The 288,358-nt window shown below is 38.9% G+C and overlaps 1 protein-coding gene and 1 non-coding gene across 2 annotated transcripts; both read left to right on the top strand.

The window, feature by feature from the left end:
* The first annotated feature begins 139,381 nt into the window (after positions 1 to 139,381).
* tmeff2a (transmembrane protein with EGF-like and two follistatin-like domains 2a) lies at positions 139,382 to 278,781 on the top strand. The gene is made up of 10 exons (XM_042494882.1): positions 139,382 to 140,154; positions 154,911 to 155,020; positions 194,508 to 194,637; positions 209,699 to 209,725; positions 251,156 to 251,252; positions 263,745 to 263,893; positions 268,021 to 268,068; positions 268,234 to 268,363; positions 275,147 to 275,305; positions 278,183 to 278,781. The coding sequence occupies exons 1-10, from the start codon at positions 139,965 to 139,967 to the stop codon at positions 278,277 to 278,279; spliced, it is 1,137 nt and encodes a 378-aa protein (XP_042350816.1). The 5' UTR covers positions 139,382 to 139,964; the 3' UTR covers positions 278,280 to 278,781.
* Positions 278,782 to 282,734: 3,953 nt separating this feature from the next.
* Positions 282,735 to 282,816, top strand: trnas-aga. The gene has a single exon. It is a non-coding gene; the product is annotated as a tRNA-Ser (tRNA).
* The last annotated feature ends 5,542 nt before the right edge of the window (positions 282,817 to 288,358 follow it).

Below are 288,358 nucleotides of genomic sequence, written 5' to 3'. Positions count from 1 at the left end.
AAATTTTATTTATTATTTATTTTTATTTTTTATTTAAACTAATTTTCAGGGCATTTTCTTGTCACCTTTTGCTAATTTCTTGCAATAAGACAAGATAAGATAAGCATTTATTGTCTCTCTTAGGAGAAGCTCATTTCCTTTTCCTCATGTTTTCAAAAGAGATCACATTGCTCAAGTTTCACTGGGTTAAATAGCTTGTGAAAGTCATCTGAACTGAGCACATAAAACTGATGTCAGTCCAAGTTTCAAAAGGGTTAAGTAAACTAAACTGACTGACTAAACTAAACTGTCTAAAACTTTGTGTACACAGAAAGAAGCATGTACATGCACATCTCAGATTTATAAAGCAATGCATATACATGGATTTGTTTTAATAATCTAAGTCACTGTGGAACTTGGTGCATGTGCACAAGCCTCCTTTACAGTTTCATCTGTGTCTTGTTTCGTTTTATGTCACTACCTGTTTTATCTCTACCAACATATCTCCCTTGGATGAATCTATAAGAGCCTGTGTCCACTTGGTCTGGAGTGTGAGTGACCTGCATACATGTTCACAGCATGTTCTTTTAGAAATAACAGGTTATGCAAGGGACATAGTGTTTGCAATGTGCATACCCTTCATTTATACATGGAACCCCTGAACACCCACTACCCACCCCATGTGTGGATATAACACATGATTTATTTTTTTTAAAAAAAGGAAGGCTGTTCCAGTGAACATAACGCAAGCAGCAATTATGATTCTGCAAAACATATCTTCCTGCAGTGTACTTTCACATGATTAAATACAAACATTTCACAAACAGCCACATTGCACACACAAATAAAAGTGCACAAAGTACAAGTACAAGTAGAGATACAGTACCATAACAATCTGATGTGATGGACACAAGCTGGCAGTTTAATACCAAAACATAACCTGAAATGTCAAAACTTTATATCAATCTTTCAATGTGTCGAAGTGGTTTTCCCCTCTCTCTATCTGCTCTACAGTGTTCTGCAGCTTTTCAGATCATATGTGACTTAACACAAGACCTCAGGCAGCTTAATGTTTGAAGTTTAAGAGGATTGTTTGTATGAATGAATGCAAAAGAAGTCACACAGTCTGTGTGCTAGCAGAACATATTGCAATTGACTTGTACGTTTTATCCTTAGTGACTGACTGAGCTTATAAAAATATGAAGTAGGGTTGTCAGCACTAACGTTATAATTGTGATGCCATTAAGGTCCACTACTTTTTTGCTATGTTTTTCTATTTTTTTTTTTTACTCCATGGACCCCTTCTGCTGAAGCATGACTTTTCTAGGATAGAGTAGCACTTATCAACATCAGGAAAAGTTGTGTGGGTTTTGGACTGAACGCGGGACACCCACCGGTGACATTTGCTGAGCTGCAAGTCAGACGAGAGGGGAGAAATAAACCAAAAGCACTGGAAAAAGAGAGGGAGGAGAGCCGGCATCAGGGTGAGGCTGATCCGACTTGGACCGAGAACCATTCCTCTAACAAGCCTTCTTCTGGCTAACGTCTGGTCACAGGAGAGGGGAATGGATGAGATGTGATTGAAGCTCACTCAGCAAGACAGACAGAGACAAGACAGACAGAGACTGCTCTGCGTACATCTTCACAGAGACATGGTTAAACATCCCAGATCAAGCTGTTGCACTGGATGAACTGACCTCGTGGAAGCCATTTGGACACAAGACTCTGATGAAAATTCAAAAAAAGCACTGCAGGAATTGAATGGTGAATGGATTTTCATAGTAGCTGCTGATTTTAATCAACTCACCTTTCATCTCAAAAGATGTAGCAGGATCAAGGATGAAAGTAATTTGTGACCAATAAATCTACCTTCTACCTTATGTACAGTACAACACACTTTTTAATTTTTTCTTTTTTTATTATTGCATTAATCACTCATCTTTAAGAGGTTAGTTTTAAAGCTAGATGACACTAGTCTCATGTGAAACTACAAGACCTAAGGAATCCAGTGGCACCAACCATTCCATGCTATCTTCTCAGGAAGGGGGCTGATCATTTGCTAAAGTTAGTCTACATTTTGACAATGAGACAAATGTATTGTCATTTCAAAGAGGTCACTTGTCCTCTGACCTCAAGATATCTGAATGAAAATGAGTTCTGCGGGTACTCATAAGTCTCCTCTTTACAGAAATGCAAATTTTATGTTTGTCCCATGCAGATTTTTGCTGTCATTTGATTTTGATTTTTACAAGAAGATTTTGCAAGAATTGTTTTACCTTTTTCACATGGACTTCACAACTGTTTTGAAATATGAAGTAATGGAATTGAAAACATGATTAAAAAATGTGATTAATGAAGATAACTATAGAAATTGTTTGATTTGTCACAATTAAAAAACATTAATTGTGTGACAGCCCTAATATTAACCAATACAATTTATTTTGTTGTCAAATACAAAGGTTTATAAATAAAATATACTTGCTCACTTGCAAATGGTGGAGGGAAGTTCATCTAACATACACATACACTAAATGTAAACATATGTTTTGTCTGTTTGTTTACAAGAAAATTCCACAGAAAATCTCTAAACCACCATGAGAGAGTGAAGGGGTCTGAAATTGTTACCATATTTGTTCAAAAGTGCAACAATCAGTTAAGATTGTATTCTGAGTGACATTTGTTTTGAATTTGTCTTTTCTGTCTGAAAAAAAGTTGTATTAGTTTCCAAAAACACTGGACCCTACATTCCCCATGATGCAACTGGAAAGCACCCTTCAATCAACCCTCCGTCCCACTTAAATCTTCACTTGAAAACTGATTTTTTTCATGTCTATAAATATGTGAAATAAAATAAACACAAAGCCACTATCAGTAGAGTGCACATTGTGATTATAGTAATTATTCACACCCAACAAATGATGTATTACACATTTGTTCTCTTTGTGTTCAGGTGTAGTTGATCCCATGACATATGGAACTGGACAAAGGACCCATAAATTACCATAATTATATGATTTAGACAAGAATGACATTATTTTCACATACAGAAAAAAACCCACTGTGAACTGTGACCAAATAATACCTGCACTTTAAGAGTTTAAGCTGTATGTGTAGCTGCAGTTGAAGCTTTCCTGTTCTTGTATGTAATTATCTTGCAACACACCCTGTTCATTTTATGATCAGTTGCTCAGCGATCAATTTTGTTCTCCATGAGCAGCGGACACCTGCAACAAACAACAAACAGCATCCCCAAACACTCACTGCTTAGCCAACTATCTCATAAATGTCACGCACCACGGCCCTTGTTCTTTTTTATGTGACATGAGTAGGTGCCCTGACTGGCCACATTTAATCTTATTGTAACACCCTTAGGCCCCATTAAACACAAAGCCAACAGCGGCAGTCTGGGAATAGCTCGCCCCTGCAGCATAGTCCTGAACCGTAATGACTTTAAAGGAAAAATCACCCAAAATTATAAATAGGCTCTAGCTGGGGTGATACATTGGGCAATTTCAGTAGTGGCTGTATAAAATTAGAGGGAAACAGCCACAAAAGTGGTGCAATGGAATGAGTATCTTTCTGTATGGGGAAGAGCAAACACTCTGTAGAATCACTGCTGCAGGAGCACCTTCATATAATAACAACATATATACTGCATATCTCCTCATAGATATGCCATTATGGCATCCCTAATAAAGAGGGGCTCTGTAATGGTATTTTAATGCAAACTGGGTATTAACCAGGGCTGAGCCGAGTACTTGGACAAAACAAGCATCTGGTAAAGATAGTGTACTTTTTAGAAGAATGAGTATCATCAGAGTAAATCGTATCAATTCTGTACTCGTGATAAAGTAAAATCCTCAATCAGGTAGCTGTCTTCATCCTCTAAGTGATTTGATCGTCTGATCTGATCTAATCAATGCATGCATTGGCTAATCAAAGAGCTGCAGTTGATGGCACTTTCTGCATCGGCTTCATTTTTCAGCCTTAGCGGTTGCTGCTTGATTTGAACATGAATAGTGTTTATTTTAAAACTGTCTTAAATTGTTTATACGTCTCCAAATTAATTAGAAACGCTCAGTGCATGAGTCCTATTGTTTTTTAGGGTTAAAGTCCAAACGTCTTAAATTGTATTGGTTTTTGTTTCCACAAATTCCCTTTCTGGTGGTGCACTGTAAACACATTTTGATCAATACATTTTTTGAAGACAAACTATTGTCTAATGTTTTTAATAATTTTTGGATGACATAGTACACTAACATTTTTTATGATTTTTTGAACCAAATACTATACTATGAAGGTTTTATCATTTTTTTTGACAACATTATTAAGTATGACTTTTTTTTATAAAATCAATTTTTGTTAATTTTATTGAATTTCATCACAAGCACGAGGGAGCATTGGTGCATATTTTATTGAGACTACATGACTCAGTCTCCAGCAAAACCTACAGATAAAAAAAGATGAAAATATTGACAAAAAAGATTAAAATAATGACAAAAAAAACCTCCAATGACATTTTGAAAAATAAGACAATAATTAATTAAATAAAACAAAATATTATTTAAAAAATAAACAATGAACTAATACACTAAAATGAAACATCATTCAAAAGATTAACAATACATTAATACACATAAACAAAGTCTAAAAAAATCAACAATAAATTAATAAACTGAAAGAAAATATCAAAACATAAACTATAAATTAAACTAAAAGAAAATATTATTTAAAAATAAACACTAAATAAGGAAACTGAAAAACAAAATTTAACGCACTTTAAAACATGCGCTATGAATTGTCTAATGTTCAATGAATTTGTATATCATTTTGTAAGAAATATTACACTATGACATTTTTATGCCATTTTTGACGACATACTATGCTATGACTTTTTGAAGCCATTTTTGGAGACAGAGTAGGCCTTTTTATGCTGTTTGGATGACATACTGTACTATGAATTTTTTATGCTATTTTGACATACTATAGGATGACATTTTTATGCTTGTCTGGTTGACATACTGTAGTATGACATTTTTATGCACTTTTGGATGACATTTGACTTTTCCTATGCTATTTTGGCAGACATATTATAGTATAACGTTTTTATGCCAATTTGGACAACATACTATAGTATGACTGCTTATTGCCAATTTCGATAACAAACTACAGTATGGTTTTTTATGCCATTTTGGAAGCTATTGTAGCCATTTTTGAGCACTGATGAAAAGCAATATCTAAGCAACCGTTGCCTGCAGTGTAAACTCAGCTTTGATAAGGTAATAATTAAGGCTTGTTACTGATATCTCACACCTTGAGCATCTCCATTAGTTATTGCCAATATCAGCTGTTGTGAGAGACTTTGATAAGGTTGTGACAAGAGAGATAAGAAGACTTTTTGCCTACAAAGTGACAGCGAGATGCTGCCAGTGTAACAGCTAAGCTACATTGATGCTACAATACGTTGTCTGACCATGCTCTGTGTCTTCATTACAAGGCTGTAATAACATTCTCCTCATGAGATATCAGCTTTGCCTGCGGCCCTCCCAGAAACCACAAAGTGTTAGACACATTTGGGTCAAATGTAAGATTCAAGCTTTCAAGTCAAGATTATCTTTAATCTTCTAAGAGAGTTGCTGGGCATTTCTGATCTATCGAGTCCGTGACATTTTTTATGTATGTATTTATTTTTCCCCATTGCCAGTGTATCAATTAAGAAAACAAACATCAAAGTGAAATTTCCCCTGAGAGTTTGACAGCAAGTGTGCGAAAAGGCATACACTCACAGAAATGATCACAGAAACACCACTAACAGTCTTGGGTCAATGGTACACTCACTGTGGAGTGCTTCCTATTACATTTACTTATTTATTACTTACATTATCTGAAGTGAGATAATGATGTAAAGTCATACGTGAGATGGATTTTGACAAAATCATTGTTTAAGTAAGGTGTTTTTTCTTCTTTCTGTATTCTCGTTTTCTGTTTCTATATAGCATTACCCTCATTACTGCTGTGTGACTCTCCAGGATCAACAAGAATCCTGTTGGTTTATTTTATGACCACCACTTTTAGTCTTTTTAATTTAGTGTCCGAGCAATTATGTTTTGTTTGACAGGTTGTCAGGGCAGGCATCTTTGAATACTGCACTACCCAAGAGCCTCAGCTGCTGCTGATATTGGTAAGAAGCCAGCTTTCCCTTTGAAACCTGAGAAAATTGGTTTGTTTTCTATCCCAAAACCTGGGATGAAGGCAAGACAACATATTCCAAAAATGTACAAAATATATTAAAAAAGTTACAACGTTACCTTTAAAAAAAAGTCAAAAAAGAAAGGAAAAAAACAAGTGTGTGTGTGTGTGTGTGTGTGTGTGTGTGTTTATATATATATCTTGGTAAACAGCAGTCATTGTTGTCATAAACACACTTGGTGCCAAAACACACTTGGTGCCAATAACACAATTAAATATGTTACATAACAATATATTACATGACTATATAATATAACTAACTAACTATATATATATATATATATATATATATATATATATATATATATATATATATATATATATATCTTCATGACAACAATGACTGCTGTTTACCATGAGACAGTTCTGCTCCCTTGTTATCTAAGTGGCTGAAGCTCAGTTTTCAAAGTGTCATAGCTTCCTAATTTCTTATTCATACTCTTTTGAAGGAAATAAAACCCTCTGGCATAAGTTACCCTTTTCTGCTTCCAATCCTCTTCTCTCATGTATTTTAACACACTCATCGGGTTGGCAGACCTGATATTGTCAGCTCAATGGCACTGAGACACACTCTTGTTGCAAACACAGTCCAAACATGCACATCGAATACTTCTTGTGGGGGTAAAAGGAAAGCATAAATGAAAAATCTGGAAGAAAAGTGGGCAGCAGTGCCAAAACAAAAACAGGTGCACACAACTTCTCACTGATGTTTCTGCGTTGCTCAAACCACTCAGAGTGAATGTGGACCATCATGAGCTGGAGGTTACCCATGCTAGCAACATGGTTTGAAGAATTGCAGTGCTGGCTGGTGTACTACTGGATGGATTGCCAAAAAAGTTGGTATGGACATTTATGTCACCCCTGGAATTAATTGTGTTAGCTTTGGATACCTGACTTTTCATCTAGTACCAGCAAGTCAGAATGTTAGTTTTGTTTATGGCTAATATAATATTAATATAATAATATTAATTGGCTCCACACTTAGCAACTTTTTCGTTTTTGTCTTTTTGTTTGTTTTTTTTTTTTTGTTTGTTTTGATGGTCCATGCAGGCTATGAATAAGTAAGTCAACCGGCCAGCTGAATTGCCTAGTTTAGATAATTCTAAGCATATATATTAACAATTATTAGGCATTAGTGGAATTTTATTGTGCAACTAAAGCTGAAGTTATTTCATATAAACACACGACAGGCAGTAGAATATGTTATCAAGTGTCATCAATTTATTGAAAAAAAACTTTCGGAGCTAGTGCTAGCTACAGCTGTTGTGTTGGCAACACTGGATGGGTTTTGTTGTTTTTATTGCAGCAAATTAAACACGAAAAATTCAACCTTGTGTATTTGGTGTTTCGTGCTGATTAGCAAATAATACGTATGGATGTAGAAAGAGAACTGGATACAGCGTTAGGGCTCTGTTCATTCCTATGAAAACTGCTCAATAGCACATGAAGCTAAAAAAAAGTTTTACTGCTGCATACAAAGTTACCTTGATGATCGTTGCTGCGTCCACAATCTGTTGCCCACAAGGCACGCGCACAAGAGACTTCGACCAAACTAGCCACTTTTAGTTTAGCATTTCCCCAACTTGAATGGGGATAAAATTATTAGGAAAATTAGAAAATCATATTTGTAGAGCTCAACAAAAAAGAGAGACCACAACAGCAGCTAGCAGAAAAATAATGGCATGGCACCTGGAAAATGATGCATCATTTTAAGGACTTATGATAGCTCTGCAGCCATTGAGAACACATCCCATCATTTATGCAGAGCAAGAGGCAAACTGAGGCCAGAGTGGGCACATTTAATTTCTCAGCTGATCATGGAGACAGATTCTATTTACAGCGCGCACAGGGGGAAACTGAGAAAGATGAAGAGGGTGAGGAAAGAGGAGACTGAGAGTCCAAGAGAGAAGGAACAGTCTCAGGGTGATGGAAGGTTTTAATCGGTCATTCTGACAAACTTCATTATAACCATTACAGTGCAAAGCCAGGAAAAGACCCTTGTTAAACAAATAGCACTTTCTCTCTTTCATGATTCTTGTTTGTCAGTGAAAAATTAATATTTGTGGTATGGCCTACTTGCCTGTACAAAGACACATACATACTAGGGCTCTATGTGTGTCTATCTTTTAGTATGCGATTCTAAAAAAACCTTGGTTGGGTCTTTTATCCACTGTGGCACCAAGTCTTCATTATTGCTCCTATATTTTATCTAGATGTATTAACAAGTGTGATAAATATAGAATATCAATAAATAATAGATATTTCAGTTGTGGGACACCTAGACTGACAAAGGAAATCTTTCTGATTGATTTTCACAAATCACTCACTGGCTCACATCATTGTTGTACAGTTTTGAGCAGTGAAAACCTCGATCAATTCATTCTTTTATACTCATGCTTTTGTGTGACAGCTGAAACTGAAACATAATAACACCTGCAGGCTACCGTGTCATTGGTTATATTGAAACACAGCAAGTTGACATTTCATATGTATATATATATATATATATATATATATATATATATATATATATATATATATACACAAAAAATGTCTACCTTGCCTCTTTCAAAGACTATTTAGGTTGTAGTATCAGTGATGTAGCTGATGACAAGGTCCCAGGTAGCAGCCTTGTACAGGGAATTGCTCTCTGTAAATCTGTTAAATGCAGAGCTTCTGCATGTGCTAAATGTTGTGGAACATTTACATGCATTTTCCAGCCCGCTCTCGTGAAAAGCCACTTACAAAGCTGCAACATGTGATGAGTTGGGATGAGAATGTATGGCAGACCAAACAAGTTATGTTTCATCATCCAGTTGTATGACCTCATTTTGCCAGAGTATGAACTGTTTCACAAAAAATCAGTGGTTCTGCAGACAGAAGTCTATGATCAGAAGTCAAATTGAATTCTATAATTATGAGAATAAAATTACAGAAAATCTGCAAAAAGAAAATATGACTTTTGTGTAGCATGGGAATAAGAGAAATGACAGAATTGAAAGAGTCTGACCAGTCAAACCCAAAGAGCGTATAAATAATGGATGTAGCTTCTGTGACATCATGCATTGGTCTGTGGAGCCGTTTTGAAGCTTGAGCTTGGCATTTGGGCCATTGTCATATTAGCTTTTTGGAGCTAGAAGTGATCATATATGGCTGAAAGGGTGGAGCTGTGGGGAAGCGACGAGTGGATCTGACTTCTTTCTCACCCAACTTAGAGTAGGTTCAGGAATTGAAATTAGCACGTTCACCCAGGTATTGTGTTCCCATCAATTCTAATAGAAGCTGGAGGCATGACCGTATTTCCATTGCATTAAAAAGCCAGATGTTAGCAGGTGTTAGCAGGTTTTTTGTGCAGTGGCTACAGACTGTAGTGATGGCTCATATACAGCCTGTAACTTAAATATGTGTGACATTGGGCCTTAATAATATATAAATGGATAAGCTTTAAAAAATTAATCCCCCTTTACAGTCATGAACAATCATGTCATGAATGTCAAAATTAGCTATAGAGATCAAACCATTTTTGTACCAGGATGTAAACCTCAAAAACAATCAAAAAGGAAATCTGGCATTTGTATTTTTTTCTGCAATTAGACCCTCCAATACCAGCCATAATTCGAACCCTGTTGCTTCACCAAGTAACATCAAAGAATTGCATTGGTTCTTGCACTTTAGCCTCACATTCCTTATCATATAAACATTTTGATATTACTCCCAGGACATATTAAAGGACAGGCTTCATCGTCTTTAACCATCCAGTAACAGCCATTTGCTTTATCACAGAGCAGACTTAAGCACTGACAATTCAAAGTGGGCCATTGAAGAAACCACTCTTAGGAGCACACTGTGACAGAATGATCCTCTCAGTTCCCTGACTCCATGAACTAACCTGCCTGGCTGGACAGATGTTGTGTTTTTGGGGAAGCAATCTGCCTCTGAAATAGAAATGGCTCCCTTTGCCTCGAAGGATAACAAACTGTTACTGTTAATGCATGCAGACTTTAAAGAAGGTTCAGTAACTGATCCAGCAGGGTGATTGGTGCACCACAATAGTAATAAAAAAAGGTTACTTTCATGTGTCAGTGATTTCCAACAGCACAGGAAGCTATTGAAAATCCAGTTCAGACTGCCGCCCCCACAGTCACATCTAACTGCCTGATAAAGGTAAGTGTTTTGCCTGCTCTGATTTGAGATTCATCCTTGCATTTCATTTTTAAAATGTTTTGGGAAAAACTTCAGTGTGTGCACCAACAGTTGAATAAAAGTTGAACTTTTATATTAGATGTTTAATCATGAATACACATTTCATACATAGCACTTTTTACCATCTGTCTTTGCAACTGTATGCTCTAGTTTTGCTTGTGCACTCAGGGGAACTTTGTCTCCTAACCTTTTTATAAAACACTGGTTTCATTTATTAAGATATGCTATTAAGTATGTTGTGGCAGAGCTACCAAAGTAATAGAATAATAGTCACTTAAGTCAAACATTGATATGACAGTAATACTAATAAAATAGATGATTCAGGCAAATATCTATCCAGGTGCTTACATGGGATCAATGTGAAAAATTCCAGGCTGTTTTCAAACAAAAAGTAATTAACCATAATTTGTGTATAACCCATGTAATTGGGAGAGCTGTGATCATATGAGCAACAGAAATAAAGACAGATGTAATGTAAACACAGGTGGATTATAACACAATGGGCCCCTGGGTCTGGGCACATAAAAGACACTCTATAGACTTGGAGTCCTAAACTAAGAAGATTAAAAATCATGATTACTTTCTTATGTCATTTCAAAGTGAATGTATATGCTATTCTTACATTTTGTCTTTCTTTAGGACTCTTGGGGCTCAGTTACTGATGTTATTAACTAACACACAGACCACATTGCTTGCATGGGCAACGCATGACAGCTACCTTGCTGAACTGCTGTGGCATGTTGTGATGTTCACACAGACACTGTTGTTGCTGCGGCGCTGCTGCAGAGCTTCTGCAGTGCTTCCTGGCACTCCATTAATTTATGGAGCTGTGCAAGCCACTGTGTGTTGTCAGCAACATGATAACGCAAATATTTCACAATGATATGCATCGTGGTAACAAATGAAGGAAGTCTGTTCATAGAAAAGTTGTCAGAGGGCTTTTATTTTGAAACAAAAACAATGAGAATTGAGTTTGAAAATAAATATGTATATCCTTTCATGTCTGTGATGGATAAAGACATTGAAACTGTAGTGAAAAGGCCCTGAGCCCCTGTGCCTGGTAGGCCCGTTCAGTAATACACTTATGAGTATAAAAATTGAAAGTCCATGTAAGGAGGCAGGTTGGGGTGACTGGTGTTCAGAAGTCTCTCAAACAAAGACAGTCATTTTTAAGGTATCGTACCCATGTGTCCTTCCCTTAACACAACCCACGCAACTTTACTTGCTAAAGCCTAAAGAAACTCAGCAATGTTTCTTTTATTTAACCTTACCAAAGTTACTCAACTTGCCTAAACCTAACCAATGTAACTTAATGCTGACGACATAACTTTAACGTTGAGTACAGTGCATTATTCATGGGGCACTAATTTGTTGGATATCATATTAAATATTATCTGAGGATAAATCTATGCTTGTTTTAGCATGTTGCCCTGTTTTTTTGTAAAATATCTGTTAATGAAAACTGGAGCAGGAAGTATTTGGGCTTTTTTTTTTTAACCACAACAGCTAAAATAGAAAAAATAGCAGTTTCTGTCAAAATCATGTCATATCTGCAAGCAAGTTCAATGTGAAGCAAATAATTAGGTATTTCCAATTTGAACATGAGTTTTAGTGTACTATTACATGTACAACTATAAGTGTGTGGTCAGAGTGAGACATGTGAAGATGAGGCCAGATAATTTGACTGGTGCTGCAGCAGAGTTCATCACCACAGTGACATTACTGAATCCCTGAAAGAAAAAAAAAAAAAAGAAAAAAAAAACCTAGGGGAAAATTCTAATTGCCTGACCTTTATCGACTCCTTTGGAGGAGACACAGACCAATGTGCACCATCCCTCGTTACATCCGCATAATTAACGTCAATCGATCTGGCTCCACTTTTTCTCTCCCCTGATGCGGGACGAATGTGCCAAGTCAGAGAATGACAGCTGTCGTGCAAAGTGACACAAGGCAAATTCATTAGCCGACCAGTCAATGGCACTGCTAAGCAGGGAGAAAAAAAAGGACAAGACAAGAAAAATCCATGACCATTCACAAACACAGCTGAGATGTCAATCAAAAGCAGTATTGACTATCTTTATTTGGATATCAATGGCTTTGTCCAGCACATTGATTTTGTTTTGTTGCCCATCTTTGGATGTATAGTTGAATATTGAATAAAGTCAAATGAATGTGTTGCATCACAAAGTGCTTCAGAAAAGATCCTGAATGAAAACCCAAGAGTGAGTTCGTTTTGCGCTCGTAGTTGAAAGATGAAATATCTGAGAGAAAGCTAACCTCAACGCACCTTCAACTGATAAGAAAAGGTTAAAAATGTATGATTGCTATATTCTGCTGTACATTCATATGGATTATTACTTTCTTAACCGTACTAACCGTAATGAATATATAATCTTTTATTCGATGAGAAACTGCCACGCAGAACTTTGTCATTATGAACCACTTGAAGTCAAACATTAAACATTTAATCGTAAAAGGGATAAAATAAAGTGCAGCGCATGCCTCAAGCCTTCTACAGTGCTCCAATGTCAAAAATGCTTATCGTGTTGAAAAGCCCATTCAGAACTTAATCCTCCATTTCACCACCTGAGGGGAATAACAGCTTTATTTCCTCCCAGGAGCCCCAGTCCTTCTTCACTGTCAACCCTCTCAGGATTTGCATACACGGTCAAGGGGTCGCAGACTCGGCGGCACAGTCTGACATTTTAATTCTGTGCAGACAGCAGGCAGTGTGCCCTAGTCCTCTCCTAACCTATCTCCACTGCTTTGTCTGAAAGGCAAAGTGATGCCAAACTTGGTTGGTATTCATCAGTTAGCCTACATGTGGCATAAACAAACTTTACTTGAACAGGTGACATTAAATTAGTAATACAATATGAATGATCCCCAGGGGATTTGAGGTTAGATTTAGCCTTTTTGTAGATAACATCTTAAATAATAATAATAATAATAATAATAAATTAAAAAATAAATAAATAGATAAATAAATAAATAAAAAGTGCAGCACATGACATGTAATAATTCTTGTTACATCATCAATATTCCCGCATGTGAATAATTGAAAGTGTACTTTTCCGTTTCCAGGTCTTGAGTGCAAAGGGTCTGTCATTGTATTTGTTATAAATGTTAAATATTCTCTCCTGTGACCAGGTCTGCCCATAGAAAGGTCTGGGCACCTGAAAAGGTCCAGTAAGTGGGCCCTCGCCAAATCTGCTTTATTCATATCAATGCATGGGCGTGCTCTCTCCTGCTTTAGATCAAGCAGCAACCTCTGAGGCTGGAAAATGAGGCCAATGTGAATTGCAAAAATCTGCAGTTCCACTAATGGCCACTGAGGCTGGCTCCAAAACAGAGTAAATCCCCTACATGTTTTTCAATTTCATCATTTATATCCAGTAATTTCACTAAATGGAACAGCTGCACTGGGTTGAAATTTCTATTTATTTATCTATTTTTAAAGATTATTTTTTGGGGCTTTTATAGCCTTTAATGGACAGGGCAGTTTAAGGGTGAAAGGGGGAGAGAGAGAGGAGGTGACATGCAGCAAAGGGTTGAGGCTGGAATCAAACCCGTGACCGCTGCGGTGAGGATACAACCTCTGTATATGGAGTGCCACTCTGTCCACTGAGCCACCAGGTGCTGTGACTGGGCTGAACTTTTATGTAAGTCATCCGTTTATGTTTTATTAAGGCACAAATTTCTGCACATTAAAGGGCGTGACAGGCTGTCAGATCCACCCTTCACTCCTCCAACTTCTCATTTAAAAATAGTCATTTCTGGCTCCAAAAAAAACCAAAAAAACAAGATGGCGATGGCCGAAATGCCAAACGCGAGGCTTTGGAAGAGGAGTTGAGAAACCAATGAGTGACATCACATCATTAAAACGGTCTAGGGTTTAGATCACTAAATTTCTTAGATTATGTGGAAGGTCACCAACAGTATTTTCGGTTGCATACAAAAACAACAACAACAACAACAACAACAACAACAACAACAACAACAACAACAACAAATTCTTTTTATTTTTGGTCTTTCTAATAAGTAATGACAACAATAATAATTTGGTAAGCTTAAAATGTTTTCAAAAATATACTAATTCATCAATTCATGTTGATTAGAAACATTCAAAATGGTTTTAATACTAATTTTCTAAAATATTGATACACTGGCACCAGCTTTTCTTCCTCGCACTCCTTTATTGTTAATGTTTCCTACAGTCATTCTGCTGTTCCCTGCTACTGACCAAGAAAAGTGGTCGTTGGCAAGTTTATAGCCTTTGTTATATAATCTACCACATTTTTCCTAATTTTCCCTATGATATAAAAAATATCGAATATCAATATCACAGAAGAATAGGGTGGTGAAGATAAGATCATCTCACCTCAAGTAAAAGAAAGTCTGAAAAAAACACATTCATAGAGCCGTATGTAATTTATCTGGCTCTCTGTCAGTAGTCTGGGGAATGGCGATAGTGGCAATGCAAAGACACCGTGGTGGCACACATTTCCCGTCACTTGGCTGTTGGAGTCCAAAGGATTCCAGTATAGCACCTGGATCTCAGCTTGCTAGCCAACACATCCACCATATCGCAAGCAGAAGCAATACTCTTTAAAAATTGATGTAGTTTTACATTTTACAACTAACAAAAGAGCCCTCACTATCACTGTGGCTGGTTTGTCATCATTATATTGAAAGCACTTTGCGTTCCCCAGATGACTTGAGGGTTATGTGGAAATTACACAAACCTCCTCACCATATGAAGGACACTAATTGTTTGCATAGCATGCTACTTTGGTGGTCCCATTTCCCTGTGGGTAAAGACATCTTTCTAGTGCAGTGTTTCTGCAGTGACAGTGTTGCTCTGCCGTGTACATGTAGAAACTACATTATGTAGTAAACAATGCTTACTGACATATTACAGTCACATGATAACTTCTCTTTCAGTAACTAGCTGTGGGGATTACAATTGGAGGTTCACCAACAGCACTTTAGTTCCTTAAGAGGAGTCAAGATTATACATTGTTGGTTTCTTTTTTTTTTAAATTTTCTTTTTATTAGACATTTTGATATTCCATATATTCTGCATACAACGGGTACACAATAACTGAGTCAATTTTCCCTCTAAAGCTGCATCTTTAAATCAAACATAGAATTTTTCCTCATTTTTTTTACCTTGCATTAAAATAAAAGAATAACCTTACTTAATTATATACACAAATAAAATTCTGCCCCTGACATAAAGGTCATTTACTGTCTCCTGTACATTATGCCCTGTTAAACTAATGTAACTTTACCATGATCCAGTGTAGCAGAAATAGGATAATACAATATACATATATATGTAAAAGACAGAAATCAAACATTACAACTTGTGTAGCTATGAACTAGGGGTTTTTTTTCTTCTAATGATGGACAACTCAAATAAAATCTGACCTAATTGGTTTTATGAACTCTATCCAATTTTCCCAAATTCTTTAAATCTGTCCGCCTCCAGCCTCATAGAGAAAGTTAACTTTTCCATCACATAAATATTGTGTATCACCTCAACCCAGTCCTCAACTTAAGGCACCTCATTCTTCATCCATTTTCTAGTAATTGCTTTTTAGCTTGCAGTCAACATTATTCTATAAATATGTTTGTCCTCTAATCTATGTCTAGTTTCCCCAAGTATAATACCTCAAATGTAAGTGGGAGGTCTAACTTCAGTATTTTATCCATGCACTTCTTAAGCTCCTGCCAGTAGCTTCAAATGGAGCAGCAACTCCAGAATACATGGAAATGATCAGCTTTATCAGCTCCACATAATCGCCAACACTTAGTGTCATGGTACTTTGTCTGTGCTGGTGTTCTAAAAACTCTTATGATGTTCTTCCACCCATGTTCTCTCCAAGACAAGGAACAAGTTGTTCTCCACTGCTGTTCATTTATCTCTTCCCATTCATCCACTGATATGACAATATCCCACCCTCTCCCACCTCTCTTTTGTTTACACTGTGTCATTTCCCTTCAATAAGTTTTTCCCCAGTTTTGATTCATATGCTGAAATAAAAATCTCAATGACTACATTGTTGGTTTCATAAGAATGCACTCAATTCAGCTTGGTGAAGGGACTTGAGGTGTGAGGATGTGGATATATCAGATTTTAAGAAAATCCACGCCTGTTTTTCCTAAAATTTCTGTTTCTAAAATGTGCAACCATATTTGGGCTTTTTTCACCACCACATATGGCTAAGTAATATAGCAAGAGGCCTTTTTTTTTTTGTAAAAAATGAACTCTTCAACAAGGCTTCCCTACTTTGTTGTGCTGTAGCCTACAGACAAAGCTGATTAAATTTTAGTTATGCATGACAAAAGATTTGAGGCTGTGTTTTAGTTATTAAAAATAAATCCATCCTCATAATTACACAGTGGGTTTTCTATATTTTACATACAGTGCCTGTTAACATGAGGAATTGATCTATTCTGTGCAACGTGCAGCGGCTCTACCAAAAATAGACAAGTTGTGCATTTTTATTTGTTTGCAGGACACTTCTGAAACATGTTGCACCGCATCTGCTCATATTACAAGATTGCAAGAACCGAAAGATGACTGTGATCAGCTCAGGAGGCTGCCTGGAGAAGCCTGGAGAAGCCTGGAGATCTGCACTCTCCTGAGTTAATTTTTCTAGTTACGTATATAGTTTCTGGGTTTGGTGCCAGGAGTGAATATTGGAGGGAAAATAATTTAAACAAGTTAGCAGTTTATGTTTTGCAGATATGTTGAGCAATTTATTTATTAAGATTAAAGGAAATGTGGCTCTGCAAAATTTTGATTTCCTTTAAAATATGAAAAAAGCACTGTCTGGGAAAGGGCAGGGATACCTTGTTAATATATCACGCTCCTGTGTCAGACCTAAGTATTTACATGAGAGATGAAGACTGTGCAATACAGCTTAAAGCCTATCATAAATCCAGTAAGTGGACCTTGATTTGGGGTTGTTTTCTCAAACCGCATCTCATTTTATTGTTCATGGTGCTCAGTAGGTTTATATTTTAGAAAATACTGTTATTATTGACCTTTTTTGCTGTAAAACTTGGCAGGCAGCAACAAGTTTTCCAGTGAGCTTTAGAACTGCAGCACACAAGGAAACATGTCATATCATCTCTACACTTGTGAGAAAGGAGTCTTTCCGTGGTGATAGCTGTGCTGATGCTGCGACCCTGCCTTTGGTTGTGTTCGTGCTGTGGCTGTACTGATTCTGTGCCCCCCGCTCGCCCTGATTGTGGTCTGCTCCTGGTTGCGCCGATGTTGTGATCTTGCTTTTGGACACCTCCCTATCAGCATATGCATGAGACTGTTATCATCATCCTCAACATCATCATAGAGTGCAACTAATAATGTCACAACTACCGTTATTGTAATATGACATGCATCTGTTTCTATTATTGCCGTGCCTCTCTCCCCCCCTCTCTTTCTCTTTCCTTTTTTTTTTTTTGCCATGATTGTATTTCATTTGTTATTTACGACATCTATTGCTCGTCTGTCCGTCCTGGAAGAGGGATCCCTCATCATCCTCTGCCGCTCTTCCTGAGGTTTCTTCCTTTTTTTTTTCCCCGTTACAGGGGTTCTTTTTCGGGAGTTTTTCCTTGGGTGATGTGAGGGTCTAAGGGCAGAGGGATGTCGTACACTGTAAAGCCCTCTGAGGCAAATCATGTTTTGTGATAATGGGCTCTATAAATAAAATTGACTTGACTTGACTTGGCTCTAAGGCGCTACCAAAGTCCTTGTCCTTATTATTAGGGGCAAAAAAACACTATGATTAACACGTCTGTTTCTTCGAAATGATTCATATCATTGTTTGCAACATGACTTTGATTTTACTGTGCTTTTCATTTGCTGCACATTATTGTAGAGTAATTGTTATATTCTATAGTTGCCAAGATTATCCGTCCAGCTACAATGACATTGTTCTCATCTCCAAAATGAACCAAATAAACAGTGTGAGCTCGTTGATGGGTTTGCATGCAGGAATATTGATCTCTGCACCATGCAAATCTGTATTACATTAATTTTTTTATGCAATATTTTTTCTCCAAATGACATATTGAATGCATATACACACTCTGCCTAATTTATGTTGCCATGTTTTGAGACTTGAAGAAAAATGATTGTGCTCAAATATTGCTACTGGCAACTAGCAAATGAGCTAGAGAGGTTGTAAAATCTCCATTTGCCACCTGGTGAGGTTTTTTTTCCCACCCAAAAAACGTATGTGCAATGTTTGATCTCAGATTTTGTTTTTCATATAATGTTCAGCTCCTCCTGAAATGTGGCATAATTACTGTGCAAATGCTACCAAGTCTAGAGAAAAAACAAAGGGACATCTCGCAGATGTTGTCCCCTGGGATGCTGGCTCATTTGATCAAGGCTTTATTTTGCATCCACATTTATTTCATTATTTTGCCGTCTTTTTCTTTATTTCATAGTTAAATCTTTGACAGTTGTGCTAGGTGTGCTGGAGTGACACTGTGTGCTTGTCAGTGCTCATTAGCTAAGTTTTACCGTCTGTGAGCATATTGAAGGGACACACAATGTGTCATTTTGTGGATGTGCTATATCCAGGCAACAGGCAGCACACAGAACATGCTTTATAGGCCATTACAGCACAAAGTGACAGGAGACATGGGTCAGATAAAGGTCAATTAAAACTGCAGCCGCTGGAAGAAAAATGTCAAACTTTTCTCTTAAAATACTATATTGCTCTACTTTTAGAAATGCTATTGAATAAAAACAGCTAAAACTGCTTTGCCATAAATTGACTGAAACAACAAAAGGATTTCTTGAATTAACCTGGATCGATATCAGTTTTTTTGTGCTATATTCAGGCCCTCTCATAAGCTATTTAACCCTTTGAACCTGAGCTAATCGGTTTGATTTCTTTTGAAAACAAGGTGAAAAGGCAACGACCAACTGGACAAGAAATGTCCCACAAAGAAATTAGAGCAAGGTGACAAAAAAAGATTAACTAAAAATGAGGGGAAAATATCCAGATAACAACATTCATAATTAAAATGATTTTATGTTATGTTAAAATAAAAAAATAAAATAAAACCTGTCAAATAAATACTTTTTTTCAGTCATTTTTATGTTTGTTTTGTTTTCTTTCCTTCCTTTTATTGTGCCCATCTTTAGGTGATTTTCTCATAACTTCACAAAAAAATGTTTTTCCAATTTTTGGGCCATGTCTTGTGAAGTTTTTTGTTGCTTCCTCCCCATGTTTTTGAAAGAAATCAAACCAATTTGATCAGGAATTTAAGTAGTATATATAGGTTTGGCGACAAAAACTGACATTAAACAAATGATCAAGCTTTTTCCCATAGTCTGTATAAACACTGTGACCACTGTGACATCACCAGTTAGCTTGTGCACTTTTAGCTCGTTTTGAAACCTTAAGTGTGGCAGCTTAGCCGTCGTCATCTTGGGGTTTTTGGAAGTCAGAAGTGACCATGTTTAGATGAAAGGTTGGAGTCATGGAGGATGGAGGGGTGCATCTGATATATAGACTGTAGCGACGCCTTGCAGACAGTCAGTCTGTCAAACAGCCCTGCTCCTAAATATATAGCTCTGGGCCTTAAAAATGTAAATGGGTGAGTTAACAAAAATATAAATAAATAAATTCCTGCCTTGAAATTAGCTTAACACCGGTGTCTATGGGGATTTACTCCATTATTAGACAAGTAACAAATCAAAATTCAAATGTAATGTATTAGCCATTATTAACTATTTGAAATAACTCTGGCTAAATTAAGGGAGAACTACCACCATCTTCAAAATTCATACATTCAATTACTATGGTCTAAGATGGTCCAAATTTAACAAGTCCTTTTCGAGTATAAAAACTAGAGTGCTTGAATTCAAATTTGTGATGTCATAGGGTATAAAGTCTGGAGTTGCTCAACAGACAATGAATTGGGATGTTTGAGAGACAGTAGCTCAATACTAACTGGGCTATGAAAATAAGATGTTGGATTTCTTAATTTAGGTTGCGTTCCCCTTTAAATCCTTTGTGTCTGCTTCTCTTGTGGAGTATTGTAAAGGACAACAGAAGCAGTAGTTGTGAGTCATGTGTGATTGCTTTAAAAAAGACATTTACAAGGTGAGAAACCAATAATCAGACTAAAATTTATAACTTTCCAAGACTGACTCCTTCTAATATCACAAAACCTTCATTAGTCAAAAAATTCTTGCTAAAAACGTGGTGGAACGAAATGCTTAATAAGAGATTTGGAATTCATTTTTCGGAGCATCCCAGATAACACCACTACTTTCTATCTCATCTGAAACAACCCAGCCATAAAATGATGCCATTGAGCGGGCCATTATACTCTAATCAGCCCTGAGGAGCTGAGAGTCTTCACTCCAAGTGTTAAACTCTCTTTGAATGGAAAACCAAACAATAAGAAGTAAATTACAGGTAGCTTTCAATATGTACAATGTGCATTTTTTCAGCAACATGAACAAAAGTCAGACATTTCCTTCACTGGTTGGCATTTAGTGTCAGAATGAATCAGCTCTTATGCACAATCAATTTGATTGCATCTTTATTGTGTGTGTCTGTGTGTGTGTGTGTGTGTTTAGCTCTTAACCTTCTGCAAAAGACAAACCGACATTGTGCGAGCCATAGATGATTATATGCAAAGATTTTTCTTCTGTACTTCTGTACGCTTTCTGCCTAAATACATATATGGCTGATGTTTTTAAGTCTGGATGTCAGGACATGTTTAAAGTTCCAGGGATCTTTACTCCATGGGCTCAACAGGGGCCTCTGGGTCATTACAAAACTTGGAATAAACTTGCTGTTCTCCATCTTTCTTAATTTTTCCCCACCCCGCTCTCTCTCAGCAGTGCATAGCAGTTTTACAGATTTACAAGGTGTTGTTTTTCCCAAGCTACACTAACCAGAGCACTTCAGAAACCATGGAAGTCAACTAACTTCCTGGGTTTCTTTAGTAGAAATGATGATATTGCAAAAACCTTAGCATACACTGCTGATTGCTGACTTTAATGGCTGGTGTGCTCTATGTATGAAGGAATCAATTACTGTTCGTGGATAATGTGTCTAGGCTTAAACTTTTATGCTTAAATGGTTACTAGGTGCATTTCTATTCAACTTTTTTATGCACACTTGTGTTTTCCTTTTTTTTAAATTTGAGGCAGAATGCCAGAAAAATATATATATAATAAAAGTCAGTAATTATCAAAAGTAATCATTGAATGTATAAATGATAGAAGTAGTTGCCATGACATCACCCATTGGTTTGAGGACTGCGGTTTTGAAGCATTGAGTTTTATATTACAGCTGCGCCATCTTCATTTTTTGGAACCAGACATGACTTTATAAGTCTAAATGAAATGTAAAGGGGTGAGTTACATAAAAATCCCCCGTTCAGTTGTCATGAATGTTAAAATAGCTGTTGAGACCACTTTGTACCAGGCTCTGAACATGTTTATTTCTGCTGTAAGGTTGGGCATTTCAACATAGGGACTGTAGTTTTTGGCACTTCAGTGTTGGCTTTGTTTTTTTTCACAATATCCCCACAAATTATTTTAATCTCCTCTGAGTTGATGTGTCAGTAAAAGCAAAATGTGCGAAAATGCAATGGAAATATGACAAATAAATCATTAATTTATGGACTACTTGCACTCAGTAGTTGGAAGTGTGAAAAAGGTCTGTACACTGAGACACCAGATTTTCATCAAGCAATTCAAACTAATACATGCATGAAACATTAATGGCATGATTCCGCTTTTTTTTTTTGCTTTTAGATTATCATTGTTTTAATTACATTGTCTTGTTGCGACGTCTTCTTCTGCTGTGCTTTATCAACTGTTCATCTCAGTGTTTCCAACTTCTAAAATCTATACAGAAGAAAAAAAAATTAGGCCAACGCAGAAATGCCAAAAACTGCAGTTCCCTCACTGGCCACTTGAGGCTGGCTCCCGAACAGAGTTGATTCCCATAGACCCTATTCCTACAGATGTTAAATGCACTGAAGCTTTCACTAAAGAGGTGGAAAATTAGGAGGAGGTAACCTTCTACAAACTTTTACATGAAAGGAACATTAATGTTTGATAACATTGTGTTGTTGCACCCTTTTCTTCTGCCATTATATGGCAACTGTTTTTCTCTTTCCACCTCCTAATATTTGCATAACAGAGGTGGATGGAAACACACATTCATTTGCATTTTCTCTTCATCAGTTCCTGGAAATCCAGATAACATTTGCATGAAAATTTGGATGGAAACTGGACTACTATTTGACATAAGGAAAAGTTTAAGGATGGCATGAATACATTCTTTCATTAATGGATTCCTCTATTTCTTCTTACAACTGGTTTGAATTAGCCTGAACATGAACAGGAGACAACGGAAGGGAAACATAAAATTTATCATAACTGTTCTCACATTTAATCAAGCCAAAAACGAACAAATACGACCTCATCACAGTTAACGTCACCCAAGGGAATACAATTTGCTTAGACCTCATGGATATGGCCTGTGGATCTGCACGTTTTCCTGAGCAGAAAATGAAGTTGATTGTGCGGGTCAAAGGTGACTGAGTTCCATCATAAAGCAATGAAACGGAGCTGGGGTCTGAGGCGCCCACATCATTTAAATTTAGGATGTGTCTGATGAGCCCTGACAGACCGTGGTTATTCCAGTGGGGCGAGCTGCTATTGTTGCCAGCGCAGATGTGGAGGTAGTTAAACACGAACATATGGTCCGGGAAACCGCAAATAGGCATGCACGCGCATGCAGTGACATACGTTCTGACACATTCATTCTACCTTAGGCGCACGCAAACCGTGGTTTCAAAGGGACAGGGAAAAGGCCATCCTGCTGTGCTGGAGCTCCCTCCCACCTGCTCCTCTGGGACCTGGAAATAAGGATCCCTGGAATGGCCTGTTGTTCCCCTCTGTCAGCATGTTCCTCTCACATATATATATCACACGCCTCGTGTGTTCCCGTGGAGCAAAAGTAAAAAGGCTGACATGGGTGTGGAAAATCATGAAGAGAGGAAAGTGGGCGGCTAAAGCAGAAAAGGAGGGAATTGGACTTAAGTTGATGGAGGAAGGTGAAGAAATTGGCACAATGGTAGGAGATCAAGCTCAAGGAATATGTAAAATATAGGGCCGAGTGGGCGGAGGGGTGTCTACGGGGATAAAAGTAGACTTGGTGATGAGTAGAATTCAAAAGAGGGCGTGCTAGCATATGCAGCAAGATCAGCTGTGGAGTCCTTTTGTATTTTTCAGACGTTGAAACTGTGTGGCACCAGAAAAGCTTTATGTGAAAAACAAACTGGCAATAACACACACACAAAAAAAAAACCCATCGTGCATCTATTTATTGTAAGGAATTGCTGATTGTATTTGACTATGTCAGTCTAATTGGAGAACGGCAGAAATATTAAAAATGCTTGAGGTATGTCGCCATAACAATATATGTGTATTGTAGAGACAAAGAACATGATGGCAATATAATCTGATCTGTGCATTTATTTGAAAATGGCCTTTGCATATATTTGTGTTATTCGTTCTACAGTTGCAGTGTGTTTGTATCAGGGTATTATCTGGATAAGGATATCCTATCATGGGTCATGGACATGGAATCAGCTATATGTTTCTTCATATTATCACCTTAAAATAAATAGTTGAGAAAAAGGAGCATTCATAACAGGAGCACTTTAGCAGCAGGTTTCATATTTTTAGTATGTTTCACTGGAAGCGCATTAAAAGGCAGCAGCTTTGGTCCACTTTCTGTTAGCGGATGTCATTCACATAAACTGCAAAACATAACACAACAGGAAATACAAAGGGACCCATTAGTGTTTATTGCAGCCTTCAAATGGTATCCTGTTCATCGTGTTCACAAGACAAGTCCATGTGAACCCTCTTGTGTTAATCACATCCTTGTGAGTGGAAATGTTTTAAAAGCTCAGTTCACAAGTTGTGTTGTGTTTGCTGACATGTTTTAGTAATTTTGCAATATATCCAAGGACAATGTTGATAGTTCCAACAGTTTCATCTTTTCCCTGCCATTCTGCCTTTGCATTTCCTGTATTATGTGACAGCCTCGCTAGCTAATTGTTAGCCTCTGTGGCTTCTAGACACCGACGGTTACATCCATACTACTATTGACTAGCAGCAGTGCTTTAATGACCACCACCTAAATGCAAAGCATAATGTGCTTTCCATGTGGTCACCACAAGCTCACAAGTTCTATTTGAAGGCAGCATGTGTTTCAAGTTTAAAGCAGCATATAGAATATAGTTGTGACATCAAATCTTCAACAATGTCCTTTTAAAGGCACAGTTTCTGGATAGAGACTGTTTGCATTTCCAACACATTCTCATCCCAACTCATCACATGTTGCCGCTTTGTAAGTGGACTTTTGCATCTATTAATTACATTTTAGGTATCCTTCTGTCTGCTGTTCATGCTCCAGGATATGGCTACTGTGATGTCAACAAATGCACATGGTGGGATGATGTGACACATCTTTATATTTAGACAACAGGAGCACATGGCAACCAATGCTGGACCATCAACAAAAACGCATGCTGCCACAGAAGGTTAGGTTTAGGCAACAAGGGCACAGATGGTAAGGATAAGGGGAAGGAGGCACATGGTGAGGTAGGTATAGACAAAAAAAATTACATTCAAATGTGAAGGAACAGTGGACATCTTCATCAAAGTCTGTTGTTTGTGGGGCCCATCCATCACCCCTCCCACCCGCCCTAAAGGTGTCCTTGCGTTTCTTATATTATGGCATTATAGGCAACCTGACACCGTCCTGCAGTGACAAGTTTCATCCTTCCATATTCTCAAGTGACACCACCCGTGGGTGTATCGTGTCAATGCAGCAGGTGTCGTCCAGCCATCCGCCAGTGTATAATGACAACGCAACCGGTTCTGTCCTGCCACATTCTCACCTGACATTGTCCAGCGGCATATCATTTATGCCAAAAGAACTGACAAAACTGCACTATTTTACAAGTTCAGAATGTGAATGGGCTGGCATTTCTCTGTGGATTGTGCTTTGTAATATTTTCACTGTATTTATAGAACATCTATACCTGCTTTATATTACAAAAGTCATGGAAATCTGATATTTTACGATATAGAACATCTAAGGTTTACACAGTTGCATTACACTTGTCTAAAAGCTTAAAAGCCCTTTGTTATTTTGCAGCTTATCTTCATTGCCCTCTTTGTTTGGCACAGGCTTTTACCTAAATTCCCCTTTTCAGTATACTTTATAAAAAGTGTCTGTAATAATAGCACAATCAGTGTATATGCAGTTCTTGCTCTAAACCATTGTTTCCCCCCGCAGTGACTCCGTAGGCAGTTTCTGTAAGTAACTTAGCTCTTCTTGAAGCTGTCTCATTACATTAAGGTTCAACATGCTGCATCTGTGCAGTTAAACAAACTTTTCTTTTATTTATACTTCCCTATTTTGTTCAACAAACCATGCAGTAATTTTTTTCATGCAATATTCAGTCTCTTTCATTTCCAACAGGTATGCCTTTATATGTGGCTCAGATATATAAAGTGAACTCTTAAACCCAAACAGGTTATTTCAGCTGGAGAAAAATGCCTCCACAAATGGTTTTGTAATTAAAAAGTTTGTTATATGAATCTGTGTGTCTGTGTGATTTGCAAGTTTCTGGGTTGAGAAAGAGAGAGATAAACTATACATCTTTTAGGAAAGAACAAACAAGGTGATTAGTGAGGAAGCTGTCAGTGTTTTTATTTTCTCAGAACCAATTTGGATACCTCTCACGCTCCTTTCATAAACTCTGGGTGGTTATGAAGGTGCAGAAATGATGTGTTTTTGAGAGCTGTTTGATTTTAAAGCACAGCTTTTCATGATAGCTTTTATTGTAAATCTGATCTGCTTTATAAATCAAAGGGATATTAAGCAGGTTGGTGGCAGTTTTCATTTTCTTCAGGATGATTTTAGATCTTATGTCATTTAGACATAGCTGCTTACAGGCAAAATAGGGTATGCAGTTGATGAAGAAAAATTACATCCCTTGGGAAACAAGACCAGTGAGTCTCAAGCCATTAAAGCAACAACAGCTCTACAACGATGCAGATTTTCTACCGAGGTAATGTATCAAACTAGTTGTTTGGCCAGCCAATCATCCAAAACCAAAGAATTCAGCTTACAATCATGTAAGACTAAGCAAGGAATCCAATAAGACTAAGTAAGACTATGTTGTTGGTTTTTGTTGTTTTGTTTATATTGTAATTTTATAGGCTTCCACATGGAAAGATTATTATTATAAATTTCTAATCATTCAACCACTCACAGCACTTTTACACCACATGTCACATTCAGCCATCCACACACATATTCACACATCAGCGGCGGAGCCTACCATACAAGGTGCTACCTGTTAGTCAGTAACCATTCTTACTCACTCATGAACCAGTGGAACAGCCATCAGGAGTAATTTAGGGTTCAGACTTCAACATGTGGACTGGAGAAGCCAACGATCAAGTTGCCAATCTTCCAGTTAGTGGAAGACCTGCTATGTTTTGCTTATTAGCCATCACCATATTGATTTACAGTTTTATGCTGATAATACACAACTTTATATCTCTGTCACACCAGCTGCCCCTGATAGAAAATGTAGGTAAAATTTGTAAAAGTGGTAGAAATATAGTACAGATATATCTGCAAATACTGTTATAGATAACATGTATGTATTATCTGTCAATATAGCAATTGTGTAAGAGGTGTAAAAGCGATAATTAGTAGTTGTATCAGAGGACAACAGCAAAAGTAGTACAACCTTGAAAAGTCTATGCCTCCTAGAATATTTATTAACACTACCTGACACGATTAATTCCCAGCCTAAGATAAATCACCATTTTCCTTATTGTGAAATCGTATTTTCTGCTTTCCAGAGGAGGCACAAACTTCCCACACTGCTGCTCTCAAAGCGAAACAAACGGCTGAGATCTGGAGTGAAAGGTGCTAGTCTTTGACTGAAGAGAGGAATTTTCTCTGTGACAGACTGGAGAATGGAAATTTTTAAGAAGGCGCAGTTTGACAGATAAAATTGTCTCAATATCTTCATTTTTCTGTGACAGCCCTAAAGCTGAGAGCTGAAGGTGCAGAACAGTCACCTTATCAGACACCTACAGCGTCCCAGCAGGCTTTGGGCAGCTGAGCTTCCAAAGTCTCCAAAAGACTACGGCTCAAATGCTTCAGATAGATCAGAGGAAGAGCCAAAGAAAAAGAGGAAGGGGAAGAAAAGTAAAATCAAATGAATGACAAGCTGATTTATGTTGAAGCAACAGAAAAATGTGTATGAAAAGTTGTGTAGTGATGGCTACACAAGCAAAAACCATTATGGGTTTACATTATGTGTTTCATCTTAAATTATGTCACACTGATGGATACAAATTTTGAATCAAGACTGATTGGTTGGATGGTTAAGGTTAACATAAAGGTAAGCCAGTTTTCTGGCCTTAAAAATGACCTGAATGGTGGTGGCAGTGTGTTGTGACTCAGTATGATGTCTCTTTGTTTCCTTTTTCTATTTATTTAATATGTGCATCTATAAATGTGCATACAAATGCATGGCACTGTTTATTTTGAGGCTAAATGCTGACCTCATCATTGCTATGAAACAAATCAAAGATCTGCTGGTTGTTAAATGTCATATTTTCCTTGTTAACATCATGGCTACAAATCTTTTATTTTTTTGTGGACAGCTTTTTGTAGTTTGCATTTCAATGTTGTAGTCCATAGTATAGCATATTTATGTAGCACTGAGAAAGTTTGACATAAATGGCAATGACAACAGTCATGACATTTCACATGATGTCACTTTATACTTAGAGTGGTTCTCATTAACTTTTCTTTATTTGTACTTTTATTTGTCTTTCTCAGTGGAGCATGTACACCCTATGACAGCGATAAACTTATCAACTCATCGTCGGGATTAGATTAAGTGCAGCGGTCCTTAAAAGGATCAAAGAATCTTTCTATCACCCAGCCAGACCAAACATCACCACGGGCAGTGTGACCACCCCGAGAAGAGAGCCAGGATAAGAGCTAGGCTAGTCCAGCTTTGACCTAGGGCTGTTCCACAACCCAGCCTGCTCCTGGCTGATGTCCCGTTGCTGGACAGTTGAATGGATGAAACTCATTTGAACGCATTTGGCTGGGGCCCGGGGTCTGGCAGATGAAGTAGGAAGGGTTGCTTCTGTGGCAGAGATTGTCCTTTTAAAACACAATAGAGAACAGTCATTAACCGAAGTGCCTTGCAGGTCAGGATCTGTTGTTTCATTACCAGCAATAAGTAATAATACTGAGTAGTTATTTTAGGCTGTTTTGTTTTGTTTTGACAGTAAATTATATAACTCCTTTGGACAATATGACTAAATTAAAGTTTTAGAGAGAGATTTGCGTGCAATTGAGTTGACACTAACCCCAAGGCCCCTTTTGGTTTAAATATAAAAAGGTCTCTCCAAATTATTAGGAAAGTCTTAAGTACTGCCTTGCTTAATGTTTTACCTCATGCAGGCAAGTTTTATTACTCGCCTCTTCCTCTTTTGGCTCATGTCTGAAACAAGTCTTGTATGTGGTACCCAGTGCCCAGTTTTTCAAAAGAGGAAATTCCTATATACTGCCCTACTACTTGCTAAAATACCTTTATTATTATGTTAAACAGTATTTGGGTCATCGGACCTTCATCAGGTTGAATTAAAGAACAAAAAAGAGGGGTACAAAGAGCTTGCCAGAATATCTTTGAAAGTCATTGTGGAAAGAATGAAATTCAGCAGTTGACCTATAATGTTGTAATACAGGCAGTTGAACGTTTTTATTCCATTTCTCTTTGTGCTGCAACACTGTCCATAATGTACAATCTTTTCTGTAAGAAGGCCCTTAAAGCAGATTTCCCCATGTGCTGTGCTCCCTGGATGAATGAGACAAACTTTCACTTGATGTTGAGGTTGTCAGGTTTCTTTAACAACTGTGAAAAACGAGAACAACCAATGATGCTTGACTTTGTTCCTCTGAAAATGCCCAGACGGAAACAGAAGTGTGATAACCATCAAAGTGAGCTGTTAGTGTAATACCAATGATGTGTTTTCCTTTGACACTGGGATGGTTCGTTGTGGACATAAATACACACCACTGCTTTTAAATGGGTTAATTAAGACTGTATCATTGGCAGCAGATGATAGCATGAACACAGCCATCAGTCTAATTAAAGTGCTTAAAGCCTTGCATTTGCCAGCCTAATCACACCACCATTATTGGTTTTTGCAGCATTTCTGCTGAGCACTCCAGTGTTGATGTTTAAATCTGCATCCTCCTGTTCTTATTAGTGTTTTGGGGATGTATTATTCTGGATCTGCTATACATATCTGTCAGTTTAATAACCCTATTCAGCATGAGAAACTGAAAATAATTGCGGACCATAAAATGGTCATAAACCGCATCCTAGCTGATAGATTGTGCTGATTTGGGATGTGTTCTTCAAGATCCTACTTTTCACAGATATTCTCATCTTTCTGAGCTGCTTTTGAGTCACACAATGGTTTCATTCAGGAACTGATCATTTCACTACCAAGCTTGATGTATGCCTGTGGTTTGAGGTTTTTATTGCATAGTGCACAATAATGTTCGCATTGGGAAGAGTCTTTGGCAATTAGGTGGGTGGGGGGAGAAGTAATGGTAGGAGTAGACTGAATCACCTTTGACTCACACTAACAACAACAATCACTTCGCCAATTGATTTAAATGGCAGAGATATGTGTAATCGACAGACGTGTTTATTTCTGTCATTGCTTTCAGCTGTAATTGTGATATTTAAGGATGTAGTTATACTTGTTGGCCCGACCTACCTGATGTGTCTGCTGAGGCTTATGTTGTGTAGGCTACTGCGTTGCTTTGCTGGCATCTTTGAAAAATCAAATCTATTGGCACAGAAGCTAAGGTTCTGCTGTGGACGGGAACCACAGCAAAACCTTAGCTTCTGATTTTAGTTGCCTAAAAAAAGGCTAGTTTAAAAGTAAGCTATATTTGGAATATTTTCCACTTTACCTTGCACACTAAAACATCAGGGCAGCTTTAGACCAGCAACTCTCATGTTCTGTGGAAAGCAATTATTATTTTTGTTTATGGAGTCTGGTGGATTTGAGATGACAGCTTCACTTCCCCACCAGAGAGGGCTGTTAAACAAGGTAAAGTGGTGAGAATATTCTAAATATAGTGTACATTTACATTAATATTAATGTTTTAGTTGGCTCATTGTTTGCTTAGGGAGGCCATGGCAAATCTAGTTGATTCTCTCTTTAGAGAGTCTCCAATTAGACTCTTTAAGGTGTGAGGAGTGGCATATGTTCCACATGAAAGGAAGGTCCCATGATATAATTCTGTATAATAATTAGCCATGTGCTCCTTTTTGGGAGAGTATGTAGAAACTGTCCTTTAAAGCAATGCATGTTTGTTTTTGGGATGTAGGGCTGTGACACAAAGAGCCTTTTGGTCCAATGGGACATTTTTTGGACTACTAAGGTTTCAGAGTTATGAGGTGTCCGAACATGACATGGCGCCAACCTTTATTGTCATAAAAGGAATGAATAAATACTACAAAACATGGAACTGGCAGCCCATTCACTAACAAAGTACTGCTTGTATCAGCTACTCTGTTGACCTTGTGCGTTTCAGCAACGATGAAGTGCTCTGACTCTGTTACTTTGTCTTTAAACTTCCTGTATTACAGAATAAGTTGAATGAGTGTGGCCATTTGAACCATCTGGTAATACAGAATTTCTTCTTCCAAACAACTGAAAATGAGCTTATCATTGAGTATGAAGCTTTTATTCCAAATGAGCTATTATATATAACATAGCTGGGTGAAAAGAGGTGACTTAATTCATACCTGCAAATGAGATCCATGACCAAAAGAGTGAAAATCATCTGGTTTGGTGATTTTTTTGTGATGCAAATAACATATTGTTAAGTACATCATTATACTAATAAGTTGTGTCTTGTGCTCTTGGGGAAGTTTACCATAAAAACTATTACTTCAACACTCAAAAAAAGCAAACTTAGATTTCAAGATAGATTAAAAAAAAATTGTGAACCAATACCTGATTTGTGTTAAATGATCTTCAGAATGTTCCTTATCAATTATGTGTTTGTGTTTACAGACATATTTAGTCTCACAAAAATATTGCAGGAAAAGTGATAAGTAGGGTCATATCCTGTAGTTCATTAAGACAACATGAGAAGCCTTCAGATAACTACCTGTGAATAGCTAGTGTTAAATGGTATATTGTTCCTGTTAATCAGATGGTTTCCCTCTTGTGCTCAAAAGGTAATTATCTCGTTGCCCGTAGCAACAGGAGCTATATGTTAATACTATATTGATTTTTTTCCCCAATATATATTGCAGAACATTAAGATGTTATTGTATTATACATAATAATAATAATAATAATAATAATAATGTTTATTTTTAAACCTGATGTGACTCATTTTCACAGAGATATCTGAAGATGCAGTACACCTCCTAAAATTTTCTCAGGATACTTCAAACTTTGACACCAATCACATAAAAGAGGAGAGCAAAAGGCAGAAGAAAAGAAAAACTCTGTATTCCTAAAGGTGCACTGTTGTCCTATCACTGTCCAGCTGTACCATCCAAGGATGCATCCATCCATCCAGATGCTTCAAATTTTGCCCCATTACCTGTCTTACAATACTCACTTTGACCATCCCCTTTTGTACCTGGTAGCTTGGCTGAACTTATATATATGCAGTCTGGAAATGTGACATCCAATGTGTCAAAGGATTATTGAAGATGGAAGGCAGGATCAGTCCAAAAGCCCAGTTTTGGCAAGCAGGTGTTACCCTTGGCATACTTGAAGCACATTATATGTCACACATGTGAAGTCAGAATCCACTGCAAATCACTTTCTGCAAGGATCATTACGGGGCCCCACCAGACCAAAGCAATTGCGAAAGAGTTGAAATTCAAGCCAAAGGGTCTTTATCACCAAGCAAACACCTTCTAAGTTAATGTTTTTCAACATCATCGACTATCATCCAACCTCATGCTCCAAACACTGGAGCCAGTCCAGAGAGGTAGAAAAATGAGGTCCCTCCCTGTGGGCTGTTTGAGGTCAAGTGCACTGTTGTGAGTGGCATTGTTGTGGCATCACATTGAGTTTGTGGGCAAATGCAAGGAATAATTTTACATGGAGAGATTATGAGTCAAAGACATTAAGGCCGGGGTGGATTCATCTTCTTTGGCACGTGCATTCATGTTTTGTAGGGATAAAATACACAACAAAAAGTGACACTATGTGATTGAAAGCAAATGCTTAATGTTTTATCCACTGAAATTTGTAATTTGAAGTTTGTTTATCCATAATTTCACTCCTCCACAGTGCCCAAACAGGGTCACTTCTGGCTCAAAAACAAAGGTGGTAATGACTGAAATGCCAAATTCGAGGCTTTGAAACAGCAGTCCACAAACCAATAGATGATGTCACAGTGGCTTCATTCCTCATTTTTACAGAATATGGCTCTAGCAGCTAGGTTGCTTTCATAAACTGCTCATAAGTATTTCTACAAAAAGTAATGCAATCAATTCTTACATATCCTATGTAATCATGAGCCATTAATTTGTGCATTACCCATGTATTTTGGAGCGGTTTTGTAAGGAGGCAGGTAGGGATGGTGGATGGGTCACAGGCCCATGGACTTTAACCATGGAGACGAGTGTTCTGAACCAAATGAACTTTGAGTTAACGCTGTCATTTTAAGGAGCATCCTCACCATGTTTTTTTCTCCCAAACCTAACCACAATAACTTGCTTAAACCTAACCTCCTTAACATGAATCACATACCTCTATGTCAAGGATATAACATCATTTGTAAGGTGCCGATTTATAGGATAACAGACGAACTGTTGTGTGTGCATTTGTGTTAGCCATCAAACGAACAGTTCTATGAGTATATGCGGGAGCAGCATTGTCACAGGCTGCAAAGATAACAAGGCAGACCCAAGATTAAGACAGGGTTACGAAGTTACTGACTAAACCGAAGGCAGGTTATCATGTCTGCAGAGAGAACAGATCAGTGTTACAGTGTTCACAGTAATTAAACAAACTTCACTTTAGGGTCAAAAGCAGTCTGATCTGGGACAGAGTCCCTTTTTTATTTATTGTACTGTGCACATCCAGTTATTCTTTCTTACAATAACCCATCTTATCTTGAGTTTCTTTCAAAGTAGATCAAATAAAGAGCAACTAATATTCACGGTAGAAGGGATAAAGATATCTCTGCAGTGAACCTCTTCTGCTCACCTTTACCTGTGGAGATTTTCTCCTTCAGCATATTGCTCACGACTTCTGTTTAACACTGCTTCTGAGAGAGGATGAGCTGTACCTCAGATGTGTAAAAAGTGCAAAAGAAGTGGAAAGGAATGAATTAGCTGAAATTTGACATTAATATTACTTTCATTTGCCGACTTCTGAGCGGTGTTTAAACAGGGCGTGAGTAGAATTGCAAGCAACATCTCGAACATTTAGTTTTCCTTCTGACAGGCCTTGAGCCGAAAAAATAACTTTCATCCAGCAAATGTCGGAGGTTGACAGCATCTTCCTCAGCGTTTGACAGGAGGTTAGTGTTATATGAAGCACAAACGCCCCAAATCCTCACCAAAATATTTGTGATCTCTCTTCCAGCTCTCCTGGTGGGTAAAAAGGCTTCTGGCATTCCACATTCTCTGTGAAATATTTTGAATAATAGCAACACCCTCCACCATCCTGTGGCCATCTGTTCACAGAGCCAGAGAAACAGGTTTCTCTCCATCCAGGGGGTAAATGCCATTCAATATCAGTTATGATCAAAGAGTGGCAGACTGATTCTGGGCCTCCTGGGTGACCATGTGCTGGTAATTACATGGAAACTCTGGCCTGGGGGCTTCGAGCTGAGACAACAACCATAGGATGGAGGGGCTATGAGATTCAGGGAACAAAAACACGCACATAAAATCCTCAAGAATCAGGTTATGTCCTTCCAAATCTCATGTTATTATTAAAAAAGTCAGGTTGGGTTCATATAAAGTTACTTGTATGTGTTACTACAAAGGAATTCTGACCTCTCAATCCTACGATTTGTCACAAGTTCTATTGTTGTGCTGAATTTTCCAAGAAGATTAAAGTGTTAAATTCCTGCAAGGCTAATTCGCGCTGTTGGCTTGGAGAGAATGCAAACAGCCACATGTCTCCTCTAATACACATGGAGTCACCGGCTGCTTCTTTCGACCTCATGGCAAGGAGCTTCAGCATGAAAACATATGCAGAGGTTCAAATCTCTTAGATATTACAACCCTCTGCACAGGTATTGCAACCAATTGAGTTGTGAATGAGTCCCTCGCTGGTAAACACTGCCAGTCGCACTCAAAAGAGTGCCTGGGGCCAGAGGGACCCCTCTCTGGGATTGTTTACTTTATTTGTAATGACTTTTTTTCTTGTTTTTTATTACAGGAAATCATGACATAAGCAGCCTTCAAAGCTTTTCAAAAGCTTTCTTTAAAAACAGATAGTAATATGTCTACAGAAAATATTCTCACATTTTTCAAAGTGCTTCAAAGCAAGAATGCTATTTATATACATATATAGCCATGAGAAACCCAATTTTTTTTTATTAATCAAATAAACCTGTAATACAATATAATAAAAACATTTCTTTACACTGTTGTTCAGTAATACATGAGACTGTGCTCTGATGAAAAAGCACTGCAATGGATATTCATTTTCTTTTCATGTCAACATTGCAAACTTAGGGATAATTTGGCAATCCTTTGATGACAGTGTTACGCTTCACATGCTGTTTAGAGACCAATCAAGAATGGAGGAATAAGAATTGTAAAGATTTATATATTATAATGATATGCTTTACCAGACTATGGTTTCTGATTGGAGCATACCTAAAGTTATGCACCCTGATTCATGTACAATCTACATAATCATGAGTCAGTAATTTCTTCATAACCCACAAAATCTGGATGCTTTGATCATGTGACCGATGTGTTGGCAAGGGTAAGAAGGCAATAATCCACACCATGAGGGAGAATGAGGTGCTGGATGAGTCACAAAAGACAAGACTTAACTCTAGAAGATCAGTGTTTGGAACCATGTTAGACAAAGTAAACTCTGAGTTCATTAAAGATGCATAGTTAACATGTGTCTTTTCCTAAACTTGATCCATGTAACATCATTTGTTTAAACCAAACCTACGTAGCTCTCTTGCCTAAAACCAACCTAACCAACCAAATTTGCCTAAACCTAACCTTTCGTAACTTGGCCACTGATTCATTAATATGAACTGCTCTATGAGGATATGTGAACCTTTCAAGGTAATGTGAGGATCCACATTTAGAAATTATTCGATAAGTTGCCATAGTCTTTCTGAAACTGGTTGTGTTCTGTGCACCACTTTTTCCCATTGACTGGCTCCATGTTGGAAGCCCTGCATCTTGTATCATAACGAAACAGGCTATCTCTAATGTCTTCCTTTTGTGTTTTGTTTGTGCGTGTAAAAAGTAATCTTGTCGTTTCATAAATCCCCGTTTCCCCCAATCTTTCTCCTATCCCTGAAACATATTTCAGGCTCAGAGAATTTATTTGCTTTAAGCCCTGTGTATGTTTAACTCTGAATTCAAGAAAACGTACAGCCCTTCTCATCTAAGCAATGTTTTTCTGTGCCTGTTGAACACCGAGGTTTCACAAAATTGTCTGTTTTTTTCCTGCCTGGCACCGAACATCTGTTAACTGCATTGGGAGGTGAGAGGTAATCTAAATATTCTCTCTTGCACCTCTCCCACTCAGACCTACATGCTCACATTGCATGGAGTCAAAATGGTTTTGTCTCACATGAAATCTTTTCTTTTCTGAGATGAGGGATGCACAGGATCGTTAGTTAAATGGACACAAGCATTAAAGACAGGTTGGTATCTTCCCTACAAAAATCCCGATTACTCTGTGCATGCACTGGGATAACCCAAATACAGACTACAGGAAATTCTCAATAATGTCAAGACATGAAGCCTACTCACTGTATTTATATTTCATAATGTTACGATTAGACAAACTTAACCTTTGCATTTCTCCATATTTAACCATATCCGTGCACATATTGTAAAATTTTAACTTGAGTTACTGAAAACTGACCTATTGTCTGGAAATGCATGAATTCGAATTGCACAGCCATGTTTAAAAATATATGAGCTGATGGTTTTTCCCTTGTTGCCCATTATCTTGGCAATTTAAAATGTCTCATACAAATACTAATTGCTGCTCTCATGTTCTAAACAATCCCAAAATGGATCTATATCAAAGGACTCAGGGCTTTGATTGGTTTCCAAATGTATAATTTTGCAGTGGCCATTTGTTTGTTTGATGTGTCCCCTGAGCACATCAGCAGATGTTTTTAGATCAATTTAAACAAATCCTTCATAAAATAAATCCCACTGTGTTAATATATTAATTTGTATTGTTTGCGTTGTATGTGTAATGATGAACTAAATTCATCCCTGCCTATGCAGAAGCAAAAATTCAAAGTTGTAGTAATGTAATGACCACCTGATACCTTCTGTCTTTACTTTTTAAAATAAGATGTTAACAAAATGGAATATATGAGTTGGGGAAAAATGACCGGCCCTCCGAAACTTCATGATGGCCACTCCACAAGTGTTACTATACTTCCTTTGCCATGTCACATAAAAATCCATTAACACATGCGGCAAGCGGCATTCACACTTGGGTGACATGAATCTGCAGTATTTGTTGGCTCCGGCTCCCATCAGCAGTGATAGGAACACCTGGATGCAGTGACTGGCTGCTGCACATTAGCGTCCATCTCCACCCAGGCAGGGCTAGAACATCATTTAAAAAAATTAGTCTGCACTAAGTTTGAAAGAGACTGAATAAGACACATTTTAAAGAGTAACCATCGTAGCAATTTGACTGGCCTCCATGCTGCTTCATGTTGTCCACTGACCTGTTTTTCTGCCTTTTTGTGACGTCAAATGTGACACACAAGAAAAAAGAAGAAAAAAAACACACTTACAAAAAGGCATACTGGTCTGCTGCAGGTGCACTGGCAATAGCATAACAAGCGATTACCTATTTTAAGCGGGTTTACCTATGTTTGAAAAACCTGCGCACATGCACGTCTTTTTGGTGGGAAAGCAGTTTAAGTGAGCCTGGCAACATTTTGTAGCACTTGATGCAGCCATGTTCTTAGCCAAAGTCCTATACCAACACATCATGCAGTACCATTTAAAGTCAATTCAAAACTTACATGTAATGGCACATTGGTCACTTTGTTCTATTGTTGTGGTTACAGTTTGCTATTTTTCTCTGATAAATACCCAAAGTAATTAACCCCAAATTACCATGCATAAGCAGCCCTGAATCTCCCAAATTAATCATAGTAATCAGATTCTCTTCTTCTGTGATGCAGGCTTTTGTTTTATTCTTTGTGCCCTTAACCTATGTAATTAATTTTGCCATAATTTGTCTTTGTGAAATTCCCTCCGACATGCCCTATTTCACTTGCAAATAATTGCCTGGGTGTCAGACTCAGTTTGTGGTTTATAACAGAGATAATACTGTCCTTTCTCTCTCTTTGCACGCATTTGACTATGAGCTCCACTTTCTTTCAACTTTGGATAGACTTTATAGACCTTAGATGCTGTCTGCAACTTGCTTTGAGGTATGCACTAAACTGAAATCCCCTGACCAGGCTGTGGGTTTCAGCAGCAATAAGCTCGGCTCAAGTGAACAATTCCCCGACCTGTTTTGGGCCTGACTTGTTATTTCACGTGGGAGCTGGACTCAAACTAATGAGAGGCCAAGTCATTACCTTGGCTACTGCCAGAATAATGTTAATGAGAGTTTTGAGGAATGCTATTTCTTGGTAGAGCTATAAAGGCCAGATGCAGCAAAAAGGCAGATGTCAAGAAAAGTAAAATTCTCCAGTATTTAACCACCAGAAAAAAAAAAAAAAAACAGATGTGGCTTCTCTTGGACAGGTTTTGTTATTCTGAGATTAGTGCATAACCCCAGGGCAGGACATGTCCTGTCTGTCAGTCTGCTGGATGTGTTATGATAATGGAATCCACCCTGAGTAAAAATAACACAACCAACTGTGCCTGACACAGAGGTCAAAAATATAATGTATAGAAAAAAAGGATGGCTAATGCTCCCATCTAAAGGGGCATTTGTAATGATGTGGACATAAAAAGCAAAGTGCCTCATGAGATGTTAGATTGTGTTTTATTGAGCCATATGCTGTATAATGTCAGTAAAAAATGTATTCTCAGGTAATCACTTTTAAAAACCCATTAAGTTAGAAATGAATTAAATTACACGCTGACATCTGCTGCAGGTGTCACAGAACTCTTTTTGACAATTAAATACATTTGTCTGACTGAGATTTGCTGCCATTTACAAACTCTGCCAAAAACATAAAATGCCTAGTAGAAAACTGGGTTTCAGTGTTTCAATAATTTTTCTACCGTCATTTGCCAACTATGTTAAGAGAACATAAAAGTGCAGCCTGCATGTTACTACCATGCAGAGTTTGATTATTTTTTTTCACATATGGTGGAGATCATGCTTTGGGTGTGTGTGTGTTTGTGTGTGTCTGAGAGTGTGTATCTGTCCACAGCTGATAGATGTACTACTGGACCCATAATATTTAGTCTAATATTTTTTGTGCAGATTTCTGACTGTGTGTTTAAGGACCTTTTAGTGATTGTGGTGATTTTATTGACTGCTCTTTTTTATACTGTCATTGACTGCTGAGTAACACAAAATCATTGTGCTTTAACCCTTTGAGATCAGGATTGACATAAATTTTCTTGTGCTGAATCCAGGCAACTTTTACAAGCTATTTAACCCTTTGAAACCTTAGTAGCTTGATTTCTTTCAAAAACACAGGAGAAAAGGCAAGGTCAAAGTCAAAAAATGTCCCACAGATCACAAGAAATTGCTTAAAGGTGACAAGAAAATGCCCGGAAAATTTGTTTTTAAAAAATGGCAGAATTTAAAAATAGGGTTAGGGTAAGGGTTAAAATTTTCCAGAGAATGGTATTTATAATTATTAATTGTTATAAATATTAATTATAATTATAATTTTTGTTATGCCACAAAATAAAATTATTATTTTATCTATTATTATTTTATTAATAAATTTGGTAAAATAAAATGTATTTTTATTTTTATTATTATACATTATTAAAGTACTTTTTTTTAATCTTCAGCACTTTCCAGGGTCATTTTCTTTTTGATTTTATTTTATTTATTAGATTATTTTAAGGTAGTTTTCTTGTGACTTTTAACTAATTTCTTGCCAATAAATGGATGTTATTAAAAGAAATCAAATCAATTTGTTCAGGTTTTACAGGGTTTAGTATTAATGTCTGTTTATTTTTGTAACCTACAAGTTTACTTCAGGTAGCAAAGTAGATTAGTGTGGTGGGTACATGTTTTTAGGTGCAACAGGCCATCTAATCATGCATTGGTGACAGGAAGATTGCATGGTTTTTAATCACTCGTTTTCTTGTATGCTCACGGCAGCCACACCAAAAAGCCTCAAGGCAAAAGTATTGACATCCATAGAAAAGTTTGGTCTCATTTTGAACAAGAGCATCTTGTCACAACCCATTTCAGAGGCTGAAACAAAGACAGGAGACCAGACAAGTTCGCAAAAGTTAAAAAGTATATGTCTTCACAAAAGTAACAATAATTAGAACAACTAACGTGTATGTCAGCCATCAGTCATGTATACACAGGTGTGTGAAAATGTCTGTCAAAACCAAAAGAACCAGCAGCTGTGCCAGTGAAGATCGAGGGAGTCTGTTGGGAGTTGGTGCCCTTTTATGTCATGAAGCACACTGGGCCCAGGTGTGGCTCATGAGCCTAACGATGACCCTCTCTACCTTCACCCAGATCCTGCAAGACAAGTGCAGTCAGGGAAAAAAGGCACACCTACTGGAGCGGGGGGAGGGGGTCGTCACACATCTGCATATCAACCCTTTGAAACCTGAGCAAATTGCTCTGATTTCTTTCAAAAACACAGGGAGAAGGAAATGAGCTAGACTGTTAAAAAAGAAAATCATCAGAAAACAAGCAAAAAAAAAAGAAAAGTATTACACAAAAAGAAGTAAGAAAATGAATCAAAAAGGTGCTGAAAATTGAAGAAAATATGTTGTGTTTCTTGTAAAAATGTTCATATATATATTATTATATAGTTATAATAATTATTAGTATAGTTTTCTGGACATTTTAATTATTAGAATTTTCTAGTACATTTTCCCTTAGATTGTCTAATAATCCTCCCTCCTTTGACCCCCCCCCCACCCCCTCCCCCCACCCTGGGTTTTTTGGGTATTGTGTCCACAGTTTGTCTCCATATAGCCTGTCTACACAGGTTACACCTTGACAATGTAATGTATAGCCTGCTCTGTACTTCCTGTTCCTCACCAACATGCCTCCACACACACCTGGTGGAGATATACACTCTGACTGCACATTAATAATTTGTTATGCAATCCCTGAACTCCGGAGCTCTAGGCTTTAACACTGATTTTAACATCCCTGAACTAAGAATGCATTTAGCATTTAATGGTTTCCCAAACACCTTTAACAACTTCTCAACTGTTCATTTCTGAGCAACAAAAATACAGCGGAGGTGTTCATCTTCTAATGAGATAATGCACTCTCCAAAAAAGTGTCTCTCTTGTCCACCATTGAATTAATTTGCCGGTATCTCAAGACTGAAGGACCATTTAACAAATCCTCTTTTGATTCTAAGTGGCTCCTTAATGCATCGGTCCCTTCTTGGTGCAGCCATTTTCAATTAATCCTTCTGCATTATGCATGATTACATTAAACAATCCAATAAATTGATATGGAGTCTCTGGCTACGGAAGGACTCTGTTAATGGATATAAAATGGAGTTACACCACTCCCGGTTGATTCATTATTTTACTTATTGTTCCAAAAGGTAACATGCTAGGTCTGGGTAACACTTTTATTTTAGTTGCCCATTTCACTACACATCTCCACCTTTATGTTTTTGTCCATTCTGACTCAATAGTGGGGCATTTTACAGCACTCCTAAGAGGCGGAAGAATTCTTTTAAAACCCACAGTAGCAATCAAATCAAATATGGACTTACATTGAGAAAAATGTATTCAGTGAAAGTGCTGATATTACTATGTTAAATTTGTCTTTTTTATTGAGATGTAATAATAACTACATGTTTGAACTGCGGATTCATCCATTCCACATTTTCTCCTCAAAATCATATCATATTAACAAGGGCACAGCCAGGAGGCTGTTTCAAGAATAGGGGGACGCAAAATAGACTGTAACAGATCTTATCTGAAGACAGTTAGGGGCCTCTGATCCCAGGGATAAGGGTTTAATATTCCTCTATTACTGCACAATCCAAAACTATAATAAGCATTGCTCAGTGGGGGTATGTTCGCTCAACCTTGGTGCACAGTTTCTCAGGAAAAATGATGAATTAAAACATCACTGCAGCCTCATGCACATCCGGGTAGTGTGCCTGGGCCTGCACATGCATTTGGGTGGATACTCAGCCCAATTCGTCACATGGTCCCGCTCTGTCAGGACCCTCTGCATCTACTTATGACTTTTTTGGTATACTTCTGTGTCAGCTTTTTACACTCGGAGATGCCATTACCTTGATGTCAACAAATGCACATGGTGGGACAGCCAACCATTGGGTGATGATATGCTGCCTGCGTCCATTAGTCTATGACAAATACCTGCAAAACTTAGACATTCCAATTAGCACTTGGTTCGAAGCACTGGTGAACTGTTATTTTAGCAAAGGTTGTGGGGTTTTCATGGTTTGCCTGTGGATGAGGAAGAAATGTGCAACTCTGGAAACAAGAAGTAGCTCATTTTAAATGGGCGGACTTGTGTTTGCCTGAGCATAATCTGGAAAATTCTGGCAACGGGTGTCAAAATAGAAATTCCATACATTATATCCTTGCAATTATTTTAGTCATATTATTGAACTGACTAGATATCATCAGATTCGTTACTTACTTTACTCATCCAATGGGGAAATATTGCATTGTAAAATTATTTTCATGATATCAACAGAGAGATGCAGAGAAGGATAATAAAATACAGAGAGTGCAAGCCAACAACTGTGTGGAGACTTGACTACCGCAAAGCTTCTCCTCCAGGCCATCATTGTGAGCTCTCCTGCTGTCTCTCCTCTCATTATACTGCCCATGTCTTTCTGTCTTTGCCCATTTCCTCCCCTTGCTACCACTCTCTGTCTCCTCCTCCAGGATTGTCAACCTCCTCCATTGCTGCACATGGGCTATTAGGGCCTCATAACTGTCAAGAAACCTGTGGCTTGCCTGGAGCCTTCTCCACTGCTGTACCCCTCGTGGTGAATCTAACTCCGTTCCTGCTGCTTTGAAGATATACCGAGGCATAAATATTGAGGCAAAGTCAGTCAGATGATTCATACATAGAAAGGTGCGCTGCAAGTGAGACTCAGCAGGGTCTGAAAATTGCATTTTGTAGACTTGGGGGGAAAAAATGAACTACATGAAAAGCAAAACACGAGAATCATTTGATCGATTTCATCGTATTGCCTTTTGTTACTACAGTGTTTGAAGTATCTGGATGCATCAAGTGCACCCCACTTAGTTGACATTAAAGAAACATATCACCCAGAACTGATGAATGGCAAACACTGAAATACATGTTCTCTTTAATCTGAATAAGCAAGTCCAAGTTAAAGTTGTTTCCTTGTGGAGAATAAAAAACATGCTTTATACAGTGTTTTACTGTATAGTATATACTATATGTATAGGTGAGCTACGTTTTGTTTAGTTTTTTTTACCTGTCATTCAGCACTCCCTCCTATGCTAGGCTAAACCCCTATAGCTCATTATTCTTTCTCCTGCTTTATTATTCAATTAGCCAACTGAACTTTGGTTTGCATCATCAGTCAGTGAGCCTAATTAATCCCTCTCATTTGTCTCATGGTATCACTAACCTGTGCACTTTTTATAGCTTCATTAAGCTGCTTTTGTATTTTTTTCCCTGCTGCCATAATTTTTCACATAAATATTAAAAGCATACAGAGTACCAACATGTTTACATACCAGTAGGTTACATGACAATAAAAGAAATGTCACTTTAATTTAAAACCTAGCTGCAAGACAATACTTTATTACAGCATCAAATCAGTAAATTTTAGTTGGAAATAACACTCACAGCACTATCTTACATCTAGTGCAAAATAGCACAAAACGGCATAAAGCGGTGCACAGAGTAGCACAACTGTCATTCTTAGTTTCAGACCGTTACAGTTGACATTTTCATGGCTAGTGCCAACATTGTGTACTTGTGTCCATCTGTGTGACCATGGATGTGTGGGGCTGAAAATGTGGTCAGATGGTTGCTGGTATATTGCTATTTTGAGGCTACATAAAGCAAAAGCTTCACTGACCAGTACAAAAACTGGTCTAAGGTCAATAGAGCACTTCTATTTATTTATTTTTAAAGATTATTTTTGGGGGCATTTCCCCTTTATTTTATAGTTTAGACAGTTTAAGAAAGACAGGAAAGGTGGGACAGAGAAGGGGGAACAACACGCAGCATAGGGCCACAGACAAGACTCGAACCGGGGCCGCTGCAGGAGCCTGAGGCGTATGGGTGCACACTCTAACCCAGTGATCAAGAGGTCGCAACGAACACTTGTATTTAAAAGGCACATTATTCGGATAGCAAGATGCGCGTAAACAGTAGCATTCCCAATGCATGCAAATGTGTAAAATGTATTACACACAGAGGGATACACAGATGGGTTGTGGGTGGCTGAAATAATAAATCCTTAATGGGTAAATGTTAATCACATCCTCTAAAATGTGAACATGGCAGAGATCAGAGCAGAGCTGCTGTCTGATATCACTTAATGAGACACTGTGCACATTTATGCACAAGAAGCAGCATAACTTGATTGATTATTTCAGAAGTTAAAAGGTTAGTTCTGTCTTCCCTGTTAAGTTTTTATAACTACAGTTTGTAGTTTTGCTTCATGTATTTGCTGCAGTGACATTACTACGGTTACTGCATTACTCTCAGCAGAAAAAGCACCTAGCTTCAAAGGTAATGAGAGATGACAGTGATTGTTTGAATTCATGTCCCACCCAAAACACACCTATGATTAATTAAAGGTTTAAATACAACCCCTATGCGTGCAGATTATGTGCAGTTTAACTAAAAAAAAGCTGCTAACTTAAAAAGTTGTGTACAACGCATCTTAAATGCACATGTACCATGCACATTTGGTCATTTAAAGAGGGCCTTTACTTTTCAGTGTGCTGGAACTTATAACGGTCCAAGGATTGCAAAATGCTTAAAAGACTTAATTGAGTAAGTCGCTGAGCTTTAATAGATTAATATAAAGAGGCATTACACATTGTCTGAAACAATAACTGTAAATTACACTCTGCAAAACTGGTAAGCCACTGTATGTTTTTTGTAATCTAATATGTTGCATTTATTTACTCTACCCATATTAATTATGTACGGCTAAAAAACACTTCTTCTAAGTATACCACTTTATTCCAGATTGCTTTTGTCCATTGACAGTTCCAGTAAATTTATGTTAAAAAAAATGGCAACATCCTCAAAAATGTTCAAGAAAGGGAAAAAAATGGCAGCATCACTTTGTGCAATCTTACTTTGACTGGATAGCAAAAAGGAAAACAATATGGACACAGATGGCTGTGAATATGTGGACAATATGGTCTGTGCGTTTTACAGGGAAATTCAGTGTTTCTACCGTAGCACAGTCTCAAACAAGACTATGTAATCACCACATGTGAAATACTCTGAATAATATTGACAGTCATGTGGGATATTTGATTGCAGAGTTGCTTAAACTGTAAGACAGCTATTTGAAAATTGCCAGAAACCTTTCTTTTGTCTCTACTTAATGATCATAAATCTTTTTTGACTGGACAACATTGGTCTTTGTAATTTGAAGGGAAACTAACAATTTTGAACCAGCTTTGTATCATATATCAGTGTGAGTAGTATTATGTAAATGAACTGTGGTAAACTTCCCTTCATCTTACTTGAGCCCAGACGTCCCTGCTCAAGTCTGCTGGATGACGTGGAATTTCTCTGGTGCAAGAACAGTTGCTCCAACTACAGATTGTACTTCTGCGTAAGGACATGAGGAGTAAACACGGATCATATCTCAAAACTAGGCACTATAGGTCAAATATGAACCAAGATTCTGTTACTGTTTTGCCTGTTTCTCACCTAAAAAGTCTTTGGAAACATATTTTATTGATCAGTTTTGTTATGTTTTAAGTTCAGAATGTAGATCCGAAAGCAGAATGGCAGGCAGGTTGTATTTACCAAAAAGGGAGCTTTAATGTTACGATCTCCAAAAAACAAGAAGGTAACAAAACTCAAAGTAAAAAGGGTATTTAAATGAAAAATAAACTAAAAATCAACCACAATGACACAAGGAACACAGTGAATAACTCAGGGAGCTCAAGAACACATTGAGAACACAGAGTAGAAGATAGCAGGTAATATATAAACTGACAACAGAAAAAGAGAAACACAGGTATACACAAGGACCTGATCACAAGAACAAGACACAGCTGGAGTGGGGAAAAGAGGGAAACACAGGGATTGGCTGACAACAAGGGCGTGGTAGGGAACACAAGGGTGGAGCAAACAAGACTAAAACAGATCAGGTATGCAGGAAGACTCTGGGATCAGGGAAGGACCAACAAGACTGATACAAGACAGGTGTGACAGAAAATGAGGGGGGAGACAAGGCAGGAAGAATTACTTGTAGTGGATACATCGGCCACCCTTACAAACTACATACCGTTTTGTGCAGTCTGCTTTTGCTACACAATGTTTAATTTAATAACTGCCCAAATTGTGGATTTTAATTTATTTTAATTTAATTGGCCAACATATGTATTTTGTTGTTCATGCACACACACACACACACACACACACACACACACACACACAATTTTTTGTTTTTAATGCTATGTCTTGTTAAGTTGGTCATTGCTATCTTATGTTTTTGAAAGAAATCAAACCAAATTGCTCAGGTTTCAAAGGGTAAACTGTAATACTAGATTGTTTACCAACAATGTTGTTCACCATGTTGTTACCTCTTTTCTGGTAATTTAGCACCAATTAAAAAAAAAAAAATTAAAAAATCCAACTCTCCACTGTATGGACAGCCCAGTTTTTTTAAGAGTTTTTTTTTTTTTTACTTTAATTGCAAATACTAAAACAATGTGCAATGCCAGCTTCTTAATCCAAAATCATTTGGAAATTGCAGTTATTATCAGTGATCATATCTGCTAATTCTTTAATCCTGGAAATATTCAATAGTTCAAGTAAGAACTAATCTAAAAACAACTTGATTTAGGAATCTTCCAGTTCAACAAAATCATCCTCCTCGCAGCAAGATTGTTGACTGTTCAGGCATTTTGCCAAGCATGGCAACTACCCTCAGACTGAACGTCAAACTTTTACCACCTGGCTCAAAATTTGACAAGATTCTAAAATTCTGATATATTCTGGGATAAAATCTGGTTTAATCTTACTCTGCCTTCCTCAAAAAATGTGACAGATTTGCTACTACAGCTAATCCAACTGAAAATCAACACCCAAATCTGCAGCTTGTTCAGCTTTCAGCCACTTTCATATCATTGTTTTGGTTTGTTGGTTAAGTCCCAACAGTTCCCTCAACAGCAGAAGTCGTTTCCAGCCTGAAACAAGCTTCTTGTAACCTACCTGCCCCATGTGAAATAACAGCAAGCCAAAGTAAATGAGATTTAAACATCTAGCAAACCAGAGACGCAGAATCATGTTCTCAAGAGAAGCTGAGAAGCAATTAAATATTGGGCTCACGTTCATCAGGTTGAGAGAAACTGAACTCCAGAGATGCCTGTGTCGTGTTTGTCTGCTTAATGTGCGCGTAATTCGTTTTTTGACACAGTGTTAACAATGAGAATTTGATAAGACTATAGTATACAGAGGTGTTTTGGCTGTTAGTGTCTTCCAATCACACACACATACACACATGCACGTCCCTATGCACCCTCAGTTTTCTGACTCTTTCAATAAGCCCTAAAGTCAGAAAATGAATGAAAGAGTTGCAGTTGAATGCGCTGAGTCTGGCTTTTAGTGATTCTCTGGAGCACACAGCTCAGTTTTGCTCCAGCGTTATAGCTCAGCAAAAGGTTCATGAGCTGGTCAACCATGACAGCCCTGTCCATTTGTTTCTATCACTTCACAGCTTCTGCGGCTTTATTAAGAAATCGTATCAATTGCACCAGTGCCCCGTTTTGAATAATAGACTGTCCTTGTCCCACAGTCGAGAAATGCCAAAAACGACTGTCTTTAACCCGGCCATATATTCCCAGTGCCTTCGAGAGACCAGTGGGTAGCCACATCCATGTGTACACAGCGAAGGTTCCATTGTGTTTATCTTGTCTGTCTTTATATCCAGTGGTCTATCCATCTATCTATGGCTTTAATGGCCTGTCTGTGTATGTTTAGTTGACCATCCATCTGGCCTGACATGCTGTGACTCACACATTTCTCAGATGATTCATTGCCATGCGTATGAAAGAGGATGTGAACGTAACCACTAAATGAGAAGGAAAAGCATCAAAGATGAAATAAACATTATTTTCAGATGTGTAGCGTGCAGATGTTTTGTGCTCTTTGAATGAATAATTTTCAGCGTCAGTGATGTAACACTGCAAAAAAGTTTCAGGTTTAGCCTTTATTGTGCCAGGTACATTGATTTACAGCCCGTCTCAACTATTTTTCCCTCATTAATTTTACACAAAGAGGTCGCATACCATAATTAAAAAATGTAGATTTTAGCCCCATGTGGTCCAGCACTTAAGATACTTACATGAATATGTCCTCACAGGAGCAATCCTCTCAACATGACTTTATTAAACTGCTAATTATCAAGTCTAATTGGGACTATTTCCACTGCATTACTTTGAGGACTCTCATTTATTTCCTGTCACACAAAGGGACAAAAAAACCTTGATATACAAAAGCATCTATCCAATATTTGCAGATACAACTATAAGTTTTGTTTGCTTTTTATAGAGCCAATCAGATCTGACAAACAGTTCAGAAGCCAGTATTTAAGTGAGTGAGGGGTAAACAGCTTTGGATAAAAGCCCACATTTAAATCGACTCCCTGCACTTCTAAAATAAAAGAACAGGGACAACCTGGGTTTCTTTAAATAGTTCATTTTTTTTAAAAAAAAAAAAAAAAAAAAAAAAAAGCTTTTCACATATAGGCTGACCTTACTTATTTGTTATGCTGGTGTCTGCATTGCTCTTGGTTTTCGGGATCACTCCTGTGTGTGGTTTTATGTGTTACCCCAGCCCTGCCCTCTTCAAATATGTGTACCAGCTACATAGCTAGAGGAAATTAGTTTTCTTCTGATATTTATGTTTACATGCAGCCTTGCATACTCTGACTAATGTTACCTAAACTGTTCAAGTTAAAATAAAGAAAAGTTGAAAAATGGCTGGAGGCACTTGCACGATTTTGCTTCTTTGTTTTGAAATAGGATACATTTCAAAGCTTTCCACCGGTGGTGGACTTGTTGGACCGCGTAAACGCAGCTTCCCTCTGTCATATTTTCTACCACTTTCTTTAATATCCAAAAACTTGTTGATATTGAGGTCTTTCATAAAGGTTAAAAGATGTATGAGTTTACCTGGATATTTTGGACTGACAGCGTAAGACGAAGACAGGATGGGAATGCATAGTATTTTCATACATTACAATTTGTCAGTTTTTTAAAATTTTTACAAAGGGTCTCCAGCAGTGACTTATTCAAACTAAATGCTACTTAGTGTTGGTTCAGTTTTAGTTGGAGTTTAAACTGAATTATTTCAAACATGAGGACACATTGCTACATGTAATGATCTGCCCTTTCATCCTGCTGCACTGCCGTCACAGCGATACTTTCCCTGTCTATAGTCTTTGTCATGCACATGCTGTTACACAGAAAAGCTGATTCGAAAACCAGTTATATATAAATGGTCAGTATATGGGTTTTCTTCAATAGCTGAAGAAATGAGAGCACTGCTAGACAATACAATAACCTGGTTAACGATGTGCATGAGAGCACTGAACTACCTCCTGGGCTGCTGTTATTTTTAACATCACGGTTTGTGGCTTTTTTTTCTTCCTTTTTTTTTTATTACATAGAGGACACAAGGTAGAAAAGAATTCTCCATTGTTTAATTCAGATCATTTTGGCATTAAATAAAACAGGAATTAAGAGAGAATAGCTTTTTTAGACCAATCAGAAATCAAACCTTTTCTGGCTTAAGTCCTTGAATAATAATGAAAGCAAACTATTTGATTGCATTTGTGAATGATAATAGACTCTGATACATTCACTCGCTTCAATTCAATTCATTATGATTTATCCATTTATGAAAGCAATATGGAAGCTGTGCTGTCTTGGTTTAAAAAAGAAAAAAACGAAAAAGACGTTTACAACTCTGCCAAGACTTGTCAACTTAAAGACTTTGCATTCACCTAGTTGAGGAGTCCTCAGCCTCAAAGCCCTTTCTCCTTTATGTGTGATACATAATGTCAGTAAAATAAAGCAGAAATCTACCATTGAAACTGCTGGTCCATGCATGTTCTTCTCCAGTAAGAAGCTAAAAAGGCTATATTGAAATAAATAACAAGTAAATTAAATGTTTGTAGTAATACTATTATACTTTAAATACCTCAAGAGCAATGGACTTGACTCTTTGAGTTCATGTTCAGGTTACTGGCTTTTTGCAACAGACATCTATTTTCAGCCACAATCATTTAGCATGGCATAATGTGTGCAGCAATCAAGTGCATGTGCAAGGCCCTTTGTTGTGGTTTTAAAACAAATTTGCTGGAAGCATTAAAAAGTCATCTGGAGATGGAACTCGCAGCCAACTCAAGGACTGCCAGTATGATCCACTATCTCTAAAACTAACTAGGACCTTTACCAAATCAAGGCACAAACATATTTTTTTTTAGGCTATGGCAGAAAATTTTCTGTACCATACCGAAAATGTCATGTGTGACACAATCATATCAGAGTTCAAGTCAGTTCATAGAACTGGAATTTTTTCTCTGATAAAAAAAATGGCATGTGCCAGAAGAGTGGATTAAGATTTTAATTCAGCGACACACGTCACAGCAGCCTTCTACATAAGCATATTAATAATAGTGGTAATGTTAATGATGAAAGTGAATTAAATGGGCCCTAAGGATCTGCTTTTGATTGCATGTAATGAATTCTGTGGCATTGGGGCTATTGTTCGGCTTAATGAAAAGAGAAATGGCTGCGGATGGGCAGAAGTACAGAATAGATTAATAGATCACACAGAACTGAACTCAATTTTGAAAGTCGTAATGAGCTGTCAGTTTTCCATCCAGCAGTGTGTGAGTGAGTTTTAACTTTTGCATGCAGCTGGAGTCGTGGTGGGTGGACAAAGACAGAGGCTGAGGGATACAGAAGGGAAAAAAAGTGACAGGGAAAGACAGAAAATCTGGAGGTCAAGATCATTTAATGAGCACTATTGATGCAATAATTAGAACAGCAGCAGGCTAATGAAGTAATTAATCGCTGAATGTATTTTCACTTTGCCATTTAGAAGACATCTGTTAAGTTACTTACCTAGTGGTAGGGCTATTATCACAAACGATTTGTTGAAACCCAGAAAGGAACAGACAATAATTGTTTTTTAGAGGACCGTCTAATTTTAGCAATTGAAGTTGCTTTGAGAAACTAAAAACTATGTCTTTGTTTTTTTTCCCCCTGTTTTCATTTAGGTTAATCTCCTTTGTTACTATTTTATGACTTTAAAGTGCTATGTTAATACAGTGAAAATGATAGAAATGTAAATTGCTAGTTAAATGTGAAGATGAATTACCCATTCTTTTTACCTTACTTATTTTTAGTTTTCGTGAAATCACTTTAATTTAATTTAATTTAACATTCACAGTAATCAGAAATTTTGAATTTTTCTTTCATTTTTAATTAATTCAATTTTTTGACTGGTTGTGCATGTCGGGTAAATTTTGGTGCTCCTCAGCTTATTGCACTACGCAGTCTAGGCTACTGGGTCTGGTGGGAGCTAGCTAGCAGTGCTGCTCATGCAGAGATTACAGTTAGTGATGCTATACCGATCAAACAGCATCCCTGTGGAAAAATTGCTATCACTTTTCAGTCCCCCTCTAAGTCAATCTGGTAAAATGGCAGCTCAATTTGAGCAGCAAACCGCCCATAAGCATTGTTAGGCCTATGTTATCACTGTTAGCTCTGTTAATACCGTTAGCAGTGTCAGCACAGCTAGTGGTGCTAATAGTTAACAAAGCTAAGGTTTTGCAGCTCAAAATGTAGCTGCCTACACACCAGGGCTCTCATGGCTATCTAACAAATGGGAACTGGAGGGTTGTCATAAGGCACTATATGTTTCCATGAGTTAACCAAGCAAGCCTGTCAACAACGCAACAGAAATTAAAATAAAAAGCAAGACATTTAGATCACAATGAATTAAAAATTCACCACATGAATGGATAGCGCTTTGACACGTGGTGCTAAAGCTCACAAAAGGAAGTTTGTCTTAATTTTTGAGATTTGATTGAAAAGTGAAAGACCTACATATTTTTTTTTTTTTGTACTTGACATAGCAACAGGGTTTTTATGCTAAAAAGAAATGTATGCCACAGCTAGAAAAATAAGGATGATGAGAGCTGTGAGAGTAAATCAAAACAGTAAAGGTTTGGGCCATAAAACAATAAGCTGAAAGACACTTGAGAAGACAAAACAACTTTGTTGTGGCAAGCTAAAATTGGGTTATAACTTCCTATGGATTTTTTATTCAGAATGACCCCTTTAACATCACAGATGGTATTTGACTGCTTGTTAAGACAGAAATATTGATTACAGCAGCTTTAAGTTAAAGAGAGCTTCCTTATGCTTTGTGATACATGACACTAAAACACATAATACAGACAATATTATCTTTACCCTAAAACATGCTTTACTAAAACTTAAATTTCTGCATGCTCCACAGTCATTTATAAGATGTATGGTTTGTTTTATTTATTTTTACTCAGTTGCATGTCAACTGTTTCTAGGACACAGGTCAATAAAGTGGTTGAGGAGGCTGATCAAGTCCCAGGTTGGATGTCTGATACCATTTCAGTGGTTTGGACTCCATCCGTCTCCTAAACCACAGTCTTCTTTAGCATAAGCACTGCGTAAAATGAGAAGTCACCTCAGACAAGGCCACTGGGCTGAGTACATCATTTACGTTATGTAATTTATCCCTATCAAGTTCTAGGCATGGCAAATTAAACCACATACCTTCCCCAGCTGGAAAAGAAGAAGAAGTTCAAGGAGAACTATCAAGTTGTACTCAAGGTTACTTTTCAATATTAACACATTAAATTGGTTGTACACCTTGATCCAAAACTTAGTTAACACCTGTCAAATACTTATTTATCATGCATTGTGGTCCTGATACCTCACAGATACAACAGAAATATATAATTACCGACTGTACCGTACTTATATAAATGTGCTGTTCCTTCTTTTTTGCTGATTGTTTTGATGACATACAGTATATTATATAAGATAAGATGGACAGTTCCTCTTACAATTCTTACATGGATGTATCTGTGTGTGATTGGATGTTAGAATATAACTATGTTTTCGTTAGAGTTTAATCATCTTAAAAAAGAATCATTGTGTTTTTCTTGGCTTACAAGGAGATTGTCCAATACGTAGTCATCACATATCGCTGCTTTGTCAGTGGACTTCCATGTCTACATTTTATGCACTAAGTATCCTCCAGCATCTGCTGCTGATGTTCCTGGATGCCGCAACCAATACAGGAATGTCAACAAGGCATATGGTTAGGATTAGGCAACAACAGCACATGCATGGAAACCAGCACCCACACATCAACAAAACCACATGGTTAGGATTGGGCTAAAGGCAAGCGTGGTTAGGTGTGGAAAAAATGTAATGTTGGCTCTACATTCATAACGGAAGCAAGGCTCCTACTCACCCTCTCAGAACCACATGCTCCTGCTTCATTGCTGGCAAAGTTTTCAACCTCCCGTCCTCGTATCATACTGATGCTCCAGGTGTCATCCAGCAGCATATCATAGCACCACTGTCTGTATCCTTCACTGAAATCCCTCACAAAGCAGTGGTATTCGATGGCTGGATCTTCATATAGGACCCTCTCTGTGGACTTCACAATGTTTGTACAATAGCAAGAATGCACAAACAAACACTTGCTCTAGTGAAGATCTATTGTGTGTTTATGTGACATGAAGCCGTAAGGGATTGTAGGCAGAGAGTGCAGGATCATTCAGTTGGTCGAACTTGGCAACCTCATGGCTAGATGCTGCCAATACCTACATACTGCTCCCTTTAAAAAAAAAAAAACTACCCTAACCCTAAACTAAAAATTATTTATTTTAAACTCTTAGTGCACTTAACACAATTCCAGTTGTGCAGAAAAATGCCCTAAATTTAACACAACATGCATATTGCTGATCTGACCTCTGAGTAACATTACTGTTGGAAAGAAGGCCATGGTCATTTAAATAGATACATCTGCTAATCTGTTGACAGGTCAGTTATAGACCTTATAGATGTAAACAAACAAAAAAAGGTAAAATAGGGGTAGATCATTCAAGATAAACACAAGATAATTGCAGGGCCATTGGTTGCACGTCAGACAGGCAAATGGAAAATAAATGCTAGGAATGACATATTAGGAAGTATTTTTTAAGGAAACAAATCTCCATCTGATCTGCAATAGGTGGTTCAAAGCTTCCACACAACTTGTTTGGTATAATTGCACTTATACAAAGGCCACTTGCCCACAAAATGCACACATAAATACCAGATGTTCATTCACTAAGATGACAACTTTTGATCTTCCTTTTCTGCTATTTACGTATCGCAAAACATAGTTGCAAAAGGTCTACCTCGATATTTCAGCGAGTTAAGTTGCTAAGCAACACCTCGCAAAACAGAATGGCATTTTAACAACCTGGGCCAGGAGTTTTAAATCCTTCCAATTTTTGGAGTTGCTTTAAATTCTTGAACATGCTCAACCTACAAGGATAGAGAACGGTGAAGCATTTTGCTACATACATTAAAACTTCCCAGAGGAGATAACGTTAGGTAGTTTTTCCTCTCTTGTGTATCTTACACACTTTATTTTTTTTTTTACCTCGTTGCTGCCTGTTTCCCTCTCACACATTCACCTGCAACTTCTCTGCATCTATTTATTTTCTGTACAGTTCTGGATATATTTTCTCTTTCCTTCTCCTCAGCAGCTGTCTGGCAGACCCCCATGCTTTCACTCTAATAGCAGCTAATACTATTTAAAGTTCTCTTTTCCTTTTCAGTTCTTCTTTGTTAATTGGTTACACAAATAAACTTAGATCCAAGCTCTCTAAACTAATCCTCTGGATTAATTGCTGGACGTACTTACAGTTTAATACTGGGGCATTAATTAATAACTGCAATGAATGCATACATCAAAGATGTCAAGTTATGCTGGCTGGTTCCTAAAAATTAATCTGCATCTGCAAGCCAATCAGATCTGAGAATTGCCAGTGGTCAGGATTTAGAAAATAGGCTCTTCTCATGCACTGTTTGTATGTATGCCCACAAAAAGTCATGCACCACAATTTATAAAGTACCCCAAAATTCATGAGCCAGTATTTCATGTAAAAATCCACCTCAGGAGGTAGGTTTGGGTGATGAATGGGTCAAACAAACACAGGACTTTCCCTAAGGGGACTGTTCCTCCTACATTTCTTTACTTGCCTAAACCCTACATAACTTTATTTGCCTAACCCTAACCTACGTAACTCTACCTGCCAAAACCTAACACATGTTGGCTAAACCTAACCTACCTACAACTTAATATTAAGTACATAACATGACAATGTCATGGCACTAATTTATTATATATATCATATGAACCATTATATGAGGAAAATGACTTAAAATAATACATTGCATATTGATAAATTAGGTATTATACACATAAATAAGTGGAAGAATGGGGCCAGTTGTACAACTTCACACAGTAAACACAATAAAATTCCTTTTCTCTTTCTCTCTCTTCAATGTTTGGTTGCTACATGCCATGTTGGTGTTGAAAGGCCTTCATGCCTGTGTAAGCCTTAGGTTTTAAACAACCCCTTTCAGGTGTATATTAATTAAAATAGAGTGATGATGCTTAAGGAAGACCAAAAGCTTGACCCAAGAAATGAATATTGCACAGAGACGAGTGTGCAGATGCTTTTCTTCTCATTATACATTTCAGCTCCAGCACCTCCAACAAGCCTTTGCTTGGTGAGCACTTGTCTTAACTATAGGCTTACACCTCTATGTCACAATGCCATGGAAAACTATTTTTAAAAAAGGATTTTTTGCTTTGGTAGCCATCAAACCAGCTTGCAAACTAGATCTCAAGTTAATTAATGAAGGAGTGGTACACAGTTCCTTCTCATTTTTCATTTGCAGCACTTTGCTACAGCAATTAGTAACTCTTACATCCAGAACATTACTGCACCAGCTGCTCTTTGCCATTCTGACAGCCTAATTGGAACTCACACCTCAAAGCTTGTTGTTCAGACTTTTTTTAAGAGAGACAGTTTTTCTACTTTAAAATGATTTTCTGTATACAACATGTGCAGATGTGGGAGTTGCTCAAAGTCTTTGGACATTTCAAACTTTGATCATTTCCTCTTACTCAAACCAGGTGCTGTTTTAGTTTTATTTAGAACATGTTCTTTTTTTTTTTTTGAAGCAATGACTGTTTAGCTGTTACAGGCTTTTTGCATTGATCTCTCTGCAGACATCTATGGGTGGGTGTAAACTGTGCTCAGTGAGGGAGCGATGCTCTTTTGTGTCTACTTGGATCTGTAACCAAATGGACAATTAGCAGGTTTTGGGGAGCAGATTAGTGTTTTTACCCTTGCTGCATCTTCTTCTTCTTATTCTTCTTCTTCTTTCTTTTAATTTGGCAGCTATTTGGGTGATAGAGAAGGATCTGTTCTTGTGAGCAGCCAAGGAACAAATTGCAGTATACATATTTTTTTCTGTTAGTAGTCATGGAAGTTGGCATTTCATGTGTTTTCATGTTGATACACTTTTGTGCTTTACATGTCATGGAAATCACCTCATCCATTCTTTCCTTCATGTATCAACAATGCACAAATTCTTCAAATTTTTGGAAAAACAAGACTGTGACTAAAACAGGTCTATGTGAATCACTTGTTGATCAATGACTAATCGCACCTGTCTCATAAAGTTTTTCGACATTCAAATGATTTTTCTTCCCAGCGGGATTCCGCTGAGACATCCATGTTTTGTACGTGATCGATAACAGATGCATCTCACTCCCACATACCATGGTATGACTCAAAAGAAAAGTAATTCATAAGTAACCCATGGAGTGAGTGTCAAAGTCAAGCTTGAGCTGTCACTGTCGTGGCTGTGGGAAGCTCGCAGGCACAGCATCCCCCACAGTCTCCCACTCCGTGTGCTGATCTCTGTTTAATGATCTCACTCACGTTTCTTTACGAGTCATGTCGAAATGTTTTGTGCAAATCCTCTCTGTGAGGTTTGCTTTACTTTTGCAGTCAGCTCAAGATCTGCTTCTATATATACTTAGCAGCCCAAGGAGACAAGGATATAGAAAACTGCTCATCCTGTCCTGCACAAGCCATAACATCTGGTATCACTGATATTACTACTGTGTGCTATGTCCATCTGAACAGTAGAGTAGCTGTGTGTTACTATACATGTTTTATGATAGAAACCAGGAGAGCCACTAAATTTTAACATGTATAAAAGCAGTAGAAAAAAGGCAGCATTGGCAAACAACCGCTAATGAAAAACAGATGGACAGCGGATTGCTCCGCTGCATTCATTAGTCCGATGATGTCACAGGCCTAAACCCTTTGTATGATAGAACAATTAGCACATATACGTACTCTGTATTCTCCACATCATGTAAACAAGTTCAGTTCCTGAAACGCTTTTAGAGCACTGTACGGAGAAATCTACTGTAGTCCAAAAATAGATGTCTTTTTTCATAGTGTTTTTCTCCAACTACAGATGAGTGTCATTATAACTAGTAATTTGGACATGCACTTTGTGTGTTTGGAAGCATTCCTGCCTTTTCCTTAAAATGGATTAAAGAAATATGACAGGAAATGAGAGAAGAAGGCAACCTTGTATATAAATTACATTTATATTGTACTATTTGAAGCAACAAATTTAATGCAGGAAACATTAACAAAATGTTCATTTTGAAAGAGTGAGTAAACCACTGACAAATAAAGTATTTCATTTGTTGCACAATATCTGCTCTTGAAGAACAATATCTGCTCACAGCAATTAAAGCATAACTTCTTCATGGTTATATTAAACCACTCACAGTACCTTGTTAATGTTTGGAAAAGATCATGGTCTTTGTTAAAAACAAAGAAAGAAAATCTGACTTCAAGCACAACACAACTTGTTTACTTTGATGACATTAGACCTAAAACACAGTCTTTCACTAACTTTAATTAAAATGCTTTTGTTAATCATGCAGAGGACTCGAGCTGTAAACTGCAGTCTTGGTTGTGAAAGTTTTGAACGCCCACCATCCACAATTTGTTGGCAGCAATTATGTTTTATTTCAAAACATAAATAGGAAAATATATCATAGTTTTGCTCTTACCTGCAGTACTATTAATCCGTCTAAACTGTCTAAGCATGAGTGATGGAGATATTGTCTGTAGCGATGCCTTCTCTCCTATATACTGGAACTAGATGGCACTCAATTTTTAGTGCACCAGAAAAGTGCCCATCCCCTCCGTGTCAGTGGATAGCACATGGGCCAAACTAACAATTCTAAGTACATCCCAAAAGAAATCTTTTCCAAATATGTTTTCTTCATTTAAAATAGTTCTTATCGCCCTGGTATTTGTTCAAGTGTTCACTTTCACAAGTTTGGTATTAATGAGTTATGTAATGCTATGAAACAGTGATTTGATGACATGATTGACAGCTGTGACAGCCAATCCATGTGCTTGCGTTCAATGGTGCTGCTCACAATTGGCTGGATGGGTGACTGGGTGGGAATCCCACCACCTTAGAGATTGCTACAGCGCAGACTGGCTCTGAATGATGTCACCAGTGAAAGATGGCAGTGGCTGTATGTTGGATATTTCAGCTTCACTTTTGCATTGTGGTTGTAAGTTGGGATGCGTCATCTATCTTTATCCTACAGTGTATGGTATCACCACACAGAAAGAAGTATACATCTGCTTCTAGCTCACTTTGCACCACTGAGCCAGCTAATGTTAAAACTGAGCTTAGGACATTTTGCGCCGTCATGAGTACAAGTGTCTCGTCCCAACACTTTCTCATTCCACGTCGTATCTTTATGTTCCAGGATGCCCCTACCATGATGTTAATACAAGCACATGTTGGAATTACACTGCAACGTGGTTGTGTTTAGCTGACATTCATAGCAGCACATGGCAACCAATGTCAACCATGTCAACAAATGCACATACTGCCATAGATGGTTAGGATTAGGGGAAGGAGGCACATGGTATAGAAAAAAATATCACATTCAGATGGGAAGCAAACATCATACTCCCGTATAAAAGTCCTGGGTTTGTTGGACCCATCCACTGCCCTCTCACCCACCAAAAAAAACAAAAACAAAACAAAAAAAAACAATCTAGATGAGTAAATAGCACCAGAAGTAAGAGGAAAACTATATTTTTGATTTAGGAATAAACAATCCTTTCAAATCACTCAGCCACTAGAATGCCTTATCCTTCAGGTCTTTCAAGGGCTAATTCAAATAACTGTAAAATGATTTTGACTGTTGCTCAAGCACTGTAAACCTCTCACTAGTAAGAGGACAAAAAAATGTTACTGAAGAAGATAAACATGTAAAGGATTTTCTTGAGCAATCGTTTCACAAGATATTATAAAAGCTTCTGTCTTGTTTAAGAACAAAAGCCAAGATCAACCCAGCGACATTCTTGAGAAATTCCACCCAGCAACATATAATGTTCAATGCTTAGTAGCACATCAAGGCTGCCAATCCCCATGGTATTATTTGCTCATGGTAGATACAACAAGAACAACAACATGGTAGTGAATTATGGATGCTGAAATGTTTAATGCAATACTGTCAACCAAGTTTGAATGTATGAGACAATGCTATGCCTTTTAACTCATATTTCCTTGCTTCCAGTATGCTAAACCGTTAGCATGCCCCCTTGTTGAGTCACTGCATTCCTTACATCATGACTGTCTATTCTGAGATGTTGCCCGCTAGCAGTGTGAGTGATAGCCAGCAGTAAACAAGTCCCATCCCCAGCCAGATAATAGTCTTCCCGGCTGTGCGGATCTCGCAGCTTTCGGGGAACGGCTCTGTTTCTTGCTGTGCCAGTTGTGATACTCTGCCAGCACTTTCTACCTCAAGCCCTCCACAGAACCCCAACATTACTCCTTTCCCAAACACATCATTTACCCCCCAACACCCCTGTCCCACCAAAACCTAGCAAGTCCTTTATTCTCCTTACCCACCAGATGCACATGACTGCACATACACGCAGCTTGGCACAAATTATGCAAAATATAGCTTCACAAAAAACCCTACTTATACATGCCGTGCTCCACTGTGCGAGCATGCACACACACACACACACACACACACACACACACAATGCTCCCAAGACTAATGTTTTATGCTCCAACATTGCTCTCCTTTCTCAAGACACATGGGCTCAGGGCTTCTGTGCCGTTTGAAAAAGTAAAAGGGAAATGAAAGAGACAAAGCCATTATGGAAAAGGAAGTGGCATGCTGTGCTATCACTCTCTCTGTTGAGGGAGGCATACGTGTGTTTACATCTTTACTCTGCCCATTCAGTTGCGCCTTAGACAACAATTCTTTGGAAAACTGCCATCCCACTTGCTTGGCTGTGCTTTTAGTTGGCTGGCCACAGCTTCGTCCTCCGGCCTCCTCATGTTTATGCCTGTTCTTAATGGACTGATCTCATAAAAAGCCTCAAACATGCTACATAGAGTGATGCAGGGATGAGTCCTCAAACTCAGATATGAGTTAGCATTTTACCACTCCCAGCTGCAAATTTGCGAAGCCCAGGATTGGGCGAGTGATGACCTGCCCTAGTCTCCCAAAGAGTGTCAAATACTCGTTGCCTTCATTGGTTGAATTGATAAGGTTTAGGCAAGAGAAGTGGGATTGGTTAGCTTAAGAATGTCAGGGTAAGCCAGTTAGAGGCAGAGTAAGGTGGGCCATTCCTTCGCTATGCCAGCAGTGAGGCATTATGTTTTCAGGATGCTGATGCATCCTCTTCTCATAAACGCAATATCTAGAGAACAGATTTTGGTGGTCATAGGTCAAAGGCTGAGGTCACTCTGAACTTGTCTGTCTCATTCTTGTGAATGTAGTATCTCAACACACCTTGTGGGAATTTCTTCAAATTTGACACAAACATTCACTTAGACTTAGACTGATTAGATATGGTAGCCAAGGGTCAAGGTCACTGTGCCTTTTCTGTCTCAGTCTTGTGAACACAATATCTCAAAAACATCAAAAACAACTAGAATATTTTTTTTCAAAAGTGGCACAAATGCCCACTTGGACTCAACATTGAACTAATTATAATTTATTGGTCAAAGGTCAAGGAAAATTTGACCTTGCATCTGTCTCAATTTCATTAATGTGTTATCTCAAGAACACCATGAGTCTTCAAATTGGCAAACATTCACTTGGACTTCACAGAGAACTGCAAGAATTCTTAAGAAGGCCTTAAGGTAGTTTCCTCTATATGGCACAAATGCCCACTTTGACTTAAGAATATATATATTTAGTGCATCTCTGATATCCTTAAATATGCATATAATATCCTAAATTAAAATCTGCTAAAGATCTTTGTCGCATTTTTCATATATTAGCTGGATCTTTGACGAATCCTCTTTAAAGCCTTATCTTTAGATGAATTAATCCAATACCTTTTTCTTTCCTGGCAAGCAGTGGCAATATGTGCGTTCATGAGCTGGTTCTAGTTTTCCTTCCATCATGTTATACAGTCTCCTGAATATTTTTTTTTAATGACTGTTGTTCCCCTTTAAGGCAGAATGTATGCAGAGCTGTTGTATTGCAGAGAATTAGACTGTATGTGTAGCTAATTAAGTGACCATGCAGCTTGCATCCTCACTTACACTGGAGGTCAAATTTCAATACTTACAGCCACTAGATTGCCAATAATGGATTTCATCTGCAGACTGGAAGAAAAAATATTGGTCCAAGATGTCTGTTTAAAAAAACTGACAATTTCTGTGTCATTCAAATATATGTTTTATGTTTTGTGACTGACGTGCACTCAAAACAGCTTGTTGTGTTAACTTCATCACATGTTGCTAACAGCCTATGTTACTTTACAACCAGAAGACTCATGATCTTTCTGTGGGCAGGCTGATGAGACTTGAATCCCTTTTTCTCAGTTTAAAATAACAATGAATTTTTGGTCTAACTTAAGTTCTCATGTTTTTAATAATTGTAATGTCACTCATGATTTTACTCTTAAAAAATGTAATCTGTTATGATAATTTGAACTATGTTATTAGGTTTTTTTATTTTAATGGAAAAATTCTTAGGCCATAAACAATAATTTTTTTGGTTCACACCCCTCTTTCAGTCCTTAATGGATGGATTTAAACTCAACACTATAATCTCTTGCTTTTACAAATTAAAAAAAGCAACATTTTTAGACTATAACAAAATTTTATCTGGTGAAATCTTGTAATGTGATATGAGGGTGAATTTTTTTGCTTTTTTTGCTTGCTTCTTTCATTGTACATTATATATTTATTTTTTATTTTATTGTGAGACTTAGTTAGCCTGCAATGTAATTTGCAAAAGCGTCTTTAACATAATATTCATAATATCTTCATGACCGGGCTTATTCCCCTACCACCTTAAAAGTACGGATGAAAATAGCTAACGTTAGCTAACTGTTGAGAAGCTAACTTTACACTGACAGGTTTCATTTGGAAACAAAGGCTTGGTAGCATTTACGATAAATTAGTTACTTAAATCATATAACCCCAACATCAGTTTGTCACCAATTTTTAGTGAACCTCACCTTATCAATAAATGTTTAATTTACAAATGAGTGTATGGAAGTTGAGTGATTCTGGTTTGTTAGCATGGTAACAGTAGCCTGCCTTGTAGAGGACCTTCTATAAACCGAGTGCTTTTTTGTGAATATATGATCATAAAAATTACAAAATCATATCTATCTGATGTTACAGTTGGGCATGACATCTTGTTCATTAATGGAGTTAAGGTAAATATTAAGTTCACAAACAACTTTTTAGGTTATGGCTAACCCCACATGAAGTTACATTAGCTCCTTAGCCAGCTATCTACCGTTAGCTTAACCATGAGGCACCACTGTATGAAGCACACTGTCAGTGGTACTGAAGTTACTAAAAACAGTTCAAAATTGTCCAAAATATACTCGTTTTCTAATCACAGAGAAACAAGTTTCACCACTGTGTAACAATATAGCTTCAAATACATCAGTAATACATCTATAAGAAAACAAAATAGCCTACTGCCTTTTTTTTAACTGCAATAATGACACCGAAAATGTTGGAAGAAACCTGAAATACTCACCAAATGAGAAGGATTCCTTCAGAATGTTAGCGGTCCAGAAAGTTCCAGAAAGTTAATGGTCGGAACTTCAAAATTTGGCAGATGATGCTATCCCTCTCAAAACACACAAGGTCCACCATAGAGCTGAACTGTTAATTAAGAGCCTTATTAAAACAGCATTGGGTTATTTATAGTGCAGTAGAGGCAGAGATGCACAACAGAGCGTCAGGCGCATTAAAAGTGAAACTTAACTGTTCATTCTGCTGGGGGTTAAAATTGTCTGTCACTTGTAAAAATCTGTAAATACCTCATTCTGATCAGCTGTGAATGTATCAACAGATCAATTATCCACCTCACCTTTTAGAGTGACTCCACTGATAAAGTAACCCCCCCCCCCAATAGACACACTGGCAATAGAGTGGGATGACATATTTTTGTAGGCCAAACGGAAGGAAGCATCGCACTGGTTCCCTCTTAAAAAAGCTTATGGGATTTTCCAATGGGATTTTTGGTTATCGCCAAAAATATCCCTGACTTTATGAGACTTCCATGTTTTGTTCAGCATGATAATCTTCACAGATGAATACCACTTTTGTGTGTTTTGAAGGAAGCGTAAATTAAATCACCAGAAGCAAAATATTATTGTTAGGCTAGAGACAAACTACATCCCGGTTGCATGTATTAAACGTCACCACTAGAACACTGTAAATACATGTTAAAACACAATCAAAACATTTTATAAATAGATAAATGTACAAGTTCGAGTACAAGTCTGTAAAGCTGTAACGGCAGACAAGTGGGTTTTATAAGTTTCTGTGTCTGCTATGTTGACGTCTAACATCCCTGACAAACACTTTAGTCCCATTTAGCCACTTGTTAGCAACAGCCTATTTTAAGACGAGTAAAACTTTGAAAGTTCAAAAATTGGGTTTAAGGGGACGTATTTTATGTTGCAGAACAAAACGTCACAGACCTTATTTAGGGCATTTTACCGAAAAACCCATGGACTTTTGGACAAGGGAACCGGGAATGCTAAGATGCTAACGGACTTCCGTGTTTTAGGACTCATTACTTCACCACTCTATATGTGGGAAACACTGGTGTGTATATATATAGTATATTTAAGTATTTCATCAGCAATCAAATGTTCAGAAAAATTCCACATTTGCTGTATGAGACAGTATATTATTGCTGTGTTAAAATTAGGACAAAAACAGAAAGTCTAAACACAGCTTAATTTTTAACATCTATTTTTGGGCTACACAAGAACATACTTCAGACATGGGCCAAACATGGCCTCACGGTATTGTTGGTGTGGCGACATTAAGTCATGCGACCATTGTTTTGTTTGTTTACAGCCTAACATAAGCTTTTTTCATTTGCTGATTGCATTTACGCTTAAAAAATAAAAGTGGTGCACCTAAGATTATCTTGCCGAACAAAACATATAAGTATCGTAAACTTTTGTTTGCCACAGAGTTTATATTCTACAATAATCCAAAATCAAAATCCCATAGACTTTTTGTTTCCTTCCTGTTTTAAGGAAAGAGGGTGATGCTATCTTCCATGTTTGCCTACAAATACATATCATCCCTGCACCACATTATTAGCCCAGTGGGCCTTTAAAAGCACTGTATGGGCTCTGTGAATGTGTGGAAGAAAGTAGAGATGACTGCTGCACGGCAAGTTGTAAATATAATTTTAAAAAACTGTATTTAGAACAAAACACATATGCTTGACCAGCCAGTGATTACAAGTATGTATTTCCAAGATCCAATGGTTCTTGTGTGTCTGTGTTATTCTTACCCTTTGCCCATATTTAAGTTTTGACATTTGAAGAAAAGCAGTGTTCTCCACCAGTTGTTGACAGCAAGCATCAGATACAGTATTATTGCTGTGCAAACAAACGGGATGGTGGAAAGCATTGTTTCCAGTAGCTTTGATGGAGGCCCGCTCCGCTCGTCAGGTTTAATGAAACATCTGAAGTGTATCAGTTCGTTACAAGGAAGTATTACCAACTGTTTAATCAAATTATCACACAACAAACCTGGGGGCATGACATACTCCAGCAGGAAAACTGGTTGGTTGAAGGACCATGTGGTCTGTATGATGGTTACATGAAGCCAAAGAGATACATACACACATCAATAAGGGACAGATTCAGTTTTGCCCTTGAGACTTCCACCCAGTTAAGTGAGATCATTTTTATCTCAGCTAAGATGTCCCCTAAACCATGACATCATTTGAGATAAAGCAACAGTGTATGTATTAATGAAATGAACAAGATATAGTGGGGTAATTAGTTGGCTTTCGGGGTGCTAACAGGCATTTTTTTTCACTTTTGGGTTAGCTGTTTTACCCACATCCAGTCTTTTTTTTAACCAGTCATGTGGTTAAGCTACGATAACCACATGCCGCAACTGTATTATATTTACAGAGAGACATAAGAGTAAATGCTTTCAGTCTCAAGAGACTGAACAATATTTTCATACCAAGCTTTAAACATGTTTATTTTTGCTGTATAGTTGGGCATTTTAACATGGTGGTCAATGGGGATTAACTGGCTTCTGGAGCCAGACTCGAGTGGCCATTCAAGGAACTGCTCCGCAATCTACTGGACTCTTTGGGTAATACTCCTAATCATGAGCATGCATGATAAATACCCATAAATGCTCAGCATCTCCATTTTAGTACCGTTATTGTGAACACTTTAGCATGCTGACATTGAAGAAAACAGAAAACATGAAACAATGTTTGTTTTTGGGTTTTTTTTTATTATTATTGTTAACATATCACATTATATTACATTCTTTCTTTTTCTTTTTCTTTTTTTTAAGGTCTGTAATCTCAGTCCTCAGTAACGGTTCTGGATGCTGTCTTGAAAGTGTTCTTCCTTTGTTCTCATGTAACATTGTAGGAACATTTCACAAAAGAACATTCTATAGGATGCAGTTATAATGCATCTTAGTTAGTCAGCATTTAACCTTATAGGGACATTATTTGAAATGATAAACATCATTAAAACATTCTTTCAACATTAGATTACAATGTTTTCTTCAAAACATATTACAACTTTTTGGTAACATTAGCCAATGTTGTGGGAACATTCCCTCCTAGCTGGGGATCAAATATGTTATTCTGCCGATCCAGGTGTCAGATCAGAAATGGCTTGTGTGTTGTTTTCAAGGTCTTATTTGATCAGAACAGTCATGGTTAAATGTGGGAGATTAGGTGCGCAGACCAAAATCTTTGTGCAACTGGCTACAGAACAAGAGGTAAAACTAAAAGACACATACACAGAAAAACAGAAAAAAGCAACAACAACAAAAAGCAAGAATGATACTTAAAAGCTTTTGTGGGTTCAAGTGTAGGAGGTGCTGTCAAAAGGGTTCACCAGAGCCATCTTTAAATAGAATTTAATGGAGCGTTTTGTGTTAGAAATGAGACTAAGCAGCATCTTTGTTGCAGCTGGATGTGGTGAACGGCGGGAAAACAGAATGTTTTATATCCCCTTACACAACATTTGCATATCAAAGCTTCCCGTGTTTTGATATCATTACAGTGTTTGAAATGGGCAAGTGTGGTGGGATTATTTGATAAACAAATCATTGGGACTTTAAAATCTGATGTCAGGTATTCCAGATTTTTGCTTTGGTCTTAAGCGCTGGTTGCAATGTGAATTTGCATCACAATAGCCTCGCTTGTAAACCTCAAACAAACTGACTCATTAGAATTCCAGTGGCAAGAGCCAATTAAGTGGGAGATCATACAGGGAGATGCTCTTTAAACTCAAGAAAAAAAAACACAGCTTTTTACTCAATTCATAGGGCATTACTGAATCAGTTGAATCAATGTGGTGGAATTTGACAGAATCGCTGCTGGGATCAAAAGCGCTACAGCAGGACCAGTGAATGTTAGGCTTGTATGACACGTATAGTAATATGACCTAGAATGATAAAGAATACATAGGATGTGTGCTGTATTTGTACAGCTATGCTTCGGGTTTTAAACGGACCAAAAATTTAAGCTTAGCACTTTTGTTTTTGCTCCCATTTATCACAGATTTAAGTTAAGGATCTAAGATTTGCACTTAATGTATATATTTCTCTCAAATTGGGGTCACAAATTTGTTAAAATCCCTGTTGGTGAGCACTTCTCCTTATATCCTCCCTGCATATCAAGGTGCTGATTACACGCCGTCAGGTTATTACACAGGTGTGCCTCATGATGGTAACAATCAAAGGCCATACTAAACTCTGTTGATGAAGGTTCTCAATCATCGAGGTAATGGTATCCATAAGTTCGCCGGCAACTGGACTTGTTTCAGTTCCTTTAAGACATTTCACCCCTCATCCAAGAAACTTCTTCAGTTCTAGCCAACTGGAAGGGAATTGCAGGCTTTGCGTGCTGCGTAGATGTTTCCCACAGAGTCGTCAAGGTCACATGTGGACTCTGAGTTTTGGAGTCGCTGTGTGGGTCAACAACTCACAAGTCCAGTTGCTGACAAAATAGCACATATGCATAAAATCTGCAGTTTTATCTTGAAAACTATAAAATTTTCAACTATGAAGGTTTAAAAAGAATATGCTTCCGTGCACCAGTCAAGTTTCACTTACAGTTAACATCCATGTCTGTGAAAACATGGGTGCCTTAATCCCCTCAGCAGCACAGACGATCTATACAGTCAGCACAGTCGCAAGGTGGATACCCAAGATTAGTGTCACAAATTCAGTATTAGAGGGACAGAGAGTGAGAACAATTGGAGTCGAGCAGAAATGCAAGTAAGGGGAAAAAAGCAGAAAGACTAGAAATAAAGAAGAGATACGACCATGACGAAATAACTAATTATATTTTATATTATATAATAATAACCATTGTTCATCTTTTAACTTTTCCTGACTGTCAAAAATCCTGAATTTCCGTATCCATTAATAGCTGAAGTTATTTCAACACCTTTAAATATTCTGACCTTCCCAGCGTGAGTTGCTGGTTGATATATGCACCTTGTGGTCGCACCTGTGATATTCACCCTTAGGTCCTCGTAACTAAACCCAACCAGTAATTATCAATCATTTATCTCTTTCCCAACACAAGTTTGCTTCATGAGGCTCACAGCTATGTTAAATCATGAACTTGGCTGAGAAATTTGGCAAAGCCTCCTTTTGGACGTGGGCCAACCGCAGGGGAAATTGAACAGTTATTGAAAAATGTTATGCTCGGTGTGGGAATTAGAGTGGATTTTTCTCCCGCCAGCTTCAGTATGTGTGCACATTCCTTTGTGTAAGAATCCTTGATTTGCACCTTGTGAACCAGAATAACAAAGAGGGCCTTGAGAGGTGTTTTTTTTTTTACTGAGCTCTATTAATTTCACATTGTCCATAAACGTTAATTAAAGCTGTGAGCAACTGTGTATAATTACTCAAAATAACGGTTTTTATCCTGGGTAGTATGGCTTTCCAAAGCCAGATTGAGTCCTGGAGCGTGCACCCCCTCCTCCTAAAGAAAAAAAGAATAATAAATAACAAACAACATTTGCAAATTTCAACTTTATCTTATCTCTTTTTTTTTCCACTGCATCCTGGATAGCTTCTTCCTTTTATTATCTCTTACTCTATTGCCCTCCACATACACTCAACTCCAAAACACCCATCAATGCTCTAACATGTTCTGACTGTGAAGATCAATTACTGGTTGCATTAACATGCTCATAACTATTCCAATATTATTCAGAATATGACAGTATTTTAAAATTGAAGCATTTTAGATGGATGAAAGATGAAATAGATTAAATTATGTTTGAATCTGATGAATTTGAAAGTGGGGCAAGACTTTTTCATTATTATAATTTATTATTACGGGTCCTTAAAAAGTTATGGAAAAGCAATTTTGTTCATGAAAATATGTGGTAACCCTGAGGTGGTTGAAGTAATGAAAGAGGGGGACTGTGTTGGTATGGCCCAACAAGTCCCTTACAGGTACGAAACTGTAGAAAAAGTGCTAACTTGATGTAAATAAGCATGTTGGGTTGGAGTATATACGGCTGGATGTAAACGGGAGTATTACTGGACTATCATTTTCATTAACCATGTAAACAGCTTAGTAAGATTATTGTGTTTTTTTAGAATAAGACCAAAAAAACTGACTATTTTGTGCATGTAGGCATACTAATGATCACATTAAGGTGAACTGCAGGACAAGAAGCTGTAACCCTACTACATACCAGCTGTTAGCATGAGAGTTTTAGATTGTTATTCCTTTCTGTTTTTGTTTGTTTGTTTTGTATTTTTTGTTGTTGTTGGGTTTTTTTTTTAAGAAAACAAAAATGGGTGGTTGCACCATCTATTGGAAGCTACACAACCTTAATGTTTTGTATGATTAATATAGTAGGTACAGGCAAGTGTGCACAAAGCCTAAATACATGAGTGAGGTAACAGTGTGTATAGTGTATTTAATTATAAACTTTGTTTTTATCATAACAAAGGTAAATTGTGACAGTCATGATACTTGTTAAAGGTGATATTACTCAGTGCTACTTTTCATCCCTTCTGAGCTTCATAGACATGTGGCATCTGCCAAGTGGCACTGAAGCCACTGTGGAGGCTCATGGTGGCTGTATTATGTTCACCAATCTGCAGTTACACACAAAATGCATTCACACATGCTGATGCTTTGAAGCAACGTGGTTGAAGTGACTTTCAAATGAAATGCTCGTGGCACATGGTAGGTGACAGCACATTTGTTTCAGTATGTGTGTCTAAACATGAAAGAGATTTATAACCCTGGGCCTCTCATGTATACAAAGCCTTTACGTTTTCAATTGCTTCTTGAGAAGTGCGAAAGCCAAACGGAGAGCTGATGGGCAGAGGGCACAGACTGCAAACAAGACAGGAGGAATGTATATGAGAAATGTCTAATGGGAGTATCTGTAAATAAACCTTGAGGCTTGATTTTTCTGCAGCTCCAGTGAGTAATTTAGCCCAGACAGAAATCCATAAATGTGACAGATGAAGAAATGATGAGGAGTGATGCCTCTACCTGTATTAAAACCACTGAACTATAAGAGACCTCTCCATTTATCATCCTGTTCAGAAAAACATGCTGAAAAAATCCTGCGCCAGGAGGAAAGCAGCTGCGATGGTTAGTTTGAACATATTAAACTTTTCACAGGTGTATCATTGATCAATCAATTAATCAAACTTTATTTATAGAGCACTTTTCATGCAAAGAATGTAGCACAAAGTACTTCACGCATTAAAAACGTGAAACAACATTAACAACAACCCCCCAAACCCTACCCACCCCTTCTCTCCCAGCCCCACCACAACCCCCGCCCAAACACCATGAAACACCATGGGCGGGGTCATGGAGGGGCCAGGAGAGACCAATGATATATTACTATTAGGTCATTTATTATATATCTTTGTTTTTCCTCAGGCATCCTCCACTTATCAGTTACTTTTGGGAGAATTGCATATTCAGAGTTGTCCGATATGTACTGTTTCAAGTGGTGAGAGAACTTTATTGAAATTAAAAAAAAAATCATAAAACATTAAACAACATTAACTTAATACAGAATTTTTTATCAAACATATTGGCAAAGATGCATACAGGTAATAATGAACTGCTCAGCAAAACATCCAATTCCGAGGTACAGCATTAGTTTTTCCTAAAATATCCAGCTGTGGTACCTAAAGCACAATTAACAAATATTCTTGATATATCAGGTTCAAGAGAATGGGACAGCTGGACCGTAGCAACATATTGCCTCCAGCCACGGCTGTCACCGGAAAGGAGGCATAAAAGATAACAAATAGTTTTTGTTTTAATAGTAATATCAATTGTACAGATTTTTTTTTCTGATTATGTCTTCATGCATATTTTTATATTCAGTGTAATACAACTCATGTTTAGCAGTCCTCTGGTTGCTGGAAGGGGAAATACTGGATTTTAGTGCTCAAGGAACTCTTGACCCGCTCTGACTGCTGTTCTGCGGCTAACAGAAGAGAACAGCAGGACTGGGATCCTGGGATTTTTCAGAGGCCTGAACCCTGTAGCACCCCAGCAGCAGCCGGGTCCAGTACCTCCTAGGGTCTCCCTTCAATTAACACCCAGCTGTTTCCTACAGCAGTGTGGGGATCAAGGCCACCCTGGATCTCCTCTTCTACTACATCCCACACAGACACACCTCAGTCTATCCCCACAAAGAATTCACTTGAAGAAAACAAAAGGAAGGGTTAGGATTTCATTTACCAGCCCTCATTTCAAATGTAACATACAGTAATTACTTCACATATCAGTCCCTCAGATCTGTAATTATTTGCACCACTTGCTACAAAATATTTCCATCATCTGCTAAAAAAAATGGTGAATGCATATTGAATCTGAGCACTTGTTAGTGACAGGCAACACGGAATAAGTCTACATCACCCAGTGTGAAAAATCGGAGGCAGTGAGAGGCAGTGAGAGGCCAAGAGAGGCCGCAAACGGCGAGTCAGGCAGTGTGAGCTGAGGAGCTCAGACAGATGGGAGAGGCTGGATCACAGCCATGTAAGGCCTTGTAGGTGAGGAGCTGCATGCCTGCCATAAGACTAGGACCTGACCTAATTGACTGATTTAGTACAAATTTATATACCGAGCTGCCAAGGCTGGAAGCTTTCATATCACCTAGGGAAATGACGGGCAGAAATGGATCCAAACAGGCTGGTAAAGATAGAATCTACCAAGAATGCACCCATGTCTGGGAGAGTGGTCACAGCATCAGTATTTAGGGCCAAACAAGAATGGCTCTACGGAGAAAATGGTTTTATTTAGTGGCAACCTGCAGCATGCAGTGAAGGGAAGCAGGGCTGTTAGGGTTTTCAGTCAGAATATCTGCCTCAGTACCACTTGCAGGTTACTTGACAAACCAACTCAGGTCTTGTGGTATTTATTTTGGGTAGATTGTTAAAGTGGCTAAAACACTGTGACAAACTGGCTCAGCATATGTGACAAGGAGGGAGTCCAAACAAGAGATTCAGTGAAAAACAATTCTAATTTGTTAAACTAAAACACAAAAAATGAACAAACCAAACCAAAACCAAGAATGCAGGGTGACTGTCTGCTGGAGTAAGTGGGGAACAAGTTAACACATGGGCCAGCTTTTTTAGCTGGGATGGTCTAGGCTAGCTTAATCAAGCTAATGACCCTCCCATGTCAGCAAGCTGCCTGATGAGTCAGGCCACTTCAAAAATCCCAAACTATCCCTCTAAAACACTGTGGACAGAATCACACCAAATACAGTGCACATACTCCCAGGGCAAGTATCACCTAAGATATGAAGTGTTCTAATTTCTTTGCTCATTAAAAGAAAAGTGCAAAAGCTAAAAATATCAACATATCCGCAAATATCAACAGTGTTGATTATATTTGGGACGATTAGCTGGAAAACAGAAAGGGGCCAAAGCATAAAGCCTTACCTCGTCAAAATTTAAAGTAGATAACAATTTCACAGACAATAAAGATCTGACACATTTTTCTAAGGTTTTGTCCAGGTGCTTTCCAGGTCAAAAATGATAAATAAAGTAATAAACAAGCCATCAGAAGGTTACGATTACTTATAAACACTTTTAACCCAGATGCTATTACAGATTTTATTACAGACTCTCTTCCAGGTGCTGTATTGTCATGGTTCTCCACCTCCATCTTATTTGTTCTTCAGACTTTATACAGTCACAGGACAAAGTCAGTTAGACAAATACTATAAAAAAATCTTTAAAATATTTAAGAAAAAGAAAATAAGTTAAATCACCATTTGTGGAAAGTTGCATATTACCCATCACTCATTTTGGTGAGCATGTTGGAATTTAAAATGTTGCAGTTATTTCAATGTGAAATGGTTATATTGCAAATTCTGCAAACTTTGATGTTTGTTTTCAAATTTTAACATCTTGTTAGCAAATACAGTAAATGCTTCACAGCCAAATGGTACTGACTTGGTTGCCATACTACATGACAGAGCTTTGGGGACAGGTTGCCCATCCAAAAGCCCTTTGAAAACCTGCTCACTCAAAAGACAAATTATATCATCAGGCCACAGCCAGCACAAAGGTATTTTCTTCAGTGATTCCCCCGTTGAGCAAAAACTCAATAACATAGCCTAACTTTGATGTTTTATGACCTAGAGTCCACCATGAAACCAAGAAGAATATCAGCTATACTGCCTGATCTTGAATTTTGAGCTTACTCTTGGGAAATAAGATACATCCAACAGAAGTTCTTAATATTTTCAAAGTATTCAAATCTGAACTGATTTTTTTTTTTTCAAATGATATACAGACACAACTACAACAATGCCGAATACACTCACTTTTGTGTTTTGTCTGGGCTATTTGCTGCCAGAGATTTGAATTGTAGGTCTGCCCCTTACCAAGTCCTCTTGTCTGCTTTTCACAAATTAAATGTGATGTGATAAGCTGAGGAGTTCAGCGTCTGAATTTCTTTTAAACCAGTGATGACACAAATTAAAGTGAAAGTAGGACAGCTGAGCTCTAACTCAATTTCCTCAAAACCTTATCACACAATGCTGAACATTAACTATTAACCAAAAACAGTGGCACAACACTCACAATTTAACAAGTTATCATGTGTATTATGAATGGGGTAACAAATCCACATGGAATTATCACCTGACTCTGCAGTTCACCTCCCCTCTCCAGAATGTTTTAGAGTCTTCCAGCTCATTGTGTTGGTTTTACAGCCAAAATACTCTCATCAATCTTGTTTCCAGCAGCAGCAGTCTGTTGTTTTCACCATAAAAAGGTCTAAAAACACACTACTTTCCAGCATCAAACAGCAGACAGACAGAGTTAACGAGTCACTGGTGAACATAGTGGAACATTTAACAGCTAAAGACCTAGATATTTCCCTCAGTAGTTAGTGGAGTAAGTACTGGACATACATTCATCAAGTGGCTACAAACAAATGAATGCTAGTTGCTTTTTGCTACTGATTGCCAATAAGGATCTGTTGCACTGGTTATTTTACTAAAGGTCCTGTGTGTAACTTTCAGAAAATAATCCTTATTAGTGAAACTGACATGAGGTTTTGTGTTCTGTTGTGGACTTTTTGGGGGGTTTTCAGCTATGTTTTCCTGTTACTCATGTTACTCTTTTTTGCTCACTTTCCATTTGCACACCTGTCTGCCCTTTTGTTCTGTTTTGTTCTTCTTGTTAAGTGGGCTACATACAGTACTGTTACAGGTGCTGTGGTACAAGGCACTCTTTAGCCATGAATGAGCACCTGGGCACAGGCCAAAACAGTGACCAACACTGGACTATCCATTATTGACCATCATCATGTTGATAGAATGCCAAAAAAAAATACTTTTCATACTTAGAATGACAATACTGTCTGCAGAGTCCCTATGTTCCATTTCTACCATTGGCTCCACAATTTTAAGAAGCATGTGATTTCCAAATTGCATTACCAGCTGATGTTACAAGCCACCAGCGTCATAATGTGTGGAGTAGCTAAGTTACAGTGAGCTGGCTAATATCAACTGAGGTTTACAATTAGCTTGTTGACTGCTAGAACATCGCTTTTGGCTAGAAAGCACTTTGTATTGTTACATCACATATTGTTAGCAAAGTAAACACCATTTTTTTTATATCATATATATAAATATATCAGTTAGCATCTTTTGAGCCTATCATGTGAGCTGTAATTTGGTAAGCAAACCAACTAACATGAAGATAGTGGTTTCTAGCAATGATGTTGGTAAGCAAGCAAGCTAAGGTAGCCAGCTAGCTGGAGCCTAACTAAACTACACTGCATTGCTTCGGTTGGTTAGTTGGCTTGTAATGATGGCTGATAAATTAATTTGCAGCTGGCAACATAGCCAATTTACCAACCAGATCAGCCCAGGAGTCTGGATAAATTTAATGTTTATCATTCAAGACAGTATGCCACTACGACACTACTTCCTCCGGAGCAGAGCAGATGGCAGCTTGGACCTTAGCCGCTGTAGCAACTTGAAATGAGCAAGCACAACCCCAGGCCCTGGGGCTTAAGTGGATGTGATTCTCTTTCCATCATCCATATGTAGACACAATTTTAGGAGGCTTAGAAATGCCATTCTATCTTCATACTAAGGAGCATCCCTTTGTGGAGGGAAATTTGTACTTCTCACTCAAACTTCCTGGCCAAGGCCACAGGATTTCTACAAAATTTGGGATTGACACGCCGTGCCGTCTTGTGCACCTTTGGTAACTTTATTCTCTATCTCCACTCTTGACTGATGTAATGTTGCTCTCTGCTGAAAAACTGCCAGGTGTCTCTGCCAGCACTCAGCAGGTGGTCTTCTGGCTAACACAGCAGTTGGCACATCTCTCGTCAAATGATATCAACAGTTTCCAGGGAAGAGGTTTTGGCCAAAGTAAAGAAACCCCACGATGCATCCCAATCCCCACATATCAAGAGCTTCAGACAAGGGTAGGCCCAAGATTACCTCTGGAGCTCTGTTTGCTTAAGCCTGCATAGTCATACCAACACACACTTCAGAACACACACACTCTAGAAGTGCCAAACCAAAGTCAAGGGTAAATTTCTTTAACAAGCAGGTAGCTGAGGCGCCTGTCCAGCATCTCAAAGGCAAGAGAAAAATGCATATTAATCTTTTTCTCTTGTCAAGGGCCCTGATTGGCTCTAGTATTTTCACTTCCAACTGATGATGCCTTCACTTTTTTTGTTGATTTTACTGCCACTGATTCATCTGTAATTAAAATGATACTCTTGGCAACTTTGCCATAGCATTTCACTCCACTAAAGTCCACTGAAGATGATATGATGCTTCTATGCCTGATATGGTACGGATGATATCTTCCTTTTCTATCATTCTGATTTTCTGAGGTCAATGTTCTGTCATCATTAGTCTTACTGACAGCCGGCACACAATCAGTATCGGTATTGCCATCATTGGTAACAGCAGCTGACTTTTCTTGAGTGGGAGTAGCAGCGTCTCTGACTGCAAAAGTTTCGACTTTTCTAAAGGTCAGTGGCTGCTGAAGGTCCTCTTGGATTTTCATGGCTTGAAATCTGAGTTCTCGCCTTCCTCTGAAACAGATGCTTCTTTTTCTTGACATCATCCATATCAACAGGTCTAATGGCAGCAGCAGCTATGTCATTAGCACAGTTGGAGGGATGCAGCTCAATCGGTTGAGTCAGCAGCTGCAGCAACATCATCATTAGCGTTGCTGACTATTGGCACACAATTGGTACCTATATTGTCAGCATTGGTAGCACCAGCTGACTCTTCTTTAGTGGAAGTAACACTTACTTGAAGGACAGTGGCTGCTAAAGGTCCTACTGAATTTTCATGACTGGAAATCTCAGTTCTCAACTTCACAGGTCCTCTGAAACAGATTCTTCATTTTCTTCTTGACATCATCCACATCAACAGGTCTAATGGCAGCTGCAGCTCCATTATTTGCAAAAATAGAGTCTGTAGGTTCTTCAGCTGAGTCAGCAGCTGCTAAAGAGTCGTTGTTAGTGTTACTGACAACTGATACACAATCATTATCTGTATTGTCACCATGGGTACCAGCAGCGGAATCCTCCTTAGTGGGAGTAGCAGTGTCTTGAAAGTCAGTGGCCGCTGAAGTTCCTGTTGGATTTCTATGACTGGAAACTGCTGCGTAATATTCACTTAACGTGTGAAAGTGCAGTGAACAAAAAAGGCCCTTATGGTGTACAGGTCTTATGTTTATACATATTAATATTCTAACTTATTTTTATATATTGATACAAATAATTTTACAATTATCACAATTTAACAAAGGTTATTGGAAATACTATATCAGAAGAAGCTTTCTACTCTGACAGATGACAGTTCACAATGCAATGACCTCTACAACAGCAGTCACCTTTCTAGTTAAAGACAGCCTCTGTGAGTGCGGTTTGTCTGAAATCACATTAAACGACCTAATTCCTTTTCTCCCTTCGTTTTGTCCTTGCCTTTCTCATCTTCTGTCTCATCTTGACAAGGATCAATGCAACCATATCCCAAATACACAGACAAATGCCTTGTTGGTAATTTTTAGCACAGCCTGGAGATAAATGGGTGATCGTTCTATCGCTGATGTCATCTGCAAACAGAAAATCATCCTTCAGTGAGTTGCGCTGGGAGAGTTTTGATTGACAGGTGTACCCAGCAGGGGTTTGTCCTGGGGGTTGGAGCTTTAATGTTTTCTCACAATCTAGATTGTTCTTTTTTTCAGGTGTGGAGAGAAGGGAATAGCAGATAAAACTCAGAGCAAAAGGAGGAGAGGTATGCTCTGCATCTCTAAATCCCACTTCAACATTTTCTTGACATAATTCTTCAAAAGAGATACCTTCATGTTTGACTCACGATTGTTCTTAGCCATCTAAGTTGAAGTGTTTATTTGAAAATCATCGCCCTGCAGCTGTCAAAGCTGTGGTTTAGTGTTTCATGCCTCGATTCAGCCTGGTTATCCAATTACTTAAGTGGGTTCTGCAAATTCACCGGTTAATCATATGTCTTGTCCAAAAAATGTAACACGTGCATAAAATGGGATATCAAGCAAATAGACAGTTGTTATTTTTCACTTTTCAGATCAAATACACCATTAAACTCTGTCCAGAGGCGATAGATAACTTCAAACAGCTTTTGTCCTTCTAGTGTCCACAAGGAGACAGGGCCAATGTTGCAGCCACTGATGCAGGGTCACACAAGACAAGACAACCATGCTTTTCATATTTTCTGCCTTTGCCTTTCCATGCTTCACCAGAGAGTGTGTCTCTCACTGCGGATTCCTGCCACAGCTCCCATCCATCATTTTCTGCTCGTCTTTGGCCCTGATCATCATCCTCCATGCTTCCTTTAGTCTGCTGTCCCCGAAAGGAGACCCTACTTCCACTTTCTCACGCTCATCCTCTGCCCTCTTTTGCTTTATTATTTCTTGCTTTCACCTTGCTTCCAGAAACTTCTGTCCACTAACTCTCAAAACTGACAGCATTCTCCCAACTTTTATAACATGCTTTACTACCTGGTATCACGTATTTTAGCTCAAAATATCTATATTCAGACCACTTGCCAGAAGAAAATGCTGACATTGTATGTTTCTTTCAACCATGGATACGTTACATTTGTACTTTTCATACATATCATATCAACATTTCTTAAGTGATGTAGTTCAGGTTACATGTACATAAGTGAGATGCCTGGCAGACCAAGTAGCAGGCTGCTGTTCGAGAACAGCCAAACTTTTAAATGACACCTCGTAAAATTTCGAGTGGTGGTTATTGTGACAACAACCAGGTATTTTTGGCTTGATCGGAACATGCAAGGCCAGCTCTTTAAACTCTAAAGTCTGTAACTGAGTGAGCGAGTTACACCATTGATCAGAGTGAATGATGCCATAAGTGTTGGTGTTTCCCCACAGAGTGCCCTAGGAATGAGTCAGTTAGCACTTCAGCACCTCCAGGTCCCTCGTCTCAAAGTCAATGGGATTTTGAATGGGTTTTTGGTTAAAAGCCTGAAATAACGTCTGTGGTTAACACACGCTCAGGAGACTTTCACATTTATTCTATGACATAAATTACATTAGTAAATACCCCACTCGCAAACTGTGGAGCTTATATGTGTCATAAAAAATGTGTTTGCTAGCAAATGGAACGTTGTGGTGGAGTTCTGTCTCTTTATCCAGTCAATATAACGAAAATTAACATTTAGATAAAGGATTATTCTCTAATAGTTAAAATTAATAGTTAAAATTTGTTCTTATACTATGGAATGAATGAATGAATGAATGAATGCTTTTATTTTCACATCATGCCACCCATCCCCCATGGGATAATATGACACCTTTGCAACAAGATGCACAATAGTCCAAAGTACGTGTGTCATTAAATGAAGATAGTTTCTGGTATTGCTGGCAAAAAAAAAACAACCCAAAACCCCAATAATTATAGTAATAATAACAAAAACAACAACAACAACAACAACAACAACAATAATAATAATAATAATAATAATAATAAAATAAGAATAGTAAAAACAATAATAATAATATAATAATAATAATAATAAAAGATAAAATAATAACAATAAATAAATAAATACAAAAATAAAGTAATAATAATAATAGTAATAATGATAAATACATTGGCAAATAAATAAATGAATGAACAAATAAAAAAGAATAAATACCTTAATACACATTGTACACCTACTGAAACAATACTTCCTTCAGCCGCTGTGAGTCATCAGTATTTATCAGATCTACTTCGGCTTTGTATTAGAAAACAACTCCTCACAAATTTTCCAATAAAAAAGGACAATACAGAGCAAAGTGATATGCATTTTCTGTTTCTTTAAGGTTTTAAATTGTACATTACTTTATGAGAGTATTTCTAACTTATTTGCAATTTAAAAATTCAAACATCTGGCTAGTGCAAGAAGCTTTTAAATGTACTTTTTGAAGAGCAATATAAGTTCATAGAAAGATGTCACAATAAGGGCTGTCAAACAATTACTATTTTTAATCACAAGTAATTGCTGAGTTTTAATAGCTGAATGCTATTAATCACATTTTTATCACATGTGCCATTGTGTGTTCCAATTCGATTATTTTGCATTTCAAAACACTTTGGAAGTCCATATTGACAAGGTAAAGCAATTCTTACCACAGCATCTTAATTGGGAATCAAATTATAGCAATTGCATTTTTAGGAGTTCCAGTGTAGCTGCTTTACCTGATTCATACAGGTCCTGTATCCATCAAGACTATTTAGGAACCCCAATATGCAGAAATATTCAAATACAGTCGGCAAACATAGCACATTAATGCTGCATGCAAAAAGATGCATGGGTTTTGCCCAAAACTGCATGGGACTAGCATAAAGTGAGCATGTCTGTACAGAGGAGACATGTGGGTGCCTAGACAACCCATTTTCATTCAGGTATCTTGAGATGAGAGGTTAAAGTCTGAGAAATAGCCACGATGTTTTTCCTTGCCAAAGTTTAGCCTACCTTTTGAGTGTTATTTAGTCCCTGTCATGACAAGCCAGAAAGACATGGTTGGTACCACTGAGGGTCTTCCAGTCTCATATGATACCAGTATCATCACTCCAGTTTTAAAACTGAGGTATAACCCCCCCAGTAGATAGGAATGTTGAATGTTGTGCAATTAGTACGTTATGTATGGACCTTAAGGGCATCGTGATTCACGCCTTAACGCTGAAAGCCGTAGTCTTAATCTGACAAACTGAGGAGCAAAGGGCTTAAATTGCAATCAATGTTTGCAAATAAATAAATAGAGGAGTTTAACTCTTAGTCATATAGAAAACCTCCTAAAGAAAAAAGACTCCATCGAGTCTGTTTTTTCACCCTTGCCCCTCTTTGAAAACAAGTCTGACTGTGTGCATACAGTATTTACTGCTGAAGTCAACAGAGACATGGAGTGTCATAATGTCAGACACTTAACCATTTCATCTTTTGACTACTGTGCAAGTGCAGACAAATCCAAGTCATCTGACAGAAGTCTTAGAAAGATGTATTGCAAGTTTAATTGTGAGGTCATTGGTCGGTAAATAACCTCATAAACCCAGCTGATGTGATATATGAATAGAAAACAGATCCCGGCTTTGTGCAGACACTGAAACATACATAAAATGCTGCCAACACAGTGAAGCAGCAATTATTACTAATTTCCAGTCCAGCCAAGAAGCAGAGTCAGTCAAGGGTCACAAAGGTATATTTGGTGTACATGCTTACACTGATTGGATATTTTGCGAGCAGGAGACAGTTTTTGCAGACAGCTACCTGTGCCTGTAGCTCTCTGCAGTGAATAATCTGTGTCTGATATCCTCAGCCAAGACATTCCACAGTTTTGGGCTCCATCCGGGTAAGCTTAGACACCCTCTGGAACAAGGTGGGATTTGAAAACAGCTGGAAAGGCTTTGAAGAGGATCTGAGGGCTCATGGGGCATTAACAAAGAACACTATGCTTTCTTCTGAGATTTATTTATTTATGTATTTATTTGGCGGGAAGCACAGCCATGAGCTCAACATGCTGCTGACTCAGTCTTAGTGATAGCCTTGGAGGTGCTAGGACGCATTTCTGCTGTTTAGGCATCTTTTGCTTTAATAGCATGCCCAAAATTTGCCCTTTTGAAGAGTTAGAATATTCTGTTATATATAATGATTAGGGATAAAGTTTCTATGGAGTGTTGGAACAAGCTCATGCAGAATACATGGGATGAATAAATGGGATGTTGCCAAATAGTGTAACTTCAAAGCTAATGATGTAACTGGATTTGAGGGGTTTGAGGCTATGTTAACTCATTACATATCTGCATGCCAAAGTGTAATGGATGTATTGAACAGCAGTTAAAGGGATACTTTGCTGGTAAGTATGTGTAAATTAACTGTGGTAAACATCCATCCATCTTAATAGTGGCCACATCTCCCTGCTCATCTTCTAGCTCAAATGGCGTATTTTCCTTGGGCTGTTGCTCAAACTACAGATTGTATTTCCACATTTTCAACACCAGTATAGAAGCAGATTGAGAGACCCGTGCCTTTCTTTCTCAAACTCTGACAAATATGCGGTCAAACTGTAAAATTAAGCAGTGCTAGTGAAATATAAACCAAGATTCTGTTACTGTATTGCCTATTTTGCAACTAAATTATCTTTAGAAACATATTTTAGTTCACAGTTTAGCTGTAATATGAGAATCTGTGAACAGGAAGTGGGTGCCATACTAAATACTGCCATAAAGTGGATTACTGATGCATTTGGCCTCACATTTAGTCACTACAAGTGGCATTGTAGCATTGTGTAGAATTCAACTGACCGTCCCTTAGCAGGACATTTTTTTACTCATGACCATGGTCCAGCTGATATATTGTTTCTTATGTCAAAAAATTAAGCTCGCATTACATCACTCAGCAGGGTGAGAGTTTATTGGTCTAGTGTGGCGCAGTGCATTCTGGAAGTTGTTCTCATCATGATCTCTTGAGTGAATGCCAAGGCCTTTTCTCTGTTTTCTTTGGACACGTGTTTTTTTACTGCACGCAAGCTAGTTTTATGACAAGGCCATATTTCTGGTGGTGAAATATTCCTTTAATAATGTAATGACATAGGGAAGAGCCATCATGCAACAAATATTCAAAATAACCTTGCTATCACCTTGTAATAGCCTGGCCCCTTATATGCAGCGAGTTCTCAGAACTCTCTGAATCTTTTGATGATACTATGGATTGCAGATGGCGAAAGCCCAAAACCATTGTCATTGTGAACTAAGAAATGTTGTTCTTAATCTTTTGGATTGTTTGCACATGCAGTTTTTCACAAATTGGTGATCAACTGAGCCCTTTGTAGATGCTTCTGTCATATTCAACCATGCTATCTCCTGTTACCAGTTCGCCTGTTTACCTGTAGAATGTTCCAAATAGGTGTTCTTGAGCATTCAACTTTCCCGGTCTTTTGTTTAGCCTGTCCCATCTTTTTGGAAATGTGTTGCAGGCATCAAATTCAGAATTTACAAGAACAATAAAGTTTATCAGTTTGAACATTACACATATTGTGTCTGCACTGCATTCAATTGAATAAAGGTCAAAAAACTATTTGCAGATCATTACATTCTCTTTAAAACATTTTGCACAGCATGCTAACTTTTTTGAAAGGTGGTACAAACTTTACTTACAGCCTAAACTTTCACAAATGAGTTTTTCAGAACTAACCACTATTCAGTCCCTTGCAGTGTTACGGTTTTGTGTTGTGTGTAGTCCTTTGCCAAAGTAGAACACAACAAGTGGTAAATAACTTACAGAAAGGTGGATAAATATTAGGGCTGGATTAGTATAATTTCACCATATTTTAGAAATTTTGACATCCTTGTGCCATGCTGTTTAAACATGCAGTGCTTTGCATTCGCAGTATTTGTTTTAGTATTTCATTTATTTGATAATTAGGCTTCTGCAAGCAGAACTGACTTACGCTAACTGAGACCTAAGTACTAGCAAGCAAAGATGGATTAATTTCTCATCAAACAAAGATGGAGGGAAACAAGAGGAGTGAATCTGAGGAAAAAAGAAGATTTTAAAGTCTAAATTTCAGTTGTAGTATCTAATTTGTATGACGTCTTTCCTGGGGATGTCATGCAAACAATTAGGCTACTTTAAACTAGAAAAAAATGGTTATTATCAGTTATAAAAAGTTTTTTCTTCAATAATATTTTATGGTAAACTCATGAAGTTCTACTCAGCCTTGCTTGTTAAAGTAAATTTGAGCATTGTTTTCCAATTTGGGTAAATGTATCTCTCAGTGTGAGAGAGTCCAAAGTCAGTTTATGCAAGTCTGGAAGATTTTTGTGGCCTCTTATTGTGGATGCAGAGATGTTTCCATGAGTTGCAAGAAAGCCAGTGTGTATTTACTTAACAACCATCAGCTTTCTTGCAACTGGGACCAAATTAAATTATTCATTTATTTGATTTTATTTAGAACAAGAGAGGGAACATGCTGATCCAGTTTTCAGACATTTATCTGTCTGTCTGAAACCAAAACTTTTTGTTCCAGTGATCAGCTCTCTGCAGGAGCTCTATTGTAATTAGACATGTTAATATACAGTATGACTAACCTATTTCCAGAACATCCTGACAAACTCTTTTTGTCCCAGCTAACATATTTTTGGATGACCCAGTGGAGAAAAAGATTGATTTGAACTATTTATAATCTCACAATGAATAAATTGCTGTTGGCCTGTAGAAAATAAATGTCCCTCCTTTATGTCAACCAGATTACTCTTGCAGTTGCACTCGACAAATGTTGGACTCAGATCTCCAACTTAACAAAGACGATCAGGGTTTGGTACCGTTCACATTTGAACCAGTACTGCTTCCAGTACCTGGAATTTGGTACTGGTACCCAACGGTTCCTTTTAGAGCACTTAACATTCTCTTTAATAACTAATATTTTATTTTTGAACAAGCTTTAAGGGTGATGCGGTGGACTAAAATGAAATTCTGCTCCTTTCATTTACAGTATGTGTGTCTGCTCATGTAGCAGTAATAGTCAGCTATAACTAAGAGCATTTTATATTGGTTATGTTTGATCCATATCGTGCCCATGCATGATCAACCCATTGTTTCCCCTAACTCATCAAATACCACTGCTCGTCAGTGATGTCACTGTCAAACACTGATGCAACAACAGGGTCTCAATCCAAAGTCGTCACATGGTGATGGATGGTCAGTGACCCTCCATGTCAGTCTATGACATTTTAGGTATCCTTTCTGCATCAACCTATGAAGTTCTGACTTCGGGGTGACAATGGGTTGGGTCATATTAAAAAATAACATAAAACATAATATTAGGAGCTTGAATGTACTTATAGGGTGAATGGGTAGGGAGGTGAATGGGTCCCAATGATTTAATGAGCCATTTGCAGTTTCACTTTACCGGCCGTGTGTACTTAGACTTGAATGGCTTAATCTTTGAGACAAGCATATGCTACTGGCAGGATCAACCAGGTATGCGGGAGTTCGGAGTTAGCGTCCTGTGTGGATGTGTGTGTGTTTCTTCTAAACCGTCTTTTGCCCAAACCTAACCATCCGTGGTTTTGGCGCCTAATCCGTGACAGTCTACTGTGTTGTGTGAACATAGGGACCGTGCTGCGTCATCCCACCATACGTGCATTTGTTGACATCAATGTAGTGGCATACCTAAAATGTCATACTTTTTCATGGAAGGTCACTGAACGGCCTTCACCATGTGACGACTTCGGAGAGAGAATGTGTTCGACGCAGAGAGACCCCTTTCAAGGTGTTGTGATAGTCACCGGGCAGCACCAGTTTATAATGCTGCCAGCAACTACAGAAATATGAAGAGTAAGAAAGTCTGTGTATAGGCAGGCCGGAACTAGTGGTGGATGGGTCCAACAAACTCCGGACCCAGGAGCCCAGAGTTTGCTTCTCATGTCAATGGCAAACCTTCTAAACCTAACCATGTAATTTTGTTGCCTAAACCTAAGAAAAAAAGCAGAAAAGTGAAATGTTTTACCTACGTTGTGAGTTTATTTTGCATGTGACAAGCAGAAACTGTAGATTTCCTGTGGAAAATGGAAGTGTATTTTGAAAAGACACTAGGCATGAAACAAGCAAACATTGACTTGCTATCCTGGAACGTCCAAAACAGATAGAGGAGAATACCTAGTGCATAATATTTACACGTTAGTCCACTGAAAAAGTAGCAGTATTTGACAAGTTGGGATGCCCAGATGCTCAGCTTTCACATTAGTAACGTCGTTCTGCACTGGAGTTCCCTTGCGTCATCATCTACATAACATTTTTTTGTGCTACACTGTAGAGAAGGCTGCAGATGGACAATGCTGCCCCAGGGACCATCATCAGTGGGGACCAGCGGAGCAGCAAGGCAAAGCTCTGCTCCTAAAAACAAACAGAACACTGACACTCACAGATAAATTTACTTATTTATAGCAGGCAAAATGAAGAGAAACAGATGTGTTTTAGCTACAGAGCAATCATCAGCGTGAAACTCTGTTCCTGGCTGGAGGAGGAACTCTCCAGAGGATCTGCGACTGCAGGACAAAGGGCAGCAGTGAAGCCGGATCTGGATGTGTTTGCAGTGAGCTGCACTGCCATCTGATAAAGAAGCATTGGTACTATCTTAACACTGTTTCATACATAATAGTTCCCACCCCTACCCTGAACCCCTTGCAATCCCTAGTCATCTCTCCTCTCATTACAGGTGATCAGTTTTGGTGAAGCATCCGAATCGTTACTGAGGATTCATGTAACCTGAACAAATTTTGTAACATTTTATGTATTTACCAATGTATTTGTGTGTAGCACACTGGTGCTGTGCTGGATTTGACACTTCGTTGATTGCACCTGTGACAATTATCTGGTGCTCCTCTGATTGGCTGGCATCAGCCTTGGTTTATCTTTGAGTTGAAACAGTTGTTTTTTCATGCCCTGATGAAGACTGTTGAAATGCAAAGGCATCAAGCCCATTTATTAAAGGCTTTTTAACTTTGGCAAAACAGTGTGCCTTAGATTGTTTTTGTTTTGATTTATTGACAAAAGATATGACAAGTCTAACTTCTCTCTCCTTTTTTGTCCTTGAATCCAAAGAGCACCTGTTTTTGAAACCTGCACATGTGAAGTAGCACTCCTCAGCCAAACTTTCTTATGACTGTTTCATAACTGGTTGAGAACTCCTTGTAGCCACATGAAATGGCAGTAGACCTCTGTTTTTTGGCACAGTTGGTGTTCACACATGATGCATACCATACCAGAGTAAACAGGAACAGTACTCGAGGCCACCTTTTTAGGCAGATTTGGTTAAGGTATCAGAATTTGGCTGCCTTGCACAAGGAGAAGATTCCATGTTATCATAAAATCATAAAAAAAATATATATATTAATTGAGGATTAAACAAATCCAGGACTAATTCAAAGATTAAGTAATAATGTTGCTATAGCACATAGGTCTTCAAGATAATTACAGAAGAAATTCAGCTCTGGAGAAGGAAAAGTCTCTAAACCAAGAGAGGCAAACAAGCTAGATGTTGTGTCAGGTGAGTTTTGCAGGGCCAGAGTTTTAGTGGTTATTTCAGAAAGGGCCTGAAACTCTCCGAAGACAACCCTGCGGCCAGGCAACGGTAATATATTGGCTGCCCATGAAGAAGCTGACTTCAGACGAGAGAGAGTAAAAGAGCTGTCAGCTGAGGGAAGGAGGCCTGATTACACCAACATATCCACACCTGAGCCCCTCTCAGCCTCAAACACACTGTGCAACACAGAGGGATGCACATATACTCACAATCATGCACATGCAGGTATATGCAGTGTGCATGAAGCCATTATGTGTGATCTTGCCATGCATTAAAGCTTAGTTTCGCAAGAGTACGTACACACATTTGTGTATTTTTATGTTTTAATTTTTAAAATAACAGATAACTGTACAACACACACACACAAACACACACACATAGTTTTCCGCTGGCCTAGTTGAAGACATACATTAAGATCCTCCACGCTTGCTTGCACACACAACACTGCAGCATTGCATTTTTTTCCCAGATGATGGAGATAATATCTGAAAACTTTTATATTGTGTATCCAACACAGGCAGCAGTAACTCCATTTACTTGTCAAGATCTATATAGAATAGCCAGTTCCATACCAGGTTGGTGTTGGCACAGCAGATTTAACCAATACCCAATTTCAAACACCTCAAGAAAATAAGATAAGGTTGATGTTTTCCCAAGCGCATCGGTCAATGTTGGTTCCTAGGTCGCAGTTTCTTCACCTGGTTTAGATCTAACACTATTGCAAACATATATTTCGCCTGGGTTGCCAACTCTATCTGACATTGGTCCAGGGAATGTTACAGCAGGGGGTTTGGGGGTTTAAAAGATGCTGCAATATCACAGTGTGAGTCATTCATTTAACACAGAGATCAAGCAGAATGGAGAGTGACAGCCACAGGGAGCTAAATAAAGATTAGATAATTGTGGCTCTTCTTATCGTGATTTTGAGTCATCCGTCTTAAAATCAGAACTACATCGATAGCAGTAATAGCACAATGCTGCAGCTAATTTCATGCTTGTAAAGTTCATTAAATTCTTTCTTCAGCACTGCAAAACCAAAGCAAAGAACCAGCAACGCAAAACCACATTTTCTTTTTTTTTATGAAAAATCTTTTACTTTAGTGCTGCCCCTTTGCTTTTTTTTAATTTTATTTTTTTACAATCATGGCTGTAAGTCTTTTCCAGTGCATCATGATGGAACACTTTATTAATTCAGTGCTGGATGTTTATTTTTAAGGCAATTCCAGTCACTCGATTAATCACTTCAGTAAATGTAACTATTGGATGGATTGCCATCATGCATTAATGGTCTACAGAGAATAATGTTGCCTAATGACTTTAGGGATCCCTTGACTTTTACTGTGAAGCAACCCAAAAGGTTGACATTTTTTCGTTTTTGATTAAAGCTTTGGCAACTTTTGGACAGGGTGCCATGAAATTAAGTACACATTCAAGTTAACCTCATAATCAAATTGGAACAATACCATAATTTCTCATCTAGTGTCATTTGTAATTTGTCAAATACTACACTGAGATCATTAATGATAAAATAACATTAATGTAATTTTATCATCAGCCTCAGCTGGCTGAAAGAAAATTGTAACATGTCAACACACATGTCTAGATATGTCATGTCTAAAACTACTTAAAACTACTAAACATCAGCATGTTAGCATTAACATTATATACGCTAGCATGCTTACATGTTAGCATTTCGCTCAAAGCATTGCTGTGCCTAATAACAGCACCACAAAGCTGCTAACATGACTTAAGTTCACACTATGAGCGGCACAGTAACATGCTACAAGTCATTGTCAATGGAGGACATGATGTACTACGAATCAAAGTTGAACTGGCCTCAACTTTTTTTCGGCGTTCCAGTGATGGAAGTGTTATTTGTTTTGTTTCTCGCTGTGTTATTTAGCTCAGTTAGCTAACGCTATGCTCGCTTTATGTGCAATGCGGTGCAATCAGGTGGAAAAATGTCATGTTAAAATGGGGCTCAGACATTCACACATTGATTAAAATGATAGATAGATAGATAGATAGATAGATAAACTTAAGCTGACATTCAGTCGTGGCGCTTTGTGGCAACTATACACATAAGTCTTCTTAGTCTCATTAGAAGAGCACATGTTAAAATAAAGACAAACGTGAATTTTACTTCCATATGTCAAAGCACAAAGAAACAAAGAAACAAAAATCAAAGAAATCTCCCAGATTTACCTTTTACAATTCAGTGAAGCCCCTGGCAATTCTAGTCATCTGTGGCTTTACTTCTGAAGAGTTGGTAACTCTATCTTTACTGCAATTATGTTAGACCAGTACTTAAAGAAGGTTTGTAGGATGGTGAGACTGCAGCGGTGAGGTTACCCCTCTGCTCACCTTCTATGGTGGCCTACAAATAACATAAAAACGCCCCCCTCTAAAGCCAATTTTTGGGTTGTTTGTTCTGGAACAGTGGTTCCCAAATTGTCAAAAAGCAGGGTCATGATTTCCCCTCAGTCATTAGTTCAAGGTCCTTACATGAGTAAAATTACCACATATTCAATTTTATTTCACAAAATGTATACAGCATGCTAAAACACAATGAAATAATACATGCTGCAAGAATGAAATTCAATCACTGAGTAAATAAATTACGCTGTAACCAAAAAAGTACAAAATAATGCAGTGACAAAAACGCTGCAAGGCACAACATGGTAATAGTCAGGGCAATAAAATAGTTGCTGTACTCAGAAAAAAAATCAACCTCTTACTGTACAGCAAGAAATAACACTTAAAAAATAAAAGCTCTGTCCTGGAGATTCACTGTATTTCAAAATTAAATGTGTTTAGTACAAACTTGTCATGTTCACAAGTCATTTGCGATCCTTTCAGCGACCCACTTTTGGACTGCAACCCACCAGTTATGGACCACTGCTGAAGAAACATAGCATACTCCGTAGAAGAGAACCTGCTTGCAATGTAGATATTAATGACTCATTTTAAGATGACAAAAACACGATTCGTATTTATTGTACTGAAAAGATAGTAATACATGTTATATTCCTGTCCTGCCAAAGATGCCCCTACATCCCATACACTGGTGCTTTAAACAGTCTTTAAGGCTACATTTCTAGTAATGTATGTTGGAGGTGTTTGACAACAGGATGCAATGCTGTGAGAATAATGAAATGAAATCTTACCAGACTGAACCCTCTGAGATTGTTCATTTATCTTTTAACGTGCTTCAACATGGCCATCGATACTTTTTCAAGGATAAAAAAAGGCCCCTTGATTAACTGATTTAAAGAAACAAACTTTCTGGAAAAAAAAAAAAAAAAAACATACTCCATAGACGTCAGTCAAGCAGCAGCGAGTAACATCAATACTTTCAACACAGTTCATTTTTCACAAATTGAGGTTTCAAGTGGAGCGCTCTAAGTCAGCAAGGTACCTCAAGCCTCTCCGGGTGCGTGTAATTGAGCAGGACAAGGGGAACTGAGTGTGGCAGACATCAAGTATCTCTGCAACTCCGAAATGAGACAATGAAATGCACACCCCTCCGTGTCAACACAGTTGGAGACAAGTTTTCTATTTTGAGTCAGGATGTAGTAAAAGCGGTGGAAAGGTTATTTTGACTGAGATTTGAAACTTAGGGGTCATCAGCAGCACACAACTCCCGTTCAATGTGCTTAACTAATTATAGGAATAGAGCAGGACAATGTTCAGGGATAAATGTAATAGCAAGTATGGAATGAAAAATCACAGCATAAAACAGAAGTTTAAGATGGATATACCTAATGCCAGCTCATATCATTAAACATCACAGGCTGTTCTCACGCACTGTTTGTACTTTTCCTACAAGCCTACGTCGTACATATCTCACGTAATGATGAGCCAGTAATTTATGCATAACCCACCCACCCACAATACTTACCACAACCAGAAACCATGGATAACCATAACCCTCTGGAAACATGGACAGTTATAAAGCAGCAGCCAACGAAGTAAGAAGACACAAAAGAGGACTGAATTACATTCCACAAGTTAGGGAGCTGATGGGATCACATTTCACTGAAGTTATACCTTGTATAATTCCATGTGACAAATAAATGATTCATTCATTCATTCATTCATTCATTCATTTATTAGGAATGTAACCTCATCTGTGAGATGCTAATTTCGAAGGATATTATATAAACAGTTGCATGGGGATACTTTAACACTTTTTTTAACACCTGAGCAAATTGGCTTAATTTTTTTCCAGAAACATGGGAAGACAGAAGGAAAAAATGAAAACAGTATTGACCCGAAAATGAGCAAGAAATTAGGTTGTTTTTTTACAAGAAAATTACCCCAAAATTTGAATTTAAAAAAAAGAAAATGTAATTTTTTTAAAAAGCAAGGAAATAACCATGAAAAAATGCTCTAAAAGTTCTGTGACATAATTTCTAATATGCAATTACGATACTTATACATATTGTTTTTCCCTAGCTTTATTCTTCTTTCCACTTGACATTTTTCCCTAGCTTTTTTAAAAATAATTATTAAAATCTTCTAATTTCTTGCAATTTGTGGAACACTTCTTTCCAAGTTGTTAACTGCCTTATTATCCATGTTTTTTGAGAGAAATTAGACCAATGTGTTCAGGACTCAAAGGTTTTAATACTTGTGAGAGGCAACTGAAAGTAGAAAAGTGATGTCGCTCTAGGTTTTAAAGGGTTAAACATTAGTTGAAAAAAAAACCCACTTGTTTTTCATTCTGCTTTGCGGAAAGTTGTCACTTTGTGCGTGTGTGTGCGTGTGTGTGCGTGTGTGTGTGTGTGTGTGTGTTTAAAAGAACAGCCCACAAAGAGGATAACAAACATAGTGCAGAAGTGGATAACTGCACAATGCATCCTCTTGTGACATGCAGAATTGAACAGTATTTCATGTTGGAAACGTAAACCTGCCTGGGGATGTGTCATTTGGTTGAGGCAATTAAGCACTCTCCAGCTGCACGTTACAGCACTGGGGATAAGCAAAAGATGGCCACCTTCCATTTCACTTTCATGTGCTTGCTCTGAATTTATTGGTCAATAAAGAGGATTTTTCTCCACTTACCAGCTTGCTTGTTGTGCATCCTTTGCATGCTTCCATACAAGTTGCATGCATGAGGGCCTAAGCAGCATATTCTACCAGCAGCATGCTTTGAAGTTTTTCTTCATCTCCCACAGTTTCTCATTTCCATAAAGACACCTTCTCAGAGACTGTGCGCACACACATTGCACACACACACAGCAATTAATATCATTAAAGAAAGTGGTGAAATCCTCCAAGAGATTCATACAGTTTGAACACACACTGAAGAAATGCACATCTAAATTTGGTAATGATCTGCTATATCGTGCATACACATTTACTGTGGGCAAAACACATACCCACACACATACACACACATCTCCCTCGCCCTGCTATCTCTGCTGGTGTTCACAATTCCCGTTGAGTTTATGCTTCCGGAACCCAATTAAACCTCACTAGCAAATTAGCCACCATTAGCGGGGCACCAGCATGCATCACCAGGGGAGAAGGAGAGGCCTTTAGCTCATCTAATGGCCTTGCCTTCCTGCTCACCAAAATACTGATAAGCTTATAATTCACACTAATGTAAAGGCAATCGCAGCACCTCGCCACACTCTCATTTTTGTCGTCAAGCTGCAAATGGTTAGATATTAAATGACTTCTGTTGTTTATGTTTGAAAGCTGGGCATCTCTTTGAAGTGTTTTTTTTTTCTTTTTTAAGGTTTTCAAAAGTGGATGAGCAGTCTACATTGATTAAGTATTGTATACATGAATAATGCAGCAGAACAGGAATTAACGCAGGGATCACACTTAGCCTAGCTGTTGATTTCCTTTGGAATCACATGTCTGTGCTGAGATACCGTTAATTGCATTGTCTTGTAATTTCAAAAGGCTGTTAAAATCTTAAGAAATCTAGTTTCCCAGCAGTCAAAGGCTTTGTGTGCAAGTACAGACAGTGTGAAGCACAGTGTCAGTGTAATATGTCTGTGTTGTGTTCAAACAAAGATTTGGATTATTGCAGCAGTGGTAATTACTGTTAGTGAACTTCTCTTGACCCTTTTTAGAGTGATAAAAGCATAAGTCATGATGGTAAAAATGACAGTAAAATAGTTTGGATTTATTTAGACACATGAAAACTATTGTAATGTATAAAGTAACTCAAAGGTAACAGGGTATTTAAAAAATTCCCTCCAAAATACACTCAGTTGCCAGTTTATAAGGTACCCCTAAACTAACTGAGTCTAATAAGACAGTCCTGCAATAAATCCTACCTTCATTATATAACATTGACCTAAATTTATTATCATTTTAGAGTATGTAGTTTGTGGTGCTATTGAACTGTATTGCATTATAGAGAGATGTGTTTATTTAGCATAAACTCATTGATATAAGGGTGTCTTGTCCTTGTAATGGCTTGTGATTATGAAGCCCCAATACTCTGATATTGTCACATTGGACAAAAGGCCATTTGTCTGAAAGCCAGGTATCCTTGGAACTACCCCATTTGGGTTTGTCACATGATGTCACAGGGCTTCAAAATATTTTCCTATAAACTTCCATCGGGATAGGGTAGTCAGTTAATCAGTGGATCCTTTTTTGAGCATTACAGTCCCCTGTGAAATGATTTATTTCGCTATCCAGATTTGATTCATTCGGTCTAGTAACATTACAAAAGTCGAAAAGAGCCACACCGTGAAATCATCTGATCACTCAAGTTAATGGACCGCTAAGGATGGAGTGAACCATTTTACCAGCAGAATTTAGCCACAAGTAAATACAACACTAGAATAAATAGCCCAAAAAGGCAGTTGCTAACAAGTGGCTAAATGAGACTACAGAACATCATGACACATAACACAGCTTTACAGCTAGGTAAGGTTGTTAAGTCATGCAACCATGGTGTAGTTTGATTATAGCCTAACATTAACTTTTTACTTCTGGTAATTATATTTAGGCTTCTGAAAATCCTAAAAGTGGTGTTCGTTTGTGAAGATTATCTTGCTGAACAAAAAGTGTAAGCATTATAAATGTTTCTTTCCCACAGAGCTTATTTTCCAAGAATCCAAATGAATCCAACAGAAAAATCGCATAGGCTTTTTGACAAGAGGACCAAGTTGACACCGCTTTCCACATTGTCTTGCAGAAAAATGTCATCCCTGGGGCTTGCATCTTTGAAATAATGAACAGTCCTCAATTTATATCCCATAGCATGAACAAAAAACACCTGTCAACAAAGATTAAACATTAAAATATTCATGGATCAATCTCTAAACTTTTAGTCATTTTCATTAATCATTTAATCAAGTGATTCTACAATAAATAGGCTTTGATGATTAATCTAACACCTCTAAGCAGAGGTTTCCAAAAGTGAAACTAATTATTTATTTTCTGTAAATTCAATATTTAATTTATATTTCCAAACTAATTCTTTTCTCTTTACACACAGCTTATTGTTCATTTCAGGTCAAGCCAAATCTGTGAATGCCACTGCATTATGAAGCCACAGTTTCTGTCTCTCAGTCAGTCTCTGTCAGTAAACATCTGTTTATATCAGGGTCATGAAGGCTTTCTCCCACATAGTACTTCCTAACAATGACAGAACATGACCTGAGTGGCATGCAACTGAGCTAATGCAGCATCACACTGTTTTCCATTGTGATTTTCATTTTTTGGTCTTCATGACTTGCTGTGACTGTTCTTTTTTTGCAGCAGCAGCACTATCACACACTGGTAGACATTCTTTGAAAAAGAGGGAAAACTCCCAGAAATGTTTTTGTCATCTTTAAAACTTTGGGCATTATTTATTCACCTTCACATTACAACAGTGGTCAAAGTTGGTCAAAGTTGCAACTGGTCCACCATTTCTGTGTCCACATATTACATTCTAAGTATCCTTTTGCATCTGCTATTGATGTTTTGGAGCGCCACTACAGTAATGTTGCAAGTGGTTATGTTCAGGCAACAAAATACATGGAAACCTACTCCTCGACGTCAACAAACGTGCATTGTAGCACAGATAGTAACAATTAGACAACAAGGGTACAGATGGTTAGGTTTAGGGCAAAGAGGCACTTGGTTAGGTGTAGAAATAAAAAAACATGACATTCAAATGGAAAGCAAACAATCCAGGGTTTATTGGATAGACTCACCACACCCTCCTGCCACCCTGTAGGGAACTTTGTGCTCTTATATTACGTCATCACCAGCAGTGTTTCAACCTGACGCTGTCCAGCAGAATGTCATGCTGTCGCTACAGGTTCAACACAGCCACATTCTCAACAGTGTATAATAATACTACAAACAGTTCTGTCCGACCGCGTTTTCACCTCATGCTGTCCAAGGGCATATCATGCAGACAGGAAAGGTGGTGTCGGGATCTTACGCCAAAATCACCACAAAAGTTATTGTATTTGACCACTTTGGAATGAGCACAGGCTATGCCTACTGTGCATCTTAAATGGAGAAATGATGCTATACTGTATGTATATGTGTAAGCTGCACACTAATTTGGGATATGCTCTACTAAAGATAATAGCAAAAGAAGGTAGCTTTTGAAAAACTGTCGCTGATTAAGACCAGCCTTTTTTAATCAACAGGAATATGCTTTGATTGACAACCAGTTCAATACTTTTGTAATACCTTTACCTTTGCAGTCTATTTTGACATGTTACTTAATATCATTTATTTTGCTCATATACAACATAACTTATGTGTCCCTTTAGTCTATCCCTCTTTCACTGCCACCCCCTTTGCTCTATAATATTTCTGGGGTTTTTTTCACCCTGATTTCTGCCCTGCAGAGGACAAACTCTGCAAAGCTAAAAAGTCACTCCACCCCATGCTAGTGTCTATGAAACACATCTGTCAGCATACGCAGACAGCAGGAGCTCTCCTTTCATCAAGTGTCACACTGGATGGCACTCACTGCAATATGAAAATGGAAAGAAAATTTAATTATCCTTCGCTTTGTTGTTGCATATTAATTATGCTTCAAAGTGGGAGCAGCAATGGATAGTGTGATGATGGATTTAAATAGATTCCAGAGCTACTGGGTGAGTGTATTACAGTGTTGAGTGAGGGTGTTTGCACAAAGTGGTGGTATAATACACATATTTGTTTAACAAAACTATTGATGATTGCACTAATAGAGAGAATTACTCCAGTGGTCAGAGAGGCTTCAAATGACTAAAAACTTTTGCTTTGAGACTCAGGGATCATGACATGACTGGCCAACCCAATGCTTTAAGGTTAGTGTACATACATTCTGCTGCAGTGAATAACTAAGAGGAGGCATGCACATGAGGATGGGGTGGCACTGTTTACCGTTTCATACTGCTGCCAGCATAATTTGGTTCATGATGGCTGTAATTTACAAGTGTGTGTGATATGAGATATCTGATTCACAACTGGAGTTTGAGCTGTAAAAAAGAAAAGGAAGAGTTTGAACTCCTGTTGTTGAAGTGCATTTGGGCAATGTAGTGATTTTTTTTCAGTAAAAGACTGTGATTGTGCTGTATAGTTTTCAGGTTTGACTGTGTGCTACAATATGAATTTATGGCAGCAGGGTGTGACTGACAAGAGCAAACTTTGCAGAGTTTATGAGAGTAAAGTTGGAAGAAGAAAGGCAGACCAGGCAATTTGGGAAGCTGTAGCTCAGTCTTTGGGGACTTGGTGTGGGTACTGGAGGGTTGTGGGTTCAAGTCCTGACATGGACTAAGTATTGTGTGCAGTATGGTAACTGGAGAGGTGCCTGTTCCCCTGCTGGGCACAACCGATGTGCCCTTAAGCAAGGCAGCAAACACCTAACTGCTTTCAATTTTTCTGGAATCGCTCCAGACTTGATGCGTGTGTGTGCGTGCGTGCGTGCGTGCCTGCATGCCTGTGGGCCTGCGTGCGTCATAAAATATATTAAACATAATGAAATAATGAATTTCCCAAGGGGACAATCAAGCACATTACTATTATTTCCATCAGGTTATCCATTTCAGCTTATTTATTGTCCCTCATGACAAGCTTTTTGCATTATTTCTTAAAAAAGACAGCACAAAAGAAATAAAGAGACAAGTATGTCCTTAACAGAGAAACACACTTTTCAAATGCCTAAAACAACTGTTTCGATTACCCTGATAACTGACCTCTTGTGGTTGTGTGTGTAATAGCTGTCCCCTCTTAGTAGTAGCATGATGCAAAGTAGCATGATGTTGCTTTAAGTCACCACAAAACTGATGGGTGCCCACCTGTTTGCAATGTTCCCATCCATTTGCATTGGATGGGAACATTGTGTACCTGCAAAGATCTTGAAAACATGCTCAACAAGTCCAATATTAATGCTATGACCTTGTTGGAATTCACAATATGACGGAAATCCTAAGGACTCATCCATCATCAGACATTCATCACTGCTCTCACAGAGGAAGTATGCAGCTCTAAATATTGTCTTAATTTCATTTTTACCTTAACAATATAGTCATTCATATTTCATGTTCCATTTCTCACAAATCATTGAAACTGAGAAATAACATGCCATAAAAAGAGCGCCAGTACACATATTTTGGGATTTCTGAGAACTTTCTGTTTAGCCTGGAAGCAGTGACTTACTGGTTTTACTGACATGCAGCTTACTGATGTGAACATGGATCAGCAACAGGAACCTTTGACATAAGCAACCAAAGGCTATCTGGTTGAACTGGTACCCTGAGGCTTACCAGACATGCCATAGGGAACGGAGAACAGACAGACTAGCCCTGCTCACATCTACACTTCACAGATAACTCAGGGGTCATCAAAGGCCTGGGTGTACTTGCAGTCCCCTTGAACATAAGCTATCTCAACTTTTTTTTTTATAGATATAAGGGGCAGTGAATTTTATACTTTTTGCAAGCTGAAATTAGTTAGTCAAGGCGCACTTTAATTTGGAGCTTCCTAACCTCATCTATCCCTATAAAACACTGATTTGCTGCCTCTTGATGGCTGCAGAAATCTCTTAATTAGCTGATACCATAAAGCTTTAAGTAGCTGTGTTTTTCTTTTACCGCATACTCACAGTGTTGCTTAAATTCATTAAATATAACGGAAACATTCTATGAAGAGACTTCTCATTACCTTACAAGGATGATCTGTTGCGTCTCTCCACAAGTATTTACATTTCACCTCGGAGCCTTTCATGAGAAGCACACCAATCAATATCTGCTTCCATTCCCTCCTTCTCTGTGTAGATTTCAAGACGAGTTTAGCGATATCAGGGATGGAACAAAGTCACTTGAAAGTAATTCAAACTTTGCCGGAGGCAACTAAACTGTTTGACATCTCGGCTCTGTGAAAGAGACGTGCAGCAAAGGAGAAGAGATATGAAGTTTCTCTCCAGGGTTAAAAAGAAAGAAAGAAAAAAAAAAACACTATATACAAACCTTTGCAAGTTTAGCAGCATTTGAGTAAGCAATTGATGTGTGAATATGTCTGTGGCTGAAACGGAACATTTTATCAGCACTTGATATGATTTTTGAGATCACTCCCATAGTACTGAATGTGAGTTTGGCATCAGGGAGCTATAGGGAAGTTGTTATTGCTGGTCCCAGGGACCAACAGGGCTGCAGGTTTTAATTATAGCCAACTTAACAAGACCAGACTTATGCCGATTGCAATTACGTACCTAATAGAACTGAAAAAAAGTAATACTGGGTGTAGTCGGTACTTCAGCACCAAGGCTGGAGGCACTGAGTTACCACTGAAGAGAACCAAATCTGCCAAGGGTTCTGTGGGTCCCCACCCCTATCCCCCATCCCCCCAGAACTTCAGAATTCAAAATTCAAAACCTATATCCTGCTATATTATATTGTTTATCATAACCAAGTACAGCTATATGCTACATGCCAGTGGTCTTTAACCCTTTTTCAAGCCAAGGACCTCTTGGGTGACAGAGAGACTGAGCAAGGACCCCCTATTAAACTGGGAGAATAACATTTAGGGCAGCTTGAAGTACTACGTATAAACATGCCCTTTTATGGTGGACACAATACGGAGCTATAAAGATAATAATTATTTGCAGATTCATAGATTTATGTGTCATGTTTTGAATATTTTGCTTGAAATGTTACAAAATGATCCATTATGGCTCAAAAGAATGTCCGTTCCATTGGAATAATATAACTGCTAATTAGTGCCTAAATGTAAGATAACTAGTTTGTTGCACTGTTGGTGCAGCACAGTAATTTAGCATTAGCTAGCTAAAGTCCAGTGATTTACAGGTAACAGCCTACAATTCATGTTGTGTACTGTAAATTAAATATTGTTTTCTTTTGTTTTATGAATAAGGCAAAATATCTTTGCCAGTAATATCTTGGATACGTGTCAATGTATTTGTTCAGAAATACTTGTTGTTAGCTTGCTTGCTTATTAGTTGAATTTGAGCCGTGATCTGGGGTATGGTTACACCACTTGGACAAACAACAGTATGCTGTAATATTAGAAGTTGTAATAACACCAACGGCAGTTTGATCCGTTTATTCATGATTACATTTGCTAATAATCATTTCTAGCAGTGACAGACACTTCGACTGATGAAAAACAGTGCATTAAAAAAAATCGATGCACAGAATATTATTAATGAATGAAAATGAACAATATTTATTTAATGCATTTAATATTACAGCAAAGAGTTTGCTGTAATTTAGTTCTCAGTGGAAACACAAAAGCTGCATATCACCATCTTCCAGTGACCACAGAAGAAGGAACCTACTCCTGTCACTTCCTCCTCCTGTAGTTCTTCCACCTCATCATCCATGTAAACAATAACATTGCTCTCCAGTCTGAGAGCGTTTGTGTCCTGAATGACTCCTGGAAAAGACTCCCTTTTCTCCAAGTCCCCAACCACATTGATTTCCAGTTTGGCCGAAGATGTGTTCTCAGTATCAGGTGGGCTTACAATGGTGGCCACCTTCTTAAGAGAGACCAGTGGAGAAGCCTCCCTCTGCTCAGTGGGCCCTTCCAGTTGAAGATTACCCTGGCTGGATGCATCAGACTGCACATTGTGGTGCAGATTTTAGACAGCGGGGCCCTGAAACAGGTTCTCCTCTTTCTTGTTCTCAGTCATCATTTGCCATAGTGTCAATCTCAGTGAGTCCGTTTTCCAGCTTCTCTTTGGAGGCAACGTCTGGAGAAGCCCTGATCCCCTCCAGAAGTCCTTCTTCCAGCTGAAGGTAAGCCTGGCTGGATGCATCAGACTGCACTTCAAATATCTTGGATAGCAGAGTCCTGAACCAGGGATTCCTCTGTCTTGTCCTCAGTCACATCATTTGGTATAGTCTCAGGATCTTGGAGTTCTTTTTCCAGCCCCTCCGTGGAAGCGACCTCTGGAGAAGCCCCGCTCTCCAATCAGGGATTCCTCTGTCTTGTCCTCAGTCACATCATTTGAAAAAGTGTCACAATGTTCATTCAGATAAACTTCTGGAGAAGCCCCCCTCTCTTCCAGAAGTCCGTCTTTCACCCGAGGGTGATCTTGGCTGCATGTATCATTCTGCACTTCGTGGTCCATATTCTGGAAAGCAGAGTCCTAAGCCAGGGTTGCCTCTGTATTGTCTTCAGTCACATCATTTGGCATAGTGTCAATCTCTTCATCCAAAGCGACCTCTGGAGAAGCCTCCCTCTCCTCCAGAAGTCCTTCTTCCAGCTTAAGGTGAGTCTGGCTGGTTGCATCAGACTGAACTTCATAGCCCATGTCTTGGATAGCAGAGATAGCACCTGGCAGTGTGATAGCTTTCATCATAATCCATCAGATGAAAAGACTTGGAGGACTTGTCAAACCTCTTATAGATGGCTTTGACCATGTACCAGGCGTCAATGGTGCAGAGGCCAAGCAGAAGAGTTTTAGAAACTTTTCCAATCTAAGAGAGGCAGGGAGCTGCTGAGTTAGTCAGCAGTTTACCAATATCAGGACTGGCAGTGTCACACTTGTTTTCTTGCTCTGGTTTGTCCAGGAGGATCTTGAGAGCGGTGTCCACCACCTTTGGTACCAGGGGCGCAGTACTCTGTTCAAGCTGCAACAGGTCTGCTGGTTTGGCATTGCCTGCAGAGACCAGGCCGCCAGTGATCTCAATGCCACCAAAGATTTTCAGCACCTTCTTGTGCAGGAATAGAAGGAAGGTTTGTACTTCCTCCTATGCTGCTGCATGGACAAGTGAGACAAACATCTGAAGGCCTTCCAGTGTGACTTTCCTGCCAAGCGGCTGTGAAAGACACTTTTCTTTGTCCAGTTCTTCCAGGAGCTCTGCTTCCATCTGATGAAAACAGAAGTGTTTCGCTGTCATCCAGGCCTGTCAACATCATTCTTTAGTTAGTCTCACAGTAATGTTGCTAATTTCACATGATGCTGTACAGTTGACATTTAAAAAGTCAAGTCTGTAGACAGATTACTTACTAGTTCAGCCATGAACAGATGATCAGTTTCTGTCCTGTCAATTATTTCTTGAAACCTGCAAAAGTGAAAAAAGTCTTTGTTTTTTAGCCTTTTCAACTAAAACACATTGGTAAAATAGCTCTTATATGCTGTGTTTTCTATCAGTGTATAAAACAAAGATCAGTTTGACTTACTCCTCCAGGAAGCTTCTTCATGTCAGCAGCCAGGTCTTCACGTATTTGACAGATAAATAGTCAGGAAGTTGATCCTGCTGCTTCATGAGCAGAAACTGTCTCAGCATCATTTTCTGCAACACAGATTGAGCACAGATACACTGTAAAAAAAATTTCTGTACAAATACAGCCAAATTCTAAAAATACTATAAGGCCTGCTATTTTAAAACACAAACAGTCAAGTGTTAAGACAGTAAAACACAAATATACAGCTGAAGTACTTTACAGTGTTGACACTGTAAAATAATGGTAGGACAATTCAGCTGTCAGTAGTAAACCATAATTTTATGGGAAAATTTGTTACGGTGAGGGCTTTCAGCCACTCAAAGAAACACCATACTATGCTACCAATGTAGGGGAGTAACTAGTTACAGCATAAAAAAAATGTCAAGTTACATTAATTTGATGAAATAATCAAAATAGTTACGTTTTTGCATTTTTAACAGGGTAGCTAGTAATCTGTAACCCATAACATTTCAAAAGTAACCTTTTTGTAACACCGTAAACAATATAAACAGTACATTTTCACAATTAAAGTTACTTACTTCTGCTTGGTAGTGGTGTCGTTCTTTTTCTGAGAAAGAGGACGGTCTCATCTTTCTGACTTGCTCAAAAATGAAGTGGGTGTCCATTATGTCGAATTTTGAACAAGATGAAAGGAAAGATGAAGGTCTGTAGAAGAGTGAACAAATATATGTCTCCCAGAGGGTCTGGATAGCCGAGTGTTCGGATACCAAATGAGGGAGAATCTTCAGATGCACCTGTATTTATAGCCTCTATGGAATTTAGACCATAGTATGATATTAGTATGATGCAGTTATGATGTCATGAGATGATATATATCAAGCTGAGAATATATATGAAAGTTTGAGAATATATATTATAACCTGAGAATATATATGAAAATTTGAGAATATATATATTAAAACCTGACAATACATATGAAAGTTTGAGAATATATATTAAAACCTGAGAATACATATATTAAAACCTTAGAATATATATTAAAACCTGAGAACATATATGAAAGTTTGAGAATATATATTAAAACCTGAGAATATATATTAAATGCATTTGACGTCATCAGAGCGGTGGCACACAAACTCACACAACACAAAAAAACAGGGCTGTATTCCAGAAAGTAGGTTTCGTGACACACTGAGTTTGTTAAACTGAGATGAAGGAAATTGTTTTTCAGGTCCACGAAGTTAAATTAAACTCGGGGTCATTTACCATGGTAACCTGGAAATTGGTTTGTAAGTCATTAAACCAGTTCCTCGTTTTATGCAAATGTGAAGGTAAAAACCTGGTGTTCAAAACAATGACTGATGTTGTATGACTTTGATTAGGATCTGAACTAACTATTTAAAACAACCGAAGACACACAATAACCTGGCAGCAGTAAAAATGGTTAGTTAGTTTAGTAAGACTGGCTACTTTTAAGAGGGGGATAACGGCCAATTCTGGTGAAACAAAGGTTCTTACTCTAACAACAAATCAGGTAGCCTACATTCAATATTCTTACCTGTTGTTTCTTGGGCCCTTTCAGGTGATAAGGCTAAGATTGTAGTTAGGGGCTGGCGGTAGCACCAGCAAGTTAAGTGTGAGTTTCTCTCTGTGTTTGCCTGATGAGCTGGGACTGCTTGGCTCTGGACGTTCATTGCATTTGGTCTTCCACGATTAAAAAGCGAATGTATTTCTTCGTCGGTAGAGCGGTACTGTTGAGTACGGTTACCTGTATTATTTTGGCCAGTACATGCATTTGCGAGACTGTTTGTGATATCTTCATTAGTGAGAATGGCGGAGATCAGCTGACTCGCTCGTCTTGCCACAACTTCTATATCACGGCGAAAACACATGATAGCGCCACTACACTGATAAATGCATTTTATATATATTCTCAGGTTTTCATATATATTCTCAGGTTTTAACATATATATTCTCAAACTTTCATATATATTCTCAGGTTTTCATATATATTCTCAAACTTTCAATCCATATATAGATATATATTTAATTTCCTGAACAGCATTCCATATATGTATATCCATCATACATCCATCCATCTCTTGATTTTGATTTTTTTCAGTCAGCTCTGGGTAACATCACACAGTTATCTCTGTGAGGCCTCATTCTTAAGAGTAATGAAAGTACATATCATCACTTCAGAACACTCAAGATATCTACAAACCTGGCATATTGGCTGATTCACTGTTGGGTGGACAGGTTACGTTTACATGCTGGAATGTGCTTTTGATGTGCAGCCCAACCTGTCCCATGTTTCAGATAAACATCCTCACTCTCGTGTTGCCTTAGGCTCAGTTCCTATGGAGGTCAGGCCTGGGCCCGCAGCTCTCAGGCTCCAAAAAATTCTCAGTCATGTGCCAAGAACTGAAAATGCTGTCTTTTTTATTGTACTTCTTAATTTCTTTCTTCCTCTTATTCCATAAACAAATTTCATGGGTTAATATATCTCAAGTGATTGCACAGTCTTTGCAATCACTTGAGACACACACACACACACACACACACATATTGTGGTTTCATATTAAAGGCACACTCTGTTGAGTTCTGGGCTAACTTTGGTGGGGAGTTTTTGGTCCTCAAGGCCCTTTAATTTAATTCATGATCATAATCATTCCAAGACATCAACTGTGATGCTCACTTTTTTAATGGGGGGTGGTTCTACAATTACTCTTGCCGGCCTTTGGGAATGAAAATAATGCTTACACAATGCATATTTTCCTTTATGGGGAATTCGTTTATCGGAAAATGAAGCCTTTGGAGTATGGAAAAATGCATCCTATTAAATGATTTGATTACTGTCCAAGAATTCTCAAAAATAAATGGTTTCCCTCCGAAAAACTGGTGTGTCTGGAGCTCTGAATATGAATGGAGGAGAGAAAACTGCGTGGACCGTTGGACACAGTCATAATCATGGAAGAACAATCAATACAATAGAAGAATCACCTCAGATTGTCCGTGCTTATTTTCATTGCGTCCAAACTTTCAGAACACATGCAAGATGAAACTGTGCATCCACTAATCTTTACTGAATAATTTTAACATTGGATTATTGACCATCACCTTACCAACTTGCATTTTTTGCCTTCATGTAAACCTGTAGTTTTTATATCTGTCTATCCATAATTAAATCCTCACATCCAAATCACAAGTTCGTTTTTGATTTCCCTTTATTTTCACCAACTATTATACAGCTTATACGGACAGCACCTCTTGAACTAAACACAATATCTTGTTAGTAAAAAACATTGCATTGGGCAATAACACTAATATTACTTTTCCCAGTAATGATTAGTGTAACAAAGTACAAATACAATATCAGTTATAATATTGTTACCCCCTAAAAAACAAGTTACTAGTTACACTATTTTTGTTATCACACCACAACTGACCTGAAACATGGCATCACATCAGCTGATCCATTTTCAGAATCATCACTCTGCATATGAACTTTAAAAAGCAGAAAGGTAGCCTGGAAGATAGAAACACTAAATGTACATTCAGAGTCTGGAAATATTCAAAATGCTTTGATCTTGTCAGGAGGAAAGATGGCATGAACACTGTTGTTCCAGGTAGTGGCACCTAGATTTTCCACAGCGTAAAATACCTCAAACCTCCTGAAACAGCTTATATGACAGACAGCACAACAACAGGAACTCAGTGTAAGATCTCGACATCAAAAGCCACCTTTCGCATCTACATGATACACGGCTGGACAACGTCAGCTGAGAACTTGGCAAGACAGAACCGGTCATGGTGTTATTATACACCAGCGGACGGTTGGACCGCACCTGTCATGGCAAAATGATATGCAGACAGTTGGCATCCGTTGAGAACACAGCCTGACAGAATCTGTCATGACCTCATGATACGCCATTCCACGGCGAAGGGTTGAAATGCTGCAGGTAACAAGTTAATGGAGGAGGGACAGTGAGTAGGTCCAACAAACCCGGGACTTTCATGCAGTCCTGTGTTTGTTTTCTGTCTTAATGTGATTTTGGTTGATTTTTTGGTTATTTAATACACCTTAACATGCACCTCCTTCCTCTAATCCTTATCATCCTGCATGTGCATTTCCTAATGTCTTGTGCTTGTGTTAATCTAAACATAACCACATACAGCGTCCTCCCACCATGTGCATGTTGACATCACTGTAGCAGCATCCCACAATGTCAGCAGCAAACACAGAGGATATCTAGGGCGTAACATGATGACAAGTCCAAGTCAAAGCGGCAATACGTGACGACTTGGGATGAGACCATGTTGAAATAGATGTTTTTTTGTAAAGATTAATACACCAAAGCATGCCATGTTAAGACATGAGCTTTTATTGTGCTATTAGGTTAATTTTATTTACCTTTGAACAGAGTCATGCTAGCTGTTTCACTGTTCCCAGTGTTCATGCTAAGCTGAGCTAACTAGCTGCTGTCTGTAGCATCATACTTAGCGTAATGCATGAGAGACATAACAGCCTTCTTTGTTTTTTTTCCCAGTATAGTAGTATGTCTGTGTGCTTGCCTTCCGTTTAGCAGCAGGACTTGCTTTCAAAGGCCTCCCTCGCTCCCCCTCAGACTTGCTCCTCTCCACTTTGCTTGTTCTTTGATTTTTGTTTCATAAGCTTAAATTTGGTTCGTCCAACTTTGGTTTAAATCCTAACCTGGGTTGTAACATCTCGATAAAAAAGCAAATGATGTACTAGATCTTTAAATATGATATGACGTGTGTTTACACATAGACAAACCCACTTAGGCTCTTCAGGATAATCATATTTAAACTTATTGGCTGGGGGAAGTCCACTGAACTTATTAAATTTCCTTCACAGAAAATTATTTTACAAAGAACACTGTAAGGAAAAAAAGTCTCTGGCTTTAGTCCATTAGAGCTTATTTACTTAGCGGTTTTTGGATCCTCAGTGGAAAATTATTTCTATGGAGTTATATAGTTGGTAAGTTGCTTTTAGCCACAATATTTGCTCTGGGGATGGCAACGTGGGTCTGTCGATCAACTTCAACTTTATAATATCCTGAAGGATATTATAAAGTTGCAGTTCAAGTGGAAACTGAAACACTCCTATCACACCAAACCACAAACTGAAAATAATCAGTCAGTCAAACACTTGGTTCACACGAAATATCCAAATGATTTTTTGATGGCTTGCCAGAATATGTGGTGATAATGGCCATTATTAGAAGAATATTAAGCCTACTAACTTGTTACTCTTCTGATTATTCCTCTAGCGTCACCATAAAGTTGACCTTTTGTGATTTTGAGTGAAATATCTTGACAATTAGATGGATGGATTGCCATGACATTTAGTAGACATTTATGTTTCCAAGAGAGTTTTGCACCCATACTCATGGGCCCATTGCTTAATAATCTGCCTCAGCCTCAGCCTTAGCTTTCCTTATTGTTGAGTGCTGTTGACAGGGTTCACATGGTCATGGAAAACCTGGATAAGTCATGGAGTTTCACTTTCACATTTTCCAGGTCTAAGAAAAGTCATGGAAATTAGTACAAAATCATTGAAAGTTTGTAAAAGTCACAGAATTTTGTTGTTGGTAATGAAATTGTCACAGTAATCTTCTGTGGATAAGCTTCTATGGAACATAACAGCAAATTGATTTTCTTTAGCAGTCAACGTAACATAGCTCAAGTGTGTGTCAATGTGTGAAATGTTTTTTGTTTTTTTACCATTATGTAATTTTGACCCACAATTGGGATATTAAGGGACCATAAAGACAAAAAGTTATTATCAGTCCATGAAAATTCATTGGAAAGTTTTGATATTCTGTCCATGAAAATGTGTGGGTACCCTATATTTAGCAAATTTTAGGATGTAACATTAATCAGCAGCATTTTAGCATTTTCATTGTTAGCTTGCTGACAGTAGCCTTTAGCTCCAAAGCCTCACTGTGGTAAAGTATGGCCTCAAATTAACAGTTTTCAAGCTTTTCTACCATGTGTCTTAGTTCAACACATTATAAACACAGCTCAGTCAGATGGTGTTAATAAGACTGAGGTAAGTAACAGTTAAGTACATAATTAGAGGAAAATAAAGATTGCCATGGCAATAAATGTAACACTTGCTTTTTTTTGGTAAAGACAGTTTCTTTTTAGAACAAGTGTAAATGCTATTTTTGCCTTTAAAGGGGATGCTTGGCAAAGACATGCAAGTCATCACATTTTTCTGTACTGGTCAGTTTGTTTCCTGCCAAGGTGTCAGAAGAGCAAGCGGGGTTAAAACAGTGTTCAAGACCTCTGACAGCATCTGCATTCACCCTCAGATCACATGCTGTTTAGCCCAGGAGCTCTAATTAAATTTGGAATCCAATTATGGAAATGGTAATGAAATTTCCAAATGGGGAAACTCGTAATCTGCTCATTGAGGTGTTTAATTACAAGCGGGTCTGTGCATTGCAGATATGTTACACTTCTGGATTTGGCGGACAGAGACATGGACATGAGTTTGACGGCGTGAGTGTGTTGAAGTGATGGAGAAAAAGAGACCAGAATAATGAACGTGTGCGGTTATGTTTCGGGTCATATGATGCCATGACTGCACTGTGCGCAATAGCTTTTACCACACATTCATGCTAATACAGCCTGTTTTAAATACAAATCTAATATAAATTTGGAAACTTGAATTTGAGACAGGAAATGGACAGAAAGACAGTGAGAGGTTTCATCTTGTATGTGTAAAAGAGAGCACTCAGTGTATCTCCACTGGAAAGTCTATATATAGTCTCTATAATGTGGCCAGATGCAGCGCTATCCAACATTGCTGTTGGAGAGTGCTCATAATCTGAGGATAGATAATCATCCAAATGATCTTAATGTCATAAAACCCACTTTCAAAGTGATCAAAGCAGTTGTGAGCCCAGTTACATGTGTGAACCCTTTGTACTATCAACGGTTTAGCATTTATCTATAGGGTCCCAAGAAATGGAAATAACAGGAAGTCTGTGATGTAAAGAGGCATGAAAAATGATTTAGATAAATACATTAAGGCCTGATAATTTTTACATGATGGTCCGCAGTATATCAGTTCATTGATAAGTTGCCGTGGCATCAGCTAGATGACATTATTACTTACATGAGCCTTAAGAAGGTGGTGGAGTAATGCAGTAATGCAACTCTGTCATGCAGATTTGAGCACAGTCTAAATGTCTTGTTGACCAGTCAGATGGCTTGGTTGAAACTACTTATTGTATAATGAGGAATCATATAGTAAGCAACATGCCAAATTTTGTGTGTTTTTATTTTCTGTAGATGTTTTTATATGAAATTATGTTAATATCTGATATCTGGTGTTTTTTCAGAATTGACCTGAAGTGTTTGCACACTCACTTGATTGATTGTACCTGTGACAATTATCTAGTGCTGCTCTGATTGCGTGGCATCTGGTATATCTGTAAGCTGCTATAGTTTTTACATACAGTGATGAAGACTGTTAGTTCAAAAGCGCAGGTGCTAAGCCCATTTATCAAAGCATTTTTAACTTTTGCAAAAGGGTGTGCCTTGGAATTTTTTGGTTATGACTTACTGACAAAAGAAATTACAAATCTAACCTCTCCCTCTGTTTTTAGTCATATTTGTCCTTGGATCCAAAGTGCACCTGTTTTTGAAACCTACTGCAGCTTTATAATAATGTTTCTTTCGAAATCTGAAAACTCACACATAGTGCTGGTTGGTTTGTTTTGCTTTCATACCACAAACCGTACCGCAGTCTGCTAGAAAGTGGACTGGTGTGCTTGTTTTCACTGCACCAGAGTTCAATTGGCATTCAATCAGTGCATGTGGAAAGTATCATTTAACACTTTTGGCCTCAATTTTCACGACAAAGTGGCTGCGTATGATACTAACAAACAACAAAGTCTTTTTCATTAACTTCTCTGCATCAGTTTGTCTCTCTCTTCTCCCTATTCAGTCCTGTTTCCTGTGTCTGGCTTTGCCCCGTGCACATTGCTGATTTTTGCAATTCCTAGATGGCTTGCTCTTTTTGGAGCTGTGTTGATGGCTTTTTTGGGCTCTTCAGTGGTTCTCTGAGCAATCCTGCCTGTTCTGTGAGTACTCTGGGGTCCCCTTTAGTGTTCTCACATCTCTCTAGTCTCTGAGTCACCTTAACAAGGTAAACCTGTTTCCGCAGGCCCCCTGATGTGCAGAGCCAACTCCCCTCCAACACCTCTTTACTCCGGTCATTGCATCCCAGCATGTGTTACCTCCTTGGGCAATGTCTCTCACCTACACCTGCCCTGAGGCCCTGAGAGACGGACATGGATGTGGTTGGCAGACAATGGAAGTACAAGTCTATGCACACTCATCAAACATGTCACCCCCCAATGTCTGGCCAGTCCTGCATTCATATTCAGACTGATCCAAAGCAACAATGAACTCACAGAAAGGTCACTGCAGATGTGCAGATGTGAGTGAGTACAGAGTGTTCCTTCATGTGTGCGCTTCAGTCAGCCCACAGTGCCTGTCCTGTACAGAGATCACAAGGTGTTTAGGGATTATCCATTGCCCCCTCTGTTACTCTGAGCACCAATGGAAGAACCTCCAGAGGAACAGAGAGCTACTTTACAGTGACAGCCCATTACATCAGTCCTAAGAGGGAAATAAAACATCATGTTCTACTAACTTGCCCCCGGTGTGAACAGAGAAACTAAAGGTGGTACTATTAGGAATTTTGAAAAATAAATAAAAATAATATTAATAACAAAAATCCTACTGATTAAAACTATGATCCTGAAACAGTCAAAGTATTTTTAACCCCAGTCTGTAGGACTTCCTCAACAAATGCCAGTGGTGAAATGTGACTAAAATGCCACTACATGTGAAGAAGTCACTGCTCGGTTTGTGGCAACATTATTTAATAATAAAGGTGTGTATTGGCAATTACATTCTACATTGTGTGTTGCATACCAGTAGGGACGAAATGGTGTTAAATAATGTAAAGAAAGCACTCGAGAACTGCACTTCTGATGGTTCTTTGTTATCTTCATGAATTATGAGTGCTTTTGTGATACTTAAAGCACATTTCCATAATAATAATTTTGTGCTTTTACATACATGGCATATGTTTTAATGCTGGATTACTCTTTAGATATTGCAGTATTACTGCTAAGTGAAAGATGTACAAAGTTCCTCCACTACTAACAAAAGCACACATCTTGTTACCAGTTCTTTGTCATGTGAATAGTTCCTATTGAACTGAATTGAATATACAGAGCCTTCATATGAGCGACTGTGGTCAACGTAAAGCAAGCATTATATTTACTTTATATTATGTTACATTTAAATGAGTACAATGCCACCTTTCCAGTAGCTAAGTCCTTGGGTTAGGGTTGCCAGTTCAAGTCCCCACACGGACTATTGAGTTTGGATTGCCAGCTGGAGAGGTGTCAGTTCACCTCCTGGGCACTTTGGAGGTGCTCTTCAGCTTGGCACTGAAATAGGATTGTGTACCTAAGTGGACACTTTTATGGGTACCAATACAGTACTACAGAATTTAGCACTTTTAAGGGTACCGACGAAATTGTATAGGTTCTACCGAGTGGAACCAATACCTACCTCTGTACTTTTAAGGGTACAGACTGATTTAGGTAGGTACTTCTGGGTAGTACTAAGTACTACCAAACTCTGTACTTTAAAAGGCACTACCGTATAACATAAGTACTACAGAGTTGTATTGAGCACTACCGAACTCTGCACTTTTAAGGGTACCGACCAAATTATGTAAGTGCTGAAGAGTATGGATTCACATTAATCCATCAGTGCCAAATTTCAGTACTCGAGAGCAACTCCTGGTTACAACACCAGGTTTAGACAAGAGGGGAAAGTAATGTGAAGTGCCAAGTGATTAAGATTGTTTCTGCTAGACAAGCAAACACACACACACACACACACACACACACACACACACACACACAAGCAGGCAGACAGAAACAGAGAGAAGATTGGCTCCATGTGTGATAAGAAAAGAGCAGAGGAGCAGAGTTGCCTTTCAGTCTACTAGGTCACCCCTGCAGCTTGTTCAAAAATTACATTTTTGTTATTAAAGAAACTAAAGTACTGAAAAAATAGTGTTTGGTTCCAGTACTCAATTGCAGGCACTGGTATCAGTATAAATGGGAGCAGTATCCAACCCTACAGTGAGTCACCAAACTGCTCCAGAGGCACCGAACTATGGCTGACCCTGCACTGCTCCGTTACATGAGGCTATAAAACATCAAAACATGCTGCTCCAGTGGTTGAGAGTTTAAATATTTAATCACAATATATTAGCAGCATCATTTTAAACATGAATTCATAATAAAAGCAAACATTTTTTAATACACATTCTTCAAATGTGATTATTAAAGTCCAGTGTAGTATGTGCTGGATCAAATAATGATAGCCGTGCTGTTGTGTCGATTAGTCTCTAAAGCGCACTGAACTGGAGTCCAGAAGCGTTCGATGGCATTCCTTTGAAGGAAATAATTTGTTTTGTCAAATACATGAGGGAGAGGGTGATGGAGAGGGTGAGAGGGGGGACGAGGTTGTGAGGAAAACGAGATAAGGAGATGGCTGTGTGAAGTCAGTAGGCGGAGAGGCCGCGATGAGCAAGAGGTAAACATCAAACTGGGGTTGGAACAAAATCATTTGTTCATTTGTTTCTTTTCTTGTTTCCTGGCCCTGTTAGAGCTCGTTCCTTTGATCAGTGCCTCAAAGCGTGTAATAGTGCAAAGCACTGCATATGTCAGATTACTGTGGAAGGGCTGCAGGGGCATAACCAGCTCCACTCTCCCACAGAGCCAGCCTCAAAGTGTTCAGCTTCCTCTCAGAGATGATCAAGTGTCAGATTCCTGTCCACTGATTAGCATCTTTATTTTTAGGAGCAACTGACAGTATGCGGTGTGGTTAAAAAGGCAGGCAGCAATGGATCCTTTCAGTGAGAATAGAGTATTAACATCTGTATCTACAGGGCATAGTCTATGGAGGTGAGCAACAGATGCAGAACCTCTTCAGAAACAAAGAAAAGTGGAGGTTGAGTTAAGAGATTTCTGACATTTAAACAGAGAATGGAGAATATCAGCTGCGGTCTTTTGGATGAAAATACAAAATGAAAAGAAATCCTTTTTCTCCACTGCGCTGTAAATATTTCACTGTTGAGGCTGCTGTAATATGAGGAGGGTAAGCTCAATTTCAGGAGCTGGACAGTTGCTTTGTGCCTTTATCTCTTTATTGAAAGAAAGCCTGGTGAGTCAGAGGGACATTCAGCTGATCCTTCATGCACCTGTTACATATGCAACATTTTGCATGGCACTTGAAAAGACAAATAACAGCCACGGCAGGTTTAAGCCTTGAATACAATCATACTTAATACTAATTGCCTCACCTCTTCCATTATATGTCACTTTAGCTGCTCAACTACTGTGAACTGTGCTGCTTTGAATTAACACATCTTCTTTGGCCTCATATGTATTTAAGCTCAAGTTCAATTTAGCAGCCGCACATTTATTCACCTCTTAAGAGGTATCTCGTTCAAGTTGCAGATGATGACTTCCTACAAAGATTCCATGTACTTATCTCTCAAAGAGAAAGATTTCCATTTGGATAGAGAAAAGGTTCAACATTTTGTGAAATATGCCAAATCCCATTCTTGCCAGGAGTTTATGTCTGTGTGTTTAAAATGAGGACACAGGAGAAAACAGCTAGCCTGGCCCTCACCACCCTATCAGCACCCCTAAAGCTCACGCATTACAGCTACGGTGGATAACTTTTACAAAAAATAATTTTTTGGCATATTTGCTGAAACTGTCACTGTATCCTGAAAGTCGTACAAACATGCAGCAACATTCTATTAACCCTTTGAAACCTGTAGTGCTGCTTTCAGATGACTTTCATAAAGTGAAAAAAGGCTTTAAGCAACATAGTAAGAAATGTTCCACAAATTGCAAGTAATTAGTGGATTTAGAAAAGTACTTATTTCCCTTTGTCTAGGAAAAAAAACTATATAATTATCATAATTACTTTATGTTACAGAATTTTTATATTTTAAGCACTTTTTTGAGTCTTGTGTGCCTTGTTTTTTTTCTTAGCTTTGTTTTTATTTTTTAATTAATTTTCAGGTAATTTTCATGTACTTCTTACTCATTTCTTGCTAATTTTTGGGACATTTCTTCTTTCATTGCTCATTGTCTTTTTCACATATCTTAAAGTAATGGGGACAATTTGCTCAAGTTTTCAAAGGGTTAAATTTGTTTTATATTTTCTCTAAATATTCTGTTAAGAGAAAATATAAGAGAAGTCCACCCGAGATGCAGCAAACATCCTTAACCATCTGAATGTGCTCTTAAACAGGAGTGCTCAAAGATGAATCATATGTCACCTTAAACACTATACAAGGGCAGGTATAAGGCTCATGGACTGCTGCTGTAAAAAGGAAAAGAAAATTGCCAAATTTTTATTTTATTGACTTATAGCAACTTATGATCATTTAGTTTTTGGACAGCTTCAACACACATTAAGCCAACCTACGGTCACGTTGTGTGCCATCAGTCTCCTCCAAGCCATTTGTGAAAACTACATTTAATTTGAGTTTCTAATTACTCACTCCTCCTATCCCCAGTGGCTAGCCAAATCAGCGAGGAAGCCAAATGAACTCTGCCTTACCAATTAGCCGAGTGGGCCGCTCAAGCTAATGACATGAACAACAGTCTGCGGCTGCTTCATTGCTGCAGCAGGCCCCGAGGTCTGCAGGAGCCCTCCCTCACAGATGAAAAGATTTAAGAAGGATTTCAGTGACTGAGCCAACTGCAACATTAATTACTTTAAGGGGCCTGGAAGTATGATGTAGCCTCTTTGCCCTCTGGGGCCACAATTGAATTTCTTCAATTGACCTGTTCCAGAACAGCTGACTTTAACAAGAGCACTACCTGAAGAGTTTTAAATGGCCAAGAGGATTGGAGAAAGATTGTGAGGCTTTTACTTATTACTATATAATGATGCAATTCAGACCGATAATAGCTGCAATTCAGACCTCTGCTTCAGTATCAAGTAGATAGGCTTAATTCTTTTTATTATGCAGTTTTTTTTGTCTTGCCATGGTCTTACATCGGCCTTGAGTGCAGGGATAAGTGGGCTCCAGAAGGATCCACGTGTTGGTGTGGAGATCAGGTATTATAAAAACTGTATTGTTGCCATTGTGAGTAGACGGCATATAGCATTGGATTGCATTCTCTCAATAGTTCTGAAGCAAAAAGGTACCAGGATCAGTCGCTGTATACTGCTGACAGCTTTAATGAAGTAAGTTACTTATTCTTTTCTAAATCACTTTTTGATATTTATTTATTTGAATATAAATCAGAGGTGTAGTCAAGTCATTGTTTTGCAGTTCACAAGAAAGTCAAGTTCCAAGTCAAGTAATTCAAGTCCCAAGTCCTTAGTCTTAAACAGGTAATGATGTTTTCTTTAGCCAAATGTAATAACAATTTAAGGGTAAAAATATTGTTAAATTTAGAAAAATCAAGGATATTTGTTGGCATGTGTACTTATTTGTTTAAAGAAGTTTGTATAAAAGTTAACTAAGCATTAGCTCACTTACTTGGTTAATATTAGACATACACACCCATATGCAGTAAGGGGTTGTTGTGTTCTGTTTTTTAATTTTTCCTCCCACACATTTTGCATACTGCTATTTGTTTTTTAATGACCACCGCATAGTTTTTGTATGTTTGTTTTGTTTTGTTTTTGTCAAGTGACACTCAGTATGGCAACATTAGGTCTTCTTGGTTACCTGACTGGATGCTATTAGTGTGGTTCAAACAAGGTGGATCTGTGGAATTAAGTGTCGACTTGCTCAGAGTGAGTAGCCCTAAAGTTCGTTTATTCAGGAGTCAAACTGATTTGTTGCACACTGTTTTAATAACATACTTTTTAAACTTTGGTATTTTCATATGTAAAGGGCTCAAATCTGAGTGAAGTCACTGGTGTTAAAGCAAAGTTGAGTTGAAAGTCTTTTTTTGTTTTTGTGTGTGGAGTCTAAAGTCATCAAATTTGTGACTTTAGTCTGACTGAGGTCCAAGTCATGTGACTCAAGTCCGCACCATTAATTAGGATACCCATTATGTACAGAAAGGATTTTAGAGGTGTGCCACTTGTACAGTATGCTGACAAGGTTTTGGAAGCCTCCTTAAATGTCACAAAGACAATTTATAGACTCATGCAGAAGTAATCCCTCTCAATTATAAGTTATGACCCAGTAGAATTAAGTGGAGGCTGTATTTTCTTATTTCCTTATTATTTTGCTCAGGACATTGTTTTAGGACATTTCTGGGCACACAGCACAGTGAGAGGGACTTTATTAAAAGGTAACACCCGAGTGCCAGTCTTTAAGCTGCACGCATCCAAGAGGAAGTTATAAAAATCGCAGACACATTGCACTGAGGTGAGGTGAAATGCTACAAAGCTCGTCCCAAAATGAGAGTGAATCTGGGGTTGGCTTTCTTTTCTACCTTCACTGGTGATACCGTTTGTAAACAGTAATCTTCAATTCCTGCATACTAAACTTTTAAGCCAAATTATCGGCAAAGAAAGTGATTGGAACATTGGAAGTATGCAGTTGGATGGCAAAGAAGTGGACGATGCTTTAGAAGTTTGAGCTTGAGAAGTCTCCGTGGATGTTTAGACAGGAGTTTTGATGAAACTGGTTCAACAGTGCAATTAATTGTAACCAACCACAGCTGCTGCCTTTCATGCAGTGCAGGCGAAAAGCCAAGGTGGCACCTAGGCAACATCTGAAAGTGTGGGCTTTGGAGAGGCTCAAATTAGAAAAGCTGGCCGCTGCATAAATGGTCTCACTCTATAAACTTAGAATCGGTGTGTAACAGCTCATACAAAAAAAACAGAAGGTCAACTACCTTTAGATCATGTTGTGTCTGAAGACTGTGCCCACTGTGGGAGCCATGCCCATAATGAAGCACTGACATAAAAACTTAGCTCAACGAATGTCCTGACTTGGCACATTAAAAAAAATGGAGACTGCAAATACAATACACACATCCCTGCTGCTGGTGACTACAGAAACTGAAAGGTGAAAATAAACTTTGTACATACTACAAACAGTTCTTTTGACATGTGGGTAAGAATTTTATTTTTATTTTTTTCTTTAAATGTGCTTCCTAAGCCAGCCACTGGCTCGGCTTAGATGATAGAGCCTGTAACAAACACTTTTAGATGCTACATTTAAAGTCTGCAGGTAGGGTAGCTTTGAGGTGGCCTCATGGTAACCCTGGCTGGTCACCGAACACCACAACATTATGCTCTGCCACAAAGTGCTGAGGTGAGGTGAGTCCCTGAATGCCAGAGAGTTCAATCATTCGGCTGTGCCAAAAGCATCTCCACTTGCTCGGCTATTGTGCTTTTACACTTTTACACAGCATAGACTGTGGCTTTCACAATGTGCTGTTCTGAGAGAAGAGGTGTTTGTGAAGAGTACTGGGATAGCACAGGTGTTTCATCTCCCCCAGTTAGAAAAATAAAGTCCAAAATATTTCTGACTGAAAAAAAGACTTTCATGCAAAGCATTTTGAAAAGACTTTTAAATTCCAGGTGAAATCCCTTGTGCACATGAACATTCATGGTCTGATTCTGGATTGCTGTGTAGAGTCTGACTGATCCTGAGGGCTTTCCTCCTTTTGAGTTACGTGAGCCTCAGGAGGACCTGGATGTTGCTGAAGGAATTATTATGCTCAGTATATCCCTGACCTCCGAACACTGGATGTGTTGTCACTGAATAATTTGCTTCAAGCCCAGGAACCTCAACTGTCGGTGTGTGTGTGTGTGTGTGTGTGTGGTGTGTGTTTGTTATTTCTTTTCACTCTAGTTAGATATGAGATAGAAAAGAAAACCAGATTTGACTTGTCTCGACTGCTGTTTCATTAAGCACTGCGGCATTTGTGTTGCTTTAAGGGGATGTCAGAGCTTTGCGTGTGTTACCTTAATCTTGTTGCACTGCATTAAGTTTAATATGCTTCTGTCAACAGTATTTACATTTTGAAACAGCACTTTGTTTAGACTAGGGATGTCAAATGTAAACTGCTTATTGATTAAGAATCAAGAATGTTTTTGAGTGTTTACATATGTCTTTCTATAGGTTCATTTTGCTAGTGGCGGCATTTATTCTGCAATTACCATTAGAAATGCTGTTGCAACCCAATAACATAGCAGAGGAAATATTGTGCCCCCCAGGTTGCTGCAGTGAGAATAAACGCTCAGTTTTGGACTGTAGCATTGTTAACTACTGTTTGCTCTGTTAGCACCATTAGCAACAGAAAATATAATAAAAGGCAAGATATTTAAGGTTACATCACAATTCAATGAAAGTTCACTGCCTCTGATGGCGCAAAAGCTCATTGAGACAATAGAGCGCCAGAATAAAAGGAATTTCCATTATTTTGTTTTTTGTTTTTTTTTTTCTTAAAAATTAGCCAGTAAGTTACTGATTCATAAATGTTGGGCTATCAAAAGCAATATTAACCAAAACTTACATGCCTGGTATAACTCTAACAATGTCTTTTTATAGATCCAAAGTGCAAGGTGTAGGACTCATAACAAGTTATCAGTTTTTTTTTTGGTTATTGTTTTTTTTTTCAGTATTTATTTATTTGAACAGTAAAAACAAAACCTACAATATTAAGAAATATGATCAAGCAGGCATAGGATCATTAAAGTACAATAAGGATTTCTACATGGTATAGCACAGGACATAAAATAATAACAGTAAAAGTAAAGGTAAATGATAATTATTATTGCAAGACAGTTCGGCAACTCCAAATTACAGACACCCCTTTTCCACCAACATGAACTGCTTACTTTCCTTTGGCGCATCTAATTTCAAACCTTTTGAGGCATTACAACCAAAAACAAAATAGCTTTGGAACCAAAAAAAAAACACAGTTCCGAGTTGGAACTAAAAATAACATAATTTTTGTTGACCTGAAATCGTAACATGAGTAGGTGTGTTAAATTTGATAGGTTGGAAAGAGAGGGTAGAGAATCACCAATAAATAAGAGCTTGCAGTGGTCTTATAGTTCATCTATGCTTGTCTTTTACATGAAAACAAATGTCTGTGATAACAGGACAAAAGTTGCAGGAATTTAATGTAGCATGTTGCTGCATTTAGATTAGTGTATTGAGCAATGTCCGTTATTTATGACACATCATTTATTACAATGATTCTGGGCTGCTTGGCTAGATGGCACCAAGGTTTTCAAGAATTTTAATAAAACAATTGAAGAACCAGGGCTAATATTATCGAAAAGGGGTATAAGTGACGATCGTCACTTACACAAGAGATGTTCAGATAAAGCCATGCAAATTCAAAAAGTGTATAACATACCTACTGCATTCTGTGAAAGCCTGGAGGCTACCAGCGTCTGTCTTTTTGGCCATGTCCATCAGTGTGAGAAATGAGTTGGGGTCAGCTGTGCCAAAAAAACAAATCAAGCAGGTCAACCCAGAAAATAAAGATACAAGCGTGACAATAACAGATTCCTTCTCCTTCTGTCTGCAACTTAGCCTAGATAACATCTTCTCAATATAGTTCTTTCCTTTGCCATTGGCTATTGCACTAATTTCTCATAACTGCCTGCTGTCACTCAAAACTTGAGTGCCCTACAAACCTTATTAGAGACTAGACTGCAGCGAAGGTGATATTGCAAAAGCATGCCTGTAGTTTATATGTAGCCATTGGGCCACAATTTACAAATTCTAGACATATTTTTAGTCTCCTCCAATGTACTGAAAAAAGTATGAGTTTTCTTATTTTTTTAAATGTTTGCTTTTTATTCTTTTTTTAAATAATTTATGGTCATAAATTAATCCACACATGACATCTTGTGTGCCAAAAAGTTATTTTCAAAGTGACAAAACCATTGTAAAATGTCATCTGTGATCACAGCCAGTTGTATTGATTTTTGTTCACTCTTGTCCTCACTGACCTTTCAGGATTTGGTTTCACGGCTGTGTGAAGCACTGACAAGGTTATCTTGGCAGATAAGCTAATTAAAAATACAAAAACTTAAAAGCACAGTGACTCGAGGTCAACACACTTGTTTGTACCTTCACAAATCCCTAAAAACATAGATTGGTTGATGGATATATATGGTTATGTGTGAGTAGTGAAGCATATTTCTCTGCTCCAGTTATTGTATATGGACCCATCTGTTAGTTACATGCTTATTGTAACAATGTGGAGGAAATGTCACCGAATTACATTTGCCAAAATAATTGCTTTTCCCATCCTCTATTTGTGTGACGGTATCTCCTCAGTCCATACATGGGAATCACATGTGATTAGACTGTCAGCGCATACAATTTTTTGTATAATATGTACAATTCACTTCCCTTGTGCTGAAATGGCAAAGAGCTCAATTCAAGGGAAAAACATACTTTCTATGCATACCCATCAACAATGTCCCAAAAGTATTTCATTTTCATGCACAGGTCATGTTCTTGCAGCATGAATTTCTATTTGAGAACCAAAATGTAACATTCACATAGAAACTGTATTAATGATCCCTGCATGAAGGTTATTATAGGAATGACATAGATAACATCACCCACTTAGTCAGGGTAGTAAAGAAGAAAAACTTCATTAATGAGCCAAGAAAAGCCTCCAGAAATGTCAAAGAAAGTCATTTGCTAACCTTCTGATGAGGAAAGGCCATAGAGTTCTGTTCACCATTATGAAATTAGCAAGAAAGAAAGAAAAGTTCACTCAAAGATATCTCAACCGCAATAACAGTGTTTAACTGGAAGAGCTTGATTTCTTTCTTAAGTATACAATGATATACCCCTTGAACACTGATTGTTCAATCATACTGTAAAGATGCAACCATAAATAGACATGGCGAGCCTGTTGATCGTTTAATCTTCTCAACATGCTGAATGGTGTGTATTTTGCTATTATGGGAGCGATACTTAACCAAAAAGTGCAGAAGTAAAATTTTAGGCAATGGATAAAACATTTGCTCTCACTGCTGACAGCTGCTATAAGCAAGCGCATATCACTAGCTAACTACCTGTGAGGTCTACTTTACTTCCAAGGCTAAGGAGCAGCGGAGCATTGCTAACGACATATTGTTGGGTTACAGGTTATGTTAGAACTTGTACTATTCAGCGCAGAAACATTAATGATTCTTTTCTACTCCGAAGGTTGCGAGTTTGATTCATTCAAGGTCTCCACCGTTCCTTTAGCCTCCAGGAAAAAGCCATATGCTTGCACTCTAAAGTCTGACACTGACTAAAGCATGCCTTCTCCTGCCCACTCTGCTTTCATACCAAACTAGCTGCCAGCCATATAAGAAGAGGCATATACAACCTTAAATAATGTTACAAAGTCACTCATTGCTGTGTGTACAGAGAGTGATAAAGTTTAGCTTGCAGTAAAGAGTGGCAACACACAGATACATGCTGTCCCCTTGGGGCTGACCGTAGCTGTGTGGGCTCTCTTGCTGATACGCTTCAGTACAACAATCCTGTGTTCTCAACTCAACCTGACTCTATTGCTACTGATACCTGCAGCAGATTCAGGGCGTGTTTTGTCTTGTTCGGTTCAGGATTTGTGGACAAATATATGATTCCACAACCACAAACCATGGATTATACATCCCGTCCAATGGATGGGTCAAACAAACCCTAGACTGTCATACGGGAGTCTGGTGTTCACTTCCTGTCTGAATGTCATGTTTTGTTTTGTTTTTTTACACCTTCCCAAATGCCTCCTTCCTTAATTTTAACTACCCATGACTGCATGTGCGTTTGTTGATGTCCCAGCATTGGTTGCCATTCTATGTGTTGTCCAAACATAACCGTGTGCCACATCAGCGCACCATGTGCATTTGTTGGCATCACAATAACAGCATCCTGAACGTGTAACTGCAAACACAGAAGCATACCTAAAGCGTAACATGTAGAAAAGTCGACTGCAAAGCAGTAACGTGATGATTTAGGATAACATGTTGGATTATCAGAACAATCCAGAAACATGGACAATTCCATCTTCCTTTCTCCCACAATCCATAGACATGCAGGTTGGGTTATATGGTGACTCTAAATTGACTGTAGTTGTGAATGCAAGTGTGAATAGTTGTCTGACTCTACTGGTGAACTGTCCACAGTGTACCCACCTCTCCCCCAATGTCAGCTGGGATCAGCTCCTGGGACTCTCTCAAGACCAATTTGGTAAGCTCTTAGAAATGTCTTCTAATATGATCAGCAAACTGTATATAAAATATGTTTAGAGTCCATTTCCTGTGGATTTCTGCCCATCCCAGGCTATATATGCATCACCATCCCGATATTATACTCTCACAATGCACCAGCATTTCCCCTCAGTTAAATTTAATTCGGATAGAGTTTACACCTGACTGGATTTTAACTCCATGAACGTTTTCTGTATATGCACTTTACTAATGAACCTTTCTATTACAAATAACACAGTTCTAGAAATATGACAAATCATATCTCTCCAGTCTCTCTCTGAGGACAAATGCAGTCTCTCTCTCATTCTCTCTTTGATGCACACACACACACACACATATACACACACACACTTCATTATGTCATTTGTTTTGCATCATGGCTTTCTTGTTTTAATCTCTCACCTTTTTGCTTCTTTTGTTAGCATTTGTGTCATTTTGACATTTTTCAGTTGGGGTCCAACAGTTGCGTTGTTTCTCGTGTCTGACGGACATTTTGCATTTATTTGCCTCACTCTGTAGGGAACACATTATGAACTCCATCAGTAGCATTTTCTGCTTCTTGGTTTTGATGCCACAGATGCCCTCATTGACATTACCTGTGATATTTTATTATCACATGAAAGCACTCTGAGTAAAAATGCATGACATTTTCCTCCGTCACTCCTTGTTGTTGTTTGGTACAACACAAACTATATTCAGTCAATGGATGCTTTAACATTTACACATATAAGCCGGATGCTTTTTACAGTGAAATCCTAGTGGCACACATAAAGAGCTGCATTCTGGATTAGTGGAAGTAGTAAAAAAAAAAAAAAAAAGAAAAAGTATGAAAACGTTGATATAGTGATGATAGGCGTCCTTCTTTACCTATTTTGAAATTGTTTTGTTAGGCTTCAGCTTCTTTATATTCACTCATAATAAAGTGTAAAATGTTATGAGCAGTCACAGCTTCAAAATCCAGCTACCACTGAGGATCCCGAGGTCTAAACCTTCGTAACTTTTACTGGAGGCTAATTCTTTATTTGACTCATTGTAGGGGCTCGCACTAATATGGAATATACAATAGGCTACACTGTGCGTAGTCTACCTATCTGCCAACAAATTTCAAAATCAGTGGTTGAGCATTTGCTGTTGGCATTTTGACTATGAAAGACATGCGCTGGTATAGATGTGTCAGAAATTTGTGAAAATTGTGTACCTTGTAACTTGTGACCATTTGTATAGTTATTGATTGGTTTACTGGCTGAAATAGCAATTCTTTGTCACATCCTTCAGTGTGTGAAAACAACATTAAGGCTAATTTCAAAATAAAGCCATCCATGGCAATCCTTGATGTTGAAAGAAACTGGCATGGTATAAAGAGCAAGACAGTCAGTTTAGGGTGGGAGGCAGGGGAGGTGGATGGGTCAAACAAAACTGGATTTTCAACCAGGAGACCACAGTTTGTGTCCCATGTGAAACTAAAACCCAATGGATTTTTTTTAACCTAATATTATGCAATTTACAGATGGTAAATGCACACTGACGTCACTAATAACACTGCGAGTGGTTCTGTCTGGCTGTGTGCTCACCTGACACTGTCCAGCAGTATTTCATGCATACTCGAAAGGTGCCCTTTGGTGTTGCACACTTATGCCAAAAGCACTGTCAAAGCAGCGCTATTTTAGAAGTTCAGAATGAGAACGGGCTGTACATTTCAGTAAGAGATTTGAGTATTGCTGCAGCCTAGTGATATCAGTGTTAGGGGTTTTACCAATAAAACAACACTTCAATAACTGCACTATAATATTGACTACAAACTATAAAATCCAGACATTAACAGGAATGTTGAAGAATATGCAAATTCTCACTTTAGATATTTAAAGATAACTGTCAGTGCACTCATTGCAAGTGGCACATATTGTAAATATTATAACTCTTCATGGTACGTAAGTTAATGATGTGAAATTTTTGTGGCGACTGGTTGTTATTCCGAAGCAATCAGTGCAATCAAACAGAAGGTGACACACACAGAGCATAGAGACCCAGTGAGAGGAGGGGGTGTGGATGGTACGAGTTTATCTCTCCCTCAGCATCTCACTCAGAGGAGCGTGGCTGGCTGCAATCAGGAGAGAGGAGCTGTTTAATGCCTTTTGTTCCTCTGCCCAGCACCTGCTCATTAAAATCACTGTTCAAACACAGAGGTGGCCAGTTTGCAGGTATGGGAGGCTCACTTTGTATGCAAGTTGCTGATGCACTTAGTCACACACTTGCACATGCCCACATCTGTTCCGATGTAATTACTTTACATGCACATACATACTCATACTAAGAAGGATATGTGCCAGATTTTGTGTATAATGCAGATATTATAGCATGATTATGGTCCACTATCTGTGTCGGGAATGGAAAGTGGTAACACACGTAAAAAGAGCATAAAGTCTTTATTTTGTACCAAATGGAACTATTACAGTACCAAACTACACATTAGACTTTACCGAGTATTTATTCATTTATTTAAAAGGATGCTCATCAGCTGATTCACACATGTTGTATCTAGGAGTATGTCTGTGACGTACATTGGATTGATCACAAAAAAAACAACATTCCATCACACCTTAGTTAATGTTACATTAAATTGCTGCAGAAGTTCCCTGAAGCATCCATATTGATACACATTCAATAATGTTCACATTAATTAGTCCCATGATCAGTCTATGAATTAGCCTCAAGGGCCACCACCAGAGAAAAAGAACAAGTTGTGACCAATGCTGAACCACTGATCAGCTGCTGAAGTAATGCAGTCGTAAATGACGTCTAAATAAGGATACTATTGGATTGGTGTATGTTAAGGGGGCAGCTATTCCAATGATTGATGGCATGATAAATGACTGTCCTTTTTAAACTATTACATTTTAGCCAAGGTAACAGAATTTTGCCATCTCCAGTAATAGAATGTGTCAGTGCTTAGGGCAAGCCTTTTCTCTACTGTTAGCCATGAGAGTTTACAAGGCAAGCTATCCGTGTTTGTTCTTATGGGACAATGTAGGATAAGGCTAGATTCTCTGTTCTGGAAAGTTTGTACTTATCTAGTACATCTTTTGATGTTTAGGGCCATACAGATTAAAGATTTAACTTCTTGTCCCTAAATGTGTCCTGGAATATAAGGAAGGCATTATCTTGCTATGGAGATGCCATTGCCCATTTTCCCCACAACAGTGTCTATATGTTCTACCAATGACAGTTGACTATCTATCGCATTCATTAGTTTCAAGTTAACAACCTGCTGAATAGGTTCACCTGCCAAATACAGATTGTGTTGATCTGGATGACAGTTTATAAGTAGATTATGTAATACACTGACTATACACACATGTATTTCATACATCTTCACTTCAAAATCCTGAACTATCCCTTTAAATATGTTTCAGGCTCTCTGTACACATGTCCCATATTTTGAAGCTCAAGGAAAACTCAAGTCCTTTCCATCAAGACAACTTGAAAATAGCCTGAATGAGTGAGCTGAACAAAGTTCTCCAGCATCTAAAAAAAATGAATGTAGGTCTTAGATAGTTTCAAAAAAGAGAGAACAAAATGGAAGTTGTGAATTAAGGAAAATAAGTGGGGATGGATTCACTAAAAGAAAAAGTTATGGGTGCAGTACAAAACTGAAGCGGCACATATCATGTCAACTGCCCACAGGGAAGTGGCATATTTTATTTGTTCTGAAGAAAAAAAAATCGCTAAACTGTGTGGGCCTGTGCAGCCCTAGAGTCGGCACTAATACTGCCAGGAACTTACTCCCACTGTTACCATCCATACTGAATATGTAAGGGATCATCTTTCAGTGTGGCGCTTTTTGTGTAAGTATCCACCAAGTGGTATAGTTTGGCTGTAACTACTGCGCTGCAGCTGCCTTTTTTCTCTACCGCAGGCTATTACCCTCGGGCTAACTCTATTAGTTCCCATGAGTGGGAAAGAGGAAAAGGCTACTTCCTCATTCATTCCTTCAAGCATGCACCAGACTGAAAGCACGCTGGGATATTTATGATGGATATTTCATGGACTGAATGGCTTTGTGTCAGGGATGGATGCACTCATTACTGTTGTGATTCATGTGCAGAGCACACCTACTTGTGAAAAATACAGTATCTTTGGTATGCTTCTCTCCTGCTTAAAGGAATAACAAAATTCAATTGTATACTGTGGTATTGTGTAGTGGCTATGCTTTGAGTAATGCATATAAAGCTGAGGGTATCAGCATATGTCTTTGTCAAAACTCTGTCAATGTTAAAACCTAAACCCTTGTAGCTCTAAATTAACAGGCTGTTCTTGCACACTGTACATGAACGTTTTTCGTAAAAAAAAAATTTAAAAAAAGTAATGCAATAAATTGTGAACATATCTCACATAATGATGAGCCAGTAATTCATGCATAACCCACGTATTCTGAAGGGCTACAATCATGTCTCTGCGCTGACAGTAAAGCTATGCAGAGTGATCCTGCAAGGAGGTGGGTTGGCGTTGTGGATGAGTTATAAAACACAGAACTTTCCGGAGGAGACTGGTGTTCAGAACCTTGTGAACTTTGAGTCATTGCAAGATATGTCCTCACCATATTTCTTTTACTGAACCAAACCACAGCAACTGTGCTTGCCTTAACCAACCTGTTCTCATCCCAAAATCATCAAATACTATTTCTACTGAAGTTTCCAATGCAAAAAAAATTCACCTTTTGCGACATCACCTGAGAACACGGTCGGACAGAAACGTTTTCTTATTGTCATTTGATACATTGTTGTTATAAAATATCAATTTAGCCATTTCAGTCTTGAATATAAAGTCTTGACAGTCCAGTAATGGCATGGAGGTGAGAGAAATAATGAAGTCATTTGTTGGGACTAGTTATTAATTCAAAGGCACAGTTTTACTAAATTTGAGGATGAAACCTTCCCTCCAGGCACTAAGCTCTGTAAACCTCTGCCAAAATTTATGCTCACTAATTTGCAACAGCATTTAGAAAGAGATGTAATGTTGCCTGGGTTACTTTTACAAAGTTCAGTTTGTTAAACTATAATTCACAGGAAACATAGTTATTATTGTATCCACCAAGTCATAAAATCTTGACATTGAACATATTGGAAAAATCTTTGCACACATTTTATTTGCTTTTGTGTAATATACACTCTTGTCAACTAATGCAATGCTAATGTTTGGTTTGGTTTGGTTTGGTTTTGGGTTCATTTATTCACTTTTATCTAAAACCAAGTACAACTTGATTGGGCCGAAATCAATCAGACTTGACCCTCTCTGTATGCACATAGTTTACAAGCCTGAACCACAGCAGCAGTTAAAATTAAAAACCCAAATTCCCACCGTAAAAACAAAAAAACTTTAGGAAAACACTTCTTACAAGCTAATGTCAACCCAGTAAAAATGTTCTGAGAATGATACAATGTAACCGATGTTTTAGCAATGTTTTCAGAGTTTTCTTTTAGTTCCCAAAATGTTCTTCTTAAAGTTCGGGAAGCATTCTCTATACACATAAAAAAAATGTTTGTTTATTTTGTTAACACATCACATTACATTTTTCATTTTAAAAAAATGGTGTTTAATCTCCGGCATCAGATTACAGACATGTTCAGATTACAGAATGTTCTTTGAAAATATTTTTCTTTTGTTCTCATGTAGCATTGTGGGAACGTTTTATAAAAGAATATTTTATTATCCGTCACCTCTAAACATCACCAAAACATCCTCAGAATGTTGCAGTTATAATTTTATGTCTTAGTCAGCATTTGACCCTATAGGGACATTATTTGAAATGATAAACATCCTTAAAAAAATTATTTGATCATTAGATTAAAATGTTTTCTGTAAAACATTTTTGCAATTCGTAGGTAACATCAGCCAATGTTGTGGGAACATTTTCTGCCAGCTGAGAACTTAAGTAATTTTAGTGCGTGTGTGTAACAGATATTTGGGACACAGTATTTAATATGTGCCTTCTGCTACTGAATGTTCAGCGCAGTCCATACACTGTTATATGCTGTAAATGTTAAAAGAGATTGTAAAACAATAGTTTATCAGTAGGGAGTTGGGATGGGTTCATTGCAACACAGCCCATGCATTATTAATGACATTATACAGACTATATTGTCTGCATTACAAAAAAAAAGTGAAAGAGGAGCAAACCAAAAATGATTCAAGCCTGGGGAAATTTTTTCAGAAATTACAGCCAGGTGTGGCCCAAACCTCACGGGTCAAATGGGGCCAGTGAATTAAAACTCTTAAACCGAGAGCTTTCCCATAACTTGAAAAAATCTCTAGTTTTGGGTATCAGAGTCTTGCATTTTGTACGCCCACCATCCACCCAGACCATGTCCCTACAGCTTGCATGCATTGCATAAAAGCGCTTTCTTACACTAAAAAAAACTGTTGCCAGGGAACATGATCCAGGCAGCAATGGTTCCCCTCACTAGTATATACATATAATTTCTAGTAACCAGTGTAGCCATACCCAGGAGGGGGTTTTTATGCTAATAGCACCAGCATGAGGTTTGTACTGAAGCCTTCAAAACACACACAAATACACATTCATTATACACTTGCATAATGTTCAGAATATTTTCTTTCACTTCCGATACAAATAAAATAAAATAATAAAAATAAAATAAAAATAAATAAATAATTAATGATAATTCTTATTGTTATAATAATAATAATAACTAATAATAATAATAATAATAATAATAATAATAATAATTAAATTTAGGTGCTGTTATTGGTGTACAGGTTAAATTGCCTTCAACTAAAATGCAATTATGTTGTGTTATCATGATTGTCATCAGGCAGCAATAAGCCTTTTAAATCAATAACTCCACAATGACAGATATTGTGGCCAGTGAGGGCATGAAGAAGAATAATGATTGAGGTGGGATGCAAATTGCAATAAATGTGGTGATTATGATGAATAATGATTCTTAAGTTGGTGGCGATGACGATGACAATTTCTGGAACAGCAGGTCTGCACATTGAAGCCTACTCTCTTCTCAAGAATTTGCACTTAATCATTGTTTCAAAGTGCTGCAGCTATGGAGAAACTCACACGTTAGAGTCATGACTGTAATCAGTGTCTGCTGAAACAAAAGTTTAATTTGAAAAGCTCACCAGCTTGGCTCACCAGTAACACCCACACCCAGAAAATGCTTCCAGGAGCCCAGTATCATGTTGTCATAATGCATCACAGCAATCACAATAACATGCTGACACTCTTATACGCCTCTGTGTGCACTTTAACCTTTCAACTTTAGGCATGGGTAACATACACCAGCAAATGTCTCCCATGACATTGTCATTACCTGCATTTACTAAAGAAATGGATGATTTATTAATACATTAGAGTAATTATGAGGTAAAAATCAATCATCAGATATCTGATACTGGGTTGAGTGTTATTCCAGAATGCTCTCTCAGGAGACGGTGTACATTTCAGCAAGTCAGAAATGTAATTAGCCTTTAGCCTCAGGCTAGGCTGCATTCAGACCAACCTCCTCCTCACATCGCTTGCATGGGCATCACTGATACCGGACTAAGCATTCAGTCAGACTAATGCAGGGAGAAATGAGCCACAGACAGAAGAGGAAATGTAGAAATGTTGTGTTTAGCTGCAGTGCAAAGCGTGTTCTGATTCATCAGTGTTAAAGCTAAAGCTACTTGGAAATTCTGCAGCCACCACTCAACAGTCTCCTTTTGGAGGAATCAAAAGGAGACTCAACCATACCATCTGTTCTGTGCTGACCTTCTGCTCTGCTGGAGTTGTGTGGGGTAGCAGAGAACAACTATCTGGCCTTAAGGCAAAGCGTATCCAAAACCAAGATAGTTTTTCATTTTACACCCAGCAAAACCATGTGGAGGAAGTTTTAAACAGAGATTGACTCAAGCATGGCTGGCATTTCTCTGTAAGAGTCCACCTACACAACAGACCAAGTTCTCTTGACCACTGCAGGAATGTTAAAGTGCGGATGAATTTGCACTCCTGGCCTCTGGAGCAGAGTTCAAAGCCATGCATGGCTTGGATAGGTACGGCAGAAAAAAAAAGCACATATCACTGTAAAACAAGAAATACTTCTATAGGCAAGAGAGAAAATAATTCAAAAATTATTATTTATTGATCAGTTGATGTGATTTTTTTTAATAAACAGGTTCTAAATTTTTTAAAAACATTTTTTTAAATAAAAAAAAAAAGATTTTTAAAAAATAAAAAGATTTGAAAAATGTTTTCTTTGCCAATAGTTATCAATATCAACATCGATAACTATCCTGATAAATGTCAAATCATTGTTCCTTTCAAGTTTAAAAAGAAACCAGACAGTTAATTGTGTTTTAACTATTTAACTATTTATTGTCAGAACTTGACAAACACTTAACAGTGAAAAATTTCACAGATCTTAAGTAGATTAAAAACTAATTAAATGAAAATACTGTCAGTAATTTAAAAGAATAAATAGACAAAAGAGTAGTGTGTCAAACCCTTTTTACAGACGGTACAGACAGTGTTTACATTAGCTGACCATGTAAACAAATTAAATAGACAAAAAGGTTTTAAACACAGTTTGAAATTTCTTTTTTTGAATTAAAACAATACAAAAGTCAGACTTTAATGACATCAAGAAGTAGGCTGGGTCTGGGATCATGGCAGTTATCTTCACTGTTAAACAACCACCACTGCTAATAAAAGTCTATCTAACGTAACTCAGGCAGAAGTTATGTTCATAGATGTAAGAGACTTTATGAGCGCGTTGAATGTTGTTCTTCTTCTATTTAACAGTGAGTGGCAACTTGCATTTAAGGTGTATTAGTGCTGCCACTCCCTGTGAATGGGTGGTTTAACTGTGTTGAACATTTATCAATCATGTTTCTTTCACATAAATTATATTGAAATAAATATAATTACCTAACCCTAACTTCACCATTATATGTATGTAAACATTGTTTAATATAAAGCTCTTAATTGGAATCTGTTGTGTAAGATAAATAAAATAAAAACAATCTTGTCTTGCATTAAAAGACAGGTAAATACAAGAAAACGTGACATGAGAAAACCCAAATTCCTTTTGCATCCTTCATGAGAAAATATAAGGCAGGCCAAACTACAAGGTAAATTGTGCTCCCAGAAGAAGACAAGACATACCAAATGTCCTGCTGTTGGCTGCAAACACAAGAATGGAGGCCAGATACATTTATTACCCAAGGACAGATTAATCACTGAGCATGACTCAAAATGTACACTTTCTGATTTCTAGACGCTGATTTGATCAGTAACCCAGCCTGGTTACGTTAGGATGGTGCACGAGACCAACATGTTTTTATTAGCTTGCTTACAGCAAAGGTATTCACCTCTTAGGTTGTGCTTCACCCGGAAAAGAGGCAACTGTCTGTAGGGGTAGCCTCAGGAAGATGGATGGTTTAGCTTCTAGCAAGTAGGGCAACACTAACCTTGAGCCAGGATGATACAGTGTGTGTGACAATGTGGTCGTTGGTCAACCATTAACTGGCCTGAAAAGCTCTTTCAGACTCCAGTCAAGATGCAATGCTGATGGGACAAAAACCACTGTTTTAGCCAGAGGCTAACACCATTGCTGCCACCAGTGTCATTATTAACCCATTTATCATCGCTTTAGCTGAGGTTGGTCCATGTCTCCTTTGAAAGGGCAGCAATGGCACCAACCTACCTACACCTCAGGGGGCACAGCAGGTTGTCTATTAATCACAAGGTTGGCAGTTCGATCCTCAGAGCTTTCTGTCCACATGTTGAAGTGTCCTTGACCAAGACAATGAAAACCCGAGTTGGTTCTGATGGACAGGCCACCGCATTAAATGGCAGCTACACCTCCTTCAGTGTGACTATGTAAATGGGAGAGCCAAAGGCAAATGTAAAAGCTTTTTCACTTTATGTAAAAAGTGCTGTATGACTGCAGTCCATTTACATTTGGATTAACATAGCTCATACATGTTTCAAGACACCACCAGTGGACTCACATAAAAAGCAATGGGAGTGAGGGCTTTTGACTTGCGTACGCCACCAAAGTGGGTTGTCCTTAATCAATAAATAATTACTGACATCATTTTCATGACAATAACTTTTCTTTCTATTATCAGTATGAATTGCAGTTACATGTTGCTGTGAAGGCTGTTTTCATGCATTTTTTGTACATATACCGATGAAAACTAATGCACCAGAATCCATATATGGGGTGAGTAATTAGGATATAATCCATTTTAGGAAGGTTGTGATCAAGTGACCAATGCGCTGATGGGAATAAAGAAGGAAGTAGTTGTTTGAGCCATTTCTAGCAAGCCTGTATAATTTCCATTTTTGTTTGAGTCATTTGAATGCATCACCTGACCCGGCATATCATGATCCTCTCATTAAAGGCAGGTGTGCTAAATTAGTCAAGCAGGGGTGTTTGATAAATTCATTCATGGCTATTCTGATTTGAACTTTGTTTTTATAAAGGCTTTTTTTGTGGGCATGTTTGTTTGGGGTTTTTTTTTTTATTACATTTTGATATGAGCCAGACAAATCAGTTTATCCTCATCCAGCAACTCTCCATACATCCTGCAACTCAATCGACACCTGAAGTAACCTGGACCTCTAAACAAAAACAGTGAGTACAACCAAATACACAGAGTTGTTCATATGTACCATGGTGTCTGTGGGTGGCTATTTCAAGGATACTTATTTATTTAGCTACAAACAGTAAAAAAAAAAAAAAAAAAAAAAAAAAAAGCTAAACTCTGGTAAGGAGGCAGGCTTAGGTGATGGATGGGTCAAACAAACAAAGGACTTTCACCCTGGAGCCTGATGATCATATCCACTGTCAAACTGAGTTAACTTTGAGATATTTTAAGATACATTTTCACCATGTTTTCTTTTCTAACTTAACTTTACTTAATCGATTTCTTTCAAAAACACAAGAGAAAGGCAGTGAGCAAAAAAAGAATTGATGGGCCCAAAATAAGCAAGAAATTAGTTTAAAAAAAAGGACAAGAAATTTAGTAAAACAAAAAAACAACAACAACAAAACACAGTTAAAAAAGTGCATAAAAATTACAATAATTCATTAACATAATTGTAAATATATTATTGTGATAATTATAATATAATTCTATTATATTTTTCCCTAGATTTTTTCTTGCAATTTGTGGAATATTTTGTACAAAGTTTAAATGGATAAAGAAGCTAGTTAATTATAATTCAATGACTTATGGGAAAGGGGTGGGATTTAAAAGGGTTTTTTTTACTTCTTCTCACTCCTTTTTGACTATGTGAAGCAAGTCATTTTTAGATATTTCTTTTGCTTTATGTTTTTAATTGTTTGTAATTATTACTTTGCTTTTTGTCTGTCTGTTTTGTGCAATATTTGTTTATTTCCTTTTTTACATGTTCAAAATAACTAAATATCAAATCAAATCAAAGTTGCTCAATGGCTTTTTTTATTTGTAAAGCTTTTTCAAAACCTAGCAGTGTAGGCTTTTGTTTGTGACATCATTTCAGTGATGACTGTGGTACAAATCAGCAGGACCAGACTCTGGCACATTTTTCCAAATCTCTTGAGTCAGACTCTTAAAAGTTCCTCTTGGCTTTATGATTCACCCGTGAAGCCTAGCCTTGAAAAATAGCCCTGCCAGTGACCAAAAAAAAGCCTAATAAGGAAATTTGTTCTAAAGTCAACCTTCTCTGGTATAGATCACACTGTGGTGGTGACTGGCCTTGGCACACACACAAATAAAAAAGGTTGGACTGGGAATGAAAAATACTCCTGGGCCTTTGACTCATACCAGCCAGCCTTCACTGACATGGCCTTGCATTAAATAAACTGTATTGAAAGCAGCTGAGTTACGACTGTATGGTCTTATCATGACCCATGGCCATTTGATAGCTTCCCCCACCTCACAGCCTGTCTGGGCCTCTCAGCTGGACTAGATTTCACTGCCACAGCCTCCAGGTGTTGACATTTTTTGCTCTTTCTTTTGCAGTTTGCTGCATAAGCCAACACACTTCAAACTGCCCACCAGGAAAACTGGTCCAAAATGACCAGTCTGGTCCTGCTGGTGACTGCTCAAAAAAACAGAATGCTGGCAAGGTGTTGTTCCTCTCCTTCTGCCAGGAATTAGGAGGACTCGTAGTGGAAGTAGGTTTGGCAACTGTGTTACAGGTGTCAGTGATGTAAGCAAGGACTAAAGCTTCCTCTCCACAGCTGTGCTGCTGAAAAAAAACACACACTTCACATCAAGGACTCTGTTGCCGACAGAGAAATGGTTTAACCAACTTCTCAAATGTTATTACACTAAAACTCATATTTAACTCCAGTTTCTGCTATTATACTCCTATTTCACACAGCAGATTATACACAAGGTTGCCTGGAAAGCAGCAACTGTACACTATGCCCAAATGCTTCAGTGGACAAATGAAGAGTGCTGGAAGCAAAGAGAGAAGCCTTGCTTTGAATTCCAAATTAGCACCAGCATAAAGAAAGCCTTGGGCTGTCTTGCCACTATTCTGCTAGTTAGCTTTCACTTTTCCTCTTCCTCATCATAGTTTTTGACTCCCGCAATACACACTCTGCCAACTTCTGCTGCTGCCATGCTCAGATTTTGTCTGACAAATTTACAGACAAAGACAACACACCTTAAAGTTCCAGTGTGTAGGATTTAAGAGGATGTAGTGGCAGAAATGGAATATACTACATGTATTTGCTTTGGTGACAATATGCATTGCGTTTTTGTTACCTTAGAAAGAGCCGTTTATATCTACATAGGGAGCAGGTTCTCATTTATGAGATCACCGTGTTACACCACCATGATTTTAAAGTAGCCCAGAAAAGACAAAAAAACAAAACACTGGGTACAGTTAGAGCCATTAAAATTTTGTATTGGTCACCATAGAAAGGTGCCCATCCACAACAAGCAGCACTAGAGTAACACTGATTTGTGATGCAAAACTGCTTTATTCAGCATTTAAACTGGTTTAAATCACCTGGTCCATCTGTTTTGGAGAGGAATGGACCTCTAAGGATAATTTGGCATCTGGAGAAAAAAGGTGACCACGCAGTAGCATATAGTGGATGAGCTTCTTGTTGCTATATTCTAAACAGCATCAACGTGAAACTGCTTTATTCTGTGTTTTAAGTGGTTTAAATCACTGTGTCTGTTTGTTTTTTACAGGAGGACACCTCTGCGGACAATTTGGCTCCTGGTGCAAACCTCCTGAACATCTGGATCAGAAAAGGGTGAGTACGCTTTAACTTCTTATTTGAGAAAAAGGGTGAGAACACAATAGCATGAGGTGGGCGAGCCACCCATTTCCAAGATGCCTAACAGCATTGGAGAAACACCAATTTGTAATTTGAAACTGCTTCATTCACTGGTTTAACTAGTTTTAATCAGCTGGTCTGTTTGTTATGGACAGGAAGAGACCTCTGTGGATAATTAGGCTCCCAGTAAAAACCTCATCAACAATGAACACTGAGGTAAATCCTACCAAGTTTCAGTTGGTTGCCCACACACACACACACACACACATATTTAACCCACTGTTGTCTGTATCCGCTACTGATTTCTATCTTGATAAATAAAAATTCTTGCACAAAGTCCACTCACTTAGACCACTGGACGTTCCTCTCAGCTTTCAGCCACATCTTGTGGCCTTCATCAGCAGATGGAGTTACATTCTTCCTCCATATATATCCTTTTTATCACAATCAGACTGTAATAACAACTGAGCCATCTCCATGACAACTCAGAAAACTCCCTCCCTGATGAAGACCATGAAATATGGCTGAAATCTTTTTATAATAGCCCACATTTGGATTTATTTTTATTTTATTTTATCAAAGTACTATTTATTATTTCCAAGGTTAATCATGAACCTTTAAACTCAATCATTTATGTGTCGTCCAATTTAATAGCAGAGTGCCTACACAAACACTCATCACACTGTAAAATATACACACAAGACATGATGTCCCCCTGTGGAATTTATATGAAGCAAAACATCATTTATTACATTATTATAAAAACATCTTTAACCCAAATAAACTGTGCTGTACTTTGGCTTAAATGATGAGGCAAAATATATAGACCCAAAATATTAAACTAATAAATCATTTTTTTGGCCAGTGTGTGGCAGAAATACATGAAAACATATGTCACATAGATGCTCAGACATACTTACAGTAACACTGATATTCCCACCACTGTTAAATATATGTATAAATAATAAAGCAAAAGACTATGTGTATGAGAAAGGCATCACTTGTAGTGACTGAGAATTATCTCCAAACTTTCTACAGAGCATGTTAGTGTTTTTAAACCAACAGTTTTAACAACAGACAACTCCTCTGTTTTAATTTACTTCATCAGCGCCATACTCATATATATTTGGCTAGCAACTACAAAAAAACTCACTGTGCATGACTTACCCAGCACCAAACAACAACCGGGAAAAGTTAGCAACTAGCTGGTGAGCACAGTCAAGCATTTAGCAGCTAAAGTGCTGGAAATTTCCCTCAGGAGTTGGTAGAGACTTGCATTCATCGGGGCAGAAACATGACTCCACCAAATGCTAATGTTGCTGTGTATCTGCTGGATGTGTAAAAAAGTCATTGTTTGCTAATGAGTTTGCAATATCAACCTTAAAGGTGATAATGTTTCAGTGTTAGGTTTAAAGCAGTTTTTTATAGGTTTAAAGTGTTTCCGCTGCCCCAAGTGGCTAAAATAAAGAAATAAATGAATAAATCAGCAAAGCAACTTTGGAGACCACCCTGGGCTGGGATCACTCACACCTTGATTGAATGTAAGCCAGCAGCCAGTGGCCCCTTTCCTATTTCCTTCCCCCATAATTTCAGCATCCATGCTCTGACCACACCCATCTTTGAACTTGGCCTTCATTGTGATCTGACCTACACACCTGTAAGGTTTTGTGACTGCATCTTGCACAGTTGAGATGCTGACATGTTTACAAAATCTGTCCTCAGACAGCCAGGGGATAGACAACCACCTGGCAAAGCACCAGTAGTTCCCACAACAATAGGTGTTCCCAGCACCACATTTTGTCATTGTGACACACAAATCCTGAAGAAATTTATTTTAAAATATCAACTTTAAAGTGTTGATTTTCAGTCAATATCAGCATGAGGACATAGGGAAAAACTCACCCTAGAATTAACATTAGTGCTTCAAAAGTAATGTGAGTGGAACATCAGTTCAGGGCACTTCAGAAAGAGAGTGCAGAGCCAGGTCCAAAATGGCATTGAAGTAAGTTGCACCACATTGTAGCTATGTGTCTATTTTGCTCTTTACAAATGCTGTCTGGTCAATTAAAAGAAATAACTTAGATATGATGCTTATAAATTGATTTCACAACCATTACCTACAACATGGAAAAACTGTCACAAGGTCATTTAAATTTAGCTTCTGTCATTTTCAGTGAGCTCGGCATTTGCACCGTCATCATAACCAGGCATAATGTAATCAGACTATCGTAAGAAGTGGTCCATTTAGCTACATCATAGCTAACATAGTTTCAATTTAGCTAAGCTTATCGACTTTTTTTCATTTAGTTTGAAAAATCAACCATCATATCATACTGCTACAGTTAGTGATTTTTAACATAATGTATTAAGCTGACTTCATTTCAACTCTGTCCTCACAGATCCAGATTCCGTCTGTTTCACTTACCTCAGAACCCTGTTTTGGTCCCAGGCATGTAGGAAACAATGAATTAATCAGAGCGATTATGCTGGAAACAGCCACCTGTAGATGGCTGCTCATAGACTCCTTTCCCATTGCTAGTAGGCCAGAGCCATGTACACAGCTCTGCAACAGATGAGCATGCCATTCTGTTGTTTTTTCCCCCCGGTGTATCACATTCAACATCTCAGCTCAGGAAGGACATGAAAACTTCACTGTGGTTCATTTCTCACTTCTTCAGTCTCTGTTCCAAATTCTGTGCCAATTTATTTGAAGCAATGTTTGAGCACTACTTGGGCAGAGATGGACGGTCATTACATTTTACTGAAAGGAGCTAAAATTAACACCTTTACCTTTGAGTTTTATTTCAATCACTGCCATTTGGAACCGGAAGCGATAAATACCTTTGATTACTGCAGAGTCATTTGACCTGGGTGTGAATGCTAATTGTAACTTTACAGTTACATATGAAAAACAGATTTTGGCAAATGTTGGTGTTTTTTGTGTTGTGAGAAAGTAACTCCATACAGTAAATCCAAAATAATGAGCTCAAAACAAGCCGAAAACCTCTATAACTACAGCATTAAGTAATTCTCAGTAGCTCCTGCACCAGCAGCAATCTCTCTCACGTTACGGAGTCAGACGATTCAGTGGCAACATTGAGAATAACCTTATAGGTTTATAAGTGTCCCAAGATGTTTACACTCAATTTAAATCCTGATATGCAAATAAAGCATGATGTTCCTGCAAAGGTTTGCCATGAGAATAACTGCATGCAGCCTAGTCATTATCACCATCATCTCAGCTGAGTCCTCGTGCACCTCCACCTCTGTGTGTGTGTGTGTGTGTGTGTGTGAATGTGTGTGTGTGTGTGTGTGTGTGTATGTGTATGGGACTAGTTGCTGCAGCAGCAGATAAAACATACATGTCATGAACCCCATTAACAGAGAGACAAACGATGAATATTCCCATGTAATGATCTCTAACTAAGTGAAGAGCAATAAAAGCTTTATTTGTTTACAGGCAGCTGCAGCTTTGCTTCCTCAGCATCATGAGGTCAAGTGTCTGTATGGTCGTGACAGGTCTTAACAGCAACCCCTTTGTTTGCTGTGGACTTTTCCTTGCGCATGGCTTCTAATTTCCGTGCTTCAAAGAGGAGTGTTCTCAACCTGATGCTGGACTCTGCCTCTTTAGCACGCGCAGATGCTACACTTTTCTTGGACTTTCATGGCCGAAAGCGTGTCAGTTAGTCGCTGCATACTCTGCCCTGCGTGACAGCAGTGGGTTATGTCCAAAAACTGAATAATCTTGAGGTCTCCTCGGATCGCCTGGAGGCAGAGATCCAGGAATAGCGTCAGTGTCGTTTCAAAGCGGAGCAATTATCCAAGGCCAGGCTGGACGAATTGATTCCTGCAGAATTTTTAAATGCTCCCGGCCAATTATAAAGGCAGTGCATCTTCTCCTATACTGCCCATGGTGGAGACATCACCGACTGATAGGACTGAGCCTGGAGCACTCTGGCTTTCTTTGCTTTTTCTTTTCTTTTTGCCCCTCTTTCTGTCATTCTGTCTCCCTCTCCTTTGCCTACTCCACCAGTAAGATATTCCAATTATTATGGAGGAGCAACCCCCCCTCCCTCCCTCCCTCATCGCATCATACTCCACGTGATCATAACCACGGTAGAAACCAGCTGCTGGTGAGAGAGAGAGGGAGAGAGGCAGAGAGAGAGAAAGAGAGAGAGAGAGAGAACTCGCTGCGCCTCTGAACGCACCGCACATACAAAGTAAACGTGAGGACCGCTCCGCTCGTGCAGGAGGTCTGCCCGTTTCACCCGTTGGATACTATCACGCAACTGCCGTCGTCTCCAAATCCTGTCCGTAGGATACTCTGGCTCTCAGTTTTACAGTTTTATTACCTACCTTTTTTTTCTATCACCCCCCTTTTTTTCTTTCTCATCTTTACCCCCCTTCTCCTCATCCTTGAGCATCCTCCCCTCCTCGCAAGTCTTCCTGCCTGCCTGGCTAACTTTTCCACCCGACTCCATCCCACCTCCATCGCTCACCTCGGCAGTTTCCCCCCCTCTCTTCTTCTCCTCCTCCTCCACCTCTCTACAGCCTATACCCCCCTGGATCGGGCGGAACCCATTTGGTCAAGTCTACACACGGGGACTACTGCTACATGGGGCGCACGGGCTCGCACGGAAAATGGTCTGCTGTCGGTGTCTAGGCGCCCCGCTGAACCTGCAGGGATTGGAGTTGTCGGTGCGAGTCTGCGTCTCTACTTCCCCACCTCCTCGCCTGTGCTGTCGGGGCCAGTGAGATATGGGTCCCTCCGTGGCGGCGCAGGCACCGCTCGCGGAGCCCCGGCGGCTGCGCCAGTGGAGCGGGACGGCGGGAGGCTGGCTCAGGATCACACTCGTCTCCTTTCTCGCCACTTTACCTGTGGAGCAGCTGCGCGCCTTCCCGTCCTCCCTCAGCGACTGCCAGACGCCGACCGGCTGGAACTGCTCCGGTGAGAGTCCTATCATGACGCTGGGTTGCCCCGGGCTCTGTTTGTGCGTTATCTACATGTGTGCCAAGTAAATAAAGCAGCAGGACGCATTAGAGGAATCAAAGTTTAGAAGTGCTCATTCTTATTGTTGTGGCTTTATTATGATCCAGGGTTTTTGGTGTTTGTGCCGTGGAGCACATATAGGCTGCAGATATCCTGCACACTGCAAAGCCCCTGTGATGACAGGATGCAGAGTTTTTGGGGTTTTTTTGTGGGTCGCTTGATGTGCATTTAGCTTCGTTGAGTTTGTCTCGGAGCATGACAGCGATGCATGCACCGCCGATCATGTCAGAAAAATCACCTGGCAGGCGAGAAGATCGATGATTTCGATCTGAGACAAAGTGAAAACAGCAGCTGCGAGGATTTATTTTAGGGAGAAATGTAGCAGAGCGTGATCGGGGAAAGAATATCGCGATGTGCGCCACATTGATGACAATAACAACACTGTTAGTTTTCAGGAACACAGTCGCATTAAGTCAAAAAATACTTAATGCGGTCGCTGCGTAACTGTTCCACACTGATCACAGCTGTTTTGAGCTTCACTTCTCCAAATTCTGGACTCAGTCGCACTAAATTGCAAGTCGGGTTTGATTAGCTTATTCCGCATCCCCTGTCGTTTCATCAGGTGTTACTTTAAATATAAATGTAGTCGTTTCTTTTATAGGCCACCGAGCTATAAACTTGTTTTTTCCTCTCCTCGGTGCCCAAAGCGATAAACAGGAGCGGAGCTGGTCTGCAGAGCACACAGCGCCTCGCCTCCCTTTGTAAATCAGCCGACTGTGCCGCCATATATTTCCCCTGTCGCCTGTCCAAGTCTGAACCCTTAAAATAGCTCCAAGCCGATTCCACACACTCATGGGCAGAAGCGGTATTGATATTATAGCTCATAACAGCCGCGCATCAATATGGAGCCATGACTGCCTGTTTGCAGCATGAATTGCAGCAGACTGGGATGTTATTATAAAGAGAGGGGACACATCTCCATGACATATGAGAAACATCACAGTAAGACCTCAGTGGATCTCATTTGAATGTGAAAGTATTTAAAAATGAATTTGATTATCATAACAGGCTAATTAGGATCATTTAATCAAATAAGACCGAATGAAAAAACATGTTTTTATTATGGTGATTTATAACATTTGGTAGGTTGCTGTCATCATTTTAAGCATTTTGAATTCTTTAAAGATAAAGCTTTAGAGTCTGAAGGTGCTCAGACTGCCAGTTGATGAATTACTTCTGTTTGGTGAGTTTGCGGTGGTTCACTCTGGTATTTGAGGGTATTTTTTTCAGATTATTCACTGGAAGATCTGGCTCTATACCTACCATATGCAATAGATTTTGTTTTTGTTTTTGTGTTTCATTTTATTTTGTTTTTTACTTGGAGTGAGAGGATGAATATTAAGCAGAGGTATTTTGAGTTCCAGACATGAACTTCCTGCATTTTTGTGAATTTATATATATGTATGCACCAATTTGTACATGATGATGGAAGGAAACTGATACAACTTAGTATAGCGATATTTTTGCATGGCAATATCGTATCAATACACAGACTCCAAGTATTGCTTTTTTAATTGTATGAATTATTAACGTTACAAATACAAATTAAACTTCGGTACTTGGACTAGATTTATATAATTTATATATATATATATATATATATAAATTATATAAATATATATATATATATATATATAATTTATATATATAATATATAAGTGAGATGAACAGATGTTGACATTTGAAGTTTAAAAAAGTTAATGAATTCAAATAAATAACTACTTCCAATAATCTGTGGCGGCAGTGGCCGGTCGAGTGGGAGGGGCGGCCCTTATTTTTGGTGTCTTTTCAATGCCTGTGTGTCCCTTTGTGATCTCTACATTTGGACGTTTTTGCGGGTCCCTAAATGCAGTGTAACAGGCAGAGCTCTCCATGAATTTTGTTGTTTTTTCCTCAGCGGCAGTTTGTTACCAGCAGATAATTCACTGGCAGACTGCTGAAATAAAAGTCCTCTGCTACTTTAATGTTTTAGTGGGCAGGACAAAAGCATTGAATATCTAGGGGACCTGTCCCCTGCGTCTCCCCTAAAATCTACACCTATAATTATATGTATTGTGTTGAACTGGAGAGTCATTTTGTGCTGCTGTTGATGTTGGTGATGATTTGCTCATCATGAGCGATAATGTTATGCTTCCTGTCCAAATACACACTTGCCTACCTCCCCACTTCCTGACACACTCTCATATGCATTTCGAGGCTTTTATCCAACACGCCTTGAGGAGGCTTAAGTGCATATACTGAGAACAAAGCACACACACACACACTAGCACGCATGCACATCAATTATCATTAATAGGACAGAACTAGTGACACGTGGTCCATCATGAAAAAGATAAACCCCTTTCAATAATAATAAAAAAACACATTAATTGCACAGGGCTTAATTATCCACTCCTTCCTGCATATCGTGCACTTTAACAACAACACTAATGTGTGACAGTTACCAGCCTGGGGAGAATGAGGAGGGCTGAAAAACTCTTTGGTGATGAGTTCAGTGACACCTCGGTGCTAAGGCACAGATAATTATGGGCAGTAGTGTCATGAAAATGGGAACAGGGTTCCAGTTTCAGCAGTGCTCCCGTTGTGCGAGTGCTAAATGAGATTCTGTTCCCCAAAATAAAACAGAAGGAGGAAAAAGGATGCAGTTTGACAAGGTTGTCATTCTGTTTGGTTTGCATCTGTGGATGACCATGAACCACTGCTATTGAAGGCTTCGCTGAGGCAGAACAGAGGATCCCAAAATGATCTTGACACTGAGTTACTCTTTGTTCTATTGCGAGTGCAGAGATAGACTTGGTGTGAAGACGCCTGTGGTGAGCCCAGTGTGTCACTGCGATACATGTAATGTCTAAAGCCGCACCAGGCGGGATTTGTGAAAACACTTTATAATATTTGAGTCATATTCCGCTGAGACTGCAACAGAAAAGAACATTTGTTCCCACTTCTTTTCATGCTATACGATTCGCAAATTAATGATATTTGCCTTATGTCTGGGTATTGGAGCCAGTGATCTACTCTCAGGAAGTGCCAAAGTAAAACACACAGGACTTAAAATCAACAACTGAACTGTGAAATGTTTTTGTCACCCCTGTGGAGTTATATTATAGAAAATGAAGTGTTAATATGAGATTTTCCTACATCTTTGATTAATTTATTTCCTGTTAAATTAAACAATAGGCCACAAGTAAATTACAGAGAGGAACTTTTAGCCCCTTTTTACTAAGGACATCTTGACATGTCCCAGGCATTAATAATCAAATTAATGATGGTTGAGTGCATTTTAGCTGCTCTGATTTCAGGTATTGTGTGTGCTGTCTCACTGTCACACAGTCTTAGCTTACTGGGATACTAATGATGGCTAGAACAGAGCTATTGTTAATGTTATCAGGAACACCTATGCTTTTAACACTGTCAGGAGTGTGAAAAAAGGCCTTGACTTGTTCCAGTTATTTGTAAACTGGAAATGGTGTTCATTCCTCCAGCTACATCATCATTTAAGCAGTCAAATATGCTACATTTCAGAGACTTAGAGGTAAAAGTTTTAGACAAAAACTAGCTTACCCAAGGGGAAAAAAGATTAAATGTTCTGTATGAGACATTTGGAGCATTAACCCTTTGAAACCTGGAGTGACGTTGCCTTTCTTGTGCTGTTTTCAGACCTCTGAACCCTGGGCAAATTGGTGCAATTTCTTTTTTAAAAAAAAGGCAATGCACAATTTCCTAGGAAATGTACCACAAATTGTAAGAAATTTAGAGATTTCCAAAATTATTTTTAAAAAGCTACGGAAAACATCTGGGAAAAAGAAAAAAAAAACAAGGGAAACACTATATTTATAATTTTATATTACATATTTGAAAGTAGAAATTATTAACATTTTGAGCTTGTTTTCCAGATTATTTCATTTTTTACTATATTTTTCTTTTCTATTAATTATTAATTTATTCATTTTACTAATTTCCATGTAATTTTCTTGTATGTTTAACTAATTTCTTGTTAACTTTGGGATAATTTCCTCTTTCATTGTTCACTGTCTTCTTCCCATGTTTTTTTTTTTTTAAAGAAATCAAGCCACTTTGCCCAGATTTCAAAGGGTTAATACAGCAAAACAAGACAAAACAAAACAAAACAAACAACAACAAAAAAACAGGTATTTGCTATGTGGAGCAATGGCATCCCGAGCAGAGGATGAAGTTATGCTGCCTGCATTTGTGTTTTAATTCGAGCTGCTAGTTGTTGTAGTAGTGTATCAATCCATCGATCTGGATCAATATATCAATTTAAAGGTCAAAGATGCAACTGGATAGTTGCAAACATAGACTATGACTATGGTTGCAAAATTTAACCTAAAAATCGACACATTCCATCATATTTAGGATGCGCTTTTATTTTGAAATTCTTTGTCACTGTCAAACAGCTGCAGGAAGATAATGGCAACCAACAAGGAGAATGGTGATGAAGATAACGCTTTTCAGTGGGGAAGTCAGAGGTGTGGAAATATTTTGGATTTGGGAGAAAATAGGGGTCAGTAGATGGAGCACATGTTGCACGTAAACAATGACGTTATGGGGTTAACGAAGACGTACCTGCCTGGAGGCACATCTTACTGCTAACTTCTGTTAGCATCACAACAACATTACCTGCTCTGTTTAAACAACGTGAGGCTGAAAAAACACGTGCATGCAGGCTGAAACTCAACCGTGCTCCTCTGTCAGGAGATGCAGTGACTTAAACCAGCGGTGAGTAAGAAATAATATATGCAAATTGTTGAGCTAAACTCCGCTAGCAATTATGCTAATCTATGCTACGTAGAAGTGCTTAAGCTAACACTGTGTGACTGTGTGAGCCTTGACAGTTATTATTGAGCTGATTGTTAGACTTTTGTTACATTGTCTAGTTAATAATTCACGTTTTATGGCTGTTGGGGGACGTTTGCTTAAAGGGCTTTAAGCCAGTTAACCCTGACGTTTTTGGAAAAAGATCATAATTTTGGCTAAAATGAAAACATTTCTTCCATTAAAGTCTCTCTGACTGAAGGCCCTGAAGGTTGACTTATCCTACGTGTGAGTTAATGTGTATTAGTGCAGTTAATTTAAAGTCATTTTTACTGCACTTAACCACTTACAAACATTAATATTATATATGTGATGTTTTTATGGCCAAAAGCAAACAAAGAAAGGGGTGGCAGCTTCTTGTGTAACAGATCGCATTAAATTGGCATATGATATTATCTCTAGTGTTTCGCCTCAATTTTTTTTAAGGCCCGGTGATACACACTGAAAAAAACAAAACCCTGAGCAGACTCAACTCCTGGGATGACTTATTGGCGTGGTTGGCTTCAGTCTGGTGGCACGGGGGATCAGCAATTTAAGTATTTGCATTTAAATTTGTGTTCACTCTGTATATTAAAAACTTAAAACAAAGTGAACATAACAAGGAAAAGACATCTGAACAAGGTGGATATTTTTACAAAATATTAGTACATCTTGAGCAAAGTGTGCATCATTCACTGCTGCACTTAATGTTCCTGGCTTTGAGAAAAAAATTCACCGCGGCATCATTCTCCTTTCCCATCTTTATTTTTGCTCCCTGGCTCAGTTGAGAAAAAAGTGAATATATTGGACTACATGTGACACTGTTTTTTCTTTTTAGATGGTGGCACGATGGTCATTAAGCTAACCTATGAACTTTGCCTCTTCCCCACTGCAGTAATTTAAACCTGCAAGGGACGTGGCAAAGCGTTGATATTTGTCGACCTGGGAATGAGAACAGGTTGAGCGGTTAGTAAGTGTCAGTACAACACAGAATGTGGATATAGAGCCCCTTTCATTCTGACATACCGTGGGTTAACATTACCAGCTGGAAATTACTTCAAAATACTAAACTTTCGATACAGGTATATTTTCCACAGCTGCTGTAAAACCCCAACTTTTAGCAACTTGGGGGCAGCAAAACAAGATATGCAATGAAACATTGCATCTGGCAAGTCCAACTTCTCTCCTTTTAGCTCTGATTTGGTCTCAACCGACTTCTGAGGGAACCATTTGTATCATCAGTCACTAAATGCTCCACCTTTTTCACTAGTTAGTCGGAATAATGTGTCAGTGTGTTTATCAGAGCTAAAGAAGCTAAAACACTCTTCACAGAACCAGTTTTCTCTTTGGTTTCTTTACTACGAGCCTTTCACATACTCGTAGTCATTTAATGTATTTTTGATACAAAAACATTGATTGGTGCAGCTTCACAAGCTTTTTTAACCCAACAAGCCAAATAATCATAAATAAGCAATGCTGTGGTTATGATGGTAATTTACCTACTTGGAAAAATGGTGCTCCATCAAGTTTTTATACATGTAAATAAACATGGAGAGCCAACTGTTTTCAAACAACTTGGACAGGATTTTGTGTTCACCCAGCACAATTGAGTGTGTATTCAACATTCTGTGTAATTATCACAGTCAAACCATTGGTGGCATTTTGCCTGTAATTTTTTGGCTTGTATCACTTTAGATAAATGAGCGAAGTCTGTGTTATCTTTAATAGGTGCACTCACACACTTTGGCCAAAAATCAGCTCATGTCTTTTTGCCATTTTATTCATCCATATCAAAAACAAGTTGAGGCTGAGAATGTTAATACGCATCTCTTGCTGAATGCCTCCCTAAGTACCCGGTTCAGTCGGTCCAGTTCAGTTTTTATCAGCGTTAGAACAGTCACAGATTGCAGTATTGTCATGGGTGTACTGTATAAATGTCAGCACTGTATTTAGCCCCTGATATACCTGACAACTGTAGGAGAATTTCTGAGCAGAGGCCACAAATCCCTTCTTGACTGAACCCCCTTGCTATTGTTCACCTTGAAAGGCCATGTGATGCTTTGATAGTTGAAGTGACAGGAATGAGTGCAAAATATGCAAAGCCCACTGTAAATCCCATCAAGTGGAGTGAATTACCAGTAGTCTGGAGAGAATTGGCCATCTGCTTCCAAGATTTGTCAACATGGAGGTCAAAAGTGCTCCTCATGCATGCAGGTCTGCACCTCAGAGAGAAAACAGCAGCGGAAAACCTTGAATAACACCAGGCACTTAAAGGGAGGTCTAATCAAAAAGGGATCAAAAGTTAGTAATTGGCAACTGGCTGCATTGAGGGAGTTTAGGGGAGCTGTTTAACTGAAAATGCCTTATTTTCAGACTTGCTGTGATTAAAGTACCTGTTGTGATTATGATTGGAGTGCTTCAAGTTGTTGTGCCTTTTAATACACAATCATATTAGGTCTGAACAATAACTTTGTGTGTGACAAACATTTGAAAACCTGTTGCAAAGATATAGAAAAAAAAGGCCTGGCAAGAGAGAGGTCAAGAAAGGATGTCTCACCGCTGTGGTTGTTCAGCCTTCATTATTAATTTAGCCTACTTAATTATTGATCAGAACAATGCTTAAAATGGGTGGGGTGTGTGTGTGTGTGTGGGGGGGGTCTCCTCGTTCTTCTTAGTGTTGTGAAATTCCAGGTAGGTAGGAGGAGATGCATTTGGCTGACAAGCTCTCTCTTTTAGACAAGTAAGTGCTTCGCTTGCCATCTTAATCGTTAGCATATAAACATTACCTTTTCAATATTTGATGTTTGCCAGCTTGTTTTCGTTAATTATTCAGCTCACTGTAATCTCCTCCTGGAACGGCAGGGCAGGAGCAGGAAGTGTAAGTTTTCCAGGCTTCTGAAACAGTGCAACTTGGGCTGTGCACCTGAACCTGGATCAACCAGCATACATTAACATTTTGTGGTAGGTTCATTGTAATCGGTGCGCTGAGAGCAAAAAGAAATCATACAGGACCCAGGTTTGATTCCAACCCAGGCCCTTTACTGCATGTCATTCCCAACAACCCACCCCCGTTTCCTGTCACTCACCAGCTGTTCTACAAGAAAGGCAAAAAGCCCTAAAAATAATCTAAAAAAAATCATACATAGTAAAGTAAAACTAGAGCCCATCCAGCTGTGTTGCAGCAATCCCCAACAGACAATGAATGTGAGCCGGGAGCCTAAAGTGCCTTATCGAGTTCCTACCTCCCTACTGGTGTACTTACTTGGACCACACCTATCTTCAGATTTGGCCGTGGTTGTGATAACAATTGCACACCTGTAAAGTTTTGTCACTACATCGTGCACGGGTTGTGATCAGCCTGTTCTCATTCCGAACTCATCAAATACCCCCAGTCGGTCAGTGATTTCGGCGTCAGACAACGTGGCACAAACGCACCATTTGCAGAGGTGTGATACACCAGTCAATTTGAAACGCTGTTGGCAACAAGGTAATATGAGGAGCTGGTGGGTGGTGGATGGGTCAAACTAACCCTGGACTTTGACCTGGAAACTATTATGTTATTTTTCTAAGCCTAACCACAGGCTTTTGTTGCAAAAGGAAAATAAATGTCAATACCCATTTTTTTCCCAACATTGTGCGTTTATTTTGAAAAAAAAAAAGACTGCATCTAACAAGCAGAAATTGCACATATCCTGTGAAAATGGAAGTGTATTTTGAAAAGACACACTGTATTTTGCAGGCGTAAATTGACATGTTGTCATAGAATGAACAAATAAAAAAAAGCAGTTTTTTGTCTTGTTTTTTGTTTTAAGTTTCTGTTCATGCACTGTTCAGGCAATGTTAAGGAATCTATATTGTTTGAAAAGTATAGTTGTAGCATTATTGTCGGAAAACCCCCCAAATAATACCCAACCCTAGTTTTGATGGTCCCACAGTATTTCCCATCATACCAAATGATTGAATAGATTCATTAACTCATCAAGGACATTTTTGATAATCAATACTTCTAGAACTCATTTCCATCATATAGACTGAGCTCCCAAACACTGGCATTTATAGTTTATGTCTGCTGGTGATAATATCTTTGAACACTGAAAATGCTCAAGTTAAAAGATACCTCTTATCAAGAGGATGTTGCTTAGTATTGATTTCAAGTTTTTGTGATCTATGCCCAAGTGTTGGCAGGAAAGAGAAAAGTGTTTTGCAACATTTACTGTCACTTCTCTGATTTCCTTTCCTTTGCTACACAGGCACTCTATTTTTTATTCTTTCCCTGACAGGCACTCTGTAGTTGTAAGAAGTGACTTTCAGCTCAGAAATGTATCCCAGGTGTTGGGAGACAGAACAATAACAGTAAATGCTTTACTTTGTTAAATGGTGCGGATGTGGATGTTACATTCTCTAAAAACTCAATGGGTGTGCAGAGCTGTCAGGGTTAGTATCTTTATCTACTCAACAAGGAAAGCGATTTGTCTTTGGACAAACCTAGGAGCTCAAACTGTGGACATCTGAAAAGGAGCTATTGAACAAAGAAATCCACTTATCATGTTTAGATTTAAACTACGCTCTGAGCTGATTCTTACAAACACAATAAGTTTCACTGTAGGAAAAATGTCCCTGACAGCCCTTATTTTAGACACATTTATGACAAAAGCTTTTGTTTTTCTGGCATAGAGAAATTGCTTTTTAACAGCAAATCTTGTTCATAGTGATGTTGATATTTTTCTTAACTTATGCACTTTGCAGAATTTAAAACAGCTGCCTCTTGAGAGAATCTAAAAGGAATTGTAGCTATGGAGAATTTGTATTATGGGTAAAAGAAAGAAAGAAAGAACATCCCTTGAAAACTAAATTGCATGTTAGAATGATGACTTTGTGACTTTTATTACTGTAACAGTAACAGCATTTTAAGAATTTATATATTTCTATATCTATATATTCATTTGTATTCCCTGAGCTTGTATGTGACATGTAGGAGAAACTGCGTCTCAGGTTGCACCAGTACTGTAAATCTATATTTGTACTTGCTTTAAGGCAATCATAGTATAGTATAGTATATAATTAATTGAGATCTGCGTAGACCTTTCTTTGAAGCTAGAAACCCCGTTGGCCCTGATGTTTCTGAGAGGTGATCATCTGGGAGATTTATTCTATTATGTTCTCTACTTGTTCCATTCAGAAGCTTGACATGCATAACAAAAGCAGATATGTCACTTGCAACCTTGTAAACCATTCACAGGAACAATCTCTCTTGCGATTCTAGTGTAGAGAAACTGCCTTTTTTTGTTTAATCTATGAGTCTTTATTGTTTAGTTGTTTGTAAGGATGACTCCATCTGTAATGAATCCCTCTAAGTTTTTGTTTACAAGTGATAAATGTGTTCTTCTTACTGGCGCCTGGAGATGTCCAAGCGCACATCTGTTTCTCGGTAAAAAAGACATTTTAATGGCACAAGGAGGAGCCACATTCTTTGTTTTTCCCTTAAATATAAAAAGAATAGCTTCTTTTTTGGTTTTCCATTGTCGGCTTTCCAAAAACCTTGAAAAATAAAAGCAGAACTATCAAACTACCAAATTAGTTGCTTGGAAATATATCACTCAAAAAACATTTCTGACTAAGAGTCCACCAGCTGGTGTGAAAAGGATCTGATGTTTTCCCATTTATATACACCTAGCCAGTAGGATGATTGTCGTCATAACAATGCCTCTCTCCGGTGGGAATCACCATGCCAGTTGCCTGGGTGCCAATTTTTTAGCGGCTGTCCAGATTGCCTCGTTTGGCCCTCTTTGGGCTAAGGGCTTTGTTCCATCCATGCACTCCAAGCGTCGAGACCTCTCATGTCACTGTTCTTGGCTCGATGATTGTATATTTGCACAGAGAGCTTGCACTTTATGGTCATTCAGGACCCTGGCAAATAGCAGGTTCATTTTAACATTGGGCCTCTCTTCCATGGGGTATTATTGCCTGATAGGTTGTTCCATGCCAAGGAGGGCTTTTAGAAGTAGGGAAGGGCATCGGTTATTACAGCTAGGTTACAGAAGGTGTTGAGTCTAAGTGTCTATTATAATAAGAATTTCTATGAATAGAAAGTAGCATTGTAAAATATCTGGCTCGTGATGTCGATGGTGAATAGTTTTTTTGTGGGGTGATAAAATCTGCCTGTTTTCTGCCAGAGCAATAGGGTTCATTTTGAGTCTCATTAAACTTTTTTTATTTGAGTACAGCACTTGTGAGGTTTTGTATCAATAGCACCTGTAAAACTTTAAATTATAAAGGTTGTGGAAGTGATTATCACTTATACAGTAGAACTGTACATTTATTTTAAACTGTTTTTAATTGTATTTTAGCCATAGAATGCAAACATAATGGACATATCTACCGCAATGTCACCTATTGGTTTATGGACCAGTACTGTCCACACGCTTTGAGAGAAGCTTGAAGCTTCGAGTTTGGCATTTTGACTTGCCATCTTAGATTTTTAGAGCCATAAGTGACCATAGTTGAGATAAGTTGGAGATAACTGTAACACTAACTGTTAGCTGGTTGTTTCATTTAGAGCTATGGTGAATTTGACATTTGTGTTCCCCATAGCGGACATCATGTCAAAAGAGAATATCTTTATAACATGAGTTCAGCTCTCATTTCGGAGAGCTGAAATCAGATTAAATAAAGTTAATTAAATTACCTGAAATTTAATTCTATCACTTTGAAAAGATGTTTGGGCATCGATATGTTCATTTTATATTCCCTTGATCTGAGACACATCTAAAATACTTTGCATTCACAGCTTTAAATTTTTTCTGTGAGGCTACTGAACATGAACTGAGACAAATGAAGAAACAAACCACGCATTGAACATCTGCGAACATCAAAGATAAGTATATTTGTTCATCCTCTGCTTCAGATTCCAGTTATACCACGCATTCTGGACTTCAGGCTCCTCTTGAATTACAGTATTTGTCATATTTAATGCTTAATTAAACATTATATATATGTTTTGACTGCCACACCCAAATGCTGCTGCAAACTTTTTCTCAGGTTTTAGTTTATTATCCTAACCAGCAGGGACAATAACATAAAGTGTTGCATCTCTAACTCTAGTCAGTGTATCAGTCTCCACAGTTCTCTGTTTGGCTGCTTTGGTCTTGTTTTGCTTGTTTTGCAAGCTTATTTTGTTTGTCATTTCTTCAGAATATGAGATGCAAAGAAGTAGTTGGCTTATTTGTGCCAGCAGGCTGTTCTCATTCACCGTTCATACTTACACCTACAAAAAGTAATACTGTGTAATTCTAACATAACCCACGTAATCTTGAGCTAGGAGGCGGTGATGATGTGAACAATGGGCTGCGGTTTTCAGGAGACGTCATATCAAGCCCCCAGGAACAGTCCTGACCTTTAAAGCAAATTTGACTTAGTGGCCAAAAATGGAATTACAACTTCTGGGTTTGTCATGTGATGCCATGGGGCCAAAAAAGACCTATAGATTTACATTGTGAAAGAGATGTTTGTAAATCAGTGGATACATTTTTTTAGCACCACAAGCCCAGCTAATTGACTCCATCCATTGTCAGCATTGGATCCATTTAATATGGTAACATTTTGAAAAACAACAACACCACTATTAAATAATTTCATCCCCATTCAAGTTAAACCAGAAGTTAGCTGCTCAGCCAGCAAAAACCTCTTGTCCGCCTGCTCTGTGGGCTACACAGTGCTATAGAGAATTTTGTACCTGCAAAGTCAAACTTTTTTTGCTTTATGCGCCACTGAGCAACTCTCATAGGAATGAACAGGGCTCAACACTTTGTCAAGTTCTCTCTATACAACCAATGCGTAGAGTTAAGAATGACAGTGTCTGCATAGGGAGGTTGTCAGGGTGGATAGATGGGCCAAACATACACAGGGCTTTAACCTAGGAGACCCCTGTTCATGTTCCTTTTGAAATCAAATACATTTTTGAGTTAAATTACTTGTGTACGTAACTTCATGCCATCATGTCACATCATGTCGTAATGTTATATCAGGTACGCCCAACCATGACTCTTTTAAGGGCTGCTAATTTGGGAAACGTAAGTTGTTAAGCAACATCATGTTTTTGAAGACACATACAAATAATGACATTTAAATTGTGTCAGTACAAGACGAAGCTACAATTAGTCTGTCGGGTTCATTGCCCTGCATGTGCTCTTGAGCCAAAGGGAACAACCGAAGCTTGATGAACTATTAAGTCTGATAACTACATATCTTATATTTCTTTGTCATCAACACATTCACAAAGATGGGCAGGGATACTTAAAATGTGACAGTTATACTGCTAAAGATTAAATCAAATATAATAAATGCTAAACAAAAGCATACAACAGCAAAATGTTAAACTTGGCATTAGAAAAGCTGTGGGTTAACCACAAACAGCAAAGCAGCCTATCATTTATGAATATACTGTAATTTTGTTTTGCATATCTGCAGATTTATGCAGATACTGACATATCTGTGATAAGCTTATATAACTGCTATATCAGTCAGGCTCTAGTGTCTCGTAAAGCTGATGTTGCAGATTTTATAGATGCATAATAATGACTTTTACACTAAGCCTTCCAAAACACAGCCACACGTGTGCACTCGCTCGCACACACACACACACACACACACACACACACACACACACACACACACACACACACACACAGAGTGTGAACAAAATTATAATCACAAAAGAAATAGTCTTACTGTATCTCAGGACTACACAACATCCCAAAACAGGGTGTAATCAGCCCCCTTGGTGTTATCATCAGGTAATTAGTAATTCATCATCAGAGTAACCACAGAGTATGTTTTTTTTATCTCATTAAATTTCCACCTTAACAGCTGAAGTCATGGGGTTTAATAAGATAATGCTACTGGAAATGTTTTCATCCTCATGACTCAATATCAGTGTGTCCTGTGCCAATATCTCCAGTTACCTATTAAATTGAGTTGAACTTTTTCACCAGTAATTTGAATTTACTTCAACAGCAAACTTAAAAATCACCTTTGCTCCTTTGACGTTTGAATTAACAAGTTTATACTGCAGGGTAAGTGCCCCACAAGGATAAATCATAATGCTTTAACAAAAACATTTCCAGCTCTATGTCAGCTGAAATTCGCTTGGATGTACTTTGAAATGCATAAGCCTGCATGTACATGGGGTTGCTTTTTGTAAGCAATCAGTTCAGGTAGACTAATAGCCCCGAGCCCAGTCTAGTCTCATGCCCATGTGACTCTTTGATTTGATTCAGGATACTTTGTTGGAGTCATTTGAGATCCCTAACGCAGCCTGAATCGGATCATATCCCAGGTTTGCCTCTCCAGGACAACGCCCTGGAGTAAGCCTCGCTCTGCACAAACAGATATCACAAGAAAACCCTGAATAAATGAGAAGACAATCAGTGCTTCTATACGAGGCGCAAAATGATGTGAATAATATGCTACGGCCTCTACAGTCACCAGGTGTCACCGCTATTGAATACCTATGGGACTTGCTGTATTAAACAGTGCTGTTCAACGCCATCATCTCGACACCAAATGAAGAAATATCTTTTGTTCATGCTTTCAGTAGAGACCAGAGACTAGTTTTTTTTCCATGTATTTCATCATTTTGGCAGCTAAGGACAAGGATGTGTACTAGCATTGTCTTTTTAAAGTGCACAGTATGTGATCAAAGAGAGCATTGTGCTGTGGGAGCCATGACTAATGGTAGACGCTCATTATGGACGACCCTGGACGGGGCTCAGGTTAGAGATGCTTGAGGGCTGAACAGAGAAACACTTCGTCACTGATTTCTCTTGTTGGCTTTGGTCCTCCAGGTTTTGATGACCGGGACACAGATCTGTTCTTGTGCGACACCAACACATGCAAGTTCGATGGAGAGTGTCTAAGAATTGGGAACATGGTGACGTGCATTTGCGACTTCAAGGTAAGACCTGGGATGTTTCTGTCATTGTTTTACTGTTGTTTTTTTCGGAATGTTTGGTGTTAATTATATTCATTAAAATCCTTTCCGGACAGCGACTGTCCGATCATAGTTTAGCAACCATAACTAATTACAGCAGACCTGTAAAGCTTTGGATTTTATTGCAAGTTGAAGCAGTGTGCTTGGAGAAAGAACATTACTCTGCATTTATTTGAAGAGTGAAAAGGGTGGTGTCTTTTTTAAAAGCCACTTTTGACCCAAAAAACACAAGCAGAAGTGTGAGAAATGGATTAAACAGGGTTTTATCCGCTCTAATATGCAAGATGCAAAGGTTAGCACAACTAACTTACTCCCTACTTAAGTGTTACTTCCAAGGCAATTTCATTAATTGCTATATGGAAAAAAAACCCCAAAACAAACAAAGCCCTGTTCATGAATAAAACATTCACTGAGTCGTATTTCTCCACTGTCTCCAATGCGGAGTGTATGAGCAGCTTTGTGAGGCTTTATTGGATTTGGGGAAGTTTACATCCCAGCAACCCAAGCCAACAATACCACAATTATGCTTTAGATTTGTCAAATACGGTTGTCAGTCCTCATCCTAAAAGCGTCTTATCATGTCACGTTGAATGTGAAAGGATACTGTTTGAAGATTTGAACAAGTGAGCTGAACACAGTGTTTTCAATCAGTTCATGGAGCAAATTTTAGCTTAATTAAGTACCTAGCTACAGCCGATAACATCTGCCAGTGACAGCTGTAATTATTTAAGCGAACAAAACTGACAGTTGCTTGCTTAAAATGTGAAGTCTGCTTTTGTCCACCTCTGTCTGAAATCTTGGACTCAGTAGCAGTGTTTTCATTAAAAAATGTTGAGCAAATTTTAAGCAAACTTTTGAAATGTTGCAAAAATAAGAGCTTTTTAGGCAAGTCTCAATCAGCGAAAGAACTAGGCTATGTAACTCTTTTCCTACAAAGTCACCTTAAATAAGCGTGAAAGCTCATTTTTCTTTAGGCCAACACAGAAGTTAGCACCACCTAAGTTCCCTCATCAAAAAACCTGTGGGATTTTCCATCGGATTTTAGATCAATAAAGAAAATGAGCTCTGTGGCAAACAAACCTTCATGATACTTGCACGCTTTCTTTGGCAAGATAATCTTCACAAATGAGCACCACTTTCATGATTTTCGTAGCATAAATGCAATCGCCTGAAGTAAAAAGCTTGCGGCAGGCTATAGGCTATAAATGAACCACAATCTGAGACTTAACATCCCCACCACAACAAGGCTGTAAAGCTGTGTTCGGCATGATGACATTCTGTAGTCTCATTTAGCCACTTGTTAGCAACCACATTTGTCTTCAAAACCCACAAATGGAGTATTAACTGCCATATTTTATGCCATAGAACAAACCATGGAAGTCTCTTAAGCTTGTGTTAATCACAGATCTTATTTCATAGATCTAACCAAAAACCCCATCCAAAAACTCATTGACTTTGAGACAAGGGAACTGGGAATGCTAAATTTCAAGTTTTAGGATTCATTACTAGTGCACTCTGTTGTTTCAAAAATTGTGATTGTGGGTGGCAAAGCTTAGTCAAGGTTCAGTCGAGGGATTCTGACAAGTGTTGTGGGTTGCTATAGTATTTAGTTGTATAAGAATTTGCTAAAAAGTTCAATTATCTTTTTTTTTTTTTTTAGAGTTTTTAGTCCAATATATAGTAGAAATTAGTGTATGGTTACATAGTACACCAACAACTGCTGAGAAGAGGCATGAAAGACAGGAAGCTTGGATTAGCATGTTCTGAGACATCCTAATAAAAACATATGTTTCTGTTTCTACTTGAAACTTAAAGTGATTCACATCAAGTGCTTACACACTGTGATTCACAGAAATCAGAAGTGATTTTGAAGAAGAAAAAGCTGGCCGTAGAGCTAGAAAACTCAGCCAGACAGAGCATATGTTAATAAAAACATATGTTGCTGGAAACATATGCTAAGTTGAAGGGTAATATATTATTAAAGTGAAACAATATTTTTAAAGACTTCTATATAATAAGCTGGATCGAAGTCCATTGTCTTGATTGGACAATATTAGCCCCGTGAGGAGGTGGTTTATGGCTCCCTGTGAAACCCCATGTCGCTATCCTGGACCACTGTACGCTCTACACATTCATAAGCAAGACTGCCACTTATGAGACCAGAGACTGAAAGGCCCTCGTTAATGGCATAAATCTGGGAAATTATGCTGTTCTTGATAATGACTCATACTTAACTTTACGACCAGGCCCATAATAAAAAAGGAGCAAACCAGTCAGCCGAGTATTGATTTTGGTATAACGTTTGCAAGCTTTGCCGACTAATATTCTATGCAGGGCCCTAGATAAATGAAGCCACTGAGATCTGAAGACGTAGCATGTGTTCTCATCCGTCGCTTTTATCAGCACGTCATCAGCGCAGCCAGGCACTAGGCAGGCTGACACTCGATTGGTCACCAGCTTTTATCTCAATTTCGTACTTTCCTGGGAGCAAACGTTAACAGAGGCCTGTAGATAAATGACATTACAGCTCCATTCCTCTTCAGGAGATCTCACACTGATACTGCTGTCGCTGTGCACTGAGGCGCTCTCTCTGCTCTCAGAAAAGAGCAGGTCATACCACAATTTCTGGCTTAATACCAGGGGTCTGAGGTCAACTCATCTATGCATCTTCCGTTTGTTTGTGCCGAGGCTTCCTTTGTTTCATCAGTCAACGTAAACATGACCTTCCTAGCCACGCAACCGTTGCCGTGCCTCGAAATAATCAGTCTCTCTCAATCAGTGTCAAATAAATAGCTTCAACATTTCTCTCCTGTTGGCGGTTCATTCAGGACTGTCAGAGGAGACATGAAAGTTGTATAAATTCTCATCTTGGATGGATTTTCTTTGTTCTAACAGAATCTATCGACGCGTGCACGCACACTCTCACACACAAAAAACCCGAAGGAAGAGACATGCAAGGGGCTCTGTGAAGAGGAAGTGAGTTTGATGTGGTGGAATCAATGGACACTATTCATTGCCAAGATGCATTAGATTCGTCTCACACTGGCTCTTGAAAGAGCCAAGACTTTCACTCACTAACCGGAGTCAAACTGCTGCAAAGCAACACACTCTCTCCCGTACCTGAAAATGAGTTGCTTTTTTCGTCAAACAACGCCATACCCTGACTAATCACATCACATTTCTTTGTAATTCATCTCACAATAGCTGCTGGGAAAAGCTATTGTTGCCAGTTTGGGTTTGTTAATGTCAGGTCACGGTGCTGATTCCCAAAAGAGTCATACATTCTAAAAATATGTGAGCTTGTGGCGCTGTGAAACACTTCAGCTAAAACCGTCCACCAAAGGGTAAATGGCACATTTCATTGCTTTCTGTAATGTTGTTTTGTAAAATATTCTTGGGGTTTGGGAGTCACTATAAATTGTTTTTCATAACACACAAACTGTATGCAGCTCTGACTTTCTTGCATGCTGTTTTCTTTTTAGAGTTCTGGATGAGTGCAGTTTAAATACAGAAATTATATGCATGCATGTTTCTGTGGTTTGTCCGGGTAGTTTTTTTGGTGCGTCTTATTTTGTTTTTCTTCAGGATTGTTGACAAATTTAGTCCATAATTCGATTAGTTTTTGTCTTGCAATAACTGTTAAAGGACCAGTTTGTAGGATTTAGGGGCATCTCTTGGTGAAAATTATATATTATAGGCTTAGGTCTATTTCTTCATACCTTTATACCATCCTGATATTTCACTATAAGATAGTTGTGAATCTTTTTTTTTATTATTTAAAGCCGTGCTACTGGTGTTAGAAGTCATTGCAGCATGTACTGTGTGTCATTAGTCAAGTGTTGCTGAGGCTGAATACTGATGACCAACAAATCAGTTTTTTAAATAGATTTTTAAGTTTGATAAAGTCTCGTGAACATTTAAATGACAAGAAAAGTATGTTGACTATACATCATTATAACCTGTCATTTATTAATGTGTCTACTATATGATTTCAAAATGTCTCTGTTTTGTTTTTCGTTTGGTTTTTCCTCATTGTTCAGTTTCAGTCTGTCACTTGTCTTTTTGACAATTTCTATTCTCTGTCATGTCTGACTTTGTAATATTCAGTCTTTTCAATGAAGTTGAATTGGAAAAAAAAGAAAACATTAGACAGCAGCATGGAGGCCAGGGAAAAAAAATACCTATGACCGAATGAATAGATAAAAATGTGCACCCTTTTTGCTAGAGGACTGATTGTTGCGATACCGACACACTAGAGGGCTGCACGGAGATGATGTGTTGAATAAAGTCATATGGCCAATAATGTGCTTTTGTAGTTGAAGGAGGTCAGAAGAAGATCAAGTCATATGTGGCAGTACTTCCAAACTTTTAGTCCTTTAGTCCTGTAACATTATCCCCGCCCACTCTTTTTCAGCCTAGCTGCTGGTTCCATCAGTAATGACTGACCTCTGGTGGCATGAGCTGTCACAGTAAATCATATCCTAATCAGTTTCATGGCAATAGGAAAATCTGTATTTTCTTAACAACCTTGTATACTGCAATACCACGTCCACACCTAGTATATAATGTCTATAACTATGTTTTTCTTAGTGCATATTTACCTGAAAATAAGAAAAGTCGTAACCTTAGAATTAGCTGTTTGTATCTACTATTGGAGCAGGTCCTCATCCATGGAGTCTGCAATGTTGTTTCTACAGTAGCTCATAATGGACAAACCAAACACTGGCTCTAGATAGGGCCATTCAGGTGTTTGCTTTTTTACGATGGCTACAATAGTTCTCCTACATGCCTGGCACATGAGAGACATTTCAGTTCTGCAACTTCATGAATAGATGGCACTAAATCTTACACACTCGAGCTGTATGTTATCTACTGGTGAAGACATTGCTGAAATGTCAAAGCTCCTTAGTGCAACTTGCCAGTGCAAGCAAGGTGGCCAAAGATACACTCACCAATCACAGCATAATGATTCAGAGACACATGCAGGTATTGAAAAGGACTTTGCATTAAAGCAGGAAATAGAATGTTTGTGCACTGTATGTATTTCACTTTATTTTTATACCTAGTATGTGTTTTAATTTAGAACTTTTAAACCTTAATGTTAAAATTCTTTTTCAAAATATATGTGATATTATATCAGCCCCCAAGTTATCAATTATTGTTTATCAAACATTTTTTATACATACATTTGAAAAATATGACAATCTGCCAGCTGGAAATATAAATGGCCGACAGGATAAAATTCATGAAAATGCACTGCATTGAAATAAAAATTATTGGCAAAAGACAGAAGCAAAGCATCCAGTAAAATGTGTGCCAGCTGCACATCTTTTGAAAGTTCAACTGGCAGAAACAAGTCTTGATGTAGATAATTTTTTTGAAAGGCGTTCAAGTCATAAAGGGCAGGGACTTGGACAACTGGGATGGATGCAGCAGGTTTGTTTACAAATGAGTTACTACATTGCAACAGATTGGGAAAGAAATATTTGTGGAAACGTCCCACGTTTAAGGAGACTCCTGTGGAAGGTTTTGCAGATGAATGGGAGACAGATGTGATCACAGCAGATGTCAGTAATGTGATGGGTCATTTATGTCAGGATTACTTACAGCTCAGCGCTGCTAACTACAGGCCAGGAAGTACTTACAGTCTTCCAGATTTAGGACAGATTTACTACGTGTCAATAAAATACGTACAAGAAAGTTCAGCAAGTGAATGCAAATGTTTTTTTTCTATGGTTGGCACCAGAAAGATCACACCAACTGATTCGTCCCAATATAAGACGCCTGGATAATGTCTGAAGTTTGGTTCACAGTCAGGACACAGAGCAGTGGCTCCAGAGACACAGCCTGCTGACTGCTGGGATATCTTTAGGTTTGACCCCAGAATGATGCAGAGCAAACAAGACAATCACACCAAAATGTTTGTAGTGATTCACTGGCACATAGCACTGTTGCTTTGTTACTTAACCCTGCAGGATGCTTACCGTGGCATGGTAGAGGACATCTGGCTTGTTTGCAAGGATTTTGTTAGAGCAGTTCAGTTCATAGTGCCATGTTGAATGATGATGGTGACGATGATGACGTTTTACACAGATGAATCACCCCAGCCTTTATCTATAGCCTGTGTAATAACAAAAATAGATGGTGGTCGACATGCCCCCACATTGGAAAAACAGGCACAGGAGTATTGACACTGAAGCTAAGCAATGTGCTGCTGTGGACAGGGACAGCAGCAAAATGTATTTTAGCCTCCTAAAAAAATCAATAACAGTTTAAGTGTACGTTATGTTTAAGATATTTCCATCTCATACCCTTTCTGTCAGACAGCTTTCTGTGTGCTTCCTATCTGTGCTCTCGTCAAAGCCACCAAAATCAATTGAGAGGAAAAAGGATATTTAATCTAGCTGAACACCATAGCTGCTGGTCGGCTGCTAACTCTATCAGTTAGTTTGTGTTATTGTGTGACTTTGGTGAATCTGAACTAGTAATAATAATAATAATTAGCACATAAATGATTGAGTCATATTGGGAAAAAAACAGAATTACAGTATTTGTATTAAAATATTTCTTTTTCCATTAATTTTCAAATATCCGTAAAAAATTTCTCAGTTGCTCAGGTAAATTCCATCATTCTGCTGCTAAAAAATACAATAATTATTGCGACTGCAGGCTCCAAGAATGAGGTTTCACCCACATTCAAAATGCATTAAACCATTTTTTTACCCCAATGTGAGAGTGCAGTAAAGTGTTTAAATGGTATTTAAATTTAAATGAAAAGACGATAAAATCACCATAACTCAGAGAAGTTTATGTCTCCTCCTTGGGGCTATTTTTAAAAACACAAGAGCTCTAAAGATTTCACTGAATGCTTCATCGAGTAGTGTCTTATAACACCATTGCAGTCATTGACTTTGAGTCACAAAAATGAATTGTAGTCAGCAGTGGCAGGCTTGATGCTCATATTGGCACAATAAAGATGAAATGTAAAATAGAAACATTCTTTGGTTGAGTCCAAATCATTGTTATTACATTTGAGACTGTCGCTGACCTGTCGGCATGCAAACCATGTATGCTGTCTTTCAGCAGAAAAAACAAAAGAAGCATCATTTTGTTCGGCCGCAAATTTCTTAGGAGGAGGTTTGAGTGGGTGGCAGACCGCTGTGCACATTCTGTCTTCTACAGACTGTAAACGCTGGTTTCTTTTACCCATGATCGTGATCTTTCCCTATTACCCAAAGAATTTTGGTTGCTCACACCTAACTCCCACATCCTATGTTGTCCTTTAGTGCAGAAGACTTGCATTTCATTTGCACAAAGCCTGCCTTTTTCAAAATGTTGGAGATGTTAGCTCCCGGATACAACTAATCTCACTGGATTTCACAGCTAAATCTGGTGTTCAATTTCAATCATTTCATTTCCTGCCAAAAAAATGCCCATGGTTATGTAATTCAAGAGTGAAAGCTGATTGCAGATATACTGTATGAGTGTCCCTGCATATGTCAGCAGATATATAACTAGAGATGTTTAAATGTTCCCATCAGTATCATGGTCACAATTCTTAAAAAAAAAGCACATAAAGGGATTTTAGAAATGTGTCAATGTACGAATGTCAGAAAGTGCTCCAGGGATGATGCTTGGTTCCCTTGTCAGAAACCTATGGGATTTTTCCATTGGAATTAGCATTTTTGCAGAAAATAAGCTCTGTGGCAAACAAACATTTATGATTAGTGATGTCCTAATTAAGTTTTCACTGTCACTAATCTGAGTCATTTAGTATTGAGTATCTGCCAATAGCGAGTGCTGATCTGATACTTCTATTTTCCTAAAAAATACAGCTGCAAAATGCACACTTTAAGTACTTTAAAGTTTACTTTATTGAAATCAATAAATAAAGTAGCTTACATGTGATAACTGAAAAGCTCTGTAGTCCCTGCACAAAAGCTGTTACCTAATATGTTTCTTAATTTATTTATTTTTACAAAATGTCAAAGTAAAGAAAAAACAACAAACCTTCAACCACTCTGGCCTTATCGCTGTCCGGAGTAAATTTCTTTATACCGTCTACACTGGAGGTTATTCTTCAGTGTTTGTTGCCTAGGTGCAGCCTTGTCTGAGTTACCTGAATGAACTCAATTAAGTGATTATTGTAGGTGTCAATGCATCCTTTGTGCAGATTAGGCTACATTAATAAATGACTATTTCTGGCATTTTGCTCAAGCAAAATTTGTTGCGGGTGCAGTTATCCTGATGACCTCTGCACTGCTGTCTGTCTCTCCTCCGTGCAGGCCGGTGAAACACTGTATGCTATGGATTCGAGCATAACACCAGACTCTCACACCGAGCTGATGTAACAACTGCTTATTACTCGAGTAAATAACAAACAGTCTCAAAATGTTACTGCATTTTTGTGTTTTTTATGGGATTCGCCTCAGGTGGCGCTTAGTCCCTGCTATTATACACCCACAAGAGCTCAGTGGAGAGGACAGTTGGAGAACTGACGAAGGCTGCACTCAGCATTGCTCAATTGAGCCAATCCCCATCAGTGAAAACATGCCTTGATCTGCCCCGATACAGATCTTTGGGATCAGATCGGGACATCCCGATTTATGATACTTACACGTTTTGTTCGGCAAGATAATCTTCACAGATTAAAACCACTTTGATGATTTTTGAAGCCTAAATGCAATCGGCAGAAGTAAATAGCTTACGTTAGGCTTTAAAAAACTACACCACGGTCAAATGACTTAACATCCCGACCACAAAGAAGCTGTAAAGCCATGTTTGACTTGATGGCACTCTTTAGTCTCATTTAGTCACTTAATAGCAACAAGCAGGGTATTTACTGACATATTTAATATCATAAAATAAAAAGTAAAAGTCTCTTCAGCTTGTATTAACCACAAACCTTATTTCAGGCATCTAACCAAAAACCGATTAAATAAACACCCTTTGACTTTGAAGTGGGGGAACTGGTGGTACTAAAATGCTAACTTATTTGCGAGTTTTAGGACTCATGCTTGGGGTTCTCTATTTCATTTGGGGTTATCCTAACCCTAAACTCCAAAACCAGAACTCAATCCGTATATCGTTTGGCCTAAATGTCAATCAGCGTCATCATTTAACTTGGTGTTACGAACTGCCTTAACATCCCTACCACAACAAGACTGTAAAGCTCAGCATGATGATGTTCTGTAGTCTCTTTCTGTTAGCAGTCGCCTTTTTTAAAACGCCTGAAACAACACATGAAAGTCTTTAAAGCTTGTGTCAACCACAAGGTATCTGGCCAAACAACCGTTCAAAAATCCCATCGACTTTGAGACAAGGGAACCTGGAGTGTTAAAATGTTTCATTTCTTGGTTTAAGGATTTTTGGAGCACTTCATATCATCGTTTTTCCAAAGTCCAAATATCAGTCTTTATATTTAGATTTGCGTACTTATAGTCAACATACATAGACGTGAAAACATGTTCAGTTGGTGCACACAGTCGTAAATTCTGGGCTGCATGCAGACTTCCACACCAGAACCTCATGGAGGTGGACAGATGAGGTGGACACATGGACCCTCACAGCTACACAGACAGAGAAAATATCATTTCAGCTTATGTAACATCAGTTCACACATTAGTGGTTTAAAATCATCACTATACGTGCAGACAGTATCCTCTGACATCCTAATATGCATCATAATGCGCGTTCAGTCAGCATAGCGTAGTTATTGACTTTATATAAAAGATAATGTCGGTAGCACATTTGGCCTTCAATATGCTCCCTGCTGGTTGTTTGATGTGGCTACTATTCGCTGTAATGCCTGACCTCAAATTGCTCTCCCGCCTTTCACTGCCGGAAGCCGTCTAATGTTTGGCTTGTGATGGCTGGACTGCTAAAGCTTGCTGCACTTCAGAGAGGGATGAGAGCTAATGTGGGTTCATATGATGTTGATGGGAGGGTGTGGAAGGGCAGCGCGTCCTTCATATTGCACTAAACAAGGACTTGTGAAAATGCTTTTGGTACACACCTCTCAAAAACACTCACAAACGCTAGTCGCCCTCTCCCTCCTCCTCCACTTTCCTTGCTCCAACTCTCCTTTAGCACACGTAGAAACACATCTTCACACAATTATGTAAAATAATGAAATACCTCCGATTACACAGATACACACATATTCACACAGGCCCAGGTGGTACTGACACCGGCTTCTGATGCAGACCCCATTCCATATATTTGCATTCATTTATCATCCTTTTATCCAGGGCCATGTGAACGGACTGGGACTGAGATTGTGAGGAACGGTGAATTTATTTCCTGATGCAGGCCCGTAGAGGCGGCTGCACTTACAGCCTGTAGCAGCAGGGACCCCGACAAAGATGATGATGAGCATTCATCTGTGACTAAGGTGACAGAACATAAAATGCCAGCCTCATCTCAGGGTTGCTTATCAGACCTTTCATAAACCTGAATGCACTTTTGTTTTCACACTGTACAAAATCAATTACAGCAGCTGATGCTGAGTGATGATGAGATCGCTGAAGAGGGCCCTTTACTTTATTTTGAAGTCGCAGCTAAAGGCTAAAAGCAATTGGATAAGCCCTACTTTTTCAGAATAAGTCATTTAAGTTTGTTGCAATTTGATTTGTTGATTTGTTTAAGGCCACATTTGTCCAGAGGTAGTTTGATCCCTATAATATTACATTAGGAAAAGGCACGTTTGTTTATAATACAAAACAGTCATTCTTGTGCCTTACTGTTACCTAAATTTAGTTGGAACGGTTGGTGTTACTAAAAGCAGTAAAAGAAATACTGATTAGTGCTCCATGCAAACAGTGCATCTAAACAGAAAGGCTTGTAACTGTGTGGGATGTAAACATTAATGGTGTCCGCCTCGGCTAAGCTATGATGTTGGCTAGCTCAGTGGTGCTAGGTGATCCTTCATGAAACCGCTCACAAGGTCTGTGGATTATCTTGAGTAACCGGGTCATGATTTCTGGAAAAAGATGTTGCTGTTGAGTTTTTTTTTATGTTTTTAGTTTTTTTTTGCACTGTAAGCACCACAAGGTGACTGCCATTTAGTTCCATTTAGGCTGTTTTCACACATTGTTTGTACCTTTCGAAAGCAAATGTACCAGAATCTGCATTTGCCCACAGAATCAGGAATGCTGTGAACAATGTTCTGACAGAAGAAGGAAATAGTATCTACCTTTTTCTTGAGGGCGCTACTGTAGAAATCATTATGGGTGCCACTTCTGTTGAAATAGTCGAAGGTGCAGGAAGCAATTGTGATGTCAGTCTATGATTAGTCCTAGTGATAAATTTTCGTGGCTAAACAGCGGCTCTTTTTGAAAGTTATTCAACTTCTATTTAGCAAATACTTTGCTTTTTTTAACATGGACCTCTCCATGAGCTGAGTCCTTCATGAAGTTTTGAATTGAATTGAATTGAATTGAATAACAGATATTTGACTAAGGTTAAATTAGCAGGGTTCAGGTACCTGTTGCACTGTCCTTGTCTGTGATGTTACCAACAAGCAGACTTACCTAAATTTGTGGCTACAACAGTGTTAAACATGCACCAAATACAAAAATGGATTGTAACCATCAGTACAGTTTCTACTGCCTACCTAAAGAGAGGAATATGTTGCCATGTGTTTAATACCTGATGGTCCTGTCCTGAAAAATAAAATGTACTCTCCCTTACTGAATCAATATGGAAAGGGATATCTCCCGTATTTCGTATTCTCGTGCACAGCCTACTCTGCCGATCTGGGGTGGTGGATGGGTCAAACAAACACAGGACTTTACCCCAGAAGACTGGTGTTGGGACTGTGCAAACCAAGTGAACTTTCCATTATTTTATCATTTTTCTTTTCTTAAACCTAACCTATGTAACATACTTTGCCTAAAACTAATCTATGGAACCTTTAGTTAAGTAGTTAACATCATATTAAGTATTTAATATGACAACTCCATTTGTGGAGAGCTAATACGTTAGATGTCATAGGAACTGTTGTATGAAAATACGTTGTTCCATTATATTTGAGAGAATGCAAACATTTTTACTTCCAAGACTTGGCAACTCACACCAAAACAATCAAGATTGATAAGTAGCACTACAGGTAAGAGAAAAAATATATCATTCTGATTTGGGGTTGAACTATCCCTTTAAAATTTTGGTGCATATTTCCCTTCCTCAAATTTCAAGAAAGATAATCTCAAAAAAGGCACAATTTTGTTGTTTTGCATTGGTGACAGTGTTGGCTGGTGAATAAAGTCAATTCAGTGCTCCTTTTGTTCTGGCTACGCAAATTGATGTAGTCCTCTTTTGCAATAAGATAAGCTGGATTGTTTCATCAGTATTTCGCATAGCCTAATCCTCTTTACTCCAGTGCTTTCAACCCTGCATGTCCTACCGTCACTGGCATTTCTTCCATCCTCTCATCTGTCTTTCCCTGTCATGTCTCCCATGTATGCGGTCCTCTTGTTATTTTCGCTGTGCTTGTAGGAGAGTTGTGAGCCTTTGGACTGTTGAAGGTTCAATTCACCCCTAGTGGCTTCTCTCCATGCAAACAGCTTTAATTTTATCTGCTGTGGTTTTGAGATATCCATCTGAAATTTCTGCTGCAACTGCAATATAATGGTGTTGAATGGAGTTTTTTTTCGTTCAAAGCATTTTGTTCTGCTTCAAAACGACTGAAACTTCTTGAACAGAAAAAAACTCTGTAAAGGTCTTTGGATCATCTAGGGTAGTTTGGAAAGGTTACAGAGTTTAATTTTTCACTGCTTTGAGGAGGACGACTCTTCTCTGTTATATTAGAGTCTCAGCAGAGGTATCGGAGTCGGATATCTCATCACGACCGTAAAATAAACCGAAACGATCCGCAGGGCCAAACACCAACTGTGAGAAAACATATTCGCTTTTTTTGTAATTTGGGTCAATTAATTGTTGAGGTTCTTGCATCTCTCCTGTCAGAGGTGTCTGCGGTGAGGCACCACCACCTCTTGTCTTTGCATGATAAATATACCAATTAAAATCAGCAAGACGAGTTAGCACAGGAGGCAAGTTTCTGAGCCACATATTTTAGGTCTGACTATGAGAGCATGCAGCTCAAACAAAGCAGGTGATGATGAAGGAATTGAGTGTTTGACACATGCTGCTCTGTTTCATGGAGTGTACTGTTGACATAATTGTGTTTGTGAAACACATGCTATGTACTATTTACTATACCGTTAATTGCTTTCTGACAGGGATAGATTATTTCTTTATTATTTATTCAAGAAATAGCATGTATGAAGCCCCAATCAGAGCAGTTTTTAACAGTCTGGGTAGTTTTTTTTTGTAATTGTTTTCAACAAAAGTGAAGTGTCTCGCTTGCTGCTTTTGCTGTGCTTTCGTAGAAGCACGCTGATTGCCATGGGTTAAAAAAGCTTTACATTAAAGCAAAAAAAAGTGGCAAATGTCATTTGCAGTTTTTCAGTGATCTAATGGTATGAATTCACAGACCATTCTTCTGTGGTGGCAATGACAACAACATACTTTTGGTTGTTGCTGGATACCCAGATGCAAAATTATGTTTCCTAGGATAGCGAAGGAATGGCCTGCCTTGATCTGCCTCTGATTGTCTTACCCTGACATTCTTACCCAAACCCTAACCAATTACACTTCTCTTGGCTAAACCTGACCAGTCCAACCAATGTAGCACAGAGCACTGCCCAGTCAGAGGGAGAGTAGGACAGGTTATTCCTTACTTTACCAACTGTACCTGCCATGATCTGAACAGAAAACAGCAACACCTGGTGAAAAAGATGGTAGCTAAACAGCTAATTTTACCTTAGAAAAAAGCTGAGGCTACAATTTTTCAAGATAATTAATGAAAACAACTTACCTGAAATCTTAAATAGTTTGCGCTCTGATTGGGTTTTATGCTCTAAGCTGTATGAAAATTTACTTTTCCAATTATAAAATTTCCAAGGACTCATTAAATGTCCTCCAATGCCATGTTTTGTCCAATCAGTGATTCAAACTAAATATTCAATGTTCAGTTTACAATTATGTAAAAGTTAAAAAAAAAAAACAGGAAATCCCAAGGCTGAACTAGCAGATGTTTCAATTGTCTAATCTAAGACTGAAAAACTCATAATCCATAAAGTTTAAATCATTCTGGAGCTGCCCTGAGGAAAAAAATGCTGCATTTGGCCAACACAGTAAATAGTTTTATTTTTTTCTGTTTGATTATTTTGTTTTGTTTTCTTTTTCAAAATGCTTTCTAACTGATTTGTTCTAAAATGTATCATTTATAATTCTGTGTTGTATTAATGTAATGAATTTACTTGAGAAAATAAATCTGCTCTGTTTTTCTGAATTAATGAGATTATAATCTAATAAATTCTGTCTTTTTTTAAATTAATCACATTATTACCTTGTTAACTCAGAAAAGTGAGCAGATTTTTTGTCATGGAAACATGTCTTCAAATTTTAAGATATCAATTCATAAATACAGAAAAACAAGACTGATTTTTTTCTTAAGCAAATGTATTATGCTTTCATATTTTTGCATCTCAGGGCTGCCATATCAGTGCAGGGCATATTATCACAGTCAGTTTTGCAAAAGTGATTAAATCACATCTTGTTTTTTTTTTTTCTTTTTAATTGCAATTTGATTAAAACATCATGTTTTGGCTAAATGTGCTCAAGGGAAGCTGTTCCTTTACACCTCAGCTCTTGCACCAAGATATAATGTATATGATGTACACTTATCAGGGACAAAATGTATTTCTAACACATTTTGGCTCGGAGCTGCCTTTTACGTTGAGAATATTTCGCCAAGGCGGAGAGGGAAGACACGGGACTTTGGGAGGAATTGTGTCGGCCGTCTCTCCTGAAAAACGGAGCGTCTGTGTCAGCTCCTCTGTGGCTCTGGCTGGCCTGTCAGACACTATTACAGAGGAGCCTGTCTCCTGTGACTCGGCTGGGGAGACTCCGAAGGGACTGGCGGGCTAGGCCCTAATCAAGAGAAGACTGCCAAGCGGTTAAAGAGCAGAAGCACAAGCCAGCCACCTCCCAGTCTCCCTCTATCTCTCTCCATCTTCCCGTTGTCACAGTAACTCCCGTCTCTTCCATTACTCTCTGTCTGTCTCTTTCTCTTCCTCGCTTGTCCAAATAGCTCACCCTCCCCCATTTCTGTCCTCTTCTACTCTCTCTTTGGCTCTCCTTCCATTGTAAGGACTTGACCAGTGTTCGGAAAACAGGGCAGGGCATCATGGGAGAGGAGTTTGTCACTTACCCAGACAACATTTGACAAACACTCTGTCCAGGCAGTCTGTGGAATACAACACAGTGTCAGGCACAGAACAGATTTGTCACTGTGACGGCGCTCCTCAGGGATCTATTGTTGGTTTGTTGGTTCTTTTCCCGTTCACCTTCTCTGACATCAACTGCTGCTGAGTGTCAGGGGTATGGTGGTATGGCTTTGCAAAAGTTATTCCAAAGCAAAATAAAACTTTGCTGGGCCTGTGAAGCACAGCAAACACAGTCTGCAACTCTTTTTCAGTGGGTAAATTAAGCTCAGTCTTTCCACGAAACTAAGTTTGATACATTTGATTTATATAATTGACCCAACTCTGTCGGCAACCATTATCTCAGACACACCAACCGCATCACCTCCTTTCATTAGTGAGCCATCATTAGGGTGTTAGTTGTCTTGGTTTCACATGAAAGAAGGTCAGTCCCTTAGCTTGAGGCTAATAATGTGACAGATACCTGTTTCAACACAGTGACACTGGATACACAGCTTAACACAAGTTGTCCAATTCTGGTTTTGTGACATGGGTGTCTTCTTTGTTTTTAAATGGATAAATGTCTATATCACTAAAGATATATTTAGTGCTTTGTTACTGGCTCTTGACTACACTACATCTTGTTTCAAAAGGGCAGTGATATGCCTCATCTAGTCTTCTTTTAAAATACATTCTTTAGAAAATTTTTGAATTAAAGGAAATTGCACTGGAGTAAAGTGCCACTGTACAGGGATTAAATAGTATATTATTTTCCGTTGATCAAATACAAAATGCATTCAGTTGTTTTTCTTGACGAACATCAAGACATCTTGTTGCACCATCTTCTTCAAAAATGTTTTTTTTTTTTTTAAGATTATTTTTTGGCCTTTTTTGCTTTTATTTGATAGGATAGCACTTGAGTGAAAAGGGGGAGAGAGAGTGGATGACCTGGCTCTACCAGGTGAGCTACAGGGCCCCTCGATCATGGATTATTAGTGCCAACTGTTGATCTCGGTGTGCCCAACTACTAATATTTACACAACAGGTGTGGATAGTTATATGCATTAATTACCTCCTTTTTTGGCGGGGAGGGGGCGGTTCTCTGTAAATTTTGTAAAACTTGCTGCTACATTTGGAAGGAGACTTGGCTTTAGGAAGTGACAGCAGCCTCATATGAATGACTGTGCAGAATGCATTGCACCGAGTATCTGCATAAACATGAAACACAACATTTGTGTTAAAAAGCGCACTCTCCCTGCTTTCCAAGCTCCCTTACTACCCCACCCCAGCTTCAGGTCATGTCACAAACTCTGCACCAGACGTCACTCACATGAAGACGGGGCTAGCTGATGGAAAGAAAGAGGGCGCATCACAGGCGCAGAGGAATCTTGGGCGAGAGCGTCTGTCTCTTGTCATGAGCCACAGGTGCTCTCTGCCACCACCATAAGCACTGAGACGTCTCTGTCAGAGTTGATAAAGCCGCAGCCTTGATAAGTGCGAGAAGGCATAAGTAAAGATTGCGCCGGGGGGGGGGGGGGGGTCTCAGCGACTGAAGAGAAGTCGTGTGGAAAGCAAATGCGGTGCTCAGTGTGGGCCGAGCAGACAGAGGGATTCATCAGAAGTAGAACGTGCTGGGCGGTGCCGTCTCCATCCTCTGAGGCTAGCCCTAGTTTCGTGGAGATGTTTATTATTGATAGAGGTGGATGATAGCCTTGGGATGAATTGCATAATCTAGAGCCGCCTCTAATGGATACAGGAAATGGATCAGGCTATCAGTCAGGTCTCTGTGGATGAAGGATGTGTCTTTGTTTGTATGTGTCTCTCATTATGTGTGTGTGTGTGTGTGTGTGTGTGTGCATGTGTGTTTGCATGAAGGCCAGGCAGTACTACAGCCTTGCCATCTAACCATCAACACATACAGCGACTCCCTAATATGCATTGTGTGGATGTGATTACTTCAACTCGAATGCATCTTGCAAGAAGGGCAATTTTTACATTTTAAAGGGTATAGCTCGTCACAGTCCTAGAAAAAATAGATAGACGGTAGTGGTTTCCCAGTGGGAGTCTGCAACCCACAATGCTGAAATGTATGCACACACACACACACACACACATACACACATAAACATGAAGAGCCTAATATTCTCAGAGGATTGGTCTATGAAATGTCAGGTGTGTTTACGCTTCTTTATGACCCAAAATACATTTAAAAATCAGCCTGTTGTTCCTGCATTTGCCACTATATTTAGATGATATGCACCAGAGACGCCACTTTAATGTACAAAAGATCAGTTAAAGAGTTAATTAGGTAGAGTATTGAAGTTGTATTTACTCTTTGAATACAGTCTGTGCACACATTGCTGTGGTCTTCTATTGCTGCCTTACTGGTATTCACTGATTGTACTAAGAAAATTACAATAATGAATCATTTAATTTTAAAGCACTACTTAAGCCTTAAAGGGACAGTTCGGATTTTTTTGAAGTGGGGTTGTAGGAGGAACATTTACTAGAGAACTTCCGTATTTCTAAGCATGAGTGCAACTGCGCTGCATGTTTTATGTCGCAGGCCAGCTGTTCCTGCAGACTTTCAGCGGTTATTGGAATTAACAACAAATACAAAATCATTTAAATGTGAGTGATTGTGAAGAACTTTTGCAGAGGGAGGCTGAACTGACTGAAAGAGAGAGATGAAGAGGAATATGGAAGTTCTCCGGTAGAGAAAATATAGTGCCAAAGAAAGGGCTGTTTGATGACAAGTGGTGAAAATAATGTAACACTGATATAGGTTTTTTAGGTAACACTTTTTTTTTGAAGTGGCTAAAATACATTCAAATGTTAATATGAATGACATTTTGCAGATGAAGGCCAGGGGGGCCACATGACACTTTGGAACGATAAAGGTGTAATACACACTAAATGATATGACCAGTCCAAGAGATGTCAATAAAGCTGTCCTCAGAAGACATCTAATCAGGCAGGATAAGTGAAAACACCTTTGTTGGTGGGCTGTGCGTGTGTCAGCCTTTAGAGAAGATAATCCACTCAGTGATGATGGAAATATATCAAAGCTCTTACTATCTGTATGTAGTGACCTGCTAAGCATTAAACATAAAGCAGTCTGATGAAAATACCTTGAAAGAGATAACTGAGACTTAAAATATCATGCATCTATCCCTCATGGCTAACAAAGAGGTTTTATTCAGTAAAATGTGTCTGAAATGCACATCAAACATCCATGCTGAAGGTTCTACTGAGGTCTAAAAGGATCAGTAGAGACTTTTTTTCCCCTGTGTTAAATGTCAGGCCACTAATTATTTTTGTCAGAGAAGCGTGTGCTGTAATTAACTCTGTGAAGTGATGGAAGGTATGATATTCTGATGGATGTTATTTTCAATCATGAGACTGATTTAAAAAATCACAGTTACCTTAAAATGGAACACTGAAAATATGTCTGACAGCTTATTCTCCATCAATTACAATTTTCTGCAGTGCTGCTCAAACGTGTTTCTAATTGTGGGTTTAGTTGCGTGAAACAGTATGGTAAAACAATGTAGGGTTGGATCCAGCCTGTGCAGCAACCATTAGCTCCACTTGCTGAGTGAAGACCATTGTTGTAGGTGACTATTGATTCTTTATAAATGCCATAATGCGTCCATTTTCTTTTGGCTGCTCTGCTGCTCTTTTTTTTTTTATTGTTGTTGTTGTTGTACTTTTTCACAAAGCTGCCTGATCACAGTGATGTCTTACCACATAATGTCTGTTTTGTCCTGAGTGGAGCAATATTGTCAAGTGTGCTTGCAGGGATATTGATCATTCGGTGTACAGATTCTCCCAAGTAAGTTCAATGAGCAGCTAGAATGAGGAAAAAATAATGTGTAGAGTTTTGACACCTGTGTGTGTTTGGATGAAATGAAAAAGACATTGAAAAATACACAGTAATAAAAAAAAGAAGTAAGAAATAGCTAACATCAAAGTAATAGTGGTTCTAGGTTTAGTGGATGTCCATGCCGTAGCCAGAAACTTGTAGATTTAAAGCCTAGGAGTAATAAAAAAAAATAAAAATGAAAATAATGGTTTAGAGGATGAATTGAATAATTGTTTTTCATCAAATAAATCATGTCCTATTCATCATGGCAAAGGTTAAAATCTTGTGCATTCTTTTGACTTTGTATTTCAGCTGCTGCACAGCAATTTTGCTCAGGATGAATGCATTTTTTCTTAATCTTTTATCAGTATTTCACTTGCTCAGACATCAGTGTACCAATCAAGTGTTATTCACAATAACTCCCAGTCACAACCCTTGAAATGATCTTTCACAAATGCATTTTCATGAGTTAACCAGGATTTTATTCTCAAGCTGTAGAAACCAGACTACAAAAATGCATCAAAGTCACATTTACAGATCACCACAAACAGTTGATCAAGTCAACAGTAGGCATTAAAGTCAAGCTCAAACAAATAAAGAGAAGTGATTGACATACAAATGTATAAATCCCTTGTTTCTGCTGCACTCTTCCCCAGCAGTGGTGGTAACTGCCTGAGTCATCTTGCATCTGTTGTGTATTTAAGCAGTGTCAGTCTGGTCAGTCCACAGTGTTAAAGGAATACATTACAGCTAAAATGATCATTTTTATATTAATTACTTACCCCTTACCTTTTTCAACTTTTTCTCACATGCATCCATGGTAAACAAAAAATCCAAAACCTGAGGAAATTCTTGATGAATTGGAGTAAAGGGCATCCGTGTTTAACAATAGCAAAACTGTATCAAAATATCCATTTGAAAACACACAGCTCGTGCAATCCAAGTCTCAGGCTTATGCATGAACAATTAGTGCGCCTAGGCTTTTGAACTCTTGCAGAAATTCTGCCCTTCAGCTCGTTCACTGGCCAGGAAAGGAAAGGTGTAGCTGTGTGACAGGAGCTCCTGGTCAATGAACGAGCAGGGAGGCGGATTTCAGTTTAAATGCACATGCTGGCCCAGGTGTGCTTACTTGTCTGTGGGTGAGACTGTTTATGTGGAAGTGTTACAAAAAATAAGGTTTTAGCTGAAATGCATGTGTTTAGGAAGTACTGAGCATACAACTGAACAAAGGAGACTTGGACTATACTGCACATGTTGTGTGAGAGTTTGGAAATGGATATTATGATATAGTTTTACTATTTTAATTCATCAAGAATTTTCTACGCTCCACTGTGAAGGCATGCAAGAAGGTTTTCTTCCCAAATTCAGCATTATACTGGATGAGTATTTGACACAAATAGTCATTTGAGGGGTGAAGTATTCCATTAAACTGACAATGGATTCTGTGAAAGGTCAGTCTTTTGTTTGTGGAGATGCGTATGTGTTCATGTAAGTGTAGGTTTGCATTTGTCATTGTGAATTATTTGGATGAATGGTTGGGTCCCAAATATTGCAGTTATTACTAAAATGTAAAGTTAGCAGCTTCCAATTATTAAGCTAGTACCAGCTATTTTAAGTGTTATTGAATAATACACAAGAAACTAAGAAATAGAAAGAGACACAGCTGGAGTAGGTGGACATGAGCAAACGGAGGGAAACACAGGGATTAGCTGACAACAGGGGTGTGGTAGGAGACACGAGGGTGGAGCAAAAACCAATAATACAGAACATATGTGCAGGGAAGACTCCGAGATCAGGGAAGATCAGGTAATGAGACTGATATTTGTGACAGAAAACAGGTTGGAAACAGGCAAAGGCAGGGAGAACTAAGGCCACAGGGAAACCACAGCGAAAAGTGAGAACAGGTGAGAGGACTGTGAAGGACAGGGGAAAGTAATCAGGGCGGGGCAGACAAAGACTAAGGTGGGAGAACAAACAGAGACAGGAAGTAAAAGCCGCAATAGCACATGAGTGAATATACAAAATAAAACAGGAAAGAGATAAAAAGATAATCAATAACATGAAATAAGAAAATAAAGTCCTCCGGATGACAAAATATCAAAACCCAAGATCATGACTAAAACTAGCTGTGTGTGGTTGTGTTATTAAGCTAATGTACTCTTATTATTACTAGACCAATTTGTGTTGTAAATATTCAGTATTTATTGTTCGTACTCAAGAATCAAGATCCCTTGTATTTGTAATTTTTTATATAATTTTTATTCATTAAAACTTTAAAATTAGCTCATAAATAGGAGCACTAATAAATAAGCTAAAATTATGCAAAAATAGAATAAAATAAATAGTTTTAATTCAAATTAAAAATCAAAGTCTAAGTTAATATATGTTGTTACGTTATGTTACGTCACCAGTGTTTTCCACAGAATCAGAATCTACCTGTGGTAGTCGCTGACGGTGGTTTCATTCTGTGTCCATTCTAAATTTGGACATTTTTGCACCTGCGTGAAGGCAGAGCAGGTGAAACTCATGAGTTATTTATATTCCTTAGCAGCAGTTTGAGTCATGGCATGGATAGATAATCAGTTGAACAAGACAGAGCCGATCAAGTCAGTGGGTGAAGAGGAGTGCAGGGTGAATGAAAGCAGTCTTTTAAACCCAGCACAATGAACGTTTACTGGTGTTTTGCAGTGACAGCAACACGTTGGTGATGACAATATGCAGAGCGCTACCAGAGTGTGGTGCAATGACTACTGCATGGTATATATTGCAATAGTGCGAGAAAAATGTATTTGTGGTGGCAGATGTTTTAATCGTGGCGGCCCGCTACAGATAAATGAATGTGGGGGAAATCTGGTTACGTTATGCTACTCTACCCTACGCTACGTTAACCTAGGTTACGTAACGTTACCTAACCTAACCTAACCTAACCTAGCCTAACCTAAACTTACCTAACCTAACCTAACCTAACCTAACCTGACCTAACCTAACCTAACCTAACCTTACTTAACCTAACCTAACCTAACCTAACCTAACCTAACCTAACCTTACCTAACCTTACCTTACCTTACCTTAACTTACTTACCTAACCTAACCTAACCTAACCTTACTTAACCTAACCTAACCTACCCTTATCTTGCCTTACCTTTCCTTACCTAACCCAACCTTATGTTACGTTACAGTTCATTACCTCACGTACTAAATGTTCATAGATGTGTAGCTAAAATAGGTCAGGAGAAAGCAGCTATTTGTACATTTATTTGCCATTCTTTCCATTCTACGGTATGATGATGTAAAGAGACCTTCCATGTAGCATTGCGCATGTTCATTGGACATGTGTTGTTCAAACTATCAAATAAAGTTGTGGACAGTGTTGTTTGAAAAGACTTTGGCCAGTCATTTCTTCCCTATTGTCGGTCACATGCACCTCCTGACAGAGGACAAGAATATCTAGCTGCAGCACACCAGTGATAGTCCATATACAGTGCTCTTAAATGGCCGCTGAAATTTTATACAAAGGATTTATAAAAGCTATTCAAAACTCTTCTGTCGGCTCTGTAGTGCAGCTAAGTGACTGGAATAATATTCTCCTTCTTGCTCTGCTTGTATATTAGATTCTGCGGATGCATGTGTTTGTCTGCTTCCACTTTTCGTCCGACCCCGACCCTCTGTTGCTGATTTGATCATCCGTGTACGCTCTTGTCTCAGTAAATCAGAGATGGCAAACACTGATTGTAAACAGTGTTTCAGGCTTTGTTTTGATAGAAACTTAAACTCTCTCTCGCCGTCCTCACACAGTTATCAGTCGAGGTGCCCCTTTCCATCTTTTGAAAAGATGGAACAGCTTTAAGCGTTAATGTAGCATTTTGTACACAACTCACCTCTCCTCTGATATATCCTCTATCCTAATGTGTTGCTGTCTGGCTGCTTTACTTGGACCTTGGTCAGATAGCTACTGTACTGTATGCTACTGATGCACATGTATTTTTATTCTTTAAAGGAAATGTTTCTTGTATTCCTTTTTCAGAAACCTAATTAGTATTGAGATAGAATAAGTTGAGTAATCGCGGGCATCCATTAGCAGCTTTTAGGTTGGCCACTGAATACTTACTTAAAATTTACAAGTTGTATACTATTAATGTTTATGGGGCTCTACAGCAATGATCAATGAGTCCTAAATGACACAACAGTTAGTTATAGTGATTCTTAGAAGTCTATTGCATTTTACATTGCTGCATTACTACCTCAAGTTCTAACAAATTGCCAGTTTTCTGTGCCTCTTAGTTTGTGTGTGGCCTCATCATCCTTACTCACAAAAGCTTGTGTGAATGACCCACCATACACTTTATTTTTGGAGTAAATTGCTTTTTATGCCTCCTCGCCGTCAATAGCTGTGGCATTATATTTTGGGGTTGTCCGTCTCATTTTTGTGAACATGATATCTCAAGAACACTTTGAGGGATTTTTTTTTCCAAATTTGGCACAAACATCCACATGGACTCAAGGATAAACTGATTAGAATTTGTTGGAGGAGGGTCAAAGCTCAACGTCACTATGACCTCACAAAACATGTTTTTGGCCATAACTCTTATACTCCTTTTTTTTTTTTTTTAAATTCATACACTTATTCCGACAAAATTTCTCTTTGTCATCATTACATTGTGCAAAAACACTTTGCTGGCCTTTACGCAACATCATAACTCAGGAATAGAAGGGGAGACATTTGGTCAGATACTGAATTGGTGACACTTATCTTTGTGCTGATTGTATAGATCATCTGTGCTGCCGAGTTGAAGATGTGTGTGTGAAGCATCTTTGTTTTCATAGGAATAGATGTAAACTGAAAGTGTTACTTGACTGGTTTGTGGAGGCATACAGCCGCAAAGCGGTAATTCTGTTTTCTGTTTTTTGTTGTTTTTTTAGAAAACAGCCGTACAAGACAAAAATGAGAAAAGCATGAAATGATATTTAAAATTATTCACATTTTTTAAGTGCTGTATGAGAGGATTACTACACAAGCAGCAAAACAATAAAAATCTGAGCATGAGGGCTGTGGAGGCTCAGCCTCTTCTTTCTCCAGACTGCAAGTAATTACTTGCTTTTCTAAAAATAATCACACCCAATATGTATCTTTATGAAACAACAGCACAGGGAAATTATGTGATTGAAAAACTGTTATATAGACCCAGAGCAACTGTAAAAATAAAAACAATCTGCTGAAAAAAAACAAAAAAACCCCCCCAACAAAATCCTTTGCACTGCTGAACAACATGTAAGCGTTTTCTGATCTGCGGGCGTTATCAGCAAGACAACATCATTTGTCAGTGACCTCTAAAGTCGTTAATATTTCAAAAATAAAATGTTTTCTGATTTTGACATGGTACATTTGAGGTTTCGTTGGGGTTGCTAAGAAAATTATCATGGTTTGAGGTCATATAGCGTGGTTAAGGTTAGCAGATGGTAAACTGATGTTGCTGAAGGAAAGGAACAGTGGACTCGTCTGTGAATGTCCTGTGACCGTGACCTCTTCCTCTGTGGACTTTGTGGCTCTATATGAATGTCACGCATTCCCTTTATGAACATTTTTAGCTTCTTACGGCTGCAAGAGGGCTTTACCCCTTCAAAGTATATTAAATGCATTTAAAACAGGGTTCCAAGGTTGTGTAAACCTGAAAAAGTCATGGAATTCCATTAAAGCATTTTCTAGGCCTGAAATTAAAGCATTTTCCAGGCCTGGGATTAGTGGAATTAGTTAAATCCTTGAATGTTTTGGAAAAGTCATGCAGTTTTTAAAACTTTGTTTACCATATTTGTTGAATGATATTAACTGTAATGTTCTGAAGATACCTTACCACATAATTTGACATAACAGCAAATTTATTTTCTGTACATGTTGACGTTACTCTCAACTAATATGTATCAAATTATTCCGTTATATCCATGTACCATCACATATGTTTCTCCCCAAAGTTCTGCTTCTCTTACAATGTATGCTAGCTAGGTGGAATTCTGTTTGAATAGAGTTTGAATCTGATGTTTTAATTTTGCCAGGCAAATAGGGCAAGAAACATAGTGCTGTGATAGTGTGATTTTACATGTAGGGTCACAAATCTAAAAGTGTCTGCCTAAACATCATGAATGCTTTTGAATTCTTTGAAATGTTTGAGATGGAACAGTTCACGTGAGCATCCTAGGGCATGTAATTGTCATTCGGTGCGCCGATGCATACTCTAATTATGTTTTAACTGCTCTGAAAGTAGAGTGGGGTAGTTATAAGGTATGGAGCATTCTTTCCAAACAAACTAACCAATGGCTCAACCAAACAGTCGGGTATCACCTCCACACTCCAGGAGCTCTACAGCCTCGCGTCGGCGGACTGCCTGTTATAATATAATAAGAATTTGGAGTAAAGTGCGCTATACAGTTTTGTTTTTGCTATGTGTTTAGTAAGTCATGGAAATGTATGAGTCCTTGAGAAGCTGGTGGTAAAGTTGACAGAAAAGTTTGAAAATTTTGTTCATGAAAGTGTGTGGGAACTCTGTGTGAACTTTTTTGAGCATTCGCTAAAATGCAGATGCTGTTCTTTTTCTTGAGAGAACGCTCTAAAAAAATGTTATTAATTTATCTAGGTGAATAAAACTACGTATCGAGTGAAGTAAGGCCCTGGCAGAACAGAAGCTTTGCATTTATCATAGTCTGAAAAGTCCTTCACAAACTGCTTTCTCTAGCAGCCTGTTTGACTGGGAAGATGGGGGTCCAGAGAGACAAATTTAACAGGCAAACTGGTTGGAATCCTAATGGTAGTCTGGTTCTAGATGTCTCCATCTAACCCACGTCTCACATTTGAGGTAAAACAAGAAGGCAATTCAGTCTAATTATCAGGCTAGGCTTAGGGAGTAGCAGAGAAATCCAGCAAAGTGTTGGCGTGGAGTTAAAATAATCTAAAAGCTCTCTTACCTTATGCTTCATAATCACTGATCTCTCTGTAGGAGTTTGCCCCAGGTGGAGGAGGAGGGCACCTTTTCTTTATTTACTTATAGGTGTACTTCATTGATGCACAGACAGTGTCAGATTCGCTCTCAGCTCCATATGTCTCTGTGTCTCCCCTCAGATGACTTCGGATACACTCAGATGTTTTCAAAGGAAGGATTTGAAGGCCATGTAATAAATTCTTGCATAACACCTTAGCTCTCAGCTGGGATCAGTGGATTCTATCCTCTTGAAACAGTTTTCAGCGCCCCCAGAAAATGTCAAAGTTGTCATTGAAATTCGTTCTATATGCCACACATGCTGATGAAGGGATAGCGGTGTAGTGAAGCATTTCATACCCCTGTTTTATGTTGGGGTAGAGCCTGAGATGCTTGCACAGAAAGGTTCCCAGGAGTGTCCTTCAGCTGAATGAAATCCCTTTTCAGCAGTTCTGAGCCACTGACTCTGTATTTAGGAGGATACTCAACAGGCCCACATGCACTATCATGCTCTGGAGATAGGCTATGTAAAAGTTTAAGATGTTGAGTTTGCCTTGTTGTACAACTTACAGAAATTTTACGTAGACTATTGGTTTCTTTTATTGTTTGAGACATAATTAGACAGCTAGAACTTGACTAATACTGGATTTTTGAAATTGATAATATAAAATGTGACAGTGACAATTGATGATCTTATATACAATTTTGGATTAAGCACTTTTAAAGATAATGATCCCTTGAATGTGGTTATGACCAAGATGAGTTTGGGGACATTTCAGAGGATAAAAAGAAGTGATCATAAACATAATAGCAAATATGTCCTCAAACAAAAGGTATGTAGTAAACTTCACTGGAAATTAAATTGATATTAATAAGAACTATAAACAACAAAAATATATCATGTATATGAAAATGAAGACTCAAATAAGAATTAAAAAACAAAACAATAATATAAAAAAAAAATCAGCTTATGAAACTTAAACAATATAGTACAGTAACAAAAACTATACATAAATAGGGCTAGGCAGTATTGGAAAAAAAAGAAATACCACAATATTTTTTTATCAAATACACTATTGATATTGCCATGATATTAGGGTTAATTAGTGTTAGTGCTTTCACCAAATTTTTACACAGTGAAGTTTTTTTAATAATAACCCTGCTGCAGCCACCATGCGCTCAAAGAGTATATAGCAGATCAAGAGGCACACCCGCCCATCGCTCTATCTCTCAAACTCGGACCCAAATCCGATCAAACTGTAAAACTAGGCAGTGCTGATCAAATGTAATTCAAAATTTTGTTAGTGCACTGCCTATTTCTTGCCTAAAATGTTTTCAAAAACGATTTTTAACACCCTTGTCATCATAATGGTGATAGTTTTTGAACAGGAAGTGGGCGTCACACTGTGTACTGTACAGTGAAAATGGAGGTAAAAAAAACAAATGGTAAAACTAAGCTAATCAGATTTGTATAAACCAAGATCAGTTACAGAATTGTATATTTCTCGCTTCAAATGTTTTCAGAATCATGTTTTAGTTTCCCATTTAACTATAACACAAGATCCGGCCGACCACCATTGTTTTATACGGACAACTCCTCATTACGTCAGGCACATAGCATTCTGGTACTTGTAGTTTTTTTTTACCTCTTGAGTAAAAATAACCTTTTTCTATGTTTTCTCTGGTCATGAAGCAACAATTTTAAAAGTATTTGTGTCTTTCTACTGTAGAGATTACCTTTATATCTGTGAAATAGTTCTTTTAAAAAAACACTCAAAAAAGAGGATACCAGTCTTTAAATTTACATGCTCCTTAAATGCTCCTTAACAACTATCTCTTAAATTGTCTTTTCATGTTAGTTTCAGACAAAAATATCATCTCTAAAATTAATCTACTTTAGGCATTTTAAGGCATGGTGTATCCATGGTGACGTACAGTTCGTGATCATGTAGGTTGGCAGCTGCGGACTGCAGACCAGCTGTGAGAGTGACCTCGTATGAACTAACACTCTGTAGTGAGGCGACTACAGTGAGGAGGTGTAGAATTAGCACACCTTGCTCTCTCTTACATGCTTGTAGAACAGTGGTAGAAATCAGACATTATTGTTTACAGTCAATCATTGGGGTGAGGGATAATGCTTTAGAAATGGGATTTAAATAAGCAAATGTACAGTTTTTAAGTTGCAGGACAGTCATTCAGATAGATGGTGCTGGTTAGATATTAGTCTTGGGTGTGAGCCACTGGGAGTAAAGGCATCCAGCCTAGATGCAAGTCCATACCAGTGCGCTGTCTCGGGAATGAGAGTCGCTGGCAGAAAGGCTGCCACAGTATTTACATTCCAGTTAAGTTGTGTTCATTGAATAGCATCTGCCACATTGCCTGCATGTACAACAGTCCCTTTCTGTGCTAGCATAGCAGGGCTCTAAATTTTGCCCCACTGAGCCAGTCATATCATTAGCTTGTGATATGGTCTCTGTTGATACTTTTGCAGCTGTTGTCTAAATGCAAACTGACAGGGGAATCTGTAGACCCTGTGTTCGAGGACAGCATTACAGCGCCTGTAATCTCTTGCTGATGACAATTATCAAATAATTTACAACTTTAGACATTTTGTCATAAGTGGAGCATCTGTACGGTGACACAATGCTTCACTTAATTAGTCAAGAGCCTCTATATAAAGAAGAAAACTTACAGCTGAATGGCAAACATGGTATAAAAATATACTACTTTATAGTCTTGAAGTGTATTAATATTAACATTGATCTCATAATTCATACAGTGGCTTAGAAGACGTATAGTTAATAACTGCATAACACACTCATAGTAACTCTTAAGGTTTTTATTCATGGTCATCTCTTTAATTACTGAATATATATTTTTATTTGTGGTAAAATACATGCACCAACCTTCATATATATGTATGTATGTATGTGTGTATGTATGCAGCCTGACTTTACATTTGCACTTGCAGAGTCACTAAAACCTAATTTCATTAGAAATACAAATTAATCTTCTTTTCAGATCTCTTGTTTACTGCTCGTCAACCTTGTGTCAGTATCAAGCACCTTCATGTATGTCATAGTTTGCCATCAGTGGAAAAAGAAAGGGTCTGACTACAGAGAACATCAATGGTAACTTGTTGCATACATTGTTTATTTTTGAAAATGACGGAACATTTAAATTTTACACCCAATTCCAAGGCAAAGTGCACATGAGAAGTACAACATGGCATGTTCTCCCACTGTTGCTCACAAGTACAACTTTGGCATTCTGCTTAGTTTTATTCAAAGTAATCATGTGTGCAGGCTGCTCTCATGCAAAGTTCATGTGTATAGCAAAGTAATGCTCCACAATTCCTATGTAACCATCATAACGGGCCAGTAATTCGTATATAACACATGTAATCAGGAAGGCTGTGATAACATGACCAATGTGCTGATAGGAGTAAAAAAGGAAGTAGTATAGAGAGCTCCAGGGATTACATTTTTCTGAAGGGTAAGCATAAGTTAGCGTAGCCTGTAATTTTCCATTTGATTTTGGATTTTTGAAGAAAAAATCTCTGCGGCATACGCCAAAGAAAAGCTAATGTTAGGTGACATTAAATAGTCGCACAACTTACTACTCTGTCGCGGTGAGGCTGTAAATCGTGTTTGCCTCGATGACCCTCTGTGGCTTCATTAAGCCACTTGTTAGCAACCATATTTTTGATAAGACACATAAAAGCTTCAAAATTCATTAAATCAAACCTTAGAGTATTTTTGTGTTAACCACAAACCGTTTTTTAGGCATTCATCCAAAAATAAATTTGAAAAACCCATTAACTTCAAGATGCAAAGATCTCATTTTTAGGTTTTAGGACACATTCTGGGGACTTAAAGTCTTTGTAAGGAGACAGATTGGAGCGGCGGATGTGTCCGATGACAGGACTTTCCCCACGGTGACCAGAGTTTGGAACCGTTTGAAACCAAGAGAACTTTTGAGTCAATTTAATTTTTGTCACGCCATGTTTCTGTTCCTAAACCTAACCTACGTAACTTTACTTGCATAACCCTTTTGTAAACCCAATGAACATACATTTATATTAAATATGTAACGTCATTCATGGGGCACTAAATAATAAGATATCATACAGTCTGTTAAGGAAACGTTGATCTGTGGTATCAGTGTCTCTGAACTGGTCAGTCTTTACACTCAAGCTTTCCTAAATCTTTATGTACTGTAACCCTTTATGTAATGATCACACTCTGAAACCTGTAACAGAACTCCAGATGCCCGGTTTCTCATCTTTATGCATCTCTGCACTGAATATTAGCCATGAATGTTGGGCCCTGCCTGAGTGTGTTGCTGCTGACTCTCCTTGTAATTAGCATAGGGCTCAGGCAGAGTAAAGTGCAGCACCTGCTGCGTTGGTTGAATGCTTTGTAGATGCAGATTCTCCAGAAGGGGCATCTGTTGGCCTTTTTCTGACCAGTTGTACACATGGAAAACTGTGCCTACAGGAATACAAAGTGGCATTGCAACTCTGGTTTTACTGTTTGTTTTTTGTTATGTAGGCCCAGCTCATGCTTACTGTGCAATTGATTTGACGTATTTGTCTGGCATCATGACCTGAGACAGGACTTTGGATTAGCTAATCAGTGCCACATAAGTGTGACAAACACACCGCCAAGCTGTGCAGCAGACCCAATGAAGAGTAATAACGACAATGGCGGGCACTACAGACAAGACAGAAATGTAGTGATAGGTACTCAGAACAAGTTTGAAAGATAAGAAGCAGATATTTGAAGGGATGTCCCAAGAAAGACTTGAGATTTCTGCTGCATACAGGATGAAGGTTGCTTGAACAAACACCTAACAAGCAAAGTTACCTTATCTGTAATATGGTTTCTGTGACCACAAGGAGTCCAGAGATGTTTAGAGGAGTTTGCAATCTGTTCCTCTACATCGACAAACATTGCTTCAGGCAGTTCAGGCACTCGGTAAACTTGTCCCACTGGGTGTCTCCCTTTGAAAGGTATTTAAAGTACTAGTAACCTGGCATCAGACCCACATTTTTCTGTGGTGGTGGTGGTAGTGGTGTGACCATAGAAATAGAATGGCAACTTCACTTCCAATAATCACGTGGGTTTTGTACAATGAATATCTCACTTCAGCATGACACCCCCCCCCCGCTGTGCTGCAGTCCACACATACCTCAGTGTGAGTTCTATCTGGACAATTTGCAAATATCTGACTAATTGTTGCTTGGAATGCTGATCATTTTTGCATATGTGGAGACTGCAGGGTTCGGGTGAAGTGGAGCTCCAATGGACGGACGGATGAGTCATTTGTTTTCTCGCTTATTGATGCTGATATCCTGTCATGTTTGCTCTCGCTGAATTTTGCAGAGCTCTACCCCTCAAATTGGCATGCTCCTTCCCTCCGCTACATAGTCACGCACTGACGCGTGCACTCGCCTTCACTTTGCATCACTCCTCTCCTTTGTCTCCCACTCGTACGGTTCCCTCTCGTGCGGTTTCTGCTGTGCATGTCCCTTCGCCACTCCCCCACATTGTTCTCCTCGCTCCTGTCACTGCTGTCGTCCTATCATCCTCCATCACTTGCACTTTTTCACCTTTCATCCTTCTTACCTCCTCCACTCTGTCACCCTGCTGGCCTCCCTGCATCTCCTTTTCCTCTATCTCTTACACCTCCCTCCTTTTTCTCACATGCTCCTCTTCAAACCTGCTTTTTCACTCTGCATTCCCCCTACTCCTCTGCCTCCTCCCCCTCCTCCTCCTCCTCCCACCACCTGTCTTTGTTCCACCCCTGTCAGCCAGCAGTTATGTCGGACGCTCTGTGAAATCAGCGTTGGGAGCTGCTATAGAGGCACAGACTGAATGATGATGGTTCTGCTTGTTTTGCAAGGTTGTTGTGTGTTGTGACCTGGTAAGGCGCTGATGCCTTTTTTTTTGTACAAAATGCTCAGACGGTGGAATGCGTCTGTTGCCTTGTGTGTGTGTTTGTGTGTGTCTGTGCATGTGTGTGATGCAGCGATCCCAGGCAGGTAGAGAGACAACAGGTCCTGGCTGCAGTCCCAAAGCTTAGCTTTTGGAACTTGGATGAAGAGAGTTGAGTGTAGGCAGAGCCACAGCAGCCCCTGCAGGAGGTTTGTTGAAATTTCTAGTGACAAATGGATCAAAGAATGGAAACTTAAATGCACACAAGACAGTGAAACTCTGAAGAAAAGAAATGTTTAATCAAGCGTACCTGCATGTTCATTTATTCTCTCTTCCTTATTTTCTGTCAGGAAGCCCTTTCATGAGCACACACACGACCATCGACACCTCTGCTGTCGCTGTGTCTTCGGTGGAGACGCCACACGACTGTCCAGGTTTTGTCACAGTGGAAGTGTTGGGCAATGTCTGCGACTTTTGCAAAGCCCAAGCCAGCAGGCACATGAGGCCGTGCCATATGGCCCCGGCCAATGCCCCCCGCTAGCCTGTCTGCAGAGAATTGTTGAGGATCAAATTTTCTCACCTTCTGTCTCATTCACCCCCCCCTCATTAACATTTTTGCTCTTCCCGAATCTCCTTCCTCGAACACGTATTTCAGATTTGTCTTTTTTTATGTAGGGTTCATAAATATTCATGATGACTTAGTGGCAAACTTTGAACACCATACATTCTTTGAAATGACCATTGACACTCCTTATCAGTTCTTTTTCATTACTATGTAAAAGCGTTTTTAAATGTCTATTATTAAAATTTTTTTTTAAAAATTCAAAACAGGATTAGAACTGAATATATAAATATAACTTCCTTATCCTTCCTTACATATGAGAGGGGAAGGGGTGGTGCAGAAGGAGTGAGGCAGGTCAAATATTTGATTTTGGCTTTAGGGGCGGAGCATACAACTTTTTGTTTGTGTAACTGCCAATTTGTATAAAAAAAGTAAACTGGCTTCTTTTTTAAAAATAAATTAGAGATATTTAAAAATTTAAAAAAGAACACTTTCTTTTTTCTTTACAATTTTTTGGTGATTCTTTGTTTTTTTATTTAAAACTTTTTAGGTTTTTTTTCTTTTTCTTAAAAGATCTTTGGTTATTTTTAAGAAAAGATTTTGGCAGTTTTTATTCTTTATTCTTTTTTTCTTAAAAAATATCCCATTTATCACAGCCAGAGATTGCAAAAATAGAAAAAAATGTTGGATTATTATTATAATACAGGTTATTGTACAGGTTTGGAAAACTAAATTCCATGACCTTTCTAAATCTTTCATCTTTCAAGACTTTTCCAGGACTGGAAATTGCTTTTTGCAAATGCCCTGCATTTTCCAGGTTTTCATGACCATATGAACCCTCTTCATATACATTGAGCTGACAGTCATCCAGCCCGACTAGCAATAAAGTGCAACAGCTGACAAAGCTTATATGAGCCGAGCGCTAAATCACACGCTGCCAGTTATCAAGCAATTCAAGGATCAAAGCTGCAGCGCCCTGACAGAGGCTATAACAAGAGCGCCTTTGTCTCTATTATGGTCATGTGCTGTGTAAAGAAGTGCTGTGTGAAGGAATACGAGCCGAAAGTTTGAAATCTGTAACCTCGGCTAGCTTTCTTCCTCACTGTCACGTCAAGAGAAGTCCCACATGAATAAATAAGAAACTTGGCAGCTGAGTGTCAAAGTTTTTTCAACTAGACCGCTTGAAGATCAGTTGAAAGACTCAGCTGAGATGAAGAAGTGCAGTGTTTCATGTCTCGTCTTATTTTATGTTTGGCAATCTATTTCCGCCCCGTACCTGTCTAAGTCACTCACTTCTGGTCTGCCTCACCTGAAATATAAAAGCGATGCACGCCACCATAACACAGGACACAGGATCCTCCTAAATACAAGCATACGAGTGTTCCTGGGTGTGACTGTAATTTCCACACAACCACAGCCTCCATCTTCTACCTCCTGTTAGAGAGACGGATCTTTTAAATCACCCATCCTCTCATCACTCCTCTCCTTTCCGCAGGGGCGAGAGCCAAATACTGGGGAAGATCAAGAGATGGGGTGGGGGAGTTTTCACGGGAAAGAAGGCACTCTTAAAAGACACCCGCAGGGTTCTGCCGGGCAGCTTTCCCTTCCGTTGCATCATGCCTGGCATAAAGTGAGAGTCCCCAGGTTAAGAACAGCCCGAGCCAGATGGGAGAGTGTGAGAGCGGGGGGAAGGGGAGGGAGGGGGGGGGGACAGAGGGGAAGGATGGCAAAGACAAGCGCGGGCCCTGCAGTAAGCTATTCCAAGCGCCTTTGTGGGGTTGCCATTTTTTCATTCTCTCCCGCTCTCCTTTGAGGGGATTTTCTATTCCTCTCCCTCTCTCTCTCTCTCTCTGTCTGTGTCCCCATTTCTTCCTCTCATTCTTTTTTTATTTTATTTTATGATGTTCTTTTTTTCTTTTTGCCTTGGTTTCTTCAGGCACTGTGGTTCTTTTTTATCGTGCCAAGTTTGTTGGGCCAGGGCTCCCTCTCTCTCTCTATCTCTCTTTCTCTCTCTCTAGCCGTCTGCATCTCCTCTGTATTTTTCTTTACTTTCATTACCCCTCAGTCCCCTTCTGTCTCACTCTCATCCATTTCCACTGACTTCTTTCCCCCCCTAAGCCCGATTTCACTCATCATGTTTGCCTCTCGTCTCCTCTACAGCCTCTTTCCTTCCTGCATCTCAATCCCTTTGATCAGCAGCCAGTGTGCAGTTACTCTCTCTCCCTTTTTTACTCCTCCTCCTCCTTTTACTCTCTTTGTGTGGATTCCGCTGTCTTTCCCCTCAGCTGGGTTAAAAACAGTGTTCGCACACTTGATCGTTATAATGCTCCTGGGCTCCTGAATCAATGGCGTGGTTATTTTTGCGCTTCTCCCCGCGGCCATCGGACCTTGTGTGTGTCTCAGATGACATCCTCACTAAGCCAGCTGAAGCTGATGTGTGAAAACAATGTGCGTTCACACTGCTGCTCTTAGGTCCTTTGATTAAAGATTTCTTTCCACACTCAAACACCTAAATGATAGGGAATTTGTGAAGTGTTGTCCTCTTTTGGTGGCCAAACAACAAAAGTCAGCTGTTGATGAGTGGTACAGATTGTCTGCTGAATCTCAGCTGGTTAAATCTCCGTCCAGTCTGCTCCTGCTCCCTGTGATCACAGTATACTTTTTCTAATACCCAGCACTGTCCCTTTGTTGTCATTTACATACTGTATTTTCCTGTCATCAAACATCACGGAGCATGACTACGATATGATTCCTGTCAACAAGCAAACACATTCTCACATACCTTATATTGAACATCTTTGGTTAGTTTTCTGTCTGGCCTTTTGTTCTGGGAGAAAAAGCCAAGTGTAAAACACTGTACGGTATTTATATTAGTATGTAAGACTAGCATTATAACCTTTTTACCTCATAAAACACACTTCATTCAAACATTACAGAGACAAAATAAAACCGTCTTGGTTTTCTCTTTTGATTGTTTCAATAATCAATTCGGGTTTGCTGCAAGTAATCCTTAATTTCATTTATTTAGATGTGCTTGCTCTACCAATGTTTTTCCCAGCTGTCTGGCCAGCTTTTAACTAGTCCTGTAACGTTGTCCCCACTGCTCACAGATGCAGTCTTTCTCAGCTCAGCTGCCTCTTCCACCAGTGAAGACTGGCCTGCTGTGCATTACATCACCTCAGCATCTCTGCAACACTTATCAAAAATTTTTTTCTGTATTTTCAGTGGTATTGAAAATATAATCATCTCAATACCCTGTTTAACCTCTATACTATAATACCCCCAAAGCCTAGAGTCCTCCTCAACAAAACCACTTATGCAAAGTATGAGTTACTGATTTTGTCCGATGAAGTTCAATACCGAAGAATGTAAGAATATTTATTTTATTTTATTTATACCAGAGTCTTAAACACTTGACCAGCAGAGTCTTTATGTTGTTTTTAAGGGAAATTCTGCATATTAAATCCTTAATAATCATTTTTTTTCTGACAGTTAAGAATAAATACTGGTCAATGTCGGCAACTGCTTTGTGTAATCGGCTGTACTGACAATTAAAATGAGTGCTCTCTTTACTGCTTCATAGCACCTGGCTGTGTCAGAGCGGCTTACACCATTGTTTGAAAAGTCGCCTTTTTTTGTCCCCTGTCCACACTAAAACTCTAGGCAGACATTTTCAAATGAATTCACTTTGGAGAATGTTTTCAAACAGCTCAGATTTGGGGCTTAGTGTGAGCCGAGAACGAAAATAGAAAATGCAAATGCATTTTCATGAAGGCTTAGTATGTATGTTGACTCAGCCCTGTGTTGTGTGTACTGTGTTGTATGTTATGTAATGTGTTGTGCCTGTAAACATACACAGGCTTGCATATGTGTCACATGCTTTCGTGAGAGCCCGTAGTGTTGTGCGAGGTCACAGACAGACGATATGGCCCAGAGAGAACAAATTCCAGGTCAATCCATAAGAGACTTATAGGGGAACAGAAGTAGAGACAAAGAGCCATGAGCTCCTTAGCCTGGGTCCTGTGGGAACTCTCAAACGAGCCCCTTGTCCTTGCAATGTCACACCCAGCAGGAACACATTTTCACACAGTGCCCATTTTTCAGCACATTTAAATTTAATCAGGTTATGGGGCTGTGACCACGGAGCGACAATTTCTCTGGACCGTCTGATAGCCATTCCTTCTTCCCAGGGAATAGGAGGGAATATTTCTGAATTGAATAATCATGTTTGTTATTCCTGCAGTGTAGCAAAGGGGAATCAATATCAAATCAAATTAATATCTCTCCACTGCAGCAACAAAAAATGAAAACTAAGACTCCGTGCACTTGTGCCATCAGTCATCGGCAAAATCTAGAGTTGCTCCAAAGCCAACAAACCATGTGGGGAAATGAATGAGTAATGTTCTCCCGTACCTTAGCAGCTATTTTGCTCAGTGCCCTTGAGCAAGTCACTTAACGTGCTGTTGCTCCAGTGGAGCAACACCAGGGGTGAGCAGGGGTAGATGCCGACCATTTCTCTGAAGACACGCAGAGCATGAAAAATTATGCATTAAAAAGAATTAAAAGACTCTTAAAGTCAATTAAGCTGCTCAGTCATGTTTGTGTGGCTGTGATTTGATAAAATTTTTCATCAGATTCTGATTCACATGTTTTTAAATCCTGAATGATGTGTGGAATCATCTTTTTCCAACGGAGCCCCATTCACTGTAACCTTTTGAAACCTTAGCAAATTGGTTTGATTTCTTTTAAAAACACGAGAATGAGGCAATGAGCAATGAAAGAAAAAATTACCCAAAAATTAGCAAGAAAATAGTAAAAAAGAAAAAGTACAAGAAGATTACCTAAAAATTAGTTTAATAGAAAATGCACAAAAAAATAAGTAGAGAAATAAATTACCTTGTAGATGTGCTTTAAATGATTTCCTCAATTATTTTCTTTTTTCCCTAGCTTTTTAAAAAGTAATTTCCTAATTCTAGAAATTTCTTGCATTTTGTGGAACTTTTTTCACTAAGGCGATCAGTGTTTTCCCCCCATGTTTTTGAAAGAAATTGTACCAAGTAGCTCAGGTTTTAAATATTTAAATAATTGTTAAAGGTGTCTTAAAACTGCAAAGAAAAATTATGTCGCTCCGTGTTTCAAAGGGTTGAACCAGTGAAAAACCAAAACTGCACAAACTCTGACAGTAATTACTGTGTTCATGTCTGATCCCATCACTCATAATGTGCAGCTAATAGAAAAAAATGTGTTTCCAGGGTCTTAAAAATTGTGATGTGTTTGTAATTGCAGTGATATGTCACTTCCATAATTGAAAACAATGCTGACGAGGCATGCGGCCAATCGGTCTTTGTAACCGAATGTGGATAGCCAGTGATAAACAAAGTACACCCTGTAATTCTCCAAACTAATTTATAGATCTGTCAAACTGCCAACTGTGCAGTCTGTTTCAATATGATTAAAGTGTCCTGAATCTGTAATTTTCTGCACGGTTTAATTGCTGTATGTATTTTATACAATAGTGCTTCTGCAGTACATTGACTCTTTGAGGATTGGTATTCTTTGTTTTATTTTACATGCTGTTTTATAATTATTATGATGTAAGCCATCGGGTTCATTGCACAAGTAAAATCAAAAACCTTTTACGTATTTCTCCACAAGGCTGACTTGAAATGTCATTTATAGACTTCAAAGTGACAAAATATGCTGTCCAGCTCATATGAAACACAAAATCAGACAAAAACCCCCAAACATAAACCCATAGCGTTTAAAGGTAGAGTATAATAAAAATAGTTTTCTTTCCTGTATAATCACCTGAAAAAATGTGTCGCTGTGTTTTTGTCACATTAAAATTAGCCATTTACAACTACAGAGGGAGCGGGTCCTCGTCCAGAGAGTCCGTCATGTTGCTCCCCGTGTTTATACAGCAGCCCAGAACAGACAACCCAAACACTGGCTTTAGACAGGGACATTTGTCCTGGAGTGGAGAAGATCTCTGTGGATAATTCGTCTGCTGGAAAAATCTCCTGAACAATGAACCCTGAAGGAATTCTAAACAGGAGAAGTTGTAGCTGGTTAAATGTGCAATCCTCATCACTAGAAAATGCTACTCGACTCAACAGAGAAAAAGGCTAGCAAAATGCAAATATAGAGAAAATCTGATCTTCACAATTGCTTTTTAAAGTTGCATCAAAAGTCCCATATTATGCTCATTTTCAGATTTATAATTGTATTTTGGATTTCTTCTATAATATGTTGGCATGCTGTAGTGGTCAAAAACACTTTATTTTCCTCACACTGTCTGCCTGAATATACCTGTATTCACCCTCTACCTGAAACACTCCGTTTTAGTGCCTGTCTCTTTAAGACCACCTTACTAAAAAGCCCAGAATGTGTGTAACAGCTCTGTAGTGCAGCAATTTCTATTTTTATATATTACAGTTGTGATGTCACAACTTCAAAGAATTCCTCACGGCTTGTTTTAAGGCACAGATTCTGTACACAGACTGTGTGCTTTCGTCTGTGGATTGAGCATTTACATACTATCACACTATTTATTTAACACATGTACCTGCCTTATGATAAAAATACATGAAAAACTGACTTTTTAAAATAAGGGACCTTTAATGAAATGACCCTTCAAGGCCTCACATTAAGCGCATGATTAAGCGCTAAGCAGTGTTAAGTGAGTACTTACCCTGTCAAGACAATGACATCTATCCTGACAATCTAGATATTAAATGAACATTCAGATTTATTTTAGGACACTCTCTCAATGAGTTTTTTTTCACGACCTCAGTATGACCTCCTCAGCTTTTTATCGTAATCTTCTTAACCATGTCCTCCTCTCCTCTCTGCAGTGCAACAATGACTATGCCCCGGTGTGCGGCTCCAACAATCAAAACTACCAGAACGAGTGTTTCCTGCGCAGGGACGCCTGCAAGCAGCAGTCTGAAGTACTTATTATGTCAGAAGGTGCCTGTCCTGCAGGTATGTACATTCACATTATTGCACCTATACAGATTTATAAACAGGCAAATACACATCACAATCACACGCACACAGGGGAGCACAGACACTAACACACCCCTGCAGTGCACAGAAAGAAAATACTCAAGTAAAAAGGTAACACTTCCTGCACATTGTCTGCAAACATGCAGATGACGTGCGGCTCGGATGCTGGAAAAGTAAACCATATCCCATTTCAGCATTGTTTATACAGTTGGTCAATTATTCATGCATATTTATTATATTCATCAATACATGTAAATGCTTCCAGTGGATGGAGGATTGTAATTACAGAGTGATGCATTACTTCAAAGCATTGAGATGATGAAATGTATGTATGTATGATGAAAAAATTGCTAGCGGTGACAGCCTGATGTAATTTTCCCAACTTTAATGTAACAAGCACAACCGCGATGACAGTGACAAGTATTCTCATTGAACAGATGAAGATTTCATCATAGCCACACAATGTCCTCACGAGAAAGCGCAGACTGCATGGCTCAGCAGGCCTCATGGCCAAATGCAGAGTGTTGAACAAGTTAATTATACAGTTTATTTAAATTTGGAGTGTTAAACAGAAAGTAGAAGAAAGCTTGACAGCTGTGACCTTTCGTTATGTAACGATTTAAATGAATGTCAAAAGGCATAAAATGCAAATACTTGCCAAATTGTCATAGGTGGTTACTGTAACACTGTTGCCAAGAGGCATGCTCAACAAAGCAGAAAATTGAGTGGCTGAATCACACATCATCTTGATGGCCATTTCAGTCTTTTCAGGGAGGTTTCTTTTTCTTTTATCTTCTTCAAAGATGACTTGAATTAATTCTGTAAGGGATTCAGAGGCTGCCTGTGTTTTTTAAAATGAATGCTTACTGTGTGACTAACAGAGGGCAAGAAAGAATAGATTGTATACAGTGAATAGTAGAAACTCAAAATCACCAACTGGGATGCACAAATCCAGCTTAAGTGTGTTTTTAACTCAGTTTTGGTTAAATCTGGACACTCTCTAGTGCACTTCTTTTAGGCTGGTGATAGCCATGGCCGAAGGCAGTACGTTTTTGGGTTGTCCATTCTGTTCTTTCATCTGTCCCATCCTCGTGAATGCAATATCTCAAGAATGCCTTGAAGGAATTTCATTGAATTTAGCATAAACGTCCACATGGACTCAATGAACTGATTACATTTTGGTGGTGATTATTGAAAGGTCAAGGTCACTGTGACCTCATCTGTCTCATTATGGTGATGGAAATACGTCAGGAACAACTTGAGTTTTTGAATTCTTGTTATTTGACCATACATCCAGTTGCAGTCGAGGATGAACTGGTTAGAATTTGGTTGTCAAAGGTCAAGGCCAACATGACGCTGCATCCGTCTCACTCTAGTGGATGCAATGTATCAAGAACACCTTAAGGAATTTTTTTCAAATTTGGCATAAATATCCACTTGGACTCAAGGATAAACTGATGAAACTTTGGTGGTCAAAGGTCATTTTCACTTTGACCCTGTTCGCCACTTTCTGATGAATGAGGTATCTCAAAAACACCTTCAGGGAATTTCATCAAATTTGGCACAAAAGTCCACCTGGCCTCAACAATGAACTAATGGGAATTTGGTGGTCAAAGGTTAAAGTTCACAAAAGACCTCACAAAACATGTTTGTGGACATAACTAATCATACACTTGTTAAAAAAAAAAAATCATGTCTAGCAGGAGATATTGGTGTTCTGTAAAAACCCTTTTCTGGCCATTACTCACCGTCATATCTCAGGAAAAGAAGGCGACAATTGATCAGATACTGAATTGGTGACACTAATCTTGGATACCCACCTTGAAACTGTGCTGATTGTATAGATCTTCTGTGCTGCAGGGGGGGAAGATGTATGTGAAGAATCCATGTTTTCACAGACATGGATGTAAACTCTAAGCTGACTGGTTCACTGAGGTGTATTATCACGAGGCAGTAAAACTAGTTAACAATTTCTTTTCTGTTTAAGTACTGTCTTGCCTCAAAATATGTTTTTATTGCTGGCGGTGGCCATGGTTGGCTAATCTTTTTAAAAACTAATATACTTACAGAGATAAACCCCCCTGCTTCACATCAATGACTGATAAAGTTCTGTCTTGTTTCTCCCTTTTTATAGTCTTCGACTGTATAGCTTGTTGTAGATTATCCATAATATTTAGGAAATAGCCTCTTATTTGAGTAACAACTTTTAGCTTCCTTTCCAATGCTGGCATCGCCCATTGTTTTCATCCTTCCAGTGGCTGGAAAGAAAAAGCACTCTGTGTAATTATCTTACATAATTGGGATTACTGTTTGCTGATATAGTTTGGTGTTTAAGCTGCTGAGTGGGCGTCTTTGGATGGAAAAGGTCAGCCACTTCATTAGCAGTGTTATGGAGACCAGTAGTGCTGCTCGGAGTACGCAGTGCCATAAAAGTTAAAGGTTCTTGCTCATAAAAGGTTTGGGAATAACTATATGAAGTCATTCTATAGGTAGCAGTAGAAATAAGATCGTCATAAAATGACATTTTCATCCCAGTGACTGAGCATCAGCCGGGTCTGTTTTAATGAATACACCTAGTTTCTATCACCAGGAAATGTACCTGGAGGACTCTTTTTCTAAAATGACCACAGTGACTAAAACAACTACTTTAACCTAATGATACATGTTCCTATATACTGTATGTCAATTTCCACTCTACCAGCAGTCCATGACTGAAGGTGTTTCAGTCATGATTTTTGGAGCTGATCTGGAGGCAGTATCTGCTGAGAAAGATCACAGGGTCTGTTTGAAGGCTCCCGTTTATCTTGTAGCATTATTTATTTATTTAATCATATCATAAATCAATATTGATTGGTAGGCAACTTGTTTATTGATTGGCAGACAACATATATGATGCAATATATTCCACAGTTTCTCTTAGAGAAACAGCTTCAACCATAGCAGCCTATGCATGGTTACCTGGAAGCAACTTAGAGTTTAACCATAGACTGTAAAAATAATGGATGTAGCTACTGTGACATCTACCACTGGATTACAGTATGCAATGTTGAAGCCTCAAGTTCAGCATCTCGGCAGTTACCATCTTGTTTTTGGGGCCAGAGGAGTCCATATTTGGGCGAGAGGCTGGCGCTGTGGAATAGTTAGAAGTGGATCTGGCTGGCCACAAGCTTAAATATGTGCAACTTTGAGCCTTAATTAAATTTAATGGTTAAGTTATGAAAAATATACCCTTGATATAGTTGTCATTAACAGGGGTAATTATCTTTAGAGACTTTTTTTTTTGCACCAGGCTGTAAAAACGTGCATTTCAACATGGAAGGCGTATAGAGATTGACTGGCTTCTGGACCTAGCTTTCATTGGCCTTTTGATGAACTGCATTTTTTTTTTCGTTTGTTTGTTTGTTTTTTGCACTTGTGTGTTGGCTTATTTTTTCTACCATGGAGGTTGCTGCTTGAATTTAGAATAAAATACAACACAATAATGAATACTGAGGCAACCACTTTTTAAAATTAAGTTATAGTTTTTAACATATTTAGTCAGCCTCATGTTTTAGTTAACTAAAGTCTGGGTATTTCAGTCTTTTCTTAGTCTAAAAAAACAAAAACAAAACTATTTTAGTATAGTTTTAGTCAGTGCTAACTGTTAACATTTTAGTCAGTAGATTAAAACTGCAAGGATTAAGCAACACATGTATTAGTGGTCAGCTATTGAATTAGTTGCCAGCTAATTTGATAATCAATTAATCCATCTAAGTGAATCAGTAAGAAAAAAAAGTCAAGATGAGTCAAGAAAGTCATCAAGTGCCCTACATCAGATTATATTGAAGATCTCAGTCAATCTGATCAAGCCAAAAACAATAATTTTGTCATTTTAGTCAAACTTTTTCACAGATTATGTGAATTATCTCATTTAAAATAAATAAACAGGTTGACTCATTTCTTGCTCCAATATAGTCTTGCATCAGCATCTCCTTGTGACAATTGCTTTTACTGACACGCACACACAAACACACACATGCTCTCTCTCTCTCTCTCTCTCTCTCTCACACACACACACACGCACGCACACACGCACGCACACGCACACACACACACACACACACACACACACACACACACACACACACACACACAAAACCTTTATAGAGACAACTGATCAAACTATTTAGAATGAATGTCAGCCAATAAGGAACAGTGGCTTATCAATTATAGCACCGATCTCCATGACCTTTTATACATACAAAAGCAGGCACTGATGTTCTCACCCCCAGTATTTATTTTGTTGGAACATGCGTAATGAGGTTTGACCAATGTAATGTGTTTAATCCCATGATTACAAATCTAAATGGATAAGCGTGTTCTTCAGATAAAGCCCTCCCTCACGCCCACCAAGGAGTCCTTTCTGAATCTACCAATTAGTGAGTCATGTTGTGAATAATGTGCTCAGTTGTGAATGAGTGAGTCCACTGGCAAGGTGATGTTGGCTGTTTCTGAGGCATATGTGAATCACTGCTCCGGCTAAGATGGTACTGCTGGCTCGAGCTGAGCAGTCGCTGACTCAGTTACCCTCAGTGACAGGCAGCAGGCTGAAGTCCATTAAAAGGCCCTTGAATGGGCACAGCTCAGCAGAGGGAACATGTGGAGACCGAGGTGGAAATGTTACCGCAGTAGCAGCAGTGAGGTCTTCTGTGTGGCAGCGGGCAGGATGACTGTGCACGGTCACATGAAATCTCTGGCATCTCTCTCTAAAATTGCTTGTTTGTGGCTTGTGTGCGAGGTCCTTTTCAAGACATGTGATAGTGTAAGCCAGTGTGTGTGATGTGGATTTGTCATCTTTTGTAAGAGAAATGGATAGAGAGCCCTTTCTTTCATGCAACAAGCACTGCTTTTGAGAAGTTAATGCAGGGTTCAAACAAGGATGTATTTGTGGTGCAGTCTTCCGACAAACAGACCGTGACAGTGGTACTACAGTAGATGCTCTATTCAGCATCATGTTACACTCAGATGTACACTTGATTCTGGCATTTATCCAGAACAAGGCCGCATCAGTGTTCATTTCACTGGAGCCTGACTCACTTCTTCTTTTCTAAGTATAGCACAGTGGGTTTAATTTTAAATATTGCATTTGGGGTCATTCTGTGGTTTCAGTTAATTTTAGTGTGGTTACCTTGTTACATTTGGATGGGGAACAGTGATAAATTGGACGTGACACATTTAAAAAAACATTAAAGGGAGAGCTCACCCCAAAATCATGCATACATTGCTGTTGAGTTTTTCAAATATAGTTTTTTTTTAGTTTTTAGCACCACAAACTGAGTGCCACGTATTTCCATTATATTGGAGAGAAGGCAGCTATCTTTACAGCTGATGTCTCCAGCACTCTGCAACTCACAGCAAAACAATGTAGACTGTAAATAGCACTGCAGGTAAGAGGAAAACTGTTGTGTGTGGACTGTGAACCCTTTAAATTAGACAAATAAGATGCATCATTGAGACAAAGAAATAAATGACAAAAGATGGAAAAAAAGGTTTCTGCAGAAATGTAATAGTATTAAATGTAATACTAATGTAGCAGTGACCCGGAGTCATAATTCTGTAGAAATTAAAAGCTATCTCGACTAACTAAAACCACAGACTGTAAAAGTAATGGACATAGCTACTGTGACATCACCCTTTGGTTTGTGGACCACTGTTTTGAAACCTTGAGTTTGGCATTTTGTCTGTCACCATCTTGGTTTTTGGAGCTGGAAGTGACGAGAGACTGGAGCTGTTGAGGAGCCAGGGGTTGATCTGACTCGCAGACAGCAGCGAAGCCTCGCAGACAGCCTGTAAATTAAGGGACCCCGCCTTAAATATGCTTAATGCACTGTGTCACAAAACTATGTTGTTACCATCAACTGCATAATGGTTGTTGAACTGCTGTTTTTGAAGCCTCAAGTTGGCATTTTAGCCGTTGCAATCTTGGCTTTTTTGGGGCCAGCAATTACCAAATTTGAACGAGAGGTTGTAAATATGGAGGAGTGGGGAAATAAAGGAGCCCCATCCTTAAATATGCATAACTTTGACCCCTAATAAAAAGTGAGTTATAAAGAAAATCCACCCATGTTTTTGTCTCCCTAGCTAATTTTAACATCCCTGAGTTCTCATGAATGTTGAGATTAGCCATAGAGACCAAAAACATATTTTGTACCAGGTTGTAAACAGCTTGGAATTTTAACATGGGGGCTCTTTTGGAGCCAGCCTCTTGTGGTCAATGGAGGAACTGCAGTTTTTGGCATTGGCAAGTATTGGCAAGCATTGGCGTCATTTTTCAGCCTTGGAAGATGCTGCTTGATTAAAACACTTAAAGTTCACAGCCTTATCCTTCTTAGAAACATTTCTTGAGATTGACCAACTTTCATCGTATATGGAGCTTTTAAGAGTAAACGTCAAAGGAAAGCAACGCAATGGGAATTCATCTTTTGGTTAGAAATTATATCACGCAAACACTGGTGTAATGTCCCACTTATTATATGCATTCCATCTGAGTTGTCTTTCAAACATTCTCAATGCACTTAGTTTATCAAAATCTACAACACTTTTATACTAAAAGTAAATGCTACAATATCTCTGCTAACGCGTGTCAATTGAACTGCAACTTTGAAATGTCACTGACAATTTAACTGAACAAACAGACATTAGTCTGAAATCTCTGATGGGTATTCATTTAGGTTAACATTTGGTGCCTGTTAAGGCAATAGTGTGTGATTCACAACTTATCAAATCATTCAATGAGTCCTTGTGCCCTGCAGGGACGCGACTGCATTCATTATGTTTCTCCACTCATTTATTGAGGTTTTATCATCAACACAATGCTCGTAATGTGAGCGTTACTGGGTTCTGTTTGTGGTAGCTTCCAAAATGTCAAAGGCAGCTAGAAAATAGCTCCTGTCAGATGGGTTTCAGTGGGATGCACTAATTTAAAAATAATGTTAATAAAAAGTTATTTCATAAAGTATTAAATAAAATAAAAACACCTTTAGACCTTACATATTCAACACATTAAAGCAATTGTTGTTCAAACCTATCATGACATAGCAAAGTGATGTCTTTAAGTTAGATCTAAAAAAAATAGATAGATTAAATCCACCACAGCAATACAATAATAAATGAATGGCAATCTTTCTGCTTGATTAAATTAGCACCATCTTATGTAGACTTTGCATATTAAGAGAAAACTGACACCAAGTAATTAAGACTAAACCATGCTAAATGCAGTTAATTTAAATCTTTGACATCTTTGAGATAATGAAGATATCTAAAGTTTCAAACGCTTGCTTTGTGTTTGAAAGTCCAACACACGAGATTGCTGTGTGGGAGCTTTCTTACGTAAGCAAGTGTTACACACCAACCTTTCATGTGGAAAAGTAGGGCAGGCAGCTACTTCTGAAGAGTTTCCTCTCTGCTCTCTTCACCACTTAGCCATTTAGGTGATACTCTCGGCTAAATGAGTGCAGCAGTGGAAAATGTTAAGATATCACAAATACCAGCGATACGAGTAACTAATTGTGAGGAATGCAAGCGTCAAAACTCCTCTACCCAAGCTGTACATGCATTGCCACAAAACCTTCCCTCTTTCTATCGCTCCCCCCCTCTCTCTCTCCCTCTCCATCTCTCACTGTCCTCCTTTCCATTTCCATCTTCCAGAATCCCATTAGCGCCAACAGCACACAGTGTAATGGATATATGTCAACTTGCCAGTGCCAATACTTGTTTTCCTCGCCGGGGTGAGAAACATCATGGAATAGACATCTCTCGGAAAAGCACTCGTCATATTAGTGGATCGGTGTAAGAAAAACAACAGGGAGTCCAGCATTGTTAAGTTGAGACAACAGTCTTGCTACACTTGGTTGTTTTTGAGCATATCACATGATCTTCATAAGCTGTGGGGTACCCAGGTCCAGATCCAAGTACACTTGGCCTGAAAGTCTAGTTTGTTTGATTAGTATTAACACTGTTTACCGTACCTAAACAAGGTAAATCAAATATTCGTCTGGAGTGTGCTTCATGTGTACTTGATTATAGTTGGTATCAGGTGTGAAAACCAACTGTGCCAAAATGCGGAAGAGACTGCTATTTAACACTAGTAGCAGTCGTGAGTAGTGTTGCAAATGCTTTTCTTAATGCCATGATTTCTCTCGATATGTGTGTATGCACGCAGCATCTGTCGATCTCATTCTCTGAACTGCATAAACATGGGCGATAAATAAGGCAGGGGAGACGGTCGCTCTTGACATTGGCTACGCTTACATGCATGCTATTTTTCCACTATTATTCCGAATATGACAATATCTTGAATTTGATGAGGGTCATGTAAACAGCATTATATAGGTATACATAAGTACTACTACAGTAAAATAGATGTGGCAATTTTACAATAGTGGGCCTTAGAGGTTATTAATAAATAAGGAAAATATAGATGTGATTTAAACATTTTCTGCTTGTTTGTTGCTCTTTTTTTGGCCCTAAGTAGGGTCAAGATGTGTATCCTAAAAATAACAATTTTATTGAATTCCTTGGGTCAGAATTGTATGGGGAAATGTCTTCATTTGTCTTTGTATGTTGTTAACTTAAAAAGTTATGCCATCCTATGCGCGTGGACCTATTTTTCCATCTAGACTACATATTCAGTTTAGATATTCCAAATTAGGCCATTTAGACCAAGACGCCTTTTCCGATTAAGACTTTGGATATACCAGTATAATTCACGTTTTAATGCTATTATTTTGGAATTTAAAAAGTTTTTACCACAGCTTGACACACAAAACCTCTTGTCTGTTGACGCTCAGCTCTGTGAGTTTTAATGGATACGTTGTACGCGAAACAATTTGCCAATAGTTTGCAATACTGGTGTAGTAATACATGCCCAAAAGAAGACACACCTACTTTTAAACATTATGAAAGACTTGAATATTAACAGGTTTTTGGAAATGCACAGATATCACAATGTTGATCATTTCAAGAAGGTGGTTGATGGAATTAAAGAGGGAAACTGTGTTTGCATGGTCAAACAAGTCCGCCACCAGTGGAAAACTTTCGAACATTTTTGATGCAAAGACGCAAAATGATAAGCAGCTCCAACCATTCCACTTTTCAATATTTTGACACGATAAACAGCATGTTAGGAGATGTTAATTAAAGTATGCACGGCTACATGTAAATAGAATGGAATATTCATTTTCATTAGCTATGTAAACAGCTTAGTTGGAATGTTGTCTTTTTCAGAATTAGGGCAAGAACAGGAATATTTTGTGCATGTAAATTTTCTATTATCTTCAGAATATAAACAGTAGTAGGCATAATGTGAAGGGTGACCCATACAGGCTTTGGATCTTGCAGTTAGTGTTTTTCTACACTATCACAAGAGCGTAAACAAATTTCATGTAGATTATGATGCAAGCGTACTTGAATACAGAACATAGTATGAATCAATCATCTCTAATATGAGAACGCCCATACATAGGTTTTGTGGAACTGCAAATTCCACATTTTTCTAAATTTTCTTCTTTTTAGCTTCAAAAGCAATTTTATGCAAGTCACACTTTCATGAAGTAGTTATTATAACATCTTCACGAATAATACCTATTACCAGCTCCAGCAGATGCAGAGCAATATCAGCATTAATTTGACAATGTGTCTCCAGTCACCTGATGAATGTTAGTCCAGTGTTAACTCCTGTTAGCTCTGTTTTGGTCTCCACCAGCTCCTGAAGGGAATATCTGCCTCTTTAGCAGCTAAAAGCTCGACTATTTTCACCAGTTTGGTTGTTAATTATGTCTTTCTGCCGTTTGATGCTGGCCAGGCAGCATAAATGGGTTTTCAGAGCTTTATTTGCTGAAAACATCCTCTGTACATACTTGATGTTAAATCAGCTTATAGACATAGTAACCAGCAGTTGTGACAACTTCTCACATTGTCTTTTGTTACTTTTAAGCAGTTTCCACACAACCATGTTACAGCCACTATGGTCAGCCACTGAGTACTGACCCAGAATCAAAATGGGTGTAAGGAACTTGAGTATATATTGTCTCAACAGTAGCTGAGAAGGAAGAGTGTTTGTTAGTCATGTTTCCTATTTGATTTGAAACCTTAACACACTTGTGACACTTTTCGATACATTTCCATGTCTCCTCTCATGTTTTTTGACAGCACGGTTTCATGTGGTCATTAACCCTCTGGGACGTTGCTGAGGCCAAAAGGCCAGACGTTAGTCTGCTGCCATTGCAAACAGTAAACAGGAGGCCTGCTGAGGTGCCAGTTTCATGCTAAGTGACGACACTGAGGCATAGACAAACATAATACCACAGCCTTCTGTTTTTTGTCCCTAAGGAAAAGAATCTTGTAATGGGTGCTGTAGAAAAGTGTGAACACCATGCACAATATTAGATCACCGAGGTTTGGCTTTGTGCTGTCTTACAAAGTGGGGCGTTTTAGCCCATTATTGACTTTTTCAGTGCAACATATGTCAGACGACGAAGCAAATTTACACTTCCTTTATTCCAGTTAATTCCAGTCTTTATTACCTTCATGTCAGCGACAGATAAGAAAGTTCTGATTTAAAGGCCGATAACAGGAAGAGCTCTCAGCGGTACAAAGCCAGTGAGAGCTGATTACCACAGGATGGTACCACTTTCCTATCACGCCAAGTGCTAGCCCAGCACAGTGAGGAGCATTAGCTTAGCGAAGTGAAACAAACCAAGCAGTCTATTTTCCCCAAAGGAGAGAGTTGAGCTAAGGCAAGCGCTAACATAGCACTTTCCAACTCAGTTCACAAATGCGAACAGTAGAACTTTAAGGAAGTCATTAAATGGAGAGGTGGGAGAAGGTTTAATTGACACATTGTTAAAATGTTGATGACATATTAAATCACCATTTTGTCGCTCTGCGGTCCCTGAGCGCCAACAGATGACAGCAGCCATATGTTTATGATGATTTAGGAAGCACACTCTTGCTGCCATAGACCTGGAGCTAAATGACAATCAGTGTAATGGTGTCGGTATAATCACACATACGGTACAGGAGAAGTCATCAATACACCACTAATTCTGTGTACAAAAAAAATCCATGTCTCCTCTTTGCTAATGAGCAGCAAATTCCATCTGAATTCTAAGTACTTTAAGTAATGATAATCTAATAGGTTATTGATCTGTAGGGAGATTTTGTTCTGCTTGCTCTCCTCTAGAGAGGTCAGAAGTCAAGATGAACTACAGAGAAGCACCCCACAGGGGATTCAAGGTGTCTCTCAAGGACATTTTAGGTTGGGGCAACACCGTTGCCAGACGAGAACGTTAGTGTTAGATGATTCTGCACAATCCTGGATTATATCCAGTGCCATAGTTTTTAAGATGTGTGCTTTCTGCAGCATCTTGAGGGAATTATCCCAGCTGACCACCAATGTTTTTAGACATGATATTTGGTTGAATTTAGGTTGTGAGGTTGCTAGACCAAAATTTAATGTCAGGATAACGTTCAATGCCAACATTAGTTTCCTGTAGAATACGGACGACAGATGAAATGAATATTTTGCAGCGGTGCCCCCAGAAATTTTTCACGGCTGGCCAAATAGGGCCACTAAAAATCTTGGAGTGGCGCACCAAAATCTAAATGTTAGAACTCATTTATGGGAATTCTATAATGCTCTTGTTGTAGCATAGAGTAGTTGAAAACTCAGTATTAGATTTAGGGAATCACATTCTGATGAAGCATGAATTTGTATGTTTGGCCCAGTGTGGATAGTAAATGGTCTGTAAAATGGTGTGTGGTCTGTGATTGCCCCATGCCAATTACCTACATGGGTGGGTTTATCCAAGTGAGCCCCAGATAAGATGACCTTTTTGGTCCACACTGACTTGGTACCTAGGTAGCCCTCACATAAACCATGTGGGGCCCACTTGGGTAAACCCAACCATTTGGACAGTTCACATGGAGCCAATATGGAACCTGTAGACAACTACGTATAGGGCCCATTTTTCAGCCCATTTACTATCCACATGGGCCCAACATACACTGGGTATGGGTAAAGTTACCATTTTCAGTCTGTTTTAAAGTACCATATATTTGTATAGATGTTAGGTGATTCTTTGTTCCTTTCCTCATAAAGACAAATATAGACTTTAATCTGAAGGATCGCATTGATTTTAAGGAACAAAAAGCCTTAAGTCTTCTTATGTTTAAAAACACCACGCTGAGGCCTAAAATTACTTTTGGTAAGACAAACCAGCCATTTGCCGTGCTACCCCTTGGTGATCACAATATACCCTGTACAATAAACTAGACTACACCACTGTTCGAACTCTTTCTTTTTGCCTCGCTTCATTAATGGCATGTCGGCACTAGCCGTAAATTGTGAATCATTCAATATGCACATCCAATATCCTAAAGATACTGAGCTGGTTGGGGCTTTGAAGCTGAAAACTATTCTGTAATGGCAATCAGTGAGGAAACTTAAGCAATTCTTGCAAATTATAGCGCGATATACAGATGGCTCAAAGGTCCACCATTTCTGAGATTGTAATTTGGGGTCTGTGTTCTATCGAGCAAGCTAATTGGTCAGGAAGATATAAGATTTTTGTAGAATCCAAGGATCCGCCAACCCCTGGGGTCAGCGGATTAAAAACCCATGTTTCCTACTGAGCAGAAAATGTTCCTATCAAGTTCTGCTTTGATGGAGCATAATTTCAAAGGTGAAAAAAAGACTTGCTCTACATCTCCCCAGACAGCTACTGTAGCCTTTCAAGCTGAAAATACTGAAGATTCAGATTTGTACATGGCACAGCTCACAGGAAATAATCCGACTCTTGTTGCTGTTGGAAATATTTCGCATGGGTTGTGTTTGTGAGCGTTTGAGTGCTGCATGTTTGCATTCAAGCATTTGAGGGATTTGAAGTTTTTGTTCAAAGAATGGAGAAATATTGCCAAGCTACTTGCCCGTGTCACAGACTATGTGACTCCGAAAAATCACAAGGTTTCACAATAAAGACAGCCCATTGGAATATGAGCACCTTTTTTTTTTACAAGCCTAACTTTAAAGCCTCATATACACTAGAGGGTAGAAAGTACACTCATGCAAGCAGGTAGCAGGGGGTGGGTGTGTGTGTGTGTTTAATTCTGTACAGCCTCTGATGTAAGCAGCACAGTAAGGTTAATAACAGATCCCCTAAGGTTTCCTCTCTTCTTCTATCTGCTTTTCTCCTTTTCTAATCAAATTGCTCCAAAATCTTTAAAAAAAATCTCTTCAATCATCTATTGTCTGCGGAGGTAACCATTTTTTTTTCTCCTGGCACTCCTCCTCTGCTCTCTTACTCACTCTTCAGTGCCTCTCACAAAATAAAATTGTGTAGTATCTCCTCTTTGTGACCCCTCATTTGGCAGACAAGCGGGCAGAAAAGTATGCCTGTGCCTATCTCCCTTGCCATTTTGTTCTATTTTCTAATGCCAGTCTTTCTCTCCTGAAAACCTCTGCCCTTGTACAGATACTAAAGGTTTTTATTGATCTCCCATGAACCCCTTCTGACTTTAGCCTGATCCTCCAAACTAAGCCTTTTCATGAAACACTGCACATTTAGTGTCCCGCATGTACCGAGGTCACTGAAATTCTGCAGATTTAAACAGAGCTAAGACAGAGGGCAGTTTTTGTAGAGCCTGTGGATGGAGATTTTTTCCAACATTAGTGTACAGAGATTTTTTTTTCAGCGTTAAAGTTACCCTTTTTTCTTTTCTTTTTTTTTTGTAAACATATTTCTATTATTCTTTAGTGTCACTCAACAAAATGCCCTGCATGTATCCCAGAAATCTAGAAAATGTATTTCCTTTCTCTTTAAAAGGTTGCAAAGCCACTTTTTAACTTGTGCATTGTTTGAATTCATGTTTGCTAGCTGGCAGTTTTCTTCTTTACTGCCTTTGTTGTAGCATTGCTATGTCACCATCAATTGTCGGACCTTAACAGGAAGCAGCTCATGGAAACATGGCATAATTGGCAAAATGCCAAATATCAGCCCTAATAATCCGCCAGGCTGATAATCTGTTTACCTCCAAAAAAAAAAAAAATCTGTCCATCAAAAGAAAAAATATATTTGTCCAAAACTTCAAATTTCAAATTTGCCAGTAAAATAATACATTTCTACTTTTATTTTGAAGGCAGTCCCACCTCAGTGGTTATAATCAGATCTTAACTGGCTGTTTTGAGAATTTCTCGCCTTTGGTACATCTGGCCGTCTGCTGCGCTGACCTCAAAGAATCATCACTCTGGAGACACGGTTTTATCCCGTCAGAAATGTATTTTATCGACCCGAAGCTCATGTCATTAAAGTATCAAGACAGCTCTCTGATCCGACTCCATGTGTTTTAGCGTGTGCACCTCTTCATATAAAGCCCTCTCACACGAGTTTCATATGGAGCTGAGCTTTTATCCCCCTCCAGTCCTCTGAGGCCCCGCGTCTGGTCTCCGGCTCTGGGCATTTTAGCTGATCGCTTTATGATGCGGCTCAAGTTACACGGTGCCTGTTCTTCCAAGTGCTCATCAGTATCCCTTTCACAGCCATATTGTTAAACAGTTCAGTGAGCTCAGTGTGTTTGAGGGAGCTTTACACAGATTCAGTGTGAGAGCCATGGAGGAGTCACTGACACACAAATGCATGGACAACTGGAGACGTCATGAGTGTCTTCCCACAGTCCTTAGACGGAAAGGTCCACAATTGGAGGTGTTATCATCACTGCGCTGTAGAGAGGAGAAGATGCTCGAAGCCTCAGGGCACCCTGCGCCTTTTTTTTTCTTTCTGAAATCTGACTCCCTGTGTCACTTTTCTGCATCATCTTTAGAGAAATCTCATCTCGCTCAAACACACCCACAAGCCGCACAAAGTGTCGCACTCTTCACACATACACTCGATTCACACTGGCCAAGACACATACTTACACATGCAGACACGCACGATTTTTCAGCTAATGTCTGTAGCTTTGTGAGCCGCTGGTTAATAATGGTGTTTGTTCTCCTCCGCAGATGCAGGCTCAGGATCAGGAGACGACGGTAAGATTACTCACCTCCTCCTCCTCCTCCTCTGTTTTAACTCCATGCTGTATGTGCTGCTGTTTAATGTGTCTGTCTGTGCTCATGGTCTTCCTCCGCCGACACTTTGTTCGCAGCTCGGCAGCATCTGAGCAGACATGCGAACTGTGAGACCAGACAACTGCAGTTTATTTAAAGAACATTGTGGTATTTCATGGCCCTTAGCAATATGTTACGCTTTGTTGAGCAAACACATAAGTTTGAGTTGAACGCACTTTAAGTTCTTAATATCATTAAATAATCATTCAGTATCATTAAATCACTAAAAATAATGAAATACAATGAACATACGTCACATATTACAATAATTTAAATGCATTAGTTTCTGTAACTCATAGTGTTAGGTTACCACTTTTTAATATACCTGCATGTTTACACTTTATTGCTTTAATACCATGGATGTATGAAAAGCTGGACTGAGTTCATTCCTATGAAAGTTTCTCAGTGGCACATGAAGCCAAAAAAGTTTAACTGCAGCTTTTAAAATTCTTGATGATTGTCACTAATTCTGCACTGTGCAGCCCATAGATCAGGTGCACTAGAGACTTCTGCAAGCCGAGCGGGCTACTTTCTGTTGAGCGCTCTCTTAACTTCAATGGAGATAAAATGACTTAATCTTGCTGCTGTTGCAGTATTTCCAAACATTATGGGGTTGTAGGAATGACAGTGAAATTCCATTCTTTGTCAAATCAAGTCACATCAATTTCATTTATAGAGCCCATTATCACAAAACACGGTTTGCCTCAGAGGGCTTTACAGCATACAACATCCCTCTGCCCTTAGACCCTCACATCACCTAAGGAAAAACTCCCCAAAAAGAACCCCACTCTGAAGAATGTCTTGAAAGCCCGCAGCACTTCCTTGTTGCCTGTTTATTATCAGCTGTGACAAAGTTGCTTCAGCTTGCATTGTTTGCACCTTGTGTGTGTGTGTGTGTGTGTGTGTGTGTGCTTTTATGTATTTCTGTCTGTCTGTGAGAAGAATTTTATCAACGCTATAGCGTCACAACTTTGCAAGATGGAATCATGAATGTCACAATGAAGGTCAAGTTTGGACATGGGTGTGGTCCGAGCAAGAGGGCTCAAAGAGGGGAAGGAAGTAGGGAGGAAACATAAGCCTCCTCTCCCCTCCCACTTTGGGTCCTGGTCCATATTAGTTTGCATTTCAGTGTATTGCAGCTGGAGTGATGGCATCACCAACTGGTCTTTAGTTAAAAGCTGCTGCATTCATTACTTTTATATAAATTATGGATCACATGAGTACTTGCATGTTGTTGCAGTTCCCCTCATCTCTACAATGTTTTAGCATCTTTGAGCTGATTGTATTGGTTTGACAGCCTACAATCTTATATATTTAGTTCTGTGTCACCACTCTCATCATGTGTTGTCAAATGCAGTAGTTAGCTGTCTTTAGTTAAAAAAAAACATCTAAAAAACAAAAATACAACATGCCACCATACAAGTTAATTAAAAATTAAAAATAAGTTATCTCGAGTTAATGTGGCTCCATTTCTGCTGGATGTGTAAATCGGCAGCTGTTTGCTGACACGTTCAACAAAGCAATTTTATGCCGTATAAATGTGTCAGTGTTGTTTTCACAGCTTGTTTCCAGCACCCCCAGGTGGCCATTTGCAAAAAGATAAAGTAAGGTAAAGTTTTAGTGATCCCCTTGGGGGGACTTTTGTTGTTGCAGAAGCACCGTGACAGCAGATAAATGGAGAAAATAAAAGAAAGAATAATAAGAGTTAGATAAAAGAATGGTGTAAATAGATTTAGCAGCAGAGCCAGCAAGTCTGTGTTACCATCGTGAATAGGAAGGACAGACAACATCAGTCTTTATGAATATTATTTCAGCTCTAATCTGATGCCAGACGGGACAACTGTCAAGCAACAAAAGAGCTTCCTCTGCTTGCCAGCATTCTTTGTTTTGCTATATCTGTATCTGTACACATTTCATTCATCATTCTTTCAGATCAAATTCATTTCTGTATTTGCAGGGTAATTCAGGAGGAAGCAGGGAGTGTTTACGAAAAAAACAACAACATCAAAGTGGCCTTGATTGCATCATAAAAAAGAGTTTTAGTGGGAATGCTGATTCATTTTTTAAAAGTCTTTGCTCACAACTGCTGCAGTGAATGATAAAGTAACTGTGACAGAAATCTATACTAATAATCAAATAAAATTAAAAAATAAGGTCTGTGATGGATTTGCTGTCCATTACCTAAACCTACACCTACACCAACACCAGGGATACTCAACTTGCTTTGCTTGGGGGCCACGTTTGCAAAATGACAGGAGGCCAGGGGCCAGTCGCAACAGCCTCATACATGTTTCTAGGATTGTAGGACATTTCTAGGATGTTGGGAAATTTCTCAGATTTTAGGATTCCTCTAGGATTTTAGCACATTTACTAGGATTACTAGGATTATAGGAGATTTTTCAGATGTTATGACATTTCTAGGATTTAAGGACATTTTTAGGATTTAAGGACATTTCTAGGATATTAGGTCATATCAATGAATTCGGACATTTCAAGGATTTTAGGACATTTCTAGTATTTTTGGACATTTCTAGGATATTAGGACATATCGACGAATTTTGACATTTCTAGGTTTTTAGGACATTTCTAGGATTTCAGAACATTTGTCAAATTTAGGGATGTTTCTAGACTTTTAGGACATTAGGGTCTTACTTCTGTCTGGCACTTTTTCTGATACACAAGCTCTATTTTGACGCTGTTTTGCACTGGCACCGTATGGATACTAAAAGTATGAAAACAATTCCCAGTGTGAATCACTATATTTTTATTATGAATCAGAAAATGGTTGGGGGGCCACCCAGAACCCAATCGGGGTCCAGATTTGGCCTGCGGGCCCTAAGTTGATTATCACTGCCCAGCACCCTATCCCATAATTAGAAAAAGAAAGAATGGTTTGGAAAATCGTCAGCAATTACAAAACTTTTGTGCATAGTTCAGTAAAACATTATTGGCACAGTCCTGTTGGAATCCTAATTTTCAACAGATTAATTTGACCGATTTTTTTTGTGTGTGTTGTTCATTAGAGACCCAAAACTCAAATCCACTGATACAGCACGTGCGCTGCCTTTGTATTCGTCCCACTGAAATTATTCTGTTTTAAAAAGATGTGCAAAGACCACACGTGTCACGGAAACCTCACTCCCTTCATCTTTTTTATTTGGGATTGCGCACGTGTTTCATTTTCTTCTCTTCACAGTGCTGAATGAAAGACAGTCATAGCAGCTGTTTTCTCAGAATGCCGTGTGACCAATACTGGAAATAATAAACGCTGGAACTGAAAGAGGATGCGATTTGGGAGGGAGTGATAAGTGTATGAGAGTTTATTGTGATGATGGAGAAGAGCTTAGGGCTGCCAGTGACTTTTTATGAATAACTTTTGTGTGAGTAACTAATCACTCATAAACCTCCAGCTGAATAATAATGCATCATTCAAGTGAGACTCTAATTTGTTGCTTAATTGACTAACAAGACTCTAACGTCAGCCCAGACGGTCTTTAGTCAGGCTCATGTGTCAGTGCATGTTTGTACGAATGCATATATTTACTCTGGTCCGTCTCTATCTGTCGTCCTCTGTTTGCCCACGCCGTCCCTTCATTAACTGTCATGCATGGAGCTTCGGCAAGCATATATGAGAGAGAGAGATTGGAAAAGAGATTAATTCCAAAAAAAAGAAAAAAAGACAGCAGACAGACGGATGAACGAGCGGAAATGAAACTGGTGCTAGGTCAACAAGAGACAGCGAGAGAGAGAGAGAGAGAGAGAGAGAGAGAAGGGAAGGGTGGGAGGGAGGGAGGGGGGTGGGGATAAAGAAATGGCCCGAGGAAAGTCGCAAAATAGATAACAGAGCTGAGGAAACAGAAGGCGAGTGATACAGAGATGGAGGGAGAGAAGGAGGGCAGGCAGCGATAAGAAACATGAGCACGAAGAAACAAAATGAAACATTTTCATGTCTTCTGAACACAGTATACAGAACATGCTGTGCTTTATGTTGAACTTTATTATTCGACAAGAATTCTGTGTAAGAAGCATAACACAAATTGCATAATGTATTCACATGTGGCTTGTAAAAACTGACATGAGTATTTGTCTCTTTTATTGTCATTCCATCAAGCAATGCCATTCTTGTCTAACTCTGTGCTTATATTGGACAAGGATCACACTTCCCCGGAGTGTTTTTCAGCAGGACACCGTCGTAACTTTCCTGCATCCTTGGATAAACAAGCATTCACAGGGTCTCTCTTATATGAATACTACTTCCCACGGAAAAGTCTGGAATGAAAAGAGCACGGAAAAGTGCATTATATATTGTAATGAAAACCAAAAGTCACAAATTAAAAAGCTATACACAAATGTGCATACAGCACATCAGGAAACTGCAATAAAGTCACATTACTAATTTACATTGCAGTCCTGAATTTAAGGTTGGAGGCAGACAGGTAAAGAAAATGCTATATATGCTACTAATATCCCATTTTATACAAAAGAAAACATAAAAATGTCAACATTTTATGTCATAAAAATAATGGTAAAAATAATTCTAAAAAACACTTAAACTCAAAAACCAGACCGAAAACTTAGACCTGTCATAGAATGCACAGTTCAGCATACTAACTTACTCGGCATCCATTTTTCAGCTGATGGCATCAGTGGGTGGATTTAATTTTGTTTTTTTGGATTTGATTCCACTCTTCTTCTCAGGTGTTTCTACCTACTTCACTTTTTAGATTGGGTTGTTTCAAATTAGATACAATACCCCTCCTATTCAGGCCGTTAGAGTCCCAAACATAGCTGGTAAAGTAATTTTGACATAGACCTTGTAATATCTTACTGACCACAGTAAGTTTTAACAGTGAAAATTCTACTTTCAACAGCAAACCAATTCAGCCTTTGCATTTGATAAAAAAAGTGGTTTTATATGCATTCTTTGACTGATATTAAGGATGACTCATTTCAATCAGGAGAGACAGGTGAATAAAGTGAAGCTAATTGTTTAATACAGATTACAGGTGTACAGATTAACAGAGGATATGTGATAAAGATTTGACAGGAAGTCCTTGGGGCTTAGATTTGTAATCGAGTGGCATTCCCCCTGAGCAGCAAGATAAATCCCCCACTATGGAGTCCAGACAATGGTGGTGGCTGGTGACTCTGCTGAAACTGATCTTAATCGCTCCAAAAACGCCTTGGAGGCGCATCTGGACAAACAGCTGGGAGCGCCTGTGGAGCGGGGCTGCGTGCGCATGGCCAAAAGTGACATTGATGAGCTGTGCAACTCCACGCCTTCACTTGAAAAGTTGAAAATGTTTAAACTTTTATGTGCAAATAAAAACAGCCAGAAAAATTCATTGTGTAACAGCAAGAGAGGAGTGCCCGACAGGAGCCCCTGATAGGAGCCCCCGATAGGAGCCCCCGATAGGAGCCCCCGATAGGAGCCCCCGATAGGAGCGCTCCATGGGAGCACTTCTCTAGCGACACGTCTCGGTGTCATCAGCCCCTTCGTTTGTTCAAAACTTTTGTGAATGTTTTGGTCTTTTAGTTTCACCACTGCACCGGGTTATGCAGGTGTCTTACAACTTACAAAAAATAGCCATGTGCAAACCTATAACATCCTGCATTTGACTGTTTGCAAAGGTATGAGTTGATTTGAAAGTGTTAAAGCTTCAAACATTTCACAAAAGCAAATCCAATGTGTAGTATTAGCCAGCTGTGTGGGAGCTGGTCCTTGATGCTTTCAGAGTTTAGACTAACATTAGCAGCTCTGTCCTGCTCTTTATTCAATTTGGGGATGTTCACAATTCAACAGCCCAGGCAGCGTTAACAGAGATAGTGCTGCATTGGCCGAACACTTCAGTTAATCCTCATCCTGAAAGCCTTTACTTTTGGGATGTTAAAAGTGAAACACAGCATGTGAAAACACAAATGTCTAACCTGTATTTAAAAGAGGCGTTGATTCAACTTTGTGAAGTTTTTGGGGGTGAAAGACAAATTAATCATAGACAGGCTGTCTTGCATAAATTCTGTCCGTGTAATAGACTCAGCAAATCCTTCCTTCTGGTCAATAAAGCCCCCAAAGTCCACTCTGTCACTTTGAGCTACAGGTTAGTCCTGCCACTCACATACCTCTGCACGCTTTCGCCTATGAGCACATTTTTGCATGAAAAGAAATCAAATTTCAGCTCTCAAAAAAATATATTTGATATAAAAGTGTATAAAGGTTATGGTTTTCCAGTGAAAAGTCCAGGACAAAGAGAGAATGTAAAGCTAGAAGAGCAGAACTTTTCTTTATGTAGTAAAGAGTACAAATTCTACATTAGAACAAATTTGCTCCCAAAGAAAGGTAACCTTGACTGTGATGTCAGGAAAGAAAAAAGAGAAAAGCAGAAATAGACACTGGATCATCAGGCAGCAAAGGGGTGAATAGTTTATTGTCATTATTCACATATTTAAAAAATCAGTTTTCTCAGAATATCCCCATGAAAACTCATTATCAATGCCCACCTTTTGAGACCTCTGGGTGTTTTAAAGTAGAAGCTGGAGAACTCTCAGCTTTCTCAAACTGTCGGATAAATTTGACGAATCGATCATTCAGGAGGAAAAGAGACAATTAAGAAAAAATAGCTCGGGGCCAGAGAGGGTATTTGCGCAGTAGAGGAGGGAGAGGGCGAAAGAGGAGGGCAAGGACAGGAGGAGGAGAAACACAAACACACCCTATAAAGATAGAATCATAGCAGAGGTCAGAAGAGATGGAGAGATACACGAGGAGAGACGAAAGGGAAGGAGGAGGGGAGCTGGTGGAGGTGGAGGAGAGCTGCTGGTGTTTTATGAGCAGGGGAGAAGGTTAAAGAAAGTGGTAGTAAAAGGAGGGTTGGACTCCTATAGAGGAAAGCAGCGGCCGAAAGCCATCCTGGTAAAAATCAAATGTATTTTAATGGCCAATGATAAATCTACACACATAAAGCTCCGGTCAAGCTGGGTTGTTGCCAGTTTCATGGGGTGTGAATGTGTGTGTGGAGGGTGCATGTGTGCATAGTGCTTCTTTGAGTCTCTCGTGTGTTTTTTTTTTTCTTTTTTTTTTTTATCATCTAATAAGTGAGACCACAAGTCAAGCGTGCAGGGAGAAACCCCGAGGACATGAGTCTGGTCACATGGCCCCTTTAGTCAGAATCAGACATTTGTCCAAATCGAATTGTACAGTGGAGAAATTGAATTGCACTCACATGATCATGGAGGAACAAAGGACAAGCAAAGACTAAAAAGGTTTCTTTGGGTCTCAGCGACTGTATTTTTAACCCTTTAAAACCTGGTTCGAGATCAGTTTTCTTGTGCTGCTCTCAGATGCCTTTTACAAGCTATATAACCCAAGCAAATTAGTTTGGTTTCTTTCAAAAACATGGGGAAAAAGGGTAATGACCAACTTGGCCAGAGATGTCCCACAAATGATAAGAATTTAGTGAAAGCTGACGAAGTACATAACTTGAAATTAATTTGTAAAGACGGACAATTATAGGAAAATTATCAAAAACTTGGGGAAAATGGTCAATAAACTATATACACACACACACACACACACACACACACACACACACATATATATATATCACTATAAGTATATATTTTTGAATTATGTTACATTGGTTATATATAGATATTTTTTTTTAATTTCCTGCACTTTCTTTGGTCATTTTCTTATTTGTTCTTGTTTTTACTTTTTTTGGGTCTTATTTTAAGGTCATTTTCATGTAACTTGTTTTTACTAATTTCTTGGTATTTTTTTGGACCATGTGTTGTTAATTTGCACGTTGCCCTCTCTCCATGTTTTCAAAAGATATCAAGCCAATTTGCTCAGGTCTCAAAAAGGTAAAATGAGGATACGGAGCTATGTTGGCAGCTCTGTGAAGCTGTAGTGTTGTTGCTGAGCTCCAAAATTTTAAAGATTTTGTGAGGGGAGAAATAACAGTATGAATGAAATTCATGCGCAAACTCACAAAGAATGGATCATTACAGCATTCACCTGGGTGTTGTGTTCCCATTAATGCTGATCGGAGCCAAAATCAATAAATTCCTGTGTCTACTGCAGTCATTTGACCTAGAAGTGACTGCAGATCATACACATTCTTATTGCATTAAAAATCCAGATGTTAGTGGGTGTTGACAGGTCTTTTGTGCAGTGGGAATGAGGCTTTACTTAGTTATTCGTCTTCATCTCCTATGACACCGAGGGCTGTGATGAGATCTCTACCCCCCCAAACATTTGTGAATGCATATCAGATCTGCATCGTTAGCATCAATTGACTTGTAAAATGTAAAATAAAGCTCTGGATCTGTGATTCTGTCACCACGCCGGCCCCCTGTTAAAAAAGGCACAACGATATTTGCCACCAGACCTAACAACTTTTCTTGGGGACACCATGCATACAGAGATACAGTATAATCAGTGATAACATTATACAAATTTCAACCACAAATTTAAATGCAGTCCATTGAATATATTTCAGCGTGGACTAAAGTGTTGGACTGACAGCGGGACCGATCAGCATGGGCATCCCTGACATGATGCTGAAACAGTACATGAAGTTGACCACTAATTTCCTCTGGAATATTTGGACTCTATAGGAAATTCAGCTTGTTAAAATATTCATTTGGCAACCAGCAACTTTAATTATTCACTATCTTTTTAAAAAAAAACTAAATATACATGAGGACTGAGCGTTCTCTGTTGTTGTTGTTTTTTTAATTCAATGTTAAAAATGTACTTTAAAAAAACTCCTCTAGCAGACCCAAAATCAGTCCCAGATAGAACCAACGAGAACACTGGTTGCGAGTCAGCAGGACACTTCTGCCTCAAGCCCCAAAGTCAAAGATTTAAACCCTGTCATGCTCTGTGGGCTCCCAGCATTAAAGTGACCTAATTCCACTGCAGTTCTGAAGGGTAACTCTTATCTAAATGAAGTGCTTTGTCAAGGTCGAAACAGTGTCCCGTAACTTATCAGAGCCATTTTTCTGTTTGAATGGTAAAAAGACGACTCCATTATGAGTCCTCAGTGGCAGCAAGAGTCTTTTCACAGTCTCAATACTGATATTTATGAGGCATTTTTCCAAGTCTCTTTCAGATTTTTAAGCTACCTGATTTCCTTTGTGTGTGTCTTTAATTATTTGCTCAATGCTGTTCAGGCTGAGACTTGAAGAATCACAACCCTGTCGTTACTGATGACACAACAGTATCTCTAGATGGATGAGGGTGGTAGATTTGTGTTTGTAGAGGAGCGTCACAGTGGGGGAAAGTGGGACTGATAAACCAAATGTGTGTGGGGGGGGCTCAAAAACCTGGAATAAAAACTCTGGGTTTCAAGTATTTTATGCCATAATAAAATTTAAATTGGCTGAATACATGAATACATCAGTTAAAAGAAAGAACATATTTTAACCTAGTAGGCAATAAGCAACCTAACAACACATGGCCCAAACAACAGTAAGAAATTAGTAAAAAAATAAAGTGTACATAATAAATAAATAAGTGAAAAGACAAAAGTTTGAAAAAACAGGAAAATATACCCAGAAAATTAATAAATATATATGTACTTTTTTTTAATGTAGCATCATTTTTAAACATATAATTATAATGATTATATATATAGTTTTCTGGACATTTTCCATATTTAAAAAAATAGTTTATACAGCCTTTGCAACTGGTTTGTCTCCAAATGCAGTTAAAGCCAAGTGGGTAAACTACTACTGCAGCTGTAGAGCCACATGTCATTTCTAGGAAACACAATGGAAAAAGAAAGAAAACACAGAGACTGTTTAAATGTAAGACCCAGAATTTGGTAATACGCCCCTGTGTTTGTATACTCATGTGCCTCCACTCTTTATTTTACTTTTTGGAGTGTTAACTAATGAAAGGATAAACACTGTACTCGGCTTAATTGAAATACAATGGCCTGATAGGGGTAATTAATCTAATGATCAAACCCACAACACTATGGATTTGCAAGCACTCCATTAATTTGAATTAGGGGCGAGGCTCCACTATGGTGCGATTATGAATTCAATTTCAATTGATCTCCCTCGGTCGGTATGCAGCAATGCACAAAAATGATTATACGAGGTAGCACTCTACGCTATTAAGTTATGGACTTTCCAAACAGTGTGGAGCAACATAATCAGTCAAAAACGTGCGGTATTAGAGCTAATATTAACTAACATTAAGAGTAATGAAGAATAATCTCACACTGTCTCAGTGTTTGGTGTGTGGGGAATAGATGTTGGAGTATGCGCACGTTAGATGAGCTCATTTGCCTGGTCTGACTCTGGAAATAATTGGAAGTTAGAATAGACTCGAACATGGTGGTGAGTAGCTGAGGTAAAATAGCTGGCTGACCTGCGCTTCCCCTGCTGATTGTTCCACTGTCCGTTCCCGCTTCAGCAGCCCCCACAATGACCAGCGTCTGCCCCAGTCACACTGCTATTGCTATGGTAACCAAGTTAGAGGTTTAGGGAAGTGAGTAATCTAATCTTCCCACTTTGTGGCATAGCGATAAGGCTCACCACCGCCGGCCCACCCGTGTGTGTGTGTATGTTTGTGCGTGTCCTATTTGGTCATTCTAGGCTGCATGTCTTACACACACACACACACACACACACACACACAACCTATCTAGCCAATATGTTCCACCCTAATAGGCAGGTGAAAGCCGAAGGGCAGATAGGCTTCCAGTCCTGTTGAAAAGTCTGAACCTTACTGAAGTTGACATTCTGCACCAATAGACTCAACATTAAAGGAAAGCTCCGCTGCTTTTATCACACAGTTCAGGTGAACCTTTAGTGTAAACTGGAAAGTTTGACTTGTTACAACAATTTTTGTCTTATCACAAACACTGAATCTATCCCTTACATGACACATTAAGTTAATTTTCTGTACGTTTGTACTGTCAGCCACTTTTAGTTAAATCAGCGTTACTAATGGTTACAAGCATAATAAATAAAAGTAAGGCTCCTACTACTCCTACTGAGTAGCATGTTCAGAATGTTGTTATCACCTCATTGAATAGCAATATGTTGCATTTAAACAATGCTATGGTTAGGTTTCGGCAGGCTGTTCTCATGCACCTTTCACACATTTTTCTACGAAAAGCAATGCACCAAAAATCGTATATAATCCATCTAATGATGAGCCAGTAATTTGTGAGTATTTTGGAAGGCTGCGATCCCATGATCAATGCGCTGACTGGAGTAAAGATGGAGGCAGTCCAGTAAGGACTCAGGTTTGAGTGGTGGATGGGTCAGATTTTTGGAACAAAAAAAAACACGAGAAGGAAATGACTAACTAGTTGAGACATGGCCTAAAAATAAGCAGGATAGGTAAAAATTTACAAGAAAATTACCTGAAAATAAGCAAAAAATAAAAACAAACAAGAAAGTGTACTGCAAAAAACGCTGAAAAATATAAAAAGTAAAAATATATGTACTGTTTATATGTAAACCCCTGTTTTTTCCTGTATCATAATTCTAAAAATAGAGTTATAATAATTATATTTGTATTCTAATTATATATACTTTTAGGTACCCAAAATATTTATTGGTATTTCTGGACATTTCCCCTAGTTTCTTTGCTCATTTTCTAACAATTCTCCCATTCTCGTTAAAACTAATGTTTTTGGTCAATTTCTTGTCACCTTATACTAATTTCTTGACTTTTTTCATGTTTTTGAAAGAAATAAAACCAATTTGTTCTGATTTCAGGTTCTGATTTCAGGTTAAATACATAATAGAAATAGAATATAGATTTAAGGTTAAATAGCTTGTAAAAGGCACCAGAATGCAGCAGAAAAAAATGTCCATCCAGGTTTGAAAGGCTTAACCAGACATTGTACATGTATCATATGATCCTCAAACATTTTTAGCATTTTGCTTTTAAATCCAGCAGCATTGTGCCCGATACATATAACCTAAGCTACAGTATATAGCATTGCTATACCAAAAATAGAGGGGAAAAAATCATTGTTGGCCTATATGATTCCCTTTGGATAAACATCTACCAAAATGCAGCAATACATACTCAATTTATATTCAGGCTTGAAGCCGGTGATTGTGAATTAAAGATAAAGGGTTTAGGACCTTGTTCTGGTAAACATGTTGTGTGCACAAACAGCCTCATTTCTTACAGATAGAGCACATGAAAAGGAAGGGTGTATGAGGTTCATTGTAATGCACACCAAGATAGTCCGTACGTTAAAACAGATCTATCTCACGGTCTCAGAGAGCATACGTTCAGGCAGTGCACATAAGAGAGGCTGGGCCGATAAGCCCTTATTTTGGCACGGGGATAACGCGGTGATATAGACGGAGAGGGATGGGATCTGCAAATGAGATAGAAGCAAAGTCGTTAGATCCCTTCATCCACACACGTTCACACTCTCACACACTCTTTCTCCTTACTCCATCTCTCACCTCTGCCGCTTTTGCTTTTTCCTTCGTCTCTCCACGGGAATGTATCCAATCATACCACTCTGAAATTATTATTAAAATTTCCATTGCATGTGTGTGTGTGCGCACAGCAGGGGCTCAGGATGAGATGAGTTGGGGTGGCGGCAGCGGTGTTGGTGGTGAGGTTCAGACAGTATCTAGTGTGAAAAAGGAAAGCGGCGAGTGGCAGCCGCCGTGTGTCAGAGCTATCAGCGGAGGTGGGTGAAAAGTGGGACGGAGGCTGATGAGAATAGCAGGGTCACCTTTGGGCCAGCCCTCGCTCTTCACATCGGCAGTGGGGATTTTATTGTCATATATATTTTTTTGTCATCCTGAAAATAATGGAACAGGGCTGAGACCAGGAGAGTGGCGCGGGAGGGGAGCAAGATTGCGCCAAATCGGGGGCCACTGAAACGGAGGGTTGGACAGAAAGGTGGGGGGGGCAGATATTGGGATAGAAGGATGGGAGGACTGGGCTTTTTTTCTGTAATGGCAGGATTTGACTGGGATTAAGAGAGTGAGCAGGGGAATCAGGAGGGCACTTTAAGAAAGAATTTGAGCTGTGTTGTGTTTGTGTGTGTGTGTGTGAGAGAGAGAGAGAGAGAGAGAGAATTGGGGCGTATTCACAGAAGGACTGTAAACTGTAATGAATTGCCCTTTCCAGTATTGGTGTAAACTGACAGTCAGCAGATGTGTAAATCTTCATATTTAAGTCAAGAAAAGTAGATTGTAAAAGTGCAAATCTATCAGCAGTTCCTCACGATGTCAAAACATACAGCGGGTTATAAAACAAATGACAGATTGAATCATCTTGCGGGGAAACCTGGCATACTATATATCAGCTCAGTGATATTCAGTTATATTGTGCCGTAACCATCTGCTGTATACACAGTCTTACAGTCTAAGTGTCATGGCTGTAAAGACTGTACTCAGGGAAACAGATAGGATGTCCCAGATAAATGAAGGCTCATAATCCTTCATACAGCGGCAACGGAGACATTGCCCGCCCTTTTGGCCCTTCCCTGGGGATTTCAGGTCATGCCTTCTTATGTAAGCCTGATAAAAACACTTGTAATGGAACATTACGCTTATCTCAGCCCTCTTTCTCTTCTTCTGGTTTTAAAAAATGACTGCTAGTGTTACCACTGTTACTAGGCGACAAAAACAACGATACACTTGAATATCAGTTGGCAGAGGAAAATGTCGGCATTGTATGTTTCTGCAAACCACAAATATGTGACATTGGTATGTTTCATATGAATCATATCAATGTTTCTTTAATGTTGCTTTGTCATCTTAAGGTGGAGGGCATGGTGGATGGCGAGACTCCTGCCAAGCTGCAGACCAATATTCAACAAACAAAAGTGGTTGTGATTTAGCGAGTCATTGCTGTGTTTCCAGCTGCTTTTTAGGCACCAAATGTGGGTGTTTTGTAGCCACCAGTTACTGATTTTCTATAAGCTTTTAGGCACGAAAACTGTTGTTTTTTTTTTTTTCGAGAAAAATCACCGCTTTTCCCACTGTCATAGTGGCGTGAAAAGCTTTTTTTTTTTTTTAAACCAAGACATTACTACCTTTGTTGCTTTGACAATGGCATGAAAAGCAATTGTTTTTTTTTTTACCAAGACATCACCGCTATTTCTGCTGACATATTAGCATGAAATGCGACTGTTTTTTACCTGGACATAGCTAATTTTCTTGTAGAGATTGTGCCCCCTTAACAGGGTACTTTAAACAAAAACATGACCTTGACTTGATGTGAATTTTTTATGCCTAAACCTAACCACGCGTTGACACAGCATTGTTGAAATGTAGAGTTTCAGTGTACCTGCTTTATAACAATGTACAAATGTAATCCCTGTGGGGTTTTGTAATTCAGCCAGTTGACTCTACCACTCCTATGTAACCACATATCACTAGCATAAGAACAAGTAACAGAGGCCTCTGAAACAGACAGTCATTACAGACGTACTGCGAGGATTGACACGTGCTCTAAAATAAGCAATACATCGCTTTACTCACAGCATCACAATATACGGAAATGTATCCCTATCAATTACTACTGTTATTTGTTATGTGCCCAATTTATTCACAACATCATAGGTTTTCAGTCTCCATGGTGATATTTATAATATTTTTCTCCCTTTTCTCTCCAAAATATTGGATTCCTAACTCAATTGATGTTCCTTTTTTAGAGTTTCTCTTTCCCCAGATCATTTTACACAAGTTACAGTTTGGTCAGGTCCCAGTTTTCTGTAATCACACCAGCTGTCATTTCCTCCTTCAGCAGTGAGCTAGCGCAGCTCATTAGAGGCTGTGTGTGGCTGGATGATGCTAGCAAAGCAATTTGAGTTACGGACTCAGAGAGATGTTGGCCTCAATTCCAGGTATGATGAAAGAAAGAAAGCGGGAGAGAGAAAAGAAAGCGAGAGAGCGAGCGAGAGAGAGGTTTCTCTTGTGGGTCATTTTACTACGGAGAACATTTTCTCATTTGCTTGAAGATAATTGCAGCAGTTATTATTCTGCTGATGCTCAGTTGAGCAGTAACCCAGAACAGGTCATTTTAGATGGGACTTAAATTCAGAGCTGAGGTGTGATCACTGCTGGACACAGTGTAGATATTTGTTTCATTGTTGTTTTTCTCATCTTGTTGTTTACAGAAGCCATGATGGTTGAACAGATGCTTAGCTACATTACAAGTGTTTCAACAGCGAGCCCCGTTAGTGCATTTATTTTACAGTTAACATTAGAAATCATAATATAACTCAAAGATACACAGTTAATTCTGAACACTGGCACTTGGTGTTGTAGTCAAGACCACCTAAATGTAGACCGAGTCACAATCAAGATCAGAGTAATGAGATCGAGTCAAGACCAAGACAGACCAGTACATGTCCCACACTGCATTAAAAACAAAAATATCAAACATGAAACCACTCCTCAAACCAAAAATCCACATTACCATAAAAACACTAGGTGTCAACCGATATTGTTTTTCAGGGCTCATACCCATTATTAATAGTTAATGAGACAGATAACCAATATTTGGAACCAAGATGAATTTAAAATAAAAATGAAAATCTTTCTGTCAAAATTTAGACTTTGGAATATAACAAACTGCAATCAAAATGCCTTTAGCAAATCTTTAATCAAAACTGAAACATTAAATAAAAAACAAATGAATGAAAACAGCTTCCTGGGGTTTTACAAAGTAAAACTTCCTCCCATGCTGACACTTTTTAATTAATTAATTTTATTGGTGATCATTCAAATAAAATACCAATACAGATAATTGACAAATGCCAAATATTGGCCCCAATAATCATCCAGGCTGGTCATATGTCAACCCGTAGTATTTAGGTATACTGTAGGAATTTTCTGTTGTTTTCTGTGAGCAAACAAATACAGACACCAAGGAGCTGAAACCACGGTAATCCCCCTAACCATTCATTAAACGCTCCTTTTTTTCTTTTCTCTTTTTTTCATAGGCTATTTAGTAATATCCCTGCACTTAAAAAAACAAACAAAAAAAAATCCAGAATCTGAGATCGGGACAAGACAGAGTAAAATTGTGGTTGATTTGGAGACGAGGTCAAAACCTTCGAAAACTGGTCTTAACGGTGGTCTCAAAATCCAAGATTGCGGTCACTTTTAAATGAAAAAGGTTGATTTTATGTACAATGTAGCCTAATACACTGCCTGGCCAAAAAAAAAGTCACCACCAAAAAAAAAGGTCATACACTCTAATATTTCGTTGGACCGCCTTTAGCTTTGATTACGGCACGCATTCGCTGTGACATTGTTTCGATAAGCTTCTGCAATGTCACAAGATTTATTTCCATCCAGTGTTGCATTAATTTTTCACCAAGATCTTGCATTGATGATGGTAGAGTCTGACCACTGCGCAAAGCCTTCTCCAGCACATCCCAAAGATTCTCAATGGGGTTAAGGTCTGGACTCTGTGGTGGCCAATCCATGTGTGAAAATGATGTCTTATGCTTCCTGAACCAGTCTTTCACAATTTGAGCCTGATGAATCCTGGCATTGTCATCTTGGAATATGCCCGTGCCATCAGGGAAGAAAAAATCCATTGATGGAATAACCTGGTCATTCAGTATATTCAGGTAGTCAGCTGACCTCATTCTTTGAGCACATACTGTTGCTGAACCTAGACCTGACCAGCTGCAGCAACCCCAGATCATAACACTGCACCCACAGGCTTGTACAGTAGGCACTAGGCATGATGGGTGCATCACTTCATCTGCCTCTCTTCTTACCCTGATGCACCCATCACTCTGGAACAGGGTAAATCTGGACTCATCAGACCACATGACCTTCTTCCATTGCTCCAGAGTCCAATCTTTATGCTCCCTAGCAAATTGAAGCCTTTTTTTCAGGTTAGCCTCACTGATTAGTGGTTTTCTTAAGGCTACACAGCTGTTCAGTCTCAATCCCTTGAGTTCCCTTCGCATTGTGCATGTGGAAATGCTCTTACTTTCACTATTAAACATAGCCCTGAGTTCTACTGTTGTTTTTCTTCGAATTGATCTCACCAAACGTTTAAGTGATCGCCGATCACGATCATTCAGGATTTTTTTCCGGCTACATTTCTTCCTCGAAGATGATGGGTTCCCACTATCCTTCCAGTTTTTAATAATGCGTTGGACAGTTCTTAACCCAATTTTAGTAGTTTCTGCAATCTCCTTAGATGTTTTCTCTGCTTGATGCATGCCAATGATTTGACCCTTCTCAAACAGACTAACATCTTTTCCACGACCACGGGATGTGTCTTTCGACATGGTTGTTTAGGAAATGAGAAGCAACTCATTGCACCAGTTGGGGTTAAATAACTTGTTGCCAGCTGAAAGATAATCGCCCATGCAGTAATTATCCAATAGGAGGCTCGTACCTATTTGCTTAGTTAAATCCAGGTGGTGACTTTTTTTTTGGCCAGGCAGTGTATTTGATTGGTCCATGTTTGCTTCATAAAAGTACATATGTAAAAACAAAAAGTGTACAACTCTGAAAAAAATCACACCAGTTTTGCTTCCATGAACAATATATGCCTGTAATATTTACTTCTGCTACCTAAAGACAGTTTGAATCATCATAAACCAAAGGCAGCCCTTTCTGATTCTTCTCATCAACAGTGCAAATGAGCTTTCCTCTCACTCTCTGCGGGCCTTCGGCAGCGTTGTGCTCCATATGTAAACATCTGAAGGCTGTTTATTTGTGGGCTTCAGCACTCCTCTCTGGAGGGGTGGGCGAATCCCTTGTGGCACTGAAGTGAGGGGAAAACTGTGCATGCTAAAGGCTTTGTGTTTTGAGAGTAGAACTTATAGGTTGTGCTTTGGGAATGCCCAGCATGGTTAGTGGTTTGTTTACATTAGAGAAGCAGATCATATTGAGGTTTGGGATGGTGCATTGGCAGTAAAGGAGCAATCGACGTGTTTGTTTACTCTCTGAAATTGCATCAGCACAAGCAGTATGAAAGCGCTGCATCATGAAGTGAAGGCTAAGAAAAGATGTTGACTTGTTCAGCCGAGGCCACGCAGTGTTCACATTTAGTCATCTACCTCATCTCCTTCAACTTCAGCTAGTTTCCTGTTAGCTCCTTTTGTAATGTGTTTCCCGAAATACTTTTCAACTACCACTTCAGTATGGGTAATCAACAGTAATGAACAATAGGTAGAGATAATGGTGAAAATGGCGAGCCTCTGAGTCACATCCGCTCCTCCACGGACATCTATTCAGACTTCTTTCTTCTAAAATGGTGTTGTCTTGGGTTTCTTCCAGTACAGCTGTAAATGCAGATGCAAAATAACATTTTTAAAAAGAAGCCTTTATTCTCTCTTCTAATTGATATAGTTCCTGCAATACACAGACTAAGATTTGCCAAAAAAAATAGCCTAATGTTTTCTGCTTTCAAAGACAAGTCCATTTCTATTTCAAACATGTCTGAACTGGATATTTAAGCTAATAGCATACACTGAAGAGGATGTATCTTACTGGAATGTCACCCCTTGGTTTGTAGACTCCTGTTTTGAAGCCTTGAATTTGGCATTTTAGTTTTTTGGAGCTGGTGGTGATAATTAATATTTAGTGCAGAGTTGTTAAAGTTACAAATAGCTATGCCTCTATCCTGAATTGCAAGTCCCAACTTGTCAATCACAAGGTAGCTATTCCCTAAAGCATACCCAGCTTTATCATTCATTTTACTCTATAACGATACCATAATTTACTAAGTAAACATCATGTTGTATTGAAGATGACTAGAAACTAGAGACTGAGACAATAAACTCATTAGGAACTCGTTTACTGAGGTAATAAATCAAGTGAGAAGTAGGGTTCTTTCCTCAGACTTCTAAACAATCGATTTGCAACCACAGGCAGCATAAAAATAACTGACATAGCTTCCATGATGATACTCATTGGTTTGTGGAGGAGTTTGGCACTGCAGCCATTGTCATCTTGGTTATTTGGAGTCAGAATTGACCAGATTTAGACAAGAGGGTGGGGATAACTGTAAACTAGCATGGTTAGCATGATGCATCTCCATAATATGGTTAATTGTATTTATCATAATGGTAACTTTTGCGACTAAAAAACAGGCTTAAAACCATTAAAATAAAAGTGTACTTACCCCAAAAAAAACTGAACATTTGACTTGTTAGACAGTCTTTTAGTACAACCAAATGCTTTTTCGGTGAACTAAAGGTTACAGTCATGAACTGAAAACATACTGAAATACCAACAGCTACAGCTATGCTTGCACTCTGTGGATCTGGGGCTACCAAACCAGCGTTGTCGCAGTTGTCTACAGAGGGCGCCCACCTGTCACTCAAAGCAGCCAAGCCTGTGATCATGTGTAATTTTAAGCCCTAACAACATTAAGGCTAAATAGGTGAGTTATTAACAAATTCATCCCCCATGCAGTTGTCATAAATCAGGAAATTAGCAACAGAAACAGCTGTAAACATGTTTATTTTTTATGTAAAGTTGGACCTCTGGGTGCTCTAAACAGAGTGGGGGTCTATAGGGATGGACTCACTTTTGGAGCCAGCCTCAAGTGGCTATTTTAGGAATTGCAAATTTTTTGCACATCCACATTGGCTTCATTTTTCAGCCTTGTAAGTTGCACGTGGCCTCCTGCTGCCTAATTTAAGGAACTCAGGTTTAAGGTACTTCTACTTTTCAGATCCAGAGGCTAAATCCACTTCTAATATACAGTCTTTGGTTAATAACTATATTCCTCTTTCTTCCACTGGTGTCGGCATGTTGCTTTGCTCTACTGCCTCAAAGCTACCATGTGGCTTTGGAGTGTCAAAAATTGGGTGGAAGAATGAGCAAGGGAGTACTGAATAGCTGTTGATGACATTGGTAGGTGTTGTTCATAAGGCCACCAAGGCAATTAACACATTGTACAAAGATTTTCATCTTTCGAGGAACTGCTTCCATCAACCTCTTTGACTGTGATTAATTTGTGTTACAGCAAAACACATCGGCCTGGCTCGTATGGAGATAAAAATGGTAAGAACCACAAAAAAAAACAAAAAAAAAACACAAGAACTTTTGTGTCTGAGCTTCTTTTCTCTGTTGGAATATTGCCCTGCCACATATTTCCTTCCAATGCTTTTCAGGGCCACGACAAACTCAGCCAATCCAACAACAGACTTGTCAAAATTATTTGGCAGAACGTTGTTCTCATGTTTTTGCAATCAATACATTTCCATGTAGTGCATCAATAACTAAACAAATCTTGCATAACAATTTTTAAAGCAATTCAGCAAAGTGCTTCGCGGACAGCTTATGTGTGAATCGATATTTCAAATGAATTACATAAATGAAAAATATTAAATAAAGGCAAATATTGAATAGAAGAAAAGATTCCACCCTGTGCCCTTAAGGTAAATGGTGTACAGCCTTTGTTGTAAAGTTTTGTCTCTATCGGACTATTTCTGTTATTCACAACAATGACTTTTATTAACATGAGGTTACAGATGAGATATTTTTATGGCTGTTGAAGGTCTTTTCCTGTAGAAGCACGTAAGGGGTGTGTATGAGGTGGCTCTCTGATAACCTCTCTATTGACTCATCTCGTGTATGACAGATGTGTGTGTGTGTGTGTGTGTGTGTGTGTGTGTGTGTGTGTGTGTGTGTGTGAGTGTGCGTGCGTGCATGCATGCGTGTGTGTGTGTGTGTGTGAGAGAGAGAGAGCGAGAGAGAGAGAGACAGAAACACTGGTTCAAGGTGACAGAGAGCTATAGTCATTAAATGTCAGTTTAAGGGTAAATCTGAGCTTGACTTTCCTGTAAATACAGTGCATTGGATTGCCAATTTAACCCTTTGAAACCTGAGAAAATTGGCTTTGTTTTCATTGAAAAACACAGGAAAAAAGCGATGAGCAAAAAAAGAAAAATTTGTAAAAAAAAAAAAAAAGTACAGGAAAATTATCTTTGAAAAACAGCTTTAAAAAAGACAGAAGAAGGTTAAAAAAAACAAGAAAAGAAAATTACCTGAAAAAAGTGCGGAGAATTTTATAATAATTCTGCAACAATTTCAAATATGAATTTATGATGTTTTTGAAAGAAATCCATCCACCAATTCGCTCAGGATTCAAGGGTTTAAATACAAATACAAGAAAAGTGATATCGCTCCAGGTTTTAAAGAGTTAACATTAAACGTATATTTGTTTTAGTTAAGTTAGTTACTTGACTGTAGTTTTAGTGTGTCACATGTTTTGATGAAGAGATATTAGTTTTTAAGGGTTTAATCATATCGTAAATAATGGTGTGATGTTGAAAATACTTTTGTTCACTCTAGCTTGTAATATAGGTTTTTTAATACTTAAATACAAAATTACAATTGAAATTTAATCTCTGGTCCCTAATTGCTGCCATTGTTCATGCTTCAGGCAGGGTTTGGACAGAATATATAGGTTTGTGTCGGCTCAGGTCTTAATTTTTGGGGGCCTGATCAAAGCTCTATAACAACCTCAACAGCCAGAAAAAGAAAAAAAAATTGGATTTTTGCATTCCTGCAAACAACAAAATATGTTACACTGGCATATTATTATCATGTGTATACGTTGAAACTTTGTATGGAAACTTTCAACAACGCTGTGGTTAATGTGTGACCTGAAGAAGACATGTAAGCTTAGAGAAGCTTTATTGTCATGGTTATAATATTAAAGCATGGAAAGGTTAATAAACATGTTATGGCTGGGCAATATGGAGAAAAAAAATCAAATATCATGATATTTTTGATCTCGATATTGATGAATGTTGTGACGATATTGTAGGGTTGACTATTGGTGATTTCACAAAATATTAACGCACAGAGATTTTTTGATTAATAATCATTAATGTGGATATAATGAAGAACTAGAATAATCTGTTAAATTCAGAAAATAACATCACTTTCTTGAAATGCAGCTTTGAAAACCTTGAAAAGACATATTTCATTATATACCAAAAATCTAAAATAACAACTTTACAACTTAACGACTTACTATCATTTTTAAAATGATAGTATAATATCATCATAATGCGCAGCCCTGTATCATGGTCGTGCTTTAAAGAAATCAGCTCTGAATGTCAGCTGGAAATAGGAAACTGAGTTGTGTTAAAGTCCTTAAGCTTGTCGATCCTCTCTTTGCAGACTTATATAACATCACTTTACTCCCTCGTTTCCTCCCATCTTAATTCCTGTGGAGCTGGAGGCTGTTGTCGCTTGAACGTCAACGTACACTGTTTTTTTGCACATGCAGAAAGGACTGATGCTGTCATAGTTTTTTTTTTTTTTTTAAAAGGACAGTCTCAGAAGCGTTCAGAGCTAAATGAATAATGAATGGATAAATATTGATCTTAAATTATAAGATGGGCAGGAAGACAAATCCAGGTGAATGTTAATTTGTATTTGCTATATTTGGAAATAAGCCACAGTTTGCTGAGGTTGATGTTGGTTAAAGCAGTCCGGCTCCTTGATTTTATTGGTTAAATGTGGACTGCATGCGGTGATGCAAAAACTGCTGTGCTGCTAAATTAGATTTTCTTTGTTATGATTGTGTTACAGTGCAGATATCTGTGCTGTCAGATAGGTCTGCCAGTGACCACCAGCTCTGGCATCTCCTCCGTCCTAACCTCCACACCCTGATATGGCTCTTCCTCCCTTTCCTCCAGCTCCTTTCCTCTCGCCTGGGCTGATATCCTCAATCCTCTATCCCCCTGTAGCTCTCTGTTTAGCCCCGGCCAATCCTCTCTGGTGGTCTTATGCACACAGGATTAGCCATTAGCCCATAGTTTTCTCTTCCTCCTCCTCCCTTGAGACCAAACCCTGCCGCCACTCACCCACCATACGGCTGCCCACGGCTCCTCTCCAACACTCAGCGGTGTGAGATTGGCCCCGCAGGCTGGTGGCGAGATTAGATGTGGCATGGTGGGGCTCAGCGGGCTGCCGGCCGACAACCAGTGGAGCTGGTGCAGAGAAGTCGCAGGCTGGTGGCTGACATTTCCTGAGATTCTCTGTCACCGATGCATAATGGAGCAAGCAGGTGACGGGGACAGAAGGGGCAGCGCGGTGCCAAGACCACGAAAGTGTGTGTTTGCCCAAGGACAGAGGGGTCAATAGATGGGGACGTCAGGGGAGTGTCTGCTCAGAGAAGGTGTCCATGCAGTTACATAAATTGTTCTATGGCCAAACGATCTATTCCAATTATTTCATATAAATATATATCAAAATATATGACAAGGTTTTGCTGAGTTTGAAATTCCCTTAAACTTCCAAAATAGGTACAGATTTTTTTGGCATGTGGCAATGGAGTGCAAAATACACGTTGATATTCAATTTTACATTGTGTTTCTTACTAGAAAACAACAGCTTAATGCAAATCATTTTTCATTTCTCCTTAACATTTCTTACATCTGTCACATTTTTTTGCCAATGTTTGAAGTCACATTCACCAAACTCTCTTTTAGTCTCATAAATTTCCTGTTTCAGCCTGATGAATACCACCTGTTCAAGAGGAGTTTTGCATTCGTGAAATTTGATAATTAGTATAACCTGCACCCCTAAAATTGCCGTACAAAGCTATCCACCCCACTCCATTTGTGACATTTTATTCACCAAAAAGTAAACTGTATAGTTGCACACCTTGGAGCCTCGAGTTCTGCTGTCAGAAATCAGAAGATGGAGTATAACAAATGTAGAGGTTGTGGTAGTTGTACTAAAGGACCTGAAACAAAAAGAAAATATAGTAGCTGTCAAAGATGTGTCATCAGAGTACTGCACTGTGTCAGAAATGAGGAGTGAACGGTCTAACATGAAGTAATGCGACAAAATGCTCCTGCTCGCTAGCTGTGTTTGCTGTTTGTTCCTGAGCAGGCGGTAAGGTGATAATTATCTGTACATTAATCAGCTCAAACAGCACCTTTCACGTTGTTGTTGTTGCTAAAATAGATTCTCAGTAGAGGTTAATCACCTATCAGAACAAAATCCATCATTTTGATCCTTTAGGTTATATCCGCAATCCCGCGAGGTTCTAGTGTTGAGCGAAGTGTAACTTCTCCTATACAGTACCATTGCATCAATTCTTGAAACATCTAATTTATGCAACATGCTTTCTTTTCCCAGCTGGGGAATTGAGTCGGAAATTAATCATTTTCTCACATCACATCTTTTTATTGGAACATTTTTTTCCTACATGTTGATCTATCAGTCCCTCCAGAATTTCACGTGTGTGTTGTGGTGTTGGAGTAGTCTACAGTTCCTGAATTTTTGGCAGCTTTTTTAGTAAAATAATCCAATGCATTTTGCATGTTTAGGCATTATTTTTTCTGCAGGAGGAAGTGAAAATTGAAAAAAAATAGTTGCAATTTTTTTGTATAATTAACTAAAAATCAAGGGTGGCAAGCAATGAGTATAAAATCTCACTGTTCTAAGTGTGTCATATACACATACAACATTGACAGCACCAACTATGTAAATTTAATTGAACTTACCTTGATCGTCTTAGCACATACAATAGATCTTGATACAACATCTGCTGTCATGGCAATTTGTCTTTGTCAACCATTTCAGCTTCTCCTGATGTGTTTTGCAAAACAAAAGTGTTTCACCACACTGTTACAAGTGTTGCAAAACAGTTTACCCAGAACATCTGGGAACTGTCTTGCACGGTCTTTAGCAATTATTTTAGGTGGTACATGTGAGACATAAGTGTCAAACTTGTTATCAGTTTCACAACCAGAAAGATCAGAGTGAGTTTGATGACGTTATGCAGCGTACTGCTGTGATTAGCGAAGCTCACAGGAAACTTTAATGATTGGTCAAATTTGCAGAAAAGTTGTGGTGATTGGAAAAATCTGCAAGGTCACGCAGAATTTATGAGGATTCAACTAATCCTCTGTGAGTTGGCTGTATGCTGTCAAGAAGTGTACTCTATATATACCCTCGAAGTATATTTAAGTTTCTCGTTTCCACATTGACAACATTTTCAAGTGAAACGCTGTAGCTCTCCCTACAGAAGCAACACTACAGATGTCCTCCCTTGCATTCTGAAAGCCCTGGTGAAATTCATATTTTAATGTGCTCTTAAATGGCCCCGAGCAATAAGAAACAAAATGAAAATAGAGCTTTTGAAGCGACTGTTGGATACTGAAAGTCCATGTGAGTATAAAAGCTTATTAATAGTGTCTTTCAGGACAGCTGCCTCCTCTCTGGCTACTTGTTCCTGAAGCCTGGACTGATACCAGTGCAAAGTCATAGCAAACGCTTTCAACTAATACAGCAGCAAGTAAACACAGGTCTTTTGAGGGTAGAAGAGTCTGTTTTAATTTGTTAATAAGGCAATGTTGTAGTGGTTTGATTTTTTTTCGCACTCAGCAAGGGTCAGTAAAGGCTTTGAAATATCCACTCTCACTGCCAAAGTGCCCTAAAGCATCAAAAACAACATATTTATGAGTAGGAGGCAGAATTGGTTTTTATCAATTGATTTACAAAGTGGATAATTAAATCCGCAACTTTTCTCTCGTTTGCTGCTTTGACTTTTTATCATGGGTCACAAGTGCAAAGTGTGCATATCCAGTACATAAATATTTGCCTTGGGCATTTGTCTCAATGAAACTCACATTTGTATTGCTTTAGCTGTGAAGATTTTTGTTGGCCACAGTAGGAAATGTTTTTAATCAAACGTAGCTTCGTGCTAACGTCATGCTAACTTAAACAGTGTAGCTCCGTAACAATACCTACCATATCAAACAGCCAAACATAAATATGGCTTTACTCTTAACCGTCCTCATTTTTAAACCTTATAAAGATATGTTGAGCCTCACAGCTATAGTGAATAATGTCTAAAAAATGGACATGAATGTTTCTACTAGAAAAATGTCTGACAGCTGCCATCCTTGCCTCAAAATAAAATCCACTGGTTGACAGTGATACAGTGCTTGAGCATATGGACAATAATGACTCTCATTATACTGTTGTGATGATGAGCTACTCAACAACCAAACAGTGGCTACTCATGGTGCAGTTGGAAAGCACTTGAAGCATTGTCTCCATCCCCAAATTAGCTCTGAGAGCTAGCTACAAGTAGCCATATTTAGCAGTAACAGCTATAGCAAATGACACAGTATATAATTACATTGCTGGTCAAAGTTAGCATTAGCTTACAGTCAGTGGGAAAGTGGAGGGTTTACGCTGGTATATGAGGTATACCCGATTCTTTTTCTGAATGTTTACATTATACCCATCTATCAGCATAAGAGCCATTGGAATTTTGAGGATAGCATCCACTTCCTCCTGTGTAACCTTCCCATCTACCCAGTATATCAACCACCTCATCAACTACTACTACCATACCACTACTTTCAGTCATTTGTCAACTGCTGTCTTTTTCGTTTTCCATGTGGGCTCGCGATCTGCAAGGTGAGGGTACAGGGGGGTTGATAGCTGAGCACTTGAACCAAGGGGAAGTGGCAAAATATGGATAAATTTGCCTGAGGTTGCAGCCGAGGCTTAGTGATTCTTTTGGTTTAGCCATAAACCCAGTCAGCAGCATCAGCTTTTCAAAAAAATATTCACCTTGAACAACCACATGGATAGCAAAAACAACCAACCATGCCAGTTTAAGGTCAGCTTGTGCTCCACTTAGCCTTCATACCACAATTTATTTGTGCATTAAAGCCCTCTTTCACTGGTCTTTCTGAATAGCTGAAACATAGTGGGCTGTTGTGTTCATAATGTAAATTGACTGGCTATATGCTCTTGCAATTGTAGTATTTGATCTCTTGCCATTTTTATATAGATTATAGCAATTTGCATAGAAGTTACACAAGATGTTTTTGAAATAGTTTGATGTTAAAATGGCCATCTCCATTAGCTAGCTGTTAACCCCAACTTCTTGTTTTTATGCTGAGGTGGCAAATTGTCTCCCAGTTTCAAATCTGTGTGTAATACACAGATTTAAAAGTATATGATCACTCTATCCATCTAAACTGTCAGCAAGAAACAAAATACATTTCCAAAAATGCCAAACTAAGTTTCGTAAGTATGACAAGTGGACAAACATTCTGTTGACAACATTAAAAACAGAGGTCCAATTAGCCACACATCTGTGTGTGTGTGTGTGTGTGTGTGTGTGTTTCTCGGTTGTAGCATTTTTGTTCAGCTTGTTTTGGGTGTGTTTTTTGGGGGTAATTTTCAACATACAACCAAGTGTGTCTTGTACCTACTCACTAAAGCTCTACAATGGTTAAGGTGTTCTTCTTGTGGCCCATACAAGCCACATGGGACCAGATGTTTTTTGCAGAACGACCACTCGACAGACAAGAGTGCATCACAATTTTCCACAAGGTTGCATGGATAACGATGGAAAAAGAGAAAGAGAGGATGTTGTTGCTCCCTGCCAGCTCATTCCTGTATATTCTCCACATTGTGCTGGGGCTTGGAGAGTAAATATGCCAAGGTTAGAGAGGCCTAGCTGCAAGTGCGAACTGAGAGGGAATTTAATCGAATTTCCAACAAGCATGGTGATGTGAGATATGGATAGGAAATTCAAAATCTCTGTGAGCTGTGTGTATGAGCACAAATAATGGAGTAATGGAAGGAAGGAGAGATGGGCAAAAAAACATTTGCCAAATAATGGTGATCTGTTGCATTTTAAAGCCTCTGTGGGGCTCTTTTCTACATTAATATAAAATTGAATACACTTGAAATTAAGCAGAAATGAATGTTTGAATTATTTTGTGTGGCTGATTAAAAGAAAAATCATGGTCACCAGTTTAATAGACAGAGAATGCTGTGGGCCAGAGCTGTTGCTTTGACAAAATGCATTAGTAAAATCAAACTTAAAATAGATGGGTGTCCTCTTTAGGGAGGAATGGCCTGCATTGCTTTCTCCCTCTGCTATTTGAAGTCCAATGTGACTTGCTTTAGGCTAGTTCAGCTTATTTCCGGATTAAAACAGGAATCTTGTCTGGGTACACAACACAGGAAGGGACTGTTAAAAAAAAGGGCCGTATCAAATACAGAGGAAGAAAGGCACAAAAGCTGATTCCACACCCCGTTGTTGCCAAAGCAGTGCACTGTGACATGCCTTTTACATGCTATTGAGCTGTGCCGAATTCCAGATGTCATTCAGATGTTTTTTATGGTGGAAACTAACATAAAAACAACTGTATTTATAGTTGTTGTTTTTTTTTTTAATTTATCTTCTAAAGACACACTTGAGAACTATATAAGGAAACAACCCCAGATACTTCTCTGATCAGGACTGTCAGCCCAAAAAGGGATGAAATCATGGGTGACTTGTGTGACATTTGATGGATTCCTGTTAAAACCCACACTAGTCTGCATCTGGCTTTGCGCACATTCTCAAAACTAACAAAATCAACAAATTTCATAGCGATTAAAAAATATTTTACCCCCTGGAGCTTTAAAGGTTCTTGTACACCAGCTCCTTCTTGTATGGATTATTTATTTATTTATATTTTATTTTCTAATTTTGTGGCATTATACTTGTTCTTGTTTGTAAATGCTATTTTCCTTTCCTTGTTTTGTTTTCTTCTGTATGTTTACTGACTCTTTTACATGTTTATATGTTCGAAAGTCTGGATTTTGTCTAACAAAATATAATGTTTGTAGAAAAAGACATTATTTCTCATTATGAGCAATCCAAAAATGTACTCTATCATTTTAGTATTTGAAGCAAAAATAAAAGGAATGTATTAACGTTATGAGAAATGTGCTTAACGACAGTGAATACGCATATGTCCTAAAACATCTAACTGAAGTTCGAAGTACTGTCACAGTTGGCACCAGTTTAAAAAATGTTCAAATGTCCAGCTCTAACCAGGACACAATAACATGCCAGAAGAACAATACTTTTGGTTAAAGTTATTAATTGACACTTTTTAAAGTACTGACTGAAACAACCCTGCACCAAGTAGTTTCAGAAGTTCTCCAGTCAAAAGGTAATAACAGCAAGGGTTCTTTGATTTAATGCAACATGGGATTGACCCACTACTGCAGCAGCTATAACCCACACAGCCTGTGGTGTGGTTGCGTGCCATGTATTTGGCAGTTCAGAGTGCTGAGATACCACCAAAATATTTGAAAGTGAAACTGAGTGTTTCCAGTCACATGATGGATATCAATTTAAGTGGGGGAAAAACGCTATCAAATGATCTATCTGTTCTATCTATATCACTTAAAGGGTACTGGAATTGGTACTGATTTCATATTTCTAAAGGATACCCAGCCCTATGTCAGTGTTCCCCAAAATTTGGCATCTCTTCAGTGGTTAAGAACTAAACCCAACCCTCAGGTTTAGTTAATAATAGAGCAAACAGGAGGTGTACCCAGGCCTCAAGTTTATGGAGCAACCTGAAAACACTTTCCCAGAACTCCTATTGACTGCACATAGGTGACGGGAATGAAAGACAGTCACTGAACCATTCAGGCGTGAGGAGAGCAGAATGCAGGGTCTAATCCTATCAAAGCTGGGAAAGATGAAGGTTTAAAGCCATAATTCCTCCTTTTAATCCATTCAGAAAGGCTCTGACCCAGCTGGGGACCTTGTTGGCGGATTCGTTAACTGCTGCATGGTCACCACCAACAGTAGTTTTACCAGGCTGCAGCCACACCACCTTGTTCGGGTGGCAGGAAAGATTTTAGACAAACATTCATCGACACAGCTGAACATTCCCTGGCAGCCTAAATCTTGATTTGCATTCCCCAGGTCCATCCAGTAGAGAATGCAAGTATACATTACTGTCTGCTGCTTCACTCAGAAATAATGGTGCCACCTGGTTTCTTGTTAAAGCACAAATAAAGGAGGCTTCACTGACTGCTTACCTGTCTGAATAGCTGACATCTTTGAAATTAAGTGGTTACGTTTTCAAAAGGATAAACTTGTCCAAAGTCAGAGCTACTCTGTGCAAAATGCATTAGCAATGTTTGCCAGTCAGGTTCTCTTTCAGCCACTCAGTCACCTTCGTAAAATGTTGTCTGCTGAATTTACTTCTATGTAGGTCCTACTGAGTTTGTTATGAATCGTAGAAAGTTGAGAGAGAAAGAGTGAGAAAGTTTTTGAGTGACAACTGATACAACCACAACAAAAAACAATGCAATTAATGATTCTCAAAACGTCAAGTGTAAGTGCTAATTGCTACCTAACTAGCTAACATGTTGACAGGAGGTTATTTGCTGAAGTGTTTTGGTGTGTCACATCAGAAGAGAAGAAGAGAGCTTTTTGGCACAGCTTCCTACTCACAAGGTGTGTGCAGGCAGTCAAAATTCCAGTAACACTTTTGTTATTTATTTACTTACTGTATTGCCTGAGAGAAATCTGTCAGGTTGGCGCCAATGGTAAATGGACTTGCATTTGTACATTGCCTTTAGTCTTCCAAACATTCAGTGTTTTTACACTGCATGTCAAAATTACCCATTCATACAAACATTCATACACTGGTGGCCAAGGCTACCATGCAAGGTGCCACCTGCTACTCGGTTAAACATTCACACATGGAATTTGGAGTTCATCTTGCCCAAGGATACTTTGATTTGTGGACTGGAGGAGCTGGGTATTGAACCGACAATCCACTGATTAGTGGATGGCCAGTCCACTTAACCCATTGTCATTCCAAAGTCGTCAATTGCCACCACATGGTGAGACATCGACAACAAAAGCCATCTTTTGCAGGGGGTATGATACATCGTTGGGCAGCAACAGTTCATAACAAAGCCAGATGGCACCTTTTGTGGTACTGTGATACTGTGTTCGCCTCTTGTATGAATTTTGAGCCAAACCATTTTTTATAAATCTAATCACATGCTTTTCTTGCTTAAGGAAATTAATGTATAAACAAAGTGTTTACTGACATTGTACATTTATTTTAAAAAGGCTGTATGCATCAAATAAGCACAAACTGTACATTTCCTGTGAAAACAGAAGTGTATTTTGAAAGACACTATGCATTTAACAGGCTAAAATTGACACCCCTTCCCGGAATGTCAGCAGCAGGAGGATACCTCAACAGATGTTGACATGAGAATGTGTTGTCTTTCCACTGTACATAAATGAAGCAAATATATTCCGGATATGTCTCTGCCTCTGTCATCTTGCAGTGGTTACATCATTTGGGGATGTCAGAGTCTGCACAGTAGTGATCTCCACCGTATTGAATTTCCACTGCCAGACCAATCACAAGCACACCACTGGCACACAGAGCTGTCAATCATGTCACCAGATCTCCTTTATATAGCATCAAATACCTAAATAAAAACAAACCTACCAGAAAAATGAACACTTGAACAAACATCAGCGTGATAAGAACTGCCTAAAATGATAGAAACTATCTTTGGGTAAAATATATTTGAGATGTACTTTGATATTTTAGTTTGGCCCATGTCCCATGGAAGTTGCAAGGTTTATGACCTATACTGCAGCCAGCCACGAGGAGGCGATCCAGATGTTTTGGCTTCACTTTTTAGGAGCTGTCATATTATCTATCTTTCCTATACAGGCATTAGTCTTCATTAGGGACATCAGGTCATCAGAATAAGGTAATTTCACAAAATATTAAAAGTTGCTTTGCTCAGACAGTGAAGAATCTATGTTGTGATTCATGGAGCCAGTAAGACATGGTAGGCAAGTTATTCAAAGGTCATAGTAAGTAAGTAAACAAGTATCTAAATCAGAAAACCATTATTGTTTATAGTTAGGGGATGGAAATTTGTCTCTGATGTACCTCTGCCATTGCACCACAAACTACCTGCTGAAGGAATGAAGAGAACCAACCATACGATATGACACTGAAGTTCCAAGGTCGCATGTGAATCATCTCCATGACATGCACCAGCATGCCTCAATTACAAATGATCGCTGTCATTTCTGATTGACTCTGAAAAACATGAGAGCAGGCCGGTGATAAATTCACCCTGGTGAGGACTTGATCTGAGTTATGGTGTGTTCAATGGCAAAATGCACTCACTGCAGCTCGACAGCATCCAATCCCTTTCTGCTGCTTGTACAATTTTGCTGTGTAGTTATATAAAAAAGGATATTTATAATCAATCTTCTCTGAATGAGTCATTCTGACCCACCTTTGAATTGGATGGACATTGGAAAGCCTTGCTATTTTGCTTGTCAAAGTTCACTCAGATTGAACTGTGTGCAATGTGAATGAAGTGTGGTCAGTGTCGGTCTTCAGTCAAGTTAAACAACTCAACCAGTCAAAATTTGATGCCTCCTTCCAGTGTAATGTGAAAAACAAGCGCTTTGTTTCCTCATTCCCAACCTTTTAAAATATTGCTTGACGGATTTTATGTTGAAGTACTACTACATGGACTGTGTTTAGTTTCTCCCTGCCAATGCCCACCAAGCATTTTGATAGTATCATTATTTATATCACAGTCATTATTGCCCCGTGCCTGATTCATTTTGTCATTCACGTCACTGGAACAACCGCCCTTGGCACACTTTTTTGGAGGAGCTCGGCTTCTCCTCATCGGCCTTATGGCTGACAAATGACTTTGTGAAAAGCGATATGGTCTCCTGCAGGAAAAAAAAAAAAAGAATAGAAATTGAATCCTGGCCTCTGTCGGCAGTCTCATCTGTCATCTTTTCAATATTGATGTCCATTATGTTTATGGATTATTTGGCTGTCTTCTGTTCTCTGGCCCAGCTCGCCCTGTCGGATCGGCCACTTGGGGCAGCGGCCCGTTGATAATGCCATTTTGATTGATGGCTTTCATAGTTTAATTGTCAGCACCGTCTTCTTTTAATAGAGCTCCCCACACAACTGAAAGACTACGTCGCAGATGAGTCAGAGTTCAAACTGCGTGTACTGCTGGCAGTGTGAGGCAGATACAATGTGACTGTATCAAAGATTTGGTATCATCATCCCGGACCATTATCAGCTATTTGGCTCATGCTTATGGCTTCCTGTATCACCTTACATGGATCACATGTCCATTTACGGGAAGAAAACAGCCCTCTGTACGATTTATCACAGCTGCCAATGGGCCTAACTTTGTTTCACTGGAATGGTGCAATTATTCTGTGGCCTGTATACAAGTCTTTGGGGACACTCAGTGTGATTGAGTATATGCATAAGGAGTAATTTATCAGATACACACATATAAAACTAATGCCAGTCCTGCACTTTCTTTAAGGTTGTAATATTCAGTTTTTGTTGACGCTGTTTTTAGAGAGGTGTTGATTTACCTTAATGGAAATTGCTAAATGTATTTTGTAACAGTGAGAGATGTATCAAATATTTTGTCTACCTCATCAATATCAATAAGGCTAAAGCATACTGTCAACAGGGTGTTCCACTGTCCCATTGTACATAACAGGAAGTTTCTTCATGAGTTAATCTGCATTGTTCAACCCTGTCATTAAATCATTTTAGGGATACTTTGCCAATTTTCAACCAGCCTTTAATTATAACAATGTGGGTAGTATGTGTAAATGACCTGTGGTAAACTTCCCCCCATCTCCTTGCTCATCTCTCAACTCCAATTTGCTGGATGAAGTAAAACACTATATCTAGTGGGGTTTTTTGCTGGCCATAGGGCTGTTGCTCAAACTACAGATTGTATTTCTACAATTTTGTTATGTCCAGTACTGGACACACAGGGAGTGGTCCACCCCTGAGACCAAACTCAGTTCCAACAGTTAAACCAGGCAGTGCTTATCAAACAGCACTGTAATGTATTATATATTTCTCATTTAAGAATCATATTTAAGTTCACTGTTTAGCTGTAATATTAGAATTTTTGAATAGGAAGTGGGTGTCATACTGTTTCCTGTATTTTAAATGGTAGCTGAAAAAACTTAGATCAAACAGTATAGCTTACCAGGCTATACTCAATATCCATACATGCTTACAATACAGATTCCATCGGTGCTAAATGCCATATGGTGATGTTACAACACATGGTCGTCATATTTGCCCGTATTAACCAAACAAATCAGTAAAAAGCTCCAGGGAGTTTGAATAAATTGCTGTAAAAGCTTTTGAAGAGTGGCTTAGTAACAACAGTGAGCCATGTGGGGTTTACACAGAATCCGATTCAGTGACCACACACACCCAGCTACCTATAGGATGTATCAGCACATGTCTCGCTCCCATCCCTCGCCTCTCCTCCTCTCCCCAGTGTGTTTGCAACCAAGGTCGCAGTGGTCTTGCTCTGTTTTCCAGGGGTGTGTGGGCTTCATTCATCATCCGTGTGATAGCTGCATGCTAGAGTGCCCCAAATCCCCCGTCTGCGTTTGGGTGTGTGTCTTTGTGTGTGCACATGGGTTTGTGTCTGTGTGTGCCCACTCAAAGAAATTGTGTCTCGTACTCTCCGTATGCTCGCTCAAATGAATGATCTCTCTTCCTGTCGCTCTAAGTAAAACTCCCTTTTTGTCTCACTGATGCATCCACATGCAGAAAGGCACTCCATGCCTGTGTCCTTGTACATACAGTACAGTGAGTTAATGTTGGAAAAATATTCTATGCGATAGTATATTGCGCAGTGCAAGATGAGATGAGCGTGAGAAAGAAAGAAAGGCAGACAAAGAACAAGAAAGAATACAAATGTAAAACACAAGAACATTCACCACTCATGTCGATATATATATAGGAGAGGCACCTTTGGCAGCAGTTACAGCCCAAGGTTTGTGTCAATGGGTCGATCAGCTCGGGGACATATTGGACACTGCAATTCGTTCCTCATTCTTCTTTGCAGGAGGACAAAAGCTCTGTCAGGTTGCATGAGAACAATATGGAAAACTAACTTTTAACAGCCATAAAGCAGCGACATCTTTCCTGTCATCTTTGCCATGAAACCATGTAGCTCATTGAGAGGACTCTTGAAAGTCCTCCTCACTAGAGCCCTTCTTGCAATGACGATTTTTGAAAGCGGCCACCTTTCATTTTTTATCCAGTGCCTTTGGTGATTTTCTTTATTTATGCTTTGTATCAGAATCTTCTCATATTTTTAACAAAATCATGCTTTTCATGTTTGGGTTGGGCTCTCAAACACTTGATAAATTGTTAGCAGACTCTTCTGTTCAGGGGTCAAATTATTGTCATTGCTGTTCAAGTAGTATAAGAGTAATAGGTTATTTCATATCGATATAAAAATATCCCAACCGACCCCGCTCTCCCCTGCTTTCCATAAACTTTGCAAGCTGTGATTGTCAATGAAAAATAAACATGATGACATTCAGGAAAGAAATAGAACAAACTGGAGTGCCTGGACAAATCTATAAATCAGAGTCTGAGGCGGAAATGTCTCACAATTATCAACATGTGGGTGTCTAAGCCGATGGATAGCAGCTAGCCATGCTAACTCAATAAACAGTGCTTACAGTGGCATATTGATTAATTAGTTAGGTAACTGCTGAATCTAAATTACCCGGAGGTGTGAATGCAAGTGTGAATTGTTGTCTGTCTCTATGTGTCAGCCCTGTGATTGACTCCTGCCCCACCGTCACCCTGTATATGATAAGCAGTTACATGGAACAACAGCAACAGTGATTTCAGCGCAAACAGTGACAAAGCCCTTGCACACTTAGTTATTTTTGTTTGTTTTCTTAAATCCATCATCCAAAAAAACATCATGTTCTATTTGTTCAAAAATTCACAATACAAAATTAGATGAAAAGACTCATTTATTATATTTATGCTTCTTTCCAGTGGAGATATCTATCGGGCTGTCACTGCTCTAGCATACTCCGAGCACAGATGGAGCAGCACATCAGGCGCAGTGTCAGTGAAACTTAGCCTTTCATTGTGCAAAAAAAAATTGCTTTCATTCACCTCTGCAGCAGCTGCTCCTCTTATCCGTCGATCTGATCTGATCTGCTCTGATCTGATTGATTGACTGCTTACTCTCAAACTGTGCAAACTGCTGCTGAGGGAAAAAAATCTCATGAAGAGACCAGCGCTGTGTTCATGGACCTGCAAACGTCTCAGATTTAGAAAGGGGACACAGAATAAAGCAGTAAAAAGATTCATTTTTGAGTACAATTTTTGCTTTGGTTTGTTTATTATGGATTTTATGTTTTAAGCTAATGTGCAAATGACATGTACATTCATTTCTTCCAGTTTGATAAACACTTAAAAAAAAAAAAATTATATATCTGCCATGTCATCAGTTATATTTTTTCTAGTTTGCCGCATCTGTCTTTTAGTCTTTGCTTCTATTGTACAACTTGAAAATTTTTCCATTTTCTCGTGGAAAAGTTTGGTGAATGCATGGCTGGTGGATCCCAATATTAAGAGCAGAAATCACATTCTGTGTTTTTTCATGTGGTTTCTGTGTATACATGCATGTGCACAGCATTTACAATGTTAAGCTCCACACACCAGTGAGGGGATTAAGACACTCTTTAACCCCTGGAGGAAGCTGCACAGCAGTTTTGTGAACGATCCGCCATTTTTGCACCTCGTTTTATCTCTTATCCTGCTTATCTCCCCTTTAGCTTGTCATTTCTAATCTCTTCTTCTGTTTCTAGTAACTTCATCAATTTTTCTTGCCTTTGCACTTGCTTGTTTTTCTTCCTCTTCTCTCCCCTTCCTGTTCTGCTTAAGTCACACAAAAGCTTCACAGAGAAAGTGTTCCGTTTATCAACTGCTTGACACAAAAGCGAACAAAGGGAAGAGAGGATTTGGTGGAGATGAAGGTGAGGCTAGGACAGTAGTCACGGAGGAGGCCAGGGACTGGTCTGGCCCAAGCGCAGATCGATACTAGGTGATGTAGGAGCTGGTGGGGGGTGCCTGCGGGGGCAGTAGATGGGCTAATCATTTCAGTCATTACCCAGCCGTGTCTCCTGATTCCAGGGATTAGCAAACGCAGAAACAGGGGAGATGTTGTGTTAGTGCTACAGGAGACTCTATCAGGGATTTGAGGAGTGGAAAACACTGCCTGTCCCCAGTCGCCTTTGGTAATTGTGCCTGTAGTACCGTGCATGGGGATCTGGGGAAGAGTGTGTGTGTGTGAGAGAGTGTGCATACAAGATGTTTTAGCTGTAGTGTTAGGGCGCAAAGGACAGAAAGAAGAGGGAAAGGAGACAATGTTGGTATTAGCGTTGTGCATGTACGTGCACACCGGTGAAAAATACAAGCAGGCATTAGAGAGTCCTGTACAGTCCCTCTCTCTCTATCGTAGGAGAGGAGAGTAGTGGGAGAGCTTACATGCTTGCCTGCCCACGAGCCTTTATGTGGAGCTGATCATTTGACAGCGTACAAAGCAGAGAGAGACTGGCTGCCCACAAGAGTCCTGTGAAAATTTCACACACCGCAACATACACGACGGGTGGAAATAAGGAAAATTACATTGACGTCAGCGGTCAAAGAGTCGCAGCTAGCTAAGTCATTCAGCTGCAGCGCCTGCTTCGACAGTACCCTACACTCTGATGTGATACAAAAAACAAGCCCGTATAATTGAACTGTCATGCACAGTTGAACACTTGAGAACAACACTGACAGCACGCTGTAGAAGTAGATGAATTAAGAAACATCGGTTTGTCGCTTGCATTAGGGCGTTTAAAAGGGGAACTTTACCGCTTTTACACACCAAATCAGTTTACTGGTTATGAAGAGCAGTGTTTACGTTTACTTTGTGTAATTTCTTATGTGTCCCAGGAAGAAATAATAACCCTAGTGATTGAGACAACTTATTTATAACAGAAAGCCTGCCTTACAGACTCTGGGCATAGAGTTCGAAGAACATGGCCATTTACCAAGATACAGAACCATGCAATTGAATTACATGAGGTGAAAATTTCTAGGAACCTCTTGATTCAATTTGAATCTGATTGAGAGGGCTATGATGCAGTTTGAAAAATGATAATCAATACATCTTGATGCACATATTATACGTGCTTTATTTTTTCATACTGTGTGATTACTTGCTATTTTAAAACACATATTTTAATGATCTATAATTAAAAGTAGTGATTCCCCTTCAGCTGTGGGAATGTTTCAAATCAGCTCATTCACTGTTTCCCACAGAATCTATGTGTGGCAGCAGCTGACAATAAAGGTGTGGGGGCAGTAAATTTCCCATTTCAAAAAAGAATCTTGTCTGTGTGTGTGAAAGCAACGCAGGCAGAACACGTTTTTTTTTTTTTTGTTTTTTTTTTGTACTAGCAGTTTGAGGAGTTTGAGTCACAGGGTGGATCATTTATCCGTTGATCTGGTGGGAGCTTTTCAAACTGATTGATGAGAGGGAAGCTGCTGCAGAAGTAAGGGAAAGCAAACTTTTAGATCCAGCGCAGTGGACGGTTAAGTTTCACTGTCACTTCATCTGACGTTCTGCTGCTCCGTCTCTGCTGGAGTACACTGTGCTTCAGTCGTGTGCTGCATCAGTAACCAAACAGTCTTCCAATAGCGCTGCCAATGAACAGTGCAGCTCCAAAAAATATCCAATCTATTTGTAGTGGCAGATGTTTTAATTGTGGCGAGTCGCCAGTAATACATGAATGAGTTGAAAACCCCGGCTCAGAGTGAGAGTCTTTACTGCATTTTGCTGTCATTTGCAATCGTACTAGTTTCTCTCCTCTCTGTTTCATGCCCGACAGGGCTTCACCTGGGATACAGGGGAGACAGATTAACATTACATGAGTTGACGACATGTTATGTGCAATAAATATCTCTTAAATGCATTCACAAGTACAGGAGTAGTAACAAATAGGAGGAACATAAGAAACATGAACACACAACACAGTGACACATTTTACATACGTTATGTCACACCATCCAAAGGTTCAGCCAAGAGAAACATATAGCCTGGTCTCACAGACTGTTACAGGCAATCATAATGTCAATTTCCAATGATTGACCTTTCTGCATGAAATACAATGTTTCAAGAGAGAACTGCAAAGCAACTCGTAATCAGTTTATTCCCCCACACCTAATGATAGGACCTGTAGAGGTTTTGGAGCTTGAAGCATACTGAAGACTAAAAGTACTCAAGTTGATACAAGGGAAACATATAAGGAACTCACTATTGAGAAGCTATAACAGCATGTTACCACATGATTCTTTTTTTTTTATCCTTCAGTACTTTTTGCTAGCAACTGTTCTTTTTCTTTTTTGGATCATCTTTTTATATAACATGATAAATCACTCATTTTACATTTCAGCGGGTTATTTTTTATGCACGTGGATTTGAAATTGGTTATATTATCCACTCAGTGTGATTCACAATTGCTCTTAGATAATGCCGTTAAACTCAAGAGAGACAGACTCAAGTGCAGATTTCCTGACTGAACACATCACCACAATTCAACTTGATAATGTCTTTCTTTTAACCGTCCCTCGCCTACTTCTTTAGAACACTTATAATCCCTGTTTGGAACAAAGTCTTTCTTTTAACATTTCTCTACAAAAATTGAAATGTCATTCCCAAAATAAAATATTTCTGATGACATCTTCTGGGTGTTTTTTCAGTCTTTAGAAAGCCCCCCTCAGAGTTACAGAAGACATTATACAGTGCAACAGTATTCACAGGCTGTGACTTGTGACTAATAAACTAAACTTCAGGAGTGACATTGCTAAGGTGCGCCTTTAAGGAAATGAGCAACAAAGAGAGCACAGTGGACACTTTTTTTAGAATGAATGACCCAGTGTTTCCCTGCTGTTTTGGATCTCAGTGGGGAAATGAAATTTGACCAGTAGTTGAGTTGAACTATAATGAGGTTCATGATATCAGCAGCAGAGACAGGTGGCTTTATAAAGAGTTGCGTTAGTGCCAGCTTTGCAAGTACTGCTGCTGCCAGCACATACAGTATGTACCTCCACATGCCATGAAACTATGAGCCAAAATGTTTTTCATAATGTCATCACTTTATTCTGTGCAAGAAAGCTGCTTAATTATCATCAAATAGGGAAATTTTTGAAGAAAAATTGACAATATTTTGGAATCAAATGAAGCTCTAGTTGCACTTTGAATAGGTTAGACTCTAGAATTATATATGAGAGTGTGTGGTGAAATGGTTTCTGCAGTAAGACGATTTGGCATTCAGGCTCCACTGGTGGGCCGCGTGCCATCGCAGCTTCACACCTTGCAGTCTTGCCAGTCTTGTGACCTGAAGGTAAAGCAAACCAAAGCTGTGAATACAGAATGTACGTCTTGCCACCTGACTGCAAATGTTCAGCATTCAGAGAATGATGTTGCCTCACCACCATGGCTGCCTTCCAACACCTGCAGCTTCAGACACAGCTTCAAAAGGAAAAATCACTAGAAGCAAAGGCAGGGCGTTTGAAAGGAGCTTAACATCTTCAGCAAAGGAACTTTTCAATCTTGCGGGCTGCATTGTGTGTTTGGACACAGGCAAAAGAGGCTGAATGAAGCTGTTGGGATAATCTGACCCAACAGCCACAAAATCCAAGCTGAGAGTTACGGAGAGGGACAGTGAACGGTGAAGGACGGCGAAGAAACTGACTTTAACCTTAAAATAAGAGTTGAACCCAACTTAAGCTTGACAGCGGAAAATCAGGTTAAACCTCTCTACCAGAGTTCTTTTCAATTCACCCAACGACACGCTGGGGATCACAAGAAATAACAAAAGTTTCAGGAGGGAAATTGTAAGTGGCGACACAAGGGAGCGATGCACGGCAGCAACATCTCCTGGTGTCTGTGCACGCATGTGTGTTGGGGAGATTAAAGATATGACATGTGGAAATGATGCCAAGTTCCACCTCTTCATCTCCTTTTCCAAAGTTGTCCTCATGGGCCTTAGTAAGTTTAAAAATAGAGCTTTTCTAATGGAGAAGAGGGCCGAGGGGAAAGAGAAGAAGAGCGAAAGCGTGCAGAGACTCGAGGAGTCCTCTGTGGTAGGAGAATGCAATTTGAGATTGGCCAGATTGCTTTTTTTTCCCTCTCCCTCATCCCCCTCGGCCGCTCATGAGGCGTGATATGCACCGGCGGGGTCCCTAAGCCGCCATAAGCCTGACGCCAGTACCCACCCCGCCGCCAAGGAGACGTCGCACTCACAGCGAGAGAAAATCAGCGCGATGAAATAAAAGAGGGACTCCAAAAAGATCAGCAGGGATACTGGGAGTGATAGATGAGAGCGAGGCGAGGGGAGTCTGGAGGGAGCAGGGGAAGGGTGGAGGAAAGGGGAAGGAGCGAAGGGATGAAGGAGATAGCTTTGGTGGGATTATGGCAAGATATGGCAGAATATAAATGCACTTGAGTTGTCCAAGGCTGATTTCTCACGGTCACATTGCATTGTGAGAGGTGCATTGTTACGGGCCTTTGTTACAGGTTTGTTCTCCCTCCGAATGAACCACTTGGGTGTCAGACAAATATAGTCGCACGTTGCAAATCTGTCTTGGATGAAACAGGCGTTACACATTCTGCTTTGTCTCTCTCTGACGCTTTCAGGAGGAGAAGGCTCAGCCGAGGCAGGGCAGAAGGAAACGTCCACCTGTGATATTTGCCAGTTTGGGGCTGAGTGCGATGTGGACGCAGAGGATGTTTGGTGAGTTCACACAAACACACACACACACACACACACTTTTTTGTCAAAGCCACGTGGCAGCAGTTAACCTCCACAGCTGGTAATCTTGACACCTTGTGACGTTTTTTATCCCCAAAAACTACCACCTTTATTTATTATTTGAAACATTTTAGTGATTTTCAACACTAAGGATTTATATTAGAGCTCTTTTTTATACTGCACACATCCGCAGCTGAACACCCACTGAGGTTTAGTGCATGGTTGACCATTTCATTTAACCTCAATTACTAGAGCAGGGCACAGAGAGAAAGGAGATTTTCGCTTATTCTGGAAATCCAATTACTATCCTTACAGGACTTGCCAATGTCAGGCCAAAAATGACTTTCACTCACACAAGGAAAACTAGTTCAGTCAAGAAATAACGTTTATCATGAATTTAACTATTCATTGGAAAAGAGACAGATGCAGGTAATATGTTATCGGGTTTCTGGCTCGGGTAAGAAAAGAAGCAGAATTATAATCCAGGGTACATAACAAACACTCAATATATCAATCTTATATCGATATTGTTATATGACACTAGATACTACCTGAGATTTTGGCTATTGCAGTATCAAGTGTTGTCTTTTCCTGGTTTTAAACATACAATATGTAATTTTCTGCGGGTAGGGGTCTACTAATCAAAACAATAACAAAAGACAGATCAATCAGTCAGTTTCTCTCAGGTAGAATTCCTTTGGTGTTCATTGTTGAGGAGGTTTTTTACCCTGAGCTGAATTTTCCAGAGAGGTCTCCTTCTCTCCAAAACCAATGGACCCGGTAATTTAAACCAGTTAAAGCACTAAATAAAGCAGGTTGATGTTGAAAATGTGTTTCTCCGCCATTTTTACCGGGAGCCGAATTACCTCTTTTCCAAAAACAAACTTCACTTGTCGATTAAAACTGATAAAAGCTTTGAATGAAGTTGTTTTGTGTTAAAAATGAGTGTTTCTCTCATGCTATTTTGCAAGGCAGGGGCTTGAGTCAAGCTGCCTCTAACGTTTGCTAACCTTTTTCTCTGATAAGTTAAGATCCAAATGTTCGGGAGGTCTTTTACTGTGAGCCAAATTATCTACAGAGGTCTCCTCCTCTCCAAAATAAATTGACCTGGTGATTTAAACTGGTAAAAATGCTTAAAAAAGCAGTTTCATGTGAAAAACTGTTTTTTATGCTGTTTGGCACAGCATGGGCTTGAGCCAAGCTGCCTCTAATGTTTGCTCACTTTTTTCTCTGATAACTTTAGATCCAAACATCTGATGACCAAAATCCTTCATCTGGTTTAAAAAAATATAGTTAAAACAATCAATATCTAAAAATTGGACCAAAAACGTGGTTTAAAAGTTGGATAAAAAGTCTATTTATTACAACTTCTGGTAGAGAGTGCAAAGTCGACATGGACCTTGCCCTTGATAAATATTATAGATTTCTCTGGGTTTGAACATTGTTGGAAATATGTAGGATAATGAAAGTACACAACTAATATTGTTCTAGTCATTTTTAGACTTTTAAATGTCGAAAAGTTACACGTTATCCTATAAGGCTGCATTACCATAGACCAATCATACTGTTCCGTCACCCAGCTCCAATTAAGGTCCAACAACTAAACAGCTGGGCATCGTAGACTTTCATTAAATCATCTGACATTTTCTTCTTTTTCAGACAGGTTTTGTGGATTTTAAGCTAAATGTCGCATCTTAGAATGTGTAAAAGTGATACTTTTTATCTGGAGGGGCTAGAAGGAGATATATTTGTTTTTTTCCTTGTTCCATAACCAAAAAAATGTAGGGTATAGCCTACTGAACAATACACATGCAACTTTTTCTTTTTGATGATTATAACAGTGGCCTACCCTGCTTTACAGGCAGCCAAGAGTCAATAGCACCAATAGTCAACCCTACAGTATCACTCCAATATTGATATTAAGGTATTTGATCAAAAATACTGTGATATTTCATTTCCGCCATATTGTCCAGCCCTATGGTCAACTGTTGAACTGGTTTCAGCATCAGACAGTAACATCAGTGTATTTGCTCTCTATAGCATGAGTGAAGCTTAAATGAACTCAGCATTACTGATTTGGTGTGGAACGAGGATCAGCTGCTATCAGCAAAAGGGAGGCAGTGCTTATAAGAAATCCCAGACGTACCGCTGGAAATTAGAAGTGCCCTGAGAGTATGACTCTATCAAACTGCCTGATGTAATGGAAAGATAATGTACCCTGGTGTGCAATAACCGTAATGCCAACGAATGGTTTCATGATGCATTCTGAGCCTTGTTGCAAATACCAAACAGCTGGAGTCCACTCCTCCTGATGCCACCCACTTCCACAAATGCACCTTAATATTCTACTAAAACGCACAAATGGATTTATTGACAATTTCTTAATCCCTAGAGGTGGAAATCATAAGGTCACGACAGCACAGCGCACAGCAGATGATGTGTGCATACAAAGCTGAAAATACAAAGGAAAATGGAGCCTCTAGCATGTGCAGCACAACTAGAACAAAGGCCATTACACAATGTATACCATGGGACATTTGTCCCGACAATCAGAAGACAATGGATAAGAAAAGAGCAGCAGCCAACGTCAATAATGTATCTCGTTAAAAAAGCAGTTGACACCGGCAGACATATGAATATTTCACAGTCCTTTTCTTGTAAAACGGAAAGTACAAGTACTCTTTAATCTTTCAAAAGTCCCAAGGTGTTTTGACAAGAATGTTTCTGGTGAATAATCAGACAGGTGATTGCAACCCAACAGCAGGTAATTTTCATCAAACAGCAGCCAACCGCTGCCGTAGCGCCGGATCATTTTGATTAAAATGACAGGTTATTCCAATCAGGCGGCAGCTGATTTTAATCAAACAAGCCGTCAGTTAATCAAACAATGAGTGGAGAGAGAAGACTGTAATCAACAGCCAGGTGACGGCAAAGTGATGTGTTTATTAAAATGCATTTTTCTTATTTTCATACAAACAATACAAAGTGATAAATAAATGCTGCTTTGTAAATTATTAGCCACTGTATGAAGTGTTATGGGGTATGTGGTACTCGAAGTGGCCTGATAATGAGACTGAAGTGCCATTTTGTTTTCACTTCATCATTCAAGTAAGAAGTTTATTCATGTTTGTTATGTTCTGTTTGGAAGCAGTTTTTCATTTTGCCCTAACCAATCAGAGGATGTATCCTCCCTGCCCATGTTACTTCCAGCTGATGTGGAAGCTGCCATGTCATATTTTCTGAAAATGTCACTATATTCACTTTATCCACACAGATTCTAGCAAATGCCATTAGAAGCCGTAAGAAGAGGAGGATTTTTTTCACAAATGATCTGTGTCATGTACTACTGGGTGGATAAAGTGATGGTTTCAGCAAAAAGTTGTTTTTATAAAAGATACCAACTGTAGCTTTAACGTTTGTTGTGTTAATCTGAGAAATACTCCGTTTCAAAAGAGTTGTTCGACATTTTGGGAAATCCTCCTCTTCACTTTCTCAGAGTTAGATGAAAAGATTGATACCATTCTCTAGATGTGAGAGTGGTATCGATCTTCTTAGAAATTGAAAAGATGTATTTTCCAGAGTTTCAGACCTTCAAGAGTTGACATTACTGTTGGGATCGCACTACATGGTCACTGTGTCGCATCATGATGTCATGAGTTCCTGCTGTGACTCGGCCAAAATACATGACTACACATTACGTCCTGACTAATCATAGCTTGCTGTCTTTTGTGACTTGCATGACAAAGTGCACAGAGTGCTCTGTGCTTCTATAGGTCAACATCATGAAAGAGGTTGTCGTCTCTGCGAAAAAAGGCAAAAATGTTCTTACAAGCTGGTCTTTTTGTTTGTGGTGTTCCACGGTGACACTCTAATAAAAGCAGTAGTGGCCGTGCCCAATGTCACATTTATTATGGCCGTTTTCCTGTTACCATTTTTCTTGCTTTATCAAAGAAGATGACCTCCACATTCCTCATCTCAACTACAACGCTCTGATTGGCTGATTGAGCACAACATTAAAACCTTTTTTTAAAATTCCTGAAAAAAAATCCACCAATTCAGTAGTCTGGAACAAGGTTAAAGTCTTTTTTAAAAGTTGTAAATAATGGGGTGTCTGGTGGCTCAGTGGATAAAGCCGGTGCCCCATCTATGAGGGCAGTGTCCGTCCTGCAACGGCCATGGGTTCGATTCAAGCTCATGGCCCTTTGCTGTATGTCATCCCTTCTCTCTCCCCCTTTCACGCTATCACTCTGTCCTATCTAATAAAGGCAGAAATGCCAAAAAAATAATCTTTTACAAAATAAATAAATAAATAATTGTTGAGACACTTGTAACTGCGGGTGGCATCAACAACCTTTGCCTTTAGAGAAATAAACCATCAGTGTGTTATTCAATCATCACAAGACATTTTGCTGTTTTTACTTTATTTTTTATACCTCATCATTATGTTCTTACATTCTGACAGTATAAAAGAATTCATGACAATTGTAATGAAGGGTTATTGTCATAATGTGCTCAGAAATTATGCTTTCACAGAGCAGTCTGGTCAAGAGAAAAATGAACGTTTCTTTAGTTGTATTTGTCATCATTTATGACTCACCATCTGGATTCAAATACGGAAAACTGAGCTCTGATGTGTCAGAAATGCTGCATGTCCGTTGAAACTATTTAGGCTGAACTAAACTGCGTTTGACCCTGTAAAGAGCCTCACTATCCTTACACTAGCTCTCTGTGCTCTGGAGGCAGGCAGAAGGCAAAAAAAGACCAATTTACCCCTTAAAGGATCAATAGAGTGACGCAAAAACCCATTTAGATCCATTTGTGGTGTAAAACTGTAATTACCCACAAAAACCCATGCTTTCAAACCCATCAATAGCACCCATCAGTGTTGATAGAATTAAGGTAAAGGAGGAGCAAATGGCACGATAGCCAGAGAGGGGCTGAAGGGACACTTTCAGTGTGAGCGCTGGGTTTGCACCTCTGTAGAAACCAGTAGGGAGCTTTTCATAGCCGGCTCGTGTGTCCATCCTGCCGAGAGTAAAAAGGAAAGACATGGGTGGGTGTTAGTGAGATAGTTACTACTCAACATATAATCAACTGACTAATCAATTGTTAAAATAATCATCACTTGCAGCCCTTCTTTGCAGTCATTTTTTTGTCTTTGCTGTCTCTTTTCATCTCTTTGTAGTCTTTTTGCATCTCTTTGCAGTCATTTTGAGTCTTTGCAGTCACTTTTCATCTCTTTGCAGTCATTTTTGTGTCTTTGTAGTCTCTTTTCATCTCTTTGTAGTCTTTTTAAATCTCTTTGTAGTCTCTTTTCATCTCTTTGTAGTTATTTTGTGAGTCTTTGTAGTCTCTTTTCATCTCTATGTATTCATTTTGAGTCTTTGTAGTTTTCTGCATCTCTTTGCAGTCATTTTGTGAGTCTGTAGTCTCTTTTCATCTCTTTGTAGTCTTTTTGCATCTCTTTATAGTCTCTTTTCATCTCTTTGCAGTCATTTTGAGAGTCTTTGCAGTTTCTTTTCATCTCTTTACAGTGATTTTGTGAGTCTTTGCAGTCTGTTTTTGCATCTCTTTGCAGTCATTTAGAGTCTTTGCAGTCTCTTTTCATCTCGTTGCAGTCATTTTGTGATTTCTTTGTCTTTCTGCATCTTTGTAACTTTTTTTCACCTTTTTCAAGTCATTTTGTGAGTGTAGTCTTTTGCATTTCTTTGCAGTCATTTTGTGAAAATATGTTTACACCTCTGCTTTATTTGTAGTTATTTTGTGTGTGTGTGTGTGTGTGTGTGTGTGTGTGTGTGTGTGTGTGTGTGTGTGGGTGGGGTGCGTGTGTGTGTGTGTGGTTGCGTGTGTGTGTGTTCAGAGGGCCATTTTTGCCTCTGATCATTTTAATTATTTGTATATATACTATGTGTACATACAGTATATATGCTCTCCCTCCCTTTTTAATTTCAACATTGCTGATTTGTTTACTCTCTCTCTCTCTCCTTCTCCCTCTCTGCCTGTTTGCCTCTCTCTCTCATTTTTTCAAAGGATTACAGTGAAATTTGAGGCTAAGGATTATGAAAATCAATGCTATGTTCAGTTAGTTTGCCAGGGTTTAGTGCTTAGGATTTGTACACAACATGAGGCAGTCAGTGGATATGTTGGCCTCGGCTGCTGTGTGTGTATGCTGTGGTGTGTGTTTGCGAGTGTTTACATGTGTGTAAAGTGGCCTTTTCTGTTGGGAGCCAGCAGACAGTCTGAGGGGCAGGGGAGAAATAATCGTGGAGAACTAATCAATACGACACATCCTGCTAAGAAAGTATCCGCACGCACACGTCACACACATTCTTGTATGTAGAGTACACACATTCACACACACCTCTAACACTTCTCAGCCCCTTTGTGCCTCTCAGCAGAATGTGTGAAGGAATGATTTTGAGTGTGTGAGAGACGAAAACGAAAAACCGAGGTTCATCACAAAGCGCTTGCTGTCTGATGCATGTATATGACTGTTTGTGCATGCCTGTCTGTGGGTGTTTGAGTGTGTGTGCGAGTAGCATTAGGATGTGTTGACGCACTGCAGTCTGGTGGTATAGTGCCTATTGTGGAGAAAGTGAGAGGCCTCATTAAAAATGTATGAAGCCCAGACATCAGCCACCAACCAACAGCGGCCTCTTGGGACGGCCAAGACTCTAAAAGCTCTTCTGCGATGGGAGGTTGTGGGGTAGGGGGGGGGTTAATGTGGATGTATATATGCACATGTGTGCAGTGTTAAGCCTATATTCCTTATAAGTGGAAATTTCCTTTTAGCTCAGAAGCTCTTAGGATTGCTGCTTAGTTCCTCAAAATTCTTCCGCTGCCTCCTCTTTCATGCTAAAACTATTCTCATTTAGATACTTTTATGATAACGCAGACACTTTAATTGTGAGGCTAATCTTGTCTTGAGGGTGACTATTGCAAAATTAGAGTCTGTGTTTCATAATCTTTAAAGGTTAACTCAATCTACAAAAAAAATATCGCTTGCCTCTCATGGTATCTAGCTCTGCAGATAATGCTGGCTTTAACTGTGAGGTATTTGCACCCACTTTGATACAGTGGAAGAAGGGGTGTGTATTTGTCCGTCTTAGAGGATTTGAAACTAGTCTAGATACACTGTCCATGAGCCAATACAAAAGTAATAGCAGGTAGTAATAGGAGCAGAGGATATGGCCAAAATCATCTATCAGTGTACGTAATTTTATATCATGGTAACGGTTTATATCACAATATAATTAAAATTCAATCAAGGAAGGTTTAAAATACTGTTACCACCAAAGGCTTTTGGCATAGTGTCTTTAGAACCAAAAGGACCACCATACGAACATGTACCTAGACTCTAGATCTATGTAGCATTTCCACCACAAGCAGAACTCCTACATGTGGGCAGGGTTGTTGTCACTTGCTGCTGAGTACTTGTCACTTGTCACTTGTTTCCTTGTTACTGGTGATACCAGTAACAAGGAACATTTTTTCTTGTTTTGTTCGAAACATTTTTTCTCCGAGTATTAGATTCCACCTGAATTTCCATCTTACCTTAGTTGCCAGCAGTTGGCCCAGGGATTTCATTTTTTTCTCAGTCTGCAGCTGCTCCTAGAGGCTGCAAACATCTTCTCATTTAGAGTTATAGTTTACTAATGAATGAAGAACTTTTCACGGTAGAAACAGTGGTTAAAACCAAGCACAGCTCAGCCCTAAGCAAAGAGTGTTGATTTTCTACTGACCAGTCAATGGACTGCAGTGTTTTTTGCTCCACCTTGTAGTACCAGGTTCTGTTAGGTACCCCAACAGAAGGGTGTCCAAAAATGGGGATGGTTCCAAAGGTACTAAAGGTACCATCCATCACAATGGAAATGCAAAAAGTGCATACTGAACTGAACTGAACTGAACTAAACTGAACCTGCTGGTGGAAACACTCTAGATACAAACAAAAAACAATTGCCTTACATGGCATCACATCTTCATAGAACAGTTTGTATGATATCCCATGAATTAGTGCCTCAGAAATAACATTAACATAAAGTCATGTAATTAATGGAAACTTACAGAGATTAGGTTTAGGCATGTAAAATTACTGTGGTAAGGTTTGAAGTACCTTAAAATGACTCAAAGTTCATACAGTCCTGTGTCCTGTGTTTTGCCTTGGAAATAAACTAGGTCATGCACAAATTACTGGCTCATGATTAAGTTGGATATGTATAAATTTGGGTGCATTGCTTTTTGTAGGAAAACATACAAACAGTTTATGACAACAGCCGTAGCATGGACGATATCTGAGTTAAAAACTACACAGTAGAGCTAAAATTCTTTCAAAATAGAAGTTTTAAGGTTCTTGAGAATATTTATTTCAACTTTTACGGGTTTCTCTATTTAGGACTTCCCTCTCCTCCATCTTGTCCGATCAAATCACACTTCCTTGCGAGGTAGCTTGATTCCTGAGAGTCACGAGACCACATGAGAATCATACAAGAATACAGCCCTGATTTCCTTCATAGTCAGCCCCAAAACTAACCCATGGTAGAACCGTATTGCCAAATCTCTACTGGTAGACACATTTCGTCTTCTTCTTCTGACAGTATGTAACTTTATATCGCGATCATATATGACTCACAGGATGAAGTCTGAGTGTATGAGCCTGTCATCGGCTGCCTGTTTCAGATGGAATTCTCCTCCCCTTTCACTATCCCTATGTATCCCTAGCCAAGTCAGAATTTTTACTTTTTACTTTGTCAAAAAGTGTATATAGTTTTAATTATCTCTATCTAAAAGATTTATTTTCTTAATTCTAATATCTGAATGAGAAAAACCCCACAAAGTAATGTGTGCTGCCACACCATAACAATAGTAAACATGGGGAGTGATACACTGGAAACTTGGCTCCTTTTTGCTTAAATGCTGCCAAATGGGTATTGTTTACCTCCACCCATGTCAGCATCCTAAATTTAGCATTTTAAACAATGCTGTATGGGCACACGTCCTTGTAAGTAAAAGTCAGAATTTTTGCCTTCAAATACTGAAGTCCAGGGGGCCTGTGTTCTTTTACTGTCAACATGCACATTGCTGCTGGAAGGTGTTGCAAGATGTATATTGCTACTGATTGATTTTACAATACCACTGTGTGTTTGGCATACTGAAAATTCAATGTAAACACTGAAGGCAGTATTGTATACGGTAGAGTCAGGCATCTCTGTGAAGGATTTTTTTAACTTCAGTAAGAAGCTCAGCATATGTGAATACATAGCCAGCTAGCGAGAGACTTGACAGACACACACACATCAGACGCAGAGTGAGAGAGTGTTGAAAGGATTTTTTTTTTTGACAGCTGTATCAGTTTTTGCCAAGTGTCATGATGAGCTGAGTTGTGTCTTTGGTTGTGTATCAACGCAGCCATACCTCTGATGCTTGTCATTTCCACACCTCTAATTGAAAGCAAATGGAAATTCATTTGTGGTGGAATAAGTCCATTTTGAAAAATTCAACCGCTATATATCTTTCCACAGACAGTGTCCTCACTTTTCTCAGTCAGGATAATACACAGGACGTGCTGTCAACAGTTATTTTCAGGACTATTTTTTCATTTTCAAAGAAGCGAGGTCTTGAGGCGGCTATCTCAAAACCTCAGCAAATAAAATCCAAACTATGTGAATGGCTACAGACTGCACTGGAAAGTCAGGAAATATGTTTTATTTTTTTTGCAATATGGGTGAATTGACCCTTTAAATCACAGTGTCACAGTCTCATTGTGTAACCCTCTGCAGCGGCAGGTCATTCAGAGCTACGCCGGCTCACCTTCAGTGTCATGTGGGATTTTGGATACAACTGTGTCTTCTCTGAGGCATAACGAAGCCTTTCTTCACATCACTCTTACTTTGCTGATCCATCATTACAACAGTAGCTGAGCACTGCCACGCTTTACTGCACGGCGTTTCAATCAACATCAATGTCAGTGGTACGAATCATCGTGGCTGATTGAGAAGGTGTCTGCGTGTGCATGTGTGGGCACCCACGTGGGTGCATATGCAAATGCAGCTGTAAGACAGCTGAATGCCTGTGCTTTACTGAGAGCTTGCCACCAGGGGAAAATGAAAAGACCAGGAGAATAATGACAGATTTATAATTACAGAATCTAACGTTCAGCGCTACTCAGCAGCAACTGTCTGGGGAAGGCAATCTGGGTGTAATTTCTGCTGATCAGGCCTGCCACACATTTAAGGGTCACACTACACATGTGCCAAAGTACCCACACACACACACACTCATGCACATGCACACAGGTGTTTGTGCTGACTCCCTCTCTATCTGTAATATGTGCAGATGCTGCACACGCAGAGGAGCCCACGCAGACTCACGCACACAGTGACAAACACAGAATGTCTCACACTTAAATTTCACCGAAAATTGTGGTGCGACAGCAAATTGCCCGGTTAATTTGAGAGAGCTAAAAGCATCAAGTAAGCGCCTGAGTCACAGAGAAATGGATGCATTAGTGTCTGCCACAAAAACACACCAGAAACATCAGGTTTATGTGAGGAAGTAACTGATTCAATATATCACAAAGAAAAAAAAGTATATGGGTTGAAGCAGCTATTTGCCAAATACAAAAACTAACCCACTTTTAATTAGACTTTTAGTCAGTAGTGTAGAAAAGCTTTTCCGAACTTTCAAATCAAACAACTTGCACTTAAAGTAATCATCAGTTGCAAACAGTAAATGCATTCAATTACTGATCATAACTTGCTCAACACAATCACTAGATTAAATGTTGGCGTTATGTGTTTCTGCAAACCACGGATATGTTTTATTCGCAGGTTATTATTATGTTTGGAGATTAAAAAGCAGATGGAAGCACACTGTATTGTCGCTACAATACACCTATGTTGGGAATGAAAAAATGAATGTTTAGAACCTAATAGGATGAAAGAAACAGTGATGGGTGGCTTCAAAACACCCACGTTTGGAGCTTAAAAAGTTGATGGTAGCACACTGACATGTTGCTACGAAATACCTACGTTTGGGGCCTAGAAATCAGCTGGAAAAACAGACCAGTCGCTTCAAAACATCCATGTTTAGTGCCTAAAAAGCCAGTGGACACAGATGGGTAACTACAAAACGCCCACCTTTGGTGGTTTTCTGACTTAAGAGCTGCTGGAAAAAAACAGAGCAGTTGCTACATAACACCCATATTTGTAGTGTAAAAGATATAAAATAACACAGATGGGTCACGACAGGAAACACAAGTTTTCTGACTTAAGAGCTGCTGGGAAAAAAACAGACCAGTTAAAGGAAGGAAACACAGTGGTGGGTTGCTTTAAAACGCCCATGTTTGGAGCCTAAAAAGCGAATGGAAACCTACCAAAAAGTTGCTACAAAACACCTACATTTACAGCCTAAAAATCTGATGGAAACAGCAATGTTTTGCTGAAAACAACAAGTTTTGTTGTTTGTTGAACAGTGGTCTCGGTGGTCTTCAGCTTGGCAGCCATCTCACCTGGGTGTCTTGCTATCCACCATCCCCTCCACACCTCCTACATGTTACATCACTTTAGAAACTTTGATATGATATTTTGAACTTTGCAAATGAAATATATACGTGGTTTCCAGAATGCTCAATGCCAACATTTTCTCTTGGCAACTGGTCCGACTTGCTTGTGGAAGCATCAGAGAATTTCTGTTTGAAGGCAATGTAGGCCACACATTACAGCTCAGCTGTGACAATAATACCCCAAACATGCCTGTGGCCTTGGAGCCAATGTTCCGCAGTCGTCCGCATCTACATCGAGATCTTTTTTTTAGAATTTCTCAGCCGAGCAGGTTTTGTTGAAGGACATTTAAAAAGACATGGTGTAATACCAGGAACAAGCTGTTCTGCAATCTTCTTTGACTTTTTTTTTCACCAAGCTGTCTCAGTGAGCACTATGATAGTATTAGCTCATGCATTATTATTTTCCATTTAGGCTATTTTCAATGTTATCTAAAATAAATTACATATCTGAAAGCTTTAGTATGGTGAATGGTGGCCATTTTTTTTCTGCAACACAAAAATGTACAGCTCTGTTATCTACATTTCTTTCATTATTAATTGCTTCCTGCCATTGTAAGAATACATCATTTGTCAATCAAGCCCTCTGTGCTGCCTGTCTCTTTTTTTGCAAAGTTAAATCCATTTGCCATTGTGTCAGATTGAATGTGCCGAAACCCAGTTTGAACAGGATTACTATGCATGGTCCAACGTCCTGACAGAGTGCAAGCTGTACTGTGTTTTTTTCTGTCTCGTTTTTAATCCCTGAACGAATTTCAGTCTGTGTCCCTCGCAGTCACACACGCACAAGTCTCCCGGAATAAAGATGCTCTCGTTTTTCATTAATACTGCAGATCTCATTTATTTTAGATGTCGACAGAGATATTAAATAAAATGCCAGGATGTTTACAACTCTAATGCGATCTCTTGCTCTGCAGGTGTGTTTGCAACATCGACTGTTCCCACATCAGCTTCAACCCGGTGTGTGCCTCAGACGGTCGCTCCTATGACAACCCCTGCCAGGTGAAGGAGGCATCCTGTCAGAAGCAAGAACGCATCGAGGTCAAGTACCTGGGCCACTGCCAAGGTCAGACCCACGAAAACACACACGGGCGCACACACTCTCACTCACGACAACACCTTCACACACACAGCAGAAGCCGTCAATCTGACTGCCTAGGCAGGTGTTCACTTCAGGTTGAAGTGAGGCCGCCGAGGCAAATGAGGCAGCATGCAGAGCTAAATGCAGACAGCGTGTTTCTGTATCTCCCTCCAGCTGCAGCAGCATTTCAGTATTACAGATATTTTCGCTCAATCATATTTTGGAATAGTGCGCAAAGATAATCCCCAAATCCCACATAGCCTTCTCTGCCATGTATATTGATAATTTTACTGAATGGTAATCCCCCCCATTTTTAGTGTAGTATCTTTTATTTGGGTGCAGTATTTGTTTGTAACGGTTCCAGGGATAAAGTTATTTTATTAATCTCTATGTGGTTAAATCCCTAAACTGAGTCATATTGCTAATCCATGTGAGAGAAGACAAAGGCACATAAGAATTAGTCTTTTGAATATGGTATGTTTTTTTTTTTATTTGAGGTATGATCTACTAACATCTTAATTTCTCCTTATTTTTACTCATATTGCTTAACCCTTTAAAATCTGGATCGGTATCAGTTTTCTGTGCTGTGTTAGGTGCCTTTCACGATCTGTTTGACCCTTTGAAAACTGATGAAAATTGGTTTGATTTCTTTCGAAAACATGGGGGGGGGGGTGTCTAGAAAAATATATTTATGATTACAATAATTTAAATTATGTTATAGAAAAAATAAATGTAGTTAAATCTATAAAATAAATACATATTTTTACTTTCAGAATTTTCTTTTTTCTTCCTTTATTGCTTACTTTCAGGTAATCTTATGTAACTTTTTCACTTCTCTACTTTTTTTTGCCAATTTTTTGGCCATATCTTGTTAAATTGCTTGTCGCCTTCTCCCTGTGTATTTGAAAGAAATAAAATCAATTTACTCAGGTGTCAGAAGGGTTAATGCAACAACATTTGGCTGCCATCATGTGAAAAAAGAAGGGCAGAGACAGAGATCCAGGGAGGTGCTCACATCTCAATTGTTAGTGGCTTTTATTGTGTAGGGGTTACATTTGCACACATTTGATTGGCTCTGCATCCACCCGGGACCAACAGGACAATTGATCGAGATGTGAGAACCAAGATGTAGGCTTTGAGAAGTAATGGGGGGTAAAGCAATCAGGGCTAACCAGCTCTAGAACACAAATAGAAATCTGTATTCCCCCACGTTACACCCTTTGGGTCGGACCATCCCGATCGATCTGATCACAGCTCCATGTGCTCTGTTTCAATCAGGAGAAGAAGAGAGAGAAACAAATGTCAAGAAAGTGAGGGATTGAGACCTGTGGAGAAGTAGACAACATGTCGGTGGCACCTTGATATGTAGATTGCTGGATTACAGTGTTTCCCCATGTGTCACAGGGATGGGAATTGATAAGATTTTATTGATACCAATGCCGGTATTGATTCAGCTAATTGGTATGTTTCTTTATTGAATCTCCCACTGATTTCTGATCAGTTTTCTGTGTTAAATAAAAGGAAGGGCTACATAGGTTTTTGGTGTCAACACAACTATTTGGAACTCGGGCACTGCAGTGTAGGTCCCCGGTACGACCCACTGGACTCTACAGTTGACGCAAACATTCTTCTTCTGCAGGGATTTATGCTGCACACGTGATGTCAGAGGGTCATAGTACCCAAGTCAGAAAGTTGTTTTTCAGACTTTATTGTGTTTATGTGCTCTGAAGTTCATAATGTGGGAACAGCATGGAAGCTATCAAGAAGATGGGTTGCATTTTAATGCTAAGAGTGTTTAAACAAGAGGTTGATAGCCGTTTCTATACATTAATTAATGAAAAAGTTTCTTTCCATTGACCAAACATTGACCTTTGCCTGCCATGTTATGCATTTATGGAGTCAAGTTGACAACTCGTGTTTATTATTTATTATTTATTATTATTATCTCCAAATTGCAGAGTTGTTTTTACAACATGAGAGGCTGTTCATGTGAATTTTGCCAATTATTCAGACATCACATGAACGCAGCATTAAAAATGGCTTTGAAAGCTTTTTGGGGCCGCACAGAAGTACCTACCGCGAGGGAGGGACTCGTTTAGCCCCTGTAAAAGTTCTCGAAAATTGTCCTACACGGATGGTTCCTGTGGAGGAGAAATACCAATTGACAAGACCCCCTAAAACTCCCCCCAAGTTCCAGCAGTGGAAACAGGGCCTATAGACGGGGCAGGGTTTATGACTTATACTACGGTCGGCCACTAGGGGGCAATAATGATGTTTTGGCTTCACTTTTTTAGTTTTGGAAAGCTGTGATGATCTTTGTTTTGCAGTCTATGACCTGAACTCAGTGTAGCAAAAGTCTGTCTTGTACAGCATTCGTTTCCAAATAGGTTTTCTTAGTCAAAGAAAAAGATCAGAGCCTGCTGGTGTGGCTCTAACGTTATCATAACAATAACAGACATGCTGCTCGGTGGGGAAGCAGTGGCATTCGTGTGTAGACTATTGATAACATTAAATACATTGCATGGCATGACTGGAATTTAAGCTCATGTTGTGTAGAAAGATGTTTCAGCATACTGCTTGCATTTCAAGACTTACTTATATTACTCATTATAATAACTGTATAGATATTGCAAGCAGCATTGTCATCATCTGTCTTCTGGAAATGAAGCCACACTTTTGGCTGTCTCTTCCTCTCCAACATGACTTCCTCCTGTTTGCAAGTGTCCAGCAGCATAGACACATTAATTTGATGCAACTGTTTTGCAAACTGTTTCGCAATCTTCCAGGAAAACATGATGGCATCTATAAAAGGAAACCATAAGGTTAGAGGCATATTATTCCAAAAGATCCGTTTTGGAACCGGTTTTCATCCGGTTTTCATCTGGAACCAGCTCGGGATCCCCATCCTTACTTATTATATTATATTATTATATATATATATATATGTATATATATATATATATATATAACATGAAACCACACACAAGCTTTGCAGCGTTGTTTCAGCATTACTTCCTTCTATAATTAGATTATCAGAATATTATTCCGAAACAGTTCATTTTTAGAGGAGACATTTGGGTGTCTACCTTGAAACTGTGCTGACTGTATAGATCTTCTGTGCTGCCGTGAGGAATATGTGTGTGAAGCTTGTGTGTTTCGCTGACATGGATGTAAACTGTAATTGCAGTGTAACTGGTGGTAGAAATTCCAGTTTTATTTTCCTGGAGATAGTCCTGCGTCCCACAGTAGCTCATAGTAAAAGAAAAAAAGCTCTGATGAGTCTAATTTTTGTTTTTCATTTATGCTCTTGCAGCACCAGATGCTCATAAAATGAAGTGTTATATCATTAAGACCTCAAGTTGTCATCAGTGTGTGGAGCTGCAGCAGGAAAAACTTAAATCAGGAAGGCAGAAAAAAAACAGAAGGTTTTTTGTAGCTGTAGTCTTGTTTAGATTGTAGTGTTTCCCTTCTGAGCAGTCTTAATATTCATTTAGTCTTATATTTGATTTTTCTTAAGTGGATGTCATATAAACGGGCTCTAGGTTCTGATCTAACAGAAACGCTGCTTTGTTTCTTTTCTTTTCTTCTTCCTCTGTGGTTCCGCGAGCCAATGAAAAAGAGAAATAAATAAGAGAAATCAAAAATTATTGCATCATAAACCTGGGAAATACTTTCACAGACTCCGTTCGAGGGAATAAATTCACGGACCACTGGAAGAAATCAATTGCAATAAAATGATAATGATTGGAGGGAGATTTTGTCTAGCCATTGTGAAAAGGGGAATTCAATGCAGCGTCAATAAGGTGAGCCAAAAGTGCATTATTCCCTCTGATCTTTTCTACGCGGCTCTGCTCCATTCTACCTTTTGTTCAGTATAATACCAAAGGGGAGATGGCTTCTCACTTCTGAAGAGAATAGTTCACATTAATACGTATTAACTCGACAGGTGCACACACCAAATGAAGCCTTTGTGGAGATGATAATACACATTCAGCTCTCTCCACCTGCACTGGCACCAGATTGAACACATGACCCTTAATGGAGATGGCTGGAGGTGTAGGAGAGGTGCTGGTGACCTGAGATCACTTCAAATGTGCTTCTGGTCTTTTTAGGTGACATCAAAGGTGGAGATGGACACTTTGCACGGACCGACCTCACGGGTGAGTGCATGCATTAGTTTTGACTCTATTCTGCTTTCAAGACATCCATTTGTACTTTTTTTTATACCTTTTATTAATAATTTCTTTGTATCTTACTGAAATCTGTTTCATCCCAGTACAAAAAGTGTACAATGGTTGTGTCTGTGTGCGTTTGTGTTTGCACAGTAGAGGAAAAAGAGGATCCGCGAAACGAGCTGGCCCGCGGCCTGTACATCCCCTGTCCAGATCACTACAAAAACTACTGCGTCCACGGAGAGTGTCAGTTCCCCAGCATCCAGGCACAGCCCTCCTGCAGGTACACACAAACACACACAGACACGTTGGACTCTTAAGGTTGACAGTGACAGAGGTGACAAGAAAAGAGGAAAGAAAGGGAGGGTATGACATAAAACAAAAATCGACTAAGGACATCACAATTATAGCATATAGTTTGTATCTTAACCACCAGGAAACCCATAAAAATCTATATCAATTTAAGTGTGTTCTATATTTAGAATATTTTCATCGCCGTACCTTGCCACACAGCAGTTTCCAACGGGGAACTGAAGCCATTATCTATGCTCTCGTCAAATCCATCAGTCTCCTTTGACAAAAATAGTAACTTTACCTTGCAGAACACAGGAGCTGCAGGTCTAACGCTACCTCGATCAATGGAAATACTCAACATTTTCTCATACAATTGTTTGTATGATAGCCTGCAAATTAGCGCCCCACGAATGACGTTACGTTAACACAGTGATGTATATGATGTAAAGTTACTGTTACTGTAGTTAGGTTTGAGAAAAGAAACATTGTGACAATGTAGCTTAAAATGACTTCAGTGAAAGTTCACACATTTCTGAACACCGTTCTGTTTTGTGATGGATCAACGTCCCAACCTGCCTTCTAAATGAACCTCATGGAACCACTTCCTTCTTTACTTCCACCTGCGCATTTGTCACGTGATCGCAGCCTTCCAAAATGCACTGGTTATGCACCAATTACTGGCTCATGATTACATGGAGTATCAACAAATTTTGGTGCATTACTTTTCTTAGTAAACCATATAAACATTGCATGAGAACAGCCTGAAATAATCTCAATATAGTGTACACTTAAACTATATTTAAACTATTTTTTTAGTTGGGCCTTGTTTTTGGTGGCAAAACACATTTTGCTGCAGCACATTATTTCTCTGCTTATATTTATGCCTGCATTTGAGCTGGGACCTATCAACCGACATCCACTCTATGTAATACACTGACACAGCATAAGTACCTCATGCAACCCCACTTATTAAGATCCAAACTACCCCTTTAACAGTTAATGCAACAATATTTGAGGACAGGTTTAAAAAATTCCTACTGGAGAGTTAGGAAACACTATTTTCTAAATATGGTGTCATTTGAGCCTAATTCATTGAGCTGGGACTATTGATTATTAATTCATAATGAGCTGAATGGCTTTTTAATATCTAGCAATCAATAAGATTATATATGTAGTAGCTAATTATGGGCTACAGTGCATGAACTCTTATGTAGCAATCAATTGAAGTATATCCTTCTCAGCTATTATTGGCCTCAGTGCTTTACATTGTAACAGAGTTTACTGTGGCTATAAACAAATCCAAGCAAGAGGACTCAGTGCGGCTCTAACTTTCAACCACAAATTTGGTAATGTTTTCCCTCCCTAATCTGTGAACACAGAAAGAAAGTGTGTCATGTTAGACGGCTAGTCAGAGTAAATTTAGCAACTTAAGGCAAATGCTGGAGCCCATTTATTTTCATCAGGCTTGTTTATCTTGTATGAATACGAGCCAGTGTGCTGAGAGGGGGAGGTTTTTGGGTAATCTGGCTGTTGACCAGTCAAATATGCTGCACTGCTTCTAATTAATTCCATGTTGGATTTCACACTGCTAAATGAAGATGTTGGTGTTTCCCTCCCACATTATGATGTTGTTTCACAAGTCTCATGTAGAATTGGTGACAGTTTCATCCTGAGAAACCACACTTTGTCGCACCATCGTCTGGCTGCCAATGCTAATGCTTGGCTGTAAATACACCACCACGCAGCTGTCACCATCACTGATGACTGACACTTCGAACGTGTCACCAGCGAGTTCCCAAAGGCTATGAGATATTAAATTAATTTTTACAGAAGCAAAAAAAAGTAACAATAAAAAATGTGCAAGTGATTGACATCAGTACAGCTAATAATCTTGTACTAATACAGTTTTTAGTGTCTGTCCCCAATGAGGACCAAACTGTTAACACTAACCTCAAAGCTGTTCTACTGTAATCACTGATTACTTTTTAACATCTTTCAGCTCATTGTTTTGGTTTTACCGCCCGCAACTTTACTGTTTACTTTGACCCTCACTGCTCTCATCAGTGTGGCTTTCAGTTAAAAAGCTCTGATAAACCCACTGCTTAGCAACAAACAGCAGACTGACAAAGTCAGCAGCTAAAGAGGCATAGAATTCCTTCAGGAGTTGGTGGAGACCAAAAACAGAGCTAAAAGTGAGTACACTTTAGATTTACATTCATCAGGTGGCCAAAAACATAAAGGTTTCCGCTGGATGTATAAATAAGTTTGCTAGCACATAGCCATAGCAACTTAATAGAGTGATAATGTTTCAGTGTCACCAAAAAAAATGTGTTAACACAGGTTTAACATTAGCACTACATGCCTTATCTTACTCGAAACCATGACTTACACCCTGGCCACACCGCCCACCTCTGCCTTCACATGACGGCTACCTCGCTGAACTCCTGTGGTTCACACGCGTGGGGTCTACACAGACAGCATTGCTGCTGCGCTGCTACCTCCCATGCCAGTCTTTCTGACATGTTTGTCTCACATACGAAACAAACTTGAAGCCTTGTGTTAACCTTTTGGAACCTGAGTAAATTAGTTTTATCTCACTCAAAAATGTTGGAAGAAGGCAATGAGCAACAAAGGAAAAAATTACCCAAAAACTAGCAAAAAACAATCGTGAAAAGTACAAGAAAATTACCTGAAAATTGGTAAAATAAGTAAATATAATATAAATTAAATAATAATAAAAATGTCAAAACAAAATTAAAAAAAAGAACAACAAAAACAAAGAAATTACCTGGAAATTTTAAATATAATTAAGATAATTATAAATCTAGTTTTTGCCTAGCTTTTTCCCTACACATTTTCCCCCTAGCTTTTTAAAAATTATTTTCGTAATTCAGCAATTTCTTGCAATTTCTTGCAATTTGAGGAACATTTCTTACCAAATTGCTTAGTGCCTTTTTTCCCATGTTTTAGAAAAGAAATCACACCAATTTTCACAGCGTTCAGAGGTTAAAAGGCATGTGCTTTCAGATGATAACAAGAAAAGATGTCGCTCCAGGTTTCAAAGGGTTAACATATGAAGGGATTCTGTTCACAGAAAGGCTAGAGGGCTTTTAATATGAAACTGAGAAAGTGTTGGGTTTTTTAAGCATTAAACATTTCTTAGTATTCATATATTTTTTATGTCAGTGAGATATTCTACAGATAGAGACATTGGCACTGAAGTGAGTGGTGTAAAGTTGCTGGTACAGTGTTAATATGATCAATAGATCATTTTCACTGTCTGGAACCACACCCGTCATGTGGAAAAAACAGGCAACACGCTGACTCTGTAGATGAGCTTCAGGTGAGCCACGCTGATCGCGCAGACAGTGCAGCCTCTCTATCCTGTTAACACGGCCGCCGCAATGAAAAGCAAGAGGCTCTGTGACGAAACACGCTGCTCACACAGACAGCGTGGCCCGTACACTGAACCCAGGCCTACCTCAAGACTCAACCTTAAACCACCCACTGAGGGGATGATAAGGATTTTATTACAGCTATAGTTTTTGTTGGCTTTTCCATCATTTCAGTTATGTTAACTTTGTATTCACCAACTGAGCTCACATTACTCCCGAGAGGTTTGAAGCTCAGTTTTTAAGAAAGGTTCTCAACAAAACTGTTTAGCTAAACCAAAAGTTCAGTCAGAACTCGTCTGCGATAAGCCTCTGCAGAGGAGGACTGTGTTGCACAGTTTAGCCTGTAAATCAGCCTGTGACTGTGATGGAGGCTCACCTAGAAGAGAAACAAAGCAACAAAAACAACCAGAGAAAACGTTCCTAAGTTTGGCCAACCAGGGGCTTTGTTTCTTGCCCCGGCCTTTTTTTCTTTTAGTGATTCCTAGATCTCAGCAGTGAATTTAATAAAATGGTCAGATCAATGCAAACAAAGTAAAAACAAATATACGATCTATGAATTGGATATATCCTGTAAAGACAAAAAGGGCAGCAAAATGTCCTCACTTTGATGGATTTGGTCTTTTTTTTGACCCTGTAAGTATAGAAATAAAAAATAATTAACAAATGCAACAGATGCAGACACACTTCACACACATCCACACAACACACTTGAACACAGGCAGCGCTGACGTGTATTTAGGGCTGATATTAAAACCCACCCACCCAGTCACACACACACACGTACACACAGCGGGCGCATGTGTGCCGCTCAGGTCTGCCATCTCTTCCAGGCTGATAGTGTGGCAGCCAGGGGGTCTTGGTATCTCTCGCTCCCTCTATCTCTCTCCTTTCTCTCTAACCTCACTCGTCCCAGTTCACCCAACCAGACATTCTTCATGCATACAGAGCAGCGCCGCGCAGAGCCAGTGTCAAAGATCTCTGCTGCCCCCTACTGGCTGCTCAAATTACAGGATGTGTACTAATGAGAGGGGAAGCGCAGTGGTGTGTGTGGGAGTGGTGCATGTCTCCGTGTGTGTGTGTGTGTGTGTGTAAACAGAGTACAAACCCCAAACAGAACAAGGTTGCAATGTTCATCGTACACGCTGTCAGGTCAAAGGGATGGAGAATGTGAAGGAGACTCTCTCTGTGTGCGTGTGTGCGTTTGTGCGCGTGTGTGTGTGTGTGTGTGTGTGTGTGTGTGTGTGTGTGTGTGTGTGTGTGTGTGTGTGTGCGTGCATGTGCCTGTTGGTACCAAAACAAGGGTATGCAGGTGTTTGTGGGTAACAACCTCCCCAGAGACAGAAAAAGCAGGTAAAGAAGAGGAGATGGAGAGAGAACGAGAGATTAAAAGGGGGACCATTTTAGCTTCTCTCTGAGGACAAGGATCATCTCCATTAGTCTCCCTCTCTCTCTCTCTCTCTCTCTCTCTCTCTCTCTCTCTCTCTCTCTCTCTCTCTCTCTCTGTCTGGCTCTCAGACTGTGTCCTCACTAAACTGGCCACATTGGAAAACACCAGTTACACGTGACAACGCTGCACATCCTCACTAGCTTTTTCAGGTTGTTTGGTAAAGGTCACTGTCCGTATTGAAACACCTGAGCAATATAAAAACAGCCAAATCTCCTCTCCTTCATCCTCTTTTGGTCATCAAACAACAACACTGTCGATCAAAGCCAGCATCTGTTTAGCAGCTGACGTTGCCTGGTTACAATCGTGATTTAAAGGTCCCATATTCTGCTCATTTTCAGGTTCATACTTGGATTTTGGGTTTCTACTAGAACAGGTTTACATGCTTTAAGTTTTAAAAAACACATTTTTTCCTCTCATATTGTCTTCTTGAATATGCCTGTATTCATCCTCTGTTTCCTCCCAAGAGGCATAAACAACTTGTAGAAAACACAGGCCATCCAAACACAGTTCATGCAGGTTCCATGTGTAATCTTCTGTAGCTTCTGTAGCCCCAGTGTCACAGTTATGTTTGTTTCGTAACTAAGCCTTACCACTGATTACTCCCTATGTAGTCAAAATTACCTGGCCCAGCACCAGCCCAAACCCTGCACGACAAAAGAAATAAGCCGAGCACATCTGGCAGAGACTCAACATTTATTTATTTTATTTTTTGTTTGTTTGTTTTTTTGTTTATTTTATTTTATTTATTTATTTTTTAAATTTATTTATTTACTTTCTAATTTATTCAAAAAGAGCACTGAGAGCAAGCTGCGTTGCATATAAGAGCAACAAAAGCACACTAATACTAATAGTCAATATTTAAGTGCACATTAAAAGCAAAAACACACAATAGCCACTGCATACATCCACAAATAGTCCAAATCATCAATACATGGGACAACATCACTTAAAGAAAACACATGCATTCACTGTGCTCTACATCAGTCAAAAAAGATTTCAATTGATTAAGAGGGATTAGCGCGTCCAATTTCTAAGAGCTTCTGCAGGTTGTTCCACTTATGTGGGGCATAATATTTAAAAGCCAATATCCCAATTTCAGTACTAACATAATGATATTCGAGGACCAAATAGTCTTTGGGCCTGGTGCAGCAAGACATTGTTCTATATTTTATTAGACATGTGAGATACCCAAGAAGTGAAGAAAAAGCCCTGAAGTGCTTTGTAAGTAAATATTATGCAGTGCTGTTCTCTTCACGAATGATGGCGCCAGAAGCGGGCTATATAAAGTGGTCTGATTGCGGCTGCCAGAGCTGCCTTCTCTGGGCTTTTGTCAAAAATTACCTGGCTCAACATTGGCCCAAACTTGGCACGCCAGAAGAAATGGGGGGGTCGCAGCCGACCCTGACTCAGCCCCAGAATTGAGTCAAACAAACTGGCCTTATTCCAGCTGCCAGGACCACCTTCACTGAGCAGTTATCAAAAAATGATCTGGCCCGGTCCGGGCTCAAACGAGGGTCGCGTCCGGTTGCCAAACTTTGCTGAGATTCGGCATGAATTAGGCTCCAGAATGGTGCCGAATAAACCGGCCCAAATGTGACTGTGATTCTAGTGTGTATGGACGAAACAGCTCAAGACAAAATGATGATGAATTTAGCCGCTGAGCATGAACAAACTGTCCTCTCTCACTCCGTCCTTTGCCCACTGCAAGCTTTATCAGTCGTACTCATCTAAACAGTCACAGCGAAGAAAAGACACAGCTGCTACACTGTTTCACAAAAAGCTGTTCCACCACAATGTCTTTACCAAACAGGTACAGACAACTCAATTAAAAACACAGAAATAATTAACCTGCCTCTCAGTGCAAAGAAATAACACTCTTTCTTCTCTCTTCTGCCTGTGTGTGTGTGTGTGTGTGTGTATGTGTTGTCAGCTGTCACTCGGGTTTCAGAGGCCCCCAGTGTGACATCAAAGAGTACAATGTGCTCTATGTGGTGCCGGGCTCTGGCAAACTGCACTACGTCCTCATCGCCTCTATCATCGGAGCACTCCAGGTGGTCATCATCTGTGTGGTGGTGCTCTGCATTACCAGGTGAGTCATGCCCTCACTGACACGCGTTGAAACGCAGCGTACTAATGAGCCTGGCAGCCTGATTCTCCATGTTGTCTGTATTTGGGAGTCACGAGGGGGGCCTGCAGAGCTCCTGAGCCTGGAAGAAACAGCTGAAAGGTCACCTTGCTTCCACCACAGAGAGAAAAGTACTGTCACGTTCCCCGCGGACACTAACACACACACACACACACACACACACATCAGAAAGCACGCGGCGTGTGCATACAAGCACAGATACATGGAGATATCTGTGTAGGCAGGCACACACACAGACGTTTGAACAGACGTTTTGTATTCACAGTAAAGAGCCACACACACATATATAGCCCGAGGCTTGTCTGCCTCCGGCTGACCTAAGCAATTTATGACATTTAATAAAAGATTTTAAAAGAGTTTTGGCCGAGACAAAACTGCTCCTCTGAGCAAAGGAGGGGAGGAGGGACAAAATGAGAGGGGGAGCAGTTGTAAAGGGGCAGGGCGAGAGGGGAAGGAGAGAATTATCACAGCGAATGCAGCGACTGTACCATTAATGTTTCCTGCTGCTCAGCGATATTCTTTAATGCAAAATATATATAAAAATGCTCAGCCTTGTAAAAGTCTACAATACACTACGCAGCTCTCATTCCTTCCAGTGGAGGCCGGTGAATAAAAAAATGTGTAAACGAATGAATGAAGCTACACAAACATATATTTTAGTGCCTAGTAACGCGCTCACCTCGGTGTCCTATCTCTGTCGGGCAGACGCAGTTGTAGTTCATGTTTTGTGTTCCCTGAACGTTGCTGGGATTGTTCATGAATTCTACTTATTATAAAGACTCGGTTTTACAAACAGGGCAAACAGGAGGGAGTGGGAAAGGTCATCTCCACCTATGTGTAACATTCTGTCACATGTCAGAAAAGGTCTGCTCGAAAAGGACTCCCTGCAAGATACCGTGCTGTCGCCAGAGAGTTTTTAAGAAAATCAAGTAAATATCCAATAAATTAAGCAAGATAATTACCCTTTGAAACCTGAGAAAATTGGCAGTGAGCAACTTAACAAGAAATGGCCCAATCATTACCAAGAAATTAGTAAAAAAGTTACAAGAAACTTACCAAAAAAATTGCATTTAAAAAAACAAATTAAAAAAAAAAAAAAAAAAGGAAATGACTTGGAGAAAATGAAAAAAAATTAATAATAAGAAAAAAAGTTTCTGTAGCACAATTTTAAATGTATAATCATGATAATAAAAATGATATGTTTTCCCCCAAAAAATGATAACAAGTCAAGCACATTTTTTGTATAATAAAATAATATTTCAGTTGTGGATTAATACATGTTTGGTGAGTATTTACAGCAACAGAACTGTGTTGGATTGAATCAAAATACACAACAGGGTTTTTCTCCTGTGTCTTTTGGCCTTTTCTGTCTGTGTTTTTCCTTGTTTCATGTACTCATCATGGTCAGTCTGTTTCCTGATTTATTTTGTAGTTTTTTCCTCATGTGTTGTGTCAGGAGTTACTTCCTGCCTTTGTCCTTTTCCCGCCTGTTTTCTGTCACATCTGTCTCACATCAGCCTCGTTAGTCCTCCTCTGCTCCTCAGTTTCTCTCAGCCAATCAGCTCCCTGCCTGTTCTTCGGCCTCATCACCTTGTTCTGCTCACCTGAGCTTCTCCTCCCTGTTTCTCAATCTGCTCTTCATCCCCTCGTCAGTCTAGTTTGTATTTAAGTCCTGATTTTCAGTTCAGTCTTTGTTGAATCCATGATTTATTTATTTAATTTTTTTTTCAGATTTGGCACGAATATCCACTTGGACTCAAGAATGAGCTGATTAGAATTGGTAGTTGAAGGTTAAGGTCATTGTGACCTTATGTTTTTGGCTATTACTTAAGAATTCATATGCTAATCATGACAGTATTTCACACAAATATCTGATGAATAATGCATTTTAATATGCAGAGGGTCATTATGATGTCACTGAGGAATCATAATGTTCTGCAAAAATACTTTTCTGGCATCATAAGTCAGAAACAGAAGGAAAGACATCTGGTCAGATACTAAACTGGTGACACTAATCTTGGGTGTCTTCCTTGAAAGTGTGCTGATTTTAAAGTCTTCAGTGCTGCCGGGGGGAGGATGTGTGTGAAGTATGCTTGTTTTCACGGACATGGATGTGAACGTACGTCTTGACGGGTTTGTGGAGGCGCACAGCCGGTTTTTAATGACATACAACATAAGGCTATTAAGGACAAAAATGTACATTTCCAAAAACTTTCATAAAAATATTATATATTACAAAAAACCTTTTTGTGTTAAATCTTTTAATCAACTTCAGTCCTGATTAAAAATACCAAATATTTAAACATTTTGGGGAATTTAACCCTTTTTATTCCAGTTTGATTACATGGCATCACTGTTGATTTTTATCAAAAACAAAAACATAAAAGTTATTTTTTATAATGGATGGTGGGGGGCTGGGGTTTTTTTTTTTAAATCACAGTCTTGGATTAGGGCTGGGACGACGCGACGACGTCATCGATGACGTCGACGCAAGAACTGCACGTCGATGCGTCATCACTCAGAATCAAAAAGTGGCTGCTACTCGATGCCGCGGCCGCCGCCATTTTTTGATTCTGAGTGACGACGCATCGACGTGCAGTTCTTGCGTCGGCGTATTTTTCGTCCCAGCCCTATCTTGGATGTGTCAAAGATTAGCAAAAACATGCATTTTGATGCATTATTAGTTTTTTGTGCAGAGTCAGATTTTAAATTTAGAATCCTTTAAGGCCATTAAGAAATCATTTCAGGAGCTTTGCCTGCTGCAGAGCTAACCCTCCATGTATCTTCTCGTACCCCTCCCTCACCCTCTCCCCTGTACAGGAAGTGCCCCCGGACCAACAGGATCAACCGGCAGAAGCAAAACAATGTCCACTTCAGTACAGAGAACACCATGCGCGCCTCCACTCGGCTGATCTGAGCCCAGACACACCGGACAGAGTCCCCCTCCACTTTACGGAGCGCTGTGGCGTTAGATGTTCCCCCTTGTAGGCCAACCCCGAAAAATTAGGATCTGCTTCCCCTCACTCCTCGCCCCCTCTCTCCCAGTATGAACTCTAAGGATGCCCAGGGAGGATGGTGGCACAGCAAAGACAGAGCTGGCGTACCAGTCAGTGACGAGACTCACATGTCGGGGCCATGTTGACATCAGTCCCCACCACCGCCGCCGACCCCCCCCAAACAGTTGCAGATGTGTCTCCCTGCACCTTGTCTCTTCCGTCCAGGGGTTTTCTGAAAAACTGAACCATAGGGTGTTGGGGGCGGCATCGAGGAATGAGAGTGAGCGTGTGTGTGTGAATGTGTATTAGACGTGTGAGCTTTGGTAGAGGCGGGCTAGCCGGTGTCTGTCGTTTCTAGATGAGGGGTTAAAGCAAAACGGGGTAGTGCAAAGCAGGGTAACGGGCTTTAAATGAGGTGTGTGTTGTTCGGTCTGGGGGGGGGGTGGGGGGGTTTTCGGGGCTACACGTGATGCCTTGCACCTTGTGTTATAGGAGACCTTTGACAGAGGGCACAATGTTATTATAGAGCTCTCTGTTCGGTTGTGACGATGACGTCAGCTTCTGTATCTTTGGGTTCTATTTCCAATAGTTATTACTACATTGTCTTGATGGGGTCATTTTTCTGTAAATGTAAATAAATAATTTATATCACGAAATGTAACATGCTGTGTCACTCTTTGTCTGTGGTGTGGCCAACTTATTTTACATTGATGTGAAGTCTGGTTTATGCATTCTAGTTTACTTTTTTTTATTGTCAAAATCATGTTGTTCTCTAATATATGTATATATAATATATAATATATTAAAAACCATAGATATATGTCAGACAGATGCCACTCCTTAGATTAGATTAGATTAGACCAATTTCAAAAAATGTTGTCTGTAGTAGTCACTTATGCGTTATTCATGTGTTCCACGGAAATGTCATATTTATTTTATTTATGAGTTATGAGCACATGAGCAGCCCTCCAAAGTCGTAGTTACAAGTGGGAAATTAGCACATTTCAATGATACACGAGTTGCTTAGCTGTGACTGTTGCGTGACATTTCAGGGCAGCAGAAATGGCAGAAAGCATGGAAACATTGTCAACAATTGATGGTAAAAAATATATATATGTTGTTATTTTATTCCCAGTAGCTATCATTTACTTTGAGTAGTTGCATATTTTAGTATATGCATCTATTAGCTTTAGCAAGCACGCAGACTTTTAACCATAAAGCATGGCGGGTGAGTATACTAACACTGATAACGTTATTTTGCAACTCCAGTTGCCGATTTGACGTCATAAATGCATAAACATGGCGGGCAAAAGTCAATGTTTGGTCATTGGTAAGAAACTTTTTTATTAGATCAGGTATTAAATATCAGTTTCTGATCACATGTAAAGTGTATGAAGCTTTTAATGTTAACTGCTGTCCATGTAGAATGACCTCGATTAAATATGAAAATATAAAATATATAATATAAGGATACAAGTGGATGTCCAGCAAATTGGCATTCATGCGAAAAAAGGAAGATGTTTTGATACCGGCAACTTCTCAGCCACGCATCATTCCAGGCGACTGAACCATTGGCAGCATTTTGGTGTGGGACCCGACTGTATCAGGGTTGTAGAAACCAAATGGCACCTGCACCAATAGTTTCATAGATTGCTTTTCCTGATAGAAAAAAAAATTAAACTTTTATTGTCAATCATTTGTCTTTGTTAAGGGATTTGGGCCGTCCCTGATGATGTGATCAGAACTCTGCTGATAGTATTATTACCTTTATTCACTGCATAATCCAAAGCTGGCAACCATCCCTCCACATCTGGAGTTATCTAGTTCCCACGCCTTATTAAAGCGCAGCCATGACTTAATAACCTCGTTCACACACATTATTCATTCATGGCCACCGAGTTTTTTATTTCCACAAATGTCTCAAGGCGTGCTCTGTAAAACTGTTCAAGATAAATAGATGCCGACAGCATCCTCGACAGCTTTGTGATGATCTAGTTTCTGAATGACTTTATGTTTGCTTTTCAGTGGTGGAATTTAACCATGTTCACTCACTTCAGTGCAATTTTGTATGATGTGAGTTGTGTTTCTTTATCATTTCCATTTTTAGTCAAATACGTTTCAGAGGGAAATGTTTTGGACCTACTTTTTAATGCATTATATTTTTTAACACCTGTTTCACTAGTTACTATAAAAAATACATTTTCTCAAATGATATACGCATACAGGATGTAATGCATTTATAAATTAAAGTATAAGCAGTTAAAAAATGGCTCTGCCCTCACCAGCTACAACATTAAAATTATATTCACACATTAATGCATCAGTAAAATTAACCTAATAATATGACAGGCCTGTAATGTAACACTTACATGAGTCTTTTTATACATTGAGTAATTTAACTACAGACCCAAGAGGAATAGTTCTCACTGGCGCTTAATTATGTCATTCAAATTTTTCATGACCTTGTCAATCAATGTGTTCCTAATGACTTCATATTTTCAGTTTTAATTAGCCCCACTGATTTTTAAAAGTACATACGTATTTGGGTTCCTGGGGGACCCTGTTCAAAAGCACTTGATTCTACTGCTACACTTTTAATAAATTGAGCTGGATATTGAGTTAATATTTGCCATGGGCCCTAATCTAAAGTTTCACACGCTGTCAGGGTGGGAGGGGACACTCTGTCAGTCATTTTGAAAGAGACAGATTTTTTCACGCGCTCGTTGATGACCCTAAATAAAACTCTTTCTAAGGTAAGATGATGTTCAAAGTCAGAAATACATTACATCATTTCAGAATGTTTTCTGACTATCAAATTTAATTTATCAGTTTGAGGAAAACTCGACCTGCTGCTGTGGACATCAAACACTGACTGGAAAATTGACTTCAAAAAACTTCAACTTTTGCTCCCAAACATGAGCCAAACTGTGGGGTAGCATCTAGCAGCGGAGCGTTGCCACAACACATTGGCTAACATTACCTACAAGTCGCAAAATTGTTTTCAATAAAACATTTGAATCTAATGGTCAAAGAACTTTTTAAACAATGTTCCTTTTAGGTTAAATGCTGACTAAGACCTGACATTTAACTGCAACATTCTGAGGATGTTTTGGTGATCCTGAGAGGTGACAGATCATAGAATATTCTTTTTTGATAAAACGTTCCCGCAATGTTACATGAGAACAAAGTAAGAACATTTTAAAAGCAACATTCAGAATATGTTGGTGAATATTATAGACTTTTTAAAAATGAAAATGCAATGTAATGTGATATGTTAAATAAAATAATAATAATTTAAAAATTATGTTTATAGAGTGTCTTACCCTAACTTTAAGAAGAACTTTCTGGAAACTTAAAGAAAACTCACCACTGAAAATGAAAAATATTGTATTTGTTGCATTGTACAATTCTCAGGTCATTTTTAGAACCAAAAATTGCTTGCTGGGTTTGTATCTACTTATGTATTGGGAAAAAAAAATCCAAATTGTTTAAATTTGAATGACTAGAATTATTCATTTTCTGCTTCTCTCTCCGGGTAAGGCTATAGCAAGGGAGCTGGAGGCGATTCCACGTGACACCCAGCGTGAGGTGGGGGTCATCACAGAGCTGACACACAGAGACAGACCATCATTCACGCTCACTTTCTCACATACGAAAATAAAAACTTTTTGACACAAGGACAATTTAGAGTCTGACACTACTTTCACCTAACCAGAAAATATTTGTACCACGGTGGGAAACTGGAGAAACCCATCCTAAACACACGGAGGACATGGTCTCTATATTAAGAGTCCCAGCTGGCAGGTGAGTTTGATACCGGGGTCCTGAAGACACTGGATGTATTTTATAAAGAGGTCTAATACCGTACCTTTAATAATATTTTCAATGCATGACTTGAATTTTAATGGCGTATGCCTACAACGTTTCTACTTTTGTGACTTTGTATCCGTAAAAAGAAAAAAGGTGTTGTAAGTCCGGTTCTTTATGCTCCTGGTGATGGACGACGTTTAACATAAAAAATAAGTGGAGCCACAAAACTGACGAAGATTTTTTCCATGACCATCTCCCAGTGTACGTTCATATCTTATTATCGCCCTCGCTTGATAAACTTGTTCATTTCTCGCTGTTTTTAACCGACTTTTTAACTTTGAAAACACTGAGATGAAGCTCCAATTATTAATGAAAGTCCACAGCTACAAGTGTCCACGGCCAGCAGATGGTGCTGTCCTCTCTATAACCCAAACAGCAGCTCTGTTGCCGGTAAATGCGAGCGGGGTGACTATTCAGGACTGTGTCCAGCAATAATGGTTAAAAGCGATAATGCTAAATGGAACTGGGCCATTTTTGTTTCCTCTAAATGGTATGTAGCCATATGAGTTGTCGTGGCCGAGTGGTTAAGGCGATGGACTAGAAATCCATTGGGGTCTCCCCGCGCAGGTTCGAATCCTGCCGACAACGAACTTTTCGACTTTTGGAGAAACTTTGCCGGCCAGTGAGCAGATATCAGGAGACCATGTATGAAAAATACCAGCGGTTAAATTGACAAAGTAGGCGCTGTATCAACAACAGCATGTTACATCTCCCCGAAATGCTTAGCTTAACAGACATGTCCATCTGTATATGATGTGTTTGACTGTGGCTGGTGATGTGTGCTTTATACGTTGCCTACAATATATCGGATGTGAGTGATAAACTACAGTAATGTGCCATAATTTAACATTTCATCCTGACAAGTTTAATCTTACCTATTCAGTAATTAAGTATTCAAAATTATAGCCTGGGCTTAATTGTTGTGTAAACAAAGTACATTACATTAAGTACTGTAGTTTTACTTTGAGCTACTTGTGCATTCATCATAGCAAAAAAACGGTAGCCTACTTCATTATTGACACTACACTTTATATTTGTATATATATCCCCAAAGGGGAAATAAATTTGCCACCGGGTTAACATACAACATTAAGACATAGCAAAGGCACAGTACAACATACAACAATAAATATAGCACCAGGCATACAGTCACTTAAGGGGTGCAATAGTCCACCACAACAACAATAGTAACATGCTTAAAGTATTCATACAACTGCCTCTGAAAATGATAAATAAACAAAAACAAAAAAAATAAATTCAAAATACCACTGAGTATGTGCAATTATGTAATGTACAGAATTAGCCATGCCACCTCTGGCAACATGCCGTCTTTCTACAGCAATCAACACAAGCAGCAAATACAAACTATGCCAATAACTAAAATACCATGACAGTGGCAGTAAAAACAACACCGACTGTCAACGGTCAAATACAGTACATCTGCTTGTGTGCCTGTTTCCTGTTTGTTTTGTGTGTGCTCCTCCAGGTGCCACCCTCTCCTCCTCCTCACCTGCAGAGAGTGATTGAGCACATCTATGTTTAATCTGCTGAGTAGGAGCATGCAGCGAATAAAAGGACTGAAGGAGCAGGCAGTTAGAGCCACTTGGTCAGTGTGGCAGTTTAAATGCTGTGTGTTGGGCAGAAGACTGAAGCAACTGGTTGTTGTGCTCTGAAAGTGGTAGTCTTTAGTCCTGTTTTGTTTGTTTGTGACTCAATCATTTAAATGTTAAGTTAATGTAGTGGTGTAACATTTTTTGAGCAGTTGTATTGCCTTGTTTTATGTGAATATATACATTTGTTTATACAACCATTTCCGCTTGCCCTTTCCCTCAGTTTCATTTTGATTGTTACTCCCCTCATCCCGCTGGTTAATAAAGCCACAGCCATTCCCTCACAGAATGAGTTGGTGTATTATCTATGGCCTTAAAGAAAAAGAGCACAAATACCAGCATTCTTCAAGTGCTTTTGAAAACATCAAAGTCACATTGCTGTTAAAACACCACCAGACTAATAAGGAGAAAGATCATAGTTCATGTATGAGTTTTTCTGCAGTGGAATTATGCTCAGGGTCATCTAGGGGTCATTCTGGTAGACTTAAAACTGTTCAAAGCATTTCTAAAACGGACCTGTGGGCATACAGACAAACTGGCATTAGCTGTTTTTGTTAACCATAATCTGCCTCTGCACACAGGACTGCGTTTAAATGTCAGGCTTTTTTTTTTGTTTTTAGCTCCAAGACAGACAGTTTTTGTGCTTTAGTTGGCGGAGGCGATCACACACAGAGACCTAAAAACAGAACTCATAAATTACTTAATACCACTCATGTATGATGAGTTGAGCCTTTCCATTGCTCAACAATGTCACACAGTCTGTGATGTGTGAGATGATCATCTCACCCAATATGTTCGCATGTCACTGAATATTCTTTTAATTTATATTTAATAAAAACAAATCCTTGTAGCCACCAAACAGCAGCATAATGTGTCCTATTTTGCTCTCCATGGATGTCCTATTTGAAACACTGTTTTGTACTGAGATGCCATCGCTCTATGAGATAACCTGTTTAAACACTGATTAAATAGAGGGCCTTACTGTGCGTGTGGCACAGCAGTGTTCATGTCACTGAAGTCAATCCATGCAAAGTGTCAACTACAATGGACTGAAGCCATTTTGAACCATTTAGGTTGTAGTACCAGTTTCCAACCACCAGGTGGTGGACCCCTTTAGAGTTGTCTACAAGTCTACTTGATTAATATATTTGCTTTTTTGTTGTTGTTATTTTGAGACGCAGCATCTAAATTGAAAATGGTGAAGGGAAAAGCAAATATAGAGCATGCATCAACCTCAGGAATCACTGTTCAAAAAACTAAAAAAAAAAAACAGTTTGTCAACTACATAAAATGTTTAAAAAAAAAAAAAAAAGAAGTGGATAAAACTATTTCTGAGACTGAAAATACATCTGTCCACTGCACATCATGCATCAGAAGTACAAAAAGTGATTTAATGGAAAGAAATACAGTTCCAAAAAATTAAATGTTGTTATTCAGTATTCTTGTGTGTAGCCACTGGCTCTCAGTAAATATTTAAAAAACAACATGTTTTTAGGACTTAACTTGCATTCTATAAAGTCCCTTTTTACACAGTTGATGCATCATGTCCCCTGCAGAGGACAGATATGTGGCACCTCAAGATAACATGTTTTAGGGGGGAAAAAATCAGCATGTCTTTTCACTAGTTTTAAAGTAAATTTTTTTTGTTGTTGTTCATTTAATAATTCATGCATAAAAGGGTTTCGGCTCTAACGCAGATATTGTGTTGATGGCAGAGTCAGCAGCCTGAATCGGCACCGTTTGTTTGGCCTGATTCCGGGGCATCATTCATCCTGACTCTCAGCTGAGTTGGGAATGTGGTCCGAGTTTGGGCCGATGCTGGGCCAGGTCATTTTTGATAACGGCCCAGTGATGACAGTGTTGGCAGCCAGGATCAAGTACGTTTTTTTTGGCCCAATTCTAGAGCGTCATTCATCCAAACTGTCAGCTGAGTTTGACAACCAGATGCTACCCATCTTATTTTTTCCAGAATGCTGAATTTGGGCCAATGCTGGGCAAAGTCATTTTTGATAACAGACCAGTGATGGCAGCTGGAATCAGGCCAGTATGTGTCCTAATTTTGGAGCATAAATCATCCCAATCTCACCCTGATTTGGCAACCGGATGCAGAACCATCTTTTTCCTGCAGTGTGCTGAGTTTGGGCCAATGCCGGGCCAAGTCATTTTAGCTACCTGGGGGCTACGATTTATTTTTAACTGTGTGTGAAGGCAGCAGTTAACCTTCACAGTGCACTTCTTAGTTTCACTACTAAATCGAGTATATATTATGTAATACTCTCACACACGTAATGAAAACAAGAGCACTAATTTGTAATCTGAATGTATAATTTGTTTGTCTTTTCTCAGTGACACCTCCGGGACGCCGTACCCTGCAGTTCAACCTCCGTCCACACCTACTTGTACACACATCTGTGTGTCTGCAAAGCACCCAGCAGACCCAGTCAGTGTAATCCTGTCAGTTTCCTGTTCTCTCCTGCTGGTTTCGGCTCAAATCCAGCGGGCCCAAGGCCAGGGAGGGGTAGGAAGGAAACTTCTGTGAACGTCTGAGTATCTGCTCTCATCTGAGGTCAAGGAATGTGGCGAATGCTGTCATCGGCAAACAGAAAGATTGTCCCACAGAGGACTCCACTTTTTCCTAATTAACATAAAAAGTTGAACAAGTGGAATACACAGGTAAAAAACTTCAAACAGTCATACATATTAAGCTGCCCCACCACACCTTGTTTCCAGAAATAAAGGAAGACTTTAGTCACATGCAGACAGCATGTGGTGAGATTTTTTTTATATCTGCCATCTGTGGGAGGACCATTTGCCACTATTACTTGGATTTGTGTGATCAAGATTTAAATTAGAGACCAGTGTAGGCAGTTTGCTCCAGTGACAGCTTTTAACAGGTGGTTGATGGAGGACTGCACCACTAAATCTCAGATGCAACTTGAAATCTTGTCTTTTCAGTATCAATTTATTATGAAACGTCTGCAAACAGTACACTATGACCTTTTGACCATGACCCTGCTGCCTCAAGTCTGAGGGTCTAACTGCAGATCTCACATCTGGGGACTCCAGGTCTACTAATGGGAACACAAGAGGGTCCACAGGCGTGAGGTGGACCACTTTTCCGTGCAAAAGCTTTTTTTTTTTTTTAAAGTTTACCGTTGTTTTGCTTAAAATGACTGGGGAAAAGTGCCTTAACAATATGCTAAAAGCGGAACTAAATCTCATATGTAGGAAAGTCTTACTGGGCACATCTAACTTTATTTTCTGTCTATTATGAAGACATTTGTAACTAATTTTTAGCATTTTAGCAATAGCAAGGTGTGAGGACAATAGAGAAGTATCATAGTTATTGCTGACGTTACATTTTAGTGAACTAATGTGCTGTTAAAGAGTTACTTGTATACTGATACGGTGTTTGTAGCAAAGCTGTACCATTACCTTCTCAAAACTATGCTTTGGGAGAAAATAGGCTGAAATAATTTTTGAATTTTTTGCATGTTATTATTTTTTCGAAGGCTGTATGAGTTTAAGCACATAAATTATCCTGCTGACTGACAACACAAGAACACAACGACACCTAGTTGCTGTTGGGCAATGTAAAAGTGTTTACCAAAGGCACCAAAGGTTAACACCTTTACATTGTTAGGCCTATGGGTGTTGTGAATTTCTAATTTGTGTCATGACTTCATGTATAAGGGTCTGGCCAGACACTGATGTGTTCAGTGATCAATCTCAGATGACCTTAAGTTTATTAGTTTATTAACTTCAGTCTGTTTCCAACACACAACAACCAGCATACACATAAATAATTCCTCATACACACACTCCCAGCCCAACACCCACTGAGCTGAACACTGAACAGATAGGCACTCAGCTTTGGAATCTGACACTTATCTTTGAAATGCATAACTCCTCATCGCGCTCCTCAGCATCTTTAGACAGCATGTTTGAACGTGCAGGCTTGTTTTCCAAAAGCAATGATATGCAGATAAAGCAGCCTACATAGCACTGATTAATACCACGTCCTCTGCTTGATAGAACAATCTGGGAAATCACTCATGGTGTGGAGAGAAGTAGCGCTGACAAATGAAATAACAGCAAAATCAAACCATTTTGCCGAGAGGCACGTGTCTGTCTCTCAGAAATCCACACTTTCTGAGCCGTCAGACCAGGAGAGCCTTCACATTGATTTTACAATCAACAAACTGCACCTCAGCTCGTATGGCAGGGAAGGATTGGCCCATTGGTTTGACAATTGATGGTGTTGGACACATGGAAACATAAACACTCACACAAACAAACAAACAAGCACACACACACACACACACACACACACACACACACACAAGGCTTTTCCTCACATTCTATGTGTGTAAAGCTCAACACCCTGATCCATTAGCTTCAGAACTGATAGCGTCACAGAAATCATGCACCACAGAAAACACATACACACACTCTTAAGGTAGCGTACAAGGCCACCTTTAAGTGAACGTGTGTTGGACACACGCTGGTCTGTGAAAAAG

Source organism: Plectropomus leopardus, chromosome 10, assembly GCF_008729295.1.
Source record: "Plectropomus leopardus isolate mb chromosome 10, YSFRI_Pleo_2.0, whole genome shotgun sequence".
Classification (NCBI taxonomy): domain Eukaryota; kingdom Metazoa; phylum Chordata; class Actinopteri; order Perciformes; family Serranidae; genus Plectropomus; species Plectropomus leopardus.
This window is presented reverse-complemented; position numbering and strand designations above follow the sequence as displayed.

Coding starts and splice junctions, on each gene's coding strand:
- tmeff2a (XM_042494882.1), top strand. CDS start 139,965: ATGGGTCCCTCCGTGGCGGCGCAGGCACCGCTCGCGGAGCCCCGGCGG. Junction 209,726..251,155: donor CTCAGGATCAGGAGACGACG/GTAAGATTACTC, acceptor TGACGCTTTCAG/GAGGAGAAGGCTCAGCCGAG. Junction 268,364..275,146: donor CAGGCACAGCCCTCCTGCAG/GTACACACAAAC, acceptor ATGTGTTGTCAG/CTGTCACTCGGGTTTCAGAG.